At 42.5% G+C, this 223926-nt stretch overlaps 4 protein-coding genes and 1 pseudogene across 6 annotated transcripts; 4 read left to right on the top strand and 1 right to left on the bottom strand.

The window, feature by feature from the left end:
• Window positions 1-27738: 27738 nt before the first annotated feature.
• ZFP28 (ZFP28 zinc finger protein) lies at window positions 27739-57016 on the top strand. 3 transcript variants are annotated; one of them, XM_049899836.1, is made up of 8 exons: window positions 27739-28442; window positions 29300-29397; window positions 37380-37506; window positions 39151-39246; window positions 46372-46532; window positions 48035-48134; window positions 48677-48772; window positions 49356-57015. In XM_049899836.1, the coding sequence occupies exons 1-8, from the start codon at window positions 28229-28231 to the stop codon at window positions 51062-51064; spliced, it is 2601 nt and encodes an 866-aa protein (XP_049755793.1). In that variant the 5' UTR covers window positions 27739-28228; the 3' UTR covers window positions 51065-57015. The 3 variants fall into 3 exon arrangements, with proteins under 3 accessions (XP_049755793.1, XP_049755794.1, XP_049755795.1); XM_049899837.1 differs by lacking the exon at window positions 27739-28442 and adding an exon at window positions 31660-31795 and having other exon boundaries at window positions 29318-29397; window positions 49356-57016; XM_049899838.1 differs by lacking the exons at window positions 27739-28442; window positions 29300-29397 and adding an exon at window positions 34327-34441 and having other exon boundaries at window positions 49356-57016.
• Window positions 57017-76230: 19214 nt separating this feature from the next.
• On the top strand, window positions 76231-149557 carry LOC126086175 (zinc finger protein 470-like). Its single transcript, XM_049902358.1, has 9 exons — window positions 76231-76880; window positions 79655-79743; window positions 90204-90330; window positions 90899-90994; window positions 94710-96574; window positions 118471-118676; window positions 120203-120293; window positions 138814-138940; window positions 145478-149557. Exons 1-9 carry the CDS (start codon window positions 76862-76864, stop codon window positions 146962-146964), a joined length of 4107 nt encoding a protein of 1368 aa, XP_049758315.1. The 5' UTR covers window positions 76231-76861; the 3' UTR covers window positions 146965-149557.
• Window positions 82442-85751, top strand: LOC126085651 (tigger transposable element-derived protein 1-like; annotated as a pseudogene).
• A 6620-nt stretch (window positions 149558-156177) lies between the features above and the next one.
• On the bottom strand, window positions 156178-214804 carry LOC126085013 (zinc finger protein 835-like). Its single transcript, XM_049899897.1, has 4 exons — window positions 214610-214804; window positions 214051-214124; window positions 207077-208614; window positions 156178-157988 (listed from the first exon to the last, which is right to left on the bottom strand). The coding sequence occupies exons 3-4, from the start codon at window positions 208564-208566 to the stop codon at window positions 156674-156676; spliced, it is 2805 nt and encodes a 934-aa protein (XP_049755854.1). The 5' UTR covers window positions 208567-208614; window positions 214051-214124; window positions 214610-214804; the 3' UTR covers window positions 156178-156673.
• SMIM17 (small integral membrane protein 17) lies at window positions 196637-199588 on the top strand. The gene is made up of 3 exons (XM_049899894.1): window positions 196637-197060; window positions 198333-198409; window positions 199429-199588. Exons 1-3 carry the CDS (start codon window positions 196892-196894, stop codon window positions 199537-199539), a joined length of 357 nt encoding a protein of 118 aa, XP_049755851.1. The 5' UTR covers window positions 196637-196891; the 3' UTR covers window positions 199540-199588.
• Window positions 214805-223926: the final 9122 nt, after the last annotated feature.

The following is a 223926-nucleotide window of genomic DNA, read 5'->3' as shown; positions in this document are numbered from 1 at the left end:
AATAAGACTAAGCTCTGAGGTGGGGCCAAGATGGTGAAGTAGTCAGACGCTTCTGGTGATCCCGCTTACCACAAAGACTGGAAAAACAAGTGAAATGATTATATTTATGACAAGATGGGAGCCATGAACATCGAAGGCAAAGTTAGAAAATGGACTGAGCACCAGGGGGAGGAAGAGATGGTTCAGAAGCAGAGGGGAGTTGCCGAACCTGAATCCCTGAAAACCCTCAGGCATCATTCCCAGGAGGGACTGCGGCAGGCCAGTGGTAGCATTCAGCCAGTTTCTTCAGGAGAAACAACTAGCTGTACAGCTTACTCAAACCTACGGAACCAGAGAAGAATGGTGCTCTTGGCAAAAGCTAAGTACTTGCATATATTTTACTGCACACCCCACCCCCAGGCTGTCTTCAGTGGCTGTCGATTTACCTGGACCTGAGATAGGCCTGCTGAGTGACCTGAGCCATTCTCCTGGCCTTGGAGAAGGAATAAATTCACAATTGGGGGAAAAGATAATATGCCAACTCCACTGACATGGGGAGCTCAGGACAGAAGTGGCTTCTGTCCAGGAATAAATGGTCCATGGGCTTTGAATACCTTTACCCCCTACATGGACCTGTATGGGCCTATTACAGGAGAATAGGCACTTGCTGGCAGACTGCAACTGTTTCAGCTGTGCAGTGGAGACGTGGGTGTTTGATGTTTGACATTGCTTTGCCTATTAAACAGGGTCCTCACCTACACACATCAGGGGCCTAAGGACTGGTGGCTCCACTTAGGTCACCCAGCCACCCGCAACAGGGGTCCAAAGATAACTGGTACATCCCAGTACTTACAACCAAAAGCATTGGGTGCCCATGGTCCATCTGCAGAACCCACCCACCTGTGCACTCTAGAGAACAGGGACGCACTTTCCTCACAGACACTCAAGGGATGGTTGTCAGCCCCCTGCCTTCTTGAGAGCATGACCCCCTCCTGCAACCACATACCTGTATCTACACCAATCACCCCCACCCCTCTAAGACTGTAGGACAGAGCCTGTACCACACACTAGATGACCAACTACGTGGACACCTGAGTGGAATTCATATAAGAAATGTGAATAGACTCCTAGGCTTATATACCTGATCACAGCTTTAGCCATCTGATGACAGGACATTAGACTTTCAAAGGCAAAAATAAGCTAGCTCATGCCAGCAACCTGTTTGGGCATATCAAAACAGAACAAACCAAGAAGCTAGGATACAGTAAGCGAACATAAAATAAACTAATACAATAACTTCGAGATGGCTTGGAAACAACAGTCGATATCAAATCACGTAAAGATGCAGATCATGATTGCTTCAACAAGCTCTCAAAACAAAGAATCAAGGGATCTTTTGGATGAAGGTGCCTTCCTGAAATTACCGGATGCAGAATACAAAAGAATAATGTACAAAACTTTTCAAGACATCAGGAAGGAGATCAGGCAATATACAGAACAAGCTAAGGAACACACAGATAAAGCATGTGAAGAAATTAAAAAGGATATTCAAGAACATAATGAAAAATTTAATAAGCTGCAAGAATCCATAGACAGCAATCAGAAATTAGAAAGATTAACAATAAAATTACAGAATTAGACAACTCATTAGAAAGTGGAGCAGAATTGTGGAAGTGGAACCCAGAATTAGTGACACTGAAGATAAAACACTTGGCACCAATATATTTGAAGAAAGATCAGATAAAAGACTTTTAAAAAATGAAGAAACCCTAAGAATCATGTGAGATTCTCTCAAGAGAAACAACCTACAAGTGATTAGAGTACCAGAACAGGGAGGGATAACAGAAAATACAGAGAGAATTGTTCAAGATTTGTTGGCAGGAAACTTCCCTGATATCGTGAAAGATGAGAAGATATCTATCCAAGATGCTCATTGAACTCCACATAAGGTAGATCTCAAAAGAAAGTCACCAAGACATATTATAATCAAACTTGCCAAAACCAAAGATAAAGAATTTTAAGAGCAGCTAGGGATAAATGAAAAGTCACCTACAAAGGAGAGTCAATAAGAACGAGCTCGGACTACTCAGCAGAAACGCTTCTCAACAGACAAGAAGGCAGTAGGATGACTTATATAAAGCACTAAAAGAAAAAAATTGCCAGCCACAAATCATATATCCAGCAAAACTGTCTCTCAAATATGAAGGTGAAATTAGGACATTTCCAGATAAACAAAAGTTTAGGGAATTTATAAAAACCAAACCATAACTGCAAGAAATACTAAAGAGAGTTCTCTGGTTAGAAAATCAATAATTCAGATATCAACCCAAGACTAGAACACAGGACAGAGCAACCAGATGTCAACCCAGATAGGGAAATCACCAAAATAAATCAAGATTAAAAAATGCTCAATACAGGGAAACAGCAATGTCAATATGTACACGAAGACAACATTAAAACAATAAAGAGGGACTAAGAAATGTAGTCATAGATCTTTGATATGCATAGGAAGACGAGGCAATATAAAGAAATAAAAATTAGGTTTAAACTTAGAAAAATGGGGTAAATATTAAGGTAACCAAAAAGGAGACTAACAATCCTACTCATCAAAATAAAATACAAGAAAAAAATAGAGACTCAGCAGACACAAAATCAACAACAATGAATAAGAGAAAAAGAGAATATATAAAGATAAACTACTCAGCACAAAAAATTAAGAGGGTAAAAGAACCTGTCAATAACACACAAAAAAACACATCAGAATGACAGCACTAAACTCATACCTATCCATAATTACACTGAATGTAAATGGAATAAATGCACCAAAAAAGAGACAGAGAGTGGCAGAATGGATAAAAAACATGATCTGTCTATATGCTTCCTACAAGAGGCACACCTTAGACTTAGAGACACAAACAAAAACTCAAAGGATGGAAAAAAAAATATATATATATCAAGCAAACAACAATCAAAAAAAGAGCAGGAGTGACAGTATTAATTTCTGACAAAATAGACTTTAAAGTTAAATCCACCACAAAGGATAAGGAAGGACACTATATAATGATTAAAGGGACAATATACCAGGAGGATGTAACCATATTAATTATTTATGCACCCAATGACAGGGCTGCAAGATAAATAAAACAAACTCTAACAGCACTGAAAAGTGAGATGGCTCCACAGTTATACTATGAGACTTCAACACACCACTTTTGGTGAAGGACAGAACTTCAAGAAAGAAGCTCAATAAAGACACGGAAGATCTAAATGCCACAATCACTGACTTGACCTCACAGACAAATAGAAAACACTCCACACAACAGCAGCCAAGTATACTTTCTTTTCTAGTGCTCATGGAACATTCTCTAGAATAGACCACATATTAGGTCATAAAGCAAGCCTTAGCAGAATACAAAACATCTAAATATTACAAAGCATCTTCTCACATCATTAAGGCCAAAAAAAGAGAAAGCAGGGAAAAGAAATCAAACACTTGGAAACTGAACAATACCCTGCTCAAAAACGACTGGATTATAGAAGACATTACGATGAAATAAAGAAATTAATAGAATCCAGTGAGAGTCAAAACACTTCATATCAGAACCTTTGGGACACTGCAAAAGCAGTGCTTAGAGATCAATTTATATCAATAAATGCACACATACAAAAAGAAGAAAGGGCCAAAATCAAAGATTGATCCCTACAACTTGAAAAAAAAGAAAGCAACCAAAGACACCCTCAGGCACGAGAAGAAAGCAAATAATAAAAACCAGAGCAGAATTAAATGAAATAGAGAACAGAAAAACAATTGAAAAGTTAACAAGACCAAAAGCTGGTTCTTTGAAAAAATTAACAAAATTGATAAGCCATTGGCCAATATAAGAAAAGAAAAACAGGAGAGGAAGCAAATGACCCAAATAAGAAATGAGATGGGCGAGATCACAACTGACCCAACTGAAACTAAGAGAATCATATTGGATTACTATGAAAAATTGTACCCTAACAAATTTGAAAACCTAGAAGAAATGGATGGATTTTTAGAAACACATTACCCACCTAAACTGACACAAATAGAGGTAGAACAACTAAATAAACCCATAACAAAAGAACAGATTGAAAAGGTAATCAAAAAACTCCCAACAAAAACAAGCCCTGTCCCGGACAGCTTCACTGCAGAGTTCTACCAAACTTTCAGAGAAGAGTTAACACCACTACTACTAAAGGTATTTCAGAGCATAGAAGAGGACAGAATACTCTCAAACTCATTCTATGAAGCCAGTGTATCCCTGATAGCAAAGTTAGGTAAACACGCCACAAAAAAGAAAATTACAGATTTATATCCCTCATGAACTTAGATGCAAAAATCCTCAACAAAATTCTAGTCATAGAATTCAACAACATATCAAAAAAATAGTTCACCATGACCAAATGGGATTCATACCAGGTATTTTATTTTATCTAGGGATGGTTTAACATGAGAAAAACAATTAATGTAATCCATCATGTAAATAAAACAAAAGACAAGAACCACATGATCTTATCAATTGATTCAGAAAAGGCATTTGGCAAAGTTCAACACTGACTCATGATAAAAAAAACTCTCAGCAAAATAGGAATAGAAGGAAAATTCTTCAGCATCTTAAAGGGCATTTATACAAAGCCAACAACCAACATCATCCTGAATGGAGAGAGTCTGAAAGCATTCCCCTTGAGATCGGGAACCAGACAAGGATGCCCCTTATAACCACTCTTATTCAAAATTGTGCTGGAGGTCCTAGCCAGAGAAATTATGCTAAATAAAGACATAAAGGGCATCCAGATAGGTAAGGAAGAAGTAAAAGTATCTCTGTTTGCAGATAACATGATCTTATACACAGAAAACCTAAAGAATCCTCAAGAAAACTACTGAAACTATTAGAAGAGTTCAGCAGAGCATCAGAATACAATATAAACATACAAAAATCAGTTGGATTTCCCTACACCAATAAAAAGAACGCTGAAGAGGAAATCACCAATACTATTTACAGTATCCCCCAAGAAGATAAAAATACTTAGTAATAAAACTTACTGGAGGGGGGCAGAGCCAAGATGGCGGACTAGGCAGACGCTACCTCGGATCCCTCTTACAACAAAGACACGGAAAAACAAGAGAATCGATCACATACATAACAATCTACGAATCCTGAACAACAAACACAGATTTAGAGACGGAGAACGAACTAATACGGGGAAGCAGCGAATGTTTTCAGAGCCTGGAGCCAGCGTACCAGTCAGGTACGGCATAAGCACAGAGAGCTGCTCCACCCCCCTGAACTAACCCCGGGAGGGAGACCAGCCGGTTCCGCGGGTGGCGTGGGACCCAGCCGGTAGGAGAAGTCCCCGGGAGGCAGTGACTGGTCTTGGAACGGGGAGAGCAGCGTCCCAGCCAGGGAACCGTCTCACCGGGATTTGGACTGGACACAGGTACGGCATAAACACGGAGAACTGCTCCACCCCCCTGAACTAACCCCCGGAAGGGGCCCAGCCGGGTCGCGTGGGCGGCGTGGGATGCAGCCGGTAGGAGAAGTCCCCGGGAGGCAGCGACTGGTATTGGAGCGGGGAGAACAGCGTCCCAGCCGGGACACTCGGTCACGGCACAAGCACGGGGAGCTCCTCCACCCACCTGAACTAACCCCGGGAGAAGGCCCAACTGGTTCTCGGAGGCGGCACGGCAACGCGGCTGGAGGGACGAGAAGTCCCCGGGAGGCAGCAACTGATTTTGGAGTCAAGAGTGCACCGTCCCAGTAGGGGAGCCTTGACGCTGGGCGTGGGGCTGGAAGCGGAGGATCTGACCTTGACTCCAGCGGGCCAGACCCCCCGGGGGCAATCTCCACACAGCCAGCACACATAGGCGACGCGCCCCATGGGAATCTCAGCTATAATAGTCATTCCAAGCAAGACAAGCAACTCTAGCTATATTCTGAGGTGCTACTCTCCTATCTCTCTGTTCCCTCCCCCACCCTCCCCAGGCGGCTTCATTAACATACGAATAGCCTGAGCCAGAGGGAGAACTCTGATAGGGATCTGACTGCATTTTTTTTAGCAGATTTTCTGGAAAAACTAGTTTCCCAGTGATGGCTCGGAGACAACAATCCATATCAAACCACTTAAAGAAGCAGACCATGACAGCTTCTCCAACCCCCCCAAACAAAAGAATCCAAATCTTTCCCAAATGAAGATACAATCCTGGAATTATCAGATACAGAATATAAAAAACTAATTTACAGAATGCTTCAAGACATCACAAATGAAATAAGGCAAACTGCAGAAAAAGCCAAGGAACACACTGATAAAACTGTTGAAAAACTCAAAAAGATTATTCAAGAACATAGTGGAAAAATTAATAAGTTGCAAGAATCCATAGAGAGACAGCATGTAGAAATCCAAAAGATTAACAATAAAATTACAGAATTAGACAACACAATAAGAAGTCTGAGGAGCAGACTCGAGCAATTAGAATGCAGACTGGGACATCTGCAGGACCAGGGAATCAACACCAACATAGCTGAAAAAAAATCAGATAAAAGAATTTAAAAAAATGAAGAAACCCTAAGAATCATGTGGGCCTCTATCAAGAAGGATAACCTGCGGGTGATTGGAGTCCCAGAACAGGGAGGGGGGACAGAAAACACAGAGAAAATAGTTGAAGAACTCCTGACACAAAACTTCCCTGACATCATGAAAGACGAAAGGATATCTATCCAAGATGCTCATTGAACCCCATTTAAGATTGATCCAAAAAGAAAAACACCAAGACATATTATCATCAAACTCGCCAAAACCAAAGATAAAGAGAAAATTTTAAAAGCAGCCAGGGAGAAAAGAAAGGTTTCCTTCAAGGGAGAATCAATAAGAATTAGTTCAGACTACTCAGCAGAAACCATGCAGGCAAGAAGGGAATGGGACGACATATACAGAACACTGAAGGAGAAAAACTGCCAGCCAAGGATCATATATCCAGCAAAACTCTCTCTGAAATATGAAGGCAAAATTAAGATATTTACAGATAAACACAAGTTTAGAGAATTTGCAAAAACCAAACCAAAGCTACAAGAAATACTAAAGGATATTGTTTGGTCAGAGAACCAATAATATCAGATATCAGCACAACACAAGGTCACAAAACAGAACGTCCTGATATCAACTCAAATAGGGAAATCACAAAAACAAACAAATTAAGATTAATTAAAATATATATATATATATATACATAACAGGGAATCATGGAAGTCAATAGGTAAAAGATCACAATAATCAAAAAGAGGGACTAAATACAGGAGGCATTGAACTGCCATATGGAGAGTGATACAAGGCAATATAGAACAATACAAGTTAGCTTTTTACTTAGAAAAATAGGGGTAAATAATAAGGTAACCACAAAAAGTTATAACAACTCTATAACTCAAGATAAAAGCCAAGAAAAACGTAACGACTCAACTAACATAAAGTCAAACACTACGAAAATGAGGATCTCACAATTTACTAAGAAAAACGTTTCGGCACAAAAAAGTATGTGGAAAAATGAAATTGTCAACAACACACATAAAAAGGCATCAAAATGACAGCACTAAAAACTTATTTATCTGTAATTACGCTGAATGTAAATGGACTAAATGCACCAATAAAGAGACAGAGAGTCACAGACTGGATAAAGAAACACGATCCATCTATATGCTGCCTATAAGAGACACACCTTAGAATTAGAGACACAAACAAACTAAAACTCAAAGGATGGAAAAAAATATATCAAGCAAACAATAAGCAAAAAAGAAGAGGAGTAGCAATAGGAATTTCTGACAAAATAGACTTTAGACTTAAATCCACCACAAAGGATAAAGAAGGACACTACATAATGATAAAAGGGACAATTGATCAGGAAGACATAACCATATTAAGTATTTATGCACCCAATGACAGGGCTGCACGATACATAAATCAAATTTTAACAGAATTGAAAAGTGAGATAGATACCTCCACAATTATAGTAGGAGACTTCAACACACCACTTTCGGAGAAGGACAGGACATCCAGTAAAAAGCTCAATAGAGACACAGAAGATCTAATTACAACAATCAACCAACTTGACCTCATTGACTTATACAGAACTCTCCACCCAACTGCTGCAAAATATACTTTTTTTTCTAGCGCACATGGAACATTCTCTAGAATAGACCACATATTAGGTCATAAAACAAACCTTTGCAGAGTCCAAAACATCGAAATATTACAAAGCATCTTCTCAGACCACAAGGCAATAAAACTAGAGATCAATAACAGAAAAACTAGGGAAAAGAAATCAAATACTTGGAAACTGAACAATACCCTCCTGAAAAAAGACTGGGTTATAGAAGACATCAAGGAGGGAATAAGGAAATTCTTAGAAAGCAACGAGAATGAAAATACTTCCTATCCAAACCTCTGGGACACAGCAAAACCAGTGCTCAGAGTCCAATTTATATTGATAAATGCACACATACAAAAGGAAGAAAGAGCCAAAATCAGAGAACTGTCCCTACAACTTGAACAAATAGAAACTGAGCAACAAAAGAATCCATCAGACACCAGAAGAAAACAAATAATAAAAATTAGAGCTGAACTAAATGAATTAGAGAACAGAAAAACAATTGAAAGAATTGACAAAGCCAAAAGCTGGTTCTTTGAAAAAATTAACAAAATTGATAAACCATTGGCTAGACTGACTAAAGAAATACAGGAAAGGAAACAAATAACCCGAATAAGAAACGAGAAGGACCACATCACAACAGAGCCAAATGAAATTAAAAGAATCATTTCAGATTATTATGAAAAATTGTACTCTAACAAATTTGCAAACCTAGAAGAAATGGATGAATTCCTGGAAAAACACTACCTACCTAAACTAACACATTCAGAAGTAGAACAACTAAATAGACCCATAACAAAAAAAGAGATTGAAACGGTAATCAAAAAACTTCCAACAAAAAAAAGCCCTGGCCCAGACGGCTTCACTGCAGAGTTCTACCAAACTTTCAGAGAAGAGTTAACACCACTACTACTGAAGGTATTTCAAAGCATAGAAAATGACAGAATACTACCCAACTCATTCTATGAAGCCACCATCTCCCTGATACCAAAACCAGGTAAAGACATTACAAAAAAAGAAAATTATAGACTTATATCCCTCATGAACATAGATGCAAAAATCCTCAACAAAATTCTAGCCAATAGAATCCAACAACGCATCAAAAAAATAATTCACCATGATCAAGTGGGATTTATACCAGGTATGCAAGGCTGGTTTAATATCAGAAAAACCATTAATGTAATCCATCACATAAATAAAACAAAAGACAAAAACCACATGATCTTATCAATTGATGCAGAAAAGGCATTTGACAAAGTCCAACACCCATTTATGATAAAAACTCTAACCAAAATAGGAATTGAAGGAAAATTCCTCAACATAATAAAGGGCATCTATGCAAAGCCAACAGCCAATATCACTCTAAATGGAGAGATCCTGAAAGCATTTCCCTTGAGAACGGGAACCAGACAAGGATGCCCTTTATCACCGCTCTTATTCAACATCGTGCTGGAAGTCCTAGCCAGGGCAATTAGGCTAGACAAAGAAATAAAAGGTATCCGGATTGGCAAGGAAGAAGTAAAGTTATCACTATTTGCAGATGACATGATTATATACCCAGAAAACCCTAAGGAATCCTCCAGAAAACTACTGAAACTAATAGAAGAGTTTGGCAGAGTCTCAGGTTATAAAATAAACATACAAAAATCACTTGGATTCCTCTACATCAACAAAAAGAACACCGAAGAGGAAATCACCAAATCAATACCATTCACAGTAGCCCCCAAGAAGATAAGATACTTAGGAATAAATCTTACCAAGGATGTAAAAGACCTATACAAAGAAAACTACAAAGCTCTACTACAAGAAATTCAAAAGGACATACTTAAGTGGAAAAACATACCTTGCTCATGGATAGGAAGACTTAACATAGTAAAAATGTCTATTCTACCAAAAGCCATCTATACATTTAACGCATTTCCGATCCAAATTCCAATGTCATATTTTAAGGGGATAGAGAAACAAATCACCAATTTCATATGGAAGGGAAAGAAGCCCCGGATAAGCAAAGCACTACTGAAAAAGAAGAAGAAAGTGGGAGGCCTCACTTTACCTGATTTCAGAACCTATTATACAGCCACAGTAGTCAAAACAGCCTGGTACTGGTACAACAACAGGGACATAGACCAATGGAACAGAATTGAGAACCCAGACATAGATCCATCCACGTATGAGCAGCTGATATTTGACAAAGGACCAGTGTCAATTAATTGGGGAAAAGAAAGCCTTTTTAACAAATGGTGCTGGCATAACTGGATATTCATTTGCCAAAAAATGAAACAGGACCCATACCTTACACCATGCACAAAAACTAACTCCAAGTGAATCAAAGACCTAAACATAAAGACTAAAACGATAAAGATCATGGAAGAAAAAATTGGGACAACCCTAGGAGCCCTAATACAAGGCATAAACAGAATACAAAACATTACCAAAAATGATGAAGAGAAACCCGATAACTGGGAGCTCCTAAAAATCAAACACCTATGCTCGCTCGTCTAAAGACTTCACCAAAAGAGTAAAAAGACCACCTACAGACTGGGAAAGAATTTTCAGCTATGACATCTCCGACCAGCGCCTGATCTCTAAAATCTACATGATTCTGTCAAAACTCAACCACAAAAAGACAAACAACCCAATCAAAAAGTGGGCAAAGGATATGAACACACATTTCACTAAAGAAGATATTCAGGCAGCCAACAGATACATGAGAAAATGCTCACGATCATTAGCCATTAGAGAAATGCAAATTAAAACTACGATGAGATTCCATCTCACACCAGCAAGGCTGGCATTAATCCAAAAAACACAAAATAATAAATGTTGGAGAGGCTGAGGAGAGATTGAAACTCTTATACAGTGCTGGTGGGAATGTAAACTGGTACAACCACTTTGGAAATCTATCTGGCGTTATCTTAAACAGTTAGAAATAGAACTACCATACAACCCAGAAATCCCACTCCTCGGAATATATCCTAGAGATACAAGAGCCTTCATACAAACAGATATATGCACACCCATGTTTATTGCAGCTCTGTTTACAATAGCAAAAATTTGGAAGCAACCAAGATGTCCATCAACGGATGAATGGTTAAATAAATTGTGGTATATTCACATAATGGAATACTACGCATCGATAAAGAACAGTGACGAATCTGTGAAACATTTCATAACATGGAGGAACCTGGAAGGCATTATGCTGAGCGAAATGAGTCAGAGGCAAAAGGACAAATATTGTATAAGACCACTATTATAAGATCTTGAGTAATAGTAAACCTAAGAAGAACACATAGTGTTGTGGTTACGAGGGGGGGAGGGAGGGAGGATGGGAGAGGGTCTTTTATTGATTAATCAGTAGATAAGAACTGCTTTAGGTGAAGGGAAGGACAACACTCAATACATGGAAGGTCAGCTCAATTGGACTGGACCAAAAGCAAAGAAGTTTCCGGGATAAAATGAGTGCTTCAAAGGTCAGTGGAGCAAGGGCGGGGGTCTGGGGAACATGGTTTGCGGGGACTTCTAAGTCCATTGGCAAAATAATTCTATTATGAAATCATTCTGCATCCCACTTTGAAATGTGGCGTCTGGGGTCTTAAATGCTAACAAGCGGCCATCTAAGATGCATCAATTGGTCTCAACCCACCTGGAGCAAAGGAAAATGAAGAACACCAAGGCCACACGACAACTAAGAGCCCAAGAGACAGAAGGGGCCACATGAACCAGAGACCTACATCATCCTGAGACCAGAAGAACTAATTGGTGCCCGGCCACAATCGATGACTGCCCTGACAGGGAGCACAACAGAGGACCTTGAGGGAGCAGGAGATCAGTGGGATACAGACCCCAAATTCTCATAAAAAGACCAAACTTAATGGTCTGACTGAGACTAGAGGAATCCCAGCGGCCGTGCTCCGCAGACCTTTTGTTGGCACAGGACAGGAACCATCCCCGAAGACAACTCATCAGACATGAAAGGGACTGGTCAGCGGGTGGGAGAGAGACGCTGATGAAGAGTGAGCTAATTATGTCAGGTGGACACTTGAGATTGTGTTGGCAACTCTTGTCTGGAGGTGGGATGGGAGGATAGAGAGAGAGAGAAGCCGGCAAAATTGTCACGAAAGGAGAGACTGACAGGGCTGACTCAATAGGGGGAGAGCAAGTGGGAGTAGGGAGTGAGATGTATGTAAACTTATATGTGACAGACTGATTGGATTTGTAAACGTTCACTTGAAGCTTAATAGAAGTTAATAATAAAAAATAATAAATAAATAAATAACTTACTGGAGATGCAAATACCTTTACAAGAAAACTACAAGGCACTTCTGCAAGAAACCAAAAGAGACCTACATAAGTGGAAAAACATACCTTGCTCATGGATAGGAAGACTTAACATTGTAGGAATGTCTATTCTACCGAAAGCAATCTATAGATACAATGTAATGCTGATCTAAATTCCAATGACATTTTCGAATGAGGTGGAGAAACAAATCACCACCTTCATATGGAAGGGAAAGAGGCCCCAGATAAGTAAAACATTACTGAAATAGAAGAACAAAGTGGGAGTACCCACTACCAGATTTTAGAACCTATTATACCACTACAGTAGTCAAAACAGCCTGGTACAACAACAGATACATAGACCAATGGAACAGAATTGAGAATCCAGACATAAATCCATCCACATATGAGCAACTGATATTTGACAAAGGCCCAAAGTCAGTTAAGTGGGGAAAAGACAGTCTTCTTAACAAATGGTGCTGGCATAACTGGATATCCATCTGCAAAAAAATGAAACAAGACCCATACCTCACACCATGCACAAAAACTGACTCAAAATGAATGAAAGACTTAAATATAAATTCTAAAATGATAAAGATTATGGAAGAAAAAACAGGAACAACTCTAGGAGCCCTAATACATGGCATAAACAGTATACAAAACATTACTAACAGTGCACAAATACCAGCAGAGAAACTAGATAACTGGGAGTTCCTAAAAATCAAACACCTATGCTCATCCAAAGACTTCACCAAAAGAGTAAAAAGATTACCTACAGACTGGGAAAAAGTTTTTAGCTATGACATTTCCAATCAGCGTCTGATCTCTAAAATGTACATGATACTGCAAAAACTGAACTACGAAAAGACAACCCAATTAAAAGATGGGCAAAGGATATGAACAGGCGCTTCACTAAAGAAGACATTCGGGTAGCTAACAGATACAGGAGGAAATACGATCGTTAGGCATTAGAGAAATGCAAATTAAACTACAATGAGATTCCATCTCACTCTAACAAGGCTGGTATTAATCCAAAAAAAAAACACAAAATAATAAATGTTGGAGAGGTTGTGGAGAGAGTGGAACACTTATACACTGCTGGTGGGACTGTAAAATGGTTCAACCACTTTGGAAATCGATTTGATGCTTCCTTAAAAAGCTAGAAATAGAACTACCATACGATCCAACAATCCCACTCCTTGGAATATATCCTAGAGAAATAAGAGCCTTTACGTGAACAGATTTATGCACACCCATGTTCATTGCAGCACTGTTTACAATAGCAAAAAGATGGAAGCAACCAAGGTGCCCATCAACAGATGAATGGATAAATAAATTATGGTATATTCACACAATGGAATACTATGCATTGATAAAAAACCGGTGATGAATCTGTGAAACATTTCATAACATGGAGGAACCTGGAAGGCATTATGGTGAGTGAAATTAGTCAGTTGCAAAGGACAAATATTGTGGAATACCACTATTATAAGAACTCAAGAAGTAGTTCAAACAGAGAAGAAAATATTGTTTGATGGTTATGAGAGTGGGGGGGGGTGGGAGAGGGGTATTCACTAATTAGATAGTAGACAATTATTTTAGGTGAAGAGAAAGACAACACACAATAAAGGAGAGGTCAACACAACTGGACTAAACCAAAAGCAAAAAAGTTTTCTGAATAAACTGAACGCTTCACTTAGCCCAAGACAGGAGCCATTTCCAAAGCCAACTCTTTAGTTAGGGATTGGACTGGACTACAGGGTAGAAAATGATACTTGTGAGGAGTGAGCTTCTTGGATCAAGTAGACAAATGAGACTATGTGGGCAACTCCTGTCTGGATGGGAGATGCGAGGGCAGAGGGGGTCAGAAGCTGGCCAAATAGACATGAAAATAGAGAGCAGAAAGGAGTGTGCTGTTTCATCATGGGGAGAGCAACTAGGAGTGTATACAAAGTTGTATATAAATTTTTGTATGAAAGACTGACGAAAGCTTTCACTTAAAGCACAATAAAATTAAAAAAAAAAAAAACACTAAGCTCTGACTATTCAGGAGAAACCATACAGGCAAGAAGTCAGTGGGATGACATATATGAAACACTGAAAAAAAAATTGCCAACCAAGAATAATATATTCTGCAAAACTCTCATTCAGAGATGATAGTGAAATTAGTACATTTCCAGATAAACAGATATTAAGGGAATATGTAAAAACCAAAACAAAATTACAAGAATTATTAAAAGGAGTCCTTCAGTTTGAGAGCAAACAACATCAGACCACAGCCTGAATCTAGGACGCAAGATTATACCAGCCAGATACCAACCTAGGAGATGAACTCTCAAGGACCATATAAAACCAAAAGTATTACAACAGGGAACAATGGACGTTAATCTGTAAATGACAACAACATCAGAATAATAAGAGAGGGAATAAACGCTGTAGGTATAGAACTTTGTTATGGAGAGGAAGGCAAGACAATACCAAGTAATAACAGTCTGATTCAAACCTAGGAAGATAAGGGTAAATTTCAAGGTAACCACAAAGAAAGTTAACAAACCTGCTCATCAAAATAAAGAAGAAAATCCTAAAGTCTCAGTAAAAACAAAATGTATGAAAACGAAATGAAGAAAAAATCACGAAACAACAAGAACTCAGCACAGAACAGTAAGAGGAAAAAAGAAATGTCAGCACCACAAAAAAAAAAAACTACAATATGACAGCAATAAACTCATACCTATTAATAATTACACTGAATCTAAAGGGCCTAAATGCACCCATGAAGAGACACAGAGTGACAGAATGGATTAAAAAAACAGGATCCATCAATACACTGTCTACAAGAGACACACCTTAGAAACAAAGACATAAATTTATTAAAAATCAAAGGATGGAAAAAGCAAACAATACCAAAAAAGAGCAGGAGTGGCAAGACTAATCTCAGATTAAGTAGACTTTAAAACAAAATCCACCATAAAAGACAAAGAAGGGCACTATATAACAATTAGAGGCACAATCCATCATGAAGACTTAACCACAATAAGCATCTTCCCACCCAACGACAGCACTCCAAGATAAATAAAACAAACTCAAACAGCACTAAAAAGAGACATTGACAGTTCCACAATAATAGTTGCAGATGTCGATGCACCACTCTTGGTAAAGGACAGAACATCTGGAAAGAAACTCAACAAAGATGCAGAAGATCTAAAGGGGACAATCAGCCAGCTTGATCTGATAGGCATATAAAACACTCCACCCAAGAGCTACAAAGTACACATTCTTTTCCAACACACATGGAATGTTCTCCAGAATAGACCACATCTTAGACCACAGCGCAACCCTCAACAAAATCCAAAACACTAAATAATACAAAGTATCTCCCCTGACCACAATGCCATTAAAATAGAAATTAACAACAGGAAGAACAAGGAAAAAAATCAATTCCATGGAAACTGGATAAGACCTTGCTTAACAACCACTGGGTGATAGAAAAAATCAGAGATGAAATTTAAAAAATTCCTACAATCAAACAAGACTGAAAGCACATCATACCAAAACCTTTGGGACACAGCAAAGGCAGTCCTCAGAGGTGAATTTAGCAATAGCTACTCACATCAAAAAAGAACAAAGGGACAAAATCAAAACTTTCGCTACACAACTTGAACACATAGAAAGAGAACAGAAAACGGAGCCCACAGCCACGAGAAGAAAGGAAACGATAAAGATAAGAGCAGAAATAAATGAAATACAGTATAGAAAAACAATAGAAAGAATTGAAAAACCAAAAGTTGGTTCTTTGAAAGGATCAACAAAATCAACAAACCACTGGCCAAATTGACTAAAGAAAATCAGGAGAGGACGCAAATAACCCAAATAAGAAATAAAATGGGGGATATTACAACAGACCTAGCTGACATAAATAGGATCATAACAGAGTATTATGAAAAACTATACTCCAACAAATTTGAAAACCTAGAGGAAATGGACAAATTTCTAGAAACACACTACCTACCCAAACTAACACAAAATGATGTTGAAAATCTGATCAGACACATAACAAGAGAACCAATTGAAAAGTTAATTAAAAAACAAACCAAAAAAAGCCCTTGCCCAGGTGGCTTCACTGGAGAATTCTACCAAACATTCAGAGAAGAGCTTACACCAGTACTACTCGAACTATTTCAGAACACAGAAAAGGAAGCGATACTGCCGAATTCATTGTATGAAGCTGACATAACCCTGATACCAAAACCAGGCAAAGACACCACAAAAAAAGAAAATTACAGACCAATATCTCTCATGAATATAGATGCAAATATTCTCAACAAAATTCTAGCCAACAGAATTCAGAATCATTTCAAAAAATAATAATAATAATACACCACAACCAGGTAAGATTCATACCAGGTATGCAAGGATGGTTCAACATTAGAAACTCAATGTAATCCACCACATAAATAAAAGAATCACATGATCATGTCAACGCAGAAAAGGCATTCAGCAAAGTTCAACACCCATTCATACCAAGTTTGCAAGGATGATTCAACATTAGAAAATAAATCAATATAATCCACCACATAAATAAAAGGAAAGAAAAGAATCACATGATCATCTCAATCAATCCAGAAAAGGCATTCGACAAAGTCCAACACCCATTCCTGATAAAAACTCTCAATAAAATAGGTATAAAAGGGAAATTTCAAAACATAATAAAGGGCATCTGTGCAAAACCAATGGCCAACATCATTCTTAATGGAGAAAGGCTGAAAACATTCCCCTCGAGAACAGGAACAAGACAAGGATGTCTTTATCACCACTCCTGTTTAACATTGTGCTGGAAATTGTAGCTAGAGCAGTAAGGCAAGAAAAAGAAATAAAGGGTATCAAAATTGGTAATGAAGAAGTTAAACTCTCCCTATTTGCGGATGAAATGGTACTATACATAGAAAACCCAAAAGACTCCATGAGAAAACTACTGGAACTAATAGAAAGATTCAGCAGAGCAGGAGGATAGAAGATAAACATAAAAGTATCAGTTGGATTCCTATACACCAATAGAGAGAACAATGAAAAGGAAATCAGAAAAGCAATACCATTTATAATATAGTCTCTAAAAAAAAAAAAAAAAAAAAAACTTAGGAATAAACCTAACCAGGAATGTAAAGACCTATGCAAAGAAAACTACAAAACACTACTGCAAGAAACCAAGAGATCTACATAAATGGAAAAACATACCATGCTCATGGATAGGTAGACTCAACATTGTGAAAATGACAATTCTACCCAAAGCAATATACAAATACAATGCAATCCTGATCCAAATACCAACAACATTCTTTAAAGAGATGGAAGAACTTATCGTTAACTCTATATGGAAGGGGAAAAAAACCCGGATGAGTAAAGCACTACTGAAGAAGAAGAATAAAGTAGGAGGACTCACGCTACCTGACCTCAGAACCTACTATACAGCTACAATAGCCAGAACAGCCTAGTACTGGTACAACGACAGATACGTTGCCCAATGGAACAGAATTGAGGACCCAGATGTAAATCCATCCACCTATGATCACCTGATCTTCGACAAGGGCCAAAAGTCCATCATGGGGGAAAAGACAGTCTTTTTAACAAATGCTGCTGGCAAAACTGGATGCCCATCTGCAAAAAAATAAAACGGGACCCATACCTCACACCATATGCAAAAACGAATTCAAAATGGATCAAGGACTTAAATATAAAGCCAAAAACTATGAAGTTCATAGAAGAAAAAATAGGATCAACACTAGAGGCCCTGATACATGGCATTAACAGTGTACACACCATAACCAACAACACACAAACTCCAGAAGATAAGCTAGATAACTGGAATCTTCTAAAAATTAAACACTTATGGTCATCAAAAGACTTCACCAAAGGAGTAAAAAGAGAACCTACAGACTGGGAAAAAAATATTGGCTATTACAAATCAGACAAAGGTCTAATCTCTAAAATCTACAAGAAAATCCAACACTTCTACAACAAAAAGACAAACGATCCAATTCAAAAATGGGCAAAGGAAACGAACAGACACATCACCAAAGAAGACATTCAAGCAGCTGACAGACACATGAGGAAATGCTCAGGATCACTAGCTGTTAGAGAAATGCAAATCCAAACCACAATGAGATACCATCTCACCCCAGCATTACTGGCACTAATAAAAAAAACAGGAAATAACAAATGTTGGAGAGGCTGCAGGGAGATGGGAACTCTTATGCACTGCTGGTGGGAATGCAAAATAATACAATCATTTTGGGAGACGTTATGGCGCTTCCTTAGAAAGCTACAAATACCATATAATCCAGCAATCCCACTCCTAGGAATATATCCTAGAGAAATAAGACTCCTCACACGAATAGACACATGCACACCCATGTTCATTGCAGCATTGTTCACAACAGCAAAAAGATGGAAACTACCTAGATGCCCATCAACAGACGAATGAATAAACAAGCTGTGATACATACACACAATAGAGTATTATGCAATAATAAAGAACATCGACGAATCTGTTAAGCACCTCATAACATGGATGAATCTGCAGGGCACCGTACTGAGTGAAATAAGTCAATCACAAAAAGACAAATATTGTATGAGACCACTACTGTAAAACTCATGAAAAGTTTTACACACAAGAAGAAACAATCTTTGATGGTTACGAGGGTGGGAGGGGTGGGATGAAAAAACACTAAATAGACAATAAAAAAAAAAAAAAGTAACTTTGGTGAAGGGTAAGACAGTACACAGTGCTGTGGAAGCCAGCACAACTTGTACAAGGCTAGGTCATGGAAGCTCCATAGATACATCCGAACTCCCTGAGGGACCGAAATATTAGGCTGAGGGCTGAGGGGACTGTGATCTCATGGAACATCTAGCTCAACTGGCATTACATGGTGTATAAAGGAAACACCCTACGTTCTGCTGTGGAGAGTAGCGTCTGGGTCTTAAAAGCCTGTAAGCGACCATCTAGAATATTCCACTGATCTCACCCCTTCAGGAGCAAGCAACAATGAAGAAAACTAAAGATACAAGGGGAAGATTAGTCCAAAGGACTAATGGACCATAACTATCACGGCCTCCACCAGACTGAGTCCAGTACAACTAGATGGTGTCCAGCTACCACCACTGACTGCTCTGACAGGAATCACAATAGAGGGTCCCGGACAGAGCTGGAGAAAAATGTAGAACAAAATTCTAACTCAAAAAGAAAGACCAGACTTACTGGCTTGACATAGACTGGAGAAACCCTGAGAGTATGGCTCCCGGACACCCATTCAGGTCAGTAATGAAGTCTCTCCTGAGGTTCCCCTCTGTGTTAGTCCTCTAGTGCTGCCATAACAGAAATACCACAAGTGAATGGCTTTAACAAAAAGAAATTTATTTTCTCACAGTCGAGTAGGTTACAAGTCCAAATTCAGGGCACCAGAGGAAGGCTTTCTCTCTCTGTCAGCTCTGGAGGAAGTTCCTTGTCCTTAATCTTCCCGTGGTCGAGTAGGAGCTTCTCAGGTGCAGGGACCTCGTGTCCAAAGAATCTGCCCTGCTCCTAGTGCTCCCTTCTTGGTGGTATGAGGTCCCAAACTCTCTGCTTGCTCCCCTTTCCTTTTATCTCTTAAGAGATAAAAGGTGGCGCAGGCCATACCCCAGGGAAATTCCCTTTATCTTGGATCAGGGAGGTGACCTGAGTAAGGGTGGTGTTACAATCCCACCCTGATCCTCTGAACATAAAATTACAGTCACAAAATGGAGGACAACTACACAATACTGGGAATCATGGCCTAGCCAAGTTGACACATATTTTTGGAGGGACACAATTCAATCCATGACATTCCACCCTTTGGCGCCCCCCAAATCACTTTCTTGTAATATGCAAAACATAGTCACCACATCATATCATAGCAAAAGTCTTAACTCTAAGTCCAAAATCCAAAAAAATCCTCTTCATCTGTGAAATCTAGAATACAAGTTATCTGCTTCTAATGGTACAATGGCAGAACAGGCACAAGCTAGACATTTCCATTACAAACGGGAGAAACTGAAGGGAAAGAAGGCATAATAGGCACCAAAGGAGTCACAGAACGCATTACATCAGCCCTCGAAGCTTTGAAAAGAATCCTGTTCTCTGAGACAATTTACTCAATAACTCTGCCCTCCAGACTCTAGGTATTGGCCACACTCTCTGGATTCTAAGTGGAGGCCCCTCGGCCCTGGGCTTCACCTCCACCTTCCAGCCCCACTGGGACAGCAGCTCTGCACCGTCGGCTTTAGGCGCACCATTCTCCTCAACCATCTGAGTGGCAACTCCACCCTTAGAAACACCAGGGGCTATGGTCTCACCCTTTGAAACCCCTGAAGTCATGACCATACCTTTTGAGACTGAGGCAGCTCAGCTTCTTGTGTTCCTTGTCTCTTCAGCTTCTGTTTCCTGGTTTCTTGGCTCCTCAGGTCTCACACCCGCATCTGCCCTGCTGGGGAAAGTGTTCCTAAGCTCAGTAGCTCTACTGATAAGTACCCGGAGGCACCCCACTCTGCCAGGAAGCCTCTTGCACACAGGCACTCAGGTCTCTGGTTCCGTGGGTCAGCAAGCCTAGTTCCACCGATAAGTGCCCAGAGGCACCCCACTCTGCCAGGAAGCCTCCTACGTTGTGCACAGGCACTCAGCTCTCTTGCTTCTTGGGTTGGCTCCAGCACCGTCTCACCCTAGTCTCCTGGTTCTGCTGCTGCAGGTACTCTACTGCACTGGCCCTCTGCAGCTGTCGCGACTCTATCCATTCAGAGTTTCAAAACCACTTCCACATTTAGGTTATCTGTTAGAGCAGCACCCCACTGTCTTGGTACCAAATCCTGTCTTAGTCATCTAGTGCTGCCATAACAAAAATACCACAAGTGGATGGCTTTAACAAAGAGAAATTAATTTTCTCACAGTCTAGTAGGTTACAAGTCCGAATTCAGAGTGTCGGCTTCCAGGGGAAGGCTTTCTCTCTCTGTCAGCTCTGGAGGAAGTTCCTTGTCCTCAATCTTCCCTGATCGAGGAGCTTCTCAGGCGCAGAGACCCCAGGTCCAAAAGACACGCTCTGCTCCTGGTGCTGCTGTCTTGATGGTATGAGGTTCCCAACTCTCTTCTTGCTTCCTTTTCCTTTTAAAGGTGGTATAGTCCACACCCCAGGGAAACTCCCTTTACCTTGGGTCAGGGAGGTGATCTGAGTTAGTATGGTGTTACCATCCCACCCTAATCCTCTGAACATAAAATTACAATCACAAAATGGAGGACAACCATACAATACTGGGAATCATGGCCTAACAAAGTTGATATACACATTTTTGGGGGACATAATCCATGACACCCCCTCAGCCAAAGATTGGACAGGCCTATAAAACAAAATGAGACTAAAGGGGCACACCAGTCCTGGGGCAAGGATTAGAAGGCAGGATGGTGGACAGGAAAGCTGGTAATAGGGAACCTAAGGTTGAGGAGCGAGTGTCGACATGTGGGGTGGTTAACCAATGTCATAAAACAATTATATGTACTAACTTTTTAATGAGAAGTTTTTTCTGTAAATCTTCATCTGAAGTACAATAAAAATAAGAACTTTGGAAGACAGCTTCTTGGCCAGCTGACTGGAAGAGTCCCATATTTTGCCCATGCCAAAGAAAGGTGATCCAACAGAATGCAGAAATTATCAAAGAATATCATTAATATCATGCACAAGTAAAATTTCGCTGAAGATCATTCAAAAGCAGTTGCAGAAGTACAGGGGCAGGGAACTGCCAGAAGTTCAAGCAAGATTCAGAAGTGGACGTGGAATGAAGGATATCATTGCTGATGTCTGATGGATGTTGGCTGAAAGCCGAGGATACCAGAAAGTTGTTTACCTGTGCTTATTGACTATACAAAGACATTCAACTGTGTAGATCATAACAAGTTATGGATAACATTGTGAAGAATGGGAATTCCAGAACACTTAATTGTGCTCGTAAGGAGGCTGTACACAGACCAAGAGGCAGTCATTTGAACAGAACAAGGGAATACTGCATGGTTTAAAGTAAAAAAAGGTGTGCATCAGGGTTGTGTCTGTTCACCGTACATATTCATCTGTATGCTGAGCAAATAACCTGAGAAGCTGGACTATATGAAGAAGAATGTGGCATCAGTTTTGGAAAAAGGCTCATTAGTAACCTGTGATGTGCAGATGACACAACCTTGCTTGCTGACGAACAGAGAAAATACTGAAGTTGTCAAGGCTTTCATTTTGGTTGTATCTACATTCAACACCCATGGAAGTAGAAGTCAATGAATCAGAAAACATACTGCATCAGGCAAATCTGCTGCAAAAGACCTTTTAAAGTGTTGAAAAGCAAGGACAACATCGCTTTGAGGACTAAGGTGCCCCTGAGCCAAGCTGTGGTATTTTCAATTGCCTCACATGCATGCAAAAAACGGACAGTGAATAAGGATGACTAAAAAGAACTGATGCCTTTGAATTATGGTGTTGGCAAAGAATATTGAGTATAACATAGATTACCAGAATGAACAAATCTGTCTTGGAAGAAGTACAGCCAGAATGCTCCTTAGAAGCAAGGATGGTGAGACTTCATCCCATGTACTTTGGTCATGTGATCAAAAGGGAGCAGTCCCTGGAGAAGGACATCATGCTTGGTAAAATAGAGGGTCAGTGAAAAGGAGGAAGACCCTCAATGAGATGAATTGACGCAGTGGCTACAACAATCGGCTTACCAATGATTATGAGTTTAACAATGAGTGTGAGAAAGGCCTAGGACTGGACAGTGTTTTTTTTTGTTGTTGTTGTTGTACAACCAATTTGACAGCACCTAACAGCAACAACAGCATCATGATATTGTTTAATTGGTCCAGATGTGAGTTTTTTTTTTTAATGTTGAGGTGTAATCCACACAGAAGGTGAAGTCTTTGATCTTCGTCAGTAAGTGCTTCAAGTCCTCTTTACTTTCAGCCAGCAAGTTTATGTCATCTGCATATTGAAGACTGAGATTGTTGATCAGTTTTTCTCCAATCCTGATGCCACATTCTTCTTCATATAGTCCAGCTTCTCGAATTATTTGCTCAGCATACAAATTGAATCTGTATGGTGAAAGGATACAACCCTGATGTACACCTTTCCTGATTTTAAATCACACAGTATCCCCTTGTTTTGTTCGAGGGACTGTCTCTTTATCTATGTACAGGTTCTACATGATCACAATTAAGTGTTCTGGAATACTTTTTCTTCTCAGTGTTATTCAGAAATTGTTATGATCCACACAGTTTTTGCATAGTCCATAAAATACAGGTAAGCATCTTTCTGGCATTCACTGCTTTTACCCAAGATCCATCTGACATCAGCAATGATATCACTCATTCCACATCCTCTTCTGAATCTGGCTTGAATTTCTGGGAGTTCCCTGTTGCTGTACTGCTGCAACCGTTTTTGAATTATCTTCAGCAATAATTTACTTGCATGTGATACTAATGATATTGTTCAATAATTTCTACATTCCATTGGATCACCCTCTGTGGAATGGGCATGAATATAGATCTCATTGGATCACCCTCTGTGGAATGGGCACGAATATAGATCTCTTCCAGTCGATTGGCCTGGTAGCTGTCTTCCACATTTCTTGGCATAGACAAGTCAGCGCTTCCACTGTTGCATTTATTTGTTGAAACATGTTAATTGGTATTTCATCAATTCCTGGAGCCTGGTTTTTGCCAGTGCCTCAGTGCAATGTGCTTCTCCCTTCAGTACCATTCATTCTTGATCATATGCTACCTTCTGAAATGGTTGAATGCCCCCAAGCCTTGACAGAATATCCACTTTTATTCTATGCGGGCCACGCACTCAAGGAAACTCCCTTTCAACTGATTGGCTACTCACAGCGGATCCTATCATAGAGGTGATCACATCATATCAAATATCATCATGAAAGTTATCACAAGATCATACGACTGTCAAACACTGAGAATCATGTTGACGAACATGTTGATGAACAAGTTGACACACAACCTTAGCCGTCACACAAACCATTGCAAATAATCAATTCTAGAAACCCTAAAACATTATTCCCGCTGCCATAGAGTCAATTCTGACTCATAGTGACCTTATAGGACAGAGTAGGGTTTCCAAGGCAATAATCTTTGTGAAAGCAGACTGTCACATCTTTCTCCTGTGGAATGGCTAGTGGTTTTGAACTGTCAGACTTTCTATTAGTAGCTGAGTGCTTAACCACTGTGCCCCCAGGGCTCCTTAATACATTGTAGAGGCCCTGGCATTTGTTTTTTCCTCTAAAGAGCTTTAACTTTTGTTCTAGCTGGTGGTTGCATTACTGGCTATGGAATTTTGGTTTTATTCTTTGTTAGAGTGAGTCTCTTTCAGTTTTGCATTTAGTCTTAGCTTAAATCCTTTAGTCTGCTATGAGTCGGAATCGACTCAACGGCAATGGGTTTTTGTGACATAGTCTTTTCTCCAAAGGCATTGCCCTTCTGGACTTTCAGTAGAAAGCTTCAGGTGTTTTTCAAGTCCCTCTAACTTGGCTGAACTCAAGCTACATCTTTCTTCCTCGTGTTAGGAGGCAACTGAAATCTCTACTTAGCTTTTTTAGACTTCTAGCTTTTGCTTTCTATTGAACTCCCTGCAGTCCATCCTAAACCTTCGTGGTTTCAGGGTCAACCAAGAAATTGAAGTGAATTTCTATGTTCATCAAGGGGTTCCCACTCAGTGTTGCTCTTAATTCTGGAATTTCTTGCCTCAGTCTCTAGCTTCTCTGGCAGCCCCCACATTCTGTCCTCTGACACTTTAAGGCTGTAAGACTGGAGTGTGCTGGAGTTCCTCCCTTCCATGAACTGGAGTGTATCCTATGGAAAAGCCATATAAACTTGGATCTCATCAGAGCTGACCATCCTTACAAGAGTTAAGTCTCTTCCAGTTTCCATTTGGTCACTCTTCAGTGCCTTTAAACAGGTGTTTCCTGTATTTTGTTCACAGTTTCTAATTTTTATCTTCTGAAGAATTAATTTGATTCCTTTATTACTATAACTGGAACACCTTTCTCCTCTTTATTAAATTAGATGTATTCATGGTGGTTTAAACAGAGTAATTTAATAGAAGTAAGTGATTATGAAAGGAGGTGGTACAATGAGTAAGTGCTTGTCCGTTAACAGAAGGGTTGGTGGTTCAAACCAACCCAGAGGCTTTGCAGGAAAAAAGGTCTGGCAATCTGCTCCTATAAATATTACAGCCTAGGAAACCCTATGAGGCACTTCTACTCTGTTACATGGGGTCGCTGTGAGTCAGCATCAACTCAACAGCACCTAACAACAACAATTACAAAAGGATGCTGCAAGGGCTGTAGAAGCAAAACAGTCAAGAGGTTTGTTACCAAGGGATCAAGAAGCTGCTTCTGCCCTGGGCTGGAACCCACAGCCTGCGTTTGCTACTGATGAGATGCTAGAGCCACAGTTGCTGTTACTGCTGGTTGGTGTTGAAAACTGCACTGCTATCTTTGAGCTGGAAAGCAGGCTTCTTACCTTCCTGTTGAAGCTGATCTTTACGCTGCTGGAGCCTGCAACCCTCTGCAAAAGCCCTATGGTGCCCACCACTGCTGCTGCCTTGATGGCAGGAGAAAAAATGTCCATGCCCTTCTTTCCAACCCCCCAATAACTTGTGCTTGTATTTCATTAGTCAGACCTGGGTTACAGGCCCACTGATTGATTCGAGGGAATCTGGGGAGGTATTTTTAGCTGTGAAGATTGCCACCCTAAATTAAATCAGGATTCTGTTAGGGTGGAAGTAAACCAAAACAAAAAGGAAACCGTAGGGCAGAATAAATTACATTAGCGAGGCAGCTAGTAATGTCTGCCATATGGCTGAGTCAATCAGACTCTAAAACAGACCCTTTGCTATCAGACTTCAGTGTTTCAAGGAAGTGCTGACATTGTCCTTTCTGCAGCATGTGGCTTCCATAGATAGAAATCATTATCTTAATTCCATCACTGAGGCCAGCAGATCTCAGGAAATTGAGACCTATTGATGAGTCAAGAGATCTGGCTTCTAGCTGTGATTTTGTGGCCCTCTGTGATTGGGTGTGTGGAGGTCAGTGTATCTGCAATGCTGAATGTAATGGCATTACCACCTGTGCTGTTAGTGAGCACCTACCACATGCCAAACACGGTTCTCAGATCCAGGCATAAAGCTCTGAACAGCTCAGATAAGGCCCTTACTGACATGGGGCTTATTTTTCTGAGTGTAACCAACCCTAAACATGTGAATGAATACACTTATAAGCTAACTTCAGATGATAAATGAGATTTTTTTAATTTATTTTTGTTTTTCAGAATATACACAGCAGAACATACATCAATTCAACAAATTCTACATGCACAATTCAGTGACATGGATTACATTTAACCATTGCAATTACAATTCAGTGACATAGATTACACGTAACTATTCTCATCATTTTCGAGTTGTTCCTCCACTCCATTAACATGAACTCACTGCCCCCTAAGGTTCCTGTCTAATCTTTATGTTTGTGTATTTCCCAGTGGTTTTTTTTTTCGTGTTACTGTTTCCTACCTTCACTACGTTGTGGTCAGAGAAGATACTTTTGTATGATTTCTTTTTGAATTGATCAAGGCTTGCTTTGTGACCTAACGTGGGAAGTTTTCTTTTTTTTTTAAGGGTCATGAGGGGTGGTATTTTTTGATTGGGAGGCTGGGCAGTACTCCCTGAAGAGATGACAGGTGAATAACAAGGAACCAGGCCAGAGGAAAGTTTTGGGGAAAGACTGTTTTCAGACTCAAGACAGTTAAGTACGAAAGCTACAAAAATGGAGAATATAGCATCTTGGTGGATGGGGGTAGGGCGGTGGAGGTCTGTGTAACCAGGGAGAATGGGAGGAGGTGAGGGCAACACCAAAAACCACTCCTACAACTCTATCCGGAGTAAAAAGGTATGAGGTACAGAAGGGAGGGGGCGGGGAGTAATTAAGTTTGAGACAAATCAGACACATATTAAGGCAATCAGATGCCCAAGTGTTGCTTTTTCCCTCCAGCGCTTCGCCTTCGCTTGTTTCTCCCTCTTTGACGGCGGTAACAACCCTACAGGAAGCCGGCACCGAGAACCAAGGTATCTACCCCTCCCAAACGTCAACTTTTTCAACCCCCGCCGATCTTTGGCCCCGCCCCTCGCCTAGGCCCCGCCCCTCCCTGTAACTGCGCCCGCGCACTCCATTCCTGGCGCCCAATCCCAGTAGCCTTGGGGGCGCGCCCGCTATCTTGGGTTGGCCTGTGCTTACGACCGGTCCCCAGTTCGGCGTCGAGAGCAGTATGGGCGGCCGCGATCCCTAAGGGCCGGGAGCGACCGCCCTGGGGCAGAGTGGACTCTGTCTAGGCCGGAGGCGAAACTGCGCCTTGCATTCAGAGCTCCGATCGGCAACGGGGAGGTTCCTGTTTGGGACTACGTTTCCCAGCGGGCACTGCGGCGGGCGGGGCACGCCGCTTCCGTCGGGCGCTGGGCGTCCCTGTTTGTGTGATCCCGTTCGGTTCTGAAGCGGGCGCGCAGCGGCCGCGACGGGGGCGGGACTAGGTGCCGGGGCCAGGTGGAAGGATGGATGGATGGATGGATGCCGTGTGTGAGCCCGAGCCTGGCCATCAGGCGTGACTGACGCGTGCGCCCGCAGGGTGTTTATGACCGACTGCCGGGGAGGGCGTGACCGGGAGGGCGTCCGTGCGACCTCGGCGAGTGTGTGCGCGCACCCAAGGGTGACATGGGGACAGTGAGTGCGAGCAGGGGCGCGCGTGCTCGCGAGTACGAGTCACTCCCGGGCCGAGGCGGCCCCCGCACGAAGCCGAGGGCAGGCCAAGGCCTCGGTGCCGGGAGGACGCCATCGGCTTCTGCCAGACCTGCTAGGGGGAGCCCAAGGAACGGCCTCACAGCCAAGGGCCAGCGAGGGGCAGTGACCTCGGGGCCTGAGAGGAGAGGTGAGGGTGACAGGGGGCTAGGCCTAGGGGGCAGGGTAGACTTCGTATCAGGGGTGAGGGAATTTTGAAGACTTGGGAGGCTTCTGGGGGCCCACGTGCTGAAGAACAGTTTCTCTGATATTCAGGGCCAGTGGATCGGGAAATCTGAACGTTTGGAAGCTCAGCTTGAGACAGAGGATAAAGCAGAGGTGCAGGGAGGGATCTTGACTTACTCAGGGCCACCCCAACCAGAAAAACCTCTTGCCCTAGGTGACCCCATGTGTTACAGGGTACTGCTCCATAGGGTTTTCCTGGCAGTTTGAACCTACCCAGCAGCTCCACGGAAGAAGAGACGTGTTTATCTGTTCCCGTAAAGGTTACAGCCTAGGTAACCCTATGGGGCGGTTCTATCTTGTCATATATAGGGTCGCTACGAGTCGGAATTGACTTGAAGGCACACAACAGTTTTTACAGAAGCGGATTGCCAGGCCTTTCTTCCACAGTGCTGCTGGGTGGGTTCAAACCATTAACCTTTTGATTAGTTGTTGTTAGGTGCTATGAAGTTGAATTCAGCTCACAGCGATTTTGATTAGTAGAGGAATGCAAAGTTTGTGTCACCCTGGGACCTGTTGCCCTATCCAGGCAGCTCCTATTTCCAAGCTCCCCAGGGAAAGAAAATCCCCTGCATCTGCCCCTAAGGTAAAGATGTGACCATATCCTAGCTGCACTGCAAAAATAGTCTTTTTTTTCCTGGTAGCTGAGCATTTGATTCTCTACCTGTGGGAGCTGTTTCTGATTTATGGCTGTGCTTTAAGACTCAGCAGGCAGGGAGTGTGTTGTGAGCCTGGTCTCTAGCTACTCCTTTCTCCTTCCCCCAGCTCTGCCTTTCAGGGTCACTGCCCTTCTTCACCAAGAGAGGAGCTGCAAGCAGGAGGCAGCTGGGGCAGGAATTGAGCTTCCTAAAGCCATGTCCCAGGTGAGTTAGTATTTCACCTCCTTGAAACATGGTCTTGCTTTTCAGGACTTCGTAATGTTTATTTTCTTTTAAAAGTTTTCAGTTTAAGAGTTTTGTCCCAGGACCTGGTTCCTTTTTCCTCACATTCTGGCCAGGGCCTGCCTCCTTGCTTCCTTTTCATCCAATCCATGTTTATTCTCCTTGAAGAAATGATTGATCCCCTCCCTGTGCCATTTTCTCAGAGGGACTAAATGAATGGAGGTGTACTCATTAGGGGAAACATGGTAGCCACTTAACGATGTACCTGGTTTGGTCCCCAGTTAATGCCAAACAAACAAAAACCAAACTTTGCTGCCGAGTAAGTTCCAATTCAGGGTGACCCCATGTGTTACAGAGTAGAACTGTGCTGCATAGGGTTTTCTTGGCTGTAGTCTTTACGGAAGCAGATCTCCAGGCCTTTCTTCTGTGGTGCCTGTGGGTGGGTTCCAACCACCAGCTTTTTGGGTAGTAGTTGAGCTCAAATCATTTCTGTTACCTAGGGACTTCACTTAATGCCAGCCCTTGGAAAAACAAATGGCTAAGCCCCATGGTGGAAAGCCAGGGAGGCAGATGGGTTTCTGGAGTGCGATAGTTGTTGTGCAGAGGTCTGGACCAAGTATTGTGAGAGTGGATTAGAAGGAGCCCCTGGCTTCTAGCTGCCTGTGGGAGAAGGGTTGGGAGTGCTTCACTGAGGAGGTGATTTTGGAACAGTGTCTTGAAGGAAGAGGAGATGCTGGGCAGGCGGCAGAGGGTAGGGTCAGCATTTTAGCCAGAGGAGACACAATATGAAAGGTGTTTTTTTTTTCTGCTTGCTTGTGTGGCTTTCTTAAAATACTGATAAACAGTTTTGTTTGTTCCTGTCAGCTGTGTATCATAAATACGTGGTGGCGGTGGTTGTGTGCTGGCGAGTCCATTCCAACCTGTAGCAACCCTGTAGAACTGCCCCATAAGGCTTCCTAGGCTGTAATCTTTACGGGAGCAGATCTTTCTCTCATCTTTCTCCCACAGAGCTGTTGGGTGGGTTCCAACTGTTGACCTTTTGGTTAGCAGCCAAGCACTTAACCCATTGTACCACGAGGGCTTCTTAAATATATAATAGCCATCTCATAAATTTACGGACCAGTCTCCAGTTATTCCACCCAAATTGGTTTTTAGAAGGTTACCAGTGGACTCTGTATTACCAAAGACAGTGGTCAATTCCTTGTCCTCATCTATTTTGACTATCACTGGCATTTGAGATAGATCAGAGATCAGCAAACATTTTCAGTAAAGGGCCAGATAGTAAATATTTTAGGTTTTGCCAGTCATGTGGTCTCTATCGCAGGTACTCAACTTTGCCATAGTAGTTTGAAAGCAGCCACGTTGTTGTTAGTTGCCACTGAGTTGGCTGTGACTCATGGTGAAAGAAATGCTGCCCCGTTCTGCATCATCTTAGTGATCACTGGTGTGTTTAAGCCCATTGTTAAAACTATTGTGCCAGTCCACCTCATGGAGGGTTTCCCTCATTTTGGCTGACTCTCTACTTTACCAAACATGATGGCTTTTTCTAGTAATTGGACTTTGCAGAAAGCAGCCGTACCAAAAAAATCAGACCCGTTGCTGTCAAGTCAATTCCAACTCATAGCAACCCTATAGGACAGAGCAGAACTACCCCCATAGGATCTGCAAGGCTGTAAATCTTTGCAGAAACAGACTGCCACATCTTTCTCTCACAGAATGGTGGGTTCGAACAACCAGCCTTTCAGTTAGCAGCTGAGTGCTTAACCACTGCACCACCAGGGCTCCTTGAAAGCAGCCGTAGACAGTATGAAAACAAATGGGCATGGCTGTGTTCAAAAAAAAAAAAAAACTTTATTTACAAAAACAGGCTACCGCCAGCCCCTGAAATAGCTCATCCCTCACTCTCCAAAGGAACCCTTTTCCATTAGCTTCTAGGATCCCACACTTGCCTGGTTTTCCTACCACCATCCTGTCTTTTCCTCCCCAGTTCCTATTGCTGGTTCTTCCTTATCTCCCTGACCCTGAGCTCAGAAATGTGTTCTTAACCTCTTCTTTTTTCTTCTGTCTGCACACCTTCCCTGGGTGAGACGTGCTGGTTTCTTGTTTGTAAATACTAGCCTCCTACTGACTTCTCCCAAATGCATTTCTCCAGCCCAAACCTTGACTCTGATTTTCAGGCCTGTGTATTTATCTTGGATCCTTGAATTGGATGTCGAATAGGTAACTCAAACCTGACATTTCCAGGTCCCGAATTCCTGATTGTTGTCGTTGGGTCCCGTTGAACTGATTCCAGCTCATGATGACCTCATGTGACAACTGATTACTTGGCTGTAGTCTTTATGGAAGCTAATCACCAGGCCTTCCTCCCATGGAGCTGCTGGTGGGTTCAAACCGACAACCTTTTGGTTATCAGCTGAGCATTTAACCGTTGTGCCACCATGGCTCCTTTTTCTTCTCTTGGAAAAAAAAAAAGAAAAATCCCTTGCCATTGAGTCAATTCCGATTCCACACCAACCCTATAGGACAGAGTAGAACTAACTGCCTCATAGGGTTTCCAAGGAGGGGCTGGAGGATTTGAACTGCTGATCTTTTTGTTAGCAAGCATAGGAGCCCCAAATTTTTATTTTCTTAACAAAGACAAAGTAGTAGTGACAAATACTGGAAAAGTAAAAATGGGTATGACTTCCTCTTGTATCAACAGCTTTGCTATAAAGATCTCCCATCCATTACAGTCAAGTTGATTCAAACTCATAGCGACGCCATAGGGTTTCCAAAGCTGTAAATACGGAAACAGACTGCCACATCTTTCTCCCAGGGAGCCACTCGTGTTTTTGAACCACCGACCTTTTAGTTAGCAGCTGATCACTTTAACTACTGCACCACCAGGGCTCCTTTGCTATAAAGGTATTGCTGTGAAATTATTTTGTAAATATATTGTAAAGATAACGTGTATCATTTAGTAAAGAGTATCTGGAATATATGTGCAAGACTTTTCAGGCAAAGAGCATGCAGTTAGAATCGTAGGGCTGGAATCTGTGAAAACCCTTTTTTACAGTTGAGTAGGAAATATCCAAGCTTAGAAAAGAAGCATAGAAACATTCTTCTGAGCGTAAAAGGAGCGTTGTGCATGAGCAGTGTCTTTGAACACAGTTAAAAGTAAGTGTGCATTGAAATGTTTGCGTTTCAGCATCCTCCATGGTTTCCAGTGTTACCTCTTGCGATTTTCAAAGTTAGAGGCATTTCAGAAACTGCTGGTACAAAATGCAGACCTGTAATAGATAAACATGAACCAATGGGGAAGTAGACTTGATTGTTCTAGGTAAAGGAACCCCCCTACCAAACCTCAGCCAACAAATCAGCTCCTCTGATTTTATGGCAAGATCCTCAAACCTGTAAAATTATTCTTGATAGCTGTATAGCATTTGTTTTTTTTTAGACTAGCTTGCTCAGGTAGGTATTTTAGTACCTGTCTTGCTCAGGGCTTGATAAGCAGTTCTTGGCTCGTTCCAGCAAATATTAAAACCAGTTGCTGTTGAGATGACTCCATCTCATGGTGACCCCATGTGTGTCAGAGTAGAACTGTGCTCCATAGGGTTTTCAGTGGCTCATTTGTTGGAAGTAGATAGCCAGGCCTTTCTCCCAGGTGGCTCTGGGTGGACTCAAACCTTCCACCTTTTGGTTAGCAGCTCAGCATGTTAACTGTTTGCGCCACCGAGGGACTTCTCTGCGAATATTACCAGGTGTTTTCAATTACATGTGACGTTTCAGTCTCCAGCTTAGGAAATTTATGCATCAGGAGTTTACTGTCTTCAGGCAAATCAAGGTGCTGCTTTAAAAACCCTTTTGATTTGTCTTCACACAATTTATTTAAAAATGTCAAGTTCGGTAGCAGGTTAAAGGACATGTCACAGGATATTTAACAGACACCAAGCCTCAGAAGAACTTTTCTTTCCACTACAGTAATGTGAACCTAGGAACCCTAGTGGCACAATGGTTAAGCACTTGGCTGCTAACCAAAAGGTCAGCAGTTCAAACTCACCAATGGCTCCACAGGATAAAAGACCTGGCGATCTGCTCCCGTAAAGATAACAGCCTAAGAAACACTATGGGACAGTTCTACTCTGTCATGTAAGGTCGCTGTGAGTCAGAATCAACTCGACAGTACACAAGAACGATGTGAACCTTTAAGAGGTTCAGCTGTGGCCTGCGTCATCCTAATGAACATTTATTTAGCCCTAATATTGTGCCTTAAATTTTCTTTTTTTAATTTTTTAGATAACATCTTACTGTATTTTTGGTGAAAGTTTACCCAGCAGATTAGGTTCCCATTCGAAAATTTGTACACAAATTGTTCAGTAACATTAGTTGCATTCTTCACGATGTGTGAACATTTTCATTATTTCTGTTCTGGTTGTTCATTTCCAGTAATCTGGTTTCCCTGCCTCCTCTTTTTTTTTAAGTTATTGTTGACCTTTTGGTTTCACATAGATGATGTTCCTTACAATTTCTGAGTGCTGTGTATGTATTTGGAACCCTAGTGGCATAGTGGCTAAGTGCTACAGCTGCTAACCAAAAGGTTGGCAGTTCAAATCCACCAGGTGCTCCTTAGGAGCTGTATGGGGCAGTCCTGTTCTGTACTATAGGGTTACTATGAGTCGGAGGTGACAGCGACAGGTTTGATTTTTGTTTTGTTTTTGGTGTATGTATTAATTACCTTGTTTAACCTATATCATAATTTGTGAGGCTGGTATTGTTGATTTTTCCATTTTATAAATGGAGAGCCGAAACACAGAGAGGTTAGGTCACTGAGGTTTCAGAACTGGTGAGTGCCAGAGCCTGAAATCAGCCTTTGGGGTAGTCTGACTTTTTTGCATGTTGATTTGAGTATTGCCCATTGCCCGTTGCCTTTGAGTGGATTCCAACTCATAGCGACCTTATTGGATGGGGTAGAACTGCCCGGTAGGGTTTCCAAGGCTGTAATCTTTATGGAAGCAGACTGCCACATCTTTCTCCCACGAAGTAGCTGGTGAGTTCTAACTGCAGGACTTTCAGTTAGCAGCTGAGCACTTAACCACTGCACCACCAGGGCTTCTTTGATTCAAAGATATACTTTCTAAATCCTGAGGCTGCTAGTCCTTTAATTCTACCTTCTCTAGTCACAGATTCCTAGAGTCAGAATATGAATAGAATACATGTTTAAAAATACCTTGAATGTGTGCAGCCATAAAGAGAAAGGAAGTTCTGATGTATGCCACAACATGGATGAACCTTGAAAACATCGTGCTGAGCTTGCAACTTATTAGTCAGTTGCAAAAGGACAAATACTATATGGTCTCACTTATGAGAAATAAAAAAGTATATAGAAACCAAAGATTATTACCAGGGATAGGAGGGAGGGTGGAGGGAGAGTTACAGTTTGAGGGGCATTCAGTTTATGCTAATGGTGGTGGGATATTTTGGAAAAGAGTGGCGATAGTGGTGGCACAACATGGAAAAAGTAATCAATGTCGTTGAATTGTAAATGTGGAAGTTGTATTGATGCATGTTTTTGTGTATATATTTTTACCACATCAATTTTTTTTTTTTTAATTTAAAAGCCTTATAAGGAGCCCTAGTGGCCCAGTGATTAAGCACTCGGCTGCTAACCAAAAGATGGGTGGTTCAAATGTACCCAGTGGCTCTGCAGGAGAAGGACCTGGCTATCTGCTTCCGTAAAGATTACAGCCTAGAAAACCCTATGGGGCAGTTTAGCTCTGTCACATGGGGTGGCCATGACTCAGAGTCCACTCAACAGCACCCAACAGCAGCAACTACAAAAACCCTATGGAGCACAGTTCTGCTCTGACACACAGGGGCTCACCATGAGTCGGAATCAACTCAACGGCAGCTGATTTACCAAAGCAAAAACTTTTATTGACTATTTTCTTTCCAATTACATTTAACAAAACCATCAATTTAAAAAACTTAAAGAAATATGTTGAATGTATCAGAGGTATGTGCTGAAATAGTAAAATAAACTCTGCCAGCGGCCATGCAGTATGTGAGCAGCATCACTTGCCTCTCGATCAGTAAATGCTGTTCCTGCAGTGACCACAGCTGCTTCTCATGTGTTCATGATTGCCTGGGACGCCCGACAGCTTCTCTCAGATGACAACTTGGTTCTTTTTTTTTTCTGGTGATAAAAATATACATAACAAAACATACATCATCGCAACCACTTCTACATGTATAATTCAGTAACACTGATTTCATTTTTTTTTACTTTTATTTATTTTTTGTTGAGAATATACACAGCCAAACATACACCGATTCAACAGTTGCTACATGTACCATTTAGTGACATTAATTATATTCTTTGAGTTGTGCAACCATTCTCACCTTCTTTTTCTGAGTGGTTCTTCCCCACTAACAAATTCCCTGCCCCCTAATGTTCCTTTCTAATCTTTCAAGTTGCTGTTGTTAATTCGATCTCATACAGATAATTCTTAAAAGAGCACAATACTCAAGGCAGACATTCTTTATTCCAAAAAAAACCTGAATCAGACCTGTTGCCGTCAAGTCAATTCTCATTCATAGTGACCCTATAGGATGGGGTAGAACTGCCCCGTAGGATTTCCAAGCAGCAGCTGGTGGATTCGAACTGCCAGCCTTTTGGTTAGCAGTCAAATGCTTAGCCACTGTTTGGTTTTAAGAAGACTTCAGGGGATGTATTTATTTTTTAATGTGTATAAGTTTACAGTTCAAGTTAGTTTCTAATACAAAAATTTATAGTTTCTAATACAAAAATTTATACACACATTGTTATGTGACCCTAGTTGCTTCCCTTATAATGTGACAGCACAGTCCTCCTTTCTACCCTGTATTTCCCATGTCCATTCAACCAGCTCCTGTCCCTTTCTGCCTTCTCATCCCACCTCCAGACAGGAGCTGCCCATTTAGTCTCACATATCTACTTAAGCTAAGAAGCACACTTTTCACAAGTATCATTTTATATTTTACAGTCCAGTCTAATCTTTGTCTGAAGGGTTGGCTTCAGGAATGGTTTTAGTTTTGGGCTAATGGAGAGTCCAAGGGCTATGTCTTTTGGAGTCCCTCCAATCTCAGTCAGACCATTAAGTCTGGTCTATTTACTAGCATTTGAGTTCTGTATGCCACTTTTTTCCTGCTCGTTAAGGGATTCTCTGTTGTGTTCCCTGTCAGGCTGGTCATTGGTGGTAGCCGGGCACCATCTAGTTCTGGTCTCAGGGTGGTGGAGTGTCTGGTTTATGTGGCCCTTTCTGTCTCTTGGGCTCATATTTTTCTTGTGTCTTTGGGGATATTTTTGGTTTAAGGTTTAAAGATTATCTCAGGGCAGTAGTTTCAGGGGTTTGTTCAACCTTCATGGTTCTAGGAAGTCCATGAGAATTTGGAATTCTGTTCTGCATTTCCCCGTTTTGATCAGGATTCTTCTACAAAACCTTTAATCAAAATGTTCAGTAACGTGATTACATTTTTCATGTCGTGCAACCATTTTTGCTATCCTTTCCCAAATCATTCCACCACCATTAATATAAACTCCCCTAAACAAAAGTTCCCCCTTTCCGCCTCCCTCCCACCCATGATAAAATCAACCAAACCCATTGGCATTGAGCCTATTCCAACTCATAGCGACCCTGTAGGACAGAATAGAACAGCCCCATAGGGTTTCCTAGGCTGTAGTCTTTATGGGAGCAGATACCCAGGTCTTTCTCCCAAGGTGCCTCTGGGTGGACTCGAACTGACAACCTTTCGGTTAACTGAGCTTGTTAACTGTTTTGACACCTAGGGAGGCCAGCTGTCCAATAATTAACTGGCTGTCCAAATCACATGGCGTTATTCCTTATGTATATTGTTTATGATCCAAAGTGAAGACAAGATAACCCTTAGACCCTGAATCGTGGGGTAAGGAGCATTGGTTGAGCAAGAATGTGTTTCTGTCATTTCAGAGCTTAGTGACATTTGGCGATGTGGCCGTGATTTTCTCCCAAGATGAATGGGAATGGCTGAACCCTGCTCAGAGGAGCCTGTACAGGAATGTGATGTTGGAAAACTACAGGAGTTTGGTCTCCCTGGGTAAGGTTGTTCTTCGCCCCGTCCTCTACCTCTGCCATAACTCAGAAGGCCTTCCTCCCTCATCCCTACAGCACCCCTCTTCCATCAAGCAAAGGGGACTGCCTCTCAAGTCTGGACAGACCCACCATGTGACCACGTCCTATTTCCATTTATGTATTTTTGACTGTATGACTAATAGCTGGCATAAGGCTAATGTTAAAAATAATAAAAACTCAATAAATTTGAATATGAAGCTTATTCTTAGCAGTTATTCCATATGCATATAAAAAGAAAAACCAAACTCGTTGCCGTCAAGTTGATCCCGACTCATGGTGACCCTATAGTTATAGGGAGACCATTTTAATTCCAGAAAAAGCAAATGGCTCAAAGAAACTAGGAATAATGAGGCTTATAAAGAGCAGAGGAGGAAGAAATATTGAAGATCAACCATTGGCTCATCTTAACATGATTGATTGAACCCTGTCTTCCCTGTTTTACTGAGATGAACTGATATCAGATCCTAAGATGGTCTCTGGCCCACCACCCAACCATATCTTTTGAAATTCAAATTCAGCAATCTGGACTTCTGAACAGGAAAGAAAAGATTAGCAACTTTGGGTGAAAGAAAAGCCACTGGCAGGATCAGTCCTGGTCAGGAACTTCTTTACAGTGAATATTTGGTTTCTAGGATAAGAAAACCCCCAAATCAAAACAAGAAGTCTGTTATTTTTCTCTTTGACACACATTCCCAAAATGGGAAGATAATGCATATCCCCTTTCCCTCTTCATCATTCTGACACCAGCCACCCATGTGACACTTTTTCTCTGACCCTAACCACCCACAGCTGAATCTCCACAAGTTAGGACTCTATCCTTTCACCCCCTGCCCAGTAGGCAAATGCCAGCCTCTCTGCTGGTTCTCACTGCCCCAGTTGGGTCCGATAATTTGCTGGAATGACTCACAGAACTCACGGAAACTATTGCTTATACTTACAGTGACCCAAATATAACCAGAAAGGATACAAGTAAAGAGGTGCACCAGGCAAGGTCTGGGAGAGTTCCCGTCACAATGAGGCTTCCATTGCTCTCAGGGACGTGCTGCACCCTCTCCCATGTATGAATGGTCTCACCGATCCAGAAGACCACCAAAAAGGAGTGCTCCAAGGTCCTGGGTCCTGTAGTCACTGGGACCTCAATGAATATGTATGACTGCATCAGGCCCCCCCGCCCCTTCCTGAAGTTGATTTGGCAGGGGTGGAATCTGTGTACCCCCTAGTGGACTGGCTATTTTAGAAAAGAAACCAGATACCCAAACTCATTGCCATTAAGTCCATTCAGACTCATAGCAACCCTATAGGAGAGAGTAGAACTACCCTATAGGGTTTCCAAGGCTGTAACCTTTATGGAAGCAGATTGCCATATCTTTCTCCCAGAGAGTGGCTGGTGGGTTTGAACCACCGAACTTTTGGCTAGCAGTCAAGTACTTAACCACTACACCACCGGACTCCTTTAGAAAACAGAGCACCTTAATTGCTTGTCTGTTTTCAGAAACCAGAGTTAAAGGGCCAAACCAAGTTCTTTGTCCCACACTGACACATGTGGGATTGCCATGAGTCAGAGTCTACTTGACAGCAACTGTTTTTTGGTTTGTTTGTTTTTACTTAGGACTTTGCATTTCTAAGCCTGATATCATCTCCTTACTGGAACAAGGAAAAGAGCCCTGGATAATGAAGAGAAAGATGACACAGGGCCAGGGCCCAGGTGAGTGAGTGTTGGAGAACTAGGTTGGGGGGAAGCCACTGCAGGTCACAACTCATCCACCTCAGACACGTAGTATCATCAACAGACTCTTCTTGAGCCCTCTGGGCCTGGAGAGAAAATTAAGGCCCTTTACCATGAGCTTCCCAAATTTTCATCCTCCCTGTCTCTTTTCTTCAACTTTGTTTCCCTCGCTTTTCTCTGCCCTGGGTCCTATTTTCTCCTAGCTCCGCCTCCCCTTTGTCATTCAGACTTGCACAGTCATCTCTGTTCTTAAAAAAAAACTTTTACTGATTTTGATGTACTTTGTGTTTTCGTAAGTCTCTTCAATTAAATGACTATTTCATTCATTAACTTATTCCTTCTCACTTATGGTAATTGAGTTACAGCTTTGAGCATGGCCACTAGGTCGTGGTTGGGTGATAAAATTAGCCTAAGCCATTAAAAAATTGGCCATCCAATAGGGGATAGGGGAGATAAGGCATATCTATACATATCCATAAAGGTCCCTGGGTGGTACAAACAGTTTGTGCTCAGCTCCTAACCAAAAGGTTGGAGGTTTGCACCCACAGCAGTGTTGGAAAAGACAGGCCTGGTGATCTGCTTCTGTAAAGATTACAGCCAAGAAAACCCTGTGGAGCAGTTCTACTCTGTAACACATGGGGCCGCCATGAGTCGGAATCAACTCAACGGCAATGGGTTTGATTTTTTTTTGGTTTTATACATGGCCTAAAGGAGCCCTTATGGTGCAGTGGTTAAGTGGTCAGCAGCTAACTGAAAGGTTGGCAGTTTGAACTTGGCAGTGGCTTCTCAGGAGAAAGACCTGACAATCTGGTCCCATAAAGATTACAGCCAAGAAAACTCTATGGGGCAGTTCTACTCTGTAACAGATGGGGTTGCCATAAGTCAGAGACAACTGGACAGCACCCAGCAATACCAACAACATACATGACTTAAATGAAATAGAAAATACTGTTTTATATGTAAACGTAAATAGGGAGTTGAGAAGAAGAAGAAAAATAATTTCCAGTTTCAAGCCAGGGAAACAGAAACAGGACTAGAGCTGTAAGGAGAAACATTAAAACTACAAGAAGAAAGGGGTGAGTGGGTCAGGAGATGAGTTTGGGTTGGACCATGATAGATTTGGGGTTTGAGTGGATTTTGTATTGAAAATAGGCAGTGTGCAGATGGGTTATGGGGTAGGCTCTCAGAAGGAATGCTGGAGCCTTGGATGTGGGCTGTGCCCCCGCCCTTCCCCAACACACACCCATGGCATTCACAGCCATCCAGTAACTGAGATTACCAATGATGTGTGCTGGCAGAAAGAGTGGAATGTCCTCAGTTAGGGGACTGCACAACAGAGGGGGAAGGAGCCCTGGAAGTGCGGCAGTTAAGCACTTGGCTGCTAACTGAAAGTAAGTGGTTCAAACTCATGAGCCGCTTTAGGGTGAAAAGACCCAGCGATCGGCTTCCATAAAAATTACAGCCGAGGAAAACCCATGGGGTAGTTCTACTCTGTCACATGGGGTCGCTATGAGTCGGAATCAACTCGACAGCAAACAACAACAAGGGAGAGTTATGCCAGTTCCTGCTAGATGAAGCCACTGTTGACATGAAACAGTGATCTGGCAATATCAGTTGCAGAATGCAAGGCGAGTACCTCTTTGTTTTCTCACTCAGGTGAAACTAAGAAGTCTAGTTTACAAAGTTAGACCAAGGCCATACCCTCATCATTCAGAGGTTTTTACCTTCAGCTGTCCATGTTTCATGTGTCATATGAGATGAAAAAAGCACAGGTACAAGACTTCCTTCTTAATATTATGTGGTACAAGAACTGACTTAATACTCACGAGCATTTATGACAGTTGGCAGAATCGTTGCTTTTATACTCAGAGACTCTCATAGCCAAGAGGATAGTAACAGCCTTTTCTCGTTGAGTGCTGCAGAGTCAACTTTTTGACTCATAGCAACCCCATATGATGGAGTAGAACTGCCACATCTTTCTCCCATGGAGCAGCTGGTGGGTTTGAACTGCTAACCTTTGGATTAGCCACTGAGCGCTTAACTGTTTAGCTTTTGTGCTACTAGGGCTCCTTAGTAACAGCTTAAACCAAACCCAAAACCAAACCTGCCATCATCGAGTTGATCCTGACACATAGCAACCCTGTAGGACAGAGTAGAACTGCCCCATATGGGCTCCAAGGAGTGCCTAGTAGATTTGAACTGCCGACCCTTTGGGTAGCAGCCATATCAATTAGTTGCCTTCAAATCAGTCTGACTCATGGCGACTCCACGTGTGTAAGAAAAAAAAAAAAGTGTGAGCTGGTCTTAAATATTCTTTGATTATGAAACTTCTTCATCCTGTAATTGTGACACAGGGAGTTCAAGTAGAGCTGTGAAGCAACCAATAGGTTGCTTGATGTCATGTACTGTTCACCCCTGTGGTTGTCATTTGACTGATCTTTTTTTTTTTTAAATAATATTTTATTGTGTTTAGGTTCCCATTCAACAATTTCTACACAAGTTGTTCAGTGATTAGTTACATTCTTTACAAATGTGTGAACATTCTCATTATTTCTGTTCAATTCTCATTGTTCCATTTCCATTAATCTAGTTTCCCTGACCCCTTGCATTTTCATCTTTGTTTTAGAGTTTGCTGTTTGGTCTTAAGTGATTTTTTTAAAGGAGCATAGTACTTATAGATGGTGTTCTTTTTTCAGCCAGTATGTTATTTAGCTACAAGGTTACCACAGGGATTAGTTTTGGCTCAAGGTTTGAAGAGTTGTCTTAGGGCGGTAGTCTCAGGAGTCCTCTCATCTCAACCAGTTGAGTAGGTCTGATTTTTTGTTTGTTTGTTTTAGGATTTGAGGTTCTGTTCCACATTTTTCTCCCATTCCATTCAGGTCCATCTATTGTGGCCCTGAATGGAACAGTCAGTAATGGTATCCAGGTACCATCTAGTTCTGGTCTCAGGGCAGATGAGACTATCTATGGGGTGTGACTGCTGCTTAATAACGGAGGTTAACAGCCCTGCTCAGTCTCTGTAAGGATTTATTTCCTGACCAAAAAAGTAGTTAAATTAGTTCCTTGCAAAGGATTTTATTACCATAATAGTTATGCGTTACGAGTTTTGTGATCTCTGTACTCACCTCAGAGGTGTTGTTGTTAGGTACCGCCGAGTTGATTCTGACTCATACCAACCCCATGTGACAGAGTAGAACTGCCCCAAAGGGTTTCCTAGGCTGTAGTCTTTATGGGAGGACATTACCAGGTCTTTCTCCTGCAGAGCCGCTGGGTGGGTTCAAACCATCGACCTTTAGGTTAACAGCTAAGTGCTTAACCTTGTGGCACCAAAATTCCTTATCTCAGAGGTAGGTAGCCAAAGCCAAATCTCAATGTATGAGGATAAAAGTAGGTATTTTTTGTGAGACAAATTACCGTGTAGTTAGGAACAAGTGTGTGAAATCAGAAGCAGGAGCTTGTTCACAAACCGATTTGAAAATATTATCACCTACCATGGGATGGAACATACTTATTTCAGACCTGGAATATCTCTGGACACTTTGGAACCCAGCCAAATTTTACTTGTCAGGCTGCAGGTACTGACAGCAGTTCAGGTTGGGGCTGTCATTAGTGGCCATTGAGTTGGCTCATGGTGACCGTATGTAGCAGAATGAAACATTGACCCTCTACTAGTTTACTTCCGAAAAACCATTGAACACCCTATGGAACATAGTTCTATTCTAACACACATGGGGGTGTCATGAGTCGGAGTTGACTCAACATCAGCTGGATCACAAACTGTAATCTTGCTCATTTATGTGTTTATCTGTATATTGATTTTCTCTCTGACTAGAACGTAAGTTCCCCGAGAAACGGCAGCTGGAGACCACTTCTGTCTTGTTTACTACTGTCCTATGTAGGGCTACTACTGTTACTAATAAAACAAACCAAACCCACTGCGGTCAATCAGTTCTGACTCATGGTGACCCCATGTGACAGAGTAGAACTGTGCTCCATAGGGATTTCTTGGTTGTAGTATTTATGGAAGCAGATTGCCAGGCCTTTTTTCTGCAGAGCCACTGGTAGTTTTGACCTGCCAACCTGTAGATTTGTAGCTGAATACAAACTGTTTGCTCCATACTATATTGCTAATGCACTACTGCATTATATTTAACTATGTTTAGTTAGGGAGTCTAATTAATATTTGTTGAATGAATAAATAAATAAAAGCTACATCCTGTTTGACTTCTTAGCACATATTTTAGGTATTTTTTTTACAAACTTCGGTGCAGGTTTTACTCTAGCAGGTAGCTGCTTTTCATAGTTTCTGATATGGATATGTGGGTATTCCCTTGTTAGGCTGTAGGTTTTTGTCTCTCTATGGTTCTTTGGATAATTTTTCTGGGTTTCAAGGAATGGAGTTAAGTGAATGAGTTCACTCTGTCCTCTTTTCATCTCTGTGGACGTTTTAAAGCCAAGAATATAACATTAGGTGGTACAGTCATATCTAATGTAAGCTCACTGACTATATCATTCAGAATCTTTGTTATCTCTGATGTTCCACTGAGGAGAAACCCCTAGAGGTTTATGTCATCGTAACTTCTAATCTCTTTCAAAATAGCCAACCTTGCCAGAGATTCTGACCTGCCATCTTAGGAGGATTTGTCCTTACCACCAGTGGCCATATCTTTTATGTAAGACTTAGGATTATAAAGAACCAGTGATCCATGCTACAACATGGATGAACCTAGAAAACATTATGTTGAGTGAAATAAGTCAGTCACAAAAGGGTGAATACTGTATGAACCTACTTATATGAAATATCTAGAGTAGGTAAGTGTATAGAGACAAAGTTTTTTTTTTTTTTTAATTCAACTTTAGATGAAGGTTTATAGAACATACTAGTTTCTCATCAAACAATTAGTACACACATTTTTGTATGACATTGGTTAACAACTCCATGACATGTCAACACTCTCCTTCTCAACCCTGGGTTCCCTATTACCAACTTTTCTGTTCCCTCCTGCTTTCCAGTCCCTGCCCCAGGGCTGGTGCACCCCTTTAGTCTTGTGTTGTTCCATGGGCCTGTTCAATCTTTGGCTTAAAGGTGAACCTCAGGAGTGGCCTCATTACTGAGCCGTAAGGGTGTCTGGGGGCCATACTCTCAGTGTTTCTCCAGTCTCTGTCAGGCCAGCAAGTCTGGTCTTTCTTTTTCAGTTAGAATTTTGTTCTACATTTTTCTCCAGCTCTGTCCAGGACGTTCTATTGTGATCCCTGTCACAGCAGTCAGAGGTGGTAGCCGGGTACCATCTAGTTGTACTGGACTCAGTCTGGTGGAGGCCGTGGTAGATGTGGTCAGTTAGTCCTTTGGACTAATCTTTCCCTTGTATGTTTAGTTTTCTTCGTTCTTACTTGCTCCCGAAGGGGTGAGACCTGTGGAGTATCCTAGATGGCCGCTCACAGGCTTTTAAGACCCCAGACGCTACTCACCAAAGTAGAATCTAGAACATTTTCTTTATAAACTCCGTCACGCCAGTTGTGCTAGATGTTCCCTGAGACCATGGTCCCCTCAGCCCTCAGCCCAGCAATTCGGTCCCTCAGGGAGTTTGGATGTGTCTATGGAGCTACCATGGTCTTGCCTTGTATAGGTTGTGCTGGCTTCCCCAGTATTGTGTACTGTCTTACCTTTCACCAAAGTAACCACTTACCTTTTGTCTATTCAGTGTTCTTCTATCCCCACCCGTCCCCTCCCTTATAACCACTAAATATTGAGACAAAGTTTATTAGTGTTTATGGGCGGGGAGAGGGGAAAGGATTATTGTTTAAGGGGCATTGAGTTCCTGTTAAGAGTGAGGGAGAGATTTGGAAGTGAATAGTGGTAATGGTTGAACAACATGATGAACGTAATTAATGTCACTGAACTGTACATGTGAAGATTGTTGAAGTGGCGAATGTTACATGTTTTTTGTTGTTAGGTGCTGTCGAGCCAGTTTTTTTACTGTGTCACATAGGGTTTTCTTGGCTGTAGTTTTACAGGAGCAGGTCATCAGCTCTTTCTTCCTCAGAGCAGCTGGCTAGGTTTAAACCACCAACCTTTCAGTTAGCACTCAACTGTTTTGTGCCACCAGGGCTCCTTGTTACGTGTGTATTTGCCACAAAAGAAAAACTAATACTGATGGCAAAGGGGGTTGGAGTGGAAAAAAGATTGAGAACCACTGTTTCATATTCATATTGAATCTTTTGCCAGAAGCTATGAAATTCTGAGGAGCTTATGTTAAAAATCTTACCTTGATAATCATGCTTTCAAATTTTCTTCTTATTTAAGACAGTGTTTGCTTCATGTGGTTTGAAACCGTTTAAGTTCTTATAGAAAGAAAAACAAAAAACAAACTCATTTCCATGGAATTGATTCCAACCATGGTGACCCCAGGTGTTACAGACTAGAACTGCTCCATGGCTATAGTCTTTATGGAAGCAGAGTGCCAGGCCTTTTTTCTACAGCACCACTGAGTGGGTTCAGACCTCCAACCTTTACGTTAATAGTCAAGCACAAACTGTCTGTACCACCCAGGGACCTGTTTGGGTCCTTGGCCCTCTCTAAATATTAGAAGGAGAACATTCTTCTCCACCTGTGCACAGGCTCTTTGCTTGGTAATACCTGAGGCTTTAGTTATATTTAAAACTGCCTTACCAGACACCTCGAGTCCAGCAGTTTATTAACAGTGTAAATCCCAGCAGACCTGCTGAGGTTTATTTTAGGAACGTAAGTAAGGTTGGTTGAATATTGCCTGCCATTTAAAAGAGCTTAAGCCGTGAACTTTTTTGAGGATTTTAATTCATCTGGTAATACTTTGAAAGTTTCCTTTATACTAATACATAATAAAAGAACCCCTGATGGCACAATGGTTAAGCGCTCCACTGCTGACCGAAAGGTTGGCAGTTTGAACCTACCTGGCACCTCCACAGGAAAAAGACCTGGCAGTCTGCTCCCATAAAGATTACAGCCTAGAAAACCATATGAGGCAGTTCTCCTGTGTCACATAGGATAGTCATAAGTTGCAATCAACTCCATGGCAACCAAAAACAACAACAACAATGCATAATAAAGCAGATGTTTGCTTTCAGACTTGAAGCCTTTGCAGGAGACCAAACAGTTACCTCCAAAGAAGGACTTTTGTGAAGAAAAGTTATCCCAGGCATTGATCATGGAGAGACTTACAAACTGTAGCCTGGAGTGCTCCATATTAGAAGATTGGGGTTCTGCTGCTCTGTTTGTGAAACAGCCGGTAAGTCGTGGCAAATTTTAGGCAAGAGAACATCTTCATAGAGAAGCCTTTTATTGAGGAAAGAGACCATTACCCATGGCTACAATAAATATGGGAGACGTTTCCATTGGACTACAATACTTCTTACAGAACAGATTATTCCTGCAGAACAAAGAGTACGTAAGGTTGATACACATAAGAGAAGCCCAATAAAATCAGTTGTAAGGAATCACAAGCAAATCAGTGCTGGTTAGAAACGTTTGAGACGTAATCAGTATGAGAAATCTGAGCAGGATCTCAACCCTTACTCTTCACCAAAGATTTCATACTGGGAAAACCCTGTAGGTATGTGGAATGCATATTAAATGTGGGAAAGCCTCCAGCCAGCATTAGAAAATTCATATGATGTGTAATTTCATTGTGTTTAAAATTGCCAATCCTCCACGGCAGAAGGTTTCTCCTATTTTTCTCTTTTTTTCCCAAACATGAAAGATATAACGGTTTATGAGATGGATTGACACAGTGGCTGCAACAATGGGCTAAAGCATAAACAACGATTGTGAGGATGGTGCAGGACTGGGCAGTGTTTCGTTCTGTTGTACATAGGGTCACTATGAGTTGGAACCAACTCAACGGCAGCAAACAACAGGCCCGGTTATTATGTGACTTAGGGAACCTTAGCCAGAATTTTTTTTTGTGTGAAAATATGCACAGCAAAACCTGATGCCATTCAACTGTTTCTAGACATAATGATCATTGACATTGGTTACATTCTTCACATTGTGTCAATATTCTTTTTATTTCTCTTCTAGTTCTTTTATTCCCACTGATGTAAATTCTCTCCCCACTAACTTTCTCATCTGTGTTTTAAAATAGATGATGTTCATTTGGTCTTACATAGGTATTTTTTTTTAAATGTGATACTCAAGGGTGACGATCCTTGCTTTTTGAGCTAAACTGTTAACCTAGTTTAAGGGTGACTTCAGGGGATAGTATCAATTCAAGGCTTGAAGAGTAACTCAGGTCAGTAGTCTCAGGGATTCTTCCAGTCTCAATAGCTCCAGTAAGTCAGGATTCTCTACGAATTTGAGGTTCTGTTCTATATTTTTCTCCCTTTCTATCAGGATCCATCTATTGTGTTCCTCATCAGAACATTCGGTAGTGGTAGCTGATCACTATCTAGTTCTTTTTGTCTCAAGGTGGAGGAGGCAGGTGTTCATGGAGATAGTTATTCCTGTAGTTTGGTTCCTTCTCTGCCACTTGGGTTTCTTTCTTTCTCTTTTGTTCCAGATAAATGGAGACCAATAGTTGTATCTTAGATGGCTGCTCTTAAGCTTTTAAGATGCCAGATACTACTCACCATACTGGGAGGTAGAACATTAAAGTTATATTATGCCAATTGACTAGATTGTCCCACGAGGTTAGTAGTAACTCTTTGGCAGTGTTTGGACACAGCCCATCCCTATAGAGCCATGTGGGTTCATGAGCATATTGTGATCAAGAATGTTTTTGTACCATTCCAGGGCTTGGTGATTGTTGGGGATGTGGCTGTAGACTTCTCCCAGCAGAAGAGTTTCTGTAAGAATGTGACATGGGAGAACTATGGTGACCTGGGGTCAGTAGGTAAGGACATGCCTACTGCCAAATCTGAATGTACCTTCAGGGGCCCCCATTTTCCTACCTCATTATGGGAAGGGAGGAATGGGGATCTTCTGAAGTGTTAGGCTCAATTTGTGCTCCTGACTCCCAAAATAAAAGTTTAACATTTGTAGAGTTGAAAGTTGGTAACTGCATTATGGAGTTCCTGGATGGTGCAGATGGTTAACGCATTCAACTGCCAACCAAAAGGTTGAAGGTTTGAGGCTGCCCAGAAGTGCCTCGGAAGAAAGCCCTAGAAATCTACTTCCAAAAAATCAGCCATTGAAAATCCTTTGGAGCACAGTTCTACTCTGACACATATGGTATCACCATGAATTAGCGTTGACTCCATGGCAGCCGATACTGGTTAACTTTATTATGTGTGAAGCATCATCTTTTGTGTCTTTAGATATTCCTCACTCTTCTTTTTGTTTCTTCCTGTAATACAACTTTTCTAAAACCCGGGAACTTGTTCTCAATTTGGAATGCTAATGATATGACCAAATCTTGTCTCTTCATATATACAGGACATAGTGTTTCTAAGCCAGATTTGGTCTCCTTATTGGCACAAGGTATGGAGCCCTGGATGGTGAAGAGAGAGTTGACAGGAGGCCTGTTCTCAGGTGAGTGCGGGAGAACGTGATGTGGAAAAGCCGTGCAGGTTAGAGCTAAACTTTTTTCAGAGGTTGAATCCTCACTAATGTGTACGGTAGACAGCTCTTACCAAGTTGTCTAGGTCTGGAGAGAAATTTTAAGTCTCTTAGTCTGGGCTTCCAAAACTACTGTCTTCCCTCCTCTGCCTCCTTCTCTCTAATAACTCACCTCTGCTAGGTTTTTGTATGAATCCTTGCGGTCTGGGATCTTCTTACATACATTGTAGAGAGCATGTCTAACTGTAATAGCTTTTAGAGCTGCATTACGTAAATGGTATTTATTAGTATTTAAATTCACCAACTTTCCTTTATACAATTCCTTCATTCTAGCACATGAAAGGAAACCCTGGTGGCATAGTGGTTAAGTGCTACAGCTGCTAACCAAGAGATTGGCAGTTCAAATCCACCAGGTGCTCCTTGGAAACTCTATGGGGCAGTTCTGCTCTGTCTTATATGGGCACTATGAGTTGGAATCGACTCGATGGCAGTGGGTTTGGTTTTTTGGGTTTTAGTGCATGAAAAAGGAAATATTTGTGTTCTTGATGTCTTTCAGGCCAGCAGTCTGTACGTGAGACCCAGGAATTCTTTCCAAACCAGGACACGTACAATAAAATGGTAACGGACCGAATTTCAGACACTAACCTTGAGTACTCCATTTTCAGAGAAAAGTGGGATTCTGAGGGTTTGTTTGAAAGGAAGCTGGTAGGTCAGGAGACACAATTTAAGCAAGAAATCATCACTCACAGCAAAACCCTCTCTAAGGAAAGAGACCAGATGTATACCAGATCTGGAAGATGGTTCTATTTGGACAATTCAAAAGATAAGGTTCACAATTGTGATTTGGTTAAGAAAGGTTTCTCAAAAAACTCAGTGGTAGTAAAACACACAGGAATCTATGCAGGAAAAAAACTCTTCATATGTAATGAATGTAAGAAAACTTTTACCCAGAGCTCATCCCTTACGGTTCATCAGAGAATTCATACTGGAGAGAAACCCTATAAATGTAGTGAATGTGGGAAAGCCTTCAGTGATGGTTCATCATTTGCACGACATCAGAGGTGTCATACTGGCAATAAGCCCTATGAATGTATCGAATGTGGGAAAGCTTTCATACAGAACACATCCCTTATCCGCCACTGGAGGTATTATCATACTGGGGAGAAACCTTTTGATTGCATTGATTGTGGGAAAGCCTTCAGTGATCACATAGGGCTTAGTCAGCATAGAAGGATTCATACTGGAGAGAAACCTTACAAATGTGATGTATGTGACAAATCCTTTAGGTATGGCTCATCCCTTACCGTGCATCAAAGGATTCATACTGGAGAAAAACCATATGAGTGTGATGTTTGTAGGAAAGCCTTCAGCCATCATGCATCACTCACTCAACACCAGAGAGTGCATTCTGGAGAAAAGCCTTTTAAGTGTAAAGAATGCGGGAAAGCTTTTAGGCAGAATATACACCTTGCTAGCCATTTGAGAATTCACACTGGAGAGAAGCCATTTGAATGTGGAGAATGTGGGAAATCCTTCAGCATCAGCTCACAGCTTGCCACCCACCAGAGAATTCATACTGGAGAAAAACCCTATGAATGTAAGGTGTGTAGTAAAGCCTTCACCCAGAAGGCTCACCTTGCCCAGCATCAGAAAACACACACGGGAGAGAAACCCTATGAGTGTAAAGAATGCGGCAAAGCCTTCAGCCAGACCACGCACCTTATTCAACATCAGAGGGTTCATACTGGAGAGAAGCCCTATAAGTGTATCGAATGTGGGAAGGCCTTTGGTGACAACTCATCCTGTACTCAACATCAGAGACTTCATACTGGCCAAAGACCTTACGAATGTATTGAGTGTGGGAAGGCATTCAAGACAAAGTCATCCCTGATTTGTCATCGCAGAAGTCACACTGGAGAGAAACCTTACGAATGCAGTGCGTGTGGCAAAGCCTTTAGCCATCGTCAGTCCCTTAGTGTCCATCAGAGAATTCATTCTGGAAAGAAACCGTATGAATGTAAGGAATGCAGGAAAACCTTCATTCAAATTGGACACTTGAATCAACACAAAAGAGTTCATACTGGAGAGAGATCCTATAACTATAAAAGAAGTAGGAAAGTCTTTAGGCAGACTGCATCCTTTGCTCATCATCAGAAAATATGTGCTGGAGAGTCATCAACAAGCCCCTCTTTACCTCCTTCATCAAGTCCTGTGGACCTATTTCCCAAATTTCTCTGGAATCCATCCTCACTGTCATCACCATAGTCTCAAGACATCATCACATCACCTAGACTACATCAGTAGTTTAAAAAGTGATGTCTCTGCCCTTTTGTTTTGTTTTTGTCTTATAAGCTTATTCTTCACTTTACAGTCAGAGTGATTTTTTGTAATTCTTTGACTCAAGTAAAACTTGTGTTGAGATTCTTTAAATTGGTTAATGCATACAGTGTGCTTGGCACAGTGTCTGGGCCATGCTAAGTGTTCAATAATGTTAGCTCTTTCAGAAACATTATTTTTGGACATTGAAGAATTACCGTAGTCTGCTCTGAATAAAAAGGACGCATAGAACAAGCTAGGAGAACCCAGATTTTAGAACAGGAACAGGAGTTCTTGAGGTGGATTGATGAGGTTTAGCCTATGTGGATTTGAAACTTGATTCCATGATGTTAAGTTAGTGTTGTGGCTTTATATCTTAATTAAATGAACTTTGGTGAGAAAATTCAACCTTACTGTATATCTGATGACAGTCTTAGAAAGTACGTACAGAACATGGATGAGTGGACTACCTGAAACAGAAGAACTAAGCCATTCCGAAAAATGCAAGATTTATGTGCATAGAGTTAAAACTACTGACATGTTTCTCAAAAATTAAAAAAGAACAGGATCTGATCTATTTAAAGTCACTTGGATTTATAACTGAAATCTGTTAAACTTTCAGGCAGTCATTAACTCAAAGGTAAACTGATCTAGAGCGGGGTCAGCAAACTATGACTTGCGGCCAAATTTCCACTGGCTGTTTTTGTATGGGGGTCCCTGGATGGTACAAACAGTTAATGCACTTCGCTCCTAACTGAAAGTTTGGACGTTCAAGTCCACCCATAGGCATCTCAGAAGGAAGGCCTGGCAATATACTTTGGAAAAATCAACCACTGAAAACCCTGTGGAACACAGTTCTACACTGACACACATGGGGTCACCATGAGTTGGAATTAAAGCAACTAGTTGGTTGGTTTTTATACGGCCTGGGAGCTAAGAGTAATTTTTACATTTTTAAATAGTTGATAAAAGTGAAAAGAATACTTTATGACATCATGAAAATTATATGGGATTCAAGTTTCATTGCTCCTGAAGAAGTTTTATTGGAACATAGCCACACTCTTTTGTATGCATATTGTCTGTGGCTGTTTTCTGAAGGCTACAACAGCAGAGTTGAGTAGTTGCAATAGAGACTGTATGGCTCACAAAGCCAATAGTATTTACGTCTGGTTTTATGGAAAATGTTTGCCAATCCCTGCGGTAAAGCAGAGGTCAGCAAACTACAGCCCATAGGCCTTATCCAATCTGCTGTTTTTGTAAATAAAGTTTTATTGGACTAAAGCCACATTCATTTGTTTACGTGTTGACTCTGGCTACTTTCATGGTACAGTGGCAGAGTTGAGTAGTTGCAAAAGAGGCTGTATGGCCTGCAAAGCCTCAAATATTTACTGTCTGTCCTTTTACAGAAAAAGTTTGCTGATCACTGTTCAGGAGCAGAGAAAAATATTTAAGAACTAATTCTTTCTATAAAGGTATTACAACTCTGACATCTAAAACAAGAAAGCAAACTGTAAGCAGTTTATTGAATGTAGGTGAAAGGAAATTATTAAACAATAATGGAAAATAGAAAATATGTGAAAGTGTTTTTTTAGATGAAAGACTCAGTGCTCTTAAAATGTTTGTAAATTGCAGTTCCAAACATAATCCCAGTAGGATATGTTTACCTTGACCATTTTATTTGAAACAACATGAGGAAGGATAATTAGGCAAGAATAGCAAGGAGGTTTTCAAACTACATTTCTGTGCATGTGAGATTTTGGTATATAACAAAACTGTCTTTTAATACTGGGGAAATGATATTTTGAGAATTGGTTATTCACCTCTCCGTAAAAAAGCTAAATGCATACTTCAGACATTAAGAGAACATGTACAATTTTATTTAACATCTCGATGAAAGGATAATTAAATGTTAGAGGCAAACATAGAAAAGAGGAAGGCTTTATTAAGCAGGGCATGGAATCCTAAAAATCCGTAAAGGAAGAGAATAAGTTGGCCTGTGTAAAAATTTAAATTTCTGCATAGTGAAAGGCACCAAAAAGAGTTGAAACACAATTGAGAGAAAACATGTGTAACATATATACAATAACGTCAGTAACAAAGAAAGTGCTATTAGATGTACAAAGCAGTGGAAAAAATTAGCATACCAGTGGGCATTGCCCAATTGAAGAATTCAAATATATAAAGGAAGTTTGTGACGTTCTTAACCTCATAATCAGAGAAATGCAAATTCAAACAAATTCTCTTGGTTCTCGGTTTAATTAAAATGTAAAATTTGGATAATATCCAGTACCGTTATCATGTAGGAAAACAGATACTTGTTTGCCATTAGCACTGTAAATTTCTCTCCTACTGTTTTGGATACGATATGGTGTGGCCTGTCAACATTATAAATATGCATTCCTTTTGAAACAGTAATTCCAGATCTAGGGATTTTATCCCATTGAAATAAATAGATGTAAATAATGCTTTTGCAGAATTGTTTTAATTGCAACAAATAGGATTTCAGTGTCCTGTCAAGCAGCTTGATTAAATAAACTGCAGTTATGCAATACTGTATTATGCAGTGAATAGAAAGAGGTTACCTGTATGTCTAATTCCATGGAGAGTTGTCACCATATATTAAATGAAGTATGTGATTTGCAGAACATTATGTGTAAATTTATCTGGTAGTCGTAGAGTCAAAATTAATATTGAATATACAGTCATGCTCTGCTTAACGTCCACAATAAGTTTTGTGAGATAGGACGTTATATGATTTGGACGTTGTGCGAACACTGTATTATATACAGGCAGTCCCTGGATTATGAACGAGTTCTATTCCTAAATCTGTCTTTAAGTCAAATGTGTACGTTTAAGTCGGAACAGGTAGGTACGATTTGTAACTAATGTCAGTTAGTAAAATGTTTGTCTTAGTATATAGTGTACCTTTCTATGCATAAAAAACATTAAACACTTCCAGATACACTAAAACATCTTTAACATAATATAGTAATAATAATGTTTTGATGAGTGCCACAAAGTAGCGTCCATTTGTTATTAGGAACCATTGTATGTGCCTCGAATTTTTAATATAATAGGCTTTACAGGGGTTGGGACCACAGACATAAATGTGGTGGAACATTGCCCAAAGGGACGTTATGTGGCACATAACTGTACACGATGAAATCCATTTTTGTCTTTAACAGGTACACTTAGCTCTTTCTGGGCACTTTCCCTTTCCCTTTTTTTATTCCATATTATCCTGGTGACCTGCCAGCCATACTTGGGCCCAGTCAAGCTAGTCAGATTTTTTATTCTTTGTCATTTGATTGGAGACAAGGGTATAGGAACAGGGCTGATAGTCAGCTTTATGAACCAGTATGGCCATAATGGGTGGTTTCTTTCAGTCAGGATCCATTTCGATTGGTTGAGTCCCTTACTGTACCAGCTGGTAGACATCTGGACTATCACTCCAGCACAGAAGTACTTGGAATTGAGTTATCCTTTGGCAGCAAAGTTGTTCTGTTCCTCTACCTATCACTGTGATCCATTTAAATGGCTCCTGTTTTCTTATACCTGAGTTTTCTTCAGGTCTTTTAAGTCTGTGAGCTACCTGTTCGTCCAATATCTAGCTTCTAATTTGAAATTATAGTCAGGTTCTTTTGTTCTCAAGCAAAGAAATCTAGTCAATACAGAAATTTTACTAGAGAATGGTTTTCAGGCCAGAGAAGCAGAGTATTAAGGATTGATTTTGAAGTGAAATAGACCAAAGGTAAACTCTTAATAGTATTTTGTAATAGGGAAGGCTATTCATGGTGTAGCAGAATCACAAACCCATAGCACATGTGGTAGATGGCTCTTACCACAGATTAACTGAAAGATGATGAGGAATGCTAAGTTCAAAAGTATGTTTGCTCCTTGTTAATAATGAAATTGGATAATTAAAAGTAAAAGGCCACTTGAAATACTGGCCTTAAGAAAGTGAAATCAGGATCTCGTGACTGTTCAGAAGAATCTCTTGCTGCTTCTAATCATGGAGTTGCAGTTGCTGAAAGCCAAATGCAACAGGTCCAATGCATTGCTGAGCTGTGATGCTGACTGAATGCTCAACTGCATTTGCTTGTAAATGTAATTGAAGTCATTATTTCCAGAAGATTTAAATCCAGGTTATTGGATTGGAGCTCTCAGTAAGGATTTAAAGATCTTAGAAAACTTTGACTTCCCTTCTCAAACTTTAAGAAACCTCCCGGCTAATTGTCCCTTGTGACAGAAAATGCTTAATTTGCTTCTAGCTGCACCATTATTGCTTGGCTGGTAACAAAATCTGAATTGAATGTGACCCAGAGGTAGAAATACAGAAAGATAGGAGATTAATTTCATCCAGAAATATTTAATATCTTCCACTAATTATACCATCAAAATCTAGGAGACATTTTTGGGGATGTATTTTGAGAGAAGTTACTTTGCGTGTTATATGAGGACTTGGAAGAATTCAAGAGATTATATATGCTAGATTGGATCTTTTTTTCCCATGCCCCTAAGTCATCTTTTGCAAGGTCCCCTAATGTCCCAGTAGCCTTTCCATTTCTTTGACATGAAAGAACCACCAGCATCTTTAAAATTTTCTTTATGGCTCCTCCTTTAGGTACTGGGACTTACGAGAGTGATTACATTTGGAAAGTGTACTGATTTCTGTAGTAAATTATGGCATGTGTAGCAGCTGAATTACACGGCAACAGTTAACCATGCTGAGAAAGTGAGAATGGTCATAATAAACCTCTGAACTCCAGGAACATTCTGATATGCTGATATTTTCACTGTATTTAATAATAGATCCCCAGGGTTGAAATCCCACTAAGGTCTTGTAATTAAGAACACTCCATGGCACAGCACCCAAGGCCCACATTGACTTGAGTCAATGGAAAGGGACGTGAGTACTCTTGAATGACTAAATTTCCAGTAGAATTCCTGAAGGACCTGAATTTACGCAGAGTGAGGGCTTATGATGGAATTCTTATCCAAGTGTTGCTTATAGCAGGTTCAGTGAGACCACAAACCCAAGCTGGTTATTTTCCCAGGTCCTGGTAACACACTTCTTAATGGTATCTATGATTATGACAAGATGCTCACCAAAAATTTATGCTTCATTTTCTGTTGTCTGGAATTGATTCTGATATGTGGCTGCCCAGCCACAAACTACATCCAGTTGTGGCTATTAGATTAATTTTCTTCAATGTGGTGTGAATACACGTGATGTGTCACTTGTGGCCAGTTATTCAGCAGAGGACATACTGTCCAGCTGCAAAAAGAACAATTGCAATCGTGTGGGATGGCAGACCTGCAAGATGGAAGAAGTCTGAGTCCCTACACCAGTATTTGCAGGAAAGCCTGCAGTCACCTAGGAACTTCAACAATGGGTTATTATGTAAGTGAAAAATAAACTTCTGTTGTGTTAAGGTGATGGCATTTGGGTTTTAATTGTAGTAGCTGCTAGTGTAATCCTAATCAATATGGTATTTTTGACTACCGATAGAATCCCTCACTCACAAAGTCATGGAGTAAGAGCTGTGAAGGTGCATTATCTATTGTGTAACAAAGTGCCCCAAAACTTAGTGGCTTAAAAGAGACATTTATTATCTCAGTTTCTTTGGGTAAGAAATCCAGGCATGGTTTAGCTGAGTGCCACTGGCTCAGGGTCTCTCTCACAAGATTGCAGCTAAGGTGTTGACAGGTACTACAGTCATGTGCAGACTTGAGGAGAATCAGCTTTCAAGTTCACAAATATAAATGTTGACAAGCCTCATGTCCTTGATTTTTTTGACTGGAGCTGTCAGTTCCTTTCCATGTGGGATTCTCTCTAGGGTGGCTTACAACATGGTACTGGCTTCCCTGAAAGGGAGTGAGGACGAAAGGGTGCCCAAGATGGAAACTGAAGTCTTTTTGTAACCTCATATTAGAAGTGACATCCCATTATCTTTGGCATATTCAGTTTACTAGAAGTGAGTCACTTTCAAGGGGAGGGGATTACACAAGGGCATAAATACTAGGAGGGTGAGGCTCATGGGACATCTTACAGGCTGCCTACCATAGTCTAAGGAGCCCAGGTGTTACAGTGGTTAAGTGCTCAACAGTTAACCAAAAGGTTGGTGGTACAAACTGACAAGCTGCTCCTTGGGAGAAAGATGTGGCAGTCTGCTTCCATAAAGATAACAGCCTTGGGGCATTTCTACTGTGTACTATAGGATGGCTATGAATCAGAATTGATTTGACGGCACACAACACCACCACCCCCAAAGTCTGCCTTCTGGCCCCTAGTGATTAATGTTCCTTCCACATGTGTCCTCCCCACACACTGACCTCCCAAAACCCCATCCAAAGTCTCATCTCATTACACCATCAGCTCAAAGTCAAAATCTTGTCATCTAAATCAGGTCTAGATGCTGATGAGTCTCCTCTGGTGTAGTTTCTCAAGTTCAGGTCCCCTCAATGTGTTGCCAATTGCCATCGAATCAACACATGTGTGAGAATCCCACATGTGTCAGAATAGAACTGTGCTTCATAGACTTCTCAATGGCTGAATTTTGGAAGTAGATTGCCAGGCCTTTCCTCCAAGATGCCTCTGAGTGGACTTGAACCTCCAGCCTTTTGATTATCAGCTGAATGTTTTAACCATTTCTGATGAACTTATTTCTCAAAAATGTGCACCTCTTTGAACATTTTTAGGGATCACTCCATTGGACAAAAGCCACAGCCATAAATCTTTGCGATATGCTTCTTAATGGCCCTATTGTTCAATTAAGAGTATCTGTGAGGGTCACACTTAGTTTCCTTAAGGAGCTGTGTGATAAGATAGTATTCTGAGGCACCACCTTCTACCTGAGGTTTTAACAAAAGGTTTTATAGTAACACCCTTAGTTGTATCTCTAGACCAGTTTGGTAGCAGTTCCCTGGATTTGATCTTCGCTTAGAAGCCATCTTATCATTTTAGCATCTACAATTTGCCATTATTTCTTCAATTTGCCGTTTACAGAGGCTGAGAATTTTCAAACCCATCAAATCCTGACTCCTTGTTAACAGTTCATTCCTCATTTTATCACTTCCATGTTTCCATAAGCAACATTTTGCTTGAAAATCTCCTTAGCTAGATCACACCATTCTACTTTCCACATTAACTGCAAATAATAGGGTTACTAAACTTTCTGCCACTGTGTAACAAGAATCCCTTTTCCTCTAGTTTTTAATAAGTTTTTTTTTCCCACTTTCCTTTAATTTTTCACCAGCACTTAAAAAGTCCAAATTTTCTGGCTAATCCCTTATCTGTGGAGGTATTGGAGAGATCCAAACATCCCAGCTAAGGCTAAAAGAACTAAGTAAAGACATCATCTGCGGCCTACCTCAGAGGACACAGAGTTTGGAGTTTTGTTTCAAGCAAGTTAACAGCCCACGGAAAAACAAAACTCAGTATTCTTCGTAGGAGCAAAACAGTTTCTACAGTGATTATACACCAAATTTAGGATACGATAAAAGTTACTAGATATATGAAGAAACAGGAAAACCTAAGCCATACTCAAGTAAAAAAGCAACTTGAAATAACCTAGATATTGGAATTAGCAAACAAGAATGTTAAAGCAGCTATTATAACTATTCTCAAGAATGCAGAGTAGATGTTACTAATGAATAAGCAGATAGGAAATGTCAGCAAATGAATAAAAACTAGAATTTCTAAAACTGAGAAATATAATACTTGAAATAAAAATTCACTGGATATGTTTAACAGCAAATTGGAGGTGGCAGAAGAATCGGTGAACTTGAAAATAGATCAAGAGAAATGATCTAATCTGAAACAGGAAAACGATTGAAAGAGAATGAACAGTGCTTCAGTGACTTGTGCAATTACATCAAAAGGACTAACACGTGTAATTGCAGTTCCAAAAGGAAAAAGACAGACAAGAAAATCTATTTGAACAATGTCCAGAAATTTCCAAAATTTGGTGAAAGATAATATATTTCCACATCTAAGAATGTCATCAAACTCCAAGCAGGATAAATACAAAGAAAACTACACCTAGGCACATTATTGATGCATGTGAAAGCTGGGCAATGAATAAGGAAGACCAAAGAAGAATTGATGCTTTTGAGTTATGGTGTTAGCAAAGAATGTTGAATATACCGTGGACTGCCAAAAGAACAAACAAATCAGCCTTGAAAGAAGTCCAGACAGAATGCACCTTAGAAGTGAGGACAGTGAGACTTCATCTTACATGCTTTGGACATGTCAGGAGGGACCAGTCCCTGGAGAAGGACATCATGCTTGGTAATGTAGAGAGTCAGCAAAAAAAGAGGAAGGCCCTCAATGAGATGGATTGACACAGTGACTGCAACCATGGGCTCAAGCATAACTTCGATCATGAGGATGGTGCAGGACCTGGCAATATTTCATTCTGTTGTACATAGGGTCACTGTGAGTTGGAACAGACTCAAATGGAACCTAACAGCAACAGGCACACTATTGTAAATCTGCTCAAACCCAAAGATAAAAAGAAAACCTTTAAAGTGGACAAAGAGAAATGATACATTACAGACCTAAACAATGATATAAATGATGGTTGACTTTTGATCAGAAAAGTCAAGGCAAGAAGTCAGTGGAGTGACAGTTATTTTTAAATGCTGGAAAAAAAAAAGTAAAATTCATTTTCAAATTAAAAACTGTGAATGTGTTGCTAGCAAACCTACATTAAAATAAATATTACAAAGGAATTCCTCAGGTTTAAGGTAACTGCTAGATGATAAATAACTTGGATCTTCAGAAAGGAATAGGGAGCACTAGAAATAGAAAATATTTGAGTAAATATAAAAGGTTATCATTTATTCACTTTCAATTTTTTAAACTTTGTTTAAAACATGATTGTTTACAGCCTAAATTATAACATTGTGTCATGAAGTTTATAGAGTATATATATAGATATAACATATATATGCCAACCATAGCATAAGCAATGGGGGAGCAAATAGAGTTATATCTCTGCAATATTCTTTCCTTTCATATGAAAACCAAACCCAATGCTGTGGAGTCAATTCACACTCACAGCGACCCTATAGGGATTAACTTAAGCTATGCTGCAAAGTTAAGGATGTATATTATAATTCCTTGAGCAACCATTAAAATACATTATATGTAATGTAAATGTAAAATATACTAAATAAAAAGATATGTAGCTAAAATGTCAATAAATTAACTAAAACGGAATTCTAAAAAATAAGCAGTTAACCAAAAGAAGTCAGTGAAGGAGGAATAAATAAACTAAAAACAGGTGTTTTTTTTTAAAAAAGACAAACTATAAAAATCATAAAACTAAAACTAACCATAACAATAATTACTTTAAATGCAAATGGACTAAGCACCCAAAAGTCAGAGATTGTTAGAATGGATAAAAAGAAAACATTAACTACATGTTGTCTACAAAAGATGCATTGGTGTCCCTCTCCAGTGCAAATGGCCAAGAAAAGGAAGGAAAAAGCATAAAAATCAGAAAGGAATCAAACTCTTATCTATTTACAGATAAGATGATTGATTACATAGAATATCTTAAGAAATTCACAAAACACCTACTAGAACTAATACTTAAATTTTAGCAAGATTGCAAGACACAATCTCAGTCTACACAAATCAAGTTTATGTCTATATTCTAGCTGCAAAAATTGGAAATTGAAACTTTAAAATTTCCATTTCCAATAGCATAAAAAATACAAATAAAGTTAACAAAAGACGTTCAAAACAGTGGTGAGAAAAGGTAAGTAGAAACCTAAATAATTATAGAGATGTACGATGTTCATAGATTGAATGACTCAGAATTGCTAAAATGTCATTTCTCCCCAAAATGATTTATAGATCAATCCTAATAAGCTTTCTCCCCCCCACCCCCCGGTGAAAATTTCAACCTGAACCTAAGATTTATAGGAAAATGCAAAGAACCTAGAAGAGCATCAAAGAACATTTTTTAACTAATGATAAATTAGACCTCATTGAAATTAACCCACACACTGGAAGAAAATATTCACAAAACATGTATCTGACAAAGGATGGGTATCCAGAACATTTAAAGAACTGCTACCAGTCAATAATAGAAACACAAAGAACTCAATTAAAAATGAACAGATACTTCAGAAAAGAAGACATACAAATGACAAACACATGAATAGGTGTTCAACATCATTAGTTAACAGGGAAATGCAAGTTAAAACCACAATGAGATAACCACTACACACTTTCTGAAATGGCTAAAATTAAACAACTGTCAGAACTAAATGTTAGTAAGGATATGGAGCAACAGAAACTCATACAATGTTGGGAGTGTACAATTGTACAATCGCTTTGGAAAAAGGTCTGCCAATTTCTTATAAAATTAACCACACATCTTTCCTATGGCTTAGCAACTCTACTCCTAGGTATTTATCTGGGAAAATGAAAACATATGTCCACAAAAATACTTGTAAAACAATGTTCATAACATCTATTCATAATACCAAAAATTAAAATTGGAAACCTCACTGGTGTTCATCAACAGGAGAATACATAAAAACAACTGAGTGACAGAATAATACTCAGCATTAAAAAGAAATAACTACTGACAAATGAAACAACATGGGTGATTGTCAAAAATATGTTAATTAATAGAATCTTTACACACAGAGTATGTAACTGAATGATTTCATGTATGTGAAATTCTAGAATAGGCTAGAGTCTGTTTTGAAAACATAAGAACAGTTGTTGGCTCTGGGGGGATGGGAATGGTAATTGCAAAGGAACGTGAGGGAACTTTCTGGGATAATGGTAATGTTTTATGTTTTGATACTGGTTTGCATTATCAGGTGCAAGTAGTTGTGAAATCTTATCAAATAGTACAGTTAATATTTGTGCATTTTAAGTTATGTAAATCTTAATGTGTGTAAATTTTGATTGTAAAATACTGAATTTTGGTCAAAGCTATGCATGCTAAAGTGTTTATGGATAAAGTGTACTAAAGCCTGCAACATAGACAAAGGCACTAAAACAATTAGTTTGATGGCTGGGTAGAATATGAATAGATATGTGATGAGACAAACATAACAAAATATTAATTGAAGAATCTGGATGGTAGACACCTGGATGTTCACCCTTTAATTCTTTCAACTTTACTGGATGATTTAAAAAATTGTGATAAGGGGGCCAAGATGGCTGACTAGGTAGAAGCTACCTCGGATCTCTCTTGCAACAAAGACTCGGAAAAACAAGTGAATCGATCACATACATGACAATCTGCAAACCCTGACCATTAAACACAGATTTAAAGAGTTGACCTGAGTGACAGAGGCTGAGAACAAACAACCACGGGGAAGCAACGACTGCTTTCGGAGCCTGGAGCCAGCGTCCCAGTCAGAAAACCTTGGCGGTAGGCTTTGGACTGGGCGCAGGGGAGCTGAGCACGGCATCCTGAGATGGTGCAAACACAGGATGCAGCCCTAGCCCCCAGAAGTGACCTCGGGGGAAGCCCAGCCAGTGCATGCAGGCAGCGCAGCAACGTGGCTGACAGGAGGAGAAGTCACTGGAAGGCAGCGACTGGTTTTGGAGCCTGGAGTGCGGCGTCCCAGCCGGGGAACCTTGGCGCTGGGCTTTGGACTGAGAGTGGAGGAACTGACCACGGCTTCCGAGACAGCACAAGCACGGGACACGGACCTGACCCTCGGGGGCAATCTTGACCCAGCCAATGCACACAGGCTACACACCCCTCGGGAATCTCAGATAAAACAGTCATCACCAAACAAGATAAGTAACTTTGTCTATATTTCATGGTGCTACTCTCTCCTATTTATCTGATCCCTCCGCTCCCCTTCCCAGGCGGATTCATTAACATTGGGATTTCCTGAGCCAGAGAGTGAAGTGCACTGCGTTTTTTTTTTTTGGTCTTTTCCTAACCCATTTTCCTGGCCTGAGAGAAGCAGCTACAAAAAACCCAGGGACCAAAAATCCTTCCCTAATTGGACTAAAAACACAGAACCAGCTCCAGCCAAACATATGTGATCCACAGTCTTGGGCTTTCATCCCTACAGGGAACAAGGTGGCTATTATAATGCAAAGGCAATTCTGATAGGGATCTGACTGTAACTGTTTTAGTGGATTACTGGAAAGACAAGTTTCCCAGCTCTGATATCTCTGCGTATTCAACAGAGCCCTCACTGACCCACAGCAGGGAACTGAGGGCTGAAGCTCCTCCCAGGCCACCTAGCCTCCTGCCTTAGGGGTCTAAGGAGGGTGACACCTACCAATCTGTAGAGATACTTGCATTGGGGGCCTAAGGTACAGCTGCAGAGCCCACCCGCCAAAGTCCTTTAGGAATAAAGACACACCTACCTCACTGGCACTTGGGGGAAGCCTGTCAGCATCCTGACGCCCTCGGAGTGTGAACCCCTGCTGCTACTAAAATCTGGTGCACACAACTATCACCACTACTTCTCTAGGTGGATAGGTGACAGTCTGCACCACACACTTGATGACCCAAAATCAGATTCTACTCAAGAATAATGAATGGACTCTTAGGCTTATATATCTGGTAACAGCCTAAACCAGCTGGTAATAGGACATAAGTGATTCAAGGGCTACAACAATCAAGACAGTGCAATCTAGTAGCCCATCTATATATATTGAAAGAACAAAACGAAATAAGACTCAGTGAGCAAATATAGAATAAATCACTACAATATCTTAGAGATGGCTCGGAGACAGCAGTCAATATCAAACCACATAAAGAAGCAGACCATGATTGCTTCTACAACTCCCCAAACTAAAGAAGCAAAATCTTTCCCAAATGAAGGTACAATCCTGGAATTGCCAGATGCAGAATATAAAAAACTAATTCACAGAATGCTTCAAGACATTAGGGATGACCTCAGGATTGAAATAAGGCAATCTACAGAAAAAGGCAAGGAACACACTGATAAAGCAGTTGAAGAACTCAAAAAGATTATTCAAGAACATAGTGGAATAATTAATAAGCTGCAAGAATCCATAGAAAGACAGCATTCAGAAATCCAAAAGATTAACAGTAAAATTACAGAATTACACAACCCAATAGGAAGTCAGAGGAGCAGACTCGAGCAATTGGAATGCAGAGTGGGGTATCTGGAGGACAAGGGAATTGACACCCATATAGCTGAAAAAAAATCAGATAAAAGAATTAAAGAAAAATGAAAAAAACCTAAGAATCATGTGGGACTCTATCAAGAAGAATAATTTGCGTGTGATTGGAGTCCCAGAACAGGGAGGGATAACAGAAAATACAGAGAGAATAGTTGAAGATCTGTTGGCAGAAAATTTCCCTGACATCATGAAAGACGAAAGGATATCTATCCAAGATGCTCATCGAACCCCATATAAGATTGATCCAAAAAGAAAATCACCAAGACATATTATCATCAAACTTGCCAAAACCAAAGATTAAGAGAAAATTTTAAAAGCAGCCAGGGAGAAAAGAAAGGTCTCCTACAAAGGAGAATCAATAAGAATAAGTTCAGACTACTCAGCAGAAACCATGCAGGCAAGAAGGCAATGGGATGACATATACAGAGCACTGAAGGAGAAAAACTGCCAGCCAAGGATCATATATCCAGCAAAACTCTCTCTCAAATATGAAGGAAAAATTAAAACATTTACAGATAAACACAAGCTTAGAGAGTTTGCAAAAACCAAACCAAAGCTACAAGAAACACTAAAGGAATTGTTTGGTCAGAAAATCAGTAATATCAGATACCAGCACAACACAAGGTCACAGAACAGAACATCCTGATATCAACTCAAATAGGGAAATTGCAAAAACAAATTAAGATTAATTTTAAAAAGAAAAAAATGCTCAAACCAAGGAATCATTGAAGTCAATATGTAAAAGATCACAATAATCAAAAAGAGGGACTAAATACAGGAGGCATAGAACTGCCATATGGAGAGGGAAACAAGGCGATATAGAACAATACAAGTTAGGTTTTTACTTAGAAAAATAGGGGTAAATATTAAGGTAACCACAAAGAGGTATAACAACTCCATAACTCAAAATAAAAACCAAGAAAAACTTAACGATTCAGCAAACATAAAGTCAACTACTATGAAAATGAGGAACACACAATTTACAAAGAAAAACATCTCAGCACAAAAAAGTGGAAAAATGAAATTGTCAACAACACACACAAAAAGGCATCAAAATGACAGCACTAAACACATACTAATCTATAATTACGCTGAATGTAAATGGACTAAATGTACAAATAAAGAGACAGAGAGTCTCAGACTGGATAAAGAAACACGATCCATCTATATGCTGCCTACAAGAGACACACCTTAGACTTAGAGACACAAACAAACTAAAACTCAAAGGATGGAAAAAAATATATCAAGCAAACAATAAGCAAAAAAGAAGAGGAGTAGCAATAGGAATTTCTGACAAAATAGACTTTAAAGTTAAATCCACCACAAAGGATAAAGAAGGACACTACATAATGATTAAAGGGACAACAGACCAGGAAAATATAACCATATTAAATATTTATGCACCCAATGACAGGGCCGCAAGACACATAAAACAAACGTTAACAGAACTGAAAAGTGAGATAGGCACCTCCACAATTACAGTAGGAGACTTCAACACACCACTTTCAGAGAAGGACAGGACATCCAGTAAGAAGCTCAGTAGAGACACAGAAGACCTAATTACAACAATCAACCAACTTGACCTCATAGACTTATACAGAACACTCCACCCAACTGCTGCAAAGTATACTTTTTTTTCTAGTGCACATGGAACATTCTCTAGAATAGACCACATATTAGGTCATAAAACAAACCTTTGCAGAGTCCAAAACATCGAAATATTACAAAGCATCTTCTCAGACCACAAAGCCATAAAAGTGGAAATCAATAACAGAAAAATTAGGGAAAAGAAATCAAATACTTGGAAACTGAACAATACCCTGCTGAAAAAAGACTGGGTTATAGAATACATTAAGGAGGGAATAAAGAAATTCATAGAACGCAACGAGAATGAAAACACTTCCTATCAAAACCTCTGGGACACAGCAAAAGCAGTGCTCAGAGGTCAATTTATATCGATAAATGCACACATACATAAAGAACTGAAAGAGCCAAAATCAGAGAACTGTCCCTACAACTTGAACAAATAGAAAGTGAGCAACAAAAGAATCCATCAGGCACCAGAAGAAAACAAATAATAAAAATTAGAGCTGAACTAAATGAATTAGAGAACAGGAAAACAATTGAAAGAATTAACAAAGCCAAAAGCTGGTTCTTTGAAAAAATTAACAAAATTGATGAACCATTGGCCAGACTGACTAAAGAAATACAGGAAAGGAAACAAATAACCCAAATAAGAAACGAGATGGGCCACATCACAACAGACCCAACTGAAATTAAAAGAATCATATCAGATTATTACAAAAAATTGTACTCAAACAAATTTGCAAACCTAGAAGAAATGGATGAATTCCTAGAAAAACACTACCTACCTAAACTAACACAATCAGAAGTAGAACAACTAAATAGTCCCATAACAAAAAAAAGAGATTGAAAAGGTAATCAAAAAATTCCCAACAAAAAAAAGCCCTGGCCCAGACGGCTTCACTGCAGAGTTCTACCAAACTTTCAGAGAAGAGTTAACACCACTACTACTAAAGGTATTTCAAAGCATAGAAAATGACGGAATACTACCTAACTCATTCTATGAAGCCACCATATCCCTGATACCAAAACCAGGTAAAGACACCACAAAAAAAGAAAATTACAGACCTATGTCCCTCATGAACATAGATGAAAAAATCCTCAACAAAATTCTAGCCAGGTAAAAAAAAAAAAAAAAAAAATTTTTTTTTTACGCAAGGCTGGTTTAATATGAGAAAAACCGTTAATGTAATCCACCATATAAATAAAACAAAAGACAAAAACCACATGATCTTATCAATTGATGCAGAAAAGGCATTTGACAAAGTCCAACACCCATTTATGATAAAAACTCTCAGCAAAATAGAAATTGAAGGAAAATTCCTCAACATAATAAAGCGCATCTATACAAAGCCAACAGTAAACATCACCCTAAATGGAGAGAGCCTGAAAGCATTTCTCTTGAGAACGGGAAGCAGACAAGGCTGCCCTTTATCACTGCTCTTATTCAACATTGTGCTAGAGGTCCTAGCCAGAGCAATCAGGCTAGACAAAGAAATAAAGGGCATCCTGATTGGCAAGGAAGAAGTAAAATTATCTCTATTTGTGGATGACATGATCTTATACACAGAAAACCCTAAGGAATCCTCCAGAAAACTACTGAAACTAATAGAAGAGTTTGGCAAGTCTCAGGTTATAAGATAAACATACAAAAATCACTTGGATTCCTCTACATCAACAAAAAGAACACCGAAGAGGAAATAACCAAATGAATACCATTCACAGTAGCCCCCAAGAAGATAAAATACTTAGGAATAAATCTTACCGAAGATGTAAAAGACCTATACAAAGAAAACTACAAAGTACTAGTGCAAGAAACTAAAAAGGACCTACATAAGTGGAAAAACATACGTTGCTCATGGATAGGAAGACTTAACATAGTAAAAATGTCTATTCTACCAAAAGCCATCTATACATACAACGCACTTCTGATCCAAATTCCAATGACATTTTTTAATGTGATGGAGAAACAAATCACCAACTTCATATGGAAGAGAAAGAAGCCCCAGATAAGTAAAGCATTACTGAAAAAGAAGAAGAAAGTGGGAGGCCTCACTCTACCTGATTTTAGAACCTATTATACAGCCACAGTAGTCAAAACAGCCTGGTACTGGTACAACAACAGGCACATAGACCAATGGAACAGAATTGAGAACCCAGATATAAATCCATCCACATATGAGCAGCTGATATTTGACAAAGGCCCAGTGTCCGTAAATTATGGAAAAGATAGTCTTTTTAACAAATGGTGCTGACATAACTGGATATCCATCTGCAAAAAAATGAAACAGGACCCATACCTCACACCATGCACAAAAACTAACTCCAAGTGAATCAAAGACCTAAACATAAAGACTAAAACGATAAAGAGCATGGAAGAAAAAATAGGGACAACCTTAGGAGCCCTAATACAAGGCATAAACAGAATACAAAACATTACCAAAAATGATGAAGAGAAACCCGATAACTGGGAGCTCCTAAAAATCAAACACCTATGCTCATCTAAAGACTTCACCAAAAGAGTAAAAAGACCACCTGCAGACTGGGAAAGAATTTTCAGCTATGACATCTCAGACCAGCGCCTGATCTCTAAAATCTACATGATTCTGTCAAAACTCAACCACAAAAAGACAAACAACCCAATCAAGAAGTGGGCAAAGGATATGAACACACACTTCACTAAAGAAGATATTCAGGCAGCTAACAGATACATGAGAAAATGAAAATGCTCTCAATCATTAGCCATTAGAGAAATGCAAATTAAAACTACGATGAGATTCCATCTCACACCAGGAAGGCTGGCATTAATCCAAAAAACACAAAATAATAAATGTTGGAGAGGCTGCGGAGAGATTGAAACTCTTATACACTGCTGGTGGGAATATAAAATGGTACAAGCACTTTGGAAATCTATCTGGCATTATCTTAAACAGTTAGAAATAGAACTAGCATACAACCCAGAAATCCCACTCCTCGGAATATACCCTCAAGAAATAAGAGCCTTCACACAAACTGATATATGCACACCCATGTTTATTGCAGCTCTGTTTACAATAGCAAAAAGCTGGAAGCAACCAAGGTGTCCATCAATGGATGAATGGGTAAATAAATTGTGGTATATTCACACAATGGAATACTACGCATTGATAAAGAACAGTGACAAATCTGTGAAACATTGCATAACATGGAGGAACCTGGAAAGCATTATGCTGAGTGAAATTAGTCAGAGGCAAAAGGACAAATATTGTATAAGACCACTATTATAAGATCTTGAGAAATAGTATAAACTGAGAAGAACACATACTTTTGTAGTTACAAGCCGGGGAGGGAGGGAGGGTGGGAGAGGGTTATTTACTGATTAGTTAGTAGATAAGAACTACTTTAGGTGAAGGGAAGGACAATACTCAATACAGGGAAGGTCAGTTCAACTGGACTGGACCAAAAGGAAAGAAGTTTCTGGGATAAACTGAATGCTTCAAAGGTCAGCGGAGCAAGGGTGGGGGTTTGGGGACTATGGCTTAAGAGGACTTCTAAGTCAATTGGCAAAATAATTCTATTATGAAAACATTCTGCATCCCACTTTGAAATGTGGCATCTGGGGTCTTAAATGCTAACAAGCGGCCAACTAAGATGCATCAATTGGTCTCAACCCACCTGGAGCAAAGGAGAATGAAGAATGCCAAGGTCACACAATAACTATGAGCCCAAGAGACAGAAAGAGCCACATGAACCAGAGACTTACATCATCCTGAGACCAGAAGAACTAGATGGTGCCCGGCCACAACCAATGACTGCCCTGACAGGGAGCACAACAGAGAACCCCTGAGGGAGCAGGAGAACAGTGGGATGCAGACCCCAAATTCTCATAAAAAGACCATACTTAATGGTCTGACTGAGACTAGAGGAATCCCAGTGGTCATGGTCCCCAAACCTCCTTTTGGCCCAGGACAGGAACCATTCCCGAAGACAACTCATCAGACATGGAAGGGACTGGACAATGGGTTGGAGAGAGATGCTGATGAAGAATGAGCTACTTGTATCAGGTGGATACTTGAGACTGTGTTGGCATCTCCTGTCTGGAGGGGAGATAGGAGGGTAGAGAGGGTTAGAAACTGGCAAAATTGTCACGAAAGGAGAGACTGGAAGGGCTGACTCATTAGGGGGAGAGTAAGTGGGAGTATGGAGTAAGGTGTATATAAGCTTATATGTGACAGACTAACTCGATTTGTAAACTTTCACTTAAAGCACAATAAAAATTATTAAAAAAATTGTGATAAATTTTTGGGGAAAATTAAAATACCAATATTCCTACTAATAAAACTACTGAGTGAAGTTCACGATTTCTTTGTAGAAAAAAAAATTATTTTCAGTTTTTTCTAACCCTAGAATATATCTAATTCATTATGTTCCTTCAGAGTGATGTGTTCAAGATACTTGAAATTTTCTTTTACTCTGTGTAGTTGTATTACTAATTTGATATACAGTTAGATTAATTTGTTTCTGGATATTTGCTATTTTAGGGCTTCTTCCTGTTTTTACTTAATTTTATTTTTCACTTATGTACAACATTTACATGTCTCAAAAGTCCACTATACATAAAAAAATATGTATACACAGAAAAATCTTACTTTCTTCTCTAGCCTATCTATCCCATTCCCACCCCACAGTAGGTAACAATTTTTATTGCCTTTGAGTTTATCATTCCAGTATTTCTGCAAAAATAAGCAAATAATTAAATATCTTATTTCCCTTTTTACAAAAAAACATTGAATGTTGTTGTTAGGTGTCATTGAATCAATTCTGACTCATAGCAACCATGTGTACAACAGAATGAAACTGCCTGGTCGTGCACCATCCTCACAATTGTTATGTTTGAACCCGTTCTTGCAGTTACAGTGTCAGTCTATCTCGTTGAGGGTCTTCCTCTTTTTCAATGACCCTCTACCAAGCATGATGTCCTTCTCCAGGGACTGTTCCCTCCGGATAACATGTCCAAAGTATGTAAGACAAAGTCTCACCATCCTTGCTTCTAAGGAGCATTCTGGCTGTACTTCTTCCAAGACAGACTCGTTCCTTCTTCTGGCAGTACATGGTATGTATAGTCAATATTTTTCACAACATGATAAGTCAAAGGCATCAATTCTTCTTTGGTCTTCCTTATTCATCGTCCAGCTTTCGCATGCATGTGAGGCGGTTGAAAATATTACGGCTTGGGCCTGGTGCACCTTAGTCCTCAAAGTGACATTTTTCTTTTTGAACACTTCAAAGAGGTCCTTTATAGCAGATTTACCGGATGCAACACGTCGTTTGATTTCCTAACTGCTGCTTCCATGGGCAGTTGATTGTGGATCCAGGTAAAATGAAATCCTTGACAATGTCAGAGTTTTCTCCGTTTATCATGATGTTCCTAAATGGTCCAGGGGTGGCTAGAACTCAGAAACCCACAGTTTCACTGACTTGAGGAATCCTTTGAAAAAGCTCTGCGTATCAGGAACAAAATGGCCATCTCCTCTCCCTGTCCTTTTTCTAGAAATAAAGGATTTCCAAGATTGCAGATCAGGGGGAAGAATAATTTAGACCCTAGGACTGCTTTACAGCTCCAAGTGTTTTTTCTTTTTTTTCTGTGTATATCACCTTCCTTCTCTTTGAAAAACTTCTTTTAATGTTTCTTGCAAGGCAGGTCTACTGGTCCAAATTCTCTCAGTCTTTGTCTGAGAAATCTTTATTTCTCCTTCAGTTTTGAAGGATAATTTCATTGGATACAGAATTCTAGGTTGGTGAGTTTTTCTTTCAACACTTTGAATATTTCACTCCACTCTATTCTTGCTTGCATGGCTTCTAATAAATAGTCCAGTGCAATTCTTGTCCTTGTTCCTCTATAGGTAGGTTAGGTACTTTTTTGTTTTTCTTCCTTTTATGTCTTCTTTCAAGGTTTTCTCTTTGCCTTTGGTTTTCTTTAGCTTGAATATGATATGCCTAGGTGTAGATTTTTTGTTCTTTTTCCTGCCTGGTGTTCTCTGAGCTTCCTGGATTGGTGTCTGCCATTAATTTTGGGAAATTCTTGGCCATTATTACTTCAAATATTTCTTCTGCTCCTTTCTCTTGTTCCTTCTTATGCATATATTATATCTTCTGTAATTGTCCTAGAATTCTTGGACATTGTTTTTTTTTTTCCCATTCTTTTTACATTTTAGTTTTCAAAGTTTTTATTGACGTATCTTCAAACTCACTGATAATCTTTCCTTGACCATGTCCACTCCACTGATGAGCCTGTCAAAGGCATTCTTCATTTCTGTTAGTGTTTTTGATTTCTAGCATTTTCTTTTCATTCCTTATTAGAGTTTTAATCTGTTCTTATATGTTGTCTACTTTTGATATTAGTGTCTTTAACATATTAATCATAATTATTTAAAATTCTCTGATAATCCAAAATCTGTGTCACAGCTTAGTCTGTCTCTTGCTTTCTTTTTTCAGATTGTGCTTTTCTTGCATTTTTGCATGAATTACAGTTTTTTGTTGAAAATTGAATATGATGTGTTGGGAAAAAGGAACTGAGCTGATTAGTTAATGTGAGGTTTTATGTTAATCTGGCTAGGAGCTAGGCCATGTTTAATGTTTGCTGCAGCTGTAAATACAAGATGCTTCAGTTTCCTTGTTTGTTTTTCTCTTCCCTATTGCCTTTGTAAAGTTTACCTAAGAACTTCTTAAATAGAATTTGTGTTTTGTAGCTTTCTCAGTTGTAATCTCCTGGAGCCCCACTGATGTGATGGTAAAATGTTGGGAAGGGAAAGGAAGCATTCTATATTCTTATGGTTGAATATAGAATATTCAATTATATTGGACCTGAGTCTCTGGCCTATGACCTTCAGAAGTGCTTTTTAGCTTTTTTTTTTTCCCCCTGCCTTTACATGAGACAGAAACCCTGATGGTATAGTGGTTAAGTATTATGGCTGCTAACCAGAAGGTCAGTAGTTCAAATCCACCAGGCGCTCTTTGGAAACTCTGTGGGGCAGTTTTACTCTGTTCTGTAGGGTTGCTGTGAGTCGGTATCGACTCAATGGCAATGGGTTTACATGAGACTGGAATACTAGAGGGGACTGGAGCTGGCCAATTGCACCTCCCTCAGGTCAAATGAGGCTCTGATAGTTTTCTTTAGAGGGCAGGCTTTTGTTATGGAGAATGCTCTGAGCATAATTCAGAAGTTACTTTTCCCCTCCCCCTCCTTGAAAATGAGAATTTTCTCAGATTTTCATGAAAACCTAGCAGAGTTCCCTGGAGGTAAAATTCATGAAAGGCCCCCAGGAGTTTTTTACTCTGAAACCATTCCACTTTCAGCCTCCAGAAATTTGTCAAAATTAACATTAAGTGTTCCTACTAGGCAGTTATTAACTCTAGTGGCTTCTGATTCAGGTAAGCTGATCTCTGCTGTGATTTCTTTGTATTTGCCAGATTTCAGGATGGCGGTTTGCTCTGTGACCTCAATTCTCTGATGGATCTAAGAAAAGTCATTGATTGTCAGTTCAACATTTTTCTTGTGAGGAGGGGAGCGATGACTTTCAAGTTTTTTACATGTTAGAGCTGAAACTAGAATTGTCAGTATCATTTTTATACAACTCGACCAACCACAGAATGTTACAAACACTTAAGATACCATTTGCAATTCCTTAGACATAGTATCTTCATGGTTAGAAGTCTTTAGCTTCATTATGGAGTCTATGAAGTCTGAGGGAAATTGGATCAAGGAAAGCTGGTTCTGTATGTGACTGTGTGGCCTTGAGTGACTGCCTATTCTGAAGCAGAGAAAATACATTTTCTCCATTGAGAGAATATATTTTCTCATTTGTTTTAGTATGGCTGTATAAACTGTGATTAATCTCTAGACTTTAGAAAATGGCACAGGTTCTGTTCAAGATATGGCTGAACAGCCTGTTCCACTCTTAACAAATACCTTAATACCTTACAACATGTTTTCTCCTATTCACAATGGGTGATTGAGAACTTGACATAACTAATGCCATAATGATGCTTTAAACCAAAACCAACCAAACCCAGTGCCATTGAGTCAATTCCGACTCATAGCGACCCTATAGGACAGAGTAGAACTGCCCCACAGATTTTCCAAGGAGCTCCTAGCGGATTCGAACTGCCGACCCTTTGGTTAGCAGCTGTAGCACTTTACCACTACGCCACCAGGGCTTCCAATGATGCTTTACGTAATCCCTAAAAACATTTTTTTATTACACCAGCTACACCAGTCTCTTCCAAAGGGATGCGGAGCTCTCTCAGCTCCTGTGGCCTTGGTCTCTCTTCTCTTCTTTGTTGCCTTGAGAGATGGCCTTCAGCCTATTAAGAAAAGGCTCCTGACGTTTTTAATCTACAACTTTCTTTCTTGCTCCCTATCTCAGCCGGAGTAGACTTAAGAGAATAGTTCCACCAGTCAAGAGATTCTTACGTGAGTTTTTTCAGCCTGTTACAAGCATACTGATTAGAGTCCAGATGTCTGACAGGCATATCTTTAGTTTAATAAAGAGTTTCTTGTAGTTGTTTTGTGATGTATAAGACCATCTGTAGACTACGTGCTCAAAACATTAGGTAACCCTGACCTTCCCCCTATAAAACTCTCCCCCTGGCTCTTTAGAATCAGAATTTGGGAAGAACTTACCCTCCTCTGTCTCTTGAATACCGGTATTCAATAAAGCCCTCTTACAGCTTACCTCCTCCTATCTCAGTATTGGCTTTCCGACTGGCCGCTTGAACCCCCAATTTGCGGTAACATTTCTGAGAGGGTGACTTACTCTTTGGGTGATGTGTACATAATGATGGGACTGCTTATGCTACACTGATTTTTTTTTTTTTTTTTTGCTGAGCACCTACTGTGTGCCAAACACTGTATTAGACACTGGGAGTAGAGCCCTGAACAAGGTTAACAAGGTATGTGACTCTATGGCACTGGGTTTGTTTTTTTTGTTTTGTTTTGTGCTTCCTGGAATTCTCATTTTAACAAGGAGGAACAAAATGCGTGTGGGGTAGAGGACTAAGATTATACAGAGAATAACTGGTAGATAGGCATGAAGTATAACAGAATGATGCCATGGTGGTGGGGGGGTCAGTAATTTAGATGGGGTGGTAAAATCATCCATGCTTTCCTGGCCAAGGAAGGGCTCTCCAGGACAGAAAGTATACGCAAAGGCGCCAGCATGTGAACAAGATGGCACATTCAAGAAGCAGCAAAGCGTCCAGTGTGGGTGAATGAATAGTAGTGACTGATGGGCCAGTGAAAGGTCACCCTTTATGATGGTCACCCCAAATCAGCCACATATCACCACTCAGAGTTAAAGGCTGACAGAAAAACCTAACCAGACATATGGGCAGGCCCACCGGGTTACAAACACACAAACAAACATACTCAGGAAGTCACAAATCATAGTGCGCAGTGACGTGCTGGGAGCCAGGGAGAGTACCAATCCCATCCTACACTCCTCCTAGCTCCAGGCCCCGCCACTATACTTCATCTCTCCTAAACCTCGCCTACTCTCCACAGCCTCTCACTGCGTTTAAACGCAGACCCAATGTGCCTATGCGCTCAACTCCTTCTGGGATCACTCCTACCTTTGGGGCTGTTAGGACCCAGAAACTCTGACGGGGTGGTGGTGAAGTGCTATGGCTACTAACCAAGAGGTCAGCAGTTCAAATCCACCAGGAGCTCCTTGGAAACTCTATGGGGCAGTTCTACCCTGTCCTTTAGGGTCGCTATGAGTCGGAATGGACTCGACGCAACAGGTTTTTTTTTTTCTTTCTTTCTTTCTTAATTTGGAGAGGAATCCTGATGGCACTGTGGGTAGGCACTCCGTGGCTAAACCAAAGGTCGGTTGTTCAAACCCCCAAGCCGCTCCGCGGGAGAAAAATGTGGCAGTCTGCTTCTGTAAAGATTACAGCCTAGGTTCTACTCTGTTCTATAGGGTAGCAATGAGTTGGAATCACTGCACTGTGTTTGGTTTTTTCCTCAATTTGCGGTGCTTGATGCCTGCGCTTGCGCACTCCGATTCCTACGACAGCTCGTAGTGGTCCCATAGGTCCCAGGAGGTACCGGAGTGCACCTCCTTTCATCGGGCGGCCTGTATTTCTAGTAACCAGGCTCGAGGCTGAGAGGCTTCTGGACGGCCCGATTCCAGACCAGGAGGCAGCCATACGGGGCAGAGGGTAGCAACCTCCAGGCCAAGAAATGAACCGTTTCTTGCAGCCTTTGCCGCCCAAATTCCCATTGCCGCGTCTGCTCCTATTTGGGACTACATTTCCCATAGGCCATTGCGGCGGGAGGACACGCCCACTTCCGGCAGGGAATGAAGGCGAGGCTTCCCGCGGTGTTCTTTAGTGAAAGCCAGGGTTGGGTGGGCGGCGGTGGTTCGACCTGGGCCGCTGAGAGACGTGGGGGTCGTGGTGAATGTGCGGTTGTGACTTGACGCTTGTGTGGCTAACAGTCTGTCGCACGTGTGACTGTGTGACTGCGTGAGTGGGAGGAGGATGTGGGTACGTGTGTGAATTTGGGAGTGTGCGTAAATGTGTGAAACGTGACCGCGCCGCGGGGGGATTGTGACTGGAGTGTGTGACTGGGATCGGTGCTGTACATGTATGAGATGTGGCTGGCTGGTGCGGATATTGTGACTGGAGTGTTGGAGTGTTGACTGCGGGGGGTGTGTCCATGCGTGAGATATGACTGGCTGGGGAGGAGGTGTGCGTGATGAGTGTGTGACTGTTACTCTGCACAAGCATGCACGTCCCGGCAGCATGTAGGAGCCAGTGTGTATTGGAATGCATGAAGTAGAGTAAGTGGCAGACCTGTAAACGCTCCTGGAGGAGACCCTCACACACACACACGCACACACACACACTCAACCACCAAGGGCCTAGTGTGGCCAAAGCCCTAGTCCTGGAAAGGAGCCCAGGTGAGGCTGCTGAGTCTAAAGCATTTCTTGCTCGCTCTTTCGGGAGTGGGCAGAGCTCAGGAGACCATGGAGCCTGAGTACAGAGGTAAGAGTGACAGATGGCTTGGGTACCGCTGGAAGAGTGGAAATTGAGCTTTTGGGGTATTGTTCTTTGAGGCCAAAGTGCTGGAGGAAGATGTCTTGGCCTTCAAGTTTGGTGGATGTGGAAGCCCAATGATTTGGAGGGCCACCCTGGGCCTGAGAATGAAGCAGAGGCCAAGGGGGAACCTGGTCTTGTCCAGAGTCACTTGACCAGACACCTACCCTTCTGGGTCTTTTTTGGGTACCTCCTTTTTTTCCAGGGACCCAGAAGGCATAGATGTCTCTGCTGCTGTTCAAGAAGGATCTTGGCGTTTAGGTATTTTACCTGTCAGAGCCCTTTCCCATGTATAGCTGTGGTCTAGGACTCGGGAGGAAGATGAGATTCACAGCTTCATCCAGAAGTGCTGAGTGATCCCAGCCTTTCTACGCATTATTCACCTCCTAGTCAGTGAGAGAACATATTCCTGTTCCTGGGTGCTACAAGGGGTTTGTGATGGGCTTCTAACCTAAAGGTTGGCAGTTCAAACCCACCCAGTGGTGCCACAGAAGAAAGGTCTAATGATCTGTGCCCATAAAGATTACAACCAAGAAAACCCTATGGAGCAGTTCTGCTCTAACACATGGGGTTGCCGTGAGTCCAAATCAACTCAACGGCAACCGGTTTAGTTAATGAAAGAACACATTTCGGTTCCTCTCTCAGACAGTTGGATGTATAACTAAAAAGGGAGACAGGAAAGGAGCACTACTCATAGCCATACTGTGATTTGCTTATTTTAGTGCTTGTGATAATGTCTAGGGTGTTTACTGAGTAACATTAGATATCTAATATCTCAGTAAACATTAGATAATACCTATCTCTAAGATTTTTTGAGATATTAACACTAAAACTTACAACAAATATCAAGTCAGAACTACCTTTACCTCCTCTTTACAGATGAGGATACCAAAGCACAGAGAGGATAAGTAATTGCTAGTAAGTGAAAGAGCCAGGATTCAGATCCAGAACAGGCTGACTCCAGAGTCCCCCACTCTGTACTGGCTTTCATGTAAACCTCTCAACAACTGCCTCACTTAGGTATTTTTAACCCCTTTGGACAAGTTTTGGATTGGACAGTTGAAGAACCAACTGTGAGAGAGGTAAATCACTTCAAGAATTCGGATCCCAAAACTGCACTGAGCAAGTTCTTTTGTTTTTGTTTTTTTCTTAAGCTTTCTGACCCTCAGTTCCTCTTATGTAGAGATAATAATACTTATATCTCATAGGACTGTTGTAATGATCAGATGAGCTCATAGATGTAAAGCACTTGGTGTATTCCCTGCCACATACAAAGTGCTCAATAAGTGTTCATTCTTATTATCACCTTTATAATAACACATTTGAAGGGTTTAGAGGAAGGAAGCCAGGATTAGGGGATTCAGGGAACCCCTGAATACAGTACCTCTATTTTATGTCAAATACTTTTACCCTTTTCTCTGATTGAAAAAACTTGGTTTGGGGAGGTCAAGTGACTTCAAAACTGTAGCTTGTCACAAAGCAAAATGAACCTGGATCTTGTGACAGTTTTTTTTTTTTTTTTATGAAGAAGGGGAGACTGGATATTTTATGTAGATAATGAGCAGTCTTTGCCAGAAATCCCCACCTCAGGTTTAGCTGACATTTTTTTTTTAATTGTGGTAAAATACGTATAACATAAAGGTAGTATTTTAACCATTTTAGAGTGTGCAATTCAGTTACATTTACTATGTTCACAATGTTGTACCATCATCACCGGTATTAGTTCCAGAACATTTTCATCACCCCAAGAGGAAACATAACAGTTATTGGTTCAGTTATCTGCAAGCCACATGGCCTTTCTGTTGTAACAAAGCTAATGCCTTCTCTGTGGAAGATGGCTTTCTCCAAGGAATTAGTCTCATAGAATCTTCACAGATTCTGACAAGGAGCACAACAAACAAACAAACTCAAACCCATTACCGTCGAGTTGATTGCAACTCATAGGGACCCTATAGGACAGAATGGAACTACCCCATAGGGTTTCCAAGGCTGTAAATCTTTACAGAAGCAGACTGCCACATCTTTCTCCTGCAGAGCCGCTGGTGAGTTCAAATTACCAACCTTTCAGTTAGCAGCCAAGTGCTTAACCTCTGCGCCACTGGAGCGTATTTTCCATGTAAGCAATATCCTCTTAAGCAAATAACTTGGGCGGTGGATTCAGGCAGACCTAGCTTGGCAGCTGGGTTCCACTGTTTACAAGCTGTATGATTTGTGCAAAAGACTTTACTTCCCAGAGCTTTTATGTGTAAAGTGGTGCCAACATTCCCTTTAATGATTGTAGAGATTAAATGAGCATATTAATATATCCAGCACGTCTAGTATATCTCTCAAAGCCTTGGTGGTGCAGTGCTTAAGAGCTACAGCTGCTGACCCAAAGGTTGGCAGTTCAAATGCACCAGTCGCTCCTTGGAAACCCTATGGGGCAGTTCTACTCTGTCCTATAGAGTCACTATGAGTTGGAGTTGACTCAATGGCAATGAGTTTAGTATATCTCTGTTGCAGATGAATGGGTGGCTTTGAAAGAGAGAGAGAGAGATTGTGCCTCAGTCTGAAAACCCAGAGTAAAAGGAAACCACTGCTGTAAATTTATTTCTCTCAACCACTTCTCTGGATTGTGAGGGGAGCATGGGGAAATGAAAACAGAGGGAGGTGACAGAAAGAGAGTTTTAGGCTGTGATTATTAGAGCTCCTCAGCCTCTCACCGCTCCTTTGTCCTCCCCCAGCTCTGCCTTCTCAGGGTAAAGCTCTTCTCCAAATGAGCCAGGAAGAGGAGGTGGTGACAGGAATCCGACTTCTTAAAACCCTGTCCCAGGTGAGTTGGCATTCCCTATCTCCTCCCTGAAATACAGTCTTGTTTTTCAGGATTTAGTAATGTTTTTTCCTATCTGAAAATTATCTACCTAAGTTCTACCCTGAGGTCTGATTCCTGTTTCTTCCCAGTCTGGTGAGTGTTGGGCCCACAGGGATAGACTCAGGCATTGCAGTTCCCCCTCAGAGTTTTCTCTTCTTCCTATTTGGTGTTTATGTTTCATTCAAGAAATGACCCAGTCTGAGCCCCTTCTTTGTGCTCAGTGTTATCGTAGGCATCTGACAGAGCAAAAGTACAGTCTTTGGAGGAAATTTGAGAGCTGCCATGTTCCTGATTCCTACATCCCAATCCTGTTATAAAGATTTTTACATTACATGATGGCTCTTTTGCACTTTCAGATTCTGAATTTAGGAGATTTATACACGCGTATTCACTTGCTCTTCCAGCAAGTCATTGGTCGCTTGAGAAACATTTTTGCTTTGTCTTTACATACTTACTAAATGTCTTCAAAGTCATAGAGCTGAAGAGCTACAGCGTCATGTATGATGCACTAAAAGCTGTGAACAAATATCAGGGAACTTTTAATTTCCAATGGGATAACAATGTAAAAATAATAATAGCATACTGAATTTGAGAGGGTCCCAGTTTGGGGTAAGGTGAACTAAGTATTCTCCACCTTGTCCTTCCCACTGAAAGAAGGACAGAATGCATAGAGCAGCTATTTGGAAGCTCTGAAAAGTAAATAATAACAAGTGGGTTGGGAAAGAAGGCCACCATTTGAACTACCATCAAACCTGCAGTGCTTTTACTGTATTTTTCCTTCCAATATCCTGGCATGGCTCTAACAAGCCCCAAATGTGGCAGTGTGCATTGGTGTGAACAGAAAAAGGAGCAGGAGAAGCCTTCTAGTTCTGTCTCAAGGAAGAAGAAATGAATCTCCTAATGTTCAGGGAGAATGGGGGAATGCCTCCCTTTTTTTTTTACTTTTTCTGTTTTCTTATGCTTCAGAGGTGGCAGTGGGGATGTGCAGGAGCTTAAAACTCTGAAGGAGGAGAAGTTTTCTCTCTGATCAAAGGAGCTGTGGTTCCCAGAGGATGGGCTAAACCTCCATGATTTTACTTCTGTTTCTGTGCTCTCCCTGTTTGGCCCCAGAATTGGGTGCAGGCACAGAAAGTGGACCGCAGAATGAGAATAATTAAAGCACCAGTTATCTGCTGTGAATACAAAAAAAGGGAGACCCAGGTAATCTGAAAGTACTGGGGAGTTGCAGAGAGGGAGGACCTTTGGAAAGCAATCCTATAAAGTTGTTGATGAACTCCTGGGCTTGTTCTGAGCTACTCACACATGGGTCTGACCCTAAAGAGCATAGTGTAGTCTTTGAGAACTGAACTAAGGGATAGATCACTAACCAGGACCCAGATTGGCCACTGGTTGGTGCATAAGCAGGACGGAGGTGAATATCACTGCAAAGGCTTTGAAAACAGAATGTATGTTGAAACTACAACTCACAGAAGGCTGGTCTTGCCATCTGAACAAAATGTCAATATTCTTCATAGAATTTAAACATGATACAGTCTCATAATATTTAAAATGTCCAGGATACAACCCAAAATTACTGTTATGAAAAACCAGGAAAATCTCAATTTACATGGAAAAAGACAATCAACAGATACTAACGTCAAAATGACATAGATGTTGGAATTATGTAACAAAGATTTTAAAGCAGCTATTATAAAAATTCTCCAGCAAGTAAGGTGAACACTCTTGAAACAAATGGAAAGATAGAAAATTTCAGGAAAGAAATAGAAAATATAAACAAGGAATTAAAAACAGAATAACCAAGATAAACTCACTGGATGGTCTTAATGACAGAATGGAGATGACAGAGGAAAGAAATAGTGAATTTGAAGATAAACAGAAATCTAATCTGAACAACAGAGAAAAAAAGATTGAACAGAGCCTCAGGACTCTGTAGATGATGCTAGAATGTTAACATCCATATCAGAACTGTCGGTAATGGCATGATCTAGTTCTTCTGGTCTCAGGGTAGATGATGCCATGGTTTGCATAGACTGTTTGTCCTGTAGAGTAGTTTATTCTTTGGGTCTTTGCTTTTCTTCTTTCTCTTTTCTTCAAATGAGTTGAGAACAATAGTTGTATCTTAGATGGACACTCACAAGCTTTAAAGACCCCAAACACTACTCACCAAACTAGGATGTAGAACATAACTTTGTGAACTATAGGTGCAACAGTGTTTTTACCTAAGAATACAAAATATTGCCAGAGCAGTTCTTTTTTTTCTTTTTTTGAGGGGTCGCATATCTCTTAGCCCGGCAAGAACGGTATGATTCCTTAGAAAATATTATGGAGACTGAAATCATGTTCATCAGCTCAACATCCTTCCTTGAAACTTTCCCTTGCAGTCCCAGAGCTCTTTAATTTCCCCAAGTAGAGAAGTGGTCCAGCTCTTAACATAAATAACATAATCTAGCACTTGATTATATCCTGCTTTAAATTAGTCACCTTTTTTTTCATGTGAGAATGTCTTCTCACCATAAAATTGTAAATGTGGGAACAGATAGTATCTCTCATATTTTTATTTTCTTTTTCCTAATATGTACAAGATAACTAGTTAGAAAAACTACCTAATAACTACCTGACCTGGATCATGTAGACTTCCCAGTGCAATTGCTCATGCACAATGTTTTTATCCCAAAGTGAAAAGTGTAACCTTTTACCCTAAAGCAGTGTGGGGATACGAACACTGAGCAAGATTAAAAAGCAAAGATGTCACTTTCATGACTAAGGTGTGCCTGACACAAGCCATTGTATTTTCAGTTGCCTCATGTGCATGCAAAAGCTGGACAATAGTAAGGAAAACCAAAGAAGAGTTGATGCATTTGGACTATGGTGCTGGTGAAGAATATTGAATACAGGCATACCTGGTTTTATTGCGCTTTGCTTGATTGTGCATCACAGATAATGCGTTTTTTACAAATTGAAGATTTGTGGCAAGCCTGCGTCAAGCAAGTCTCTCAATGCCATTTTTCCAACAGCATGTGCTCACTTTGTGTCTATGTGTCACATTTTGGTAATTCTTTTAATATTTCAAACATTTTCATTATTATATCTGTTATAGCCATCTGTGATCAATGATTTTTGATGTTACTAGTTGAAGAGGAAACAGGCTTTGCAGGGTACCCTCCTGTGGTCTGCTACTTCACTACAGTTGACATTCTTATGTAAGCCCCTGGCATGGAGTCACTATTGCCACCACCACTCTAAACTCTCTGCCCTCTCACTATAAGGCGTTGAGATCTGCTCTGGTCCTGCTGCCTCCCAGGACTTGGCTTTGTATGTAAGTCTCCCTAATATACTCCTTTGCTGCCACACTGGAGTTGCCTGTCTCTTTCTTTGGTCTTTCAGCACCCTCCAATTTCAGAGACAAATTTCAAGTTACTGGTCCATGCCTGGACACTAACGTAGTGGTTTTGGGGAGCCACGAACCATGCCCATATAAGATGGCTAACTTAATGGGTAAATGCATGGATTCTAACTGCTCCAGCGACTGGCCATATTCCTGTCTTTCTCCCTCTTTCTGGGCCTCCATATTCCCAGAGACGCAACAATGTTGAAATTAGGCCAGTTAATAGCCCTATAGTGGCTTCAAAGTGTTCAAATAAAAGGAAGAGTCTCATACCTCTCACTTAAATCAAAAGCTGCAAATTATTAAACTTAGTGAAAAAGGCATGTCAAAAGCCAAGAAGGACTGAAAGCTACGCCTCTTGCACCCAGTTAACCAAGTTGTGAATGCAAAGGAAAGGTTCTTCAAGGAAATTAAAAGTGCAGCTCTATCCTGTGAACACATGAATGATAAGAAAGCAAAACAGTCTTATTTTTGATATGGCGAAAGTTTTAGTGGTCTGGATAGAAGATCAAACCAGCCACAACATTCCCTTAAGCAAAAGTCTTATCCAGAGCAAGGTCCTAACTCTCTTCAATTCTCTGAAGGCTGAGAGAGGTTAGGAAGCCGCAGAAGAAACGTTTGAAGCTAGCAGAGACTGGTTCATGAGTTTTGAGGAAAGAAGCCTTCTACATAATATAAAAGTGCAAGGTGCCCAAGAGACAGAAAGAGCCACATGAACCAGAGACTTACATCATCCTGAGACCAGAATTAGATGGTGCCCGGCCACAACTGATGACTGCCCTGACAGGGAGTACAACAGAGAACCCCTGAGGGAGCAGGAGATCAGTGGGATGCAGACCCCAAATTCTCATAAAAAGACCAGACTTAATGGTCTGACTGAGACGAGAGGAATCCCAGTGGTCATGGTCCCCAAACCTTCTGTTGGCTCAGGACAGGAACCATTCCCGAAAACAACTCATCAGACATGGAAGGGACTGGACAATGGGTTGGAGAGAGATGCTGACGAAGAGTGAGCTACTTGTATCAGATGGACACTTGAGACTGTGTTGGCATCTCCTGTCTGGAGGGGAGATAGGAGGGTAGAGAGGGTTAGAAACTGGCAAAATTGTCACGAAAGGAGAGACTGGAAGGGCTGACTCATTAGGGGGAGAGTAAGTGGGAGTATGGAGTGAGGTGTATATAAGCTTATATGTGACAGACTGACTTGATTTGTAAACTTTCACTTAAAGCTCAATAAAAATTATTAAAAAAAAAAAAGTGCAAGGTGAAACAGCAAATGTGATGCAGAAGCTACAGCAAGTTACCCAGAAGACCTAGCTGAGATAATTGATGAAGGTGACTACGTTAAACAACAAATTTTTAATGTAGACAAAACAGCCTTATATTGGAAGAAGATGCCATCTAGGATTTTCATAGCTAGAGAGGAAAAGTCAATGCCTGGCTTCAAAGCTTCAAAGGACAGGCTGACTGTCTTGTTAGGGGCTAATGCAGCTGGTGACTTTAAATTGAAGCCAGTGCTCATTTACCATTCTGAAAATCTTAGGGCCCTTAAGAATTATGCTAACCTACTCTGCCTGTGCCCTATCAGTGGAAAAACAAAGCCTGGATGGCAGCACGTCTGTTTACAACGTGGTTTACTGAATATTTTAAGCTCACTCTTGAGACCTACTGCTCAGAAAGAAAGATTCCTTTCAAAATATTATTCCTCATTGACAATGCACCTGGTCACTCAAGAGCTCTGATGGAGATGTACAAGGAGATTAATGTCGTTTTCATGCCTGCTAGCACAACATCCATTCTCCAGCCCATGGATCAAGGAGTAATTTTGACTTTCAAGTTTTATTATTTAAGAAATACATTTCATAAGGCTGTAGCTGCCAGAGATAGTGATTTCTCTGATGGATCTGGGCAAAGTAAATGGAAGACATCCTGAAAAAGATTCACCATTCTAGATGCCATTAAGAACATTTGTGATTCATGGGAGGAGGTCAAAATGTCAACATTAACAGGAGTTTGGAAGAAGTTGATTCTAACCCTCATGGATGACTTTGAGGGGTGCAGGACTTCAGTGCAGGAAGTAGCAGATGTGGTGGAAATAGCAAGAGAACTACGATTAGAAGTGGAGCCTGAAGAAGTGACTAAATTGTTGCAATCTCATGATAAAACTTTAGCAGGTGAGGAGTTTGTTCTTATGGATGAACAAAGAAAGTGGTTTTTTTGAGATGGCATCTACTGATGAAGATGCTGTGAACATTGTTGAAATGATAACAAAGGATTTAGAATATTACATAAACTTGGTTGATAAAGCAGTACCACAGTTTGACAGGATTGACTCCAATTTTGAAAGAAGTTCTACCGTTGGTAAAATGGTATCAAACAGCATGCATGCTACAGAGAAATCTTTTGTGAAAGGAAGAGTCAGGTGATGTGGCAAATGTCATTGTTGTCTTATTTTAAGAAATTGTCACAACCACCCCAGCCTTCTTCAGCCACCACCCTGATGAGTCAGCAGCCATCAACATTGAGGCAAGACCCTCCACCAGCAATAAGATTGTGACCCACTGAAGGCTCAGATGATGGTTAGTATTTTTTAGCACTAAAATATTTTTTAATTAAGGTAAGTACATTGTTTTTTTAGACATAATGCTATTGCATACTTAATAGGCTATACCCAAAACTCATAGACTATAGTGTAGTGTAAACATAACTTTTATATGCAGTAGAAAACCAAAAAATTCATACGATTTGCTTTATTGAGGTGATCTGGAACCGAACCCACAGTATCTCCCAGATATACCTGTATATCATGGACTACTAGAAGAACAAACAAATCTGTCTTGAAGGAAGTGCAACCAGAATGCACCTTAGAAGTGAGGTTGGTGAGACTTTGTCTCACGTACCTTGGACATGTTTATCAGGAGAGGCCAGCTCCTTGAGAAGGACATCACGCTTGGTGTAAAAATGGCAGCATGGTAGGGTTGTCTGACATCCTTGTCTAACTTCACAAGGGGAAGGAGACAGACTCAAGATCAACAGCCCAAGCCTGATTCCTATGAAGCGGTGGTCAGACATACCTCCTCTGTCCAATCTTTTTACCAATTCTGACACCAGCCATCCTTCCCATGGCACTCTCTACTTCTCTGCTGGGTTTGATGATTCATTGCAATAGCCACACAGAACTCACAGACAATACTTATGATCATGGAGTTTATTAGGGAAGTAACAGGTTACAATTCAGGATCAGAAATGGCTCAGTATACAGTTCTTTCGTCAGAACAGCATCTTGGCTGTGTCCACAGGCCAGCCTCTTATTGGCCCTTGACCCTCAGGCCTCTTGGGCCAGCCCAGCTTCTGCACTGCTCAGGCAAGTGTTACAAAGTTTTTTAGCTCCACCAGTAAATGCCCAAAGGCAACACACTCTGCCTGGAAGCTTCAGCCTGAAGGCGCTCAGCTCTCTCACTCCATGAGACAGCAAGCCTAGCTCTGACGATAAGGACCCAGGGACACCTCACTCCACCAGCAAGCCTCTTGCCTGAAGACACTCAGCTCTCTCACTTCATGGGTCAGCAAGCCTAGATCCATGGACTAGGAAGCCCGCTGTGCTGTCTTGCATCGGTTTCCTGGTTCTGCTGCCGTTGTTTTTCTGCCACCCCTTCCCAACATCTTGTGCCATCTCCAGTGTTACAGCTCTCTCTGTCTTCTGGGTCTAGGAGGTTCTACGTACAAATGATGTGCGTCCAAATGATGTGCGTCGCTCCCATCTCTTCTTGGTGGTAGTGAGGTCCCCCCTTTCCACCTCTGGGATGGCTTAATTTAAGCCTAGCGGGATGGCAAAACTGAGCAACCCCCTTATTAATATTCCATACACCTTATTTGCATGGTACCATCCCCACAAGGGTATCTTGCACCTTATTTGCATTATTAGAAAGCTGTCCAATCCTGTTGGTAGGCTACAGGCACCTTGTTTGCATGTTGTTAGGTGCCCTTGAGTCAGTTCCAACTTGTAGTGACCCTGTGTACAACAGAATGAAACACTGCCCAGTTCTGCACCATCCTCACAATTTTTATTCTTGAACCCATTGTTGCAGCCACTGTGTCAGTCCATCTCCTTGAAGGTCTTCTTTTTTGCTGACTTGCTACCAAGCATTATGTCCTTCCCTAGGGACTGCTCCCTCCTGATAACATATCCAAAGTACGTGAGATGAAGCCTTTTCACCCTTGCTGATAAGGAGCATTCTGGCTGTACTTCTCCCAAGACAGATTTCTTTGTTCTTCTGGTAGTTTATGGTATATTCAGTATTTTCTCCAATAGCATAATTCGAAGGCATCGATTCTTCTTCAGTCTTCTTTATCCGTTGTCCAACTTTCGCATGCATATGAGGCAATTGAAAACACCATGGCTTGATTCAGGCACACCTTAGTCTTCAAAGTGACATCTCTGCTTTTTTTACATTTTAAAGAGGTCTTTTGCAGCACACTTGCCCAATGCAGTGCCTCGTTTGATTTCTTAACTGCTGCTTCCATGGGTGTTGATTGCGAATCCAAGTAAAATTATATCCTGACAGCTTCAGTCTTTTCTCTGTTTATTATGATATTGCTTATTGGTACAGTTGTGAGGATTTTTGTTTTCTTTATGTTAAGTCTTTGATCTTCATCAGTAAGTGCTTCAAGTCCTCTTTATTTTCAGCCAGCAAGGTTATGTCATGTGCATATACCAAAAAAACCAAACCCCAGTGCTGTCAAGAAGATTGTTAATGAGTCTTCCTCCAATCCTGATGTCACATTCTTCTTCATATAGTCCAGCTTCTCAGATTTGCTTAGGATACAGAATGAGTAAGTTTGGTGAAAGGATATAACCTTGATGCACATCTTTCCTGATTTTTCACCATGCACTATCCTCATGTTCTGTTTGAATGACTGCCTCTTGGTCTATGTACAGGTTCCACATGAGCACAATAAAGTGTTCTGAAATTCCCATTCTTCATAATTTGTTATGATCCACACAATTGAATGCCTTCACACAATCAATAAAACACAGGTAAACATCATTCTGGTATTCTCTGCTTTCAGCCAAGATCCATCTGACATCAGCAATGTTGATCTCTCATTCCACATCCTCTTCTGAATCTGGCTTGAATTTATGGCAGTTCTCTGTCGAAATACTACTGCAGCTGCTTTTGAATGATCTTCAGCAAAATTTTACTTACATGTGATATTGATGGTATTGTTCAATAATTTCTGTATTCCGCTGCATCCATTTGTTGAAGCATCTCAATTGGTATTCTGTCAGTTCCTAAAGCTTTATTTTTCACCAGTGCCTTCAACTCAGCTTGGACTTCTTCCTTCAGTATCTTTGGTTCATGATAATGTGCTGCTTCCTGAAATGGTTGAACATCAACTAATTCTTTTTGGTACAGTGACTCTGTGTATTCCTTCCATCTTCTTTTGATACTCTGTGTCATTTAATATTTTTCCCATAGAATCCTTCAGTATTGTAACTCGAGGCTTGAATTTTCTCTTCGGTGCTTTCAGCTTGAGAGATGCAGAGCATGTTCTTCCCTTTTGGTTTTCTATCTGCAGGTCTTTGCACATTTCATCATAATATTTTACTTTGTCTTTTGGGCTACCAATTGAAACCTTGTTCAGCTGTTTTACTTCATCATTTTTTCCTTTCACTTTAGCTACTCTGTGTTCAAGAGCAAGTTTCAGAGTGTCTTCTGACATCTATTTTGGTCTTTTCTTTCTTTCCTGTCTTTTTAATGACCTTTTGCTTTCTTTGTGTATGATGGCCCATGTGTATGGTTGTCGTTTATGTTGGTGAAAAAGGGTATTTGCAATGAAGAAGTTGTTAGTCTTACCAAATTCTATCATGTGACCTCTGCTGTCATTTCTATCCCCAAGACCTAATTTTCCAACAACTGTTCCTTCTTCTTTATTTCCAACTTTCACGTTCCAGTCACCAGTAAATATCAATGCATCTTGATTGCATGTTTCATCAATTTCAAACTGCAAAAGTTGGTAAAAATCTTCAATTTCTTTATCTTGGGCCTTAGTGGTTGGTGCGTAAATTTGAGTAATAGTCGTATCAACTGGTCTTCCTTTTGGCGTATGGATATTATCCTATCACTGACAGTGTTGTACTCGAGAATAGATATTGAAATGTTCTTTTTGGTGAAGAATGCAACGCCATTCCCCTTCAGTTTGTCATTCCTGGCATAGTATACCATATGATTATCTGAATCAAAATGACTGATACCTGTCCATTTCAGCTCACCAATGCCTAGAATATAAATGTTTATGCATTCCATTTCATTTTTGATGATTTCCAATTTTCCCAGATTCATACTTTGTATATCCCACATTCCTATTATTAATGGAATCTTGCAGCTGTTTCTTCTCATTTTGAGTTGTACCACATCAGCAAGTGAAGGACCCAAAAGCTTGACTCCATCCGCATCATTAAAGTTGTCTCTACCTTGAGGAGGCAGCTCTTCCTCAGTTCATTTTGAACGCCTTCCAACCTGAGGGGCTCATCTTACGGGCACTATGTCAAACAGTGCTTTGCTGTTATTCATTAGGTTTTATTGGCCAATTTTTTTCGGAAGTAGACCACCAGCTAGGTCCTTCCTAGTATGTCTTAGTCCACCATGGGTGACCATGCTGATATTTGAAATACTGGTGGCATAGCTTCCAGCATTACAGCAACACAATTGCCACCACAGTATGACAAACTGACATACGTGTGGAGGTCTAATTTGCATAGTTCTACCCAATATTTGCTGGGAGTTACAAGACCATGGCGAGAAGGCCATTTAAAAGCGATCTCTCACACCACAATTGGTAGAGAGTCAGCAAAAAAGAGAAAGAGCCTTAATGAGATAGATTCACACAGTGGCTGCAATAATGGGCTCAAACATAGTAACGATTTTGAGGATGGCGCAGGACCAGGCAGTATTTCATTCTGTTATACATATGGTCCTTATGAATTGGAACCAACTCAACAGCACTTAATGACAAAATATCCGTGTCATTTCAGGGGTTAGTGACTTTTATGGATGTAGCCATAGACTTCTCCCAAGAAGAATGGGAATGGCTGAACCTTGCTCAGAGGAATTTGTACAGGAAGGTGATGTTGGAGAACTATAGGAACCTGGTCTCTGTGGGTAAGAGTATTTTTCTCCTTCTGCCTCCCTGTAACTCAGAAGTCTTTCCTTCCTGCATTAGCTATCTAGTGCTGTGATAACAGAAATACTACAAGTGAATGGCTTTAATGAACGTAAACTTAACTTCTCACAGTTTGGGAGGTTAAAGTTTGAATTCCCGGTGGTGGTTCTAGGGGAAGGCTTTCTGCCTCTGTTGGCCCTGTCTGTTCAACTTCTGTTTCCTGGTTCCTTGGAGATCTCCTTGTGGCGTAGCATCTAACATCCTTCGTCTCTGCTTGCTGGCTTGTTTAATCTCTTGTATATCTCAAAAGAGATTGACTTAAGACTCCCTACACTAATTCTGTCTCATTAACATAACAAAGAAACCCTTTTTCCAGATGGGATTCTAACAACAGGCATAGGGGTTAGGATTTACAACACACATTTTTGGGGGGACAAATTCAATTCTCAACACTGTCTTAATCAGCATTTTTCTGCATTGCTCCTTTCTCTTAAGACCATGAAGACTGGGCCACAGTTTTGGGATACCCACATCATGGTCAATTTTCATATCTTTCTTCATATACAGGTCTTTGCATTTCTAAACCAGATGTGATTTCCTTACTGGAACAAGGGAAAGAGCCTTGGGAGGTGAACAGACAGATGACGAGAGGCCTATGCCCAGGTGAGTGTAGGATAACTAGAGATGGGGAAACTATTCTCCAGACGTTTCTTTTCTCAGGTATTTGTTGGAAAATACCTTTCAAAGGCCCCAAGGCCTAGGGAGAAAATTGAGGCCTCTCTAATATGGGCTTCCCGAAATACATCCTCTGTATGTTTCTTCTCACCTTTCACTTCCTTCTCTCTAATTATAACTCAGTTTTCAGTTCTGTGGGTTCCATTTCTTCCAGCTCCCTCTCCTTTCTATTTCTTAAGAAATCTTCTTCTGACATTGATGTACTTTTTAAACAATTGCCTTTGAATAATTGACAAATGGATTTATTCAGTTATCCCTTCAATAAGCATTTAGTGGTTAAGCACTCAGCTGTTAACTGAAGGGTCAGCAGTTCAAAGCCACCAGCTGCTCCATGAGGGAAAGATGTAGTAGTGTACTGCCATAAAGATTTACAGTCTTGGAAACCCTGTGGGACATTTTGACTCTGTGCTGTAGGATTGCTATGAGTCAGAAGCAACTTGATGGCAACGGGTATAAATAATTTACTCAGCATTGTTGTTACTTGCTGTCAGGTAGCCTCTGACTTATGGTGACCTCATGTACAATAAAATGAAACACTGACGAAGCCTGTGCCATCTTCACAATCGTTGGAATGCTTGAATCCATTGTTGCAGCCTCTGTGTATTTTGGGTGCCTTCTAACCTAAGGGTCTCATCTTCCAGCACTATATTGGACAGTGTTCTGTTGTGATCCATAGGGTTTTCATTGGGTAATTTTTGGAAGTAGATGGCCAGGCCTTTCTTCCTAGTCTTAGTCTGAAAGCTCCACTGACACCTCTCTACTCTGTGTGACCCTGCTGATTTTTGACATACTAGTGGCATAGCTCCTAGCACCATGGCAACACACATCCTACCGCATTATGACAGGTGATGAACAAATGGTGAATACATTTTACTTCAAAAAAGGAAAAAGTCTCAGCTTTCTCCAGAAGTCATTCATATTTTTCAGAGAAGCGTTTTTGTTTTGTTTGTTTTTTTTAATTTAGTGGATTTTTTTGTTTGTTTTGCATAGGTTATATACGTGCATGGTACGAAATTTTTAAGGTGTGAATTGGTTTATAGTAAAAAATTGAGATTTTCTCTTCTGTACATCAACCACGTGTTCGACTTCCCTCAAAAAGAAAAAAAAAAAAACGAAACCCACTGCCATTGAGTCGATTTTGACTCATAGCGACCCTACAGGACAGAGTATAACTGCCCTATCGGGTTCCCAAGGCTGTAAATCTTTACCATAAGCCTACTGGCACATCTGTCTCCTGTGGAGCAACTGGTGGCTTCAAATCGCCAACCTTTTTGGTTAGCAGCCAAGCGCTTTGACCACTGTACCAACAGGGCTCCTTTTCTTCCCTAGAGGCCATCATTACCTTCTTGTTTATTCTTCAGTGTAAATACATGAAGAATACATATAGATTCTTTTTCGTATACAGTGAAAAGGGAGCTCTGCTGGCACAGTGATTAAGCGCTTGGTTGCTGACCAAAAGATCAGCAATTTGAACCCACAAGCCACTTTGTGGGAGAAAGATGTGGCAGTCTGCTTCTATAAAGATTTACAGCCTAGGAAACCCTATGGGCCAGTTCTACTCTGTCCTACAGGGTTACTATGAATTGGAATCGACTCGATGGCAGTGGGTTAAATGCAGTGAAACCTGTGAAAGCTGGAACTCAACAGGATTGCTTTGTTTTTCGGAGTCTCGCAAGTTTTCTGCCTTTGACGGGGTGTAGTCTAACCACTTTGCTATTACTCATTTTAGTAGACAGTATTTGAGTTTTCCTTCTCCGACAGGTTTCCACCTTACACAGGTTCCAGCTTTTGCAGGTTTTAGTGTATATGGTAGTATACAACACACTATTCTGCACATTACCTTTTTCAGTTACAATTGGCGATCTTTTTATTGCTGCATTTACTTACACTAGATAAAAGGCATGTCCCCTACCCACCCATTTTTTTTAGCACTTCTAAAGCTACCTTATCTTAACAGCTGAATATTATTCGAGTGTATGAGTATAGCATAACTTGTTCAACCAGTCTTCTGTTGTTGAACATTTATGTTCCTTTCAATCTTTTCTTATTGTCAGTAATACTTCAGTGAGAAATCTTGAACGGAAGTCATTTCACACAAATGGGAGTAAAACTCTAGGTCAAATCCTGAGATTTGCAATTGCTGAATCAGAGAGTATGTACATTTGTATTATTTTTATGTATTGGTAAATTGCCCTTTGTAGAAGTTATAATAAGAATAATAGTAGCTAACATTTACTGGTGCTTATTGTGTGCCAGGCACTGCTAAACACTATAAAAACCAGTTATCGTAAAGTTGACTCCAACTCCTGGTGACCCTATGTGTGCTAGAGTACAACTATGCTCCATAGAAAACAAAAATAAGTTATGTGTTGTGATTTATACTCCTACAAATAAAAATGGAGATAAATGAGTTAGAAAACATTAGACCTAAAGAAAATAAATTGAATAGCAGGTTTTGAAAAATAATCAATAAAATATATAAACTGTTAGGACAAATGAGAGAATAAGCAAAAAAATAAAAATATCAGTGGAAGAGTTGGTCTGCAGTAGGCTTTGGTCAATGCATACCATTAGCCAGATAAGCCTGCAGACCCAGCGACCTTATACAGAACAGATGTGTGTATATATCTTAACTGTAAACTCAAGCGATTTTACTGAAAAAGAATCCCATAAATATTAAACTCTGCACTATCTAAATTGCACTGAATTATCCTCAGATTTGCATTGTAATGCATATCATAATTTAAATCATCATGTAAACACTATTGTTATATTCTTTTCATCATTTAACGCACTGGGATAATTCTATGTGGATTTTCATTGCAATAGTGATTAGGACTTTAACTATGTTCAGAATTTTAATCACACACTCCTTTCACTGAGCCCTTCCCTCTCCTATATCTTACTGTAAATTACTATTAAAAAAAGAAGAAATAATGGTAAATAACCACAGATGCATAAGAAAATAAAAGAATCATGTGAACATATTTTTCTCAACTCTGTATAAATAATTTGAAAACCTAGATGACTGATATTCTAGGAAAATTTTAATTACCACAGTTGACACCAGAAGAGATGGAAAATTTAAACAGACCAGTTACTGTAGAAAGAAGTATAAAAAATTACTTAAGAACTGCCTCCCCCAAGAAAAGAAGTAGCAGCCCCAAGTAGTTGCACAAATAAATTTTATAAAACACTTGAGAAAAAATGTCACCAATGCTATTCATAATGTTCCAAGGCAAAGAAATAAAAGAGAGCTTAAAAATTTGTTGTTTATTAAGGCAAATTTTATTAAATTTTATTTATTAATTTTTATATTGTAACATCTGACACTAAAATATGAGTGTATCAAAAAAAAAAAAAAAAAGGGAACTACAGACCAATCTCAGTTATGAACATCAGTGAAAAATCTGAAATAAAAGGTCACACTGAAATAATATATCTTGGCCAAAGAAGGTTTATTCCAGGAATTCAGGATGGTTGGATCACAAGGATGGTTAACCTTAGCTAGGAGTTGTCAAAAACATGTACTGCTTATGGGCTTCAATAACTGTTTAACTTCAATAAATGTTATTTCATCTTGGAATTTTCCATTCTTCTAGCATTTAATAAAGAAGACATTTGCTTTATTAATATTTTTCAGACTTGGAGTATGTGTGGGTGACCAAGGAGTTATCTCCAAAGCAGGACATTTATGAAGAAAAATTATCTCAGGAAATGCTATTGGAAAATCTTACAAGCTATGGCCTTGAATATTCCATATTCAGAGAAAACTGGAAATGTGAAAACCTGTTTGAGAGGGAGCCAATAAGTCAGAAGACACATTTTAGGCAAGAGACAATCACTCATATAGATACCCTTATTGAGGAAGGGGACCACTCTAACAAATCTGGGACAATTTTTCATCTAGATGCAATATCTTATATAAAACAGGTTGTTCCTATGGAAGAGAGAATATATAATTGTGACACAGGTAATAAAAGCTTAAAAAAACATTCAGTTCTAAAAATACAGAAGGAAGTCTCTGGAGAAAAGAAACTTTTGAAATGTAATGACTGTAAGAAAACTTTTACCAAAATCTCGACCCTTACACTCCATCAAAGAATTCATACTGGAGAGAAACCCTATGAATGTATTGAATGTGGCAAAGCCTTTAGCCAGAGTGCCCACCTTGCTCAACATCAGAGAATACACACAGGAGAAAAACCCTTTGGATGTACTGAATGTGGGAAAGCCTTCAGCCAGAATGCGCATCTTAGTCAACATCAGAGAGTTCACACTGGAGAAAAACCTTATAAATGCAAGCAGTGTGATAAAGCCTTCAGCCAGCTTGCACATCTTGCTCAACATCAGAGAGTTCACACTGGAGAAAAACCCTATGAATGTATTGAATGTGGGAAGGCTTTTAGCGACTGCTCATCCTTAGCTCATCATCGAAGGATTCACACTGGGAAAAGACCCTATGAATGTATAGACTGTGGGAAAGCATTCAGACAAAACGCTTCCCTTATACGTCATCGAAGATATTATCATACTGGGGAGAAACCCTTTGATTGCATTGATTGTGGGAAGGCTTTCACTGATCACATAGGACTTATTCAACATAAGAGAATTCATACTGGAGAGAGACCTTACAAATGTAGCATGTGTGGGAAGGCCTTTAGCCATGGCTCATCTCTGACTGTACATCAGAGAATTCATACAGGAGAGAAACCTTATGAGTGTAATATTTGTGAGAAAGCCTTTAGCCATCGGGGCTCACTTACTCTACATCAAAGAGTCCATACTGGAGAGAAACCCTATGAGTGTAAAGAATGTGGGAAAGCTTTCCGGCAGAGCACACACCTTGCTCATCATCAGAGAATTCATACTGGTGAGAAACCTTATGAATGTAAGGAATGCAGGAAGACCTTCAGCCAGAATGCACACCTTGCTCAACATCAGAAAACACACACTGGAGAGAAACCCTATGAGTGTAAGGAATGTGGTAAGGTCTTCAGTCAGATTGCACACCTTGTTCAACACCAGAGAATCCATACTGGTGAGAAGCCTTATGAATGTATTGAATGTGGGAAGGCCTTTAGCGATGGCTCTTATCTTGTTCAACATCAGAGACTCCACACTGGCAAAAGACCATATGAATGCGTTGAATGTGGAAAGGCATTCAGACAGAGGGCATCCCTTATTTGTCATCAAAGATGCCATACTGGTGAGAAACCTTATGAATGTAATGTTTGTGGGAAAGCTTTTAGCCATCGTAAATCCCTTACTCTCCATCAGAGAATTCATACAGGAGAGAAACCTTATGAGTGTATAGAATGTAGCAAAGCCTTCAGCCAGATTGCCCATCTTACTCTGCATAAGAGAATCCATACAGGAGAAAGGCCCTATGAATGTAAAGAGTGTGGAAAAGCCTTCAGGCAGAGTGTACATCTTGCTCATCATCAACGAATTCATACTGGAGAGTCAGCTTCAATTATTCCCTCTTCCTCACCCCTGCACCAGAAAGTTCCATAGATTCAGTCTTCTAAATACCTCTGAAATCCATCCACTTTTTTCCAGCTCATGTCCCATCGTTGTAGTCCAAGACATAACCATCTCAGTTGGATTTCCGCAGTCGTGTTGCAACCTCTCAAGTGCATTATTAACACTGTGACCAGATTAATCTTTAAAAAAAATAAAAATATATATTCATGTTACTTTCCTACTTAAAATGCTGGTTTTGAAGAATATGTTAGATAATCCCTATCAAGGGTTCAGCATGCAATCCTTGGGATAAATAATCATTAGTTTAAATAAGTGCCAGCCATTAAAGTATGGAGGGTGGGGGTTCCTTATGAACAGCCCTATTCAGCTGCTTGAAAAATGGGCCAGTAGGTCAAGACTACAGATTGTGAAGCAGACAGAGGGTTTCCTACCCTCCCAGTGGGTAGAGAATATAAACATACCCAGAACTGAAAGATTCTATGATAAAAGAAAAAAAAATCTTTTCTTTTCTTTTATCATATGATATACAGGGCAAAATGGTGGCTGCCCACTCCCTTTGTATGGATATAAGGACATGTAGCATTGCTGAGGAAACCCTGGTGGTGTAGTGGTTAGGAGCTACGGTTGCTAACCAAAAGGTTGACAGAATCCATCAGGCGCTCCTTGGAAACCCTGCGGGTAATCCTACTCTGTCCTATAGGGTCGCTATGAGTCAGAATTGACTTGACGGCAAGAGGTTTGGTTTTTGGTAGCATTGCTGATGAGTTACTTCACCTCACCTGACACTTAGAAGTGAGAATAGGCCAATTAGAACAAAGGCATTTAGCACCTGGAGCAACAGAGGAAGGAGAGCCGAAAATAGGAGGAGGAAATGTAATATGTGGCTAATTGCCTCCAAGAACAACTGCCTCCTTTGCCATGAGACCAGAAGAACTGGATGGTGCCTGGCTACCATTACTGAACATTTTGATCAAACATTCTGTTGATGAATCCCGATCAAAAGGAAAATGTAGAACGGAGTTTCATATTCTCATGGAATCCAAACTTTCTGGAGCCATGGAGGTTGGATGAAGCCATGAGAAACTTGCCCTAAGATAATCTTAAAACCTTAGACCAAAAATATCCCCTGAAATCTTCTTCCTTGAGCATTATGGTCTGTTAAGATCTCTGTCTCTATAGGATCAAATTGACAACAGCAACGGGAAAGATTAGATAGGAACCTTAGGGATCAGTGAGTTTATGTTCATGGGGAAGGAACAACTCAGAAAAGGAGGATGAGAGTGGTTGCACAACCTGAAGAATGTAATCAATATCACTGAAATGCACATGTAGGAACTTGAAGTGGTGTATTTTTTGCTATGTATATTCTCAAACACAAAAATAAAGAACAAAGGCATTGGGGAGAATGTAGGAATAGATGGAATATAGGATTAAAAAATAAATAATTAAAATTAACAAGCTAGAGAACATAAATAGATTAATAGCCATGAAATAAAGTGTAGTTCAACAATTCAACTTTTAAAAATCCACCATGGACAATTCCTGTGTATTTGAATTGTTCTAGAAAAATATAGTAAAGCGTTCCATCTTGTTCTGTGAGACTAACATGACTCTGTAATAGCAAAACAGGAAAAAATACGTACACAGCAATTACCTTATGAATGTAGATGTTAAAAAAAATTGTTAAACTTATTTTTTAAACATTTTAAAAGTAGAGTGAATAGAGAGCTAGACATCTGTGTGTGCAGAGACTCAGTCTGGTAAAGATACCATTTCTCACGTTAAATCTGTAAGTTCACTGATGTTCAAATAAAATCTCAAAACATTTTTAAGTTGATTCAGACATCTACAGAATTGGGGCTATACCAAGGTATTTAGTACTGCATTGGAAATGTAATATTGAATTAATATGTACAGAATTTGGTAACATACCAGGCTCTGTTTAAGGTGCTGAGTATACACAAGTGTAAATCAAAACCAAACCCAGTGCTGTCATGTTAATTCCGACTCATAGCGACCCTATAAAGGTCGCTATGAGTTGGATGATACAGAAGTGTACAAAACAAAAATTTCTGCCCTTTCAAATGGAGTAGGGGGAAGACAGTCAAAAATTTAAATTTATACTAGTATGTGATAAATAATGTTGTCAGATGCCCTCGAGTTCACTTCGACTCATAGTGACCCCCATATACAACAGAACTAAACATAGCCTGGTCCTGTGCCATCCTCACAATTGTTGCTGTGTTTGAGCCCATCATTGCAGCCACTGTGTCAGTCTATCATATTGAGGGTCTTCCTCTTTTCTGCTGACCCTCTACCAAGCATGATGTCCTCCAGGGATTGGTACCTCCTGATAACATATCTAAAGTAAGTGAGACAAAGTCTCATCATCCTTGGTTTCTGAGGAGCATTCTGGCTGTACTTCCAAGACACATCTGTTCGTTCTTCTGGCAGTCTGTGGTATATTCAGTACTCTTTGCCAGCACCACAATTCAAAGGCATGAAATCTTCTTCAGTCTTCCGTATTCATTGTCTAGCTTTTGTATGCGTATGAGAAGATTGAAAATACCATGGCTTAGATCAGGCACACCTTAGTCCTCAGAGGGACATCTTTGCTTTTTAACACTTTAAAGAGGTCTTTTGCAGCAGTTTTGCCCAATGCAATATGCCGTTTTATTCTTGACTGCTGCTTTCATGGGTGTTGATTGTGGATCCAAATAAAATGAAATCCTTGATATCTTCAATTTTTTCTCTATTTATCATGATGTTGCTTGTTGGTCTAGCTGTGAGGATTTTTTGTTTTCTTCTTGTTGAGGTGTAATCCATACTGAAGGCTGTAGTGTTCAATCTTCATCAGTAAGTGCTTCAAGTCCTCTTCACTTCCACCAAGAAAGGTTGTGTCATCTGCATATTACAGGTTATTAATGAGCTTTCCTCCAATCGTGATGCAGCATTCTTTTTCATATAGTCCAGCTTCTCAGATTGTTTGCTCAGGATACAGATTAAATAATTATGGTGAAAGGATACCGACCTGACACACACCCTTCCTGATTTTAAACCCTGCAGTATCCCCTTGTTCTGTGGCTTTGTATGAGCAAAACTAAGTGTTCTCGAATTCCCATTCTTTGCAATGTTATCCATAATTTATTATGATTCGCACAGTCAAATGCCTTGCGAAGTCAATAAAACATAGGTAAACATCTTTCTGATAAATGATAGGTACTGTAAAGAGAGGTGATCTAAAGAGGGAGCTGTTCTACCCCTAGAACATATGGGCATTAGAGGTGGGGAATGAGGGAAGAGCTAGTGGTAACTGTCGAATACAAAGGGCATAATGAGACTACTCATGGTAGATAATCCCAAGGCAGATAGTTATAATGCTTTTGAGTGTTGTAGGATAAGAGAGTTGCTGGTCTAACAAAGATGAGAGTTCTATTCACTCTTATCCATAGTGATGTGGTGGCTGGTCAAGGGGTATTTATTTTATTTGTTTTGAATGGCTTTAGTGAGATGTAATTCACATACCATACAATTCTCTCATTTAAGGTATACAATTCATTGGTTTTTTAGTATATTCATAAGATTGTGCCAACATCACCTCAGTTATCTCCCCCCCAAAAAACCCTGTGTTTTTTATCCCACCATCCCCATCCCTGGAGGGGTGTTCTTATCTGGAGCACCCAGAACTCTTGCGTTCCACTTGACTGCTGCCTATGGTGGTATAGAGGCCCACATTAGGGCTGTCCTTACCAGAGCTTGTGACTGCTATAATATTGAGTTTGGGGGTTTGCTTTTGAAGTCTGCAGATGGAGACATAGAAGCTAGGGGATGGGTGTTCTTATCCAGTGCAAGAGGCACTTTTGGAATCCTATGTGATGAGGGAGAAAGATGTGGCAATCTGTTTCTATAAGGATTGTACACTTGGAAACCCTATGGTGCACTTCTACTGTGTCCTATAGAGTCACTATGAGCCAGAATCAACTCAGCGGCAAAGAGTTTGGTTTTTACAGATTTCTATCTGATGAAAGGGTTTTTCATTACAATCAGGAAAGGATGGATTGATCAAATGGTGTTGGGACACTTGACGTTCTGGAAAAACAGATCTATTAACTATTACACAAAGATCTAAATGTAAAGTATTAAAGTATAAGAAAAATTTCCAATAGTATTTTTATGACCTTGGTTTGACTTTCATAAGTATTACACATAAACCAGGAGCTGACATGAGGCCGTAGAAACTTATCTGCTGGAAAACATCATAATGTTAATAGACAAATGAGAGAATGCCAGAAAATATTTGCAACAAATATAAGGATCATAATCCCTGATCTTCAAAGTACTATTACAAGTCAGTAACATGTGCAGTTCAGTAGAAAATGGGCAAACCTAACAGCCATTTCACAGAAATTGAAATATAAATAGCAAATGAAAATTGCTCAACATCACCACTAATCAAGGAAGTGAAAAGTAAAGTAATGATATCCCTACTTTTTTCCTCAAATGACTTATTTTAAAACAGAATAATGATAGTACGTAGTATTGGTGAATGTGTGGAAGACAAGACAATCCAGTTATTGGTCATATAAATTACTGTATCCCTTTGTAGGGCAATCTGGTGTTACCTAAGAATATGGTGTGTATATAATCTTTGAATCCGTATACCTCAGAAACCAAAGTGTATAAAGGTTAGATAAACATATATTACCAAAAAAAAAAAAAAATTTTTTTAACAGTAAACTGTTAGAAACAACCTAATGTCCATCAGTAAGGAAATGGGTAAATTAAGGTATATTCATTCCACAGAATTCTATGCAATTGTTAAAAAAATAAATGTGAATGTAGCCATAAAAAAGACAGCTGTGATATACTAAATGGGGGGAAAAAATTGAAGAACCGTGTCATAATATGAACTCATAATTGTAATATCTAAAATAAAAACTAAAATATACATGATAACTGGGCATCCGCTTTTTTTTCTCCCCAGTTTCACTTGCCTCGACCTTTTGGTTACACTATCTCCTCTTCCTTTTTAGTTATTTATTTTTTCCTTTGGGGAACTGGCCATGCCCTGCCAGATGGTTGTGATAGACAGGACCTAGCCAATCAAATTTTCTCGAGTTGGAAAGGCAGTTGAATCTGTGTTGTTCACTGAAAAATAACTAACGGGATGATGCAGGTGTTCTTGTGGTTGCCATCTTTGGAGCCACCCTGGTTTTTGTGCTTTCTAAGACAAATCCTCGAAGTATCCATTATCCTCTCAGTACTTTATTTTTGGCTTCAATTGCTCAGATGCTTGCAGTTACAGAAACTTAATGCGGAACCCTGGCTTGTTAGTAGTCTGTGTATGTTTTAGTCTCCCAGTGCTGCTAAATAAGAGAAGTACCACAAGTGGGTGACTTTAATAAACGGAAATAATTTTATCACAGTTTAGAAGGCTAGAGGTCTGAATTCAGGGTGTGGGCTCTAGGGGAAGGCTCTTGCTCTCTCCGCTCTGGGAGAAGGTCATTGTCTCTTTTCAGCTTCTATGCCTTGGCTCCTTGGTGAACTTCATGTGACATAGCGTCTATCTTCTCCCATCTCTGCTTCTGCTTCCTTGCTTAATCTGTACTTTTTATCTTAAAAGAGATTGATTTAAGACATACCCTACACTAATACTGCCTCATTAACATAGCAAAGAAGCTCATTCCCAGATGCGATTATAACCACTATAAAACCAAACCAAATTCACTGGCATCAAGTCGATTCCAACGCATAGCAACCCTATAGGACAGAGTAGAACTGCCCCATAAAGTTTCCAAGGAGCGCCTGGTGTATTTGAACTGCAGACCTTTTGGTTAGCAGCCGTAACTGTTAACCACTACACCGCCAGGGTTTCCATAACCACTATAGGGGTTAGGATTTACAACACATATTTTGGGGGGATGCAATTTAATCCATAATAGTGTTGGTGACTGAATGTAAGACCATGGAGCAGCAGTTCATCTTGCCCTCAAGACAGGTACTAGCTAAGCCACTTAGGGATAAGCTGGCACACCCTCATTGAGTCATTGCTGTTGTTAGTTACAGTCAAGTCTGTTCCAACTTACAGCAACCCCGTGTGTGCAGACTAGAAACTATGCTCCATAGGGTTTGTTTCAAAGGCTGTGAACTTTCAGAAGCAGATCGTCAGGCCTGTCTTCTGAGACACCTTTGGGTGAGTTGGAGCCACCAACCTTTTAGCTAGTAGCCTAGCATTCAACTGTTTGCACCACCCAGGGACTGAACCTCATTGGGTAAAAGTGGTAAATCTGGGCCTGGCCCCAGCAGGCCATGGAAGCATAATAAATTGCATGAACAGGTGGCTTAAATACCCAGTGTGTCTACTCTTCCTGAGCCTACACTGATAAACTTCATGGGGAGTTTCCTCTGATCACTTGATCGAAGGATAAAACTCAACTCCATCCTACTTTACAATGTGCTTGCTGTATATACTGATTGGCATGAGCTAGAAGTGGATTAACAAGACATTAGAGTTGCATTCAAGGAGCTCTGGTGGCACAACAGTTAAGCATTTGGCTGCTAACTGAAAGGCCGGCAGTTTGAACCCACCAGCAGCTCCACAGGAGAAAAGATCTGGCCATATGTTCCCATAAAGATTACAGCCTAGGAAACCCTATGGGGCAGTTCTACTCAGTCACACGAGGATGCCATGAGTCGAAACTGACTTGACCGTACTTAAAAGAGTCACTCGGGTGTTGCCTTCAAGGTTATACTGAAGACTCCCAGTGGGCAGATCTTTGTGTGTGTGTACTTTTTAAAACATCTTTATTAAAATACATAATAAACTGCATGTATTTAATATGTATAATCAGTTTTGATACATATATGTTGTTGTTTTTGGGTGCCACTGAGTTGATTTTGACTTACAATAACCCCATGTGACAGAGTAGAACTTCCTCATAGGATTTCTAGGCTGCAATCTTTACAGGAGCAGATTGCCAGGTCTTTCTTCCGTGGAGCCACTGGGTGGGTTCAAACCGCCGACCTTTCAGTTAGCAGCTGAGCGCTTAACCATTGTACCACCAGGGCTTCTTTGATACATGTATATACTTGTGAAATCACCACAGTCAAGATAATAAACATTTCTATCTGACCCTTTATAACCTTTGTCTTGCATTCCTCTCTACTCCTCCCCCCTTCCAAAAACCATTGTCTGTTACTATATATGTTTGTATCTTCTAGAGTTTTATATAAATAGAATCATTCAGTATGTACTTTAGAAAAAAAAATGGCTCCTTTCATTCAGAATAATTATTCTGAGATTCATCCATGTTTTGTTGTTGTTGTTAGGTGCTGTCAAGTCAGTTCCAACTCACACGGATGCTATGTACAACAGAAGGAAACAGCCCAGTCCTGAGCCATCCTCATGATCCTTGTTATGCTTGAGCCCATTGTTGCAGCCACCGTGTCAATCCATCTCGTTGAGGGTCTTCCTCTTTTTTGCTGACCCTCTACTTGTGTGTTGCTGTGTTGCTGGAAGCTATGCCACTGGTATTCAAATACCAGCAGAGTTACCCATTGCAGACACATTTCTGTTGAGCTTCCAGATTAAGACAAACCAGGAAGAAGGACCTGGCAGTCTACTTCTGAAAGGAGTTAGCCAATGAAAACCTTATGAATAGCAACATAACATTGTCTGATATGGTGCCCGAAGATGAGCCTCTCAGGTTGGAAGGCACTCATAAGATGACTGAGGAAGAGCTGCCTCCTCAACATAGTCAACCTAAATGATGTGGATGGAATCAAGCTTTTGGGGCCTTGGTGTGCTGATGTGGCACGACTCAAAATGAGAAGAAACAGCTGCAAACATCCATCAATAATCAGAGCGTGGAATGTACAAAGTATCAATCTAGGAAAATTAGAAGTTGTCAAAAATAAAATGGCATTAGTGAGCTGAAATGGACTGGTATTGGCCATTCTGAATCAGACAATCATATGCTGGGAATGAGAACTTGAAGAGGAATGGTGTTGCATTCATCATCAGAAAGAATATTTCAAGGTCTATCCTGAAGTACAACACTGTCAGTGACAAAATAATGTCCATATGCTTACAAGGAAGACCAGTTAATATAACTGTTATGCAGATTTACACACCAACCACTAGGACCAAAGATGAAGAAATTGAAGATTTTTACCAACTTCTGCAGTCTGAAATTGATCAAACATGCAATCAGGATGCATTGATAATTACTGGTGTTTGGAATATGAAAGTTGGAAACAAAGAAGAAGGATCAGTAGTTGGAAAATGTGGCCTTGGTGATAGAAATGATACTGGAGATCACAGGATAGAATTTTGCAAGACCAGTGACTTCTTCATTGAAAATATCTTTTTTCACCAACATAAATGGTGACTATACATGTGGACCTCGCCAGATGGAATACACAGGAATCAAACTGACTACATCTACAGAAAGACGCAATGGAAAAGCTCAATATCCTCAGTCAGAACAAGGCCAGGACAGACTGCGGAGCAGACCATCAATTGCTCATATGCAAGTTCAAGTTGAAGCGGAAGAAAATTAGAACAAGTTAACGAGAGCCAAAGTACTACCTTGAGTATATCGCACCTGAATTTAGAGATCATCTCAAGAATAGATTTGACACATTGAACACTAATGACCGAAGACCAATCAAGTTGTAAAATGACATCAAGGACATCATACATGAAGAAAGCAAGAGGTCATTAAAAAGAAAAGACCAAAATGGATGTCAAAAGAGACTCTGAAAGTTGTTATTGAACACTGAGTAGCTAAAGCAAATTGAAGATGATGAAGTAGGAGAGCTGAACAGAAGATTTCAAAGGGCAACTCGAGAAGACAAATTGAAGTATTTTAATGACATGTGCAAAGAGCTGAAGTTAGAAAACCAAAAGAGAAGACCATGCTCAGCATTTCTCAAGCTGAAAGAACTGAAGAAAAAATTCAAACCTCGAGTTGCAATAATGAAGGATTCTACGGGCAAAGTATTAAACGATGCAGAAACATTAAAAGAAGATGGAAGGGGGGGCCAAGATGGCGGACTAGGTAGACGCTACCTCGGATCCCTCTTGCAACAAAGACTCGGAAAAACAAGTGAATCGATCACATACATAACAATCTACGAACCCTGAACAACAAACACAGATTTAGAGACGGAGAACGAACAAATATGGGGAAGCAGCGATTGTTTTCAGAGCCTGGAGCCAGTGTACCTATCAGGTAACCTTTGGCGCCCGACTTAGGGCAGAGCCTAGGGGAGCAGACGGCACAAACAAGGGGCCAAGCCCTAGCCCCCGAACTCACTCTGGGAGGGGGCCCAGCCAGTTCACTCAGGCGGAGTGGCGACGCAGCCGGTGGGAGAAGTCCCCGGGAGGCAGTGACTGATCTTGGAGCGGGGAGAGCAGCGTCCCAGCCGGGGAAACATCCCGCCGGGATTTTGACTGGGCGCAGGCACGGTACAAGCACAGAGAGCTGCTCCACTCCCCTGGACTAACCCCGGGAGGGGGCCCACCCGGTTCGCGCGGGCGGCGTGGCGACGCAGCCAGTGGGAGAAGTCCCCGGGAGGCAGCAACTGGTCTTGGAGCAGGGAGAGCAGCATCCCAGCCAGGACATGTGGTCACGGCACAAGCACGGGGAGCTGCTGCACTCACCTGAACTGACCCTGGGAGGGGGCCCAGCCGGTTTACGGAGGCGGCACGGCGACGCGGCTGGAGGGACGAGAAGTCGCTGGGAGGCAGCGACTGATTTTGGAGTCGAGAGTGCACCGTCCCAGCAGGGGAACCTCGACGTTGGGCGTGGGGCTGGCAGCAGAGGATCTGACCGTGACTTCAGCGGGCCAGACCCCCTGGGGGCAATCTCCACACACCCAGCACACAGAGACGACGCGCCCCGCGGGAATCTCAGATATAATAGTCATTCCAAGCAAGACAAGCAACTCTGGCTATATTCTGAGGTGCTACTCTCCTATCTCTCTGATCCCTCCCCCACCCTCCACAGGCGGCTTCGTTAACATCCAAATTGCCTGAGCCAGAGGGAGAACTCTGATAGGGATCTGACTGCATTTTTTTTTTTAGCAGATTTTCTGGAAAAACTAGTTTCCCAGTGATGTCTCGGAGACAGCAGTCCATATCAAACCACATAAAGAAGCAGACCATGACAGCTTCTCCAATCCCCCAAACAAAAGAATCCAAATCTTTCCCAAATGAAGATACAATCCTGGAATTATCAGATACGGAATATAAAAACCTAATTTACAGAATGCTTCAAGACATCAGCAACGAAATAAGGCAAACTGCAGAAAAAGCCAAGGAACACACTGATAAAACTGTTGAAAAACTCAAAAAGATTACTCAAGAACATAGTGGAAAAATTAATAAGTTGCAAGAATCCATAGAGAGACAGCATTCAGAAATCCAAAAGATTAACAATAAAATTACAGAATTAGACAACGCAATAGGAAGTCAGAGGAGCAGACTCGAGCAATTAGAATGCAGACTGGGACATCTGGAGGACCAGGGAATCAACACCAACATAGCTGAAAAAAAATCAGATAAAAGAATTAAAAAAAATGAAGAAACCCTAAGAATCATGTGAGACTCTATCAAGAAGGATAACTTGCGGGTGATTGGAGTCCCAGAACAGGGAGGGGGGACAGAAAACACAGAGAAAATAGTTGAAGAACTCCTGACACAAAACTTCCCTGACATCATGAAAGACGAAAGGATATCTATCCAAGATGCTCATCAAACCCCATTTAAGACTGATCCAAAAAGAAAAACTCCAAGACATATTATCATCAAACTTGCCAAAACCAAAGATAAAGAGAAAATTTTAAAAGCAGCCAGGGAGAAAAGAAAGGTCTCCTTCAAGGGAGAATCAATAAGAATAAATTCAGACTACTCAGCAGAAACCATGCAGGCAAGAAGGGAATGGGACGACATATACAGAGCACTGAAGGAGAAAAACTGCCAGCCAAGGATCGTATATCCAGCAAAACTCTCTCTCAAATATGAAGGCGAAATTAAGATATTTACAGATAAACACAAGTTTAGAGAATTTGCAAAAACCAAACCAAAGCTACAAGAAATACTAAAGGATATTGTTGGGTCAGAAAACCAATAATATCAGATATCAGCACAACACAAGGTCACAAAACAGAACGTCCTGATATCAACTCAAATAGGGAAATCACAAAAACAAATTAAGATTAATTAAAAAAAAAATACACATAACAGGGAATCATGGAAGTCAATAGGTAAAAGATCACAATAATCAAAAAGAGGGACTAAATACAGGAGGCATTGAACTGCCATATGGAGAGTGATAGAAGGCGATATAGAACAATACAAGTTAGGTTTTTACTTAGAAAAATAGGGGTAAATAATAAGGTAACCACAAAAAGGTATAACAACTCCATAACTCAAGATAAAAGCCAAGAAAAACGTAACGACTCAACTAACATAAAGTCAAACACTACGAAAATGAGGATCTCACAATTTACTAAGAAAAACGTTTCGGCACAAAAAAGTATGTGGAAAAATGAAATTGTCAACAACACACATAAAAAGGCATCAAAATGACAGCACTAAAAACTTATTTATCTATAATTACGCTGAATGTAAATGGACTAAATGCACCAATAAAGAGACAGAGAGTCACGGACTGGATAAAGAAACATGATCCATCTATATGCTGTCTACAAGAGACACACCTCAGACTTAGAGACACAAACAAACTAAAACTCAAAGGATGGAAAAAAATATATCAAGCAAACAATAAGCAAAAAAGAAGAGGAGTAGCAATATTAATTTCTGACAAAATAGACTTTAGACTTAAATCCACCACAAAGGATAAAGAAGGACACTATATAATGATAAAAGGGACAATTGATCAGGAAGACATAACCATATTAAATATTTATGCACCCAATGACAGGGCTGCAAGATACATAAATCAAATTTTAACAGAATTGAAAAGTGAGATAGACACCTCCACAATTACAGTAGGAGACTTCAACACACCACTTTCGGAGAAGGACAGAACATCCAGTAAGAAGCTCAATAGAGACACGGAAGACCTACTTACAACAATCAACCAACTTGACCTCGTTGACTTATACAGAACTCTCCACCCAACTGCTGCAAAGTATACTTTTTTTTCTAGCGCACATGGAACATTCTCTAGAACAGACCACATATTAGGTCATAAAACAAACCTTTGCAGAGTCCAAAACATCGAAATATTACAAAGCATCTTCTCAGACCACAAGGCGATAAAACTAGAAATCAATAACAGAAAAACTAGGGAAAAGAAATCAAATACTTGGAAAATAAACAATACCCTCCTGAAAAAAGACTGGGTTATAGAAGACATCAAGGAGGGAATAAGGAAATTCATAGAATGCAATGAGAATGAAAATACTTCCTATCAAAACCTCTGGGACACAGCAAAAGCAGTGCTCAGAGGCCAATTTATATCGATAAATGCACACATACAAAAAGAAGAAAGAGCCAAAATCAGAGAACTGTCCCTACAACTTGAACAAATAGAAAGTGAGCAACAAAAGAATCCATCGGGCACCAGAAGAAAACAAAGAATAAAAATTAGAGCTGAACTAAATGAACTAGAGAACAGAAAAACAATTGAAAGAATTAACAAAGCCAAAAGCTGGTTCTTTGAAAAAATTAACAAAATTGATAAACCATTGGCTAGACTGACTAAAGAAATACAGGAAAGGAAACAAATAACCTGAATAAGAAATGAGAAGGACCACATCACAACAGAACCAAATGAAATTAAAAGAATCATTTCAGATTATTATGAAAAATTGTACTCTAACAAATTTGCAAACCTAGAAGAAATGGATGAATTCCTGGAAAAACACTACCTACCTAAACTAACACATTCAGAAGTAGAACAACTAAATAGACCCATAACAAAAAAAGAGATTGAAACGGTAATCAAAAAACTCCCAACAAAAAAAAGCCCTGGCCCAGACGGCTTCACTGCAGAGTTCTACCAAACTTTCAGAGAAGAGTTAACACCACTACTACTGAAGGTATTTCAAAGCATAGAAAATGACGGAATACTACCCAACTCATTCTATGAAGCCACCATCTCCCTGATACCAAAACCAGGTAAAGACATTACAAAAAAAGAAAATTATAGACCTATATCCCTCATGAACATAGATGCAAAAATCCTCAACAAAATTCTAGCCAATAGAATCCAACAACACATCAAAAAAATAATTCACCATGATCAAGTGGGATTTATACCAGGTATGCAAGGCTGTGCAAGGCTGGTTTAATATTAGAAAAACCATTAATGTAATCCACCATATACATAAAACAAAAGACAAAAACCACATGATCTTATCAATTGATGCAGAAAAGGCATTTGACAAAGTCCAACACCCATTTATGATAAAAACTCTTACCAAAATAGGAATTGAAGGAAAATTCCTCAACATAATAAAGGGCATCTATGCAAAGCCAACAGCCAATATCACTCTAAATGGAGAGAACCTGAAAGCATTTCCCTTGAGAACGGGAACCAGACAAGGATGCCCTTTATCACCGCTCTTATTCAACATCGTGCTTGAAGTCCTAGCCAGGGCAATTAGGCTAGATAAAGAAATAAAAGGTATCCGGATTGGCAAGGAGGAAGTAAAGTTATCACTATTTGCAGATGACATGATCTTATACACAGAAAACCCTAAGGAATCCTCCAGAAAACTACTAAAACTAATAGAAGAGTTTGGCAGAGTCTCAGGTTATAAAATAAACATACAAAAATCACTTGGATTCCTCTACATCAACAAAAAGAACACCGAAGAGGAAATAACCAAATCAATACCATTCACAGTAGCTCCAAGAAGGTAAAATACTTAGGAATAAATCTTACCAAAGATGTGAAAGACCTATACAAAGAAAACTACAAAGTACTAGTGCAAGAAACTAAAAAGGACCTACATAAGTGGAAAAACATACCTTGCTCATGGATAGGAAGACTTAACATAGTAAAAATGTCTATTCTACCAAAAGCCATCTATACATATAACGGAATTCCGATCCAAATTCCAATGTCATATTTTAAGGGGATAGAGAAAAAAATCACCAATTTCATATGGAAGGGAAAGAAGCCCCGGATAAGCAAAGCATTACTGAAAAAGAAGAAGAAAGTGGGAGGCCTCACTCTACCTGATTTCAGAAGCTATTATACAGCCACTGTAGTCAAAACAGCCTGGTACTGGTACAACAACAGGCACATAGACCAATGGAACAGAATTGAGAACCCAGATATAAATCCATCCACATATGAGCAGCTGATATTTGACAAAGGCCCAGTGTCAGTTAATTGGGGAAAAGATAGTCTTTTTAACAAATGGTGCTGGCATAACTGGATATCCATTTGCAAAAAAATGAAACAGTACCCATACCTCACACCATGCACAAAAACTAACTCCAAGTGGATCAAAGACCTAAACATAAAGACTAAAACGATAAAGATCATGGAAGAAAAAATAGGGACGACCCTAGGAGCCCTAAGACAAGGCATAAACAGAATACAAAACATTACCAAAAATGATGAAGAGAAACCCGATAACTGGGAGCTCCTAAAAGTCAAACACCTATGCTCATCTAAAGACTTCACCAAAAGAGTAAAAAGACCACCTACAGACTGGGAAAGAATTTTTCAGCTATGACATCCCCGACCAGCACCTGATCTCTAAAATTTACATGATTCTGTCGAAACTCAACCACAAAAAGACAACCCAATCAAGAAGTGGGCAAAGGATATGAACACACATTTCACTAAAGAAGATATTCAGGCAGCCAACAGATACATGAGAAAATGCTCTCAATCATTAGCCATTAGAGAAATGCAAATTAAAACTATGATGAGATTCCATCTCACACCAACAAGGCTGGCATTAATCCAAAAAACACAAAATAATAAATGTTGGAGAGGCTGCGGAGAGATTGAAACTCTTATACACTGCTGGTGGGAATGTAAAATGGTACAACCACTTTGGAAATCTATCTGGCGTTATCTTAAACAGTTAGAAATAGAACTACCATACAACCCAGAAATCCCACTCCTCGGAATATACCCTCGGGAAACAAGAGCCTTCACACAAACAGATATATGCACACCCATGTTTATTGCAGCTCTGTTTACAATAGCAAAAAGCTGGAAGCAACCAAGGTGTCCATCAACAGATGAATGGTTAAATAAATTGTGGTATATTCACACAATGGAATACTACGCATCGATAAAGAACAGTGACGAATCTGTGAAACATTTCATAACATGGAGGAACCTGGAAGGCATTATGCTGAGCGAAATTAGTCAGAGGCAAAAGGACAAATATTGTATAAGACCACTATTATAAGATCTTGAGAAATAGTAAAAACTGAGAAGAACACATACTTTTTTGGTTACGAAGTGGGGAGGGAGGGAGGGAGGGAGAGGGTTTTTTTATTGATTAATCAGTAGATAAGAATTGCTTTAGGTGAAGGGAAGGACAACACTCAATACATGGAAGGTCAGCTCAATTGGACTGGAACAAAAGCAAAGAAGTTTCCGGGATAAAATGAATGCTTCAGAAGTCAGCGGAGCAAGGGTGGGGGTCTGGGGAGCATGGTTTAAGGGGACTTCTAAGTCAATTGGCAAAATAATTCTATTATGAAAACATTCTGCATCCCACTTTGAAATGTGGCGTCTGGGGTCTTAAATGCTAACAAGCGGCCATCTAAGATGCATCAATTGGTCTCAACCCACCTGGAGCAAAGGAAAATGAAGAACACCAAGGTCACACGACAACTAAGAGCCCAAGAGACAGAAAGGGCCACATGAACCAGAGACCTACATCATCCTGAGACCAGAAGAAGTAGTGGGTGCCCGGCCACAATCGATGACTGCCCTGACAGGGAGCACAACAGAGAACTCCTGAGGGAGCAGGAGATCAGTGGGATGCAGACCCCAAATTCTCATAAAAAGACCATACTTAATGGTCTGACTGAGACTAGAGGAATCCCGGCGGCCATGGTCCCCCGACCTTCTTTTGGCACAGGACAGGAACCATCCCTGACGACAACTCATCAGACATGAAAGGGACTGGTCAGTGGGTGGGAGAGAGAGGCTGATGAAGAGTGAGCTAATTATATCAGGTGGACACTTGAGATTGTGTTGGCATCTCTTGTCTGGAGGGGGGATGGGAGGATAGAGAGAGAGGGAAGCTGGCAAAATTGTCAGGAAAGGAGAGACTGGAAGGGCTGACTCAAGAGGGGGAGAGCAAGTGGGAGTACGGAGTAAGATGTATGTAAACTTATATGTGACAGACTGGATTTGTAAACGTTCACTTGAAGCTTAATAAAAGTTAAAAAAAAAAAAAAGATGGAAGGAATACACAAAGTTACTGTAGTAGAAAGAATTGGTTGACATTCATCCATTTCAGGAGGTAGCATATGATCAAGAACCGATGGTACTGAAGGAAGAAGTCCAAGGTGCACTGAAAGCATTGGCAAAAAACAAGGCTCAGCAAAAAAGAGAAAGAACCTCAACCATATGGATTGACACAGTGGCTGCAACAATGGTCTCAAGCATAACGTTTGTGAGAATGTTGCAGGACTGGGCAGTGTTTTGTTCTGTTGTACATAGGGTAACTATGAGTTGGAACTGACACAACGGCACCTGAAAACTACTTTACCAAGCATTATTCCTTCTTCAGGGATTGGTCCCTCCTGATAACATGTCCAAAGTATGTGAGATGATATCTCACCATCGTCGCTTCTAAGGAGCATTCTGGCTGTACTTTTTCCACAACAGATTTTTTCGTTCTTCTGGCAGTCCATGGTATATTCAATATTCTTTGCCAACACCGTAATTCAAAGGCATCAATTCTTCTTCAGTCTTCCTTATTCATTTCCCAGCTTTCATATGCATATGAGGTGATTGAAAACACCATGTCTTGGGCCAGGCTCATCTTAGTCCTTAAAGTGACATCTTTGCTTTTTAACACTTTAAAGAGGTCTTTTGGAGCACATTGCCCAATGTAATAAACAAAACAAAACAAAACAAAACACTGCTTTATTGTTGACTGCTGCTTCTATGGGTGTTGATTATGGAGCCAAATAAATGAAATCCTTGACAATATCAATCTTTTCTCCATTTATCATGATGTTGCTTATTGGTCCAGTTGTGAGGATTTTTCTTTTCTTTATGTTGAGGTGTAATCCATATTGAAGTCTGTAATCTTTGATCTTCATTATTAAGTGCTTCAAGTCCTTTTCACTTTCAGCAAGCAAGGTTGTGTCATCCATAAGTCAGGTTGTTAATGAGTCTTCCTCCAATCCTGATGCTTTGTTCTTCTTAATAGAGTCCAGCTTCTCAGATTATTTGCTCAACATACAGACTGAATAAGTATAGTGAAAGGATTCAAACCTGTCGCACACCTTTCCTGACTTTAAACCAGGCAGTATCCCCGTGTTCTGTTCAAATGACTGCCTCTTGGTCTATGTACAGATTCTTCATGAGCACAATTAAGTATTCTGCAATTCCCGTTCTTTGCAATGTTATCCATAATTTGTTATGATCCACACAGTCAAATGCCTTTGCATAGCCAATAAAACACAGGTAAACATCTTTCTGGTATTCTCTGCTTTCACCCGAGATCTATCTGACATCAGCAATGATATCCCTGGTTCCATATCCTCTTCTGAATCTGGCTTGAATTTCTGCAAGTTCCCTCTCCATGTACTGCTGCAACCACTTTTGAATGATCTTCAGCAAAATTTTACTTGTGTGTGATATTAATGATATTGTTCTATAATTTCTGCATTCTGTCTGATCACCTGTCTTTGGACTAGGCATATTGATCTCTTCCAGTCGGTTGGCCAGGTAGCTGTCTTCCAAATTTCTTGGCATAGACAAGTGAGCACTTCCAGAGCTGCATCTGTTTATTGAATCATCTCAGTTGGTATTCCTTTAATTACTGGAGCCTTGTTTTTCCACCAGTGTCTTCAGTGCAGCTTGGACTTCTTCCTTCAGTATCATCGGTTCTTGATCATATGCTGCCTCCTGAAATGACTGACCGTCGACCAATTCTTTTTGGAACAGTGACTGTGTGTATTCCTTCCATCTTCTTTTGGAGCTTCCTGCGTTGTTCAGTATTTTGCCCATAGAATCCTTCACTATTGTAACTCAAGGCTTGAATTTTTTCTTTAGTTCTTTCAGCTTGAGAAATGCTGAACGTGGTCTTCCCTTTTGGTTTTCTAATTCCAGGTCTTTGCATATGTCATTAAAATACTTTGTCTTCTTGAGCTTCCCCTTTAGTTTACCCAGTAAACCCAGTGCCGTCGAGTTTAGCATGTATTAATAGGGCATTCCTTTCAACTGCTGAGTAGTATTCCATTGTATGGATATACTACTGTTGTTTATCTGTTCACTAATTGATAGACACATCAGTTGTTTCCAGTACACTGTACACTGAAACTATAAAATATTGTTGAGAGAAATTAAGGAAAATCTGTATAAATGGGGAGGTATACCCAGTCCATAGGCTGGAGGACTCAATATTGTTAATATATTAATTCTCCTAAAGTGATGTATAGATTCGTGGTAAGCCGAGTTCCAAGATGCCTTTCCTTCCAGGATTTCTGCTTCCTGGTGTACACGCCCTATATAATTCCCTTGAGTGTGAGCAGGACTTGTGAATATGATGCAATATCACTCCCATGATGACAATTTTACATTATATGATGTAAGAAATTTTGCAGATGTGATTAAGGTACCTAACCAGTTGATTTTGTGTTTACCAAAGGGAGATTATCCTGGGAGAGGGGACCTCACCTGAGCAGGTGAGCTCTTAAAAGGGCCGTTTCTGAAGGTAGAGATTCAAAGCATGAGTGCAACACTCTCCTGTTGGCCTTGTCGGAGCCAACTGCCATGTTGTAAAGACAGCCACATGGGAGGTAACAACAGGCAACTTGTAGGAGCTGAGAACAGCCCCCAGTTGACAGCCAGCACGAAAGTGGAGATCTCAGTCCTACAATTGCAACCAGAGGGCTTGGAAGACTCCAGTCAGATCACAGCCCCAGCCAACAGCGTAACTTCAGCCTGGTGAGACCCTGAGCAGAGGACCCAGGTAAACTGTCCCTGGATTCCTGAACCACAGAAACTGAGATAATAAATTTGGTTTGTTTTAAGCCACTAAGTTTCTTGTAATTTGCAATGTAGTAATGGAAGACTAATATGAGATTCAATGAAACTCTAATAAAAATCCCATCAGGCTTTTTTTGATAAAAATTGGCAAGCGGATTCTAAAATATAAATGGAAATTTACAACTCCCAAAATAGACAAAACAGCTTTGTAAAAGAAGAGGAAAGTTGGAGGGCTAACATGATTTGACTTCAAGAAGTATTTTAAAGATATAGTAATAAAATAGTGTGGTATTGGAGTACAGAGAGACCAATGGAACAGAATACAGTCCAGAAATAAACCTACAAATATATGGACAATTGATTTTGATAATAGTGCAAAGACAATGAAGTGGAAAAAAGAATATAATAAATGATGCTGGAACAATTAGATTTTCAGAAAAAGTGAACTTTGATCTGTACTGTCACACAAAAATTAACTCAAAATGGAACACAGATCTAAATGTAAAATTTAAAGCTATATATTATTCTGATACCAACCCAGACGAAGACATCACAAGAACATTTAAGAGTATCAAACACTGTTTCATGATAAGAACACTGAAGAAACTAGGAATAGAAGAGAACTTCTCAACTTGATAAAGGGTATCTACAAAAAAACCACAGCTAGCATACTTAATGGTGAAATACCGAGTGTTTGCCCCCTAAGATCAGGAACAAGACAAGGATGCCTGCTGTGGCCACTTCTGTTCAACACTGTACTGGAGGCTCTAGCCAGAGCAATCAGGGAAAGAAAAGGAAAAGAAAAAGTCATCCAGATTGGAAAAAAAAATAACTATCTCTATTTTCAGATGAACCAAGAAAACCAAACCCATTGCCATGGAGTCATCCCTACTCATGGCAATTCTGTGTGCCACAGAGCTGAGCTCCGTATGGTTTTCTTGGCTATAATCTTTACAGAAGCAGAATGCCAGGGCTTTCTTCCATGGTGCTGCCACTAGGTGGGTTCAAACCACCAACCTTTAGGTTAGTAGTGGAGTGCCTTTGCACCACCGAGGGACATAGATTTTCAGATGACATATCATATGTAAACCAAAAAACCAAACCCATTGCTGTTGATTCCAACTCATAGGAACCCTAAAGCACAGAGTAGAACTGCCCCATAGGGTTTCCAAGGCTGTATATCATTATGGAAGCAGACTGCCACATCTGTGGTACCACTGGTGGGATCAAACCGCTGACCTTTTGGTTAGCAGCTGAGCGCTTAACTGCTGCACCACCAGGGCTTCTTGATCTGATATATATTTGATTGGAGAGTTAGGACTAAAGGGTGTGGGCTTTCTTTTTGAGGTGGTAATTGTCAAGCAGGGTCAGAGGCCTCCAAGAAAGGTAGGATTCACACATAGGCACTGGATGGAACAGTGTTTACTTTCAAGGAAGAGAAGCAGAGTAAGATCAGCTTCAATAGTGGGCATAGGTCCCCCATGACCATCAGGTCAGGCCCCACAGGGATACCTGATTCTGGGCAGCACACATCCCTCTCATGCTGCAAGTGAAAGACCCTGTTCTCTCCCTACCAGGAAGAGATATAGTGGTGGGGTTGGCCAGGTGCCACGTGATACACACGCACACACAGAACAAAGGACTCATCAGGCCCTTAACCAGGTGGTATCCTCCCTGAACAGTCCCTTCTTCCATTCCTTTTTTGTTTTCCTCTTTCTTTCCCCTTAGCAATTCTTTCCTGCTCCTCCTCCCCGTTCCTCTTTCTTCCTTAACCCTCTTCTTTCTTTTCTCTTCCCACCTATCCCCTCCTCCTTTCCCATCCTCTCTAGTTCTTTTCACATCATCCCTCTTCCAACCTGTTCTTCCCCTCTCCCACCCCTCCTTCCCTTCTTCATTCTTTTTCCTTCCTCCCTTCTCCCAACCCTTTCTACTCCTTATCCTTTTTCTCATCTCTCTTCCCTTCCCATCCCTCCTCTTTCTCCTTTATCTGTTTTCTCCCTCCTCCTTCCCTGCTTCTCCTCCCTCCCCTCTTCTTTTCCCTCCCTCCCCATCCTTCCGCCCCAGCCCTCCTGCCCTTCCCATTCTTTCTCTTTTCCCTATCCTTCCTCCCCTCTCAGCACCCTTCTGTGTGTCCCTCCTCGCTCATTCTCTTCTGACTCCTACCCTTAATCTCTCCCAGTCCCTCCTTCCCCATCCTTCCTTCTCCTCTTCCCTCGTTCATTTTCGCCTCCCTTCTTCTGTCTCCTCCCATCTCTTCTACCTGCTTCTCTCAATCCCACCCCAACCCTCTTCTCTTCCCATCCTTCGGTCTCCTGACACTCCCCCCGCCACATCCTTCTCCCCACCCCTCATTCTCCGTCCCTCCTCCCCAGTTTCCTCCTTCCTCATCCCTCTCCTCCTCCCCTCGTTCTCTCTCCCCGCCGCACATTCCCTTCTTCTTCTTCCTCCCTCTCGCGACCCTCCTCCCTCCCGTCTCTCCTCTACATTCTTTTTCCCACTCTTCCTTCTCTGCCTTCCTCCCCAGTCATCCTCCCTCCCCACTCCTCCCCGCCGATTCTTCCTCCTCAGTTCTCTTCCTACACACATCCCGCCCCCTTGGCTGCGTTGCCTCGGAGACCACAGGGCCATTGACACGCGGCGGGCCTCGCTTTGGTCTCCGTTCGGCGGGAGGGGCCTGAGGGAGGAGGCGGCGCGCGGGCTTCTGGGAGCTGTAGTCCGGCTCTGTCCGCGCAGGCGCACTGCGGCCGGGCGGGCCTATCCGGCGCCGGTCATTGTCCTGACAGAGCGGCCGGGGTGAGTCTGCGCGCGGGGTTGGGGCGAGGAGAGGAGGGACGTCTCCCCTTCCCCGCTCTTGATCAGTGCCAGACCTGGCCTTTGCTTGGGCGGGGGCGGGCCGGGGAGACGGCGTGTGGTCCCCGAGAGGGGCGTGCGGGGCCGCGGTAGGAGGAGGGGGCGTGCGGGACTGGGGTGAGGGGAGGGGACGTGCGGGACATGGGTGAAGAGAGAGGGGGCGTGTGGGGCCGGGGTGAGGGCAGTGGTGGCGTGCGGGGCCGGAGTGAGGGGAGGAGACGTGACGGGCCGGGGAGAGGGGAGAGGGGGCGTGTGGGGTCCGGGAGAGGGGAGACGGGGGCGTGTAAGGCCGGGGAGTGGGGAGAGGGGGTGTGCGGGGACGGGGTGAGGGGCGCGCGGGCAGGGAAGAGGGGAGGGGGCGTGCTGGTTGGGCGCAGGTGTGCCCCCCTGGAGAGAGGGCTTGCAGGCTGAGTAAGGAAGGTTTGCGGTCCTAAGGTGAAGGGTGCGTTGACCTAAGGAGAAGGTGTTCAGGCTTAGGGAGCGGAGTGGAGAGAGGAAGCTGTTATTGACAGTCATGGTCCCGGGAGGAGAGCAAGTCTGTGTATGCGTGGCTGCGTGTGCTGGCCTTGGACTATGACTTGGGCTGTCTTTTTGTCTGTCTAAATGTGTGTTATCTGCCAGTGCACGTTTGTGTGTAGGTGTGTCTGGGTAGCCTCTGGGTGTGGGTGTGTCTCTCCAGAGACTCACCTCTGTCCATATCTTTGCCTGTCTCTGTATGTCTGTGTTTCTGTTTTGGGTGTTTGTGCAGGACTTTTAAGTGGGTGTAAGTATGTGGGTGCGTCTGGGTATGCCCCGTCCACAATGTGTGTGACTCAGTACACCTGGGCTGGTAGGCCTGGCAGAGCTGCCTTCCTTCTTTCCCCCACCTCTGTAAGCCTGGGGACCTCCTAGAACCCCCAGCTATGCCCAGCACGTCTCCCCAGATCAGTCTTTCCTCAGAGCTACATCTGGCTCAGAGAAGGTTCTGGAGGGAATGTTGGCCTAGGAGGGCAGGAAGTGTGTGGAGGACAGGATGGGGGGCCAAGGGAAGCTATTTTCCTCTCCTGCCTCCCATAATGAGTTGCCAATGAGTTGACTAGTACTCATGGCTACCCTACACGTGTCAGAATAGAACTGCATTCCATAGGGTTTTCAATAGCTGATTTTTCAGAAGTAGATCACCAGGCCTTTCTTCTAAGGTGCCTCTGGGTGGATTTGAACCTCTAGCCTTTCGGTTAGCAGTTGAGTGTGTTAACTGCACCACCCTCAAAACCAAAACAAAAGCCGTTGCCGTCCAGTCAATTACTACTCATAGTGACCATGTTTGACAGAGTAGAACTGCATCCATAGGGTTTCCTAGGCTGTAATCTTTATGGGAGCAGGTTGCCAGGTCTTTGTCTCCCACGAAGCTGCTGGGTGGGTTTGAACCGCCAACCTTACAGTTAGCTGAGCACTTAATCATTGTGCCATCAGGGCTCCTCCTAGGGTTGTTAGGAGGATTACATGAGGTACATTTGTCAAGTCTTGGCGTGTAATAATCACCATAAGTATTTGCTGTTAATATGTATGTGTGTGTCTGTGCTATCTGAAAGGCCTGGTCTCTCACTGTCCCTCCCTCTGTCGCCCCCATCCCCAGTTGTCTCGGCCCCGCAAGCCTGTCCACCCATCCTCCAATCACCGTGGGCAGCCGAGGGATGGCCACCCAGCTGCTGACGGATGAGGCCCTGGTGAGTCATGTCGTCCCCATGCCTACTCTCTGGCCTGGGCTGGAAGGCAGAGCGTTAGGGGCTTCTGCCCACCCTAGCGCCCTCCAGGGGCTTTGTTTTCTGTCCTCACCCTTTGACCACCCTGATACTGGCTATGAGCTCAACTGTGAAGGACAGAGCAGCTCAGGCATGACCAGTCATGCCCTCAGAGCTCTCAGGGGATGCAGGTCACCACCCAGAAAATGATGGTTTAGACATGTGACACCAAGAGTAAAAAAGGCCGGTGCAGAAGGACTTGGGGAGTACGATGCCGATGTGATCTTTAGAAATGGGCAGACAGCAGTAAATAGCCCTTAAATAGTTAAGCGTTCAGCTGCTAACCAAAAGGTTCGAACCCAGCCAGCGTCTCTGCAGGAGAAAAGACCTGGCAGTCTGCCCTCGTAAAGATTACAGCCTAGGAAACCCTCTGTGGCAGTTTTGCTCTGTCACGTAGGGTTGTGAGTTGGAATCACCTTGACAGCACACAACGTCTTAAGCTGGGTGATGGGTATATGGCTGTTTGTTGTATATCTCTCTAAACTTACTTTTATGCCAGAAATACTTCATAATAAAAATAATATATAAAGTACTCATTATAGAAAACTAGGAACATCCAGCAAACTATAGGTAAGACAATAAAACTCACCTGTAGTCTCTCTAAAAACCAGTTGCTGTCGAGGATGTTCTGACTTATGGCACCCGCATGTGTGTCAGAGGTGAACTGTGCTCCATTGGGTTTTCAGTGGCTGATTTTTCAGAAATAGATCACCAGGCCTCTCTTCCAAGGTGCCTCTGGGTGGACTCAAACCTTCAACCTTTCAATTGTAGCCGAGAACATTAACTGTATCACTCAGGGAATTGACTAAACAGCAACTGGTTTCTTTCTTTTTTTTTTTGGTTTATAGTCTCTACTCAAAGATAACCATATACAGAGTTTGTGTTTCCATTTACTTTTATATGCATTTACATATACTTTATATATATATTTATATAGAATTTAAAAAAATTGACCGAGTTTGCCTCTGCCATTTGAATCTTGAGTTTTATCATTAATATTACACAGTAGGGACTTTCTCCTGCCCTTGAAAACTTGACAAACGTCACTTGTTTTGGCTGCATAATCAGTGTATGTAAATGTTCATCCAAGATTGGTGAGTTTGATTTCTTAAAATCATTTTTCAGCGCGGAAAATAATATAAAAGTAAAAGGAAATTCCTGATAGGTAAGGAAATGCATGATCATTACAAAAAACTTGAAAAATCTAGAAAGATATTTCTACAAGAATAAAATTCACCCCTGGTCTTTCCTGAGAAGACAACCACTCTTGAATATTTGAGTGTCTTTGCCTCCTTTGATGAATATTCTAAAAAATAAGAATCACACCAGCTTAGCAATTTTGAATATCTGCTTTTTCTTCAAAGCTTTTCATGCTAAGTGTTATGGATTGAATTGTGTCCCCCAAAATGATGTGTTGTAAATCCGACCTATACCTGTGGTTATAATCCCCTTTGGGAATGGGTTTTCTTTGTTATGTTAATGAGGCAGTATTAGTGTAGGGTATGTCTTAAGTCAACCTCTTTTGAGATATAAAAGAGATTAAATAAGCAAGCGAGAAAGCAGAGATGGGGGATGTTAGAGGCCATGCCATATGAAGATCAGCAAGGAGCCAAGGAATAGAAGCTGAAGACACAAAGACCTTCCCCCAGAGCCAGTGCAGACAGAAAACCTTCCCCGAGAGCCAGCACCCTAAATTCGCACTTCTGGGCCTCCTAAACTGAGAAAATATGTTTGTTAAAGCCACCCACTTGTTGTATTTCTGTTATAGCAGCACTAGACAACTAAGACACCAAACATTGCTGTACACCACTGAAAACTCCTTCATAACATCCATTTTGGTGGCTGCTCAAAATGTTATCTAGTGGCTGTACCCTGGTTTACTTGATGGTTCCCTTACTGTTGGATGCTTAGACTGTTTCCGGTTATTTGTTGCTATAAATAATGTCACAAGGACAAGTTGACATAAATCTTTCCTTGTATATTATTATTGATTTCTTCAGGAGTGATTGCTTAACAAGGAACACTGGCTTGGATGTTTTTGAGAAACAAAACATTTTTGATATTTTCATATACCTTCATATAACTTTCCAATTTCATAAGTCTTCATATTAGTTTCCAAAGTGGTTACGGCAGTACATATTCCTACCAACGTGCATGAGAGGGCTTCTGCTAGCTTATGCTGACCAGAGTTCGGTATTTATTCTGCCTTTTCAAATCTTGCATGTGGGACAGGTGACAAAGGGCGTCTCATGGTCTCCTTCTGAGTAGCACTGTTCATGTTATTAGTGAGTCCCAGTTTTTAGAAAATGTCTGTTAACCATTTCTGTAAGTGGGCAGATTATCTTATGCTTTACCAGTTTACAGGAATCTGAGTATGCTTAAAGATTTTAGAGAAGTGTGTATGTGTGTATATGGAAAGATTCGTGGCAAATATTTTTCCCCAGTTTGCTTTTTGTTTCTGAATTTATTTATTTATATATATATTTTTAAGTACAAGAACCTTTAATATTTTTAAATCAAATCTGCTGGTCTCTCTCTCTGCGGTGTCTTCCATTGCCTTTATGCTGTGAAGTGGTTTCTCCATCCAGAGGTCAGATATCACCTGTATTTTCTTCCTTTTTATCCATTTATCATCTTTTTTTTTATTGTGGTAAAAATGTACATAACAAATCATACGCCATCTCCATAATTTCTGTGTGTACAATTCAGTAACATTGATTACATTCTTCAAGTTGTGCACCTGTTCTTGATATCCTTTTCCAAATCATTCCACCACCATCAACATAAACTCAATGCCCTCTAAGCAAAAACTCCCCCTTTCCCCCTCCCTCCCACCCCTGGTAACCACTAATCTTTGTCTCCTATACATTAACTTATTCCATGTAAACGAGATCATACAACATTTGGCCCTTTGCAGCTAACTTATTCGCTCAGCATGATGTTTTCAAGGCTCATCCACATCCATGTTGTGGCATGCACGGGGACTTCTTTTCTCTTTCCAGCTTTATTGAGATACATTTCTCACACCATAAAGTATACAATTCACTGTTTCCTAATATATTCATAAATTGTGCAGCCATCACCACAGTCAATTTCAGAACATGTTCGTTGTTACCTGGGAATGGAGCCCTAGGCCCATAAAGCAGTCCCTCCCCATTCCCTCCTGCCCCCAGCCCCTGGCAACCACTAACTTACTTTTTGTCTCTGTAGATTTGTCTGTTCTGGACATTTCATATACATGGAGTCATACACAAATTACAGCCTTGGAAACCCTAGGGAGTAGTTCTGCTCTGTTGATATGAGTAGGAAATGACTCGATGACAGTGGGTTTGGTTTTGGTTTCAATGTTTATGGAAGTAGGCTGCCACATCTTTCTCCCATGGAGCAGCTGGTGGGTCTGAATTGCTGACCTTTCGGTTAGCAGCTGAGCACTTAACCACTGTGCCACCAGGGCTCCTTCCATAAAGATTACAGCCTTGGAAACCCTATGGGGCAGTTCTACTCTGTCCTGTAGGGTCGCTGTGAGTCATAATCGACTTGAGGGCAATGGGTTTGGTTTTTGGTTTTTTGTGGTAGTTTTATGTTTAACCACTTGAGGAACTGCCAAACTTTTCCAAAGCAGCTGCACCATATATCTTCATTTTTAACTTGTCTGTGATCGTTGTCTCGATTTTTACCTGTATTATTTAGAAGGTTTTGTCAATTGTTTTTATTTCAGGATGTTTTTGGTTGTTTTGCTTTTTTTTTTTTTTTTGGGCTTCAAGTGAACGTTTACAAATCAAGTCAAACCGTCACATATAAGTTTATATACACCTTACTCCGTACTCCCACTTGCTCTCCCCCTAATGTGACAGCCCTTCCAGTCTCTCCTTTTGTGACAATTTTTCCAGGTTCCAACTCTCTCTATCCTCCCATCCCCCTTCTAGACAGGAGATGCCAACACAGTCTCAAGTGTCCACCTGATACAAATAGCTCACGCTTCATCAGCGTCTCTCTCCTACCCACTGTCCAGTCCCTTCCATGTCTGATGAGTTGTCTTCGGGAATGGTTCCTGTCCTGTGCCAACACAAGGTTTGGGGACCATGACCGCTGGGATTCCTCTAGTCTCAGTCAGACCATTAAGTATGGTCTTTTTATGAGAATTTGGGGTCTGCATCCCACTGATCTCCTGCTCCCTCAGGAATTCTCTGTTGTGCTCCCTGTCAGGGCAGTCATCGGTTGTGGCTGGGCACCAACTAGTTCTTCTGGTCTCAGGATGATGTAGGTCTCTGGTTCATGTGGCCCTTTCTGTCTCTTGGGCTCTTAGTTATCATGTGACCTTGGTGTTCTTCATTCTCCTTTGATCCAGGTGGGTTGAGACCAATTGATGCATCTTAGATGGCCGCTTGTTAGCATTTAAGACCCCAGACGCCACATTTCAAAGTGGGATGCAGAATGTTTTCATGATAGAATTATTTTGCCAATTGACTTAGAAGTCCCCTTAAACCATGGTCCCCAAACCCCCGCCCTTGCTCCACTGACCTTTGAAGCATTCAGTTTATCCCAGAAACTTCTTTGCTTTTGGTCCAGTCCAGTTGAGCTGACCTTCCATGTATTGAGTATTGTCCTTCCCTTCACCTAAAGCAGTTCTTATCTACTAACTAATCAGTAAAAAACCCTTTCCCACCCTCCCTCCCTCCCTGCCTCGTAACCACAAAAGTATGTGTTCTTCTCAGTTTATACTGTTTCTCAAGATCTTGTAATAGTGGTCTTATACAATATTTGTCCTTTTGCCTCTAATTTCGCTCAGCATAATGCCTTCCAGGTTCCTCCATGTTATGAAATGTTTCACAGATTCATCACTGTTCCTTATCGATGCGCAGTATTCCATTGTGTGAATATACCACAATTTATTTACCCATTCATCCGTTGATGGACACCTTGGTTGCTTCCAGCTTTTTGCTATTGTAAACAGAGCTGCAATAAACATGGGTGTGCATATATCTGTTTGTGTGAAGGCTCTTGTTTCTCGAGGGTATATTCCGAGGAGTGGGATTTCTGGGTTGTATGGTAGTTCTATTTCTAACTGTTTAAGATAACGCCAGATAGATTTCCAAAGTGGTTGTACCATTTTATATTCCCACCAGCAGTGTATAAGAGTTCCAATCTCTCCGCAGCCTCTCCAACATTTATCATTTTGTGTTTTTTGGATTAATGCCAGCCTTGTTGGAGTGAGATGGAATCTCATCGTAGTTTTAATTTGCATTTCTCTAATGGCTAATGATCGAGAGCATTTTCTCATGTATCTGTTAGCTGCCTGAATATCCTCTTTAGTGAAGTGCGTGTTCATATCCTTCGCCCACTTCTTGATTGGGTTGTTTGTCTTTTTGTGGTTGAGTTTTGACAGAATCATATAGATTTTAGAGATCAGGCGCTGGTTGGAGATGTCATAGCTGAAAATTCTTTCCCAGTCTGTAGGTGGTCTTTCTACTCTTTTGGTGAAGTCTTTAGATGAGCATAGGTGTTTGATTTTTAGGAGCTCCCAGTTATCTGGTTTCTCTTTGTCGTTTTTGGTAATGCGTTCTGTTTATGCCATGTATTAGGGCTCCTAAGGTCGTCCCTATTTTTTCTTCCATGATCTTTATCATTTTAGTCTTTATGTTTAGGTCTTTGATCCACTTGGAGTTAGTTTTTGTGCATGGTGTGAGGTATGGGTCCTGTTTCATTTTTTTGCAATTGGATATCCAGTTATGCCAGTACCATTTGTTAAAAAGACTATCTTTTCCCCAATTAACTGACACTGGGCCTTTGTCAACTATCAGCTGCTCATATGTGGATGGATTTATATCTGGGTTCTCAATTCTGTTCCATTGGTCTATGTGCCTGTTGTACCAGTACCAGGCTGTTTTGACTACTGTGGCTGTATAATAGGTTCTGAAATCAGGTAGACTGAGGCCTCCCACTTTCTTCTTCTTTTTCAGTAATGCTTTACTTATCCGAGGCTTCTTTTCCTTCCATATGAAGTTGGTGATTTGTTTCTCCATCACATTAAAAAATGTCATTGGAATTTGGATCGGAAGTGCAGTGTATGTATAGATGGCTTTTGGTAGAATAGACATTTTTACTATGTTAAGTCTTCCTATCCGTGAGCAAGGTATGTTTTTCCACTTAAGTAGGTCCTTTGTAGTTTCTTGTAGTAGTACTTTGTATTTTTCTTTGTATAGGTCTTTTACATCTTTGGTAAGATTCATTCCTAAGTATTTTATCTTCTTGGGGGCTACTGTGAATGGTATTGATTTGGTGATTTCCTCTTCGATGTTCTTTTTGTTGATGTAGAGGAATCCAAGCGATTTTTGTATGTTTATCTTATAACCTGAGACTCTGCCAAACTCTTCTATTAGTTTCAGTAGTTTTCTGGAGGATTCCTTAGGGTTTTCTGTGTATAAGATCATGTCATCTGCAAATAGAGATAGTTTTACTTCCTCCTTGCCAATCCGGATGCCCTTTATTTCTTTGTCTAACCTAATTGCTCTGGCTAGGACCTCTAGCACAATGTTGAATAAGAACGGTGATAAGGGGCATCCTTGTCTGGTTCCCGTTCTCAAGGGAAATGCTTTCAGGTTCTCTCCATTTAGAGTGATATTGGCTGTTGGCTTTGCATAGATGCCCTTTATTATGTTGAGGAATTTTCCTTCAATTCCTATTTTGGTAAGAGTTTTTATCATAAATGGGTGTTGGACTTTGTCAAATGCCTTTTCTGCATCAATTGATAAGATCATGTGGTTTTTGTCTTTTGTTTTATGTATATGGTGGATTACATTAATGGTTTTTCTAATATTAAACCAGCCTTGCATACCTGGTATAAATCCCACTTGGTCGTGGTGGATTAATTTTTTGATATGTTGTTGAATTCTATTGGCTAGAATTTTGTTGAGGATTTTTGCATCTATGTTCATGAGGGATATAGGTCTATAATTTTCTTTTTTTGTGATGTCTTTTCCTGGTTTTGATATCAGGGAAATGGTGGCTTCATAGAATGAGTTAGGTAGTATTCCGTCATTTTCTATGCTTTGAAATACCTTTAGTAGTAGTGGTGTTAACTCTTCTCTGAAAGTTTGGTAGAACTCTGCAGTAAAGCCATCCGGGCCAGGGCTTTTTTTTGTTGGGAGTTTTTTGATTACCGTTTCAATCTCTTTTTTTGTTATGGGTCTATTTAGTTGTTCTACTTCTGATTGTGTTAGATTAGGTAGGTAGTGTTTTTCTAGGAATTCATCCATTTCTTCTAGGTTTGCAAATTTGTTAGAGTACAATTTTTCGTAATAATCTGATATGATTCTTTTAATTTCAGTTAGGTCTGTTGTGATGTGGCTCATCTCGTTTCTTATTCGGGTTATTTGTTTCCTTTCCTGTATTTCCTTAGTCAGTCTGGCCAATGGTTTATCAATTTTGTTAATTTTTTCGAAGAACCAGCTTTTGGCTTTGTTAATTCTTTCAATTGTTCTTCTGTTCTCTAATTCATTTAGTTCAGCTCTAATTTTTATTATTTGATTTCTTCTGGTGCCTGATGGATTCTTTTGTTGCTCACTTTCTATTTGTTCAAGTTGTAGGGAGAGTTCTCTGATTTTGGCTCTTTCTTCTTTTTGTATGTGTGCATTTATCGATATAAATTGGCCTCTGAGCACTGCTTTTTCTGTGTCCCAGAGGTTTTGATAGGAAGTATTTTCATTTTCGTTGCATTCTATGAATTTCCTTATTCCCTCCTTGATGTCTTCTATAACCCAGTCTTTTTTCAGGAGGGTATTGTTCATTTTCCAATTATTTGATTTCTTTTCCCTAGTTTTTCTGTTATTGATCTCTAGTTTTATCACCTTGTGGTCTGAGAAGATGCTTTGTAATATTTCGATGTTTTGGACTCTGCAAAGGTTTGTTTTATGACCTAATATGTGGTCTATTCTAGAGAATGTTCCATGTGCGCTAGAAAAAAAAGTATACTTTGCAGCAGTTGGGTGGAGAGTTCTGTATAAGTCAATGAGGTCAAGTTGGTTGATTGTTGTAAGTAGGTCTTCCGTGTCTCTATTGAGCTTCTTACTGGATGTTCTGTCCTTCTCCGAAAGTGGTGTGTTGAAGTCTCCTACTGTAATTGTGGAGGTGTCTATCTCACTTTTCAATTCTGTTAAAATTTGATTTATGTATCTTGCAGCCCTGTCATTGGGTGCATAAATATTTAATATGGTTATATCCTCCTGGTCCATTGTCCCTTTAATCATTATGTAGTGTCCTTCTTTATCCTTTGTGGTGGATTTAACTTTAAAGTCTATTTTGTCAGAAATTAATATTGCTACTCGTCTTCTTTTTTGCTTATTGTTTGCTTGATATATTTTTTTCCATCCTTTGAGTTTTAGTTTGTGTCTCTAAGTCTAAGGTGTGTCGCTTGTAGGCAGCATATAGACGGATCGTGTTTCTTTATCCAGTCTGAGACTCTCTGTCTCTTTATTGGTGCATTTAGTCCATTTACATTCAGTGTAATTATAGATAAGTATGCGTTTAGTGCTGTCATTTTGATGCCTTTTTATGTGTGTTGTTGACAATTTCATTTTTCCACTTTCTTTTTTGTGGTGAGACGTTTTCTTTGTAATTTGTGTGTTCCTCATTTTCATAGTATTTGACTTTATGTTTGCTGAGTCTTTACGTTTTTCTTGGTTTTTATTTTGAGTTATGGAGTTGTTATACCTCTTTGTGGTTACCTTAACATTTACACCTATTTTTCTAAGTAAAAACCTAACTTGTATTGTTCTATATCGCCTTGTATCCCTCTCCATATGGCAGTTCTATGCCACCTGTATTTAGTCCCTCTTTTTGATTATTGTGATCTTTTACATATTGACTTCAATGATTCCCTGTTTTGGGCATTTTTTTTTTTAATTAATCTTCATTTGTTTTTGTGATTTCCCTATTTGAGTTGATATCAGGATGTTCTGTTCTGTGACCTTGTGTTGTGATGGTATCTGATATTATTGGTTTTCTACCCAAACAATTTCCTTTAGTATTTCTTGTAGCTTTGGTTTGGTTTTTGCAAATTCTCTAAACTTGTGTTTATCTGTAAATATCTTAATTTCGCCTTCATATTTGAGAGAGAGTTTTGCTGGATATATGATCCTTGGCTGGCAGTTTTTCTCCTTCAGTGCTCTGTATATGTCATCCCATTGCCTTCTTGCCTGCATGGTTTCTGCTCAGTAGTCTGAACTTATTGATTCTCTCTTGTAGGAAACCTTTCTTTTCTCCCTGGCTGCTTTTAAAATTTTATCTTTATCTTTGATTTTGGCAAGTTCGATGATAATATGTCTTGGTGTTTTTCTTTTTGGATCAATCTTAAATGGGGTTCGATGAGCATCTTGGATAGATATCCCTTCGTCTTTCATGATGTCAGGGAAGTTTCCTGTCAGCAGATCTTCAACTATTCTGTCTGTATTTTCAGTTCCTGTTCCGGGATTCCAATCACACGCAAGTTATCCTTCTTGATAGAGTCCCACATGCTTCTTAGGGTTTCTTCATTTTTAAAAATTCTTTTATCTGATTTTTTTTCAGCTATGTTGGTGTTAATTCCCTGGTCCTCCAGATTTCCCATTCTGCATTCTAATTGCTCGAGTCTGCTCCTCTGACTTCTATTGCGTTGTCTAATTCTGTAATTTTATTGTTAATCTTTTGGATTTCTGAATGCTGTCTCTCTATGGATTCTTGCAGCTTATTAATTTTTCCACTATGTTCTTGAATAATCTTTTTAAGTTCTTCAACTGTTTTATCAGTGTGTTCCTTGGCTTTTTCTGCAGATTGCCTTATTTCAATCCTGAGGTCATCCCTGATGTCTTGAAGCATTCTGTAAATTAGTTTTTTATATTCTGTATCTGATAATTCCAGGATTGTATCTCATTTGGGAAAGATTTTGATTCTTTTGTTTGGGGGGTTGTAGTAGTAGTCATGGTCTGCTTCTTTATGTGGTTTGATATCGACTGCTGTCTCCGAGCCATCACTAAGATATTGTAGTGATTTATTCTATGTTTGCTCACTGAGTCTTATCTTGTTTTGTTTTCTTTCAGTATACGTGGATGGGCTACTAGATTGTGGTGTCTTGATTGTTGTAGCCCTTGGCTTACTTATGACCTATTACCAGCTGGTTTGGGCTGTTACCAGATATATAGGCCTGAGTCCATTCACTATTCTTGAGTAGAATCTGATTTTGGGTCATCAAGTGTGTGATGCACACTGTCACCTATCCACCTTGAGAAGTAGTGGTGATAGTTGTGTGCACCAGATTCTAGTAGCAGCTGGGGTTCACACTCCGGTGGGGGGGGAGGCAGGATGCTGATGGGCTTCCCCCAAGTGTCAGTGAGGTAGATGTGTCTCTCTTCCTATAGCACCTTGGTGGGAGGGCTCTGCAGCTGTACCTTAGGCCCCCAATGCAAGTACCTCTACTGATTGGTAGGTGTCACCCTGCTTAGACCCCTAAGGCAGGAGGCTAGGTGGTCTGGGGGGAGCTTCAGCCCTCAGTTCCCTGTTGTGGGTCAGTGAGGGCTCTGTTGAATACGCAGATATATCAGACCTGGGAAACTTGTCTTTCTAGTAAATCCGCTAAAAGAAATGCAGTCAGATCGTTATCAGAAATGCCTTTGCATTATAATAGCCACCTTATTCCCTGTAGGGATGAAAGCCCGAGACTGTGGATCACATATGCTTGGCTGGACCTGGTTCTGTGTTTTTAGTCCAAATTAGAGAAGGATTTTTGGTCCCTGGGTTTTTTGTGGTTGCTTCTCTCAGGCCAGAAGAATTGGTTAGGAAAAGACCAAAAAAAAAAGGAAAAGAAAAACCGTGGAGCAGTTCTCCCTCTGGCTCAGGAAATTCCAATGTTAATGAAGCAGCCTGGGAAGGGGGGGGTTCAGAAAAACGGGAGAGAATAGCACCCCAGAATATAGACAAAGTTACTTATCTTGCTTGGGATGACTGTTTTATCTGAGATTCCCGAGGGGCACGTTGCCTATGTGCGCTGGCTGGGTAGAGATTGCCCCCGAGGGTCAGGTCTGCATCCCGTGCTTGAGCTGTCTCAGAAGCTGCGGTCAGTTCCTCCGCTGCCAGTCCAAAGCCCCGTGCCAAGGTTCCCCGGCTGGGACGCTGTACTCCCAGCTCCAAATCTAGTCGCTGCCTCCCGGTGACTTCTCCTCCCGCCAGCTGCGTCGCCGCGCCGCCCGTACTGACCGGCTGGGCCCCCTCCAGGTCAGTTCAGGGGGCTGGGGCTGCGCCCTGTGTTTGCATCGTCACAGGGTGTGGTGCTCAGCTCCCCTGCGCCCAGTCCAAAGCCCGGCACCAAGGTTCCCCACCTAGGACACTGCACCCCCGGCTCCAAAACCAGTCACTGCCTTCCGGGGACTTCTCCTCCCACCAGCCGCGTCGCCGCGCCACCCATGCGGACCGGCTAGGCCCCCTCCCGAGGTCAGTTCAGTGGGGTAGAGCTGCGCCCCGTGTTTCTGCCGTCACAGGATGTGGTGCTTAGCTCCCCTGTGCCCAGTCCAAAGCCCTGCGCCAAGGTTCCCCGGCTGGGACGCTGCACTCCTGGCTCCAAAACCAGTCGCTGCCTCCTGGCGACTTCTCCTGCTGCCAGCCGTGTCGCTGCACCGCCTACGCTGACCGGCTGGGCCCTCTCCTGAGGTCAGTTCGGGGGGTAGGGCTGCGCCCCGTGTTTGTGCCGTCACAGGATGTTGTGCTCAACTCCCCTGTGCCCAGTCCAAAGCCCGGCGCCAAGGTTACCTGACTGGGACACTGGCTCCAGGCTCCGAAAACAATCGCTGCTTCCCCGGAGTTGTTCGTTCATGGTCTCTGTCACTCAGGTCAACTCTTCAAATCTGTGTTTGTTGGTCAGGGTTCGTAGATTGTCATGTATGTTATCGATTCACTTGTTTTTCCGAGTCTTTCTTGCAAGAGGGATCCGCGGTAGCGTCTACCTAGTCAGCCATCTTGGACTCCTCCGTCCTGTTTTGCTTTTTGTTTTGTTTTTGGTGTAACTATATTCAGATCATGATGGCAATGGTGGTTCAGTGGTAGACTTCTCACCTTCCATGTGGGAGACCTAGGTTCGACTTCCAGCCATTCCATCTCATGCGCAGCCACTGCCCATCTGTCAGTAGAGGCTTTCATATTACTACGATGCTGAATAGGTGTCAACTGTCAGCAGAACTTCCAGACTAAGATGGGCCAAGAAGAAGGGCTTGGTGATCTGCTTCCAAAAATCAGCCTATGAAAACCCTATGGATCACAACGGCCAGATCCCCAACTGATCATGGAGATGGTGCTGGACCGGGCAGAGTTTCTTTCCGTTGCACGTGGGGTCACCATGAGTCGGGGTAGACTCCATGGCAGTTAACAACAACAACATTCAGATCAAAAAGTGGAGCCTCTCTGATTTCAGCTCTTTTGATTTTGGTGACGTTTTCCTTGTGGTGAAATTGTTTATGTCATGACACTGGAAACCAACATACATGAAGTACTAGAATGAGTGGCCTTGGACATGCGCACACAAAGAACTCAGAGAGTTTCAGCACTTTCCATGTCCCTTGAGCTACTGGCCTGGGCTGCTGGGCCTGGGGAGGCCAGGCCACTTGGGTTCTGGCCCTGCTGTCAGCATAGCCTGGGAATCATAGGTGAAATATATGGATTTTTTTTTTTCCGTGTAGGTAACAAGGTAAAGATTTTTAAAACCCCCATAGGGCAAAATAGGAAATTTTGGCCAGCTGGACTGAGCCCAAGGAATCTATGTCTTATGTGTAGCACACACAGCCTCCCTTTCCTGTTAGTGGGAGTTGCCCCATTGGGTGATTTCAGGACGCAGTCTCCTTCATGAGCCTGGGCTCACACACATGAAAGATGTGAACTTTAAGGAAAGGGGTTGATGGTCAAGCATTTTCCCTGGCAATATGTTCAGGGTCATTCACAATATATTTGAAAGAGAAGACGTTAGCCATGACACTCTGCAACATTTATGCACTTATCTTGTTTACAAGGAGCACTGTTGGCACAGTAGTTAAGCTCTGGTAAGGCGCTAGGCTGCCAGCTGAAAGGTCAGCAGTTCAAACCCACCAGCTGCTCTATGGAGAAAGATATGGCAGTCTGCTTCCATAAAAATTACAGCCCTGGAAACCCTATGGGGCAGTTATACTCTGTCCTATAGGGTTGCTATGAATCAAAATTGACTTAGCGGTAGTGGGTTTGGGGCTTTTTTTTTTTTTTGTCTTGTTCACAGGTGTAAGTTACACCATTCTTATCAGCATCCAGTCCAAACAAAAATACTCCTGCGTTATAATAGTGACTGTGATTGTTGCTGCTGTTCAAACCCATTGTCATCGAGTCGATTCCAACTCATAACGACACTGTAGACCATCGTAGAACTGCCTTATAGGGTTTCCAAGGAGCAGCTGGTGGATTCGAGCTGCCGACCTTTTGTTAGCAGCTGAGCTCTTAACTACTGCACCACCATCGATTCTGACTCATGGCAACCCCATGTAGAGAGTAGAACTGCCCCATAGAGTTTTCTTGGCTGTAATTTTTACGGGAGCAGATTGTCAGGTCTTTCTCCTGCAAAGCAGCTGGGTGCGTTCGAATTACCAAACTTTTGGTTAGCAGCCAAGTGCTTAACTGTGCCACCATGGCTCCTTATAATATTGACTAGATCAGTATTATATGTGAATGAGGTCATCTAATGTTGGGGCTGACAGTTGGACTTGACTAGGTTTAAAAACCCCACCACTCCATCTGTGTGATCTTGGGCAAGTTGTGTAAATTTTCTGTGTCACAGTTTTCCCCAATCTCTAAGGGGGGGGGTGTCATAATAGTGGCTACTGGGTAGAGCTTTTTGAGAATTAAATGAGATGATATTTGTAAAGGGCTTAGAACAATGGTTGGCATGTAGTACATGCTTAGTGAACATTGTTGGGTGTCATTGAGTCAATTCCGACTCATAGTGACCTCATGTGATAGTCAAACCGCCCCATAGGGTCTCCTAGACTGTAATCTGTATGGAAGCAGATTGTTAGGTCTTCCTCCCATGGAGCCACAGGGTGGGTTCAAACCGCCAACCCTTTGGTTAACAGTTAACCATTGTGCCACCAGGGATCCTTTAGTGAACATTAATCGTGTTCATTATTTTTGTCATGATTTGTGAAATCTGCGTTGGAATGGGAGAAAGCCTGTGCCAATATTTGATATAAGGCAAAGAGTTCTGCATTATTAATCCACAGCTTATAAGAAAAAAAAAATTTTTTTTTTTTTAATAAGAAACAAGAGATTCGATTGGTGCCCAGGAAATTGATTAGGTTGAAATGCTCAAAGATAATAACTTTTATTTGCATTGTTCCCAAATGCATACAGATTGTCTTATGAGTCTCATTTCAGCTGTGGCATAGAATGGGGTATCGACCAACTTCCTTTTTAAAGGACCAAACCAAAAAAACCAAACTGTTGCTGTCAAGTCGATTCTGACTCATAGTAACCCTATAGGCCAGAGCAGAACTGCCCCATAGGGTCTCCAAGGAGCGTGTGGTGGATTCAAACTACTGACCTTTTGGTTAGCAGCCTGAGCTCTTAACCACTGCACCACCAGGTCTTTTAAAGGACCAGATAGTAAATATTCTAGGCTTTGTGGGCTATAAGTTGTTTGTCACAACAACTCAACTCTGTGGCTGTAGCAGGAAAACAGCAATAGACAATAGGCAAATGTGTGTAACTGCTCCAATAAACTTTATTTACAAAATCGAGTGGTGGGGCATACTTGGCCTGTGGGCTGTTGTTTACTGGCCCCAGGTGTAAAAGATTAATTTGCTCATTCACAAGTACTTATTGAGCACTAACTACGTGCCATGCCCAGAGCTGTGCACCCATCATCACCATTAATTTTTAAATGATTTCATCACCTAAGTAAGAAACTCTGTACCCATTAGCAGTCACCCATTTCTCATCAATACCCAGCCCTAAGGAACCGCTAATCTACTTTTTGTTTCTGTGAATTTGTCTGTTCAGGACATTTCATATAAATGCATTCATACAATATGTGGTCTTTTGTGACTAGCTTTTTTCACTCAGCACAATGTTTTCAAGGTTCATCTACACTGTTTTGTGTATCCATTCATCAGTTGAAGTACCTTTGTTTTGTTTCAACTCTTGGGCTATTATGAATAATGTTGCTGTGAACATTTGTGTACAGGGTTTTGTGTAGATGTGTGTTTTCATTTTTCTTCAATAGATACCTAGGGGTAGAATTGCTGGGTCATATGATAACTCTTTGTTTAAGCTTTTGAGGAACGGCCAGACTGTTTTCCAAAGTGGCTGCACCATTTTATATTCCCACCAGTAGTGTATTCTTGCCAATTTCTTGAATATGCTTCCAAAGAGTTTGTGCCTATATAAGCACATATATATGTTGTTGTTGTTAGTTGTTCTGGTTGGCTCCAACTCATGGTGACCTTATGTACAACAGAATGAAATGTTGCCCCATCCTACACTATCTTCATGATCATTGGTATATTTGAGTCCATTGTTCTGGCCGTTGTGTCAGTCCATCCTATTGAGGATTTTCCTTGTTTTTCCTGACTCTTTGCTTTACCAAACATGATTTCCTTTTCTAGTTATTGGATGTTCCTGATGACATGTCCAAAGTGAGCGATCTGAAGTCTCTCCATTCTCGTTTCTAAGGAATATTCTGGTTGCATTTCCTCTAAGACTGATTTGTTTATTCTGATTTACAGTCCACAGTATATTCAACATTCTGTACCAACACCACAATTCGAATGCATCAATTCTTCTGTCTTTCATTGTCCAGCTTTCACATACATACGAGGCCATTGAAAAGACCATGGCTTGGGTCAGGTGCACCTTAGTCATCAAAGTGACATCTTTGCTTTTTAATACTTTAAAGAGGTCTTTTGCAGCAGATTTTTCCAATGCAATATGTCCTTTGATTTCCTCACTGCAGCTTCCATGCACATGTATATAAATATCCTCATTTTTCTCTTTTATGGAAGTGTTGACAAACTAGACACACTGTTCTGCACTTTGCTTTTCTCATGTAGTAGTATATTCAGGATGTCATTCTACACCAGCATTTAAAGAGCTGCCTCATTCTTTTTTATGGCTTTATGTATCCCATTATGGTGGATTATTTATCCAATCCCCTACTGAGGGACATTGGGTTGTTTTTAGTTTTTTCTTTCTCTTTTTTTGCTTCTTCAATCAATGCCATAATCAATATCTTTATAAATAAATACCCTTATAAATATATCTTTTTGTATGTGTATTAATGCACCTGAATTAGAATATTCTAGAAATGAAATTGTTGGTTCAAAAGATACTTGAATTTTAGTTTTGACAGATTTGCTAACTAGTACTCCATACACATTGTACCAGTCTGTGCTCCTATTTACTGGTGGCTAAAAAAAAAAAGTAAAGTGTTATAATGACATGTGCAAAGAGCTAGAAAACCAAAAGGAAAGAACATGCTCAGCATTTCTTAAGCTGAAAGAAGTGAAGAAAAAATTCAACTTTGAGTTGCAATAGTGAAGGATTCCATAGGAAAAATATTAAATGACGCAGGAAGCATCAAAAGAAGATGGAAGGAATATACAGAGCCATTATAACCATAAAGAATTGGTCGATGCCCAGCTGCTTCAAGAGGTAGCAGATGATCAGGAACCGATGGTACTGAAGGAAAAAGTCCAAGCTGCATGGAAGGCATTGGCAAAAATCAAGGCTCCAGGGATTGACGGAATATCAATTGAGATGTTTCAACAAATGGATACATGCTGGAAACGTCTGTGCCAAGAAATATGGAAAACAGCTACCTGGCCAACTGACTGGAAGATATCCATATTTATGCCTATTCCCAAGAAAGGTGATCCACCCGAAGGTGGAAAGTATCACCTAGGAAGCCCTATAGGGGAGTTCTACTCTGTCACATGGGGTCACTGTGAGTTGAAATCGACTGAACAGAACCCAACAACAGCAACAACTGTTACTGTTGTTATTGACATCATCTTCACCATCATCATCTACTATGCCCCCCACATTCATTTATTCCACAGGGTTTATGGCATCTACTGGGCAGACATGCTTTTACCACATGAACCGCTCACTACTTCCCAACAGTCTAGGCTGCCTTTCAAAACTTGGATCTTGATCCAGCCTCTACCCCCACAAAGAATGCCCCTCCCCCAGAACTCAACCATTAAGTCTCCGCTCAGACTCTACTCAAAGTCACCTTCCCAGCATCTTCCTGGATGCCCCCAGTGCAAAGCTGGTGTTGCTCAGGTGCTTAGAGAATTCTGTTTATACCTTTATGATAGTATTTACCAAACTGCAGGTCATTTTCGTGTGTTTCAGTTTGCCTAGCAGGGACTAGTCCCTTTTTTCTTTTTTAATTGTGGCGAAAATATATGCAACAAAACCACCAATTGAACAGTTCCTACATGTACAATTCAGTGACATTGATTACATTCCTCAAGTTGTGTCACTATTCTCACTATCCTTTTCCAAATCATTTTACCACCATTAACATAACCTCAATGCCAACTGAGCAAAAACTCCCCCTTCCTTCTCCTTCCCACCCCTGGTAACCACTAATAATCTTTGGTTTCTGTATCTTTGCTTATTTCATAGAAGTGAGCTCATATCAGTATTTGGCCTTTCGCAGCTGACTTATCTCGCTCAGGATAATGTTTTCAAGGTTCATCCATGTTGTAGCATGCATCAGGACTTCAGTTTTCTTTGTAGCTGAGTATTATTCCGTTGTATGTATATACCACATTTTGTTTATCCATTCCTCCATTGATGGCTATCTCAGCTGTTCCCACTTTTTGCGTATTGTGAAAAGTGCTGCAGTGAATGTTGGTGTACAGGTTTCTGCTAGTGTTCCTGCCTTTACTTCTGGGTAGGATTGGTATTTCTTGGCCATACGGTAGTTCTTTGTCCAACTTTTTAAGAAACTGCCATACTGTTCTTCACAGTGGCTGAGGACTAGTCCTTGACCCCTTCATGTCTCTATCTCAGCACACTGCCTGGCACTTATTAGGGATTCAAGAAAGTTTGCTGATCTGCTGGATTCCATTCAGAATTCTACCTTTTCCAGCCTCCTAATGAGCTTGTGGATTCACTATGTTACAATTATTTGCCTTTGATTTCTTTTCCTTTGTTTCTCAATCTGTGACTCTCTTTCCTAAATGGGCTCATATTTGTCTTATTTCTTTGTCAGAGTACCAGCCAAATGTAATAGACACTGGAAACTATGAGTGGCCCTTTCAGGACCCTGCTCCTTGTAGAAATTGCTTGTAGATGTGTCTTGTCCACCTTGCCTAAATCCTCTTGGCTTTCCTGGTCATCTCTCCAGATCTCTGTAAGGAGGGTCCTGCGGTGAGTGGTTGTGGGTTTCCTCTTCCAGGAATCAGTGACCTTCAGGGACGTGACTGTGGACTTCACCCTGGAGGAGTGGCAGCAGCTGAAGCCTGCTCAGAAGAATCTGTACAGGGATGTGATGTTGGAGAACTACAGGAACCTGGTCTCGTTGGGTAAGGGGGCAGCTTTGCTGAGTTACCCACCATCGGCCCATGACTCGAGGACCACAAATAAGTAAGAAAAGAAAAAAAGAGAGATTGACAGATTTGACTACGTAGAAAGTCTAAACTACACTAAGCTAAAAATAAAGTTGATAGATGACAAAATGGGAAGTCATATTTGCCACATGTATAACAGTCAAAGGGTTAAAATTATAGAAAGAGTTCCTAAAAATCAATAATAAAAAGACTAAATGGGTGATTTAAAAAATGGACCAAATATTTGAGTTGGCAGTTCATAGATGTAGAACTACACAAGGTTATGCTTTATAAAAGATTTTTAGCCTCACTAATAGAGGGAGTTCCTGGGTGGCATAAAGAGTTAAGCACTCAACTACATGCCAAGGTTGGTGGTTCAAACCCACCCAGAGGCGCTTCAGAAGACAGGCCTGATGATTTGCTTCTGTAAAGATTACAGTCTGGAAAACCCTATGGGGCAGCTCTACTCTCTTACAGGAGGTCGCCATGAGTTGGGGGCGGACTTCACAGTAGCCAACAACAACAACAGCTGACACACAATACATACAATTCAGCACATGTTAAAAGTACACAATTTGATAAGTTTCAACATACGTATTCACGTGTGAAATCATCACCCCATTAAGATAATGAACACATTCATTTCTCCCCAAGAGTCTCCTTGTGCCGCTTTATAATTCTTCTGTTCCCTTCTCCTTGCAGCCACACCTCATCCCCAGGCAACCACTGGTCTGCTTTATGTCACTGTAGATTCATTTGTTTATTCTAGAATTTTGTTTAAGTCGAATCATACAGTGTGTACTCTTTTTAGTCTGACTTCTTTCACTCAGTGTAATTATTTGGAGATTCACGCATGTTGTTGTGTGTATCAGTCCTTCATTTTCTACTTGTTTATCCATTCACTCGTTCATGAACATTTGGGTTGTTTCCAATTCTGGGCTATTACAAATAAAGCTGCTATGAACATTTGTGTACAAGTCTTTGAATATATGCTTTCTTTTTGCCTGAGTAAATACCTAGGAGTGTGATGGCTCATCCTATGGTAGGTGTATGTTTAACCTAAAGGTTGTACCATTTTACATTCCCACCAGCATGAGAGTTCCAGTTGCCCCACATGCTTACCAAGACTTGGTTGCTGTCTTTTTCATTTTAGCTATCCTTGTAGGTTTGTAAGGAACCCTGGTGGCACAGTGGTTAAAGCACTTAGTTGTTAACTGGAAAGGCCAATGGTTTGAGCCCACCACCTGCACCACTGGAGAAAGTTGCGGCAATCTGCTTCTATAAAGATTACAGCCTTGGAAACCCTATGGAATAGTTCTACTCCATCTTAAAGGGTTGCTGTGAGTCAAAATCGACTCAGCGGAAATGGGTTTGGTTTTTGGTTTGGTAGATGTGTAGTAGTATCATATTGTGGTTTTAATTTGATATTGAGAATCTTTTCATGTGCTTTTTTGCCATCTGTGTATTCTCCTTGGTGAAATATACGTTCATATCTTTTGCATGGCTTTTCTTGTTTTTTTTTTTTTTTAAGTTAGGTTGTTTGTTTCCTCATTATTGAGTTTTGAGAGTTCTTTGTATATTCTTGATACAAGTCCTTTGTTATATAGATGCTTTGGAGAACTTTTCTCTCAGTCTGAGTTGTCTTTTCACTTTCTTGATGGTATCATTTGAACACAAGAGTTTTTTTTAATTTTGATGTAGTCCAATTTATCTTTTTTTGTTGTTGCTTGTGTTTTTGGTGTCATATTGAAGAAACTATTGCCCAACCCAAGGTCACGATGACATGCTCCTATGTTTAAGAGTTTTATAGTTTTAGCTCTTCATTTAGTTCTATGATAAATTTTGAGTTAATTTTTGTGAATGGCATAAGGGAAGGGTCCAACTTCACGCTCTTGTATGTGGATATCCAGTTGCCCTAGTACTACTTGTTGAAGAGCAGAAGTTTTTAATTTGATAAGGTCCAATTATCCGTTTTTTTCCTTCTATCAATCATGCTTTTGATGTCATATCTAAGAAATCTTTGCCTATCTCAAGGCCACAAAGATTTTCTCCTCTGTTTTCTTCTTTCAGTTGTATAGTTTTAGGTTTTACATCTTCTTCTATGATCTCTGAGGAGCCTTGGTGGCACAGTGGTTAAGCGCTCTGCTGCTAACTGAAAGGTAAGGGGTTCAAACCCACCAGCCGTTCTGTGGGAGAAAGACGTGGCAGTCTGTTTCCATAAATATTACAGCCTAGGAAACCCTATGGGGCATTTCTACTCTGTCCTATAGGGTTGCTATGAATCGAATTGGCATCAGGTTCTATGATCTCTTTAGAATTAATTTTTGTACGTGATGGGAAGTATTGAAGTTCATTTTTTTTTTTTTGCATATGGATATCCAGTTTTCCAATGCGATTTGTTGAAAAGACTGTTCTTTCTCCACTGAAACGCCCTTGAGCCTTTGTCAAAAATTAGTTGTCCCTATTTAAAAAAAAAAAAAAATTTTTTTTTTTTTATTATACGTGTAAACTGTTAAGTATGGGGTGGCCAACCATAACGGCTGGCAGTTTGAATCCATCCAGAGGCACCTTGGAAGAAAGGCCTGGTCATCTATTTCAAAAAAATTAGCTACTGAAAGCCCTTTGGAACAGTTCTACCCTGATACACATAAGGTCACCATGAATTGGAGTCAACTCAACAACGCATGGTAATTCTGGACTCTATTCTGTTCTGTCTATGTATTTGTCCATCTTGACACCATTACCAAGTAGTTGGAACCTTTCAGATTTTGCTTTTATGACTTGTACATAGTCTAGCACTAATTACTCTGCACAATTGAGGTAAGACCCTTCCTAATATTTTACCCAGTGCTCCATGAATTATGAGGTTTTCTGGTCTGGCCAATGGAAAGAGGCACCATTCCCACCCCTGTATGAGTTCTGGGCACTGTTCTCAAATCCTTTAGGGTAGTTTTCCCCAATCTAAGGTGGTGGTGTTGGGTGCCATCGAGCCATTCTGACTCATAGCAACCCCACATGACGGAATAGAACTGCCCTATAGGGTTTTCTTGGCTGCAGTCTTTACAGAAGCAGATCACTAAGTCTTTCTTTCATGGAGCTGCTGGATGGGTTTGAACTGCCAACGTTTTGGTTAGCAGGGCTCCTTCAACCTGTGTAGTTTCCTTATATACATGCACTGTTGGGAGACCTTCACAAATCTCCAAAATATTCTCTCTGTGTAGCTCTCTCCTCTTCAGTACTCTGCCCTGCAGACTCTAGCTGCCTTGGTCTCTCAGCTCCATCTCCTAAAACTCAGTCTGCAAGCTTCACCTGTTTCCCTTCCCTGTGCCATAGCCTGGGAATGTTCCAGGCAGTGAGCTGGGACAATCGTAGGGCTTGGTTCATTTGATTCCCATCTCTCAGGGGTCACTGATCTTCATTGCCGCATGCTCGGTGTCTTGAAAATTGTTGTTTTATGTATTATTATCCTTTTTATTTTTTCCTGTTGTTTTAGGCTGGAGGAAAATCTTGTTTCTGATACTCAATCTTGGCCAGAAGCCCCATTTTGGGGGGGAAAAATATGTGTGTGTAGTATATTTTTTGAAAGGTACACATATGAGGAGGAGCCCTGGTGGCACAATAGTTAAGCGCTCACCTGCTAACTAAAGGTCAATGATTCAGACCCACCCATCAGCTCTTCAGGAGAAAGACCTGGTGATCTGCTCCCATAAAGATTACAGCCCAGAAAATCCTATGGGGCAAATTGTACTCTTGTCACATGGGGTTGCTATGAGTCGGAATCCAACAACAACATGCATATGGGGAAAAAAGTCCTAAATATATAAACCAAACTGTTAACTCTGATGAGTGTAATCATAGGAGACTTCCATTTTATGTTTTTTTTTGTTTGATATTTTTATAAAACAACCAAACCAGTTGCTGTTGAGTCAATTCCAACTCATGATGACTCCATGTGTTTATAACAAGTGTGAATTACTTTGTAATAAGAAACAATTATAGAAATATAAACCCAGTTATATAGAAATATACGAAATGGAAAAAGAAGCTATGAAGGGACAAGAAATCTGGTACAGTGAAAAAAATATACACCTACATTTGGATCAAAAGGAATGAGTAGCATTTTGCATGTTAATAGTGCTTCCCAAAATGCCCTCCACAGAAGTTGGCCGTTTAACATTTCCCTTGACTGTGAGCAAGAATGCCCTTTCTAGGCAGTGTCATCAACCAAGTGTGCTATCAAACATTTGCTCTTTGCTGATACGGTGGGTGTGGCAGGGTAGTTTGAATTTGGCCAACATTGAGCTGTGGTTTTCACAGATTTTCATGTTTAAGAGCTGTGTATTTGCTTTTTCATAATCCATGAATGGGAGTGTTTTGGATTGAACTGTGTCCCCCCAATATGTATGTTGGTGTCCTAACCCCTATGTCTCTGGATGTAATCTTGTTTGGGAGTAGGGTTTTCTTTGTTCTATTAATGTAGGGTGTATTGTAAGCCTACACACTTTTGAGATATAAGAAGAGCAGATTAGAACAGAAGCAAGGAAGCACAAACACAGCGGGTGGTACATGCCACATGGGGCTCGCCAAAGAATCAAGGAACGCCAGGTATGCAGAAACTGAAAGACATTTTCCCTCAGAGCCGATGAGAGAGCCTTCGCCCTTAGAGTTTGCTGTGTGCTGTCAATTTGATTCCTACTCATAGCGACCTTATATGACAGAGCAGAACTTCCCCATAGGGTTTTGTAGGCTGTAATCTTTACTGGAGGAGATCACTAGGTCTTTTCTTCTGCAGAGCGGCTGGTGGGTTTAAACCACTGACCTTTTGGTTAGCAGCCAAACACTTAATTCTTGTGCCACCAGGGCTCCCTGTCCCCTAGAACAGGTGACCTGAATTCAGACTTGTAGCCTCCTGAACCTTGAGAAAATACATTTCTGTTCTTTAAAACCACCTAATTTGTTATTTCTGTTACAGCAGCACTAGGTAACTAAGACAGGGATGCTGTACCCTTTCTCCTTGCCCCTTAAACACGTATTTCCTTGGCATCCTGCCTCCAGCTCTCCTTACCTCTAGAGTTAATATTTGCTCCAAAAGACTCCCACTGATAGTCACAACCTAGACCTTTCGTCCCCTCCCGTCTCTGCACCCACTTACCAGTTTACAGCCCAGACCATATGTCAGACCTTGTTGGCTCTGTCTTAGTCTCCTACTGCTGCTGTTAACAGAAATACCACAAGTGGGTAGCTTTAATAAACAGAAGTTTATTTTTCACAGTTCAGGAGGCTAGAAGTCCAAATTCAGGGCACTGGCTGTAAGGAGAGGTCTTCTTGTCCATTTCAACTTCTAGTAGCCAGCGATCCTTGGCATTCCTGGGCTTGTAGACTCGTCTGCCTCTATTCTGTTCACATAGTGTCTGTCTTTCCCCTGCATCTGCTTGCTTGCTTCTGTGTATGTTTTTGTTGTTAGTTGCCATCAAGTTGATGCCACTCATGGAGACTCTATATGTGTGCCAGGTAGAACTGCTCCATGGAGGTTTTCAAGGCTGTGACCTTTCGGAAGTAGATCACCAGGCCTGTCTTCTGAAAGGTTGGCGGTTCAGACCCATCCAGTGGCTCTGTGGGAGAAAGACCTGGCAATCTATTCCCATAAAGATCACAGCCTAGAAAACCCTATGGGGCAGCTCTACTCTGTTACATGGTGTCACTGTGAGCAAAAAATTGACTCAACATCACATAACAACATGACTGTCCCTAACTCATGTATGGTTGTGACGACTGCATGAGAAGATCTGTGCAAACTGCTTAGCATTGTGCTGAGTGCGTCGTAAATGCTCAGTAAATGTTTCTCTGTGCCTTTTGTGCCAGGAACTGTTGTAGGAGCTGGGAGTGGGCAAGGTCCTTGCTCTCATGGATTTCACCTCCCACTGGGGGAGGTAGATTATAAACAGTTAAATGGACAGTGGAGCTTCCAGACTAAGACTAGGAAGAAAGGCCTGGTAATCTACTTCTAAAAATCAACCAATGAAAATTATGGATCACAACAGTCTGATCTGCAACTGATCATTCTGGTGCCATTTTTTCTGTTGTGCATGGGGACTCTATGAGTTGAGGTCTGACTCGATGGCAGCTAACAACAGTAACAAGTTTGTGAGAATCTTCCAGTGTGGACTCTCTAATCTCTGCTTACCTCCTGTTGTTTCTCTTTAGGTGTCTTTTTTCTACCTCCTGTCTGCTGGCTGCCTTTTTCATCCCTTTCCTGAAGGAATATTTCTTGTTCTCTTTGCTCACCTCGTATGTTGATTCTGCCTCCGTAAACCAACATTTATCTTCATTTCATGGGTTCACTCCTTCCTCCTTTTCCAGTTGAGAGGTTGTTATTTGCCAACTGTATCTGTGCCTTGCTTATCGTATCTTTGGTTTCATCTCTCCGTTCCCACTTCACAAGTCCCTTACTCAACAGATTTTTACCTAGATATATTTACATCTTCTGCTTTTCTCTTTGTTGCTTCTTTCCAGACTGGGAGACTAGACCTGAAATGAAAGAGTCAGATCCAAAGGAGGACATTTCAGAGGACAAACCATCCTTTGGGGTGGTCACAGAGGTACCTACAAGGAATGGTGGCTGGTGTTCTACCTTAGAAGGAGCATGGAAACAGGGTGAATGGCTGGAGAGACAGCAGGGAAGTGCAGAAACCTGTTTGGAGCCATTGGAAATTTCTCATGAGAACAAGCTCACTGAGCAGTTACACCCTGAATGTAATGAATTTAAGGCATTTTTTAACCCAAACTCGACCCTCATTCTGCCAAGGTTGGAAGATCCAACAGAAAAAGGGAGCCATGCTTTTGTAATGCATGGAAAGCACTTCTCAAGTAACTCAGACTTAAATAAACCCTCTAAACTCTATGTAGAGAAGAAATCCTATGACTGTAGTGTGTGTGGCAAGGCTTTCAGCCGAAGCTCATCCCTGGTAAAGCACCAACGGATTCATACGGGAGAGAAACCCTTTGAGTGTGACATCTGTGGAAAGCACTTCATTGAACGCTCATCCCTCACCATTCATCAGAGAGTTCACACTGGAGAGAAACCCTACAAATGTAACGACTGTGGGAAAGCCTTCAGCCAGAGGATGAACCTCATTGTGCATCAGAGGACTCACACTGGAGAGAAGCCGTATGTATGCAACGTGTGTGGCAAAGCCTTCCGGAAGACCTCATCCCTCACTCAGCATGAGAGAATCCACACGGGAGAGAAACCCTACACGTGTGGGGACTGTGGGAAAGCCTTCAGCCAGAACATGCACCTCATTGTACACCAGAGGACACATACTGGGGAGAAACCCTATGTGTGTAGTGAGTGTGGGCGGGCCTTCAGCCAAAACATGCACCTGACTGAACATCAGAGGACTCACACTGGAGAGAAACCCTATGAGTGTAAGGAATGTGGGAAAGCCTTCAATAAGAGCTCATCCCTCACTCTCCATCAGAGAAACCATACTGGAGAGAAACCCTATGTGTGCAACGAGTGTGGGAAAGCCTTCAGCCAGAGTTCATACCTCATCCAGCACCAAAGGTTTCATATTGGGGTGAAACCCTTTGAATGTAATGAGTGTGGGAAAGCATTCAGCAAGAACTCATCTCTCACTCAGCATCAGAGAATTCACACAGGAGAGAAACCCTACGAGTGCTACATTTGCAAAAAGCACTTCACGGGACGCTCATCTCTCATCGTGCATCAGATCGTCCACACCGGAGAGAAACCCTACAAGTGCAACGAGTGTGGGAAATCCTTCAGCCAGAGTGCATACCTCATTGAACACCAGAGGATCCACACCGGAGAGAAGCCCTACAAGTGCAATGAGTGTGGGCGGTCCTTCATCAAGAACTCTTCACTTACGGTCCACCAGAGAATTCACACAGGAGAGAAACCTTATAAGTGCAGTGAATGTGGGAAAACCTTCAGCCGGAACACAAACCTTACTCGGCATCTGAGGATTCACACCTAGGAGAAGTGTGGGGAGCATTTCTGCCTGGGGTTTTGCTTCATGGAGCTTCAGAATTTACTCTGTTGTTAGCTGCCATCAAGTTGATTTTGATTCAAGATTTTGTCAGAGTAGGACTGCTCCATAGAGTTTTCAGTGGTTGTGATCTTAATAGAAATAGATCACCAGGCCCTTCTTCTATGGCACTGCTAAGTGGGTTTGAACCAGCAACCATTAGGTTAGCAGCCGAGCACAAACCACTTGTGCCACCCAGGGACCTAGGGTTCTCAAATTAATATCATTAGTGTGAGAAGTCCTTCCATTGGTGCACACAGGTAACTCAGTATTTGAGAAGTCACACCCCAATGGAGTCTTATGAATGTGGGAAAGTCCTTCAGTCCATGATGCTCCTTCTTTTCTTACAGAGAGTCAGAAGATCCACAGTAGAGCAAACCCCTGGAGGTCTGGCATATTTAGGAACATTTTAAGGTTAACTGTAGGTGGTAAGGAAACCCTGGTGGCGTAGTGGTTAAGTGCTATGGCTGCTAACCAAAGGGTCAGCAGTTTGAATCCGCCAGCCACTCCTTGGAAACTCTATGGAGCAGTTCTACGCTGTCCTCTAGGGTCGTTATGAGTCAGAATCAACTCGACGGCACTCGGTTGGGTTGGTAGGTGGTAATGGATGGAGCAAGCAGTTTGTTCTTGACTATTAGCCTAACTCATTGTGACTTTACGTGTGCAGAGTAGAACTCCATAGGGTTTTCAAGGCTGTGACCTTTTGGAAGCAGATCACCAGACCTTTCTTCCAAGGTGCCTGTGGGTGGGTTCTTACTGCCAACCTTTTCGCTAATAGTCAAGTGCTTAACTGTTTGCTCAACTATGAGTTGGAATTGACTCAGTGGCAATTAACAACCTAAAGGTTGGCAGTTCGAACCCACCCAGTGGCCCCATGGAAGAAATACCTGGCAATCTGCCTCCATAAAGATTACAATCAAGAAAACCCTATGGAGTGCAGTTCTACTCTGTAGTACATGGGGTCACCATGAGTCAGAATCGACTTGACAGCAATGAGTTTGGTTTTGGAAGGTGGTAACAGGAGTTTCACAATAGGAACTTAGGGTATCTGAGTTCCAAATCCAGCTCTCTGAATAAATTGTTATATGAGCTTGGACAAATCACTTCGTGTTTTCGAGTCTCAGTTCCCTCTGTAGTAAAAGGAAGGGGGAATGCGCTCAACACATGAACACTGGGACATTTTTCCCTTTGTCATCTGCACCCTAGAGTCCAGATGTCCCATTTGTCACCATCTGTGAATTTCCTTGATGGGTTAAGAGCTAGAGGGGCTTCAGTCCTCCCCACCTCTCAGCCCCCTTACATGCTCCTACAACACACTGTGGAGGCTACCAAGCTACCAGGCGCTGCAAGTGTTTGAGTCTTGTGTGGAAAAAAATATTTTTTGGAGTTAACAAATAACAATAACTGCCTCAAATGCCAAAGTTTCTTATAGTGCTGTTAATTTTTTTTAAATAAAACTTTTAATTAAGGGAGACCATGTCATAAAGAGGAGCCCAGGTGGCGCAGTAGTTAAGTGCTTGGCTGCTGAAAGGTCAGTGGTTGAACTCACCCATCAGCTCTGTGGGAGAAAACACCTGGTGATCTGCTTCCATAAAGATTACAGTCTAGGAAACCCTACAGGGCAGCTCTGATCTGTCACTGAGTCAGACTCAGCTTGATGGCACACAACAAGAAGTCACTGAAGTAGGCTGTAGGTGTGAGAGAAACTGATACTTATTGTCCCGTCAAACTCCTTTTCAAGGATTGTGGGGCAGAGGAGGGAAAACAAATACCAACAGGTTTGATACTGAGGTTTAAGTATGTATTGGATTTAATGAAGAGTCCCTGGGTGGCGCAAACAGTTAAGTGCTTGTCTACTCACCTAAAGTTTGGCAGTTTGACCCCACCCAGAGGTGCCTCAGAAGAAAGGCCTGGTAATCTGTTTCCAAAAGGTCACGGCCTTCAAAACCCTATGTTGCACCATTCTGCTCTGCACACGTGGGGCCACCATGCATCGGAATCGACGGCAACTGGTTTTGGTAATGGATTGAATGAGTATACACATCAAGTACGGATCCTGCTGTCTGTTTTTTAGTTATTTTTATAGTTAGAGTAACTCGAAGGTCATTTAAAGTTAGCTCCCCAAAGCTGACTTGAAGAAGAGGTTGCCTGCCGCTCTGTTTACACGTGTAGTTTTTCCCCAAAGTCTACTTCCTCTGGGGACTTTTATGCCACTATTTTAACATTTGATGCTGTTGTTAGGTGCCATTGAGCTGATACCAACTCATAGTGACGCCACGTGACAGAGTATAACTACCCCATAGAGTTTCCTATGCCGTAATATTTAGGGGAGCAGATCACCAGGTCTTTTCTCCTGCAAAGCTGCTGGGTGGGTTAGAACCGCTAACCTTCTGATCCGAAGTTGAGTGCTTAACCATTGTGCAACCAGGGCTCCTTACATTTGATGCTACTTGTTGTTAATCTGTCTTGCTGTTTCAGAATGTTCCACACTTCCTGACACTAGTGTACACGAAGAATAAACAATTCATTTTTTATCATCTGTATCAGTAAGCACATTTTGTGTAGTAAAAACAGCCACTCAGGCATGTAAAATGACAGTTCTTTGAATGTCTATCTGTTGGGTGGGCATCAGGGTGGGTTTGATCAAAGCACTCGTCCTCAGAGCCATAGCCCTTGTTCTCTGTGATTCCCTGGCTTCTTCCCCGAGCTAGCTTCTCTTGTGGTATTATAGTGGTTTCCAGCAGCTCCTGACTGTGTGTTTTCTAAGTTACATCCAGGAGAGAGACTTGTCCTAGTCATTGAAAACAATCCCTAAGCTTCATTCTGTTGGACTCACCTGTGAACTGTGGCCAGAGAAATATCATGTACTGATTGGCTTTGGTCTGGATCTTGTTCTCATGCCTAAAATGGTAGTGGTTGCAAAGGGCATGAGATTGATAGCCAAGATTGGCCTGAACCCACTACCCACCCATGATCTGGGGGTGAAATTAATCCCACTCAAATCACAATATAGGGGGAATTATGATACAGGGAAGGTGACCCCAACATCCACCCCCGTCATTCCAAAGAGGTTTAACATGGTTTATAGTCAATGGCTGCTTTGGTTTTCTTCATGAAAGTGAGGTCTCGTCACAGATACCATTTTCTTTGGGAAGTCCTCTCATCGTCATGGTTACCAGGAGGACCCTTAGTCATTCTAAGAGATGGGGCAGGAAAGCTTGGATCCTCAGTCAAGGGTCAGGTTGGAGGGGGTGATGGCTCCCTGGGAGTAGGACCAGAGAGTGACCAGAATGGTCAAGAAGCTCAAACTCACATCAGCTTGTACCTGCATGGCTAGTATGCCTTATCCACACCCTCGTATTCCTGCTGGAAAACAATGACAAAACTAGCAACAGTCACCAACGGTATCTGGGGGAATTTGGGAGGGCAGACGACCTTGTCAAAGTTGTTGAAAATGGCTGGACAGAAGGTGAGTGAAGAGGAAGAGAATTTGGAGCCCCGGTTGTGTAAGCCTGAGTAGTCTTACTTAACGCCTCTGTGCTGCAGTTTCCTTACTTTAAAAATGGGAACAATGAGACTCCAGAGTTGATTGATGGATCAGTCAGGGGAAGGTCAAGCTGCCATAACAAGTGGAGCCAACAACAGAGACTTAAAGAACAAAGTCTTTCTCGGTTTCTGTTCTCCCTTCTCCTCCTGAGTTTCTCTTTTTCTTATTTTGTTTCTGTCTCCCTCTCTGCATTTCTCCATTCTCTTGCCTGCTTGCCCTCTGAGTTTCTGTTCTCCCTTTCTCCCTTTCACTGGGTTTCTCTTCTTCCTCTATGGGTTTCTGTTCTTCCTTCTCTCCCTCTCTGGGTTTCTCTTTTCTCCTTTTCTCTCTCTCTCTGCATTTCTTTGTTGTCTCCCTCTCTCTAGTTGCTCCACCCTCCCATAGGTATTGATCTTGTCCATATGGTTGACGCTGACTTGCCAGCACCTCCTAGAAATTCCATCTTAAAGGGAAAGAAACGTGATGACCTTAGGTTGCAGTTTTTGATTCAGAAGCTGCATACATGATCTTTTATGTGCCATTGGCTCAAACGTAGCCATGGGGCCACACTTAGCGGCAAGGGAGTCTGGGAAATAAAGTCTGTAGCTGGGGGGTCATGTTCTCTGTTACAACTTGGGTGGAGAGGAGGGGGAAGAAGGGTAGAATAGATGGAGGGGGGTAGTAAGTAGTCCCTATCATAGGAGCAAGGAGCCCTAGTGTCACAAATGGTTAAACACTTGGCTGCTAATCAAAAGGTTGGAGGTTCGAACCCCCCAGGGGTTCCACAGGAGAAAGACCTGGCGATCTGCTCCGGTAAAGATTACGGACTAAAAAACCCTATGGGGCAGTTCTGCTCTGTCATGTGGGGTCGCAGTGAATCGAAATCAAGTTGATGGCACATACCAATAACAATCTTTATAGAAGCAGATCGCCAACCCGTCTGTGGTGCTGCTGGGTGAGTTTGACCCACTAACCTTTCAGCTAGTAGTTGAACACAAACCCACCCAGGGATCTTTATCCCTAAGTATTGTTATTTGCCATCAAGTTGATTCTGACTCATGGCAATCCGCCCCCACCCCCCATGTGTTACAGAGTAGAACTACTCCATAGGGTTTTCTTGGCTGTGATCTTTACAGAAGCAGATCACCCACCAGGTCTTCCTTCAGTAGCGCCCCTGGGTGCATTCGAACTGCCATCCTTTTGGCTAGTAGTTGAGCACAAGCCATTTGTGCCACCCAGCAACCGTTCTCCCGGAGTAACAACCAAAACCAAACCCCCTGCCATTGAGTTGATTCTGACTCATAGCAACCCTATAGGACAGAGCAGAATTGCCCCATAGGGTTTCCAAGGAGTGCCTGGTGGATTTGAACTGCTGACCTTTTTGGTTAGCAGCCGTCGCTCTTAACCACTATACCACCAGGGTTTCCTATCCCTGAGTAGTAGGCTTCCTGAGTAGCAGGATTCAACTCCATGCAGCCTGTAAATTTATTCAAACAAGCCAATCTCATCCTCTTATTACTACCAAGCCTGCCTGTCACAGTCCCTGCTGGTTTACTCTGCTCCAGAGTACAATCCGTGTGGCGTATGGTGCCCTCCTCCTTGGGCTATGAGTTGTTAGTTGCTGTCGAGTGGATTCTGACTTATGGCAACCCCAGGTGTGCAAAATAGAACTGCTCCATAGGCTGTGACCTTTCAGAAGCAGATTGCCAGGCCTTGCTTCCAAGGCACCTCTGGGTGGGTTCGAATGGCCAACCTTTCAGTTACTAGTTGAACACTTAACTGTTTGTCCCCCACCCCCCTCCCCGGGACTCCTTGAGCTATGAGTATACATTCTTAATAAACTATTGTCGATCTCATCTGTCCAGTGTCAGCTGTCACATGCTCAACCATCACTGTAGCCCTAGGGAAGGACCCCTCCCTCATCCACAGGATGAACATGAGGCAATTCCTTCTCTGGAAGTTAGGCAACTACACAAGGTGAGCGAACGATTCTCTGAAATTGCAGATTTCTCTATGATCCCGGGCATACTGAATGTGTGGTTGTTGTTAGGTGCCATCGAGTCTATTCCTACCCATGGCGACTCCAAGTGAGAGGAGGACTACCTCACAGGGTATTCTAGGTGGTAGTCTTTAAAGAAATAGATCACCAGGTCTTTTCCCCACAGGAGGCCAGCCTGTGGGTGGCCAATAAAAGCCTGGGAAGATGGAGGCTAACTGAAGCTTCCCGGGTTGGAATGTATGAACATTCTGCTCCTGGGGGAGGGGCGAGCATGTCCCCTGAGGACACGGAAGCTCCATGCTGAAGAACATCCCCTTCCACCCAATCCCTGCCTCTAGGTGGAGATCTAGGGGATGTTGTTGTTGTTGGGCTCCATCGCGTCAATTCTGACTCATGGCACTCTCATGTGTTAGAGAACTGCTCCATAGGGTTTTCTTGGCTGTAGTCTTTACAGAAAGAAGGCCTGGTGGTGCAGTGGTTAAGCACTGGGCTGCTAAAAGAAAGGTTCCAACCCAACAGCCACTCCGTGGGTGAAAAGACCTGGCAATCTGTTCCTGTAAAGATTTCAGGCTAGGAGCCTATGAGGCAGTTCTACTCTGTCCTATAGGGTTCCTATGAATCGGAATCCACTCGACAGCAATGAGTTGATGTTTACAGAAGTAGATCATAGGCCTTTCTTCCAAGGCGCCTCTGGTGGACTTGACCTACCATCCTTTTTGTTTGCAGCACAGTGGTTAACCACTGGTGCCACCCAGGGACTCTGTATAATTTTTTAAAAAAAGTTGCCATCATGTCATTTCCAACTCACAGTGACCCCATGTGACAGAACAGAACTGCCCCATAGGGTTCAAACTGCTGACCTTTGGTTAGCAGCTAAGCACTTAACCGTTGTGCCACTGGGGTTCCTTCCCAGGGAATAAGAGATTGGAAATTCTTCAGAAGAGATCAGCCCCAATCCAGCAGAAACCCTGGACCCAGTAGAAGGCAGAACCAGGATAAAAAGCAGCAGAAGCAGGGGGAAAGCAGAAGCTGGCGTCCACTGAGCAGAGAAGTGGCAGCAGAGCAGTGTGAGAGGAGCAGGCCAAGCACTGTAATGCACTTAGGGCTGCAAAAGAAACCTGTGTGTGCATACCACAGCTTCCTTGCACAAGACACCCAGGCGATGCAGCAAACAAGCAGCCATTTAACATAAAATCACATTTATTCAATTCTCAATAAAGTGCCAGACACAGAATGTTGGTGGCCAGAGGGGGGTGGAACTAAAGAATGAGGAACAGAGGTCGAAATGAGGCACAAATACAGCCTATCATTGCTGGGAGCTATGTTGAGTTTGACACATAGCAGTCCCATGTGACAAAGCAGAACTGCCTCATAGGGTTTTCTAGGCTGTAATCTTTACAGAAGTGGATCACCAGGTCTTTCTCCCGTAGAGGCACTGGGTGGGTTCAAACCACTGACCTTTCAGTGAGCATTCAGGTGCTTAACTGTATGGCAGCCAGGTCAAGCTGGGCAGTACATGTCCCATGTCCAAATCCCTCCACCTGGAATGAGAACAGACGAGCCCACCCTTGAGGGGACCACACAAAAATATCATGAGGATCAAGAGAGGATCTGCTTGAGCAAAGATGAGTCTGGAATTCTCCATAAATAACTGTGGTCTATGGCCACCACCACCACCAGCTGCCACTGAGCTGACTCCGACTTGAGGCAACCCCATGTGTGTCAGAATAGAACCGTGCTCCACAGGGTTTTCAATGGCTGATTTTTCAGAAGCAGACTACCTGGCCTTTCTTCTGAGACGCCTCTGGGTGGACTTGAACTTCCAACCTTTTGGTTAGCAATAAAGCATGTTAACCATTTGCACCACCCAAGGACTCCTGTAAAGGGAAAGAGAGTATTTTAGGCTTTGTAGTCCACATATGGTCTCTGTTGCACATTTTTTTCCTCTAACAACCCTTTTAAACCATGATCACCGTTCTTAGCTTGCAGGTCGTACAAAAACGGGCCACAAAGCCAGCTTTGGTCCTCAGGATGTGGTTTGCCATCCCTAGGTGAGGCAAATGGTTTGTGCTCAACTATTAATCTAAAAGTTGGTGGTCTGAACCCACTCAACCAAACTGTGAAAGAAAGCCCTGGCAATCTGCTTCCATAATGATTACAGCCAAGAAAACTCTATGGAACAGTACTACTCTTAACAGGCAGGGGCACCTTGAGCTAGAGTCAACTTGAAGGTGAAAGGTTTGGTTTGATCTAATCTCTTCTGCTAGAACTACTACTTAACTTTCAAGGCCCAGTGCCAAATGAACCCTGGCAGTGCAGTGGTTAAAGCTCTCTTCTGCAAAATGAAAGTTTGGCAGTTTTAACCCACCAGCTGCTCCATGGGAGAAAGACCTGGTGATCTGTTTCCATAAAGATTACAGTCTAGAAAACCCAATGGCGCAGTTCCACTCGGTCCTGCAAGGTCACTGTGAGTTGCAATCAACTAGGTGGCAATGGGTTTGGGTTTTTTGGGGGGTGGGGAGGTTTAGTGCAAAATGAAAAGTGAGGCCCCTTGTCCAAAGATCATGAAGAATTTCAAGACACTGACAGGAGGGCATTCGACACAGGTCCTGTTCAGGGTCTTTGTGCCTGAACAGATCGCACACCTACACTGAATTCTCAGGATCCTGACTGCTGAGTGCCCCAGTGTACTGTAATCTCTGTCCCCCTAGCTGCTAATGGACACAAAGTACAGTACAGGCAGTCCCCAGATTACGAAGGAGTTCCGTTCCTAAATCTGTCTTTAAGTCCAATTTGTACATAAGCTGGAACAGGTATGGTTTGTATATATGACGTCAGTCAAATGTTTGTCTTAATATGTATTTAGTGTACCTTTCTACGCATAAAAAACATTTAAAAAAACACTCCCAGATACAGTAAAACATCTAACATAATACAGTAATAATGTTTTTATAAGCACCACAAAGTAGTGCCAATTGTTATTAAGAACCATTGTACGTACCTCAAATTTTTTATACAACAGGCTTTACAGGAGTTGGTTCCTAACTACGGGTTGTACTAGGTCAGATGTGTAACCCAGAAACTGCTTGTATGTGTCTTAGTGGGAGATGACTGCCCCTGAAGAAACCCAGAGCTCTGCTGTCTCAGTGGGGAAAAGGAGGAAGGGCTGTTCCCTGACACCAGTAAAGTGTAGAACAGTGGATCAGGAGATGGTCACTCACCCTAACCAGGGGCAATGAATAATGCCCACTGCCTGCAGGGGCCTTCTGCTTTCATTACCCCATTATGGACTGAATTGTGTTCCCCCAAAATATACCTTGTAAATCCTAACTCCTATACCCGTGGTTATAATCCCACTTGGGAATAGGTTTTCTTTGTTATGTTAATGAGTCAGTATTTGTGTAGGGTGTATCTTAGATCAATCTCTTCTGAGATATAAAAGAACAGATTAAGAAAGAAGAGATGGGGGAAGATAGATACTACGTCACATGAAGATCACCAACAAGCCAAGAAACAAGCTGAAAAAAAGACCACCAGGCCCTTCCCCCAGAGTGGACAGAGAGAGAGGTCCTTCCCCTAGATCCAGTGTCCTGGATTTGAACTTCTTGCCTTCTAAACTGAGAGAATAAATTTGTTTGTTAAAGCCACCTGCTTGTGATACTTCTGTTGTAGTAGCACTAGGTAACTAGGACACCCCCTTTTACCTTTCACTGTTCCTTTCTCCTACCTGTTCTCTGTACATGCTATTTGGCATGTAGACGTGGCTGTTGTTAGTATTTAACCCTGGGAGAGAGGGACTTAGGTGTTCCCCTCCCAAGATGTAAAGTGGGGTGTGCTTGAATGCGATCTAACATCAATCTGGGATGGGAGCCTAACTGTAGGGAACCTAGGCTGCTGATGATGTGTGCTGTTCTCAACCCTGTTCTGTTTCTTCTGTAAGTAACTAATGCTTGTTGACCTCGCCATTAGAATAGTGTCTGGTCTATGCTCTGCTCCAAAAGGTCTTCACTAAGAACTTGAGGACATGGCACACCGCAGGGACACAGTCCTGTCAGCGTCTCGGATGTCCCTAAGTCCATTCCAAAGCAGCACGAGGCCAAAGTTTCACTCCTCACAGACATGTCACCTGCCACTCAGGTATCAGCTATCTGGGCTGCAGGCCTCCTCTCACCTGGCCCACTTGGGGGTGTCTCGCCAGTGTGTGTCTTCTGGTGGCAGGTGAGGTTCCCGAGGCGCCGGAAGGCTTTACCACATGCCTTGCACTCATAGGGCTTCTCCCCAGTGTGGATCCTGCGGTGGGCGGTCAGTGTGGGCTGGTGCCGGAAGGCCCTCCCACAGTGCCCACAGTGGTAGGGCTTCTCCCCCGTGTGGATGCGTCCGTGCTGGACGAGGGTCGACTTGCGGATAAACGCCTTCCCACACATGCTGCACTTGAAGGGCCTCTCATCACTGTGGATGGCCTGGTGCTGGAACAGGAATGAGACTTTCCGGAAGCTTCTCCCACACTCACTGCAGCTGTAGGGCTTCTCCCCCGTGTGGATCCGCAGGTGGATAGACAGGTGGGCCTTCTGGCTGAAGGTCTTCTTGCACTCACTGCACTCAAAGGGCTTCTCCCCAGTGTGTGTCCGCTGGTGGACGGTGAGGTAGCCCTTCTGGCTGTACGATTTCCCACAGGCAGTGCACTGGAACGGCTTCTCACCTGTGTGGCTGCGCCGATGCACCACCAACTGGATGTTCTGGTTGAAGGCCTTGCCGCACTCGGCACACTTGAAGGGCCGCTCGCCAGTGTGGATGCGCTCGTGCAGGATGAGGGCAGAGGACTTGGTGAAGAACTTGCCACACTCGCGGCACTGGTAGGCCTTCTCGCCCGTGTGTGTCTTCTGGTGCTCCACCAGTGTCATGCTCTGCGTGAAGGCCTTGCCACACTCGTAGCACTTGAAGGGCCGCTCGCCTGTGTGGATGCGGTGGTGGTTGACCAAGTCTGACTTCTTCCGGAAGGCCTTCCCACACACCCTGCACTTGTGGGGCTTCTCGCCTGCGTAGACCTTCTGGTGGCCGAGGAGCGACGAGCGCTTTGTGAAGTGCTTGCCGCACACATCGCAGGCAAAGGGCTTCTCGCCACTGTGGATGCGCTGGTGGTCGATGAGGTTGGTGATGAGGGTGAACGCCTTGCCGCAGTCGCCGCACTTGTAGGGCCGCTCCCCAGTGTGCGTGCGCTGGTGCCCAATGAGCTGCATGTTCTGCACAAAGGCCTTGCCGCACTCGGCGCACTTGTAGGGCTTCTCGCCTGTGTGTGTGCGCCGGTGCACCGTGAGGTTGGTGCGCTGGCTGAAGGCCTTGCCACAGTCCCAGCAAGCGAAGGGCTTCTCGCCCGTGTGGATGCGCTGATGCACGACCAGGGTGGCATTCCTCCGGAAGCACTTGCCGCACTCAGCGCACGAGAAGGGCCTGTCTGTGGTGTGGATGTGCTGGTGCTGGTGCTGGGCCAAGTCGGCCCGCTGGCTGAAAGCCTCCCCACGCTCTTTGCACACAGAGGCCTTCTCTCCTCCGGGGGCCCATGGCTGTTCCTCTGAATCGGAATTTGTATTAAAATGATTATGTTCCTGCAGGTTGCGTTTCCAGGGTCCCTTGCCTTCCAGAAGTCTCGGGTACCCTAGAACTGCCCCTGGCTCTCCCAGCAGACTCTCTGAGGAGTTGTGTGGTCTCCCAGCTTCTCCCAAAGCAGAGCTCCAGAGATAGCCCCTCTCCAGTTCTTCCAACTCCAGAGACACGGACAGCCCTGCGGGGACAGCTCGCTCTGCACCACCACTCTCAGGCCTGGACTCCAAATCTGAAACAAACAGAAGACACAGACATCTCCTGTGTCGCCTGCTTCTGGAGCTGGGGGAGAAAGAACTGCTCCAGTGGGTGGGCTGGGGGCTGGGGAACCAAAGAAAAGCCCCTCTACCCAGTGCTCCCTAAACCAACCAAAGCAAACCAGGCATCATTGAGTCGATTCCCACTCATGGCAGCCCCACGTGTTACACAGTAGAACCGCTCCACAGGGTTTTCTTGGCTATCCACTCAACACCACAAAACAAGAACAAGAACAAACTTTACGGAAGGTCTGTAGATGGCACAAATGGTTTGCATTCGACTCCTAACCTAAACGTTGGCAGTTCAAACCCACCCAGCAGTACTGTGGAAGAAAGGCCTGGTAATCTGCTTCCATTCAGATTACAGCCTAGAAGACCCTATGGAGTAGTTCTACCCTGGGGATGCTGTGAGTCAGAATTCACTTGATGGCAATGAACAACAACAATCTTTACAGGAGCAAATCGCCAGGCCATTCTGCAGCACCACTGGGTGGGTTTGAATCACCAGCCTTCCATAGTGCAAACTGTCTGGATGCGAGTCTTCAGTAGTTGAGTGCGAACTGTTTGCACCACCCAGGAACCTTAAGGCATGCAAAGAGTGGACAAAATAATAAAGAGTAGAGAGGAGCTGTAAGCTTGGAGGCTGCTTGGGACACAAGTTTGCAGAGAGGAAAAGAGCGTCTATTAGGGGCTGAGACCGTGAATGGGCACCTGAGCGGCAGACTGAAAGAAAGTCAGTCATCCTGGGAAATGATGGGAGGCCAATGATTACCCATTATAATTACTGCCAATACGTATACAAATTACATACATAGCATACATATATACCAACTTATGAGGAGCAGGGGTTAAGCACTTGGCTGCTAACCAAAAGGCTGGCGGTTCAAATCCACCAGTCGCACCACGGGAGAAAAGACTTGCTCCTGTAAAGATTACAGCCTTGGAGGGGAATGAAGAAAATGAAAGACACAAGGGAAAGATTACTCCAAAGTACTAATGAACCACAACTACCACGGCCTCCACCAGAATGAGTCCAGCACAACTAGATGGTGCCTGGCTACCACCACTGACTGCTCTGACAGGGATCGTAACAGAGGGTCCCGGACAGGGCTGGAGAAAAGCGCAGAACAAAATTCTAACTCACACGCAAAAAAGACCAGACCTACTGGTCTGACAAGAGACTGGAGAAACTCCGAGAGTATGGCCCCCAGATACCTTTTTAACTCAGTAGTGAAGTCACTCCTGAGGTTTACCCTTCAGCCAAAGATTAGACAGGCCCATAAAACAAACAACAGTACATACACATAACTCAACCAGGTATATGAGACCAAATGGGCACACCAGCCCAGGGGCAAGGATGAGAAGTCAGGAGGAGACAGGAAAGTGGACAAATGGAAATGGGGAACCCAAGGTCGAAAAAGGGAGAAGAATACTGACATGTCAACCGATGTCACAAAACAATATGAATATTAATTGTTTAAAGAGAAACTAATTTGCTCTATAAACCTTCATCTAAAGCACCATACAAAAAAAAAAAAAAAAAGGATTACAGCCTTGGAAATTCTCTTGGGTAGTTTTACTCTGTCCTATAGGGTCGCTATGAGTTGGATTCGACTTGATGGCAACAGCGTACAGGAGGCATTTACTACGTGCTAGACCAGTGGTTCTCAATAGGGGTGCTTTTGTCCCCTAGGGGACATTTGGCAATGTCTGAAGGTCACTGGGTGAAACAAATGGTTTGTGCTCAAGTACTAGCCGAAAGGTTGGGGGTTCAAACCTAGCCAGCAGCTCTGTGGGAGAAAGGCCTGGTGATCTGCTCCCATAAAGATCACAGCCAAGAAAACCCTATGGAGCACAGCTTTACTCTGACACACATGGCGTCACCGTGAGTAGAAACTGACTCAATAGCAGCCAACAACAAACAAGAGTACAGGGCAAGCCCTCCTCACTGTAGTAGCTGTGACCAGCAACACCCCCATCCTGCTTGTAGCGTCCCCTTCTTTCAAAGTTACAGGGTTGCAGCTGTCATGCAGGCTCTCAGAACAAAGACTGTATTTCCCAGCCAGCCCTGTGGCTCACTGTGTTCATGTGACTCAGTTCCAGCCAATGGGACATCCACTGGAATGTTGCCCAGGTAATGCACGCCATCTTGGATCATACCATATGAAGAAGTGCAAGGGATGGTGGAGGGACAGGCTAGAAGGCTCTGAAGTCCTGATACTGTGGAGCTCTCAAAATAGCCTACAGCGCTTATGCAAGGACATCCAATTGAGAAACTATCTGTTTGGAAAAGCTCCCTTGGGGAAAATACTCAGGGCTGGGGGTTGGTACCGGGAAGGAAGCCATACCACGGGATGTGGAAGGATGGCACTGCCTGGGTGAGCTGAACACTCCCATTGTACAAAATACAAGCCATTCTCCAGGGAAGAGAAAAGAGAAACCCATTGGATGTGGGCCCAGGAATTTAGGGTGCTCCTGAAATCGGTACCGAACTCATTCAAGACCTCCTGATGTTTTACAACCTGGGGAGGCTCCCTGGGGTAATGGGGGGTGACATGGAAGCCTCCATCTTACCCAGTGAGTTGAGGTTTTGAAAGTTCTCCAGCATCACATCCTTGTACAGGTCCCTCTGAGCGGGGTCCAGCTGCTGCCACTCTTCCTGGGTGAAGTCCACAGCCACATCTCTAAAGGTCACCAACTCCTGCAACAGCAAAGAGATCCTGCTCACCCAGGCCCACATATGCCTGAAGAAGGGATGAGGCTGAGAGGTGCAGGGAAGGAGAAGAAAAGGCACTGGCTTCAATGGGTCGAGTCTCTGGGTAGTGTAAACAGTTAATGCACTTTGCTGCTAAATGAAAGGTTGGAGGTTTGAGTCCACCCAGAGGCACCTCAGAAGAAAGGCCTGGTGATCTGCTTCTGAAAAATCAGCCACTGAAAACCCTACAGAGCACATTTCTACTCTGACATACATGGGGTCTCCATGAGTTGGAACTGACTCAATAGCAACTGGCTGTTAATGTCTCATGCATCAATACAGGTGCTAGGCACATAGCTGTTGTTGTTAGTCGATGGTGAGTCAATTCCAACTCACAGTGCCGCCTTGTATGTCAGAGTACAACTGCTCCATAGGGTTTTCAAGGCTGTGACCTTTCAGAAATAGATCACCAGCCCTGCCTTTCGAGGCACCACTAGGTGGGTTTTAACTGCCAACTTTTCAGTTAGCAGCCAAGTGCTTAACCACTGCACCACCAGGGCTCCTCTCCTCAGGAGTTCTCATAGGACTGAACATATAGTTGTGTTCATGCCGTTTATCTTCTCAACGATACTGTGAGGTAGGACCTAGGATACAGATGAGGCCCAGAGAGGTTGCTTAAATTGCCTGGGACCACCCAACTGGAAAGTGGTGGTGCTGGGATCAGAATGCAGGCATCTGGTTCCTCAGTCCAGGCTCTGAAAAGCTAGACTGTATTGTTGTGGTTGTTAAGTGCCCTTAAGTCAATGCTGACTCAGGTGCCCTATGTGACAGAGCAGAACTGCCCCACAGAGTTTTTGGTCTATAAGGATGTAATCTTTACGGGAGTAGATCGTCAGGTCTTTCTCCCGCATAGCTGCTGGGTGGGTTTGAACCGCTGGGTGAGTTTGAACTCCTAACCTTTCAGTTAGCAGCCGAGTGCTTAACCACTGTGCCACTAGGGATGCTTAGACTATACTGCCTCTCAGTAAATGTCTCTGAGTTAAAAGACTCCCACCAAGAGCCCCTTCCTCCAATTTTTTTTTTTTTAATAAAGCTAAACATGCTCATTTTTTTTTTATCCTGAAATTTATCTTTCCAACTTTTTTGGCATTAAAAATGTGATTTTTTTCATATTGTAGTTGAAAATATACACAACCAAACACATGCCATCTCAACTATTTCCACATGTACAATTCAGTAACGTTGATTACATTCTTCATGTTGTGCAATCTCGCTGACCTTTTTCAAATCATTCCACCATTAACATGACCTCAATGCCCTCAAAGCAAAAACTCCCCATGTCCCCCTCCCTCCCACCTCTGGTAACCATTAATAATCTTTGGTTCCTATATATTTGCCAGTTTCATATAAGAGATACCATATAGTATTTATCCTTTTGCAACTGATTTATTTTGCTTGGCATAACATTTCTAGGTTCATCCACGTTGCAGCATGCATCAGGACTTCATTTCTATTTACGGCTGAGTAATACTCTGGTGATGCAGTGGTTAAGCGCTTGGCTGCTAACTGATAGGTCAGCGGTTCAAACCCATCTAGCAGTTCTGTTGGAGAAAGACCTGGTGATATGCTCCCGTAAAGATTATAGCCTAGAAAATTCTATGGGGCAGTTCTACTCTGTCACATGGGGTCATATGAGTTGGAATTCACTCCACAGCACCCAACAACGACACTCCATTGTATGTATGTACCACATTTTGTATATCCATTCATCTAAATTGTTTCTAACTTTTGGTTATCATGAAAAGTGCTGCAGTGAGCATGGGTGTACAGGTTTCTGTTTGCATTCCTGCCTTCCCTTTTAGGTATATATGCCTTTTCCTTCAATTTTAAGTAAACGTTTTAAAATTGACGAGAAGTGAGAGCTGTCTGCCTAGTGTGGAAAGGTGCAGGAGCTGAGAACATGGGCTTTGGGGTCCCAGTGCCTGAGCAGAATCTCGCCACTTACCCTCACTCCTGGTGGTGGTAAGCCAATAAAGATTTAACCACTGGCTTGTCTTGCACTTGTGGTGGAATGAAATTCCAGCTCCTTACACTACCACGTCAAGGCTGTGAATAATCTGAGCCCTGGCTCTCTCTTCAGCTTTGTCATGGTTATTAATTAAAGTCCCATTGGCTCCAACTAATGACAACCTATGTACAATATAACAAACTGTGCCCGGCCTACACCATCTGCACAATTGTTGGTATGCTCAAATCCATTGCTGTGGCTACTGTGTATTCTGAGTGCCTTGAGAGCTCGTCTTCCAGCACTATATCGATAAGACAATGTTCTGTTGTGATCCATAGGGTTTTCACTGGCTAATTCTCGGAAGTAGATTACCAGACCTTTCTTGCAAGTGTCTCTGGGTGGACTTGAACCTCCAACCTTTCAGTTAATAGCGGAGCCGTTTGGACCACCCAGGGACTCCAAAACCAAACTAGTTGCCATTGAGTGAACCTCAACTCGTGGTGCCACCATGTGTAAGGGTAGGGCTGTGCTTCACAGAGTTTTCAGTGGCTGATTTATCAGAAGCAGATTGCCAGGCCTTTCTCCTGAGGCTCCTCTGGGTGGACTTGAACCCCCAACCTTTCAGTTAGCAGCTAAACGCGTTAAGTGGTTGCACTATCCAGGGGCTCCCACTGTCAGAATACTCGTTCTCCATCTCTATTTCCTTTTGGATGATGAATGTAACACCATTCCTCTTCAAGCTGTCATTCCCAGCATCGTAGACTATATGATTGTCTGATTCAAAATGGCCAATACCAGTCCATTTCAGTTCACTAATGCCTAGGATATTAATGTTTATGCGTTCCATTTCATTTTTGACGATTTCTAATTTTCCTAGATTCATACTCCGTACATTCCAGGCTCCAATTATGAAATGGACTGGCACTGGCCATTTTGCATCAGATAATCATATAGTCTACAATGCTGGGAATGACAACTTGAAGAGGAATGGTGTTGCATTCATTGTCAAAAAGAACATTTCAAGATCCATCCTAAAGTACAATGCTGTCAGTGGTAGGATAATATCCATACGCCTACAAGGAAGACCAGTTAATACGACTATTATTCAAATATAGGCACCAACCACTAGGACCAAAGATGAAGAAATAGAAGATTTTTAACAGCTGCTGCAGTCTGAAATTGATCTAACATGCAATCAAGATGCATTGATAATTACTGGTGATTTTAATGAGAAAGTTGGAAACAAAGAAGAAGGATCAGTAGTTGGAAAATATGGCCTTGGTGATAGAAACAATCCTGGAGATGGAATGATCGAATTTTCCAAGACCAACGACTTCTTCATTGCAAATACCTTCTTTCACCAACATACCCAGTAAAAAAAACCCCAGTGCCCTCGACATAAACCAACATAAATGGCGACTATACACATGGACCTCACCAGATGGAACATACAGAAATCAAACTGATTATATCTGTGCAAAGAGATGATGGAAAAGCTCAATATCATCAGTCAGAACAAGGCCAGGGGCCGACTGTGGAACAGACCACCAATTGCTCATATGCAAGTTCAAGCTGAAACTGAAGAAAATCAGAGCAAGTCCATGAGAGCCAAAATACGAGCTTAAGTATATCACACCTGAATTTAGAGATCATTTGAAGAACAGATTTGATGCACTGAACACTGGTGACCAAAGACCAGACGAGTTGTGGAACGACATCAAGGACATCATCCATGAAGAAAGCAAGAAGTCACTGAAAAGACAGAAAGGAAAGAAAAGACCAAGATGGATGTCAGAGTAGACTCTGAAACTTGTTCTCAAACGTCAAGCAGCTAAAGCAAAAGAAGAATTGAGGAAGTAAAAGAACTGAACAGAAGATTTCAAAGGGCGGCTCGAGAAAACAAGGTAAAGTATTATAATGACATGTGCAAAGAGCTGGAAATGGAAAACCAAAAGGGAAGAACACGCTTGGCATTTCTCAAGCTGAAAGAACTGAAGAAAAAATACAAGCCTCGAGTTGCAGTAGTGAAGGATTCTATGGAGAGAATATTAAATGACGCAGGAAGCATCAAAAGAAGATGGAAGGAATACACAGAGTCATTACACCAAAAAGAATTAGTCGATGTTCAACCATTTCAAGAGGTAGCATATGATCAGGGACTGATGGTACTGAAGGAAGAAGTCCAAGCTGCTCTGAAGGCATTGGCGAAAAACAAAGCTCCAGGAATTGATGGAATATCAATTGAGATGTTTCAACAAATGGATGCAGCGCTGGAGGTGCTCACTCTTCTATGCCAAGAAATATTGAAGACAGCTTCCTGGCCAACTGACTGGAAGAGATCCATATTTATGCCTATTCCCAAGAAAGGTGATCCAGCCAAATGTGGAAATTATAGAACAATATCATTAATATCACGCGCAAGCAAAATTTTGCTGAAGATCATTCAAAAACGGCTGCAGCAGTATTATCGACAGGGAGCTGCCAGAAATTCAGGCTGGTTTCAGAAGAGGACGTGGAACCAGGGAGATCACTGCTGATGTCAGATGGATCCTGGCTGAAAGCAGAGAATACCAGAAGGATGTTTACCTGTGTTTTATTGACTATGCAAAGGCATTCCACTGTGTGGATCATAACAAATTATGGATAACATTATGAAGAATGGGAATTCCAGAACACTTAACTGTGCTCATAAGGAACCTTTACATAGATCAAGAGGCAGTTGTTCGGACAGAACAAGGGGATACTGCATGGTTTAAAGTCAGGAAAGGTGTGCGTCAGGGTTGTATTCTTTCACTATACCTATTCAATCTGTATTCTGAGCAGATAATCCGAGAAGCTGGACTATGTGAAGAAGAACGGGACATCAAGATTGGAGGAAGACTCATTAACAACCTGCCTTATGCAGATGACACAACCTTGCTTGCTGAAAGTGAACAGGACTTGAAGCACTTGCTAATGAAGATCAAAGACCACAGCCTTCAGTATGGATTGCAACTCAACATAAAGAAAACAAAAATCCTCACAACTGACCAATGAGCAACATCATGATAAACGGAGAAAAGACTGAAGTTGTCAAGGATTTCATTTTACTTGGATCCACAATCAACAGCCATGGAATCAGCAGTCAAGAAATCAAAAGATGCATTGCATTGGGTAAATCTGCTGCAAAGGACCTCTTCAAAGTGTTGAAGAACAAAGATGTCACCTTGAAGACTAAGGTGCGCCTGACCCAAGCCATGGTATTTTCAATCGCATCATATGCATGTGAACGCTGGACAATGAATAAGGAAGACCGAAGAACTGATGCCTTTGAATTGTGGTGTTGGCGAAGAATATTGAATATACCATGGACTGCCAGAAGAACAAACAAATCTGTCCTGGAAGAAGTACAACCAGAATGCTCCTTAGAAGCAAGGATGGCAAGACTGCATCTTACATACTTTGGACATGTTGTCAGGAGGGATCAGTCTCTGGAGAAGGATATCATGCTTGGCAAAGTACGGGGTCAGCGGAAAAGAGGAAGAACCTCAACGAGGTGGATTGACACAGTGGCTGCAACAATGGGCTCAAGCATAACAACGATTGTAAGGATGGCGCAGGACCGGGCAGTGTTTCGTTCTGTTGTGCACAGGGTCGCTATGAGTCGGAACCAACTGGACGGCCCCTAACAACACCACCACCACCACCAACAACATTTCTATTTCCATCACAGCCCTTGTCACAGCCTGTAATAACACATTTGTTCACTCACTTGTGGTTCATCGCCCCAATCATATGTCCAGTTCAGGACACTGAGCGCCAGGTGTGTCTTTCTCAGAGCCCCTGACATAGTGGCACCGAGGGGTACTCAATAAATGTCTGCAGAATAAGCAAATGGGGTCAAACTCACCAACAGTTTCTTTGGACTTCTGAGTTTGGAGCCGTCCTTCGAAAGACCTTTCCCATTTTTATTTTGGAGTTTTGCATTGAACTCCTTCAGTAGAAGGTGACAAGGAGAGGGGCTCAAGTGGGAAGGGGTTCAGCCTAGGGCAGAAGCCACCAGCCCAAGCTGCCCACAAGGAGGAGAAGGAAGAGAGTGAGGGGACGACGTGACTCACCAGGGTCTCATCAGTCAGCAGCTGGGTGGCCATCTCTCCACTGCCCACAGTGACCAGGGATTGGACAGACAGGCCTGTGGAACCCAGAGGACTGTGATGCTAAAGGGAAGAGAAAAAGAGGGTCAGTGAGAGCCCAGGTCTCAACCCGCCTCGTGGATACACAGACAAACAGACATAGACAAACAAACACACACACAGACAGTGATACACTCAGAGACATACACAGACACAGACACGTAGAAACACACACACAGATACATAGACACAAACACACAGGTACCCACTGAGACGTACATACACACACAGACACCAGCAGACAGAATGTGAACATGACCTCCCCCTGCCCTGTGTGATTCATCCACAGGAACACAAAGACCACAGAAGACACACCACATGGGCTCACACAAAGTCACACTATGCAGACACTCACTTCGCTCCAGGGTGGTCAGGGAAGTGGTGAGGGAGGGCACTTCTCTCAGGGGGTATCAGACCCAGGCCTAAAAGAAAAAATACTAGTTGCTGTTGAGTCAGCTCCAGCTCATGGCGACCCCAAGAGTGCAGGGTAGAACTGCAATCCACAGGGTTTTCAATGGCTGATTTTTCAAAAGCAAATCACCAAGGCCTTTCTTTTGAGGCACCTCTGGGTGGACATGAACTTTTCAGTGAGCAGCCAAGAATGTTAACCATTTGCACCACCCGGGGATTCTAAGGACATAATAACCTCCACCTTATTGGGCTGCTGTGAGTATTAAATCAGATAACGACTTTAGAACAGTGCCCGGCTCAGGGTTTCGAAAGTGTGGTTATTGGATTGTGCTAACTCTCCCATCACTATGGGGGCCTTTTCTTTTTGTGCCTCCATTTCCTCATCTGTAAAGTGTGGGAAATAATAGTACCTACCTGGTCAAGCTATTGTAAAGGTTTAATGAGATAATAAGAGGTAGCAGTTGTTCAGTGGTAGAAGTCTCTCCTTCCAGGCAGGAGATCCAGGTTCGATTCCTGGCCAATGTACATGATGTGTAGCCACTGTCAGTGGGAGTTGTGTGCTGCTGTGATGCTGAACAGGTTTTAGCAAAGTTTCCAGACTAAGACAGACAAGGAAGAAAAGCCTGGCCATCTACTTCCAATAATCAGCCAATGAAAACTCTATTGGTCACAATGCTCTGATCTGCAGCTGATCATGGGAATGGCACAGGATCCGGCAGCATTTTGTTCTGTTGTGCATGGGGTGGCTACGAGTCAGGGGCAGACCTGACAGAAGCTAACAACAACAGCAATGAGATACTACAGCAGTTCTCCACCTTTGTTGTTGTTATTGTCAGGTGCTGTCAGTTTCAACTCACAGCAACCCTGTGTACAACAGAATGAAACACTGCCCAGTCCTGCACCATCCTCACAATCATTGTTATGCTGAAGGCCATTGTTGCAGCCACTGTGTCAATCTATCTTGTTGAGGGTCTTCCTCTTTTTCGCTGACCCTCTACCAAGCATGATGTCCATCTCCAGGGACTGGTCCCTCCTGGTAACATGTCCAAAGTATGTGAGATTAAGTCTCACCATCCTTGCTTCAAAGGAGCATTCTGGCTGTACTTCTTCCAGGACAGATTTGTTAGCTCTTCTGGCAGTCCATGGTATACTCAATATTCTTTGCCAACACCATAATTCAAAGGCATCAATTCTCTTGGTCTTCCTTATTCATTGTTCCGTTTTGCAGACATGTGAGGACAGTGAAAATACCATGTCTTGGGTCAGGCACACCTTAGTCCTCAAGGTGACATCTTTGCTTCTTTACACTCTAAAGAGGTCTCCACCTTCAGGGCATCAGAATTCCTAGAGAACTTGTGGAGACCCAGGCTCCTGTGTCCTAACACTAGAGTCTGACTGGCTTGTTCTAGGGTGCGGCCTGGGAATCTGCACTTCTAACAAGCCTAGGGGATGCTCACCCTGCTTGTGGGGAGGATCCCACTTTATGGGGGCAACGAGTGGATAGACACATGGCGACAAAGCACTGAGCTCAATGCCTGACACACAGTAAGTGTTCCACAAATGCTAGCGGCTGCCGCTGTTCTTGCTGTATTATTACCTGAACAGCAAGAACAAGAGCAGCTTCAACTGACTGAGCCCGCACAGCAGGCCAGAGTCCCTGGCTGGTGCAAACCGTTAAGTACTGGCCTACTAACCAAAAGGTTGGCGGTTTGAAGCCACCAAGAGCCACCTCGGAAGAAACGCCTGGAGATCTGTTCCTGAAAAGTCACAGCCTTTAAAACCCTATGAAGCACAGCTCTACTATGACACACTTGGGGTCGCCATGAGTCAGAGTTCACGCCACAACTGGTTTGGGTTTTTGGGAATGGCAGCAGGCTACAGCCAAGCCAGGTGCTGTCCAGCAGCCCATTTTACAGGTGAGGAAACTGAGGCACAGCGCGGGGCTTCGGACCCCGCTGGGTTACTGGGTTCCTCCCGGGGTCTCGCGATCTGGCGATGGGTGGGCTCCTCCCTTCCTCCCCCCGCGACGAAAACCGGACCAGCAAGTCCACCCAACGTGGGGGGAGACCTCACGGCGGGGAAATCGAGGAACGCTAGCTGTCCCCACCACATGCTCCCCGCCCCCTCCCCAGCAGGCGGTGCCCACTCACCGGAGGGCCACGGGGCACCGGCGCTAACGCTGCAGTCTGTAAGGGTGAGAGGTGGTACGCGCCTGCGGGGTGTGCGCCTGCGCGGACCCCTCCGACCTGCCCGCTCACGCCGCGCTCCCAGGCGCCTCTGCTGCGGCCAGACTGAGCCGGTCGGGGCAGAGAGGGGAGGGGGAAAAGAAGCTGGGAGGGGGGAAGGAGAAAGGGAGAAGGCAGGAAGAGGGAGGGGTGGGGACGAGAGGGGAGGTGGAAGAAAGGGAGGGGAGGCGGGAGGGGCTAAGAAGAGGGAGGCGTGGGAAGAGACAGAGGGCGTCTGGGGAAGAGAGAGGAGGACGGAGGGGGGCTTAAAGAAGAGGAGACGGGAGGGGGAGAGGCAGGAATAAGGAGGAGGTGGAAAGAAGATGGAGGGGTAAGGAAGAGAGGGGAGTTGGAAGGAGAAGGGAGGGAAGGGGAGGGGGCGGCGGGGAGGAGTTAGGAGAAGGGAGGAGTGGGAAAAAGACAGGAGGAGGAGAGGAAGGAGTGTAGGGTTGGAGGGGAGAGCAGTGGAAAGGGAGGACTGAGGGGAAGAGGAGGGAGGAGGAGGACTTTGAGAGGGGTTGGACCAGGTGAGTGGGAAGAAGGGGGACAAGTAATGAGAGAAGGGGATGGAGGAGAGAGGAGGAGGAGGAGAGGGAGGGGTAGAGGAGAAGAAGACAAATGAAAAAAAAAAAAGGCAAAACAAGGAAGAAGAAAATGAGAATGCTAGAAAAAAGAGGAATTGCCCCATGTAGAAAACAATAATAAGAAGATGATTTTCATAGAACTGGTTGAGAGGAGGAATTCTGGAGCCAGGCTACCTGGATTTAAATCCCAGCTCTGACACTAACTAGCTGTGTTTCTTTGGACCACAGTCTAAATTTCCTGGTTAAATGAATAATTTCTTTTGTAAGGACCAGCAGAGAGCTGGTTCCTGCTAGGTGTAGGTTAAAAAAAAAAAAAGGTATCCCAAATGTCCAACTTTTCCAAGCTGCTGTATCACTCCATCATCTGTAACACTAACTACTCCTTGCCTCAGTGGTCCCATTCCCATCTTTGAGCTCTGTAATTTGCTGCAAAGCCTCACAACTCACAAACTGTATCAAGGAACTGGCTCAAGCGGTTGTGGAGGCTGGTAAGTCCCAAATTTGTGGATCAGGCACAGGCTTCTCCTGACCCATGTAGCTGCAGGGGCTGATGAACTCAAACCCAGCAGATCAGATGACAGGCTGCTGGCTCACAAGGCTGGCGAATCAGGTCAGATTACAGGCTGCTGGCTCATGGGGCTGTGGAGGCCGAGGAATCCCAGAATTGGCAGATCAGAGAGCAGGCCTCTGGCTCAAGTCCCAAGAACCAGAGGTTAGAGGATCACCAACCAGATGCGGCGAGATCCAGAGTGAGAGAGAGCCCCACCAGAGCGCCTTCATATATACATTGGCTGCAGACCACACCCCAGAGAAGGGCTTAAGTAAAGGTGAGACTTGAGTCATGCCCACCTGCAAGGCTGTGACTCAAGATACACCCCACACTAATCCTGCCTCATTAACATATAGAAGTTAGGATTTACAACTCATAAAATTAAGATGATTATATCAGATCACAAAATGAAAGACAGTACTGGGACTCATGACCTAGCCAAGTTGACCCATAAACCAACCATCACAGGTTCCATGTACCTTATTTGCATGTTGTCGTTGTTGTTAGGTGCTGTCCAGTCGGTTCCGACTCATAGTGACTCTATGCACAACAGAACGAAACACCGCCCGGTCCTGCGCCATCCTTACAATCGTTGTTATGCTTGAGCCCATTGTTGCAGCCACTGTGTCAATCCACCTCATTGAGGTTCTTCCTCTTTTCCCCTGACCCCATACTTTGCCAAGCATGATATCCTTCTCCAGAGACTGATCCCTCCTGACAACATGTCCAAAGTATGTAAGATGCAGTCTCGCCATCCTTGCTTCTAAGGAGCATTCTGGTTGTACTTCTTCCAGGACAGATTTGTTTGTTCTTCTGGCAGTCCATGGTATATTCAGTATTCTTCACCAACACCACAATTCAAAGGCATCAATTCTTCGGTCTTCCTTATTCATTGTCTAGCGTTCACATGCATATGATGCAATTGAAAATACCATGGCTTGGGTCAGGCACACCTTAGTCTTCAAGGTGACATCTTTGTTCTTCAACACTTTGAAGAGGTCCTTTGCAGCAGATTTACCCAATGCAATGCGTCTTTTCATTTCTTGACTGCTGCTTCCATGGCTGTTGATTGTGGATCCAAGTAAAATGAAATCCTTGACAACTTCAGTCTTTTCTCCGTTTATCATGATGTTGCTCATTGGTCCAGTTGTGAGGATTTTTGTTTTCTTTATGTTGAGGTGTAATCCATACTGAAGGCTGTGGTCTTTGATCTTCATTAGCAAGTGCTTCAAGTCCTGTTCACTTTCAGCAAGCAAGGTTGTGTCATCTGCATAACGCAGGTTAATGAGTCTTCCTCCAATCCTGATGCCCCGTTCTTCTTCACATAGTCCAGCTTCTCGTATTATTTGTTCAGCATACAGATTAAATAGGTATGGTGAAAGAATACAACCCTGATGCACACCTTTCCTGACTTTAAACCATGCAGTATCCCCTTGTTCTGTCCTAACAACTGCCTCTTGATCTATGTAAAGGTTCCTCACGAGCACAATTAAGTGTTCTGGAATTCCTATTCTTCACAGTGTTATCCATAGTTTGTTATGATCCACACAGTCGAATGCCTTTGCATAGTCAATAAAACACAGGCAAACATCCTTCTGGTATTCTCTGCTTTCAGCCAGAATCCATCTAACATCAACAATGATATCCCTGGTTCCACGTCCTCTTCTGAAACCAGCCTGAATTTCTGGCAGCTCCCTGTCAATACACTGCTGCAGCCGTTTTTGAATGATCTTCAGCAAAATTTTGCTTGCGTATGATATTAATGATATTGTTCTATAATTTCCACATTTGGTTGGATCACCTTTCTTGGGAATAGGCATAAATACTCTTCCAGTCAGTTGGCCAGGAAGCTGTCTTCCATATTTCTTGGCATAGAAGAGTGAGCACTTCCAGCGCTGCATCTGTTTGTTGAAACATCTTATTTCATATTCCATCAGTTCCTGGAGCCTTGTTTTTTGCCAGTGCCTTCAGAGCAGCTTGGACTTCTTCCTTCAGTACCATCGGTTCCTGATCATATGCCACGTCTTGAAATGGTTGAATAGTCCCACTCAATCACTGTGTGTGAGTCACAAAGACTATGGTTAGAAGGGCCATATTATCCATTGCACCATGCTGAGCCTCAGCTTCCTCATCTGTAAGAAGGATTGATGATAAGAAACCCTACTCTACAGGATTATTATGCAGATTAAATGAGTTAATTTGCATAAACTTCTTAGAACAGGGAATACTGTTAGTTGCCACGGAGTAGATTCTGACCCCATTGTGTGCAGAGTAGAACTTTGTGTGTTCCATAGGGTTTTCAGCAGCTGATTTTTCAGGTCTTTCTTCTGAGCTGCCTCTGCATGAACTTGAGCTGTCAACCTTTTGGATAGTAGCTGAGCGTGTTAACCCTTTGTTTGTGCTGTCATTGTGAATATCAAAAGAAGTAATTCAGTGAAGTTCTTAGAACATGTTGTTGTTAGGTGTCGTCCGGTCAATTCTGACTCACCGTGACCCCATTGACAGAGTAGAACTACTCCATAAGGTTTCCTAGGCTGTAATCTTTACAGGAGCAGATCGCCAGGTCTTTTCTCCGGAGGAGCCTCTGGATGGATTCAAATTGCCAACCTTTGGTTAGCAGCTGAGCGCTTAACCACTGCACCACCAGGGCTCCTTCCTGGCACATAGGAAGTTCTATTTAAGGATTAGTATTATCATCTAGGAAACCCTGGTGGTGTAGTGGTTAAGTGCTATGGTTGCTAACCAAGAGGTCGGCAGTTCAAATCTGCCAGGCGCTCCTTGGAAACTCTGTGGGGGCAGTTCTACTCTGTCCTATAGGGTCGTTATGAGTTGGAATCTACTCGACGGCAGTGGGGTTTTTGGTTTTATCATTTTGGTATTATTATTTAAAAAATCATTATTGTCACCTCTGAAAGTTGATGTAAGATTTAAGTGTGGCCATTCTCTGCCTGTTATCAGAACAAGTCTTCCTAGGGATCATTGGTAGAAATACCGTTATTGTTGTTGGGTCCTGTTGAGTCAATTCCAACTCATAACAACCGTATGTGACAAAGCAGAATTGCCCCATAGGGTTTTCTAGGCTGTAATCTTTACAGAAGTGGATCGCCAGGTCTTTCTCCCTTGGAGCCGCTGGGTGGGTTCCAACTGCGAAGCTGCCATGTGCTCAACCGTTGCACCACCTTGGAAGAAATATTAGAGAGAATTATATCCGTTATAATTCATTGTAATTAAGTCCATCCATCCCCATGACATCATGAGGCTCAATAAATACTTTGTTCAAAAAACCCATTGCTATAGAGTTGATTCCAACTCATAGTGACCCTGTAGGACAGACTGGAACTACCACATAGGGTTTCAAAGGCTGTAATCTTTTTTTTATATATGTGTATTTTTTAATTGTGCTTTAGATGAAGGTTTATAGTGCAAATTCGTTTCTCATTAAACAATTAATACACATATTGTTTTGTGACATTGGTTGACTTGTCAACATTCTCCCTTTCTCTATCTTGGGTTCCCATTTCCATTTGTCCAGCTTTCCTGTCCCGTCCTGACTTATCGTCCTTGCCCCTGGACTGGTGTTCCCATTTAGTCTTGTATACCTGGTTTAGCTATGTGTACGTATTATTGTTTGTTTTATGGGCTTGTCTAATCTTTGGCTGAAGGGTGAACTTCAGGAGTGATTTCAGTACTAAGTTAAAAGGGGGCTGGGGGGCCATACTCTCAGGGTTTTTCCAGCCTCTGTCAGACCAGTAAGTCTGGTATTTTTTTGTGAGTTAGAATTTTGTTCTACATTTTTCTTCAGCTCTGTCCAGGACGCTCTATTGTGATTCCTGTCAGAGCAGTCAGTGGTGGTACCCAGGCACCATCTGGCTGTGCTGGACTCAGTCTGGTGGAGGCTGTGATAGTTGTGGCCCATTAGTCCTTTGGACTAATCTTTCCCTTTTGTTTTTGGTTTTCTTCATTCTCCCTTGCCCCAGATGGGGTGGGACCCCTAGACGTATCCTAGATGGCTGCTTATAAGCTTTTGAGACCCCAGATGCTACTCACCACAGTAGGATGTAGAACATTGTCTTTATAAACTATGTTATGCCGGTTGAGCTAAATGTCCGCTGAGATCATGTTCCCAAAAGGCCGTAATCTTTATGGAAGTAGACTGTCAGATCTTTCTCCCGCAGAGTGGCTGGTGGGTTTGAAACGCCAACCTTTCAGTTAGCAACTGAGTACTTAACACTGAACCACCAGGGCTCCTTAGGTACTACATAATAGACTCTAATTCACTCAGTGAATACTTCCCAAGCCATAAAAATTTATAGGGAGAATTTTTCTATTGCCCAAGTTTTAGAAGAGCTGCCTGCAGGGAGCATGAATGTTTATTTATAGGTAATCACCTACTTTATGGAGAGGCTGAGAGGTGGGAGGAAGGAAAAGAAGGTGTGAAGTTGACATTTTCTCACTGCTGAATGCCATACACAATAAGCAGTTTGGTGTGAGAGGAAGGGTGAGGAGAGATTTGGGTCAGGAAGGAGCTTGAGTCATTTTTTAATTTCTCCCTTGGTGGTAGAGGAGAGAGTGTTCTGAGAACTAAGAAAGTAAATGCCTAATATATGTTGTTGTTAGGTACCTTTAAGTTGATTTTTCACTCATAGCAACCCCATGTGACTGAGTAGAACCATCCCATAGCATTTCCTAGGCTGTAAACTTTATGGGAACATATCTCCAGGTCTTCCTCCTGCAGAGCCACTGGGTGGGTTCGAACCACCAACCCTTTGGTTAGCAGCCGTGTGCTTAAAATTTACACCACCAGGGCTCCTTAAGCAAATATATACAAACTAAAAACTGTTAGTGTTTACCAGGAGATGGTTGTTACTGTTAGGTGCCATTGAGTCGATGTTGATTCAACACGACCCTATGCACAACAGAATGAAGCACTACCCGGTCCTGTACCATCCTCACAATCATTGTTATGCTTGAGCCCATTGTTGCAGCCACTGTGTCAGTCCATCTCGTTGAGGGTGTTCCTCTTTTTCACTGACCCTCTACCTTACTAAGGATGATATTCTTCTCCAGGGACTGGTCCTTCCTGATAATATGTCCAAAGTATGTGAGACGTAGTCTTGCCATCCTTTCTTTTAAGGAGCACTCTGGCTGTATTTCTTCTAAGACAGATTTGTTCTTCTGGCAGTACATGGTATATTCAATATTCTTTGCCAATACTATAATTCAAATGCACCCATTCTTTGATCTTCCATATTCATTGTCCAGCTTTCACATGCCTATGAGGCTATTGGAATACCATGGCTTGGGTCACGTGCATCTTAGTCCTCAAAGTGACATCTTTGCTTTTAAACGCTTCAAAGAGGTCTTTTGCAGTAGATTTGCCCAATATAATATGTTGTTTGATTTCTTGACTGCCGCTTCCATGGGCCTTGGTTGTGGATGCAAGTAAAATGAAATCCTTGACAACGTCAATATTTTCTCTGTTTAGCATGATGTTACTTATTGGGTCCAGTTGTAAGGATTATTGTTTTCTTTATGTTGAAATCTGTAGACTTTGATCTTCATCAGTAAATGCTTCAAGTCCTCTTCACTTTCTCAGGAGAGGGATAGAGAGGGAAAAGGGCACTGAGTTTATGTTAATGGTGGTGGAATAATTTGGAAAAGGATATCAAGAATGGGTGCAAAACTTGAAGAATGTAATCAGAGTCACTGAATCATACATATGAAAATTGTTGAGTTGGTGTATGTTTTTGCTGTGTATATTTTCACTGCACAACAAAGTAATGATGAAGTAATTCAAGCCTACAGCAAAGTATAGAGATTAATATAACACTCCCATGCATATATTGCCCCGTATTGTTTGATTTTTTAAAAATATGTGGACGTATGACTTTGATTTTAAAAATAAACTTTAAGCTGCCATCTATCTCACATCAACGTTGTATCCCAATTCTTTTTTTAATCTACGTTTTATTCTTTTTTTAAAAAATCACCTAATTTTTCACACAATTAATTATTGATATAAAATAGTATTTGATAGAAGCGGAGCCAAGATGGCGGACTAGGCAGACACTACCTCGGATCCCTCTTACAACAAAGACACGGAAAAACAAGTGAATCGATCACATACATAACAATCTACGAACCCTGAACAACAAACACAGATTTAGAGACGGAGAACGACCTAATACGGGGAAGCAGCGATTGTTTCCAGAGCCTGGAGCCAGCGTACCAGTCAGCTACGGCACAAGCACTAAGAGCTGCTCCGCCCCCCTGAACTAACCCCAGGAGGGAGACCAGCCGGTTCCACGGGCGGTGTGGGACGCAGCCGGTAGGAGAAGTCCCCGGGAGGCAGTGACTGGTCTTGGAGCAGGAAGAGCAGCGTCCCAGGCGGGGAACCGTCTCGCCGGGATTTGGACTGGACGCAGGTACGGCATAAACACGGAGAGCTGCTCCACCCCCCTGAACTAACCCCAGGAAGGGGCCCAGCCAGGTCGCGCGGGTGGCGTGGGACGCAGCCGGTAGGAAAAGTCCCCGGGAGGCAGCGACTGGTATTGGAGCGGGGAAAACAGCGTCCCAGCCAGGACACTCGGTCACGGCACAAGCACGGGGAGCTGCTCCACCCATCTGAACTAACCCCGGGAGGGGGCCCACCTGGTTCGCGGGGGCGGCACGGCCACGCGGCTGGAGGGACGAGAAGTCCCCGGGAGGCAGCGACTGATTTTGGAGTCGAGAGTGCACCGTCCCAGTAGGGGAGACTTGACGTTGGGCATGGGGCTGGAAGCGGAGGATCTGACCGTGACTCCAGCGGGCCAGACCCCCCCGGGGGCAATCTCCACACAGTCAACACACGTAGGCGACGCGCCCACGGGAATCTCAGATAAAATAGTCATTCCAAGCAAGACGAGCAACTCTGGCTATATTCTGAGGTGCTACTCTCCTATCTCTCTGTTCCCTCCCCCACCGTCCCCAGGCATCTTCATTAATATCCGAATAGCCTGAGCCAGAGGGAGAACTCTGATAGGGGTCTGACTGCATTTTTCTTTTTAGCGGATTTTCTGGAAAAACTAGTTTCCCAGTGATGGCTCGGAGACAACAATCCATATCAAACCACTTAAAGAAGCAGACCATGACAGCTTCTCCAACCCCCCCAAACAAAAGAATCCAAATCTTTCCCAAATGAAGATACAATCCTGGAATTATCAGATACAGAATATAAAAAACTAATTTACAGAATGCTTAAAGATATCACAAATGAAATTAGGATAACTGCAGAAAAAGCCAAGGAACACACCGATAAAACTGTTGAAGAACTCAAAAAGATTATTCAAGAACATAGTGGAAAAATTAATAAGTTGCAAGAATCCATAGAGAGACAACATGTAGAAATCCAAAAGATTAACAATAAAATTACAGAATTAGACAATGCAATAGGAAGTCAGAGGAGCAGACTCGAGCAATTAGAATGCAGACTGGGACATCTGGAGGACCAGGGAATCAACATGAACATAGCTGAAAAAAAATCAGATAAAAGAATTTTTAAAAATGAAGAAACCCTAAGAATTATGTGGGACTCTATCAAGAAGGATAACCTGCGGATGATTGGAGTCCCAGAACAGGGAGGGGGGACAGAAAACACAGAGAAAATAGTTGAAGAACTCCTGACACAAAACTTCCCTGACATCATGAAAGACGAAAGGATATCTATCCAAGATGCTCATCGAACCCCATTTAAGATTGATCCAAAAAGAAAAACATCAAGACATATTATCATCAAACTCACCAAAACCAAAGATAAAGAGAAAATTTTAAAAGCAGCCAGGGAGAAAAGAAAGGTTTCCTTCAAGGGAGAATCAATAAGAATAAGTTCAGACTACTCAGCAGAAACCATGCAGGCAAGAAGGGAATGGGACGACATATACAGAACACTGAAGGAGAAAAACTGCCAGCCAAGAATCATATATCCAGCAAAACTCTCTCTGAAATATGAAGGTGAAATTAAGATATTTACAGACAAACACAAGTTTAGAGAATTTGCAAAAACCAAACCAAAGCTACAAGAAATACTAAAGGATATTGTTTGGTCAGAGAACCAATAATATCAGATATCAGCACAACACAAGGTCACAAAACAGAACGTCCTGATATCAACTCAAATAGGGAAATCACAAAAACAAATTAACATTAAATAAAAAAAAATACACATAACAGGGAATCATGGAAGTCAATAGGTAAAAGATCACAATAATCAAAAAGAGGGACTAAATACAGGAGGCATTGAACTGCCATATGGAGAGTGATAGAAGGCGATATAGAACAATACAAGTTAGGTTTTTACTTAGAAAAATAGGGGTAAATAATAAGGTAACCACAAAAAGGTATAACAACTCCATAACTCAAGATAAAAGCCAAGAAAAACGTAACGACTCAACTAACATAAAGTCAAACACTATGAAAATGAGGATCTCACAATTTACTAAGAAAAACATCTCAGCACAAAAAAGTATGTGGAAAAATGAAATTGTCAACAACACACATAAAAAGGCATCAAAATGACAGTACTAAAAACTTATTTATCTGTAATTACCCTGAATGTAAATGGACTAAATGCACCAATAAAGAGACAGAGAGTCACAGACTGGATAAAGAAACACAATCCGTCTATATGCTGCCTACAAGAGACACACCTCAGACTTAGAGACACAAACAAACTAAAACTCAAAGGATGGAAAAAAATATATCAATCAAACAATAAGCAAAAAAGAAGAGGAGTAGCAATAGGAATTTCTGACAAAATAGACTTTAGACTTAAATCCACCACAAAGGATAAAGAAGGACACTATATAATGATAAAAGGGACAATTGATCAGGAAGACATAACCATATTAAATATTTATGCACCCAATGACAGGGCTGCAAGATACATAAATCAAATTTTAACAGAATTGAAAAGTGACATAGATACCTCCACAATTACAGTAGGAGACTTCAACACACCACTTTCGGAGAAGGACAGGACATCCAGTAAGAAGCTCAATAGAGACACGGAAGATCTAATTACAACAATCAACCAACTTGACCTCATTGACTTATACAGAACTCTCCACCCAACTGCTGCAAAGTATACTTTTTTTTCTAGCGCACATGGAACATTCTCTAGAATAGACCACATATTAGGTCATAAAACAAACCTTTGCAGAGTCCAAAACATCGAAATATTACAAAGCATCTTCTCAGACCACAAGGCAATAAAACTAGAGATCAATAACAGAAAAACTAGGGAAAAGAAATCAAATACTTGGAAAATAAACAATACCCTCCTGAAAAAAGACTGGGTTATAGAAGACATCAAGGAGGGAATAAGGAAATTCTTAGAAAGCAACGAGAATGAAAATACTTCCTATCAAAACCTCTGGGACACAGCAAAAGCAGTACTCAGAGGCCAATTTATATCGATAAATGCACACATACAAAAAGAAGAAAGAGCCAAAATCAGAGAACTGTCCCTACAACTTGAACAAATAGAAAGTGAGCAACAAAAGAATCCATCAGGCACCAGAAGAAAACAAAGAATAAAAATTAGAGCTGAACTAAATGAATTAGAGAACAGAAAAACAATTGAAAGAATTAACAAAGGCAAAAGCTGGTTCTTTGAAAAAATTAACAAAATTGATAAACCATTGGCTAGACTGACTAAAGAAATACAGGGAAGGAAACAAATAACCCAAATAAGAAACGAGAAGGACCACATCACGACAGAACCAAATGAAATTAAAAGAATCATATCAGATTATTATGAAAAATTGTACTCTAACAAATTTGAAAACCTAGAAGAAATGGATGAATTCCTGGAAAAACACTACCTACCTAAACTAACACATTCAGAAGTAGAACAACTAAATAGACCCATAACAAAAAAAAGAGATTGAAACAGTAATCAAAAAACTCCCAACAAAAAAAAGCCCTGTCCCAGACGGCTTCACTGCAGAGTTCTACCAAACTTTCAGAGAAGAGTTAACACCACTACTTCTGAAGGTATTCCAAAGCATAGAAAATGACGGAATACTACCCAACTCATTCTATGAAGCCACCATCTCCCTGATACCAAAACCAGGTAAAGACATTACAAAAAAAGAAAATTATAGACCTATATCCCTCATGAACATAGATGCAAAAATCCTCAACAAAATTCTAGCCAATAGAATCCAACAACACATCAAAAAAATAATTCACCATGATCAAGTGGGATTTATACCAGGTATGCAAGGCTGGTTTAATATCAGAAAAACCATTAATGTAATCCATCACATAACTAAAACAAAAGACAAAAACCACGTGATCTTATCAATTGACGCACAAAAGGCATTTGACAAAGTCCAACACCCATTTATGATAAAAACTCTTACCAAAATAGGAATTGAAGGAAAATTCCTCAACATAATAAAGGGCATCTATGCAAAGCCAACAGCCAATATCACTCTAAATGGAGAGAACCTGAAAGCATTTCCCTTGAGAACGGGAACCAGACAAGGATGCCCTTTATCACCGCTCTTATTCAACATCGTGCTGGAAGTCCTAGCCAGGGCAATTAGGCTAGACAAAGAAATAAAAGGTATCCGGATTGGCAAGGAAGAAGTAAAGTTATCACTATTTGCAGATGACATGATTATATACCCAGAAAACCCTAAGGAATCCTCCAGAAAACTACTGAAACTAATAGAAGAGTTTGGCAGAGTCTCAGGTTATAAAATAAACATACAAAAATCACTTGGATTCCTCTACATCAACAAAAAGAACACCGAAGAGGAAATCACCAAATCAATACCATTCACAGTAGCCCCCAAGAAGATAAGATACTTAGGAATAAATCTTACCAAGGATGTAAAAGACCTATACAAAGAAAACTACAAAGCTCTACTACAAGAAATTCAAAAGGACATACTTAAGTGGAAAAACATACCTTGCTCATGGATAGGAAGACTTAACATAGTAAAAATGTCTATTCTATCAAAAGCCATCTATACATTTAACGCACTTCCGATCCAAATTCCAATGTCATATTTTAAGGGGATAGAGAAACAAATCACCAATTTCATATGGAAGGGAAAGAAGCCCCGGATAAGCAAAGCACTACTGAAAAAGAAGAAGAAAGTGGGAGGCCTCACTTTACCTGACTTCAGAACCTATTATACAGCCACAGTAGTCAAAACAGCCTGGTACTGGTACAACAACAGGCACATAGACCAATGGAACAGAATTGAGAACCCAGACATAGATCCATCCACGTATGAGCAGCTGATATTTGACAAAGGACCAGTGTCAATTAATTGGGGAAAAGATAGCCTTTTTAACAAATGGTGCTGGCATAACTGGATATCCATTTGCAAAAAAATGAAACAGGACCCATACCTCACACCATGCACAAAAACTAACTCCAAGTGAATCAAAGACCTAAACATAAAGACTAAAACGATAAAGATCATGGAAGAAAAAATTGGGACAACCCTAGGAGCCCTAATACAAGGTATAAACAGAATACAAAACATTACCAAAAATGATGAAGAGAAACCCGATAACTGGGAGCTCCTAAAAATCAAACACCTATGCTCATCTAAAGACTTCTCCAAAAGAGTAAAAAGACCACCTACAGATTGGGAAAGAATTTTCAGCTATGACATCTCCGACCAGCGCCTGATCTCTAAAATCTACATGATTCTGTCAAAACTCAACCACAAAAAGACAAACAACCCAATCAAGAAGTGGGCAAAGGATATAAACACACATTTCACTAAAGAAGATATTCAGGCAGCCAACAGATACATGAGAAAATGCTCTCGATCATTAGCCATTAGAGAAATGCAAATTAAAACTACGATGAGATTCCATCTCACACCAGCAAGGCTGGCATTAATCCAAAAAACACAAAATAATAAATGTTGGAGAGGCTGTGGAGAGATTGGAATTCTCATACACTGCTGGTGGGAATGTAAAATGGTACAACCACTTTGGAAATCTATCTGGCGTTATCTTAAACAGTTAGAAAGAGAACTACCATACAACCCAGAAATCCCACTCCTGGGAATATACCCTAGAGATACAAGAGCCTTCACACAAACAGATATATGCACACCCATGTTTATTGCAGCTCTGTTTACAATAGCAAAAAGTTGGAAGCAACCAAGGTGTCCATCAACGGATGAATGGGTAAATAAATTGTGGTATATTCACACAATGGAATACTACGCATCGATAAAGAACAGTGACGAATCTGTGAAACATTTCATAACATGGAGGAACCTGGAAGGCATTATGCTGAGCGAAATTAGTCAGAGGCAAAAGGACAAATATTGTATAAGACCACTATTATAAGATCTTGAGAAATAGTAAACCTGAGAAGAACACATACTTTTGTGGTTACGAGGGGGGGAGGGAGGGAGGGTGGGAGAGGGTTTTTTTATTGATTAATCAGTAGATAAGAACTGCTTTAGGTGAAGGGAAAGACAACACTCAATACATGGAAGGTCAGCTCAATTGGACTGGACCAAAAGCAAAGAAGTTTCCGGGATAAAATGAAGGCTTCAAAGGTCAGCGGAGCAAGCGCGGGGGTCTGGGGAACATGGTTTGCGGGGACTTCTAAGTCAATTGGCAAAATAATTCTATTATGAAATCATTCTGCATCCCACTTTGAAATGTGGCGTCTGGGGTCTTAAATGCTAACAAGCGGCCATCTAAGATGCATCAATTGGTCTCAACCCACCTGGAGCAAAGGAAAATGAAGAACACCAAGGCCACACGACAACTAAGAGCCCAAGAGACAGAAAGGGCCACATGAACCAGAGACCTACATCATCCTGAGACCAGAAGAACTAGTTGGTGCCCAGCCACAATCGATGACTGCCCTGACAGGGAGCACAGCAGAGGACCCCTGAGGGAGCAGGAGATCAGTGGGATACAGACCCCAAATTCTCATAAAAAGACCAAACTTAATGGTCTGACTGAGACTTGAGGAATCCCGGCGGCCATGCTCCCCAGACCTTCTGTTGGCACAGGACAGGAACCATCCCCGAAGACAACTCATCAGACATGAAAGGGACTGGACAGTGGGTGGGAGAGAGACGCTGATGAAGAGTGAGCTAATTATATCAGGTGGACACTTGAGATTGTGTTGGCAACTCTTGTCTGGAGGGGGGATGGGAGGTTAGAGAGAGAGGGAAGCCAGCAAAATTGTCACGAAAGGAGAGACTGAAAGGGCTGACTCAAGAGGGGGAGAGCAAGTGGGAGTAGGGAGTGAGATGTATGTAAACTTATATGTGACAGACTGATTGGATTTGTAAACGTTCACTTGAAGCTTAATAAAAGTTATTAAAAAAATAGTATTTGATACAAATTCAAAAAGGATGAAAGGGTATATGATGAAAAGCAAGTGTCTCCTACATCTTCCAACACCTAGTTCTCTTCCCCCCTGGCAGCCACTAGTATCAGTTTCTCTTGAAGCTTTCAAGGGGTGTTTTATCCATTTTACACACACACACACACACACACACACACACCCCTCATCTGACCCTAAGAGAGCCAGCAAGCAAAGAAATCAAATGGCAGGGCCTGTCTTTCCTATCATAGGTGGTCTGGATCCGCCCCGTGTGTTTCCATAGCAACTAACCTCCTCTCCCTCTCTTTTTTTCTCAGATAGAAAGAAAAAGCGTTGGCCATTCAAAAGGATGGCTATTCTCTCCTGGAAGAGGGTTACTGCAGAGACCCAGGGCAAAGGACTTTGACACTGACATCCCCCAGCTCCCCTCCCTGGGGAATGTACAAGCCGGTAGGGAGCAGAGGTGGTGAGGCTAGGGAGAGGAGGGGTGTCTCTCCTGGCGTTGGAAAAGCCTTCAGAAGAAGGCTGCCCCGTAGGAGCACAGGTTTGAAGCTCAACTCTGCTATTTCCTGGCCTCATGAGCTAGGGAAGCTGGTTTAATAAATATTAGAAGGATGCGTGCCCTCTGCGAGACATTGGAAATCAGGCGTGAGCAGGACCATTCCCATCCCCAGTGCTCAGAGAGGGAATTTCCTTCTCTGAATCCTTTTAAAAAATTTATTATTCTTTTATTTTACTTCCTGACAATTTGTCAGTAAACATGTTTTCTTTGTCAAAGGTCAAAAAATATTAGTAAAGCAGGAGCTCCCACTGACAACGCTTCCTCCACCACAGGCTCTGGTTCAGAGGCGAGTGGTCGCTGCCGTGGGTTGTTGCTGTTGTTATGTGCTGTCAAGTCGGTTCCAACTCATAGTGACCCTATTGCCCCATAGGGTTTCCAAGGAGCGCCTGATGGATTCAAACCGCTGACCTTTTTGTTAGTAGCCAAGCTCTTAACCATTTCCTTTACATTTGTATATATGTCTGTTTCTGTACAAATATATGTAATTTATGTATCTGTATATGGTAGTGCATTAATTCTGAGTGTCACTTTATCTTAGGGCTGCCTAATTTTTTGTTGTTGTTGTGTGCCATCAAATTGGTTCAGACTCATAGTGATCCTACAGGACAGAGTAGAACTGCCCCATAGGGTTGTAATCTCTACGGCAGCAGCCAGCCACATCTTTCTCCTGCGGAATAGCTGGTGGGTTCGAACTGCTGACCCTTCGGTTAATAGCTGAACGCTGAACCATTGCACTACAAGGGCTCCTTTGGGAAATACTACCCAACCCATAATATATAATCACAGCTTACTCAATGACCATAGCACCTATCTCAGAGTAAGCAGTTGATACCCATTTCAGCATTGCTAATATACTCCCCAACTGTCTTAGTCATCTAGTGCCGCTGTAACAGAAATACCACAAGTGGATGGCTTTAACAAAAAGAAATTTGTTCTCTCACAGTCTAAGAAGCTGGAAGTCCAAATTCAGGGTAGCGGCTCCAGGCTTTCTCTCTCTTTTGGCTCTGGAGGAAGTTCTTGTCATCAATCTGCCCCTGCTCTAGGAGCTTCTCAGTGCAGGGACCTTGGGTCCAAAGGACGCATGCTCCTGGCTCTACTTTCTTGGTGATATGAGGTCCCCCTGTCTCTCTGCTCGCTTCTGTCTTTTATATCAAAACAGATTGCCTTACGATACAACATAATCTTGTAGATTGAGTCCTGCCTCATTAACATAACTGCCTCCAATTCTGCCTCATTAACATCATAGTGGTAGGATTTACAACATGTAGGATAATCACATCAGATGACAAAATTGTGGACCATCACACAATACTGAGAATCAAGGCCTGCAAAAGTTGACACCCATTTTGAGGGGACACAATTCAATCCATAACACCAACCCATAATAATGCTGAAGTGTATCAACTGTGCACCCTGAGACAGGCAATATGGTCTTTGAATAAGTTGTCATAATTAAATTTATATATCACATTTCAGTGGTGCTAAGGTACACCTTTTTTTTCCTTCGGCTCTTTAGCATTTCTGACATGGAGATGTCTTAAAATTGCCAATATCTTTGATTTGATGAAATACAGTAAAATTGAACCCTTTGCATTTTTTCTGCTTTTTTCTTTTTAAGCACTTGAACTTTAGTTTTATAAGCAATATGTGTAGAAGCCAAATTGTCAAGTTTGTGGCTCTCCATAGTCAGGAAGAAAAATTATGTTACATCCTGAGATGAACCAAAAGTGTCAGTGTCAGGGCCACCCTGCCTAGTCATGTGGTTAGACTGGAGCAAAATAATAAAATATTGTGCATTTCCTGTAAGCCCAGGCTTCTTTGCTAAAACCACTTTACCCCCGAGTTTTGCCATGCTGATATTTGAAGATATGTCACAAACTTTCTGGATGTAAAAGGAGTCCTGGGTGATGTAAACGGTTAATGCGTTCCGCTGCTAACCGAGTAAAATTACAGTTTTTTTTTTCATCATGAATGAGCAAATGCAAACTTGATAATTTTGGCAAACTTCTGAGCGTTTTTTCCTTTAAATAACTGCTGTGCTTTTAATTTGGCAAGCCTTGACATACATATCTATACACCCGTATAAAATGTCTGGCTGGTTTTATGCATTGTTAGGTTTTCATATAAGTGAGGTCAGACTACATTTGTAGTCTTGGAATCTGTTTCTTTTCCAAGCAACAGTGTGTCCTGGAAATCTTTCCATATCCATTCACAAAGATCTATTTCATTCTGCAAAATGAGGATAATAATATTATTCAACTGAAAGGGGCATTGTGAGTACACAACACACTATCAGTAAACGTTACTCAATTTTTAAAGATTCCGTATTTAAAATATTGATCCCGTTCTAGTCCTGGGAGCTGGAGTAGGGAGGAGAGCACTTATTTTTTTAAGCAGATTTGACAACTCACTGCCCCCAATGATTGGATGCTTGAAGATTTTAAACAATCAGTTAGTGTTCCTACTTCAGTCATCCTTCTTTATCTCTTTCCTAGTAAATGGAAGAGTTTTCAGTGGTAGTGAAACAAGAAAGTCTTTGGGGACAGACTACTCTGGGTTTAAATCTTGGCTGTGTTATTTACAAGTTGAGTTTGGGTCCTGTCTTAGTTATCTAGTGCTTCTATAACAGAAATACCACAAGTGTATGACTTTAACAAAGAGAAATTAATTCTCTTATAGTCTAGGAGGCTGGGAGTTCAAATTCAGGGTGCCAGCTCCATAGGAAGGCTTTCTGTCTCTGTTAGCTCTGTGGAAAAGTCCTTGTCATCAATCTTCCCCTGGTCTAGGAGCTTCTCAACATAGGGACCCCCAGGTCCAAAGGACGTGCTCTCCTCCTGGTTCTTCATTCTTTGTGGCATGAAGTCCCCTGTCTCTCTGCTCACTTCTCTCTTTTATATCTCAGAAGAGATTGACTCAAGATACAACATAATCTTGTAGATTGAGTCCTACCTCATTGACATAGCTGCCTCTAATCCTGCCTCATTGACATCATAGAGGTAGGATGTATGACACATAGGAAAATCACATCAGATGACAAAATGGTGGACAGTCACACAGCACTGGGAATCATGGCCTTGCGAAGTTGACACACATTTTTTGGGGACACAATTCAATCCATAACAGGTTGCTTCCAAGCTGTCTGATGCTCCCAAACAATCACTGTTTGGAAATAACATTTAGTTTCCCTTTGGGGAATGGCCACATAAATGATATGCATCAACGCAGTGTGATGGATTCATTGCAGCTGCTAATAAGAATGATGTAGATAATCCTTACCAACCTGGACCCTGCTTGGTGCCATGGAACCCTTCCTTATGGGCCACAGCTGATGAGCCAGAGGAGGGCACAGCCTATCACCTGCCCATGAAGTGGTCTGATAGTGCAATGCTGCCCAACAGGGGTCCCATGACTTAGGATGTCCCAAGTGGGCTACACCCAGCCGACAAAAGTGTTTGATTCAATTCACTCACTTTCTTTTTAACTTAATGAGTTGCCAGCACTAAGAAATTGGAATAGTTTACAATTAAAAAAAATCACCATTCATTCATTCATTCATTCACTCATTTCTCCAAAAAAAAAAAAAGTATTCATAGAACATCTCTGATATGTGGCAAGAAGTGTTCCAGGTACAGGCACCACAGGAATGAATTAGATACACATAGTCCCGACTATTGGGAGTCCCTGGGTGATGCAAACAGTTAAGCACTCAGCTGCTAATGGAAAGGTTGGAGGTTCAAATCCACCTAAAGGCATCTCAGAAAAAAGGCTTGGTGACATACTTCTGAAAAAATCAGCCATTGAAAACCCTATGGAGCACAGTTCTACTCTGACACACATGGGCCACCAAGAGTCAGAACTGACTCAAAGTCAACTGGGTTTTTTTGTTTGTTGTTAGTTGCCATTGCGTCAATTTGGACTCATGGTGCTCCATGTGTGGAGAATAGAGCAGCTCCATAACGTTTCCAAGGCTGTGACCTTTTGAAAGTAGAGATTGCCAGACCTGGCTTCTGAGCTGCCTCTGGGTGGGTTCAAACTGCCAGCATTTTGGCTAGTAGTCTAGTGCTTAACTGTTTGTGCCACCTACCATTATGGAGCCTAAATTTTAGTAGGCAAGAGAGACAACAAACGGAAAAAATATGTAAGTAATGACCTCCAGTAATATTAAGACCCACTGGGCCAGCAGCCTCATGAAAGGATGCAAAAGTAAATAGGGGCCAGATCACAGTGACTGTAGCTGGGTAGAGAACTCAAAGTTAAAGACTCAGAGCTTCACATCCCTTGAAGTGGTGTGGATGTCATCACCTTAAGGGCAGAAGACGTCTCAGCCATCATAGATGTTCTTGTAATGTCCAGCGTATAATAGGTGTTCTATGAATGTTTATCCTTTGGGTGATGAAAGTAACTGTGACTTTGCTGTTGACCAAATGTTTGAGCAGAATAAATTTGTTCTTTTGTTTATTCATTCATTCCTTCAACAATCCCAGGGTTGTTGGATTTTATGTTAGGGACTCATTCTTGAAGACCTTGCACAACTCAAGACTAACGCTGACAAAAGATATTTGGTTGGTATTTCTATTCACCAACCAAACTGATGGTAAAATAACACAGTTTATGTTAAGCCAAGGTCCAAATTCAACCAGAAAGACATGACTCACACACAGGTATTGGGTGGAACAACGTTTTACTCACATGGATAAGAGATGGAGTAAGGTCAGTTTCAATAATGGGCGTCAGTTCCCCATGGTCAGTGGGTCACTTCCTGCACCCAACTTAGGGCTGGTGGTCTGCATGCACCCCTCTTGTCTGCAGATGAAAGACCTCATTCCGTCCTCACCAGGAACAAATATAGAAGTGGGGTTGGCTGGGTGCTGTATAATGCACACACTTAGCTAGGTAGTTCCTGCAACTGTTGATGTGTGGTCAGGACAAGAGGGGAGGGAGGTGCTGATAGGCCACTAGCTGCTCTATAGGATGTGTTTTGGGTCAAGACATCCCAGAAAGAGACCCAGCCCACATTCTCATCCCATCCCAGATGCCAGGCCGACACATCTGGTTTTGAGCACAAGGTTCATTTGTGAGTCAAGGCAGCAGGCTGCGCTCAGACCATTCCCTTCTATAGTTCACCATGTACACAATTGGACATATTCAAAAGTATGAATTTTGAGGAATTTCTAAATTGCCCTTTCTCATCATTTCAAAAATGCCACCCAAAGCTCACAACTTGAACTTTTTATAATTCAACTAAGCATAAAATATAGATATTCTGTATTTGTATAAATCTTACGGTAATATTCTCCTTGCCACCCCCACCTCACAACATAAAAACTAGGACTTTATGAATAGCTCACACACACCTATATATCCTGGCTGGTGCAAATGGTAAATGCACTCGGCAGCTAACCAAAAATTTGGAGGTTCAAGTCCATCCAGAGGTGCCTTGGAAGAAAGGCCTGGCGATCTACTTCTTAAAATATCAGCTATTGAAAAAACCCTGTGGAACAACAATAACAAAATTAAAAACAAAAAACCTATGGAGACATAGTTCTACTCTGACACATACGGGGTGCCCAAGAGTCAGAATGGACTTTTCCCAACCCAAGATAACCAGAGTCCTGAATTCTGACAGCCTCTTTTTCTTGCTTTCATGTTTATAAATCCCTCCCCCCCCGCCCCACCCCTCAGAACTGTTTGGGGAACTCTCTGTTAATAATTTGAGTCGCAGCCAGGCCCTGCTGTCCCAAAAGCCAAGGCTACCGCTGGAGTGACACTGCAGTTTTTCCCCTCATCTGCTTTCATCTCACGCGCCCCACGGTTCAGAGAGCGTTGTTTCCAGGCAGCAGCCCGGCTCTTCCCAGGCGAATAGATTCTTGGGTGGCAGAGGGCGGAAAGGAGTCCTCTCCAGCTGTTCTGTTTAGCTATTCAGTGTTCAGCACCGCGGACAGCACCAGAGCCTGCGACTGCCTCACACATTCCTTTGAGCTGGTTCCGGGTCCCCGGATGGCGCAAGCGGTTTGTACGTGGCTATTAATCCTGGTGGCGCAATGGTTAAGCATTCGGCTGCGAACCAGACCCACCCGCAGCTCAGCCAGGGTTGAGAGTGGGCGATCTGTTCCAACAAAGATTGTCTGTTGTATGCCTTCGAGTCGACTACGACGACTCATAGCGACCCTATAAAAAAAAAAAAATTAAAACCCACTGCCTTCGAGTGGATTCCAACTCATAGGACAGAGTAGAACTGCCTGTATCCTGGGCTGTAATCTTCATGGGAGCAGACAGCCAGGTCTTTCCTCCTGCGGAGCGACTGCTGGGTTTGAACAGCTGACTTTTCAGTTAGCATCCCAGTGCTTAACCATTGTGCCATCAGGGCTCCTTCTTGTAAAGATTTCAGCCTTGAAAACTCTATGGGGCAGTTCTACTCTGTCACATGGGGTCACTATGAATCAGATTGGAAACCATGGCACCTAACAATAACAGTGCAGTTTGAACCCACCCAGCAGCACCATGGAAAAAAGTCCTTGCAATGTGCTTCGGTAAAGATTATAGCCAAGAAGACCCTTCCAACCCATAGCGACCCTAGAGGGCAGAGTAGAACTGCCCTATAGGGTTTCCAAGGAGCAGCTGGTGAATTTGAACTGCTGACCTTTGGTTAACAACTGTATCACTTAACCACTCTGCCACCAGGGCTCGCTATGGACTTGCCATAAAAAAAGAAGAAAAAAAAGTTAGGCAGAGAGGCTGGTTGTGACTATAAAAGTACAACCTGAGGGATTCTTGTGGTGATGGTATGTTATTTGTTTTGACTGGGTTAACGTCAGTGTCCTGGTTGGGGTATGGGGAAACTGTGTGGGTATACAGCATCTCTGTGGTATTTTTTTACAACTGCATGCCAATCTCTAATTATCTCCATAAAATATTTTTTAAAAGCCCAGGGAACAGTTCTACTCCTAACACATGGGGTTGCCATGAGTCGGAACTGACTTGATGGCAAGTTTTTTTTTTTTTTTTTTTGAGCTGGTTTCTGAGCGCACCCACCCCTCAGGATCTCCAGATGATGATGCTTGAGTAACTCAGGCTCTCCTGGCCTTAGCCTCAGAATGCAGGTGCTGAGCATTTAATGTGTGCTTCGATAATATGTGTTGGTCCCCCAAGGCCAGCAAGTCACTCCCCACAGCCAACACAGGGCAGGTGGTCTGCATGTACCCCACTTGAATTGACGCCATGGCAACTGGTTGGTTATTGTATTGTAAAATTTGAATAATACTACTGATAATTATGATAGCAGCTACTAGGCACTTTGTTGTTAGTTACCATCCAGTCAATTCTGATTCATGGCAACTCCATGTGTGCACAGTAGAACAGCTCCATAGGGCTTTTGAGACTAGGGAGAAAGGCCTGGCGATTTACTTCGAAAATATCAACCATTGAAAACCCTACGGAGCACAGTTCTTCCCTGACACACATGGGGTCACCGTGGGTCTGAATCAACTCCGTGGCAACTTGTTGGTAATGTGTTGCAAAAGTTGAATACTACTACTACTAATAATAATAGCAGCTACTAGGCACTTTGTTGTTGTTAGTTTGCCATCCAGTCGATTCAGACTCATAACGACTCCATGTGTGCAGAGTAAAACTGCTTCATGGGGGTTTTCAAGGCTGTGACCTTTCAGAAGCAGATCACCAGGTCTGTCTTCTGAGGCATCTCTGGGTGGATTCCAACGGCCAAGCTTTCAGTTAGTAGTAAAGCACTTAATCTTTTGTGACATGTGGGGACTCCCCATTGGGCACTTTACAAGCACTAATTATTTTTTTACCTTCTACCGGGCAGTGGGTAGTAACCTGGGAATTGGTAACCATGATTCCCATCTTACAGATTGGGAAACTGAGGCCCGGAGATGATAAATGACCCACCCGAAGGCATACTGGTAGCGAACGACAAAGCCAGACTCTCACCTCAGGCAGTTTGGCCTCAGGGACCCTGGGGGCAGCCACACCCCTGCCCAGCCACCTCCCTTCCCACCTCCCCCAAGTTTGTAGACTAGAGAACCACGAAGGGACATTTGCAAGACTGCTGGCCTTTGCTGTGTCTGCTGTAGGGAACGTGGGACTTAATCTATGTGCCCATCAGTGGGGGATGGATGGCACATCCCATTTGAGGCCACGCTCAGGGCAGGACGGTAGGAAGTACTTATGCATTCTCCCCCTCCCGCCCCTCAGTCACGCTGAGGACACATCCTTACCGTAGTTTCTCGGTTCCCCTCTCCCATCCCTGCAGGTGCAGGGTCATCAGGGCTGGAAAAGCGGAGCGGGGTGGCCCACCCTCTTTACCCTCGCTTTCCACCTCCTACCTGCCCACCCCCCACCCCCCCATGCTCGCAGCCTCCGCGTCTGCGCAGCCGCTCTCGGTGCGGTTTCTGCTCTGCAGTGCCTGGCGGGTCTGGCTGAGGAGGGTGAGTCCTTGGAGGGACCCCTGCGGGGGGAGGGACCCCTGTGGGGGGAAGGACCCCTGCGGGGGGAGGGACCCCTGTGGGGGGAAGGGCCCCTGCGGGGGGATGGACCCCTGCGGGGGGATGGACCCTTGCGGGGGGATGGACCACTGCGGGGGGAGGGACGAGGAGGAGGAGAGGCTGAGGGCACAGCGGGAAGGGGGGAGCACACAAGAGTGTGTGAGTGCGCGTGTGTGTTTATGGGGGGCAGAGCAGCTCTAAGGATGGGATCTGGGGAGGTGCTCCCCAAGCCCATCCGGTGGAAGAAAGCCAGGGTCGGCCGGGCCGGGACGGTTCTCAGCCACCTGCGGTTTCCACGGGTCTGTGGATTACAGCTGAATTTCTTCAAGGAGGCGAGAAGGGGTCCTGTATTGAGCATCTGTGTGCGTGCCCGTGCGCCCTCGTGGGTCTCTGTGTGTGTGTCTGCATTGCCACTCTCCTGTCTACCAGCCCACAAACCTGTCACCTGCGCAGGTGTGTGCCGTGTATCTGTCTGGCACATGTGCCGACAGGAAATAGGAGCCCAGGTCCTGAAGTGAGACAGGTGGAGAGTACCCGCCCCACGTCTAAGCCATGTGACTTTAATCAAGGGGCTTACTTGCCTGTAAAAGGGAACAATAAGGATATCTGCAGGGAGAATGGTGTGGAGAATGAAATAAGGGAGGCAAGTGCTCAGTGGTGCCTGGCAGACAGGAAGTGCTCCTGGAAATAGTAGCTGCCAATATTGCTAGTGCTACATGATGAAGAGACTTCCTCTTATGTACTTTGGACATGTTATCTGGAAGAACCAGTCCTTGGAGAAGGACATGATGCTTGGTAAGGTAGAGGGTCAACAAAAAAGAGGAAGACCCTAGATGAAATGAGATGGATTGACACAGTGGCTGCAACAATGGGCTCAAACAAAGCAATGATTGTGAGGATGGCACAGGACCAGGCAGTGTGTCATTGTGGTTGCTGTGACTCGACGGCACCTGACAAAACAACATTATCGTTGGTGGTGGCTGTCCTGGTTGTTAGGGGGTTCTTTAGTGGCACCAACAGTTTGCATTTGGCTATTAACTGTGAAAGGTTGGCAGCACTGTGGAAGAAAGGCCTGAAAACCTGCTTCCATAAAGGTTATTGTTGGTATGTACCCTTGATTTAATTCCAACTCATAGTGACCTCATGTGACAGAGTAGAACTGCCCCACAGGGTTTTCTAGGCTGTAATCTTTATGAAGGGAGCCCTGAGGGTGCAGTGATTAGAAGCTTGGCTGCTAACCGAAAGGTCATGAATTGAACCCACCAGCCACTATGCTGGAGAAAGATGTTGCAGCCTGCTTCCATAAAAATAACAGCCTTGGAAACCCTATGGAGCTCAGTTATACTCTGTCCTATACGGTCGCTATGAGTTCAAATCAACTCCGCGGCAATGGGTTTGAGTTTTTTGAATCTTTAAGGGAGCAGATTGCCAGGTCTTTCTCCTGCGGAGCCACTGGGTAGGTTTGAACTGCCAACCTTTCAGTTAGCAGCTAAGTGCTTAACCAATACTCCACCAGGGCTCCTTTCCATAAAGTTTACAGCCAAGAAAACCCTATAGAGCACAGTTCTACTCTGTAACACGTGGAGTCACCATGAGACTTCTTTAAATCAAACCATGAGTCTTCTTTAAACCAAATAATAAGAACTAGACATGGAAGCAACTGCCTGGTGTGAATGTGGGCATATCACTTTAACCTCTCTGAGCTTCAGTGTGCTTATCTGTAAAATGGGGTTATAATAACAGAGGCTACTTCATAGAGTTGTTGTAAGCATTCTACCAAGACAAAACCTGATTTAATAATAATAAGTATGAGCTCGGCTGCTAACTGAAGGTTGGTGGATTGAACCCACCAGCCCCTTCTCAGGTGAAAAGACCTGGCGATCTTCTCCCATAATTACCACAGTCTAGGAAACCCTATGGGACAGTTCTACACTGTCACATGGGGTCACTATAAGTTGGAATCAACTCAATGGCACACAACAAAAACAACAACAAGAAAATATCCAGTGGAGTCCCCTGAGGGGTACAAACAGTTAATGTGCCAGGCTGTTAACCATAAGGTTAGAGGTTTGAGTCTACCCAGAGGTGCCTTGGAAGAAAGGCCTGGCAACCTACGTCTAAAAAAATCAGCTACTGAAAACCCTATGGAGCACAGTTTACTCTGACACACATAGGGTTGGCCATGAGTCAAAATCAACTCAACAGCAACTGGGGTTGTTTGTTTGTTTTAGGGTATGTGTACTTTTGGCTTTAGTAGATGCTGCCAAATATTTCTCCAAAGTGGTTGAGCCAATATACACTCCCACCAGCACACAGGAGTAACATCTGCTCTTAAAATCTGTCTTAATCAATTTAAAAGGGAAATTTTATATCACTGTTACAAATGGAAAGTCAGTATCACTTTGTAGTTAGATTTTTTTTTCAGCTATTGAGGGTGACAATAAAAATAAATATGGTGAGAATAAAACAATGTCATTACATTCTAACTTTGAGTAGAAAAATTTGTTTGAAAGGAAACTGAGCAATATTAAGGCATATTAGCACCAATCATACTTTCTCCTTAAGGTGATCAGAAGAATCAAAAGGTTATTGTTGTTAGTTGCTGTTGAGTGGACTCCAACTCATGGCGACCCTGTGCATGCAGAGTAGAACCGCTCCATAGAGTTTTCAAGACTGTGACCTTACAGAAGTGGATTGCCAGGCCTTTTTTCCAAGTGCTGCTGGGTGCGTTCGAACCGCCGACCTTTTGGCTAGTAGTCAAGTGCTTAACCATTTGCACCTTTCGGGGACTCCTATAACCAGTTGCCATTTAGTTGATCTGTGTTTCAGAGTAGAACTGCACTCTATAGGGTTTTCAATGACTGTGACCTTTTGGAAGTAGATTGCCAGGCCTGTCTTCCAAGGCACCTCTGGGTGCATTCTAACTGCCCACCTTTTGGCTAGTAGTTGAGCCTTTAACCATTTACCACACCCAGGGACTCCGCAAGGGTGCTGAGTAATATTCCATTGTATGCATATACCACATTTTGTTTATCCATTCATCTGTTAGTGGGCACTTGGGTTTTTTCCACTTCTTGGCTATTGTGAACGAAGATGCAATGAACTTGAGTGTGCAAGTATTTCTTTAAGTCCTTGTACTTTATTTATTCACTGTCTGTCTCTCTCCTCCCCCTAGAATGGAAGCCCCACAAGAGCAGGCATCTTTGTTCTGATCAAGGCTGCTTCTCTGGTGCCTAAAACAGTGCTCAGCACATAGCTGCCACTCTGTAAATGTTGAATGACTAAGTGTCTGTCAGCCCTCAGGTCTAAATCCTGTGCCCTGGAAAGTAGTCAGGACCCTGGAACTGGAGGAGAAGGAGACGGTGAGAGGCTTTGTCCTGCCTCTAAAGCCTGTCTCAGAAGCTCTACCTCTTGGGGAAATGCAGAGTCTTGGGCCTGAGCAGCTGCGGGGGCTGCTGGAGCCTGAGAAGGCCAAAACACTTCTGCCTTGTGAGAGCCGAACCTGGGAGAAGCCGCCCCATTCTACCTTCACCAGAGAATGGGAGGCTGTGGATGTTGGGGCCACAAGCTGTGACAGTGATGAGAGAGGTGAGGCGACAGGGTCCTGCTGGAGCAGGGTAAAAGGCGTCAGTGGAGCCTAGGGAAAGACTCAATGTTCATTCCTTCAGTCATTCATTCAACAAATATTTATGAAGCACAGAAGGAGCCCTGGTGGTTCAGTAATGTTTATGTGCAATGTATGTAATTAATATATGTATATATATAATTAATGTATGTAATGTTTTCAACCCCCGAAACAAATGAAGATTGGATCTATAAAGATGCTGATAATAAAAGGCAATAATAATGAAAATAAAAATATTTAAAAAATGAAGTATTCAACTTATATCAGAACGAATTTACAATGGAGTCACTGGAACAGAATCTCGTCTAAGTCGGGGACTACCTGTATTTTTTTATTTATTTTTTTAAGAAGCACAGTACTCATGGGTGATGTTGTTTATTTTATGAGCCTATCTGTTATTTAGCTGAAAGGTGACTTCTGGGAGTGGTCTCAGTTCAAAGTTTAAAGGGTATCTCAGGGCTATTCTCAGGGGTTCCCCTAGTCTCTGCCAGTCCAGTAAGTCTGGCTTTTTTTTTTTTTTAAGAATTTGAGTTTTGTTCTGCTTTTTTCTTCCATTATATCCAGGGCCATCTATTGTGTCACTGGTGAGAATGGAGCCAGGCACCATCCAGTTCATATGGCCTCAGGATAGATGAGGCCATGGTTTGTGTAGGCTATTAGTCTTATGGACTAGTTTCTTCTTTGAGCCCTTGGTTTCCTTCTTTCTCTTTTGCTCCAGATAAGTAGAGACCAATACTTGTACCTTACGTATCTGCTCACAAGCTTCTAAGACCCCCAGGCACAACTCACCAAACTAGGATATAGAACATAAACTTTATGGACTGTGTTGTGCCAATTGACCAAGTTGTCCCACAATGCTATGGTCCTGAGCCTTCAAATCCCATAAACCAATCCTGTGAGCTGCTTGGTTATGTCTGGGAAGTATCTGTGACTGTGCCCTCTAGAGAAGGAACTATTTTACCCATGTGACAGGTGAAGAAACTGAGGGTCAGATGGCAGGGCACATCAGGTGGTCCATTGTAAATCTTGCAGGCAGCTAGAGAAATGGAACCAGACTTCAGGCCTGTCATTCTCTCAGCTTCACCTGAACCATATGGTCCAGAGTTGGGTGGGGTAGGATAGGATGCTAGCAAAAAAGGGATAAGATACCAGGTGGGAAGAGAAAGAGGTGCCCCCCCCCCAGTTGGCCTGGATACTCATGGCTCTTTTTCTCCTCCACTCCCATCACAACTCAGACCTGTCTTCTCAAGAGACTGCACTTTCCCAGGAGTGGAGCTCAATGGATGACGAGGATGAGTCAGAAGACTCTCAGGTAGGTTGGGGTTTTATTCCTCTTTTGTCAAATATTCCACCTTGCAGATCTCAGTGGGTTGTCACATTTCCTTCCTCAGCTTGGAATTTCTTGCCCCACAAAGGCCTGATCAGGGATGTGAGTCCCAAGTGGTCTTCCCTGAGGAACAGGACAAATTCCTATCGTAGTCAGACATGGAGGAGAGGGTCTCCATGTGGTGTGTGTAATTCTAACCTTGGATGTGGGTGCCGAGAGAAAGAGGGGGTCAAAGATGATGCAGTTAGAGATGTGGAAGAGTGAGGAGAAGTGATGTGGGGAAAACTGTAGGAGGAGCAGGAGTATTAGGATATCAAGGAGCCCTTGTGGTGCAACGTTTAAGTTCGTGGCTGCTGACTGAAAGATTGGCAGTTCAAACCCGCCAACCGCTCTGTGGGAGAAAAGACCTGGTGGTCTGCTTCTGTAAAGATTACAGCCTAGGAAATCCTATGGGGCGGTTTTACTGTGTCATATAGGGTCCCTATGAGTCTAAATTGACTTGATGGCATACAACAACAATTAGGATATCTGTATGGGACATGTAAAGTTTAAGATGACCATTAGATATCCAAGTAGAGGTGGCAAGGAGACAGGTAAGTACATCGGGAGCTCAAGAGAGATATTGGATCAAGAAGCACACACACGTGTGTTTGTGTGTTTGTGCATTTGGGGGTCATTAGAGTATAGAAGGTATCAGTCTGTTTCCATAAAGGTTTATGGCCTTGAAAACACTATGGAGTGGTCTTACTCTGTCCTATAGGGTCACTATGAGTTGGAATTAACTCAATGACAATTTTTGTTTGTTTGTTTTAGTCCATAGGAATGTTATTTACTTTCGTGTATTTATCTCATATCTAGTTACTTCGTTGTATAGTTTTTAATTCAAACAGCTTTTCAGTTGATAAGCTGTCTAATTCCCAATTATATCATTCCATTTTCCTGCAAATAACAATGGTGGCTCCTTTCTTTCCAATAGTTATACTTTTTTTCTCCTTCTATTTCAGGGCTTTGTAGAGTGGTCAAAAGCTCCACAGCAAACGACCATAGTCTTGGTAGTGTGTGTGCTGTTTTTGTTCCTAGTTTTAACGGGGATGCCTATGATGTTTCACATTTAACTAAGATGGTAGTTATTGTTTTGAAATAGATGCCCTGTGTCATGTTGAGGAAGTATCCTGATTAGAAATCAGGAATGAGTATTGAGTTTTATCAAATGCCTTTCAAACATTCATTGAGATTATTATTATTATTATTATTTTTGGTGTAAGGTTTTACATTACTGTATTTCATCTAACTTAAGACATTATTGGTTGAGAATGGTATTTTATTATTTTATATACTCCCGAGAAAGAAAAATGCTAATTGTAAGATGCCACAAACTGGAAGATGGGTCTGACTTCAGAGAAGGTGAGAACAATGTGCAAATTAGGATCAATGAAATTTAGTAGTAGATTTCTTAACATCAAATCATCTTTACATTCTTAGAATAAAACTTGATTGTAGTACACCAATCTTTTCATAAGCTGAATTCTATTCCTTGGTATTTTATGTATTCTTACCTCTATCTACATACGTAGATTCTTGTCTCTATGTTCATACGTGAGATTGGTGCTATCTTTGTCAAATTTTGGTATTATGGATAAGCTTGTATCATGAAAGGACTTGAGTAGTTTTTGCCACTTTCTCTCTTTTGAATAGTTTCTGTAGCTTGACAAGTATCAATTTCTTGACATTTTTAAAGAATTCACCAGAGCCATGGAGGGAAAGTTTCGGCTAATTCTTGGGCAGCTTTCTCACTTTCTTCCCATATTATAAGTCTATTAAGACTTTCTACTTCTTGAGTTAACTTTTATCACTTATAGTTTTTTATCCCTTAGAAATTTTTTCATTCTATTGAGCTTTTCAGATTATCAGCTTATAAATTATACATGTTATTTTATAATTAAACAAAAATTTCTCTATTTGTTCTATCCTCTTTCTCTTTTCAACTATTGTTTGTGGTTTACACATTATTAGATTTGTCAAAGGTTTATGCAGGTTACTTTTTTTTTTCCCAAAGAACCAGTGCTGGAGTTTACGTATATCCATTATTTCTCTCATTTGTAATTCATTTGTTTTCCTTGAATATGTATTGGATTTGTTTGTGATTGCTTTTATTCCTTGTCTCAGTTTTTTTCCCCTTGTCTCAGTTTTTAAGCTGAGTACTCAATTTACTTATATTTTTATTTAAAAAAATATTTGGTATAATGGTATACTTAATGATATAAATGTACTTCTGGTTATAGCCTTGGTCACATCTTAAAGCTTGATAATTAGTGTTCTTGTTTATGTTGTTGTCTAAATATTATATTGAATTGTTTTTAAAGAGTGCTTCAAAACTCAGTGATTGGGTTTTTTGTTTAAAAATAGTTTTATTTTCTTGTTTTACTGCACTGTGAACAGAGAATGTGGCCTATAATATGTCTGCTTTCAAAACCCTTCAAAAAGCTTTTATTGTGGCCTAGAACATCCAATTTTTGTAAATGTTTCCTGAATATTTAAGATGAATGTGTATTCCGTCTGTAGAATTCAAAACTCTATATGCCTTTAACTATGTCTTATCAATTATATTGTTGAGATTCAAGTGTTATTTAATTGTGACCTACTCTATCTGTCAAAAAACAGTAGGGCTATGAGAAAAATCTGTTACTATGCTTGTGTTTGCCAATATATTTTTATAATCTTCGCTTTATGTGTTTAACAGCTGTGTAATTTGTTACATGTAAGTACAGCATTGCTGTGTCTTTGCAAATTAAATACACGTAAAAACACGAAGCACAGTGCCAGGCATATACTAGGCACTCAATAAATGTTAGTTAAAACCTGATCCTGAGTCCTTTGTCAAATATAAAATCATTGTCTTTAATCAATTTAATCCTTTGGCTTCAATTTAATTTTGTCTAGTATTGATTGATATTACCATTCTGCTCTTTAATTCATATTTGAATATATATGTCTCCCTCTCTATAGATCTAAATGTTGATATTGGTAGACAGGCCCCCAGATGGTGCAAATGGTTTGCACATGACTACTGACTTAGAGGTTGGAGGTTTGAACCCACCTAGCAGTCCTGTGGAAGAAAGGCCTGGTGATCTGCTTCTGTAAAGATTAAAACCAAGAAAACCCTATGGAGCAGTTCTACTCTGTAACACTTGGGGTTTCCCATCCCATCCACAACTTCAAAAACCAGCTCTCTTGTTGAAATTATGGGTTAATGTGGTTTGTATCTGGCATCTACCCTGCAGTGTAAGCTTCAGGAGGACAGGGAGCTCTCTGTCCTTCTAGTTTATAATTGCAGACATTTGAGAAATATATATTGAATGAATGAAGGAAGGAAAGGGATGAAGCACCCACATTAGGGCTACGGGGTAGAAAACTTGAGGCTCAGGGTCCTGAATGGGGCACACATCAGGTAGAGAAAATCCCATAGAAAAAGAGATAGGAGCCCACATTCTTGAGAGTGAGAGATGGACTTCATCCTTGACCCAATGAAGAAGCACACTGGGAAAAAATCAGGAAATCCCAACTCACTAGGGACATGGCTAGCAGGAGCTCAGCAGCCATTTCTCCTCCTTCGGTGGCACTTCCTAGACAAACTGAATTCCGGGAAGGTTGGGCTGGGGGAGGATGGGGCTGAGGCATGCCAACTGGCCAGTCCTGTGCCTCTCAGGAGTACCCCTCCTCCCCAAGCCAGCTTGTTGGATCCTACACTTCCCAACACCCTCCTCCTCAGCATGTAAAACTGTCTGTCCCCTCCTCACACAGGACATATTGGACCCTGGGACTTTGTTGTCAGTTATCTTAGAGTTGGCTCTGACTCATGGTGACCCCCACGTACAAAATTTTGCCCGGTCTTGTGCCATCTTTACAATTATTGATGTGTTCCAGTCCATTGTTTCTGCCACTGCGTGTATATTTTGAGTGCCTTCCAACGTAGGAAGATGCAAGGTAGTATCTGGATATAGTATCTGGGGAAATGCAGCCAGAGGAAAATATGTTGAATAAGCTGCCAAATATGGCAAATCTAAAATCAAAGGGACATAACCGGGACGCCCCTCTGACCAGGATGTGGCCTGTGGCTTTTATATGTGATCATGAAGCTGCTTCCACGGAGGATAGTTAATCCCTCTTGTGGCAATGGTTTTGGGGTCGATGGGTTGTTGCATGTTGCCACCAGGGGGCGTCTTCAGCACCCTTCGTCTTAGGATGCACGGAATGCCGACGATGCATGCTTTGTGCTTTTGTTTTTCCTTTCCAAATCCTCTTTCCCTTATCTGCAACCTCTAAACTCCCAATGCTCTGAAACCAGCATGTTTTTTTGATAACTCCTCTACCAGAAGTTCATTCCTTTTACATCTGTAGAGACTCAGGGCAGACTCTAACTCCTCAAGTCCTCCACTCTTTGTACAGCAGGAGGGACTCCACTTCACTTCTTCTGGGCCTCCTGACTACAGCAGGTGGCAGATTCTCTCTTCCCCCAGGGTCTCAGCTTCTCCTGTAGCAGGAGGGACTCAGGGCAGACTCCCGGCTCCCTCCAGCCCTTCCTCTATCCTCGAATCGCCGCAAGGATAGGAGTTCACGTCAGGCCAATCACCCCTCGCCCAGACAGTGGCTGAGCAGGGTCTCCAACACGAGACGTAACTCAGTGTGGAACCCACTCCCCGCGGGTACAGCCACCCGTGCCTGTACACTCCCACCAGGCAGGCTGCCCTAGAAGTCTTGATGAACAGCTCCATAGACTGAAGCCCGCCTGCCTAACTTCTCCCGCCAGTTCCAAAGGAGTCTGATCAGCAGCTCTCTGCTTCTAGGGGCTTGTTTTTTCTGCTCTCTTGGATGATTGAACTCAGCCCTTTGTGGACATTTCCTGAGGACCTACTGTGTGCCAAGGCCTGGAACACAGAGAGGTACCAATTGTGTCATCCCTGATCCTGAAGGGGTCCAGGGCCAGTCAGAGGCGTTTCAGTTATTCATTGACATTTCCTGAGGACCTACTGTGTGCCGTGCCTGATTAAGGTGAAGTTTGAGGTACAGAAGGGCTCAGAATGGGTGGTCTCTGACCCTGAGGATCTCCGGGGGTGGGGTTGGGAATATTCACACCTTCATTCATTCACCTGACATTTCCTGAGGACCTACTATATGCTGAGCCCTAAGCTGGGCAAAATTTAGGGTATAGAATGACTCAGACATTTTGGCCCCTGATGCTGAATGGCTCCAGGGCTGTTCACTTATTCATTTACCTAACATTTCCTGAGGGCCTACTGTGTGCCAAGGCCTGGAGCAGAGGGAGGAACCAACTGTGTCATTCCTGACCCTGAAGGGGTCCAGGACCAGTCAGGGGGGTTTCACTTGTTCATTTATTCATTCCTTTGACATTTCCTGAGGACCCACTGTGTGCCAAGGCCTGTGTGGAAATGCCAGAACTAGGGTAAAAAGGCAGACAGATGCTGCCCCACCCCACCCCCGATCCCTTACCAACTTCCTTGATGGGGCTAAGAGTTGAGGGGTCTGGTGGATGGCGAGTCAGATGTATCCGTACCTGTGTTTGTGTCCCCACATGCTTTCATCTGTGTCCATGTGTCTGTGTCTCTATGAATCTTGTTTATATCTGTGTTGTCCCCTAAACGCAATGTGCCTCACCCCCTCCACTCCCACTCCCAGTTAGGTTATACACATTAAAGACCTTTTATATTTGAGTTATTTTCAAGGCTTGAAACATTTTCTGACAGACTACATCACTTCTTCAAAAAAATTTTTTTGGGGGGCAAGGGAATTTGCACATGGATTCGACACTAGATGATAAACAAAAAAAACCCAAACGTGCTGCCATTAAGTAGATTCTGACTCATAGCAACCCTATAGGACACAGTAGAACTCCCCAGGGAGTTTCCAGGGGTATAATCTTTATGGGAGCAGACTGCTACCAGACTGCAGAGCCCCTGGTGGATTCCAACTGCCAACCTTTCGGTTAGCAGCTGAGTGTTTAACCACTGTCCTACCAGGACTCTTTTACACTGGATGATAAAAAAACCATAAATCAAACCCACTGCCTTCGAGTTGATTCTGCCTTATAGCGGCTCTGTAAGACAGAGTAGAGATGCCCACAGAGTTTCCAAGGAGCACCTCGTGGATTCAAACTGCCCACCTTTTGGTTAGTAGCTGTAGCTCTTAACCACTACACCACCAGGGTTTCCACACTGGATGATTCTAAGGAATTATTAATTTGGTTAGGTGTGATAATGGTATTGAGCTAGTGTAGAAGATTCTTTTTCTTTTTCTTTTTTTTTTAAAGAGATGTAAGCTAAAATATTTAGGGTGAAGTGAGATCATGTTTGTAATTTAAAGTAGGTCAGGAAAATATACCTACAGATATACATTTTCATGACCTATTTCAAAGTAAATATATGCTACAAAATATGATAAATACTAAAATATATTGAATCTGGGTGGGCACATGGTTCTTTACTGTACTTTATGGAGTCCCTGGGTGGTGCAAACAGTTAAGCACTTGGCTACTCACTAAAAAATTGGAGGTTTGTGTCCACTCAGAGATGCCTCAGAAGAAAGGTCTGGCAATTTACTTCCAAAACATCGGCCATACAAAACCCTATGGAGAATGGAACAACCAAAACGCAATTAAAGAGAACACTGATGCACTGTGAAAAATAAAACTAATGTCACTGAACAATTTGTATAGAAATTGTCAAATGGGAACCTAATTTAGTGTGTAAACTTTCACCAAAAACACAATAAAATATTACTTAAAAAAAAAAACCAAAATCCTTGTGGAGCAGTTTTACTCTGACACACATGGAGTTGTCACGAGTCAGAGATGACTCTGTGGCAGCTGGAATTGAACACCACACATTCTCTCTGAGCTGATCCAAATTTTTTAGACCCTGCCCTCTCAGTAAATGTGCCGACTTGACCGAAGGAGCCAAACTATCTATTCAATTAAGTTTGCTGAGCAAATGCCCACTCTATCATAAAATCAACTCCTAGAGTGCTAGCCAGAGACCTATGGATATGTCTTTGGGTCTACTTGTGTTTGTCACATTAATAATTTTGTGCCAAGGAGGCTGTGGAGGGAGTACAGAGTGGGGTCAGGCAGAACTGGGGCCCATCCTGGCCCTGTGACCCCCCTTGCTGTGTGACCCTGGGCAAGTTACTAAGCTTCTCTGAGCCTCAGTTTCCTCACTGGTAACATGGGGATGATATAGTATGTCTGTTGTGGATTGAACTATGTTCCTCCCAAAAGATGTATTGAATCCTAACCCCTGTACCTGTGAATGTGACCTTGTTTGGGGAAGTAGGGTTTCTCTTTGCAGATGTGATCAGTCAATGGCTTCATACTGGGGTAGAGTTCAACCAAATCCTTTCTGAGTGGTGTCTTATAAAATGGGGGTCACACACAGGGGAAGACAGATGCCATGTAATGACAGAGGCAGATACATCTATCAGCAGCCAAGGACTGCTGGCAGCCACCAGAAACTAGGAGAAAGGCATGGAACACTTGTCTCTCAGGGCTCAACCCCCAGATGGAATCGACATGGCCCAGACCCTGATTTTGGGCTTCTAGCCTTTAGCACTGTGAGACAATACATTTCTGTTTAATGCCACTCACTTTGTGGTATTTTGTTACAGCAACCCTGAAAGACTAAGGGAGTTGCTGGGTGGTACAAACTGCTAACATGCCTGGCTACTAACTAAAAGGTTGGAGGTTTCAGTTCACCCAGAGGTGGCTTGGAAGAAAGGCCTGGCAATCTACATCCAAAAAAATTGGCCATTGGAAACCCTATGGAGCACAGTTCTACTCTGACACAGATGGGGTTGCCATGAGTCAGAATATACTAGATAGCAACTGGTTTTGGTTTAGGAGACTAAGACAGCTCCTCATGGTGTTGTGAGGATGAAAAGGAGGCATACACAATGCTGAGCAGAGTGCCTGGTGTACAGGTTTTTGTTGTTGTTGGGTGCCGTCCAGTTGATTCCAACTCATAGCAACCCCCTGTGTGTCAGAGTAGAAATACTCCATAGCGTTTCATTGTCTGTAATCTTAATGGTTAGGAGTCTGGTGGTGCAGCAGTTAAGCACTCAGCTGCTAACCAAAAGGTCACAATAATAATCTTAATGAAAGCAGATCTCCAGGCCTTTCTTCCATGGCACCTGAGTGGGTTTGAACTTCCAGCCTTTAGGTTAGTTGCTGAGCACAAGCCATTTGCACCACAACAAACTAAATGGAAGCAGATCGCCAGGCCTTTCTTCTGTAGTACTGCTGGGTGGGTTCAAACTGCCAACCTTTAGGTTAGTAGATGAACGCAAACCATTCATACCACAACAATCTTAATGGAAGCAAATTGCCAGGCCTTTCTTCCACAGCATCTCTGGTGGGTTCAAACTGCCAACCTTTAGGTTAGCAGTTGAGCACAAACTGTTCGTACCACCTAAGGTCCTAGGCATACAGATGGTCTCCTTAAATGTTAGCTTTCATTCTTCTGCTGGTCTGCAGCGGTTTCCACGTGGCCCGTAACGGGCTTCTCCGGCCTCTGTGTGCTCAGTTGCTCGGTCAGGAGCGGCTGCTGTGCAAACAAGTCCCCACATTGGCCGCGTGTATGGGGCTTCTCCTCCATGTGCGTCCTCTGGTGGCGGGTGAGCGCCGAGGAGAAGCTGAAGGCCTTGCCGCAGCGGCCGCACTCGTAGGGCTTCTCGCCCGTGTGCACGATGTGGTGCTGGATCAGGTAGGAGCGGTTGCTGAAGGCCTTGCCACACTCGGGGCAGGTGTAGGGCCTCTCCCCGGTGTGCGTGCGCTGGTGCCGCGTTAGGGAGGAGCCCTGGCTGAAGCCCTTGCCGCACTCGGAGCACCTGTAAGGCTTCTCACCTGTGTGGATTTTTTGGTGCTCGATGAGCGAGGACACATGGCTGAAGGCGGCCCCACACTCGCCACACCGGTAGGGTTTCTCGCCCGTGTGTACCAGGTGGTGCTGCAGAAGGTGGGTGCGGTTACTGAAGCCCTTGCCGCAGTCTGCGCAGCTGTACGGCCGCTCGCCGGTGTGCGTGCGCTGGTGCTGGCTGAGGTGCGAGACCTGTGTAAAGGACTTGCCGCAGTCGGCACACTTGTAGGGTTTCTCACCCGTGTGGATGCGACGGTGCTCCGCCAGTGAGGCGCTCTGGCTGAAGGGCGCTCCGCACTCGGAGCACCTGTAGGGCTTCTCGCCAGTGTGCGTGCGCCGGTGCTGCGTGAGGTGTGCGGTCTGCGTGAAGGCCCTGGGGCACTGGGCACACCTGTAGGGCTTCTCCTCAGTGTGGATGCGCTGATGGCGGATGAGCGCCGAGGAGAAGCGGAAGGACTTGGCACACTGGGAGCACTCATAGGGCTTCTCACCCGTGTGGATACGCTGGTGCTCCAGGAGGGATGCGCGATTACGGAAGGTCTTGGCGCACCGCCCGCAGGCATAGGGCTTCTCACCAGTGTGCACGCGCTGGTGCTGGCTCAGGTGCGCGAGGCGCGCGAAGGCTTTGCCGCACTCAGTGCACCTGTGGGGCTTCTCACCCGTGTGTGTGCGCCAGTGCGACGCCAGGTAGGAGCCCTGGCTGAAGGCCTTGCCGCACTCGGGGCAGAAGTGCGGCTTCTCGCCTGTGTGCGTGCGCCGGTGCAGCGTCAGGTGCACGCTCTGGCTGAAGGCCCGGCCGCAGTCGGGGCAGGTGAATGGCTTCTCCCCGGTGTGGACCCGCTGGTGCAGGAGGAAGGCTGAACAGTACCTGAAGGCTTTCCCACAATCCATGCACTTCCACAGCTTCCTAGGGCCGTGGGCTTTCTCCTCCTTGTTGAGATCTGTGTTCTTCTGCTTGAAACTCTTTCGTGGCGTTGTGCTGCACCTCTGCGTCCTGTTTGCGATGGGGATGATGGGAAGACTTAAGCTGGTTTTCAGGGGATGGCCGAATTCATCGTGTTCTGGAATGCTGTCACCAGCAGGGCCTTCCTGGTGGCCCGCAGCCTCTTGCTTCCAGCTGCTTTCCTGGGCTTGCTGGTGGTGCCGTAATGGACCTGCACGTTTCCAGGGTTCTCCCAGCTCACCATTCTGGAGACTGTTGCTCAAGAGCCCTTCCATCTGTTTCCTGCGCTGCCTGCACCGTGACCTTCCCACTTGTCTCCTGATCTGGAAGAAAGGAAAAAAACACAATCAGGTTTGTCATTTGTCTTGGGTGGGAGAAGGCTGGGAGTCCCTTGGTGGCACAAACGGTTAAGCACTGAAAGGTTGGAGGTTGGTACCCACCCAGAGATGCCTCGGAAGAAAGGCCTGGCGATCTGCTTCTGAAAGGGCACAGCCATTGGAAACCCTATGGAGCACACTTCTACTGTGCACACATGGGGTCACCATGAGTCAGAGTTGACTGGACAGCAGCTGGTCTGGTTTAGAAAAGGTTAACAGCTAAACTGGAAGGAATTAGCACAGAGATTCTTACCCTCGGCAGGTGCTATGGATTGAATTAAGTCCCCCAAAGATGTGTGTTGTAAATCCTAACCCGTATACCTGAGGTTATGATCCCATTTGGGAATTGATTTTCTTTGTTATGTTAATAAGGTAATATTAATGCTGGGTGTTTTTTTTTCTTTCTTTCTTTTTTTAAAATTGTGCTTTAGGTGAAAGTTTACACCTCAAGTTAATTTCTCATACAAAAACTTACATATTGTTACGTGACATTAGTTGAAATCACTACCATGTGACAGCACACTCCTCCTTTCCACCCCGGGTTTCTTGTGTCCATCCAACCAGTTCCTGTCCCTTTCTGCCTTCTCATCCTGCCTCTGGACAGGAGCCGCACATTTGGTCTCTTGTTTCTAACTGAACTAAGAAGCACTCTCTTACGAGCATTATTTTATGTTTTATAGTCCAGTCTAATCTTTGTTTGAAGAATGGGCTTCGGGAATGGTCTTAGTTCTGGGTAACAGAGCGTCCGGGGGCCATAGTTTTGGGGGCTTCTGCAGTCTCTGTCAGACCATTAAGTCTGGTCTTTTTATGTGAATTTGAGTTCTCCTCTGCACTTTACTCCCACTCTGTCCAGTACTCTCTGTTGTGTTCCCTGTCAGGGCAATCATTGGTGGTGTAGGTCAGTACCATCTAGTTCTTCTGGTTTCAGGCTGATGGAGTCTTTGGTTTATGTGAATCTTTTGTCTCTTGGGCTTATAGTTTGTGTCTTTGGTGTTCTTCATTCTCCTTTGTTCCAAGTGGGTTGGGACTAATTGATGCATCTTAGATGGCCACTTGTAACCTTTTAAGGCCCCAGACACCACTCACCAAAATGGGATGCAGAACATTTTCTTAATAAACTTGGTTATGCCAATTGACCTAGATGTCCCCCAAATGTAGGGTGTGTTTTGAGTCAATCTCTTTTGAGATATAAAAAGAGATTAGGCAAAGAGAAGGAAGCAGAGAAAGGGGAAGATAGATGCCATGTCATATGAAGATCACCCAGGAGCTGACAGAGGGATAATGCCTTCCCCTAGAGCCAGCTCCCTGAATTTGGACTTCTGGCCTCCTAACCTGTGAGAAAATAAATTTGTTTGTTAAAGCCATCCATGTATGGTATTTCTGTTACAGCAGCACTAGATAACTAAGGCAGCATGGTTGACATCTTGGGGACAGCTCATTCTTTCCTGTAGGGCCATCCTGTGCACTGTAGGATGTTTAGCAGCATCCCTGGCCTCCATCCACTAGATGCCAGGAGCACACCTCCGCTCAAGTCACGACAACCAAAAATGTCTCCAGACATTGCCAAATGTCTCCTGGGGGACAGAACCACCCCTGACTGGGAGTCACTAGCTTAGTGGAACGGAAAACAATTTGAAAAGTTTCAGTGTGGCCATATGGATTAATTTCCTAGGGCTGTTGTTAAAATTTTTGAGGCTATGTGGTGCAAATGGTTGTGCTCAGCTGCTAACTTAGTGGTTGGCAGTTCAAACTCACCCAGTGGTGTCATGGAAGAAAGGCCTGGCAATCTGCTTCTATAAAGATCACAGCCAAGAAAACCCTATGGAGCAGTTCTACTCTGTAACACATGGGGGTTTTCAAGACTGTGACCTTTTGGGAGCAGATCACCAGGCCTGTCTTCTGAGGTGCCTCTGGGCAGATTTGAACCACCAGCCTTTTGGCTAGTAGTCAGTGCTTAACCATTTGCACCACCCAGGGACTACTGTAAAGACAGTTATTGTTGTTGGGTGCCATCGAGTCAATTTTTGACTCATAGTGACCCCATGTGACAGAGTAGAACAGCCCCATAGGGTTTTTTTGGCTAAAATCTTTACGGAAATAGATGGCTGGGTCTTGCTCCCAAGCCACTGGGTAGTTTAAACTGCCACCTTTTCAGTTAGCAGCCGAGTGCTTAACTATTGCACCACTGGGTTCCTGTAAAAACAGTACAACGATTCAATAATCAAGCCCATTTATTGAGCGTTTTCTATGTGTCAGGCCCGATTCTGAGCTCCTAATAGGAATTTACTCATTCCCAGCCAGGCCGACACCTTGATTGCAGCCTTATGAGACCCTAGGCAGAGAGCCTAGACAAGCTTGCAGAATTCCTGATCTATAGAACTATGAGATAATATAGGTATGAACAGGTACTTCACCGAAGAAGACATTCAGGCAGCTAACAGATACATGAGAAAATCCTCATGATCATTATCCATTAGAGAAATGCAAATCAAAACTACAGTGAGATTCCATCTCACTCCAATAAGGTTAGCAGTAATCCAAAAAAAAAAAAAAAAACCAAAATAATAAATGTTGGAGAGGTTGTGGAGAGACTGGAACACTTATACAGTGCTGGTGCGAATGTAAAATGGTACAACCACTTTGGAAATCCATTTGGCGCTTCCTTAAAAAGCTATAAACAGAACTACCATACAATCCAGCAATCCGACTCTTTGGAATATATCCAAGAAAAATAAGAGTGGTGCCACGAATAGATATATGCACACCCATGTTCACTGCAGCACTGTTCACAATAGCAAAAAGATGAAACAACCTAGGTGCCCATTAACAGATGAACAGATGAACAAAGTATGGTATATTCACACAATGGAATACAAATGCCATGATAAAGAACAAGGATGAATCTGCGAAACATAATGTGGATCAATCTGGAAGGCACTATGCTGAGTGAAATTAGTCAGTCACAAAAGGACAAATACTGTATGAGACCACAATTTTAAGAACTCAAGAAAAGGTTTAAATATGGAAGAAAACATTCTTTGATGGTTAGGAGGGTTGGGAGGGAGGGAGAGGGGTATTCACTAACTAGATAGTAGACAAGAATTATTTTAGGTGAAGGGAAGGACAACCAGACTAAACCAAGCCTAGAAGTTTCCTGAATACAACCAAACACTTCAAGGAACAGAGTAGCAGGGGTGGGGATTTGGGGACCATGGTTTCAGGGGACATCTAGGTCAACTGGCATAACAAAGTTTATTAAAGCGGGATGTTCTGCATCCCATTTTGATGAGTGGCATCTGGGGTCTTAAAAGCTAGCCAGGGGGGCTTGGGGACTATGGCTTCAGGGGATGTCTAAGTCAACTGGCAAAATAAATTCTATTAAGAAAACATTCTGCATCCCACTTTGAAGTGTGGCCTCTGGGGTCTTAAACGCTAGCAAGCGGCCATCTAAGGTGCATCAATGAGTCTCAACCCACCTGGATCAAAGGAGAATGAAGAACACCGAGGTCACAAGGTAATTATAAGCCCAAGAGACAGAAAGGGCTACATGAACAGAGACTACATCATCCTGAGACCAGAAGAACTAGACAGTGCCCGGCCACAACTGATGACTGCCCTGACAGGGAGCACAACAGAGAACCCCTGAGGGAGCAGGAGAACAGTGGGATGCAGACCCCAAATTCTCATAAAAAGACCAGATTTAATGGTCTAAGACTAGAAGAATCCCGGCGGTCATGGTCCCCAAACCTTCTGTTGGCCCAGGACAGGAACCATTCCCAAAGCCAACTCATCAGACATAGATTGGATTGGACAATGGGTTGGTGAGAGATGCTGATGAGGAGTGAGCTACTTGCATCAGGTGGACGCTTGAGACTATGTTGGCATCTCCTGTTTGGAGGGGAGATGGGAGGGTAGAGGCGGTTAGAAATTGGCAAAACAGTCACAAAAGGAGAGACTGGAAGGAGGGAGCGGGCTGACTCATTAGGGGGAGAGTAAGTGGGAGTATGTAGTAAGGTGTATATAAGTTTATATGTTAAGAGACTGACTTGATTTGTAAACTTTCACTTAAAGCACAATAAAAACTATTAAAAAAAAAAAAAAGCTAGCCAGTGGCCATCTAAGATATATCAATTGGTCCCAACCTACCTGGAGCAAAGGAGAATGAAGAACACCAAAGACACAAGGAAAATATTAGCCCAAGAGACAGAAAGGGCCACATAAACCAGAGACTCCAACAGCCTGAGACCAGAAGAACGACATGGTGCCCGACTACCACCAATGACCACCCTAACGGGGAACACAACAGAGAGTCCCTGATGGAGCAGGAGAAAAGTGGGGTGCAGAACTCAAATTTTAGTAAAAAGACCAGACTTAGTGGTCTGCCTGAGACAGGAGGGACCCTGGAACACATGGCCTCCGGACTCTCTACTGGCCCAAAATTAAAACCATTCCCAAATCTGACTCTTCCGACAAAGATTAGTCTGGACTATAAGACATAAAATCATACTTGTGAAGAGTGTGCTTCTCAGCTGAAGCAGATACATGAGACTAACAGGCAGCTCCTGTCCAGAGGCGGGATGAGAAGGGAGAAAGGGAGCTGATTGAATGGACACAGGAAACCTGGGGTGGAAAGGAGGAGTGTGCTGTCACATTATAGGCGTGGCAACTAGGGTCACATAACAATGTGTATATAAATTTTTGTAGGAGAAACTAACTTGAACTATAAGCTTTCACTTGAGGCACAATTAAAAAAAAAAGAATAAAGGGATGCAATTTAAGCTGATACTTTTGGGGTCATTTGTCATGCAGCATGGGAAATGAATACAACTGTCACAACACTCTTATGAGGTGGGTGATACTGTGAGCTTCATTGCGCAGATGAGGCAACTGAGGTACTAACTCGTCCAAGTCCACACAGGTAGTATATGGTGAGTGCAAAGGGCCTGGGGCAGGAATACGACAAGTAAACTGAAACCAAATTTGTTGCCATTGAGTCTTTTCCAACTCATAGCAACCCTATAGGACAGAGGAGAACTGCCGCATAGAGTTTCCAAGGCTGTAATCTTTACGGAAGCAAACTGCCCTATCTTTCTCCCACAGAGCGGCTGGTGGGTTTAAAGCATCGACCTTTCAGTTAGAGTTTAGCACTTAACCACTGTGCCACCAGGGCTCCTTGTGATGAGTAATAGAGGCAAAGAAAGTAAAGGGACCAAGAGCAGAGTGACTGAGGCAGAGAGCAGGGGATTAAGGTATTGGGGGAGCGAGGGTCATGCCGTTCAGGACTTCATGGGGAGGACGGTGTTGGTGGAAACCATGCTGGTGCCACCTCCACAGATAGCCCTCAGGCCACCACCAGGCCCCAGAGCAATCAGCTATACACACCTCGTGGTCTTGAGAGGTCAGGTGCTGCGTCACTCAGGCTATGGCCATGGGGCCTCAACAATCCTATTCAGCGTCTGTGGGAGAAAGGAACAAGGACTCGTGAAGGAAGATGCTGGGGCAAACACAGGCAGGCGGAGCAGAAACGCAGGGTGCGGGCGGTGGACCCCTCTACCCCGTAAAGCTGGCGCTACATGTAGGGTGTCTTGGGGGACAGGGTGAGGAAGTGGTTTGCAGGGCTGAGTAAACCTGGGATGATTACATACACAAACAAGCAATCGAAGGATAATTGATTTCTGTTGTTGTTGTGTGCCTTTGCGCTGATTCTGACTCACAGTAATCCCATGTGACGTTAGTAGAACTGCTCTATAGGGTTTCTTAGGCTGTAATCTTTAGAGGAGCATTTTGCCAGGTCTTTCTCCTGCAGAGCCGCTGGGTGAGTTTGAACCTCCAACCTTCTGGTTAACAGCTGAGTGCTTAACTGTTTGTGCCACCAGGGCTCTTAAATGGTTTCTAGGGCTGGGTAATGGGGACATTACTGGTTCAACGGTAGAATTGTCACCTTCCATGTGGGAGTCCTGGGTTTGGTTCCTGGCCAGTGCACCTCATGCACAGCCACCATCTGTCTGTCAGTGCAGGCTTGTGTGTTGCTATGATGCTGAACTGGTTTCGGCAGAGCTTCCAGACTAAGACAGGCTAGGAAGAAAGGCCTGGCAATTGACTTCTGAAAATCAGCCAGTGAAAACCCTATGGGTCACAATGGTCTGATTTTCAACTGATCATAGTGATGACGCAGGACCGAGCAGTGTTTTGTTCTGTTCTGCATGGGGTCGTCAGGAGGCAGGGGCCAACTCTACGGCAGCTGACAACAACTGAAGGAAAAAAAAAAAAAAACCATTGCTGTCCAGTCGATTCCGACTCATAGTGACCTTACAGGACAGAGTAGAACTGCCCCATAGGGTTTCCAAGGAGCAGATGGTGGACTCAAACTGCTGACCTTTTAGTTAGCAGCCGAGTTCTTAATCACTGCGCCAGCAGGGCGCTGACAACAATATGGCTGGGTAAACCCAGGAGAGTGACCTACATGAACAGGCAACCAAAGGGAGACGCAGACATACTTGGGTCAGACGTACACAGCATGCCACACACTAAGACACACACACATGGGTCGCACACAACATACCCCAGCTTCATGCTGGCTGACACAAACACTCTGAACAGGTGCACCCTCAGACACATGTGGAGTCAGACCCCTCACCCTCAGTGACACACGGGGACACACCTGCACAGGTGAATGCTTGTGCAAACATACAGTGATACATGGAACACACCTGCACACATACACAAACACTAACAAAGAAGTCCTCCCCAAATACAAGCAAGTAGTCATGTATCTGCACAGCTCCAGGTGCTCCATGATCATGATCACGCAAGCACAGAGGGTCTGGGTCAAGCAGAGTTATACACATACCAAGTAAACACACAGCATGCCTCGAGTGAAGAGGTACACAGAGGGACAGGTTCACACACACAGCACCCGGCTCCATGCACTGGGATACACCTGGTACACACACAGGTACACCTGGACACACAAAGGTATATCTGGACACACCTGGCCATGAAAAGTACGCCTGGACACACCTGGCACACACAGGTACACCTGGACACACATATAGGTACACCTGGATGGGAAGAGCCTCATATATATGCAAAGCCACACATGTGCAGGTTCTGCCACATGTAGATGCACACACCTAGTGACCCCATGATACACAGTGTTTCACACACACATCTTACACACCTGCATGGCCCTCTCCTTGCAGCCACACCCATGCACACCAAGTCACAGCCACCCCTTGGCCTCCTGACTTCAAGCTGGCTGGCACACGCAACCCACACAGCTGCACACTCAGACACACATGTGGAGTCAGATCCCTCACATCCAGGAGAACAAGTTCCATACGCGCCCAAAGTCACACGTATGTGCAGATACCCAACTGCACACAGACACACACTCTGTGCACACAGACACACACTCTGTGCACACAGCTTCACCTTCACGGGCACGTGCTGCAGGAGTCAGCTTGTGCAAACACAGTGACATACAGTTGGACTCATGCAGAGTCAAACACAGTGACACCTGCGCAGGTTAACACTGCTGGAGTCACGTACGTGCAGGCAGACACACACGCACACACTACACACGGACACACAGAAACACTCGCGCATGCCCACACTGTACACCCGCACCTGCCCCTGCGTCCCGGGACCAGCTCCGAAGGTTGTGGGCGGCTCCCGCTGAACCCAGATGATTCGGGTCAGATTCTCCTGGGTCCCCGGCCCAGCCAAGCCTGCGTGGAACCCCCTGTGACCCCTTGTCCTGCCGTGGCGCGGACACTCAGGGCCCACTGGTCAATGCACAGCCCCAAGTGCCAGGCGCTTGCGCGCCAGGAGAGAGCCTGTCTGCCCAGGGCCCAGAAAAACTACAACTCCCAGAAAGCACCAGGCTGTGCCTGCGCAGTAAGTAGCCTGGGTCACGGAAACTACAATTCCTAGAGGCCTTGTATGCTCTAGAGGGTTTGGGTTTCAGTGGGTTTGGGACTATGGGTCCCAACGGCCTTGGGCACCCAAGGCGGGCAAGGCGGCTGGGGGCGGGGCTTGGGCATGTCTGCCTATAGCCCCGCCCACAACAGGTTGAGGGCGGGATGGTGGGCGTGGTCCGTCAATACGGGGGCGGTGCCCCTCAAGGGAGGGACAGAAAAAAATATATAAAATAACCTGATTCTGAGGACCAGAGAGGCTGTCACTTGCCCTAGGCCACACAACCCAGAAAGGGCTGGGGTTGGCACCCTACAGTTAACCTTTAAGCCATGCAGAAACCCTTTTTTTCTAGAAGCCATTTATCTCAGGGAGTTGATATTATTCCAGCACAAAGCAAAGAAGATAACAAATTCATCAACATGAATTAATAATAATAATAAACAGGTATCTCGGTGGTGAAAACAATTTGTGGCTAACCAAAAGGCTGGCGGTTCAAGCCTATCCAGCAGTGCCATGGAAGAAAGTCCTGGCAACCTGCTTCTGCTACGATTGTTGTTGTTGGATGCTGTGGAATCGATTCCTATTCATAGGAATCTTGTAGGACAGAGTAGAACTGCCTCATAAGGTTTTCTAGGCTATAATTTTTATGGAAGCAGATGGCTAGATCTTTCTCCTGCAGAACTGCTGGGTGGGTTTGAATCTCCACCCTTTCCATTAGCAGCTGATTGCTTAACTGTTGTGCCACCCGGGCTCCTTTCCATTAAGATTACAGCCAAGAAAACTCTGTGGACCAGTTCTACTCTGTAACACATGGGGTTGCCATGAGTCAGAATCAACTCGACAGTGATGAGTTTTTTTTTTTTTTTTTTTTGGTTTTATGTAGGATTTACTGTTGGCCAAACAAAAAACCAAACCCATTGCCGTTGAGTAGATTCTGACTCATAGTGACTGTATAGGACAGAGTAGAACTGTCCCATAGGGTTTCCAAGGAGCAGCTGGTGGATTTGAACTGCCAACTTTTTGATCTCACTTCTAGAAATATATCCTAGAGAAATAAGAGCCATCACACGAATAGACATACGCATACCCATGTTCATTGCAGCCTTGTTCACAATAGTGAAAAGATGGAGACAACCTAGATGCCCATCAACAGATGAATGGATGAACAAACTGTGATTCATGCACACAATAGAGCACTACACAACAATAAAGAACAATGATGAATCTGCAAAGCATCTCATAACATGGGTGAATCTGGAAGGCATTATGCTGAGTGAAATAAGTCAATCACAAAGGGACAAATACTGTATGAGACCACTACTATAAAAACTCATGAAAAGGTTTACACACAAAAAGAAACAATCTTTGATGATTATGAGGGGTAGCAGGAGTGGGGATGGAAAAACACTAAATAAACCCATTGCTGTCAAGTCAATTCTGACTCATGGGGACTCTATAGGGCAGAGTAGAACTGCCCCAAAAGTTTCTAGGGAACGCCTGGTGGATTTGAACTGCTGACATTTTGGTTAGCAGCTGTAGCACTTAACCACTACGCAACCAGGGTTTCCAAACACTAAATAGACAATAGATAAGTTGTAACATTCGTGAAGGGTAAGACAGTACACAATACTGGGGAAGTCAGCACAGCTCATCCAAGGAAAGATCATGAAAGCTCCACAGACACATCCAAACTCCCTGAGGGACCGAATTACTGGGCTGAGGGCTGTGGGGACCATAATATCAGGAAACATTTAGCTCAATTAGCATAACATAGTTTATAAAGAAAACGTTCTACATTCTACTTTGGTGAGTAGTGTCTGGGGTCTAAAAAGCTTGTGAGTGGCCGTCTAAGAGATTCCACTGGTCTCACCTTTTCGGGAGCAAGGGAGAATGAGGAAAACCAAAGACACACAAGGAAAAGATTAGTCCAAAGGACTAATGACCACAAGTACCATAACCTCCACCAGACTGAGTCCAGCACAAGTAGATGGTGTCCAGCTACCCCCACTGACTGCTCTGACAGGGATCACAATAGAGGGTCCCAGACAAATGTAGAACAAAATTCTAACTCACAAAAAAAGATCAGACTTATTGGCCTGACAGAAACTGGAGAAATACTGAGTATGGCCCCTGGACACTATTTTGCCTCATTAATGAAGTCACTCCTGAGGTTCACCCTTCAGCCAAAGAGTAGACAGGCCCATAAAACAAAATGAGCCTAAAGGGGCACACCAGCCCAGGGGCAAGGACTAGAAGGCTAGAGAGGGCAGGAAAGCTGGTAATAGGGAACCCAAGGTCAAGAAGGGGAGAGTGTTGACATGTTGTGGGGTTGGTAACCAATGTCACAACGGTATGTGTACTAATTGTTTAATGAGAGGCTAGCTTGTTCTGTAAACCTTCATCTAAAGTATAATAAATAAATAAAGAGGATTAGGATGGGATGTAACACCCTTACTCAGATCACAGCCCTGATCTGTCGTAAGAAGAGTGTCCCTGGGGTATGGCCTTCATTACCTTTTCTCTTATAAAAGATAAAAGGAGAGAGATGTGAGCAGAGAGATAGGGACCTCAACCACCAAGAAAGATGCACCAGAAGTGGAGCATGTCCTTTGGACCCAGAGTCTCTGTGCTGAAAAGCTCTTAGACACGGGGAAGATTGATGATAAGGATCTTCCCCCAGAGTTGACAGAGAGAGAAAGCCTTCCACCGGAGCTAGCACCCTGAATTTGGATTTCTGGCCTCCTAGACTGTGAGAGAATAAATTTCTGTTTGTTAAAGCCCTCAACTTGTGGTATTTCTGTTATAGCAGTACTAGATAACTAAGACACTACCTAAACTAATACAAACCTGAGGTAGAAAATCTGAACATACCCGTAACAAGAGAAGAGATTGAACAGGTAAAAAAAAAAATCCCTGGCCCTGATGGCTTCACTGGAGAATTCTACCAAACATTCAGAGAAGAGCTCATATCAGTACTTCTCAAACTATATCAGAACATATAAAAGGAAAGGATACTTCCCAACTCATTCTATGAAGCCAGCATAACCCTGATACCAAAACCAGGCAAAGACATCACATACACAAAAAAGGAAAATTACAGACCAATACCACTCATGTATGTAGATGCAAAAGTTCTCAACAAAATTCTAGCCAATAGAGTTCAGCATCATATTAAAAAAATACACCGGAGGAGGCGGGGCCAAGATGGCGGACTAGGTAGATGCTACCTCGGATCCCTCTTGCAACAAAGACTCGGAAAAACAAGTGAATCGATCACATACATAACAATCTACAAACCCTGAACAACAAACACAGATTTAGAGACGGAAAATGAACAAATATGGGGAAGCAGCGACTGTTTTCGGAGCCTGGAGCCAGCGTCCCAGTCAGGTAACCTTGGCGCCGAGATTAGGTCTGGGCCCAGGGGAGCTGAACTCATAAATCTTGTGACAGCGCAAACAAGGGGTGCAGCCCTACCCCCCTGAACTGAACCCGGGAGGGGGCCCAGCCGGTCCGCGCTGGTGGCGTGGCGATGTGGCTGCTGGGAGAAGTCTCCAGGAGGCAGTGACTGGTTTTGGAGCCGGGAGTGCAGCGTCCCAGCCGGGGAACCTTGGCGCCAGGCTTTTGACTGGGCGCTGTCACGGCCCAAGCACGGTGCCCAGCTCTACTCCCCTGAACTAACCCTGGGAGGGGGCCCAGCCGGTCCGCGGAGGCGGCGCAGCGACGCGACTGACGGGACGAGAAGTCCCCGGGAGGCAGCGACTGATTTTGGAACCGGGAGTACAGCGTCCCAGCAGGGGAACCTTGACGCTGGGCTCTGGACTGGCAGCGGAGGATCTGACCGCGGCTTCAGCGGGCCAGACCCCCGGGGGCCCCACACAGCCAACACACATAGGTGACACGCCCCTTGGGAATCTCAGATAAAATAGTCATTCCAAGCAAGACAAGCAACTCTGGCTATATTCCAAGGTGCTACTCTCCTATCTCTCTGATCCCTCCCCACCCTCCCCACGCAGCTTCATTAACATTGGAATTTCCTGAGCCAGAGGGAGAACAGCTCCGGCTCCGTGGCGGCTTTGCTTGCCCCCCCCCCTTTTTTTTTGTTCTTTTGGTCTTTTCCTAACCCACTCTTCCGGCCTGAGAGAAGGAACCACAAAAAACCCAGGGACCAAAAATCCATCCCTAATTGGACTAAAAACACAGAACCAGCTACAGCCAAGCGTATATGATCCAAATCTCGGACTTTCATCCTTACAGGGAACAAGGCAGCAGTTATAATCCAAAGGCAGTTCTGATAGGGATCTGACTGCTTTTTTTTTTTAGCAGATTTTGTGGAAAAACAAGTTTCCCAGTGATGGCTCAGAGACAGCAGTCCATATCAAACCACATAAAGAAGCAGACCATGACAGCTTCTACAACCCCTCAAACAAAAGAATCAAAATCTTTCCCAAATGAAGATATAATCCTGGAATTATCAGATACAGAATATAAAAAACTAATTTACAGAATGCTTCAAGACATCACAAACGAAATAAGGGAAACTGCAGAAAAAGCCAAGGAACACACCGATGAAACAGTTGAAGAACTCAAAAAGATTATTCAAGAACATAGTGGAAAAATTAATAAGTTGCAAGAATCCACAGAGAGACAGCATTCAGAAATCCAAAAGATTAACAATAAAATTACAGAATTAGACAATGCAATAGGAAGTCAGAGGAGCAGACTCGAGCAATTAGACTGCAGACTGGGACATCTGGAGGACCAGGGAATCAACACCAACATAGCTGAAAAAAAATCAGATAAAAGAATTTTAAAAAATGAAGAAACCCTAAGAATCATGTGGGACTCTATCAAGAAGGATGACTTGCATGTGATTGGAGTCCCAGAACAGGGAGGGAGGACACAAAACACAGAGAAAATAGTTGAAGATCTCCTGACAGAAAACTTCCCTGACATCATGAAAGACGAAGGGATATCTATCCAAGATGCTCATCGAACCCCATATAAGATTGATCCAAAAAGAAAAACACCAAGACATATTATCATTAAACTTGCCAAAACCAAAGATAAAGAGAAAATTTTAAAAGCAACCAGGGAGAAAAGAAAGGTTTCCTTCAAGGGAGAATCAATAAGAATAAGTTCAGACTACTCAGCAGAAACCATGCAGGCAAGAAAGGAATGGGACGACATATACAGAGCACTGAAGGAGAAAAACTGCCAGCCAAGGGTCATATATCCAGCAAAACTCTCTCTCAAATATGAAGGCGAAGTTAAGATATTTACAGATAAACACAAGTTTAGAGAATTTGCAAAAACCAAACCAAAGCTACAAGAAATACTAAAGGATATTGTTGGGTCAGAAAACCAATAATATCAGATATCAGCACAACACAAGGTCACAAAACAGAACATCCTGATATCAACTCAAATAGGGAAATCTAAAAACAAATTAAGATTAATTGAAAAAAATGCTCATAACAGGGAATCACTGAAGTCAATATGTAAAAGATCACAAAAACAAAAAGAGGGACTAAATACAGGTGGCATAGAACTGCCATATGGAGAGTGATACAAGGCGATATAGAACAATACAAGTTAGGTTTTTACTTAGAAAAATAGGGGTGAATATTAAGGTAACCACAAAGAGGTATAACAACTCCATAACTCAAGATAGAAGCCAAGAAAAACGTAACGACTCAACAAACAAAGTCAAACACGATGAAAATGAGGATCTCACAATTTACTAAGAAAAACGTCTCAGCACAAAAAAGTATGTGGAAAAATGAAATTGTCAACAACACACATAAAAAGGCATCAAAATGACAACACTAAACACTTATTTATCTATAATTACGCTGAATGTAAATGGACTAAATGCACCAATAAAGAGACAGAGAGTCTCAGACTGGATAAAGAAACACGATCCGTCTATATGCTGCCTACAAGAGACACACCTTAGATTTAGAGACACAAACAAACTAAAACTCAAAGGATGGAAAAAAATATATGAAGCAAACAATAAGCAAAAAAGAGGAGTAGCAATATTAATTTCTGACAAAATAGACTTTAGACTTAAATCCACCACAAAGGATAAAGAAGGACACTACTTAATGATAAAAGGGACAATTGATCAGGAAGACATAACCATATTAAATATTTATGCACCCAATGACAGGGCTGCAAGATACATAAATCAAATTTTAACAGAACTGAAAAATGAGATAGATACCTCCACAATTATAGTAGGAGACTTCAACACACCACTTTCGGAGAAGGACAGGACATCCAGTAAGGAGCTCAATAGAGACACGGAAGACCTAATTACAACAATCAACCAACTTGACCTCATTGACGTATACAGAACTCTCCACCCAACTGCTGCAAAGTATACTTTTTTTTTCTAGCGCACATGGAACATTCTCTAGAATAGACCACATATTAGGTCATAAAACAAACCTTTGCAGAGTCCAAAACATCGAAATATTACAAAGCATCTTCTCAGACCACAAGGCAATAAAACTAGAAATCAATAACAGAAAAACTAGGGAAAAGAAAACAAATACTTGGAAACTGAACAATAATACCCTCCTGAAAAAAGACTGGGTTATAGAAGACATCAAGGAGGGAATAAGGAAATTCATAGAATGCAACAAGAATGAAAATACTTCCTATCAAAACCTCTGGGACACAGCAAAAGCAGTGCTCAGAGGCCAATTTATATCGATAAATGCACACATACAAAAAGAAGAAAGAGCCGAAATCAGAGAACTGTCCCTACAACTTGAACAAATAGAAAGTGAGCAACAAAAGAATCCATCAGGCACCAGAAGAAAACAAAGAATAAAAATTAGAGCTGAACTAAATGAATTAGAGAACAGAAAAACAATTGAAAGAATTAACAAAGCCAAAAGCTGGTTCTTTGAAAAAATTAACAAAATTGATAAACCATTGGCTAGACTGACTAAAGAAATACAGGAAAGGAAACAAATAACCCGAATAAGAAACGAGAAGGGCCACATCACAACAGACCCAACTGAAGTTAAAAGAATCATATCAGATTATTACAAAAAATTGTACTCTAACAAATTTGCAAACCTAGAAGAAATGGATGAATTCCTGGAAAAACACTACCTACCTAAACTAACACATTCAGAAGTAGAACAACTAAATAGACCCATAACAAAAAAAGAGATTGAAACGGTAATCAAAAAACTCCCAACAAAAAAAAGCCCTGGCCCGGACGGCTTCACTGCAGAGTTCTACCAAACTTTCAGAGAAGAGTTAACACCACTACTGCTAAAGGTATTTCAAAGCATAGAAAATGATGGAATACTACCC

This window comes from Elephas maximus, chromosome 11 (assembly GCF_024166365.1).
Source record: "Elephas maximus indicus isolate mEleMax1 chromosome 11, mEleMax1 primary haplotype, whole genome shotgun sequence".
NCBI classification, from domain to species: Eukaryota; Metazoa; Chordata; class Mammalia; order Proboscidea; family Elephantidae; genus Elephas; species Elephas maximus.
This window is presented reverse-complemented; position numbering and strand designations above follow the sequence as displayed.

Coding starts and splice junctions, on each gene's coding strand:
- ZFP28 (XM_049899836.1), top strand. CDS start 28,229: ATGGGGACAGTGAGTGCGAGCAGGGGCGCGCGTGCTCGCGAGTACGAG. Junction 28,443..29,299: donor CTCGGGGCCTGAGAGGAGAG/GTGAGGGTGACA, acceptor TCCTTCCCCCAG/CTCTGCCTTTCAGGGTCACT. Junction 39,247..46,371: donor GACACAGGGCCAGGGCCCAG/GTGAGTGAGTGT, acceptor GTTTGCTTTCAG/ACTTGAAGCCTTTGCAGGAG.
- LOC126086175 (XM_049902358.1), top strand. Junction 118,677..120,202: donor GAGGGGCGTGCGGGGCCGCG/GTAGGAGGAGGG, acceptor CCCCATCCCCAG/TTGTCTCGGCCCCGCAAGCC. Junction 120,294..138,813: donor TGCTGACGGATGAGGCCCTG/GTGAGTCATGTC, acceptor TTCCTCTTCCAG/GAATCAGTGACCTTCAGGGA.
- SMIM17 (XM_049899894.1), top strand. CDS start 196,892: ATGCAGAGTCTTGGGCCTGAGCAGCTGCGGGGGCTGCTGGAGCCTGAG. Junction 197,061..198,332: donor CTGTGACAGTGATGAGAGAG/GTGAGGCGACAG, acceptor ATCACAACTCAG/ACCTGTCTTCTCAAGAGACT. Junction 198,410..199,428: donor ATGAGTCAGAAGACTCTCAG/GTAGGTTGGGGT, acceptor CTTCTATTTCAG/GGCTTTGTAGAGTGGTCAAA.
- LOC126085013 (XM_049899897.1), bottom strand. CDS start 208,566: ATGGAAGGGCTCTTGAGCAACAGTCTCCAGAATGGTGAGCTGGGAGAA. Junction 157,989..207,076: donor AGGACGCACATGGAGGAGAA/GCCCCATACACG, acceptor CACCACAGACAG/GCCCTTCTCGTGCGCTGAGT.